Below are 226,868 nucleotides of genomic sequence, written 5' to 3'. Positions count from 1 at the left end.
TGTGCGAGTGCGGAACTCGCGGTGCGTTCGGTGCGGCCGTCGGGAGAGGGCAGCAGACCCCGCGTTATCCGCGCAGCGCCGAAACCCGACGTCGGGGAGGTGCGAAACCCCTCCGCCTCCGCAGCCCCGGGCCCGGACCCCGAGCTGTGCCGGGGATGGGGACCCGGGTCCCTCCGGTGATGATGAGCTCAGCTATTTCCATCCCATCCCCCTGGGAGAACGTCCCGACGTTTGTTTTTTCCCGCGGCGTAATGACCCCAGCAGGTGCTTTTCCTGCCCGAGAGCCGAAAATAGCGCTCAGGATTTGGCTTCCTTCGGTTCCCGTCGCCCTTCCAGGCTCCTGCGTCTCTCTGGGGTCAAAACATCCCAATCCAGGGAGAGGGGGCGGGGGGGACATCCCATTGCAATTTTTGTGTGTTTGGGTGGAGGAAAATCCATCCTAGAGGTGGACTTTTGATCTGGGCTCTACCATCCCTGCTTGCCCTGCCCCCTCCCGTCGGGAGCCCCAGGAGTGGTTTCATCCCTTGTATTTCTCTTGCAGGCGGTGCTCTTGCCTGGCACCTGTGTCACTTCTGGTCCCTTCGGCTCCATCGTCTTTATTGCTTTTGAGGAGGGAAGCTGTAACGCTGTAATATTTTGGGAAGGCAGAGCAGACGTGAGATCAGGTTTCACCTCTTTCATCCCCACAGGAAAACACAAGGGATGGAGACTGGGGGGCGGCTTCCTTCCCCTGCCCTGTCCCTATGCTCCACCCACGGAGATGGACTCCAGCAAACACAGCTTTGGCTGGAGCTCCTGGTGGGGAATGGCTGCTGCCTTCCTTCATTCAGCCCACTGGGATCTGATTGCTGCTCATATGGAGAGGAGGGAACTATTGGGGATAACCCCACTCATGGTCCCAATTTGCACCCCCAGACATGGAGGAAATACAGGATTGTTCTCACAGATGCCTTCAAAATGCATCTGAGGTCTCTGCTCTGCAATCTGGTGCTCCCCCATCCCATCCCATCTCCAAATCCCATCCCATCTTACTCCCAAATCCCATCCCACAGTAGTGCTGGGTTCTGGGTAATGCATTTACCACCTCCCAGGGCACAAATTCAGCCCCAAACCCTCCCAGCCTCCCTCCCTTAGTGGGGAAAAGCAGGAGAAACCCCAGGGACTTCTTATGGGAATGTCACCGCCGAACAGCGCGGTGTTGTGTGCAATGCAAAAAATCACATGTCCCACTGCAGCAGCACCGAGCTGCCCCTGGGGATGAAGGCTTGGAAGCTGCTTTCTCTGCTGCTCAGACACTTTGGATGATGTTTGTGCTGCTCTGGGGCCAAAGGATCCCGGCTGGAAGAACAGGGAAGGAGGTGCATCCCCTGTGCTGATAAGGAATTTTCCAATAGGAATCTGCAGGAGAGTTTGAGCAGCCTTTCCTGCAACACGGGGGAGCTGGCCAATGAGCTGCTGTCCCGATTTCATTTCTGGAAATAGCACAGTGCCAAGAAACCTCTCAGCTTGGGGAGGCTCGGGGGAAAGAAGGCAGAGGCAGCAGCTCTGGCTCAGGGCTCACGGCTGTCAGCATCACCTCTGAGCTCTGGGCAGAGGAGCTCCTGTGCTGGGGGTGGCGATGGGGTGATGATCTGAGCAGGAGAAAAGCCGTGCTGCCAAAACCCAGAGCCGTCCAGCTGGGAAAGACATAAGGGACAGCTGGAAGCGGAATCAGGGGAATATTAAAATAGAAATACATATTTCTAAAGTGAGAAACGCGAACTCCAGGAGCAGCAGCCATGAGGACGTGGTCTTCCTGTCCTACTGGGGATGGGACACCCATTCCAGGATGTCCCAATGCGAAGGGACACCTCCATGTGGCACTAAATAGTGCCACTTCCCTCCACTGCCATCATTTCTTCACCTCCTCTTTCCTCCCTCATCTCTTTTTTTTCTCTCCCTGTCTCCAGGAATTTGTGGTTTCACCCCAATCTTTGCCCCAGAAGGATGTGTCATTGCTGCTGCATGCCTATGAGCACTCACACTCCCTGCTCCTCCCCTGGCAAGCACCATCCTGCCCCGACATGGGCGGCTTCTCATAAAAAGAAGAGCTCATCTCATAGCACCGGGTGTGTTTAGGGGGTGGCCACAGAAGACAAAGGTCTGATGGATGGCAGTGGAAATGTTTAACCCACTCTCAAGCCGTCTGTGCTGCTGAGGCTGCTGGAAGGGATGGGAATAGGAATAGCTCTTGGCCAGCAGCCGGGCTCGATAACACTCACCGGGTTCCCGAGGGATTAAAATAGGTCCTAAAAGTGGAAGGGAGATAATGATGTGAGGAGGGGAAGGGCCCGGGTTGGGGGGGGGGGGGAGGTGGGCAGAGACAGCGAGCAAATGGACCTCTGCTCTACCCCAGTGCTGTGCCAAGGGTGGTGCTGGTAAGGAGTGCAATGGGTTCGGGCACTTTGGGATTTGTTTTCCCTTTGCCCAGGTGATGTCTCAGCACTTTCTCCTGCCAGCTTCAGGAAGAGCAAAAAAAAAACAACCCAACACCCTATGAACATCCTCTCAGCACCAAGCGATGGGGACCTGAGCACATCAGCATTGCTGTGGAGTGTGAGGGGGGATTTGGATGCCAATTTGGGGGGTTCAGATGGGGCTGGGTTGGTCCCAGCTGCCCGCAGACAACAGCTGGCAGGTCGGGCGCATCACATCCATCCCATGGACGTGGCACACTGTTGGAGAAGGGGAGTGGGGATGCATCCCTTGTGGATCACACCCACAGCTCGGGCTCTGCAGCGCAGCCAACAGCTGCAGACAGCTGCGGGGCTGTTGGTGGGCAGGTCAGTGCACAGCCAGCCCTCTGTTCTGTGCTTGATGGCAAAATCTGGGAGTCCCACCACTTGATGGTAAATGTGGCTCCTTTAGGAAAAAAAAAAAACAAAAAACCAAGCCTTTGCAGTGTCAAGAACAAAAAATTAAAAAAGCTTTAAAATGCGGCCAGCACATGACCTATCCACTCAAGATCCCAAACAAAAATGAAAAGACTTCATATTTGGGATCGTCTCCCAGGAATTCTCTCTGAGCTGTGTCACAGCTGCTGAGCATCTGCTGCACATCCCCAAACGCACCCGGCTCAGTGCCCAGGGGCTGTGCACCCTATAAAGGGCAGAACAGCAGGGGATGAGGCACGGAGCACCCAGCAACGTCCCGGCCGGGCTGTGTGTGTCACCCAGCATCACTCAGCAGCATCGTGGTGCTGCATCCTTGGAGGAGCTCCAGGTCTCCCCTTTGTTTTGCTGCCCGTTTCTGCTCAGCCCATTTTGTCTCAGACCACCGGACTGTGCTGCTCGGGGCGTCACTCATCCTAATTAATGCCCCACAGAGACCTCAGCCCACCCAGCGCTGGCATCAGCCACGCTTCTAATTAACTTTCCTAATGAATAGGCCTCTTTCTGTGAGCAGAAGTGTTCCAGAATGGCCCCTGTGGTTGAAGAGGCAGAGAAACCATCTCCATCTCAGCCATGGCAGCTCGGAGCTGTTCTTCTTGTAGGGAAACTGAGGCAGGAGGTGTTCCCACATGGAAGCTGTGGGAGAGGAGCACCCCACACCCTGATTCACTTTCTTGGATGTGCATTTCTTGGCAGGAGCTGAGCTCTGGGTGCAGCCCCAGTCCCCAGGGCTGGCTCCAACATGCTGCTGCATCACACGAACCCTCCCTGTCAGCCCAGGTTTGCTCCTATCCCGTAAGCCTCACCTCCCAGCCCTCCATCTCCCCTTCTGTTTGCCCACAGTGAACGTCCTCTCCCGGCCATTCTGCAGCTCAGCCCATTTTCTCCTTCCAAACCCCACAGCAAGAGCCTGGAAGACCTTGAGCAGCCTGCTGGGAGCCCGATGTTCACCACAAAATCCCATTTTGTGCTTTTTAAAGGAACCTCCAACACGAGGCCCAGCCTGGTTTGCGCAGGGCAGGCAGCTCACGCCACCAGCAGTAATGTCTGCACACCCTGCAGCAGCCAGCAGCCACATTTACTCGGTCAATATTTGCAGCCTTTGCCAAAGCCTTGAGAAATTCTACTCAGGCTGATGGGGGAACTCATCCCCATTGGCAGACTCCCAGACATACAGCTCAGTTTTGGCACAATTTGGGTGTGCTGTTTTTTTGGGTTTTTTGTATTGTTTTTTTTTTTAAATAAGGAGTGCTGCTAAGATTAGGTATGCTGGGGCGTGAGTCTGGGGAAGGAGAGCAAACAGCGAATTCACTTTAGGAAAAGGAGTGGTTTTGATGGCTGTGTTGGAGGGATTTGCATGCAGTTCAGCTGGGACCTGCCTGCCTTCACTTCCGCCTTTCACCCCTGTGATGAACCCGATGGTTTTCCTGCTCTGCTCCCAGCCAGAAGCTGCCTGCAGGGACCCTTCCCACGGGACATCACTTGGTGAGGGGTTCAGATGCTTTTCCCACTCCAGCACCATGCAGAGCTGGTGCCAGACAAAATAACTGGAGGAACACGGGCTGCAGTTTGGCACCCATATCCATGTGCACAGGGACCCAAATGGAGCTCGCTGTGTCTGGCAGCCCTGCCCTGCTGTGCCTCCAGCTTCAGGCTGAGCCCAAAGAGGGATAACGGCTTCCTGCAGAGGATGTGTGAGAAGGGATGCGCAGTGAGACACAGCCTGAACACCTCCCATAAATAGCACAGTGTTTACATGAATGCACCATCCCTGATTTGTTTTTCTCCCTGCAGAGAGAACGGATCTTTTAAACCCGTATAAGCTCTCCTTGCCCTGCTGTTGGCACAAAGTTGTCACAGCTGACATCGCACCACAGCCCCCAGATATCCCCTGGATGCTTGACCTCAACCCTGCGCCCACTGCTCAGCTGTGGAGGTGAGGGAGAAGCCCACGGGCCACCACCAGTGGTAGCACTGGGAATGGAATGTCACTGCTGATGTCTCCATCCCTGCCTTAGGGTGCACAGGTTTGGATGGAGAAGGTGCCAAGGGACAGATTCAGGCAGTAGGACACCTCTTACTGCATAGAGCAGAGCAGAAGAGGGGACAAATCCAGCCCCACTCCCACCAGAGGAAAGGATGCGGAGAGGTTTGGACAGGGCTGGGGAGTGTCCCCTTGTCCCAACCCTGAAGTCATAGCTGCTCCCAGACCTGTGGAGCTCGGATAAGCCCATCCCAACCCAGGGAGATGTGCAGGGTGAGCCCTGGAGGTGCCTGGCTCCCACTTAGGGATGTGGAAACCACCCATGGGTGCTGCATGCCCATAGTGGCTGGGCTGAGGGCTGGGCTGCGGTGCTTTGGGCTTGGCTGGTTCAGCTCCACCACAGCGAGCACCACTTCCCAGCCCAGGGCAGAAATGTGGGGTTTGACCATTTTACCCCAAACTTCTCCCACACTCTTAACCAGCACCTGAACCAGCCCCAGCATGGGGAAACCGTTTTTCCACACACTTCGCTGGGGATAGGAATGAGCCCCCTCCTCTTCCCCAGCCCTCCCCACTGCTGGGCACGGGGTGCAGCCCCGGCACCCACAGTGCTGCTCCGAGGGCTCAGCCCCGCCCCGGCACTGATTTTTGGGAGGCCGCCCGATCCCGGGAGCGATTTGAGCATCGCCGGTTCCACTCCTCCGGGGTGTCCCGGCCCGGGGCACCGAGCGGCGGCTGCTTCGTGTCCGGTACCGGGTGCTCCGCGCTCGCTGCGTTGTCTCCTTCCTCTCGACTCCTTCCCTTGCAACGGGGCTCTGAAGCCGGTTTTGGAGCTGAAAGCGAAACGTGAGGCTTTTGGAGCCCGGGGTTGGCTGCGGAGCGAGCAACCCCAACCGGCACCGCCCGCTTCGCCCCCGCTCGGCTGCGCAGCTCCAAATCGGGTCGGTCGCTCTTTAAAGGACCGCGGGAGCGCCGCACCATGTGATGCTCCGTCCTCAGCTGCGAGCTGCCTGCGGGAGCAGCGCGGTGCCGGGCACCGGGGCCGAGCGCAGCTCCCCGTCCCGCAGCTCCCCGTCCCGCAGCTCCCCGTCCCGCAGCTCCCCGTCCCGCAGCTCCCCGTCCCGCAGCTCCCCGTCCCGCAGCTCCCCGTCCCGCAGCTCCCCGTCCCGCAGCATGCCCCCCTCTCTGCCCGCCGGCTGAACGCCTCAGACTCGGGGACACCGCCGGCCCGACCTCCTGGAGCCGGACAAGGTGAGGCGTCCTTCGGAGCTACGGACAGCAGAACGGCGGCTCACGGCTCCCCCCGCCGCTCCCCCCATCCCGGCGCGGTGGGTCACGGAGCTCCGCTCCCCGCGGTGCGTTGCGATGGACGGACGCGCTGCGGGGGGGACGGGGCAGGACGAGGTCCGGGGGGGCCGGCACAGGCAGTGGGATATTTTTTTTCCCACCCTCCCCCCCCCGCCCAGGTTCCGTCCCGGCTCCATCTCGGCTCGCAGTGCAGTTTGTGACCGCCTCCCTCTGCGTTTACAGGTAACAGAAGGAGCGCAGAGGGGAGCGCAGCATCATGGCACAGTCCGTGTCGGCTTTTCAGGCTGCTTACATCTCCATCGAAGTGCTGATCGCCTTGGTGTCGGTGCCGGGGAATATCCTGGTCATCTGGGCTGTGAAGATGAACCAGGCGCTGCGGGATGCCACTTTCTGCTTCATCGTCTCGCTGGCGGTGGCCGATGTGGCTGTGGGTGCTCTGGTCATCCCTTTAGCCATCATCATCAATATCGGACCGCAAACGGAGTTCTACAGCTGCCTCATGATGGCGTGTCCCGTCCTCATCCTCACCGAGAGCTCCATCCTGGCACTCCTGGCCATCGCCGTGGATCGGTACCTGCGGGTGAAGATCCCGGTCAGGTAGGACAGTGTGAGGAGTGGGTCTGGGGTGGGCACTGGGGGGGTTCAGAGGGAACAGAGATGTCCCAAACTCTTTGAGAAGCAGCAGCACCAGCAGGAAGGTTTGGCTGCAGCAGGAATCGGAGCAGGCTGGGTAAGGGGGGGTCCCACAGCCTCTGATTGCTTTGCTCGGGGGGGTCACTGTGCTCCACTCTGTATCTGGAAGGGGACAACAGCTCTGTCCTCAGCCCAGGTTTCCCGTGGTGAAGGTGGAGGGCACTGACAGCCTCAGGGACCTGTGGGTAGGGATTGCACAGAGTGAAAACAGTCCCTGTGCACTCCCTCCCCACCACACATGGCTTCTCAGGCAGTTCCCCATTGCGCAATTTGTGTATATGTATTTTTTTCAAGCCTGAAAAATCCCCATTCTCCATCCCAACAGCATTCCAGAGCCCTCTCACTGCTTTTGGTGCTTTTTTGGTTCTTCTGCATCCTCTGTGTGCTGGGGACAGGTTCAGCTGTGGGAGGACTGCAGGTCTATACTTAGCAGCGCCGCTGAGCTTGTGTCTCTGCTTCTCCCATCAAATGCAGCCTCTCTCCTCCCTCGTTCCCTCTGAGCATCAGTTGGGCTTTTGGGGACGATTTCTGCCCTGACCAGGACCCTGAGAGCATTAAGGCAGAGTTTTCTGTGCCGTGTGTAGTTTGGGTGGGTTTTTCTCATGGTGTATTAACTTTGTATTTGGTCCATCCTGGTCTGAGCACAGTGAGATTTTGCTCTGCCTGTTCAGATCTTTTTTAGTATTGAATAACTTTGCACTCAGTGGTGCCAACCTTCTCACTCTGTCGTCCACCCTTATCCCAAATTCCCAGCAGCTGACATTGGCTGTGGGTGATTTTGTGCCCTAGGCACATCAGAGATCACAAATGGTAGAAAATACCACTGAAAAATAATTCCTGAATCTAAAATGCTCCAAATTTCCCCCAACCTGTTACTGGATGCCAATAATAATAATAAAATGATAGTGAAACATCTTTCTGGTGCTGACATGCCCTCTTAGCCCATCTCACCTTTGCATTTGGGGCTCTGTGGCCACATCCCATGGATGGAACTGATGGGGGAAGCTGGGCCAAGGGGACTCTGTGGGGACGGACATCCCATGCCTGCATGCAGTTTGCAGAGGTGGTGCTGTGCAGCCCCAACAGTGCTGTCACTGCTCCAGGGTGCCCTGCAAGTCCTGTGTTTGGGATTTCTGAAGGCATGCATGAGAGTTTCCATGCCCATGCCATGTGCTGGCTACCTGGGGGCTGAAGGCAATGGGGCTTTTGGCTGGGAGCAGTTGACTGAAGGATATGCAAAGCCAAAAGCATCATTCAGACGGAGCAGAAGGTACCACACCCCCCAAACTTCCCAAAGGGAGCTGCTCCAAACAGCTGGAAGCCACCTAAAATAGGCTCAGTGCCTTTGTGCTGGATGAAAAGCTCCCATCTCCCCCTCGTATCCTTCCTCCCCGCCCAGCAGCACCCCTGCATTCCATCTCCCCTCGCTGGGCGCAGCGGGGTCCCCCCAGCCCAGACCCCACTTCCCCCTCCCTGATGTGCTTAGGGAAGATGAAACGAGTTCAAAGGGAGGGGAAGGAGCCAGGCAGGAACCGGCCTCCGGCATCCCTGTGGCGGGATGCAGGATGCAGGAGGGACGGTGCCGGAGGGATGTTTTCATGGGGATGCAGTTCCTTTAGTATAGGAACCACAGCCTCCTCAACAAGGGATGCTGGATGCCAGAACACAGCCTCACCCCATCCTTGGGCTTCTTTAGGATTTCTCTCCCTTAGTCTGCTTTGAAATACACACTAGTAGAAGAAAACCAGGGGAAATTTGCTGGAAATCTTGCACATGAGAGATCACCCCCCTCTTCTTACCCAGACCCTAACACTGGGTTGGTGGGTGTCCCCCAGCCCACCAGACCCCATGGCACCCTGAGGAGCAGCTCACCTGGCCAAGCTGCATTTCCCATTTCTGAAGGTTCTGAGCAAATATATGACACTGCAGAGATGTGGAAATTGGATCAAACTGGGCTGGAAATTGCTCAGTAATGGGAGGCAGGAGCAGAAAGGGGAGGCTGAGGCACACAGTGGGTGAAACAGGGTCTGTGGGTGGCCCTGGGGACAGCACTGGCACTCTGTGCTGTTCCAGCAATGCCCTGAGCCTTAGGAGATTTAAGAGCACAGGAGCATCCCTCAGCCCTGGACCACAGATTCCACCATTGAGGAGGATTGCAGGTAACCTCCTGGATGGAGGCAGCAGTGCAATGCTTCCTCAGCTTGGCTCTACGCTTTCTGGGTTCCTGCTGGGATTGCAGTGCTCTTTTCCCTTCTCTTTGGGCCTGCCAAGAGCCACAGGCCTGGGGCCAGCTGGGGTTGGGTCACAGGAAGGCTCATCACCCTCGTCCAGCTGGGGCACAGGGCTGAGGTTTCCTTCACTGAGGTTTCAGGCGAGGACTTGGTGGGATGGTGGGGGGCACTGCACTGCGGTAGGGTGAGGGGTCACTGGGACAGGACAATGCATTGGCCTAAATTCCCAGGAATAAGAGAATAAAAGCACCTAGGGGGTATGGAAAGCATTTCCAGTGCTCCCAGCAGCGAGTGTTGGGAAGACTCTATGGATATTTAGGCTCTGAGAGGCAGCAGCAAGGCCAGCATGGAGAAGGAGAGATGTGGGATGCGGTTGGGATGTGTGGTGGCCCCAATCTCCATGGCTCCTGGTCCTCTGGAGATGATCCCCATGGAAAGGGGGAGGCACCAAACCTCAGAAGCAAGATTTTGGGCCGTCTGAAGGATTTTGATCCAGAACAAAAGGTTGAAATGAAGAAAATGAAGTGCATGCTGCATACGAGGTGATCTGACCCACAGGGAATGTCCCCAGGAAGGCAAGGGTGACTGGAGATGGCTCCCAGCAGCTTGGACAAGGCAGCAAATGTTGTGTGAGGGCAATGGTGAGTGATTCTGCCCATCCAACCAAGTGAATAAACAAAGCCACAGTTTGTCTGAGGCTTATTTTTAAATTTGCAGGACAGGTTTCAAAGCATTCAGGCGATTCAGCGGGAGCTCAGGGAGCTTTGGGGAGCTCACGTTCACAGGAGCTCGTTGAGGCATCTTTCACCTCTGTTAGCTGACAAAATGATGCAGACCAGCCTTACGAAGCAGGCTGCATTTCTAAGGAATCCTGTTTTTGTAAACCAGAGGAGTTTTGGGGACCAGCAGCTCTTTGCAGCCACCTCCTGCTCAGAGCCCTTTTGTTCTGCCCTTGATGCCTTTATTTTTGGCAGATGAGGGTGACCCGCAGGGAGCAGGTAGATGGGAACCAAGAGCAAAGAGGAACGGCCAGAGATCACAGCCTGTAAGGGTTTGCTGGAGAACTGAAGCTGTTTCCAAGCTGTATTTACCAAGACTCCCTGATCAGCTCAGCATGAGGATGCTAAATCTTGGTGTTTCACATCATGCTCTGCTCAGAGCCAGGAGGCACAGAGGAGCTGTGGTGCTGGACCAGGAGCCTGATCCCATTGCCACCAAAATGATCAGAGCCCTGGAAACAGGCAGGGATTTTCCATCAGGTTGTATCAATCTTAGCTCCTGCAAACACCCAATGGAGCCACTTTTCAGCATGACTTTGTGATCCACAGAGTAACGTTCAGCCAAGTGCATGCTAAGTCACAGGCTGGGGCTCTTCCCTCGGCGATGGGATGTCAGGATTAGACTCTCTGGGAGTGCACAGCTGCTGCAGCAGCACTGTGAGACGTCTGCTGGCAGCCAGAAAATCAGGTCACAGAAAAAGCCACAGCCGCTGCGATGCTGGCTGGAGGGGAGCAAGCTGGGCTGGGAGCATTGTTCCCATATCCTTGGCTTTTGGGTTTGTGGATGTCCCCTCCCTGGGAGGTGGCAAAGGTCGAAGTGTGGGATGCTCTGTACTTGGCAGGGCAGAGGAGAGGGGGGGAATGCTCTCGATTTCTCTGAATTAAGGCGTTATTCCTAAAATTTTTGGACTAAGAAGGTAAGGGGAGATGTGTGGCTGTTGGAGTGCTGCTCCCCATGTCCCCACTTTTCTCCAGCTCATCCCAGCTTCCCAGATGCAGTCCATGTGCTGGGTCAGCTGCTGGGGGATCGTTCTGCCCTGACCCCGTTTGCTGGAGCCAACATCTGTCCCCTGGGCAGAGCTTCCATCTGCCTGCTGGGGGATGAATGATAACCAGCTCCTAGCTGGTGTTTTGCTCTTATGCTCCAAAACCATGCTCTGGAAGATTTTCACTGGGATTTCTTTATGAATGCTACTAACTGTGAGGTAAAGACATTGACACATTGACAGTGCCTTACTAATAAATGTGAAGGCAGGTTCCCCGGAAGGGCAATAGCACACTTGCAGCTAGGGAAACTGGGGGATGGTGCAATGGCAGGACTTGCTCAGTGCAGGAGTAGTGCGGTGAAAGAGGGGTTACTCACAGTCCTACTGGTCTGAAGAGTTTAGAGTCAGGTACCAAAGGTTCATTCAGGTGTTTCCAAAGGTGCTGGGTTGGTGAAGGTGATGCCAATGCACACTGGGGTCTGGTACTTTCCAAGGACCCCATAGAGGCAGTGAAAATAGTTCAACACGATACAGGAGGTTCTGCCAAAGCTGCTGATTCAGTCTGCCTGATCCCTGCCAGCCCAGCCTGGCCCTGCAGGCAGTGTGTCAGGAGTGAATCAGGAGCAGCTCACCCTGGTGCGTGCCTTCACTGCAGCCAGTTGGAGCTGGAGCCGCCTCTGGGTGCAGAGGAGACCTTTGCTGGGTTGTCCTGGGTCATCCTTCATCCCTGAGATGGAAGAAGTTGACTGCAGCAGTGAGAGGTGTCATTGTCACCCCGCCTTTATAGAAAGGCCAGCTTGACTCTGATGACCAGAAAGGGATTTTGGCCATGAGTTTGGTGGAGACAACTGGAACAAAGCCCACCAGACTGTGCTTTCAAGGTCTGGATGGCAGGGACCCACAGACCAACGGCCACAGTTTGCAATCAGTGAGGCCAGAGCCAACCATCCCTCTTGTCCAGAACACACCAAAGCAGACTGCACCCAAACACAAGGGGCTATCAGGCATGGGGAAGTGTAACGAGGGGATGCAGTAACCAATTTTGTCCTATATCCATGCTGAAATCAGCCTGGCAGTGGGAGAATGACTCATCCTGAAAGGTCACAGCCTTGGCATGGGGAGGGGACTTGAGGAGAGTGATTGGAGATGGAAGAAGTAGAGAAAGTCAGGAAGTTGGAGTTGTGATGGGTCTGACATCCTGGTGTGTAAGAGGAGGTGGAAAGGTCTTCAGAGCACAGCAAGAATGGGGAAAACAGGAGCAGGATGTGTGGAGGAGGCAACCTGGTGAAATGACCTGGGAGATGAGTTTCTTTGTGACACACACGGGAGTCATTTCAGACTGGAACAAAACCGATGGGCTGGAAGAAAACTTCTGATTGGAGGAAGGTCAAGGGAAAACCTGCAGGATCTGCCCAAAGAGTGCAAGGGAAGTTCAGACAGGGAGCAGGGAGTCACGGTGCCTGCAGAAAGTGGGATATGGAGCATGGAGGAGACCATGGAAGGGAGAGACATCAGCCTGGTGGGATGGAGATGGCTTGAGCGATGGACAACACCATCCTCAGTGCCTGAATGAAGAATTTCCTGCCCACAAAATCAGAAACCAGCTGTCCCTGGGGCTGGCTGAGCTCCTGGCAGGGAGATGCCATTGCTGGCAGCATGGATGCCCAGCTGCTGGGGCAGGCATGCGGCTCTCACGTGGCATTCCCAGCCACAAGAAAGAGCAATTGACGATCTCCAAGATGTGCACAAAACAGCCCCAGAGCCAGCAGGGAACCCTGTAGAATAGCAATAAGCTAATCAGCTCCTGTGCACCAGCACCCAGCCCTGCTCAGCCTGCCTAGGCACGTAGCTAGCTGCCTTCCTGACAGGCAGGTCTGGGGGTTAAAGAGACGTCAGTGGTGATGCCATCAGCAGGTGTGAAATAATCCCACAGAGATGGTCTCCTCCTCAGTTGCTTGTGGGCTAAGAAACATATTATTGATGGGGTGAGAACTGAGGAGGAAGGGATGTTTTTGGTGATGCAGGGCAGAGCAGGATCAGGTGCTGGGAGGTTTGGTGGTGTCTGGGTTTGTCCTTTGCTGCACAGAGCCCAGTGGGACCCAGCAGTTCCTCTGTGCCCTGTCCTGTCCCTCCCCACCCCATCCCATCCCTGCCTCATTCCTGTCTGGGTTTTGCCCCCAGTGCCAAGCATTGCTTCCAGAACTTCTGGTTGGTTTGGTTGGAATTTTGTTCTTAATTAAAAATTACTCTCAAAAAGGAAAGGGATTTGCCATCAAGACTCATCCTCTTGTCTTCTTCACCTGCCTCATTCCTTGCTGCCCCTGAGGCTGCACAAGGTGCCCACAGGTACCAATGATGCCTGGGCAGGGGCACAGCAGCAGGGAGGTGACATCCCCTGGTCCACCACCCTCGTGACACTCATAGAAGAAGGGCTGCACTGAGCATCGTGAGGCACTGCCTTCCCTGGGCCATTCCTATCCCTGCACCCAGAGCCTGAGAAGCTTTTTTTTTGGTTACTTTGAAAGGAGAGAAGAGCCAGCTCCTGCGTTCTCATTCAGCTCAGTTCATCTTGCTTCACTTGGCACAGCAGAGCCCCCCTCTGCAACTCAGTTTCCCCATCTGCTCACAGAGGGAACGGTGCTACAAACTCTCCGAAAGCACCGACAAACGCTGCCTCAGACACAGCCATAATTAGCACAGGCTTTCAGACTGTGTAATTCCTCTTTCTTTTTTGCACTGGTATCAACACTCCGTGAGTTAAACCCTGCAACGTGCAGCTACGGCGCATTTATTTCAGCTCAAGTGGCTCTGTTTGCTGTGACACTGCACGGCCGAGAGCTGATGGCACAGCCTGCATCCAGATGGATGAGCACCGCCGTGCAGAACCAGGGTTAACTGAATGGAGATCAGCACCCACTCCCATCATGCTCACAGCCTGGGCAGTGCAGATGCTCCGTGACCACAGGGCCATCCCCAGCCCTGATTGCAGCCACAGCAAGACATCTCCATCTCCAGCAGCATGGAGACCTTCTTGTACGTCCCTTGTGCCCCAGGAAAGGGGATATGGGGCCTCAGAGGCTCCATGGGGTCGGTGTGGTCCTCATGCATGGGGAGGACTGGCTGCTGCCTGGCCAATGAGTCCTCCTTGTCCATGCCCTGCTGCAACCAGGCTGCATTTTCCCACTGGACTTAATTGCCAGGGTAATTAGGAAGGTGCGCAGGGTGTAATTTATCGCTGCAGTTCCTGCTCTCAAGTCTCAGCTCTTTCTCTGCCATCCTGGTGCAAACACCAGGCGGGTTCCTTCCAGGCTCCAAGGTCAATCGGTTTCCTTCCAAGGGAATAAATCATCATTAAAACCTGAGGAAGGAAACGGGAATTAAATAATAAACTTCAGGTTTGCTTTGCACTTGCATTTATTTGTTTTCTTGGTGAAAGATCAATTCTCTGCGGTGAGGGAACATTTGATTGCGGTGCTAACTGGAGCCTTCACTTCCAATTTGGAGCTGCATTTGGCTGATCAAGACGTATAGATCTGCACTGGACAGATTCATCTGTACGTAAATAACTTGATGACTAAACACATACGTATTCCGTTCCTCACTTCTGTTCCCCTGATGTTGCAGAGTTGAGCAACACGGGTTTTACCCATGATTTGTGGCAAGTTTGGGCTGAAGGTGGAAGTGCGAAATGGCATCTCTGAGACAGGTTTCATTAATTGAAAGGAGATACAGACAGTTCATTAGCAAAAAAAGAAATTAATCTGCCTGCTTTCTGCATTTGAAATCGAGCTTTTAAGCAGGGAAAAGCTGCCCTGTGTGGAAGATGCTGGATGGGTTGTTTTGGGTTATCGTGTCCTCTGCGACTGAGGAGCAGTAGATCTCATCAGCTCTCCTAATTCTCATTTAGAGGTTGAGTGGGGAAAACAACCTCCCCTGTCTGCTGAGCCTCCAGCCAATGTTTCAGCCTTGGAGGTATCGGTCTTGGAGCTGAATGAAGTACGTGGAGGGAAATGTTCCCTCTGCAGTGACAGACTGTGCCACGAACATCCCGAGCTGCAATAACAAATCGTAGCCTAAGAAACCAGAGTTGGGGTTGTTGACTACAAAGCAGGAGTCGGATCAGCAAGCAGAAGTGCAGAACCAAGAAATTAAAAGAGAGCCGATACCAATCTCCTGTTCCATCTGTAATTTAGGATATCTCATCTTCTGAAGTGTCCTTCTGCAGCTGAGAGATAAAGACCCACCTCGGCTGTGCCTCACAGCTGGACTAATGCCTCCCCCCACGAGATGCTATCGCAGCTTTCCTGCCTCCTGCTCACCCAGCCAACAGAACATCTTGAGACCCTTCTTATATCCTCTTCTGTAAGTTCCCCATCCTTTCCTTTAATAGCTCTTGGTGCTTTTCAGCCTCACCCACTTGGTGCCAATGTGCCCTTTGGTTTAGCAGCGTTGGCAGTGGGTGATGATGTGGGTCGGGGTTTGAGCTGGAGAGGCTCTGGGAGCCCAATCACACCAAGCATTCTGTACTTCCCATCTGATTTCACCTTTTCCCAGAGCCCACATTTGACAGAATTGCCACTTTTAGTGGGTTTTGGAGCTGTCTTATTTCTTCTTTTCCCCCTTCCTCCTTCTTCCTTCTTCAGAGTTCTCATTTCAAAGGAGCTCTTTAGGATCAAGAAAAAAATTATTCATGCAAAGAAAAACGCAAGTGCAATACAAACCTTCAATTGAAAAGCCACTGCTTTTATCTTGGATTTACACTGAAAAGAGCCAAAGCTGCCTTTCATCCCTTCTCTCCTGTGTTACATGAATGCCCCAACTCCTCCAAGAATCATAAAATAATTAAGATTGGAGAAGACCACTAAGATCACCAAGTCTAGCCATCCATCCATGCCCACCATGCCTACAAAGCACGGGGATGCAGAGATCAGCTCCAAGCCCAGGTTGGGTAATGAGCACCCAGCTAATTCCCAGAACAGGGGCAGGGTTGGTGCATGAAAGCCCTCATCTTCTGCTGGAGATGGGAAGCTCTCCAGATGTGCTGGGGTCCCAGACCTCTTCCCCTCTCCGAAAAGACTTTTGTACACTGAATATCTCTTTTTGACACCAAAACTGGTCAGATGCTAAAAGCACCCAATGACTTTACTGCATGTGGGTGATGCTGAAAGCAAGTCCATCTTGCCCATCACGCTGTGCCTTGTCTGTTGGAACCATCCCTTCTAAGTCAACCCCTGTTCTTAGGAACTGGGCTGCTCCTCTGTGTCCTATTTCCCAAAGTCTTGATGAAACAGAAAATTTTCAACTTCTTCTCTTTTTAAAATAGCACTTTTCTTGCTTTGCATTGCAGAGGAGCACTAAAATAATACTGCCTGGAAGTAAGAGCCAAAAGACAAGAACATAACAATTTTTTTTTTTTTTCTTTTCCCCCAGTTCTGGGATCCTGCAGCTCATTTCATGGTTTTGGAGCTGTTGCCAACAGTGTTAAATCATTTCCCTCCCACCTACCTCTGGGTCCTGGAAGGCAAAGCCAGTGATCCAGGGAAACCTAGGAGGGCTGTGACCACACGTGGTGGAGCTGGGAGGATCCTGGCCGTGGCATTGGGTGGTCTCATGGCTCAGGGGCAGGATTTAAATCATTTCCATCAGGCATCCCCAGGCTCCTGCTGTACCTCACATTTAGGATGAGGGGCTGAGCACCAGGTGAGCGCTCCTCACCAAGAATGGCTGCTTATACAGCAAGAATACTTGAATGCAGCAGGATCCAACCCCAGGCTATAAACCAAGCCCAGTTTGACAGCCAGATTAACTCTATGTGCATAGAGGATTTGTATTTGCTGCATGGATGGAGGATGCTGTTGCAAGATGTGAGAGAAATTGCTATTCTCACCACACCGCAGCAGACAACACATTCATTTGCCTTCCTTGGACAACAGCAGCATTTCCCCGTGGCATGAAGGAGGTGTGTGAGGTCCCCATGCTTTCCATCTTCTTCCTATGATCTCCAGCCCCCAGTGGTTTTGCTTCCCCCTGCAGCTCCTGGTCCTAACATGAATCATCTGCACCAGCCCATGGTAGAGCCACCACAGAGGTTGCTTGTATCCTTCCTCTGGGCTGAGCGCAGCTGGCAAGGGATATTCAAGAACCTCTGCAGTTACTGGAAGCCTGTGATTTGTTCCCAAGATGGGCTGTGATTCATTGCCAGAGCCCAGGGAGTTCAGTGGCACAGACATCCCGAGCAAAGCAGAAAGCCAGCCAGCAGCTCCACTGGGACCAGCAGCACGGGGCGGAGGCTGCTTGGCAGCGAACTCCTCTGGGGCAGCTTGATGCTATGGCTGCTCCCAGCATCTCAAAGATAGAGTAACACAAGTCTTTCTGGCTCAGGTGGTGAAGGTTGAACTCAATCTGTTAGCTGGAACCTGGAAAGTGGCAGGTTGAGACCCAAAAGCCAAGTGGTCAGTGTGTGCGTGGGTTCTGGAACGTTGACCTTAGCAACTTCACAGTGCAGCCCTGCTGGAGATGCCAAGCTCAAGGTGGGATGAGCTGGGACAGATGCTCGGTGGATTGCTTCCACTGGGGCTGATGGCATCAGGAGAGCAGTGGAGGTGGTGGGACATGTCCAGCTTCCAGGTCCAGGACTGGAACCTATAGAGTTGGGGGGCCTTCTTCCCACACTTGGAGCCATCAATTGAATGAAAATCCCTGATGTACCCTCAGTCTCTGCACTTGTAGAGGCATCACTCCCCATTTCCAGATGTTTTAGCCCATAAATCCCTTTTCTATCTTATTTCCCCTGCTTCTTATAGGGCTGTTCATGTCCCTAGGATGTGCTCACATCCCTGTGCATCCCTCAGGCAGCACAGGAAAGTTGTCAGGGCTGCTACCCATGGCTGCAGCATCTCCCTGGACTTTGGGTCCTGCATAGTGCAGGTCCCACACAGCTCTCTTGGACAAAGCTCAAAGCACAAAGCTTTCTTTCTGTCACCTTTCTGCAGGACACACTTGTCTGGCTCACCTGAAAGACTGCATGGGCTGTGGGGTTGTATGTCTTCAGATGCCATTAGTCACGTAACAGATCTGGGATTTCGGTACTGGGAGAATCTCTGGGAGATGCTGGCTATCAATCTCTTCCCTTTGAAGTATTTGTAGGAACAGGCTGTCATTGAGAGCTCTATCTAGCCACCAGCTTTGGCTAATGGTAGTTGACATCGATCCTCCCAAGACCACCATCCACCCACCAGCTGTCACCAACCCTCACTTCTTCCCAAGTGGAAAACCAGACTTGATGCCATCAGGAGAGCAATAGGCTGAAATGACCCCTCTGCCCACGAGGTGTCTTCTCACATCACCTCTATGGCTCATTGCCACCTGTCACCTCCATCCCAGCTGTGAGAACTGCAGGGATGACTCAGGAGGGTGTGAAACACCCTTGTGGTGGGAAGGAGAGCCATCACCCAGCAGCTCCAGCCATGTCTGCAGACAACGTGGGCTCTGCTGTTGGCTTGCTGCAGTCATTGAATGGGCGTTGGGAGCATGAAGGGCTGAGAGGTGGGTGTGTGACCCCAAAGAGCCACAAAACTCCCAACCATCACAAAGGAGGGATGTGAACAGATGGGAGCACACAATGTCCCTTATGCAACTCTTCCCACCTTGCAGCTATTTGTCCAGCCCTGAGCTGAGGTAACTCCTTGCAGGACCTGCATGCTGCTTTGCATTTCTCAGCTTCATGTTTCCGAGCCTCACATCTCTGAGCAGTTTCAGACACCAAAATCTGCCCACCCAGAGGCCTCCAGGACACTGAGATCTGAAGCAGAGATACAGCAGGGAAAAAGGAGCAGAAACCAAACTCCCCTGAGATCAAGGAGGTTTTATCTAGAGATTTTCAATTAGATCAGGACATGCTTTGGCTGCTCTTCTGTGCTGTGCTCAGAGTGCAGATGATCTTCATGTCAGCTTGGTCTCCTTTCCTTCTACCTCAATGGCTCCAGCTTCATTTTGTTAGCAACGGTCTGCCTTCATTATTGAATTAATTCCCTAGGAGCTGCTTTGCAGTTAAAGCCCTACCAGGGCGAGGACCAGCAAAGCTGCATCTCAGGGCAGGCTGGGCATCTGTACATGTTGTATGGTCAAAAGAATATTGAGAAATGCTGAGAAAAAAAAAAAAAAAAGTATGATACAAACCAGATGTGGAATCACTGGAGGTTTTTCAACCAAGTCAAGAGAATACGTTCCCTGAGTGCTATATATGTGGATCAAACTGTGAGTTGCAGATACCTGGACATGTCAGGATGTGATAGAAGGCGAATCAAGTCTGGAAATGACAAATAAATGGAAGAGAAGGCAGATATCACCCTCAGGGTGAGGGCACTCCACGATTTCCTGAGGTAGGGGCACCCCAGCATCTCTCCCAGTACATCATACCTGGCTCAAGGAGCCCCACTCCTTTCTGCAGGCCTTGGCAGGGGGTCCAGGAGGGTTTGGGATGATACCTATCTCCATGGGGAGGGGACAGCACAGAGCCCTTCAGGAAGGGACGAGAAGTGGAAAACTGGCAATTCTGTTCAGGCTCGAAACCCCACAGATGAAGGAAACAAACCCAGATGATGTGATGACGGAGGTGACTATTATCTTGGATGGTTTCATGGCAGCTGTTAATAAAAATAATAGTAGCAATAAATTTGTAATGATGGTAGCAATCATTCCAATGACAACAATCATAATATAATTATTTATTAATTGTGAGCCATTATCAGCACTTCCTAGTGCTTCTGCCTCCCAGACCCATCCCAAATTCTAGCTCTATCTCATTAATACAAAATGAGACAAATGAGAAAGATGTTTTCTTGTTGGTGTGATCAAAGCAGAGACATGGGAGCAGCAAAGACTCTTTCTTCCCCCACTCCCCCCAGCCACCAAACACTTTGTGCCATGGGGTCAAGCAATAGGCAGGATCTTGCATTTCCCTGCTTTTCAGTAAGGTTTGCAGCCTTCAGAGCAGCACAGCCCCATGGCCAAACCCTGTGGGGTGTACAAAGGAGGAACTTGGAGTCATTTTGTGGTTTTATCATTCCTTGTGTGGGGCTGATGGGGGGTGTGGGCACCACGAACCCCAGGAATGGATGTCACTGCCCTGAGCTTGTGGCTTGAAGGAACAAAGCCAACAAAATCCCCAGTTCCAAATGTTTCTGTGAGTTCGCTTTTTGGGGTTTTAGTCCCAGCTCTTGTGGCCACGATGACATTGGCACATGTGGAGGGGGATAAACAAGAGAGGTTTTGCTTTCGGTGGCCAGGGTTGCTCAGTGAGGAGTAACAGATGTGCAGCAGGGCTCAGAGATGAATGTGCAGAGATGGTCAGGAAGGGATGTGCATTAAGGAGGGCTGAGTGTACAGCAAGGATGAGTGTGCAGTGAGGAGGACAGAAGGGCGTGCGTAGAGGAGGGATGGATTGCATTAAGGACAGATGGATGTGCACTAAGAAGGACAGATGGATTTGTGCACTGAGGAGGGATGGATGTGCGTTAAGGGGGGATGGCTGTACAGTGGGGTTGGATGGATGTGCAGGGAGAAGGAAGGAGGGCTGTGTGCTGAAATGGAGATGTTGCTCTGTTGGGTGTGTGTTACACCCTTTGCATCAAACAGACTTGTGCACAGCTGTCCTGATAACCATCTGCAGCAGCACGCCCTGTTCTGGAGCAGTTTGGGGTCAGGACTGTTGGTGCTGGCCCCCAGCAGCCGTTCTCCATCCCCTCCACTGTGGCTACAGGCATGAAACCTGTGTCCTCTGCTCCAACTCACAGCTAAAAATGGGGTCTCAGTGTTCCCTCTGTCCCCTGTGCTTCCCAAACCCAGGCAATGGAAGGGAAGGAGGGCTGAGTGCTCCATGCCCAGCTGCCTGGGGCCATGGGACACCACCGCTGCAGGGTGGGGAGCTCCTCAAACTGCAGAAAAAATAGCAGAAAACCCTCAAAATCCTTGAGATGTGAGGCTTGCATGGGGGCCTGTCACCCACCACACCCATCCCACAGTGCTGACTTTCTCCCATCACCCTTTGGCTCCCCAGAGCTCCAGATCTCCCCGCCCCATGGCTTTCTCAGGGTCTCCTGCCCTCTCTCCTCCCAGCAAGGAATAAATCACCCTCCGGCTCTCAGAGGAAACAGCAGCCTGCTTTGCCACCCCCTTCCCACGGGATCTGCCTGGAAATGGTTTCCCAGAACGGAGGGGTTTCATTCATTCATTCAAAGTCATCAGGGATGGGCGGCTGTGGACCTTCTGAGCTCCTGAGGATGGATGTCCCCCCTCAATCCTGCACCCCTCCGTGCTCCCATCCTGCCCTTTAGAATGGGTCTGGAGAATGGAAACTTTGAGGGCGAAGGAGTGGGTTTGAGTTCTTGGCAAGCAGCAGGGAGCTCAGAGCAGCAAGATGGGACTCTGTGTTTCCCAGCCACCTCCATGACCAAGTTAACACTGGCACCACAGCAAAACCCAGCAGACATCCAGAAAAATATCCCTCATTCAATCTTGTCCAGTGGAAGGCTAAAGCACTTGGGTTGTGAATCTGTCTGGCCTCCAATGAGGTGCTTTCATCTGAGGGCCAGGGGGAAAAATCAACCTAGCAGGCTTTGTTCCCGCTTCGAGAGCTCTGGGGAGCCAAGACCATGTTGATGAGGACACAGAACCCAGCCAGCCTCCTCCTTCCATCCCTTGGCACCAGCCCATTAGGAAAAAGGGTTTTGTCAATGGGGACAGCACATTATGAAATGTAACAAGCTGTGCCCAGAGGACCATTAGCACCACTGGATGCTTCCTCCACCCAGCAGTCTCTGGGGAAGTTTTTGTCAGTGATTTCCTCCCCAGCACAGGGGGAATTGGCTGAGGCAGGGTCCCAGCAGGGCTGGAGCAGGGAGACAGCATGTGGTTACTAATGCACCTCCTGGCTTCTCACCAATGCCAAAAGCTCTGGGATCACCTCCAGGAGGTCTCTGCCCATCCCTTGGGGTGGAGAAGGTGATGGGAGTCAATGGGAGTCACCGTCCCTGGAGGTGTTCAGAACAGTGGAGATGTGGCACTGAGAGACATGGTCAATGGGCACAGTGGGGATGGGTTGGGGTTGAACTGGGTGATCTCAGAGGTCTTTTTCAAGCTTAATGATTCTATGGAGTGAGCAGCATCATGGGCATCACAGAACGGGCACTACCACCCCATGTGCAGAAGTCTGAACCTCCAGGCAAAACCTCCAGCTCATGTTTCATTTTCCCTGTGGTTGTTGTCTCTTGCACAGCTACAAGAGCGTGGTGACACCCCGGCGAGCAGCAGTGGCCATCGCTTGCTGTTGGATCGTCTCCTTTCTGGTGGGACTCACCCCAATGTTCGGTTGGAATAACCTGAACAAGATGCTGGGGACTCGGGATTTGAACGCCAGCCACTCAGATTTTGTCATCAAGTGCCAATTCGAGACGGTCATTAGCATGGAGTACATGGTGTACTTCAACTTCTTCGTCTGGGTCCTGCCGCCCCTGCTGCTGATGCTGCTCATCTACCTGGAAGTCTTCAATCTCATCCGCAAGCAGCTCAACAAGAAGGTCTCCTCCAGCTCCAACGACCCCCAGAAGTATTACGGGAAGGAGCTGAAGATCGCCAAGTCCCTCGCACTGGTTCTCTTTCTCTTCGCGCTCAGCTGGCTCCCTCTGCACATCCTCAACTGCATCACCTTGTTCTGCCCATCCTGCAAGACGCCTCACATCCTCACCTACATCGCCATCTTCCTCACCCACGGCAACTCGGCCATGAACCCCGTTGTCTATGCCTTCAGGATCAAGAAGTTCCGGACAGCCTTCCAGCAGATCTGGAACCAATACTTCTGCTGCAAAACCAACAAAAGCAGCAGCAGCACCACAACTGAGACGGTCAACTAAGAGCTGAGAGACCACCGCTGCCAGGGAAGGGGGGATGAGGACCCAGGAGGGCTGAGTTTGCCATTCCCCATGCAATCTGAACAGCCCAGCCCCCGGGCTGCCCCAAGGGGTTATTTATTCACGAGCATCGTACTGTTTTGATATTGTAGCCTGCACTGTTCCTTTCTTTTTATTATTATTATTATTTTTTTGTTATCGTTCCTGTTTTATTATTTTTATTTTTAAGTGTTGCCAAGTATTTAAGGAGATGTTGTACAGATAAAGATGCGGTTTATCTTAATGCAAATAAAATAAAATGGTAATGAACACCCAGGAGGTCCTCCACCACTGATGGGTTCCAATGGCTCCTTGGAGCCGCTTGCAGTGTTGGGCACCCCACACTCTGCCCACCACATTCTGCCCCTTGTGCAAAGCAGGATCACATCTCCTCCATAGAATCATAAACATTGGAAAAGACCACTGCAATCTTTCCAGCCTCTGTTTGCCTCATTTCTCTCCCACATTACTCCTTATTCCCTCCCCACACGGTCAGACTTTTAACCCCAGATGCGTAGGGAACGCAGACACCTCCATTGCCCCAGGGAACAGAGGAGCCTGCACCCACCTGGGGTGGTTTGGGGGCACTGTGTCAGGGCTGATGCTGCCATGTGTCCATCTCAGGTTTGATCATGGGCAGGGGGTATTGCTGGTCCTGTTGGTGGTGGGGTTGAGCTGTCCTGCCCACCCAGCTCTGCAGTCTCTACAGCAGCACTGCCAGACTCAGCTCTGTGGCAGGATTTCTTCCAGTGGTGGGAAGAGTTAATTAGAGTTAATTGGAATTCCTTTCTTATCAGCGTCCCTTATTCATTGGACTCCCTTTGGTTGCACGTTTCCTATGGTCCTTTCCCAGCCCTGGGAGGGTTGTGCCCCTCAGACGTCACCAATGGCAAAATGACTGCAGTGAGTTCCCGTAGGGGCTGGGAGGAAAAGGGCATGGAGATTTATGGGTGGCTCTTTCACTGGCTATGGAGCACAACCCCATGCACATGGGTCCATCCATTAGCCCACCCCTGCAGACAGCCGTACATTGCTCTGAGAGGAAGAGGAGGATAGCAAGGTAGAAAGGATGAGAAGGGATGAGGGGCTCTATGCCACACATTTTGCAGGGGTCTCAATACATTCAGGGTGGCTGCAAGCCCTGCAGGCTCAGACCACAGTAGGTAAATTGGGTGAGGAACAAAAGAGAAAACCAGATCCTTGTCTTGGGTCTCAGCTCCATGGAGGGGCCCCAACTGCCCCCCATCCTCCTCCAAGGTGTGGAACCCCAAATCCCTTATCAGTAATGTCCAGGGATGCTGCAGCCCCAGGGCAACACAGAGAGGACCCCCAGCCCCCTGCCCACAGCCCCTTTGCACAGCAGCAGCTTGGCTGCAGATTAGGGCTGCTGTTTACTGCATACAGGTCAGATTCCCACTTGTGTCATATTTCTGCAAGAGGTTGCTTTCCTGGAAATGATGCCTTTGCCTGATCCCTGCTAAGGTGCCCAGAAAGCTAACAACTGGGATGTTCATAAATTAAAAGGCACTTGGATGATTGCTTTCAGTAAAAAATATGTCTAGCAGATTTTTCCACTTGTGTGCCCTCTGGACCTTTCCCAGGAGGGCTCACTATGAGTGGATGCTGTTACCTTCCCTGGTTCCCTGGGGGGTTACAAATACACTCCTTGCTCTGCAGGGCTTCATTAACAGTCAGAAAAGGGGCACAGTGTGCAGCACTGCTCCACGTCAGTGATGCCTCTTCTCGTCAACAGGGCTGCACATCCCTCTGCTAACAGCCCACTCCCAGCACCTGTCTTTCACCTCTCAATGCCACATGCTGAGATGATGACACTGCGAGAGGGCAGAACGTCAGCAACAGTGCCCAATGCCCAGTGGGACTGCTTGGCCCACTGCCCAGCCAGCTGGACCACAACCTGCACCCCAGTGGCATCACTAGCCCCAGCCACCTCCATGAGCCAGCCTGACCCTTGGCTGGGATAAAAATTAATCCGACGATGCCCTCTGATGGTGGAAAGCGTTGTCAGGTGTGAGCAGTGCCATGATGAACCCCCAAGCTTCAGTCTGGGCACTGGGGGACCTGAGGCAGATGGGAACAGAGGAGTGTCCCCGCTGGGGGCTGATGCAGCAGGGCTAGCTGCTTTAGCCATAGCTTTGCAGTGCCATGGCTCACCAGGATGTCAGTCTGTGGGTCTGACCCCATGCCTCCCCCTTGCCCCATGTACCTGTTCCATCAACCCCAGCAGGCTGTGCTGATGGCAAAGTGCTCTGTGCTGCTGACCTCTGCTTAGCAGCTCATTCGCTCACCCTGATGGATCTGTCTGGGCTCTCTGTTAATTACCAACATCTGACCTGAGCTGTCTCACAGATGGAAGTAATGAGGCTGCCTTCCTGCACATGAACGACGTGTAGCTAATGGGCTGATGCCTCCTCTATATAATGCATGGGCACAGCCTGTCTGTGTTTGGGTGAGAGGGTAATGGTGTATTGCTGAATTATGGTAGCCCTGGTGAGCATGAAGAACTCGCACTTGGATGAAAGTATGTCAACGTGACTGTGTTGTGATGTTGCTATTTCTCTTTTTCATTTGCCAGCTGCAGCAGGTAACCCTTCCTCCTCATCCTTGATAGTTTGGTTCTGCTTTAGCCATCTTTTACAAAGCTGGTACTTTCTCAAAAGCTGTCTCCTCCACCCATGGGTGTGTGGGATGCTGTGAGACCCTACAGCTCCCTCTCCTCTACCCCAACACCCCCACTGCAGGACACAGTGACTGTTAAGGACCAAAGCTCAGATGGGCTTATTTTATTGTCACAGATAAAAACACACCTAGAGAGGGCCATGCCATGGCCAGGACAACACGCAGGACCCAGGGGCACTGCTGGGGAGGGGACAGGCCTGCAGGCAGTGGAGGTTGTGGCTGGGAGCATCACCACATGCTGTGCTGCTGCTGCATCCACCTGGGTGAAGGAACAGGATCTGAGTCCTGCCAGCTGCTGATCAAAGGTGAGATGGGAAACCAAATTCCAGCTGTGGATCCAAGGAATGACTTGCAGACAAGTTCCTCCACCCTCATCTGCCCCACGAGGTTCAGCTGCAGCCCTTCAGCTCTGCTCCTCTGTCTTGCACACCTTTATACCTGCCCCCAGCCCCCTATGTTTACTCAGCCCCATGTCTCCAAGCCCTGACTGTTGTTCATGTGTCTCCCATTCATGTCCTCTTTTCTCTTGGCCCATTTACAGCCTTTCTTCTTCCCAGCAAAGGGGCAGGTTTCTCTCATCTCTCCCACCAGCACATCTCCAGCCCTGGGAGGAGGCAGTCCCCAAGCAGGGCTTCATCAGCAGCTGATAAGGGGCAGTCCAGGATATCCAATGTGCTCCATCCCCAAAGGATCCACTCTCCTCCCCTCCCTCAGCCCCAGCCCCAACCTACCTCACTCTTCGTCTCAGCCTCCAACCCGTCATCACTTGGGCACTGTAGAAAAGTATGGGAGATGTAAAGCCCCTGAAATCCCCTCACCTCACTCCCCTGTGACATCTAAATTATGCACCAGGGCATGACAAACCCTCTCAGTGTGCTCACACCTATGCACAGCATCCCTGTGCACTCACTCTCCAAGAGCTGACACATGCGCTGCCTTCTCCCAGGCAGTTTGACCCCATGACCCCATGTTCCAGCCTGGGCAATGGTCAGGTGCACAAGGACAAGTTTGTCATCAAGGGTTGGGCTCTCTGCTGAGGCAGGGAAATGGGAGCTGGAAAGCCTGGGCAGGATCCTGAGACGTAAATCATAGCACCCCAGGTGCAAGTGAAGCAGTTTTGGCACGCGTGGCTTGGGGGTGATTTAGGACACAAGTGATGGTGGATGCAGTGAGGAGCAAGTGGCTGTTATAGCCTCTACCAGCACCTCTGCTCCTTTGCATCTACAAACTCTGGTTTCCTGCTCACTTTTTGGCCATGAATGAAAAGCAAAGGATGCTGCAAGACTGTAAACCCAAGAAGCCCAAAACAAAGCTCCAGAGGGCGACCCAATGCCCTTCAGCTCCTCCTCCACCAAAATCCAACAGAAAAAAGGCACAAACTGTGTGACAGCAGGGAAGGCAGGCAGGGAGATCTGCTCCTCTCTCTCCTCAGTCAAACTTACTTTTCACATCAAGTTTGCAGTCTACTGAGGCTTCCCCCAAAGGGTTCACAGCTTTGCAGGTGTAGACGCCAGCATCGAAGGGGCTGGGCTTGCGGATTTCCAGGGAGCAGACACCCTGCTCAATCATTGCTATGTATTTTGGATCTTCCCGTATCTCCATCTTATTTTTCATCCAGATGATTTTGGGCTAGAGGGCAGAAGGGTTTCATTTATTGATTTATTTTTAAAGCAGGGAGAGACATGAAAAATCTAACTGTCCCCAAAATATAGCCACCTCTTTCTGCTTTGCCTTGGTCCTTCCCAGTGCCAGTGGCCGTGATGGGATCCATTGTCAGAAGCCATTTGTAGAGTTAAAACACCCACTCTGGAGCTCTAACCACCACCCACAGCTCCTCTCTCAGTGTAGAAGGAAACAGGACTTGGCTTGAATTGAGACCAACCTCCCATCCCTGTGCAGAAACACCCTGACCTGCCCTGGTTTGACTCAGAGGGCAGCTGCAGACCCTATCTCCATTCAGCCCTAACCCAACATGGTCAACCATCTCCCAAGACTTCCAGAGCCCAGCTGGTGGCTGCCTGCACACAGAGGTGATGCTGCCCTTGGAGGAGCACTGACCTGGGGGAAGCCCCGGACGGAGCAGAAGAGGTGAGTGCTGTAGCCCCGGGTGGTGGCTCGGTCTGTCAGGGGTTGGGTGAATTTGGGGGGCTCCATCATGTCCCGTTCAGGGATCTTCTGTGGCTGGTAAACAGTTTCTAGGAAATTAATGAAATTAAGGTGAGGCAGAGTTTGGGATCCTTGGTTGACCACCACCTGGCCGTGTGAACCCAGCCCGAAGCCTCCCAAAATACTTCTGCTCTCTCACATGAGCTAGACAGCATCTAGAGTGACCTGAGCGCTTGGCCTTCAACTCACACCAGCCCTGTCTATAAATCTCAACTCATCCAACCATGCCCAGTCCCTGGGGCTGATGCAGACTCCTGTCTGTGAGCCAACAAGATGATGCTTGTCTCGCTCTGTGCAGAAGGTCAGACCAAGGTCAGGCACCTCAGAACCTTCCACTTCACCCATCCCAAGGACTGAGAGCCTCACCCTGCAGGGCTCATCCTGGTGACCAGCCTGGAGGCATCACCACTGACCCAACACCAAGGAAGCCCTGTTGGGGACAGTATCCCTCCCTCCCACCCCATCACCCCAAACCACGTCCCCGTCCCCACTTGTTTTCTTGATGTGAGCCACCCCAGAAGCAATGGCTGCTGTCTCGCTCATCCCGCAGGCATTCTCTGAGAACACGCGGAAGGAGTACGTGTTGCCTATGATGAGGTCGGAGATGGTGCAGCTGGTGCGGGTGCAGCGCTCCAGCACTGTGAACCATTTCTGATGGGGGAGGGAAAAAAAAAAAAAAAAAAGAGCGGTTGGAGGCTGCCTAAAGGAAGAGAAACCCATGGGTGCAACCCCAGCACTGGGGTATGTGAGGCACAGGAGAGGTTGGACTCACCCCACTCTTCTTGTCTGACTTCTGCACTGTGTAGCCCTTTATCTCGGAGTTTCCATTATCTGCTGGGGGACTCCACTCCAGGGCCACATTAAAGCCCCACACATCCACCAGTTTCAGATTCTGGGGGGGCCCAGGCCGCTCTGCAATTACAAACACTCACATGGCTGCGTCCTCATTTGCTCCCCCCAGATACTAAGCTCTGTCCATCCTCTTCACTTCATTTTTAATGTATTTTTATCCTGTTGCAGCACATGAGACGTGAGGATCTGCTATGGGCATGGGCTGGTAGACATCCTGCAACCCCCACAGTGGTTTCCTCTTGTAATGGAAGAAGGACCCCAGAGCCTTGCCCTTACTTTGCTGCTGTCCCTGTCCCACACCACCCAGATTAGGAGCTACCCCCAACCAAAGAGCAGAAACGAGCCCTAGATTCACCTCTCGCAGCACAACCCCACAGGTCCCCATCTGCAGCCGTACCAATTATTTGGATGTCCAGGATGGCTTTGTCCTCTGCTCCATTTATCCTGACTGCAAGCTGGTATTTGCCCGAGTCGCTGCGCTGCGCCGTGCGGATGAAGAAGATTGTGTCCTTTTCTGTGTTGCGGATGTTGACCCGGCTGGTGTCCAGGGGTTGGTTGTCCTTGGTCCAGGTCACCTGGGGCTGCGGCTTTCCCTGGAGGAACCCATGCAGGTAGGTTAGAGCAACTGAAGGACGTGGTCCCAGCAGGGTGAGCAGAGCCACTCCGCTTCATCCAGGCACAGCCGTGGCCTGGATATGCACCACAGAATCATTTGAGTTGGAAGGGACCCTAAAGGTCATAGATGACCATAGATGAAGGGTCCATCTCCCCTGCAATGAGCAGGGACTCCCCCATCCAGCAGGGCCCAGGGAAGAAACTATAGCAAATCCTCATCACCATCATCCATAGATGATGCTGGTCCCCAAAGTCCCCACTGAGCAAATTCATTTGCCTATCAAGAGATTTGCAGACAGAGCTGTGCTCATGTTGCTGAGCTAAATGTTTGAGTTTGGCATCCATGGCTGATTCACCTCTGGAGCATGGCCAGCACAGGCTCCCAGTTGCCTACAAGACATGGGATGGAGAAGTCCCTCACTGCAGGGACAGCTTTCTGCCTCTTGCTTCTCCCTGCTTGGCTGAGGTGTTTCAGGGGCTGGTTTAATCCACAGCAGGTCACTGGGGAAACCAACCCTGGGTGAGCAAATCCAAGGGCTTAAACCCCCACATACCTGGAAAGGGATCAGCAGGTTCACGGCCTCCCCAACATGCCTGACATACACCTGCCGCAGCTGACGAGGTAAGCGGATCCTTGGGAGATCTGGGAACCAGAAAGTGAAGCAGTGGGGCCAGGAAATCACAGCTCACAGCCTGATCACATCTCATAGATGTGGTCAAACACAGACGAACCCATCCCAGGCATCCTGCCCTTGGCCATCAGGATGTCCTCCCCAGAAGCAACTCTTCCCTCTCATCTCATGGTGTTAGTGGGCATGGTGGTGATGGGTTGATGGTTGGACTAGATGATCTTAGTGGTCTTTTCTTAATGATTCTACCATTCTGTGATCTCCTGGACCATGCTTCCCGTTGCCAGCACTCCAAAATGACTTCCTTGTCCATTGCAACCCAATGGCACCACCATGATGAATCATTCATCCTTATAGCCTGCCCATGGCAACCAGTGTGGGTTAACCAGCAGAGCCCACATGGCAGCAAAGCCATGGGCAGCATCTCCTGGTTGGGAACCATTTATGTCCCAGCTCAGCAGAATTTCTAGGAACACACAACCCAACTTCCAGCAAAGGCAAGGTTTGGCAGACCTCTTCCTTCTCTGTGGGCTCAGGGCTGTCAAGAGGACGAGATGGTGCACAGTTTCTTACAGCAGAGCTACAAAAGCCCAGGCTAGAAAATGGAGGCTGATGTCCCCAAGGGAACATAACAAAGATAAGCAAAAAAACCACTGGAGAATGCCGATGGAGTGCGTGCCTCCTTCCCAGGGTGAAAATAGCAGCCGTGTAACCCAACCAGCACGGAGCCAGCAATCCTTCTGGGGAGGCATTGGGTTGACGTGAGCCCCTCATAAAAGAGCTGTGTGTCTCTGCCTGGATTAAACGTGCTGGAGCTCAGCTCTGGGGAGGGGGCTCGTGGAGGGCGACAGCCAGAATTAAATCAGGAGCAGGCGAAGCCTCAACAGCTGTGAGCAGAGAGGGCTGGGAGATGCCCGACGGTCCCAGATGGCCCCGCTGACAGCTGGGGAGGTCTTTGCTTTGTGCACACAGCTGTTGGCTGCAGGAATCCACGTGCTGGTGCTCTGCGTGGGCTCATTCATCTCAGCAGGGCAGAGAAACTGGATTTCCGTGGAGGAACATTAATTCATGGGTGTCTTCCTCAGCTCAGCCACACGGGGCTGGTTGGGACAGTGGCCCAGGTGGAGTGTGTACGTGGCTGGGAAGGCATTGCCTTGCCCTAATTCCCTGCAAGATGCTGAATCTTTGGCTGGTTTCTCCCCACCTCTCTCTCTGCCTTCCAAACCCACTCATCCCACCTGTTCTTAAAATCCCTGCCACAAGTACTGCTGCTATTTAAAATCCCATCTGACGCTGCAAATGTACCAAGGAGAGGTGCAAGATGCAATCCTGGATAAAATGGGAAGGCCAGAATGTGACAGACAGGATGGGGATGAACCGATTCAGGCACCCAATGTGCACCAGCACCACTGGGGTGGACTCAGGAGGGGTCATTTGTTTCTCAGCACAGCCAAAGCACGTGGCAGGCTGTGGTTCAGATGACATGCAAAAGTTGGCAAGTGCCATGTGCCAATAAAGAGTTTCAGACAGCAAAAGAAAGAAAAAAAAGGAACAGAGCAAGTTGCGCATGGATCTCCCATTTTTTTTTTACTCTCAGTTTTACTCTCAGCTGGCACACGTGGTTGGGAAAAAGCTTGCAGTGATGACAGCAGGACAGGCAGCTTGGTGCAGCATGGGACTGCAATGGGAAACCTGAGCTGTGCGCCTGGCATCTCGTCCCTGTCCCTGTGCCTCAGTTTCCCCAATTCTGCAAGGAAAATGGGATCTGGAGGTGAACATGGCACTGCTGGCAGACACTTCTGTGATATCTCTGCTTCAGTCCCCAGAGGATTCAGGCAGAGCTGGGCTCTGGACACAGCACCAATAAGCACAGCCCTGCAGGACCCTTTCCAAATGCTGTTAGCCTTCTCCAAGTCCTTTCCTACAAAAAGCTGGCAGTTTCTGCCATAGCTCATGTTACTATTAATACTACTTTTAAGGTGATGAAAAAATCTCTGTTATTTGAGTCACGGGAAAATTTGTGCATTCATGATTCCCCAGAAAGGATAAATAAGTATATTTCCTGTCAGCTAAATGAAAACCAGCCTTGCAATCATCCATCAACCTCAGCACATTTGCTGCACCCCAGTAGGAATGCAAGTCTTGCTAAGCATGGGAGCAAGCCATTCATTAGCGCGTCCAGCGTGATTAGAGTTCCCAATGTCCACACAACCAGCTCTCGACTTTCCTCAGCTAAATAAACAAAGCTGCCTCCGGCCATGCTGCCCAACAGGGGGGTGGTGGCACAGCAGAGATGCAAGGAGAGGAGATGCAAGGCCATTTCACAGCCATTGCAATGAAATGGGAAAACGGGGCTCTGTGTTTTGGGTGCGGTTCACTCCCACCTACAAGATCAGGTCAGGAAGCTGCCCCATTCCCATCCCACTCCAGGGGAACTGGGCCCTGTTTTGGAGGATAACACCTCAGTCAGAGGCTGGATTGCAGCAGTGAGAGGGCAGAGGATGACTGGGCTGTAGGGACGAGCTGTAATTTCTTTGCTTGTTGACAAGGCACACGAGGACACTGCATGGCACGAATTCTTACCAGTGATCTCCCTGATGAGGATTGGCTGCTCCAAGGTAGCTGGGACGCTGGTGCCACTGGCACTGATGGCCTTCACCCGCACGTGGACCTTCTCACCAGAGCCAAGGTCCTGGATCTTGTAGCGGGTGGAGAGAAAAGGCTCCTTGTTCACAGCTGTCCAGTCCGAACCTGGAACAAACCCAGCAAAGCCCTACAGATGCAGCATGGCCAGATGGATGCACGGCCCCCAGACAGCGCGATCAAACCCCAAGAGGTGAAACAGAGAAGCAACAAACTGCTTCCTTGGAAAGGCACAAGCAGAAAGATTCGTGTCATCAGATTGGGGGCACCTGGCCTCCCCACCCTGCCAAGGAGTGTGGGTTACCAACTGGCAGGTGGTCAACTGTTGTGCAGGAGGCAATTTGCAAGGCATCCAGCCAACGAACAACTCTGCTGACATTCCAGGTGCATTTCTGGAAGTAGTTAAGATCCTCTGACCACCCTGCCAGCCTATCTTCTCTTGAATCCTGAGGATCCTTTGCTGTGGCTTACTGTGCTCCCCAGCACATCCTCCACATTGAGTCCATCACCTGCCACTGGCATTACTCTACCTTCACTTCACTCTGACCATATTTTGGCCACCCAGGTTCTTGTAGCTGCCCAAATGCAGCAGTCTCAGAGCCATCACTGAGTGACTGCAGCTCTTCTGCCACTCAGCCAAGGCCAAAGCAAGCTAGGAGAGCATCCAAAACCGTGACCTTTGGTGGCTGTTAGCCAGCTCCCTTCAGGAACGCCTGCATCTTTCCTTCTCCCATGCAAGGACCTCCTCACATGTCCTTGTCAAGCCAGTTACCTCCCCAGCCCCCAGCCCAATGGAAAGCCTCCCGTGGCCAAGCTTATAGTTTTGCTTGTGTTGATCATGCCTGCCACAAGCTGAACAGCCGAAGGCCACAGGTCAAGTTCCCATGGACCACATGGGTCTCCCAAACTGCTCCAGCCTCACCCAGCACCCAGCCCAGCGGCCCCAGCCTCCCCTTGCTGCCCCCACACACACCTCGTTCACTCTCACCCCAAGGCCAACCAGGGCTTCACAAGAGTGCCCAAAACACATCTCACCCACCTACTTCATTCCACCAACAAGCCATGCAACCGGAGAACCGCAGCTAATTGCTGCCACCCACCAACCCATCTCCATCCTCTGCATCCATCCTCCTTCCAGGCTCTTTGAGCCCCGTGTTCCTGGGGCTGGGCTTGCCTGCTGATACACGTCAGCCTCTCACACCACCCCGCAGAACACTTTCCTCTCTCATCCTCCCATCTTATCCCCATTCCTTTAAGCAGACGTGGGAGAATTATGTCTTTCTCCTCCCATGGTCTTGTATGCCCGTCCCAATCCAAGGTTCATGTAGAGCTGATGGTCACAAGAGACCATCCCCCATGGGCATGCTGCTCCCTCCTCCACCCTCTAGCTGGATACAGAAGTGATGTTAAACCCCTGCAGTCCAGCCCATTGCTAAAGAGACCACCAATACCTGAAGCCAACGGGATGACCCTCTCCTTTAAAGGTAAAAAAATATATATGCCATTTAAATCAAAGTATTTGGGGCAAAGAAAGGAAAATGGGGTGCACAGAAAGGTGCTGCCAAGTTCCACCCAGCTCCATCCCACACCTCTGCAGCACCATGCCCACTCTCCATGCTTATGAGGCAGGAAAGCCCAAGCCTACTTCCATCCTTGCAGATCTCCACCACGTATCCATCCAGGCTCGATTTGCCCGTCTGCTCCGGTGCTTTCCAGGTCAGCGTAACAGAGTTTTCAGTCACTTCTTCCACAGCCAAGGACAAGGGGATACTGGGCGGCTCTGCAACAAAGCCACAGAGTGAGGGCAGGCTGTGGGCTCTTGGGGAGCAATCAGCCCAACCACCCCTATTCCCCCAGCCCTGCCCCCCTCCCAAAATATCACTGCTGATCTCATGTCCCAACTTTTCACCAGTACGTGTCCCTGTCTCATCCTCGCACGTTCCCCTCCCCACTTCACTCTCCAGTCCCCTCCTCACCTTCTTTGGGTTTCTCAGGCTCAGGCTCTGGGGCTGGAGCTTCAGCTGGGGCAGCGGGGGGGGATCCTTCCTCATGGGCTGGAGTAGCTTCAGCCTCATGGGCCGGAGCGTGCTCAGCTGCAGGGGCCGCAGGATGCTCCGCACCAGGGGGATGCTCGGGGGCTGGGGGTGTTTCAGCAGCGGGGGCTGGGGCATGCTCTTCCTTTGGGGTCGGTGCCGGCTCTTCCTTTGGGGTCGGTGCTGGCTCTTCCTTTGGGGTGTGTGCCGGCTCTTCCTTTGGGGCTGGTTCCGGTGCTTTCTTAGAGGCTGGTGCCGGTGCTTTCTTTGAGGCTGGTGCTTTCTTTGCAGCAGCTGGAGCCGTTTTGCCGGTCATTGCTGCAAAGCCGAGGGGCTGTTTTGGGGTCTCCGCTCCGGGATCTCTGCTCTCGGTGGGGGTCTCCGCTCCAAACCAAAGGTCTGTCCTCCAGACTTGGGATCTTAGCTCTGAAGCTGGGGTCCCTGATCTGGATCAGGAATCTCCACTCCGGATCCGATATCTCCACTCTGAAGGAACGGGCTGTGCTGCAGGACGGCTGTGCTGGGAGGGGGGAATCGGGTCACTGAGCCAGGGCAGGGGCTGGAGATTTTTATAGGCTTGGTCTGGCACTTGTCACCTCCCTGCAAACCAATCTGCCTGCGCAGGCGGGGGCCTCCAGGAATAGCCACCCGGGACCTGCACATTCAGCAGCACGCCCCTACCCCCTCCTATGGGGCTGCAACACATGGTCCTGCCCCCCCACTCCCCCCATGCCTGCACGGGACTGCGCAGGCCAGGGCCAGGTCACCTTTCTTTGGGGACACAACTCCTGTTCCCACACCAACACCACTGTGAGCTTCCCATCCCCCCACTGCCACCTCCGTGGTTACCTGCCGGCCCCAAATTCTGTGCTCACCCCACACACCTCATGCCTTGTCCCACATAAGACCCCTCCATCTCCTGATCTCCATGTTGCTCCCCTGACCCTTTTGCCCCCCAGGTCCTTCCTTATTCCCTGCCATAACCTAAAGCACTCTGCTCCCCAGCTCAGTCCCAGAAACCCAGAAGAGCTGAGGCTAGAAGGCACCTCTTGAGATCATCCAGACCAACCCCTCACCAAAGTGGGGTCACCAAGGCAAGATGCTTATGAGCTTCCCCATTTCTTTGCACCCAGGTTCTCTCCTAGCTCCTACCTGAGCACCTGACCCTTCCCCAGTCCCACAGTCAGCCCCAGATCCCCTCTCTCCATATTCTCCCCACAGCTCCTTGGCCTTGATACGGCTGTTTTCCCTGTCACGATCCTCAGCACAGCCCCATGGACACCTGCTCTGTGCTTTCCCCAGCCCTTCTGACCCACATTCCTGGAAAACATTGAGCAAAGTCCAGCCTTGCAGTGTCTTGCAGCCTTGACTCTGCCTTGCACATACAAAGCAGAACTGTGTCCATGGGGTCTGGTCACATCCAGCCACCTTTCTGCCAACCTCACATTCCAATTCATCCCAAAGGACCACAGTAACCCAAAGCCATGTTAGTCTATAGGATATAAACCCACTCACCCCCCTGCCTGTCCTTGTTTCGTTTGCTGCCATATCATGCATGGTATGCTACTAAAAATGCCTCTGTAACCTATGGTCTAATTCCTTAGCCTTCTTCAAATTCAGGTCAACGGAGTGTTTTCTCCTCTCCCCAACTCTTTCCCTCCATGGATGCTGTATGGAGGAGCTTCTGGGCATTTCTCCAAAGGCTCACAGCTACGTGGTCCCAGGAAACACCTCCAGACACAAACATCAGGGTCAAGAGGGCACTCAGGGACAGCTGGAGCACAGAGCTCTGTGCTCTGACAGGACCAGATGATCTGATGGGAGAGGTTTTCTGGGTGAAGCTGGGGGCACCCTGGAGGGGGATGGAGGAAAGCAAAACCCCAGGGGCCAGGCTGGTGTTTAATGAGAGGGTAACGTCCAAGAAAAGATCGACAGAGCTTTGAAGATGTGTCCCATGGGGAGGAGAACCCTGGGTGGGTAATGGAGCTGGTGGGAAGAAAAGTGGCCAGGACAACACTGTTGGTTGTTGGGCCCATTGGGTGCTACTTGGGTGCTGGGTTTGGCCAACCACGGAGATGATCTTCTGGGCATGGAAACAGGGACAGCGAGCACTGGTGGCTGCACAAAGGCATTGCCTGAGGTCTTCTACACAGCAGAGGGTGACTGCCAGCCCCCAGGGAGAGCACGAAGGAGACCTCCCATTTTCTGCCTGCCGTGCTCCTGTAAGGCGAGAAGAAAACTCATCACAGCCATCGGCCCTGCAAGTCACAGGGGGATCGAGTAATGTGAGCACAATCCCCCAACACCCCACTCCCCTCATTGGCTACAGAGTCTGCAATCTGCAGCACAACACTCCTGCCCCCGTCGTTCTCCACCAGCCTCCATTCCCTGGGCAATAGGATTGGGGAAAACTCCATTTCCTCTATGCCTTGAGCCACCAAGACTCACTGGACCACTTTGTCCAGCCTTTGACCTCCTCAATCTAAATGAAGGTGGGATGAGACCTCCCAAAACCTCTGCCCAGAGCTGGCATTGGTATCTCTGAGTGGTACCTCCATGGGGGACTTCAGCCAACACTTGGCTTTGTTAATGGCTGGCTCACGCCTGGCCCATGTGGTGGTGGACTTTCCCATCAGCTCATGGGTGGCCATTTTGTGCACCAACTCTGCTTGAAGCCTTCATTTTTTTCTCCCAGAAATGATTGTGATGTCTAATCTAAACCAGAACACTTTGCAAAGAGGAATTTTCTTTTGATTGTGTGTCAAGAAAAGCAATTTTAAAAGCTCAGAGAAAAGAATTAAAAAGAAGATCAATACCAAAACTCCAGTCTGTAAGGAAATGAGCACTCTGATTTCTATTTCTGTTTGTGTGAGTGCAGTTGCAAATTAAACATTTTTCCCTGGAAAGGAACATCAATGCAATTATTCCACTCGCAGTTCTTGATATGAACAAAATCTGAGTTTTTAGGACCTGCTGGGTGACGTTTCCATGTTGTTTTCTCTGTTGACTCACAGGATGACTCATAGGTTAAGAGCAAATGAATCAACACGGCTTATCACCCAGGCTTATCTGGGCCACGTTACCGTAGTATATTGGCATCTTGTTAATTCTCACATCACCAGCAAGGCCACCATACGTTGAATACACTCAAGTACAGAAACACTGAGCTCCCTGACGTGGGTCACCAAGGCATCGTGGCTGGTTGCCCAAACCCAAAGTCAAAGGGCTCCCAAAGGGACCAGCCTTAAGGTTTGGTCACTCACCCCAACATCTTCAATTGTGGATGAATGATGGGGAGGGGGAAACAGGGCCAAAGAAGACACTTCTTCAAAAAGAATGGAGCAGAGTGTCCTAAAAGGACTCATGCTTTGTGGGGTGCTGAAGTTATTGTGTTGGTGGGGGGAGTAGGAGAAACCCACTGGGGTGGGAGATGGGGACAAAAGGAGATGTCCAATGGGGAGAGTGCTCCACCTCAGCATGAAAACTGAGTGCATCGAGTGGGCTGCGCTGTCCCAGCAGGCAGCTGGGAGTTGGACATTAAAATTTTAGTAATAATTTAAGTATCGGTGCATTTTGCCTGAAAAACAAAGTATTTCAGGGTTTAGATGAAATACAGGGATTCATATTTTCCAGTGAGAAATTATCTCTTCTGTATAGGAAAAAAGGTACTATTGTAAATTGTTTCTGGCCAATATTTCCAGCCCACAGCTCCACTGATATGCCTTACCTATCCTCTGGGTAAAACACAGGACTAAATATTGAGAATTTCCTTTATTCTTTACAGGATCAGGTCCTTCTCGTGCCACTGTAATCCACTCCCCCCAGAAAAGAAGCAGCATGGTCGCATTTCTTGCTGGGCTTGTTGACAGGACCCCATCGCAAAGGGACGAACATGGATGAACCCTAAAAGAAATTAGGGTTGGGAAACTGCATCAGGGACACAATGGGTGGGATGGGGGAAAACCCAGGCAGGGCCATTCCCAATGGCAACAACTGATGTGTCGGTGGGGGAAGACAGAAGATTCCTCCAATGGTTGGACCAAATCCTGGAGCCAAAGACCCAGAATCAACAAACAGGCCACGTTGTGTGGGCAAAAAGGGCTCCTCAAAGTTGGACATCCTCTGGACTCATCCCATCTCGTATCCCCATGAGTCTCTCTGGAGAGCCCAGGTAGGCTCTTTGCGCCCCAGGAGGACTATGAGCAGCAGGTGAATGTCACACTCTGTCACCTGGGCCACCAGTAATTGCAAGTATGGCACCGTGAGGTCCTTGTCAGGAGCAGTGTGTGTCACTGGGCAGAGGACAGAGCCAGGCTGTTGTATCACATTGCAGAATGGTTTGGGTTGGAAGGGAACCCTAAAGAACAGCCAGTCTAACTCCCCTTTCATGGGCATCCTTCACAAGCCCTCTTTATCTTCCTGGGGTGTTGTCAAGGAGTAGCCACTCACAGCCTGTATCAGGGTGGGGAAGGAGACACTCAGCATCTCACAGTCCTCACTGTCACCCCACAGTGGGATATAGGCAAAGCCACTCAAGGGAGAGACCTGGAGTCATCCCCTCCTCCGTATGGCCACTCCAGTCCTGTCCACGCTGTGTGGACTGGGATTCCATGGAAAACACCCCAACCAGCCCAGACAAATGCCCAAAGGAGGTGTCCAAAGCCCTTTGGAGCACAACCCCTCCTTGCAGGGGTTAAGTCAGACCTCCTCAAAACCATGGAGCTCACACGGAGATCACGCAGCCACCAACCACAGCCACCAGCTCAGGGTCGTGTCATGTCTGCCGTCACTTCCAGGCTCCAGCAGCATTTCCAGGCTGCCCGTCACCACGATATTCACAGCACGCTGAGTCAAGCACCGGGGCAGGCGGCAGGTGGGCTGAGATGCAGACAAGCTTTCCGTCTGGTGCACCGCACACAAGCAGATGCTTACTTCACCCCACAGCAATGAGCACAGGCAGGGACTCAGAGGGGACATGGGAGCAACCCCTCCTCTGAAGCCCCCAGGGCAGGTGATGGATGACTTTAAAATGTCCTTGTCTGGTGTAGAACGCGTAGCCAGGCAATCGAGAGATGCATCCAGCATGATTCAGGGTGTCTCTGAGCTCCTATTGGAGTATCAGCTGGGAATGCAAATATGGGTTGTGCTGCCCAGCCTGGTGGATGCTGGAGGATTGTCCCCATGGTGTGATCACGCATCATCTCACACCATCAACACTCAGTGTCCCTGTGGCTCAATTTGGCACATGGATCACCCAACCCCAGCACCAGCTCACCAAACCATACTGTTGGAGGTTGGAGCTGAAGTCCTTCCACTGGAGCAGCCAGATGCAGGCAGGGGGACGCCAACACTCAGCCCTATTAGCATCTTCAGGGTGCTATTTTTGGGCAGCAATGGGATAACCATCCTCCAAGCTGGCAGGGGGACAGCAACAGAGAAACCCAAGTGGGGATGCCCAGACTCTGCCCAGTGCCTCACTGGGATCACAGCCTGGCTCAGCTTTCCTGGAGGTGGCAGCCTGATGGGGAATGCTGTGTCACAGTGGTATCACCAGTGCCACCACTGAGGCAGTCCCACTGCACATCGCAGCTGCACAGGGCAGGAGCAGCAGCCTCCCAGGTCAGCATGAGCAGGCAGAAGCACCTGTGAGCCTTGGCACCCTATAAGTCACCCACATCCAGCACCCAGAAGGCACAACAAAGCTAATGCATTGCTTTGCCTCCTATGGCTTTTTTTCCAACCCTGCTCCTCCTCCATGGCTGCCAGCAGGAGCTTACCTATGCCTGGCTGAGCCCATGCCAGCCCTGCTGTCCTCAGCCTGCTGGGTGTCACCTCCACCACGGGCCAGGGACAGCAGCTGGGGACGCCAATAAGGCTCTGTCACCACCTGCCCTGCCTGGTCTCCCTGTGGGATAGACTGCAGACAGCATAACCCAGAATCCTGCTTTGCTGAGCTCGGTGCCTGCAGCCCCAGGTAGCATCCAGTGCATCCCAGGTAGCCCAGCCCTGGTGTAAAACACATCCCACTGCCAGCTACAGCCTAAGGCACGCACTCACTTGGTCTTCAGCATCCCCTTGCCTCCACCAGCTGCCAAACACAACTCTGACATCTCCAGGGCTTCTCCCCTGTCCCTCCTGCAGGATCAGCACTGCAGACCTCCCTCCCCAGCTCCTTTCTCCCATTCACATCTCTCATTTACTTGCCCTAAATGTTTCCACTCACACCCCCCCTTGGCACAGGTGCCACGTGTGCTGCTCCTGCCCATGATGCTGTGATGCTGAGAAGGGCAAACCTTGGACAAGGGGTGGCATATCCTGGATCCCCCCACCCCAAAGTCTCCTCCTAATCCAGGCACCGTCATTCAGGACCTCCCTGCCATGCCCCCTCCCTGCAGAGTTTACAGGATGGGATGGGCTATGAGAGGTCAGACCGTGCCCACGTCGCTGTGACTTGCTCCAGGCCCCAAGAACTGGGAAAACAAACCCACTTCAGGATTGTCCAACAGTGGCCCAGCTGCACCCTTCCCTGCTGCCACCAGAGAGCATCATGGGGACATTTAACCAAGCAGTCCTCATGCTGGATCCCTGCTAAAACCTCCAGATACTGCTCCAGAATTTGGGAAGATGCCTTTTTTCTCATGGTCCTCGCTGTCCCTGATGTCCCCACAGATATGGTCCAGGTCTGTTCTGGATGCGTGGGCTCCACGTGTGCCTGCTGCAAGGGATGGGGAATGTGAGCTCCCCGTCCTGACCCACCTCTGCTGCCCCTTCCACATCATGACAGCCCCATATGACAGCCCTGTGCCTTTCCTGGAGGATCACCACCCCAAAACACCTCCAGAGCAGCTGGGCCAGGACCTGGGGATCAGTGCATGAAGGGGGTTTGATCGCTCAACCCAAAAGAGCAAGAAAGCAGCCATGGCAGAGGGTGCTCCTCCTGCTCATGCCAACACATCAGGGACACGTGTGAGTTATTGCAGGGAAAGGACACCACACGCAGCCCCTGTAACCCAGCAAGGGCTGAGCCTGGCAGTGGCTTTTGCTGTGATGGGCTGCTTCCATCTCCTGGGGTTTGGAGGTGGCAGAAATCCCAGGGGGGTCTATGGACAACATGAGGGTCTTGTGCCCCCCCCAAAGCACGGTCCTTCCAGAGGAGGAGGACATCCTAAGTGTTGAATGAACGACTGGCCCCACTGCAATGGAATCAGTGCAAAGAGAGCCCCCTCCACCCGTGGGCTGGAAACACCCCAGGATCCCACAGCACCCTTCCTCCCCAGCTCCTGCAAAGCCCTCAGGATCCCATGGCTGGAGGAACGCTGCAGTAATGTGTGGGGATGTGCAGCACTCCTGCTCAGCTGCCACCAAAGCTGAGAAGCTGATTTAATTCCACAACCTGCAAAGCCCTCGAGAAGGTAAACGTGGTCAGGCCCTGGGCACCAGGGCTGCCTATTTCTTACCCCTGGCTGCATGACTTCAAAACCAACGTGCCCTGCACAAACCTGCAAGCCAGACGTGCACCCACCCTGCCACCTGCATGGGCCAATGCACCCTTGGTGTTCCCTTTCCTGGTACCCACGTCACCTCCTGCTTGCACGGTGCAGGGAACCCATGTCCTTTGCACCCAGCACAGGGGGATGAGGGGGACAGAGGGAGCAGCCAGCAGCTGACATCTGATCCCAGCTGCTCCGGTGTAAACTTAGCATGGCCTTTTGGAAAGTACTTGCTGTGGCAAAACATGCAGTAAATTACTGTCCTGGATGCCAACAATATTTTGAGATTAGCAAATCTTACAGAGCTCTTTGGGTACAAGCTGGGTTTGGGGTTGAGGTTTGCAGCCCTGCCAGCAGAACTGGGGGCTCTCATCACCCACTGCCCCCCAGGGCAGATGGCACTGAGCTGCAAATGTACTTCAGAGGGATATGGGGAGAGGTCTGGGCCAGCACCAGGTGTGGGGCTGCAGGTCTCATGTGGGTATCCCCCCCATTGGCTACCCCAGCACTGCCCCACATCCTCCAGGGGCTGAGCCATCTTCATCCCCACCTCCATCACCCCACAGTGCCCAGCAAAAGGCAGGGGACACAACCACGGGGCTTTGGGGCTGCAAAGCCCAGAGCTTTGTAAAGGCCACTCAGACCCTCCTGCCACCACCTGCCCCCACTCCAGCCACGGGTTCCTCCAGCTCGGTTGAAGGCTAATTCTGCCCCACAGCCATGGAGCAAAGAGGAGGGAGAAGTGCAGAAAAAGAGGCAGCAAGCACCTGGGGGTTAAACCAGGTGCATCCAGGTGGAAAGCCATTGCATGCAGCAATTAACCCCTGAAAAACCCCCAGTGCCAAACAGCCCAAAGGCGGTGTTTTAACCCATGATCAGCTCCTGGCTCAGCTCTCGTGCTACACCTGAGGCTGTGCAGCTCAGCCCTTTCCATCTATGGGTGCCCGCATGCAGCCCGGCCATGGAGCTGTAAGCTGAGATGTCTCTGCACCTCCTGACCATCAAACTGCCCCAGAAAGGAGCGGATTCCCTGCACTATATTTGCAGGAGGCTGCAGCTCAGCACCAGTCCTGCCTGAGCCCCTCTGCTGATCAACCCCTCCAAGGAGTCCCGAGGGCAGATTGAAATGCTTGGGGTTAAATCTGTCTCACTGCAAGGAAAAGCAGCAGGGCTGACTTGGGTCTGTACCCTGCTCTGAGAAAAAACAATCCCTAAAACTAAAGGATGAGGTTTTCTTTCATGTTCTGGGGGGCTGAGTTGGACACAGGGCTCTCTGCACTCTGGGTATGGGGGTAGGGGGACTTGGGGCTGGAGATGTGGCCCTGGGGCTCCTAACCCCAATAGAGTCACCCAACATAGGCTGAGGGGGGAGTGGGGGGACTTATGAGGCCCCTGAGCCCCTGCTCTGTGCTCAGCTCCAGGCTGGCCATGGGCAGGATGAGATGAGCTCCTACACCATGGGGATGCTGAGCCTGGGTGCTCTGAAATGCAGCACCCAGTGAGGGGGTGGGCAAATGGAGGGGGGCAGGAGGAGGGGGAAAAAGGGGCAGCCATGGGACTTCCTCACCAGGAAGAGGAGCTGCAGTGCAAGCAGAGGATCCTGGTGCAACACTCAAGGTTTTGCAGGGCAATGTTTGCAGCACGGCGTTTGCACCCTGAATGCACCACGCTTGCAGAATTCCAGCACGCAGCCATCAGCACCGGGGCCACAAAGGAAGAACGAAGCAAAACAAAAGAACAGACAAAGCTCTCTCCGGGCTCAGTGCAGTGAAGCAGAACAGTTTTGGCTGTGCACCCACAGCAGAGCCCACAATGTGTCTGTTTGTTGGCACGGTGGGATTCTGGCAGAAAGGAGCCCTCAGTGGGAAGATTCCAAGTTCAGCAGGGCACGGTCGGCCGGATTGTGGCCAGGGCACAAAGGGACAGTGTTCATCCAGAGCAGAGAGGTTTGGGGCTGGGAACGCAGCACAGAAGCTGTCAGAGCAGAGCGAGGTGATGGCGAAGTGCATTCATGCTTGGCTTAAAGGGAGCAGGCAGAAAAGCTTCGTGCGGAGTGAAAAGAAACAGCAACTACCAAACAAGGAATTCGGGGATTTCTTCTGGCTGAAATCAATGATTGCTCTCCCAGGGTGGCTCTGTTTTCCAGGAAAGGAGGGATTTTCCTCTGAAATAGAAAGGGAAAACCCCTAAATTTTTAATTCTCCTGCTGTTCCAACAGGAAATGTCTCCTGGGAGCAGCACACAATCCTGCTGCCGTCTGCTCCATGAAGCACGAGTGCTCAGCCACCCCCAGAACAGCAGAAATCCCCCGGATCCATGGCTCCCAATGGCCCTGGTGGGGAAAGAGACCTCACCGGGGGCAAAAGGAGGGTGTTTGGTACAGGAAAGCTGCGTCTGCAAACTGCCCTGACAGCGGGGCTGAGGACTGTGCACAACTCATCGCACCTCACAGCTGTGCCGATCCGGGCGCTTCTGAGGGAAGGTGCAGGGCTCTGCCCACAGAGAAGCGGCAGCACAGGTGGAAGCGCGGCCCGGCAGCTTTCCCACACCAGGACAAAATCGCAGCTCGGCGGTGCCAGCTGGAGCTGCTCCCCCATCCCAGCAAACAGCCCCGGACCGCCGCCCTCCAGAGGGGCGGCTCAGCCTCGCCCCCTTCCTCTGCCCAAGAGTCCCGGGGAGGCGGAGCGGCCGCTGCCGTGGGACATCCCTGCCATGCCCGGCTCCTTCGTGCCCAGGGATGCTCCTGGTCCTCCCCACACCCAGGTGCTCCCAGAACCACGTGCCCGGTGCTCCCGGTTCCCGTTTTTCCCGCACCCTCCGTTCCCGGTGCCGTCTCCCCAATCTCCGTCCGACGCCAGGTGCGGCCCGGCCCCCCCCGCTCCTCCACTCTTCTCTTCTCCTCTCTTCTCCTCTCCGCCCCGTCCCGTCCCTCCTCCCCCGGGAAAGCGAAAGCTCGGCGGGCGGAAGCAGAGCTCCCCGCAGCGCCGCACCGGGGCTGCTCCACGTCGGGGCCACCATGGCCTCCTCCATCAGCAGCCTCTTCCGACGGAGCCTACGGCGCCCGGGCCGCAGAGGTGAGCGCTGGGAGGGGCCGCCGGGATGCGACGGGACGGGTCGGTGCTGGGACAGCGGGAGCCGGGCGGAGCGGGGATGCGCACGGGCAGCGTAGCTCGGTCACGTCGGCACCGGCACCGGTTCGGTCCGCTTCAGCCCGAGCCTCTGCCGTGGGGCTTACCCCGAATCCCGAGGTTTATCCCAAAGCCCAGGGCTCGTCCCAAACGCGGGAGCTCGCCCTAAATTTCCGGGGTTTATCCATTATCCGGGGGCTCACCCCAAACCCCGGGCTTTATCCCAGGTTCCGGGGTTCACAACACTCTCAACCCGACCCCTCCTGCTCTGCCCTATTCCCACCAACCTCAACCAAAACCCATCCTGAACGAGTCTGCCCCATCCTTCAGGTATTTACACCTTTACCTCGATAAGGAGATCCCCCACGTGGAAGGATTGTCCCCAAAGGCAGCACCACAGGGTGAACCAGGACCCGGCATCGTGGCTGTGCCCCACAGCCCTGGTACCCACAGGGTACGGTAACACCAGAGGATGGTGCAGAAATCGGTTTTTGAGGATCTGTGAGCATTTCTGAGACATAAATTGGGGTTTTCTCAGCAGCACCAAGCTAAAGCCGTGTTTGGGCTTTTACAGCATTTAGTAGAAAGTGAAAACCGTTTCCTTTCTGTTGGGGCAGGTGGGTGGCAGCACGGGGTGAGCTCAGCCGGCAGCACGGGCACAATGGGGCGGGTTGTGCAGCTCCCAGCTCTGCCTTTGGCTGATAAGGAACTCGCTGTCAGCGTGGGAAGCTGCGTGTGCAGCACGAACTCTTTCTTGCAATGCCCTCGTTGCGGGCAGGGTGCAGTGCTGCAGCCTTTGTCCTCTCTGTGCCCATGGGAGGGAGGGGTGAAAATCCACAGCTGGGAATGTCTGCAGACTGAAGGCTGTAGGTGCCCACCAGACCTGCCTTAAAGGTGCATGACTGTGGCCAAGCTGCCACGGGAACCCATAGCTGATCTCTGGGATACAGGGACAGACTGCAGGAGTTGGATTTAATCCAGCTGCGTGCCCATTTTCCTGCCTGCTATGTACCCAAGCACAGGTACTGAGCTCATCTCCCAGCCCTCGATACTGCTGTCCCACCGTGAGCATCCCAGCACCCTTGGGCATGTTGGTGTGGGCTCTCCTCATTCTTGTTTCTCATTTTGGGGCTGTGAAGCTGATGCTCCCCAGCTGCTCTCCCAACCAGCTGAACAAGAAAAAGGGTGCAGTTCCAAGGAACTGCTTTGCTGTGGGAGCTGTGGTTTAAGGAAAACCCTCTGGTATCTCATTTGCAATCAGCAGTTCCCAGGACTGAGTGCATCTGGCAGGGAGACATTGGGATTCATCTCACAGAGCCCCTGGAGGTGCTCAAACAGGACCTGTGCTGGCTGTTTGCTGTTTCTTTGTCCCCCTAAAGAAACAAATCGAAGTGCTCTGAAAGCACTCCCATGTGGTTCTGCTCTCCACCCCCCCTCCCATGCCCAGGCATTGCTCTGGCCATCCCCAACCTATCTGGAATGGGGTCAAGGAGGGCTGTGGGGCTCTGATGGTGCCTTGATTTCCTCTAGAAGACTCACTGAAGTTCTCTCTTTCCATTCCATGTCCTGCACCTGTGGGTCCTCAGCCGATCACTATTGCCCTCACAGGGACCAGAACCCCCTTTGTGCCAGGTCCAGTTCACACGTAGCCCTGTATCTCCTTCCCTGCACATCTCCCAGCCTTAATTTCACTGTTCTCTGCTGGTTTGGGTTTTGTTTTTTGGCTACAGAAAGCAAGCAGGAGGCCCCTGCAGCGGACAGCATCCCATCTCGTGTGCCTCTGGGAAAGGCAGGAGAGCGGAGCTCCGTCCTCTACTCTGCTGGGCAGTTCTTCTTTGAGTACCTGGTGGTGGTTTCACTGAAGAAGATGTCAGATGGGCGTTATGAACCCAAGATAGCATATCAGTTCCCAAAGGTATTTGGTCCTGCACCCTTCTGGGGAAAGATGGGTTTTCTGAGGTTAAGAGGAAAGGGGGGACATTTCCCTTCCCATCACCAGAGCCGTGCAGGGAAGAACCCCATGCAGGCACCCCAAAGCCACCCCGTGCCACCCCACCCCTGTGGGTGCCATCCATCCCCCTAATGGCATCATTCCATTCCAGCGTGAGAACCTCCTGAAGGGTCAGAAGGAGGAGGAGGAGCGGCTCCTGCAGGCCATCCCCCTCTTCTGCTTCCCCGATGGCAACAACTGGGAGCCCGTTACCACCTTCCCCAGGTACCTGCCCTGCTGTGGTCCCACCTGGGGGGCTGTGGGCTGTCAGCTGCCCTGTGCCCATGCACTGTATCTCCTTGCAGTGAAACCTTTTCCTTCGTCCTGACGAATGTGGATGGCAGCAGGAAGATTGGTTACTGCAGGAGGCTGCTGGTGAGCACTGGTGGTGGCTGTGCCAATGGGGACGTGGTGTGATGAGCAGTGGGGGTTGCCCGATGGGTTTGGGGTTTGTTTTTTTTTTTAATCTGCTGGGATGTCAGTTGGGTGCTGGGTGGAAGAAAGCAGCCCAAATCAGAGGTGGGATGTGGGAGGTGCCATCCCCTTACCAGCACTGGGTAGAGGGATGTGCATGTTGCCATGTGGGTACGGAGGAGCTGGGTGCTCTCAGCCCCATCCCGTGTTCTGGTCAGTGGCTGCCTCTCAGCTCACAGATTTTGGCCAGCATGGGGGCACGATGGAGTTCTCCTTTGGGCCTCAGTTCACATGCAGGATACTTAAATAGGGACAGAAAGCCATGAGGCTGCAGCACACGTTCAATGACTTGCTTTTCCTACCATCCTGTCCTTCCCTGCCCACATCTGCACTCAGGATTTTGGCACCGGGTGTCTGGAGGACTGAAAGCACAAAGAGGAAATGAGTGTAGGAGCATCCAGGTGGAAAGGAAAGAGCAACCTGAGCACTCGGTGGTGCTGTTTTATCAGGAGGTGGGATTAGCTGCAGGAACGGGGCAGGAGGTGCCTGATGGGGAGGAAAGTTTAGGAATATGCCATAGGGCTTTGTACCAAAATGATGAACAACCCTGGCATCCAAACTGCCTTCTCCAGGCACTGGTACCCTGTGCTCTTATAGCACAGAGCACGTCCGTGGCTGAGGTCCCAGCTCTGAAAGTTCCCCAGTGAGCAACTGGGATTTTCCCATTCAAATTCCAGAGGGGGTTCTCCTTGGGGTGAATGGGTCTGGAGATCACTGGGAAGAGGAAGGATCTGATGTGATGGGGCTGGGAGATGCTCAACCCCTTCTCCAATCCTCCTGCAGCCCTCTGGCCGCGGCGTCCGCCTCCCTGAGGTCTTCTGCATCATCAGCTGCCTGGGCTGCTTCGGGCTCTTCTCCAAGGTGGGGCTCTATGTGGGTACCACTGTGCCAGGCGGCCGCCCTGCTGCCTGCTGGCATCTCATGGCCTCCTTTTGCCTCCCTCAGATCCTGGATGAGGTGGAGAAGAGGCGTCAGATCTCCATGGCTGTGATTTACCCCTTCATGCAGGGCTTGCGGGAATCGCCCTTTCCAGCTCCGGGGAAAACCGTCACCATTAAAAGCTTCATCCCCGAGTCGGGCACAGAGGTTGGTTTTGGGGACTCAGCACCTTCTGTGCTGCTCCAGCGTGGGGTTGTCTCCATGGGGCAGTGAGGACTTTGTGCCCTGGGGGGCAGAGGTGCCGCCTCCCATGGGTGAGAGCAGTGGTGAGGATGAGGATGGAGCCCACCTGTGGGTGATGCCACTTCGCAGCTCCATCAGCCCGGAGCTCTCAGTGCAAAACCTCACCTGACACTGTTCCTAGGCACCAGTGCTCAAACAGCCTCAGTGTCAGCACTGCTGTGCTGTGGCTGTGCTGGTTCACACCCCTGCCTTGGGGCTGCAACCCAGCAGTGCAGGCTGCAGCTCGCCCTCTGCACCGCCTCAGCTGAGCACCAAGGGCATGCTGGAGGCATGCAGCAAGCACAGCTCTTACCTGCAGTGCTGCTTAGAGAGATCTGAGCAGGGCACGGTGCCCACCTCGCCCATGCAAAGCACCAGGCCAGGTTAGCACAAGCAGAGCTTGTTCTGTTTTTTCCTTTCTCTTACAGTGAAACTGCAGTGAAAAATTTGAAGGATCTGCCCTGGGTTCTGCAACATCCCCAGGATGTGTCCTGCTGGGGTGGGGCCGAGAGCAGGATCCTCCCTCCTTAGTGCCATTTGGCAGCTGCCTATCAAATTACAAGGGATTTCTTCATCCAGGAAAACTTGTGCAAGGGCTTTGCACGTTGCTCAATGCTCTGGCTGAGGGCCAGGCTGCAGGAGCGTGGCTGGGGGTGATGGGGAAGCAGGGCGCATGGGGACATTCTTTGGAAGAGATGGAATGTGAGGCTCCAGGCAGGGGCTGGAATGAGGCAGGGAGATCCCAGGAAAAGGGCTGAAAACACATCCTGGGTGCTGCAAGGGCTGGGAGCTGGACATCATACAGGATTTGTGCTGGAAGAGGCTGTGGAGCGTGGCCAGGCCCTGTGCAGCCTGCTGGGAATACAGCATTTTGATGGCAGTGTGACAGCAGGGATGGTCCCAGAGGGCAGGCAAGGTGGGAAGAGGTGACAGTGCTGTCACACCTCTCACAGTGCTGTGTCACGCCTCCCTGCTGGGGCTGTGCACCCAGGGCAAAGCCAGCTGAAGGGACAAACCACCACCAAACACCTGCTTGATGTTTCACCTTTCCATCCTTGCAAGCATGAAGCGTGCCTGCCCTCCTGGGATGGCTTTTGAGGAAGTTTGTGTGATTTTCATAGCAGAAGTTGTGCCCTCCTCCCTTTCCTGGGCGACTTTCTCCAGTGCTGCTCATAGGCTGTGTGCTGAGGTCTCCTACTGGGGCCTCATCAGCACTGGAGAACTTTGGGTTACAACTCCGTTGCCCTAATCAATAAATGCTATAGTGGGCACTGCCTGTGGCATCCCTTGCGTTTTGTTTCTGCATGTCCCAAATCCCCATGCAGGACAAGGGGAAGGCTGTGCTTTGCAGAGGGTCTTGATGCAGATGCTGCAAACTCCAGGAAGGATGTTTGGGCAGCGCTGTGGTCATTAATTGCTCCCAGATCATCTTCTGGGAGACTCAGGTGGGCACAGGAGGGACATTTTGCCCCTTACTCCAACCTTGGTGCCTCTCACCCCGCAGCTCATTGAGCTCACACGTCCTGTGGACGCCCACCTGGAGCACGTGGAGTTCCCAGCTCTGCTCCAGCGGCTCAGCCCCATCCTCATCCTGCACATCTTCGCCTCTGCCGTGCTGGAGAGGCGGCTCATCTTCCTGGCTGAGGAGCTGAGGTGAATCCTGAGCTCTTTCTTTTCCCAAAACACCCCCCAGACCCTTGGAGGAGCACAGGTTGAGCTCCTCGTGCTCTCGCAGTGTCCTCTCGCAGTGCATCCATGCCGTGGCTGCTCTCCTTTACCCCTTCACGTGGGCTCACACCTACATCCCCGTGGTCCCCGAATGCCTCCTTGACACTGTCTGCTGCCCCACGCCCTTCATGGTTGGCATCCAGATGCGGCACCTGGAGCGAGTGCTGGAGCAGCCCATGGAGGAGGTATTTATTGCAGCCAGGAGGGGTGAAGGGGTCTGGCTGAGCACTGGGTTCAGCTGTGACCCTGAGTTTGTGTTGGGTGGGAAGCAGCAATGGGGAGGAGGCATGCCATAGGGCTTTGTACCAAAATGATGAACAACCCTGGCATCCAAACTGCCTTCTCCAGGCACTGGTACCCTGTGCTCTTATAGCACAGAGCGTGTCCATGGCTGAGGTCCCAGCTCTGAAAGTTCCCCAGCAAGCAACTGGGATTTTCCCATTCAAATTCCAGAGGGGGTTCTCCTTGGGGTGAATGGGTCCGGAGATCACTGGGAAGAGGAGGGATCTGATGTGATGGGGCTGGGAGATGCAGCGGATTGTCTCGGTGGCTGTGGTTGCTCAACCCACTGTTCTGTGCTCTCTTCCAGGCTCTGATAGTCGATCTGTGTGAAGGGAAGATCCTCAGGGCGGTAGGTTCCCCACTCAGGGCATTGGGCTGAGGGACAGCACCAGGAAGGGCCCCTTCCCCACTTTGTCCCAGCTGCCTCCTGCTGGCAGGGCTGTGGTTTTGGTACTGGGGGTGGTGGGGTCACCATCCCTGGAGGGGTTCAGAATGGTGGACGTGTGGCACTGAGGGACGTAGGTGGGCACAGTGGGGTGGGGTTGGACTCAGGGATCTCAGAAGCCTTTTCTGACTTTAATGATCTGATGACTCTGTGTCGTTGTGTCCCACAAAGGGATTCCTCCACCTGCTATGCTGCCCTACGAGCAGCAGCCTCTGTGTGTGGGGCTCTGTGTGGGGCATCCCATCCCCAGCATGACTGCACACCATAACTACAGGGCCCTACAGAGCCCCTGAGCACCTCCACAGCCATGTGAGCTGCGTTCCCGTTGATCCTTCATGGCCCCATTTGCCTTCCAGGTGGGTGACGAGGAGGAGATCTTGCCCATCAAGCTGCAGAATGAGATGCTGGCATCTCTGAACAGGCACAACAGCAACAACAACGTACACAGTAAGGGCGACTCTTTACATGGGGTTAAGTCTACAGAGCTGGTTCTCCTAATGGGACCTGGGCTCCGCTGGGAGCAACAGAATCCCATCTCCACCTCTAATGCTGTGTCCTCCCCCAGCATCTGAGCAGCTGAATGCACTCATCTCCGAGGCCTTCGTGCAGTTCTTTGTCCGTCTGGTGGGGCATTACCCCTCACACATCAAGTGGAGTAAAAATGGCCTGGGCAGCTTCCAGGAGAGAGCATTCTGTAAGGCCATCGCCTCCAAGACCAACCGCAGGTTTGTGAAGAAGTTTGTGAAGACCAACATGTTCTCCTTATTTATTGAGGATGCAGAGAAGAGCAGGATCCCACAGGAAGGTAAAGGGGGCTGTAGGGTGCTGGGGTGGGGGTGGAGAAGGGGAAAAAACGCCCCATACCCAGACAGGAATGCAGCTCTGTGCTGGGGATGCTCAGGGCACCTGTTTACCCTCAGTGCATTTCTCTGTTCCTATTAAGTCAGAAACCACCTGGGCTCATTTTGTCACTTAGGCAGACAGCCAATAGCAGCACAAACACTTGGTTTGGACATGGATCTGCCCTGCCCAGGGTACAGAGGGACAGAGCTGCAGCAGATGGAGGGCAGAATCCAAGCTGTTGTGGTCCTGCTGTGTCACCTTTTTGGCTGCTTGCACACTCATGGTCTCCCACTTTCTTCCTTGGTGGTTGGGTACGAAGCCCAAAAACAGGAACAAATATGTGGGTGAAAACCCATCTGAGTGTAATCTGAGTTCACTGTGGGGGGGAAGTGGTGTTGGGTGGATTTCACCCCGACCTCCCCTGGATGTAGCCCTCTGTAACCCAGTGTGACCAGCCATCCCCATGCACCACCTTTCAGTTCCACGCACTGTTTGCTGACCACAACCCACCCTCCTGTGCCTACAGCATACTTCCAGCAGAAGATAACAGAATACCAGCAGCAGAAGAAGCACCGAAGGGACTCCTGAGAGCAGCCTGAAGGGACGGCACCCAGCAGGGCTGTGTGTTCCATCTGTGGCCATCCAAGGGCAGAGCACTCCGGATTCTGCTGGGTCTGTCCTGCCTGAGACTCATGGAAAGCACCGAGCACCGGTTTCTGCCCTTTCCCTTTTCCCTCAGGGCACTGTTGCACTGGCAAATAGTTTTGCACAGAGCTCACGAGGAGGCTGGGGTGTCTCCTCCCACCTGGCTGGGACAGGAACGTGGCTCAGTGCTCAGCCCCACACTGAGCTCCTGGGGAACCCCAGCACTGTGTGCTGATGGATGGAAGTGGAGGGCAGCTGCAGGACCGGCCATTGCTAAAGGAAAAAATGGACCAGTGATGAGTAGGAAACATTGTTAATTTCTAAGTAAGACAAAGATAGGTTTGGCTAATAGGTAGGAATAGGTTTCTGAGGATTCTAGTATCTGTTGTAGCTGTTGTCTTTGTTGGTACTGCATGGAGCCATGATCCTGCTGCAGCTGCTTGGGGAAATGAACCAACAGGTTACTTGTTCACACCATAAGCAAAGCTGAAGGGCACGGGGCTCTGATCTGCAGCAGAGAGAGCAGAATGGAGGAGGAGGAAGTGCTGGTTAACTCTCATAGTAAAACGTGGCCATGTTCTCCTTGCTGCTGGGTTTGATGCCAACTTCTGCTCTCTCACTGTGGTTCATCTCAGTGCTGCCACTCAAGTGTGATGCCTGCAGCAGACTTAAAATACTCCTAAAGCTCTCCCTCTTTTCTAATGCACCTGCACAGGAAGCAAGGGCTGCAGGTCTGCCCAGTTCCTCCCTGCCAATGGACTTTCCCAGGGGAGAAAAGGGATGAGCAGGGAGCGATGCTTGCTTTTTTCCCCAGCAGGAGATATGGAGAAAGACAGAACTCCGTCCTCCTCTCCATGGTCAAACTGTCCCATCTCAGTCATCACAATATCTGTTAATATAACTTCCTTCCTCCTACATCCCCCATGGTGGCACTGAGCTGCTGAAGGCCCCATGAGACATTTTATAGCAGCACTGCCCAACGAGCCATGATCCACCTGCAGGTGTTTGGTCAGAGCTGCTGGAACTGTGACAGAACTGAGCCAGAAGCAAAGGGGAGTTGGTGGAGAGCAGCTGTGGGTGCAGCCATGCACAAATAGAAGCAGCAGAAGTGCTGCTGAACAGAGAAGGAAAGAGCAGCGATGTGCCCAGCCGTGCTGGAATAAGGATGGTGACTTTTTGCTCCACTTCTGTTTGGGGTGGGGGAGGATGAGAACTGTTTGTCGGGGCACAAAGGGGTTTGGCACTCTGAGATGGCTTCTTTGCCTCCACGAGTCCCAAATCGTGGTAGTGAGATAGTTACAAACAGCCTATGGGAAATTGAAGATTAAAGAGTAGTGATCTTCAGCTGTGCTTTTTTTCTTCATTCAAAAATGTTGTTTTATCTCCCCCCCACAAAAGGGGAAGCGGAAATGCAGGGCGTTCATAATCAAGTATTATCCTGTCTGCAAAAACCACTCTCCCACTTTTCCTTCTCATTCGGTGCCGTTTGGAGAAGTCGTTGACTTTCTGAGCTGTGTAACATCTCATGGAGGAGAAGGGAAGTGGTCCCTGCTCTGGCAGCAGCTCTTGAGTAACGAAGCATCACTAAGTGCCTGGAGGGCTGGAAGCTGCAGCTGCTTTGCTTCTGCCTGAGAAACACCCCAGGGAAAGTGACTGCTGCTGAAAAGAGAATGGAGGTGTGCAAGAATGGATCCCTTCCTCGAGAAAGGGATTCCAGTGCATTTTATGACATATTACACGTGCTATGATTCAATGAAAGAGGAAGGAAAAAAGCCCAGGGCCACAATCTGCCCCTTAAATCCTGACCCCCCCCCGCCCCCCTTCTCCTGTCTCTTTCCCTTGGGCCATGCTCTGACTTCCTCGCAGCTCAGCCCTCCTTTCCTACACCTTCATGACTGGCGATGTTTCTGATGTGTGAGCATCAGGGGCTCCTTGATTGGGGTGCTCAGCTCGAGCGATAGAACTACTTACTCACCTGCTCAGCACAATCCAGCAACAGCTTTAACACCCTGCCCTGTAACACCCAGAGCCTGCACAGCCCTGAGCAAGAGCAGTGAAGCCAGCAGGTACAGTGCTGAAAAGCAGGGCAGGTGCTGAAGAAAATCCCCTCCTTTCTTTGAACTGCCCCCCAGAGCAGCTGCTTGCAGCCCTGCTCAGCTCACATTGCAGCCAACCAGCAGAACTCAGTGCGTTTTAAATCCTCCCTCCTGCTCAAGGTCTGCCTCACACTTGCTCTAAGCCTGCAGCAGTAAATAAAGCAGTGCCAGGAAACATTGCCCTGAACAGGAAAGTGCTCATTTGTTCTGATAAGTTGTGAGCACAGCTCCCAGCAATGCAGTGGTACAGCCAAGCACGGGCTCTGTGCTTTTGGTTCTGCTGCACAGCTGCCCTGTGTGGAAGATAAGGTTTGTGTGACCGTGTGTCACAGCAGCAGCAAATGTGTGTGTATTTATCTTAACAGAGTCAGCAGTCACCACTGCTGAGTGCTTCCAGATAAGCACAGAATAATAAACACAGCTCCTATCAGCACGCTGCCCCCCTGCCTCTGACCTCAGAACATTGCTGTGGCCTTCATCCCCTGAGGATTAAACCTCTCCATAACTCCATTCCCAAGTGAAAGCAGGCACAGCGAGGCACTGGATGAATGCAGGGTAGGAAGAAAACACAAACATGAAACAAAACTGATGCTCAGATGAAGCAGAGCCCAAGCTACCTCAGCACATCCTCTTCCCACACCAAGCCCTTGCTGAAGGCAGGGAACCTCCATCAATCCTCACAGCATGCAGCAGTCCAGCACCACCTCAGCTTCCCTCAGTGGTTTTACAGGAAACCTCATTATGATGTGAGGTCCATGCAGTGCTGCAGGAAGCAGAGAGGCTGCTGTTGCAAAAGCTTTTCCCTCTACAGCATCTTCTGCATGCAACAGAGTGAGAAAAAAAAGTGTCACAAGATTGGGGTGCAAATGCTGCTCCTCCTCCACCTCCTCCAGCAACTTTATGCCTAGAAGCGTATCTGAGATAACCTATGATCACAAACAACAGGACTGCAACGCACAGTGCCAAAGTTCACGTGTTCCATTGTTTGTTACAGGCATTTATACAATGCCTACACCCACAGCAGCGCCCTGCATGGCTGGGTTACGAGCAGTAATGTTTCTTTAGGAACAGGATGCTGTCCTCTGCTAACACTGAAACCTGATCTGCACAGACACGGGCAGGGATCCCTGAGGTCACTCCAGCTTTTGGTTGATGAAAAGCTCAGGAAAAGGTATCACAGTGCATTTCCCCATCACAACAGGCATTAGATTCCCTCCTAACAGCTTCTTTGGACCTGGACAGCCCCTTAAAGACTTCAGTTCTTCACCATATCAGTCACAAGCATCAGTGAGAAGTTAGTCAAAGCAGCTTGATCTCAAAACCCTAAAAACAAAGAACAACTCCCCCTGTTAGCCCCACTGGGCACTCACACCCCAGGCAGGGACATCCTAAAATCCTGTGTCCTGCACCCACCCCCATCTGATGGAAGGAATCCCATAGTGGGAAGACTCAGCAGCTTCCAGCACTACCAGTCCTGCGAGCTCTTCTCCACCACCCGAAGAGCAGCAGTGAGAGGCTGGGCTCACCCAGCCAGAACCTTCATCCAGATGAAAGCAGATTAGATAGACTAAGCATGAATGCTATCTACATCTCAGTTATCTGGAACTGTGACAGCTGCTGCCCTGAAGGCTGTGTGACCAAACTCCACCACTCTTGCTGAGTGAGCAGCACCACCTGAGGAAGGATGCAAGCCTCTTCCAACCAAGGGAAAGCCAAGACTGCACTTTCTGTACCTGGATATCCTGCCATGGAGAAGTCAGCATCTCGCTCCCACTGCCTGCAATGCCCCAAGCAGGAGCCAGCCCCACTTCTTCCCTCCTTAAGAGAAACATCTGACTGAACCAGAGCTCTTCTCCCCCTACATTCTCTCTCCAGCCCCAGCATCCTGTGTCTCCCCAAGGACAACTTGGAAACTTTACCTCTGTCCACGATAAACTGATGCTGGGTCTCTCCCAGGAGATGGAAGAAGGGTTTTTGGGCGAGGGAGGAACTGGAGTTTCTCCTCCTTTCCTGTGAGAGTTTTCCACTCACTGGGCTGTCACAGGAAATACACATTACCATTCCCACAGCCAAGTGGGGCTCTGATTTAGTGTTCTATTGTCACTTACTTTTAAACGAGCCACATCCACTTCTTTCAGAAAATAAACAGTTCTCAAGTACTGCCGTGCTCTGGGTTCCCAGCAGACAATTCTCCATCACCATTAGCAAGACACCTCCTGGGCAGGTCTGGGCTTTCAGCCTCCAGGCTCCAAGCACATCCCACCAACAGCTCCCAGAAAACCAGAGCAGATCCTGCTCTGCACAGCAAACCTTTGGGCCATTTGTTCAGGGTCCAAAATTCACCTTAGTGCCACAGTGAAGCACTTCACTTTTGCCCATTTCAATCCTTCATTAAATCCAGCAGCCTCCACACTTGAGCTGGCATTAAAATAAAAAGAGAATAAGGAAGAACAACTTACTACATTACATAGCACAGAAAAGTCCTGGAGATCCCAGAATGACATCCCTGTACAGCTAAAGCATTAGAAAAGTGCTTTTTAAATGGCAGGATGGCTGCTTCTTAAGAAGTACTTCACTCCAACAGGACAGAGCAACACACACATCTGAAGACAACTGCTGCTCTCAGAATTCTTATTTATTAAGAGCAGAAAGGAAATTTTGCTTAAGTTCCATACATAAAAAAGTAAACAGTAAAATCTTCTTTTTAAAGTTTTTCCCACTGAAGAAAATTGAGAAATAAGTTGTCTTTTAGATCATGTTTATTTAAAAAAATAAAATTAATTGACAAAGATACCACACTATTTTGCATGCTGGTCATCCCTTCCTCCTGCAGAACCCTGCTCTGTATACTCCAGCCAAGAAACCACTTCCATCAGCAGTGCTTCAGCAAATGAACCACATCAGCCTGGACTCAAACCTCCACAGCTGCTTCAGCCACACAAGTTAGTGAGATATCTGCTGTTACCAGCTCAGGTCTTTAATAAATGAATTTCAAGTGGACACTAAACAAGTATTTCACTAAGAGATGATGAAATATTAAAATTAAAAGCAAGTCGTATTGCAGCTGTAATTATACTACATTAGAAACTTCAGTTGTTGGGGATCCATTCACCATACATAGATTATTCTGTAATCAAAGTAATTACAAAGAGAGCATTGCTCCCTGCATGCTTTCCTGGGCTCGGAACCAACAGAGTTGACTACATGTAGAGCTGACTAAGGATGTACTTGGAATTCACTCTCTCAGGCAGGAGACTAGTTAAGGAGTGTTACTGATAACAAAGAATAAGAGTTATACAACATTGATGATGATAAGTTATTTTGTTCTTTTCTGCTTTTTGCCTTAGTCTCCGACACATCTTGCCATCCGTTCATGTAGAAAACCAACTCTTTTCCTGTTTTCCTCTATGGTGGCTCCCCGTTTATTAATGGTGATTAGAATGAGTGGAAGAGGACTTGATTCGGAACACGTGGATGTGCAGATGGGCAGCAATCTGGTTGCATACACTCACACAGTATCGAAGCAAATCAAAGAGAGAAAAGATCTGCCAAAGGAAGAGTTACACGTTAGATCTACGCTTCCATGACATCAATATGACACGATCCATATGCTTTAGAAAAAAATAACCATTGGGCTCTTCTCAAGAGGAAGATCTCAAACTCTGCAGGAACAAATGCTCTCTGTAGGCAGTTGCTAAAAATGCTGAACTGCCTTCAGCCTTGTAAAATAGAAAATGCAAACTACAGAGTCCAAGAAAGAAAAAGATCCCATTAGCTACACAAATCCTGTGAAATTCTCCTCTCAGCTCCAAACAGTAATAACTGTAAGCCATCAACTTTATTAGAAGGTCAACACTGATAGATAATGATAGCTGACTGCTTGAAAAATGTAGATGAATTTAATGCTAAGACTTCCTAATGTGTTCTACCAGTAACCATGGGTATACTTGTCATCACAAGATGAAAGCAGAGCCATGCTACTCCTGCACCACAAATGACACATTCCCTTCCTAATAAGGCATCATCACAGATCTTCAAAACACTCAAAGCTCTGAAGATCTGCTGCACTGCTTTACAACCACATGAATTATGCACCAAGCAAACCCTCTTCACCCCAGTTTGCATAAAGGCTTACTTAAAAATTAACTCAGTCAAGCAGCTCCCCAGTGCCACCATCCTCAAGGGGAGTCAGCTGGGTTCAACCAATGCCAACAGCATGGAGGAAAAAAGCACCAAACATTTGCAGTGATAACTGACAGGTGAGCCCATACTTACCAGGGCAATCCAGAGTACAATATACTCATCAATAAAGCTGTTAAAATACTGGTCCAGAAACAATAGAGCCGGGCCTATGAAAGCTGTATCGTGCAGGTGCATTTCACTTTTGGTCATGTGTGCAACCTGCAGTTAAAAACAGAGGAAGTTGAAGACATTAATGTACTCCAGCAGTGACAGTGATTCACACAAAGCCAAAAAAGCTGCAGTTAAAGCCACGTTACAGTACAATGCATCAGGTGCCTGGTGACAGCAGCAATGCTGGTTTGCCACAGAACTGAGACAGTGTGGGGCAGCACTTGGTTAATCAGCTCCCTGCTACAACCAGTAAGTGATTCTCACTACTATTTCTCTCCAATTGCTCAACTGAAACTCAAGCACTTGTCCCAAACTCCCACAGCTCTGTCAGCTTATCTCCTCCCCCAACAAACTTTCCTCTCCTGCACACACACACACATCAGGGGAGGGTTTCAGCCAGCTCTTCTCCAGTCCTTCTCATTGCAGAGATGTGAATGAACAGCTGGGAAGGGGGGAGAGACAGAATCCAGAGATGAAAGCTGTACTGGCTCCAACTAACTATGGCATCAGCAAGATATTCACTGCTGCAGTTCCAAGTGGAAGAAAAACTCGTGTTCCATCCCCTGCACCTCCAAACTACTGAAGTGTGTTTATCACTTTGGTACACAAAACAGATGCAAGTCAGCTGATGGAATATCTAGAGAACTTGAAGAGCTACAAGAAGCCTTACTGCAATAACTCGAAACTCTGGTGTACTTACCACGAGTTTGTTTGTTATCTTAGCAGATACAAAACCGAAAGTAAGTATATACAAGCAGGGGTGCTTTTCAAACAGCTGCACAGCAGATTTCTTGTAGATCATTGCAGCAAGTGTGATTACTGACCCAATATGAAGAAAAGGTGAAAGGACACTGGTTCCCTGCAGTGAGATAAAGTCAAAGCATTAAGTTGACAAAGTGTGCACATTGCAAAATAATCTCAGCAAGCCAAACACTCACATGGCAGGCAGACATGTGGTTTTTAAACTAAGAACACATGAAAAGCAAGTGCCTGTACACCAGCAATAACAGGAACAAGATGTGGTGAAACTCCAGCGAGCACCAGCTGAGCGTGTGGTCAAACCTCTCCTGTGCTGAACAACAAGAGCAAGAACTGCACAGTGCTGGCACTCACCAGCCAGGCAGGGGCTGATGCTGACATGAAGCACTGGGAAAGATTTCCCTCTGTGAAGCTTAAAAAGCAATAGAACAGCCTTCTAAGCAGCAAGTCGTTGTCAATCTGGCATAGAGCTGCCTTCTGAAAAGCTCCCTGAGCTTCACAATCAATACTGCCCATTGTAGCAGAAGATACCTGTACAGAAATCTATACTTTTTAACTGATCATATAAATATTACTCAGAATGAGCAAAGCTTGATCAGTTTCCTTCTGAATGGATTTCTGCACTGGATGTCTGTGAACTTTTTGGAAACATGTATTTCTATTACCTGTTTGCTTTTGAATTAATCATATAAAACATCAAAGCACCAAAGCCTTCTTAAACACAGAAATTTAAAACCTTTGACTTCTAAAGCTATTCTTCCACAGCCTGTATTAACTTTTTTCCCCAGGTCAAAGAACTGAATGGAAAACAGCACCATAATACTCCCTTCATGTGAAATGAAAACCAAGGTCATGGCTGGAAAGCCACAGCATGCTGGAAAGGAACTAAAATGAGCAAACCCAGTACTCACTGCTATAGTGGATCCATTTTTGCCAACTCCACCTGTGAAGATTACACCAAAGTAGTTTGTACAGGAAAATATGGTTCCTGCGACAGTACAGAGAGCTGGGAATATTTTCACCTGAATATTCAGTATTGGGATCTTCAATGGAAAAGAGAGAAGAAGTTAAAGATGCACGAGTACACTAAAACCAGGCTTAATACTTCTGGTGCACTCAAACAATCCACTTTCCAATGCTCCATTTGTTGCATTCTTTCCTCCCCCCCCTTCCCCTACTACTTAGACTTAATTTTTATTGTTATTTGTTGATTTTTTTTATTAATTAATTTATTTTTTATACAGCACAGAGAAGTGTGTGTTCTACCAATCATGCTTCCATCAAGCTTCCCATGAAGTGGGACTCATCTTCAGTTACCTGGAAAGAACTGCCAAAAGCCAACAAGCAGGTAGAAACTGAAACCTACTGGCTACATCACCCAGTTAGCAAGTGGGAAGATGGAGGCATCTGTAATCTCTTCTGAAATTGGCTGCAAGACTCACAGCTGCAGCCCAGCATCACATTGGGCAAAGCAAGAGGCAGAGGGTGATTAAATAAAGCCCTGTAAGAAGCTGGGTACTGCCCCATAGGCAGGGCAAGGGAAGTGAACAGATCAGACAAGTCACCTCAGAGCCAAGCAAGCTTGGGAGCACGAGCAGGTGGGTTGCTAAGTGGAAAAAGTGAGCACTGAAAAGCACTTGTTTTCTTCACTTAACAGTGTTTTGAGTGGAACAGGAGAAACTAGAAATGAAGACAGTTCAAATAAACCACAGCAAATACATTATGGAAGCAGGTTCTGAGACAGAGCTGCACAACAACGCCTTCCAGTTTGATCTGTACCACTGAAACCTTCCCAGGCTCTTCGCTGAGCAACTGCAGCACCAAAGTAACACTTGGCCCCCAGCAGCAAGGAGCCCAACCACACACAGAAGCCCAAAACAGGTCAGGTTGTTTCTATTTTTCAGCTGCACTCAGTGTAGCTTTTAGCAGATAGGGATCACTAATTTTTCTGCTGTGTTTAACATGTTGTTCTGCTTAACAGCTTAATCTCTTGATCTTCTAAGGGCTGTATGTGGCAGTGTTAACTCCTTGCTGGTACACATTCTCTGAAAGACAGTAAAGAAAGAAGGATGACTAGCAAACAAAAGGCAGGTTGCCACAGACCAGAGTGCTAATTGCAATTGTCCATTAATGTTAGGAGGCACAGAAACTGGGAAGGTCTCACCTCTGGTTAAGGAAGGTGCTGCCATGGTGGATGTGCTTTTCTGCCAAGGGGAGGAAAGCAATGATGTGCCTCATATGGGAAGAGATTAAAGCTGAAGTTTCCCAAAGAAAAGGGGATTTTGCTGGGGAAAAAAGTGTCTCTAAGTGACTGATTCAAAGAGAAAGGCCACAAAGCACAGAGAGCTACTCTGAAGCAGGGCACGTCCTGACTAAGCAAGCATACCAAAGTCTGGCTGGGAAAAGCAAACATGTTAATAAAAACAAGTGGCAACAGGCAAAGAGTGGATTAAGGAATGCTTGCTGGGGAATGAATTCAAACAAATCGTTCAACAGAAGATGAACCTCAGGCCTGCAGACTCACCATGGATTCTTCCAGATGCCACCACAGTTCTGTGAGTGGTAAAAACAGACCTGGGAAGCAGACAGGTGTGGGCAGCAGCCAATGGGACCCACACGACCTGTGTTTGCTCACTTTACTCACAGTTCTGCAAATGAGATCTGTGCTCCAGGGCTGCTCATCATCCACTGAGACAACAGCAGCTGTCACACAGCACCTGGACACACTGAAAGAGCCCCACACTGACACAGCACCTAAAGCTCACAAAGCAAAGCCAATGAAATCAACAACTGACCAAAACCACAACTCTGCGTTCAGCAAATCGGGGTTGTTTTGCTTGTCACATCTTAGCATCAGAAAGTGGAATGTTTGAGCACACAAGCACACATTTTATTCCATTTATTTCCCCTCCCCAAGAGGCAAATCCCAATACCAAGCCACCAATTTTGCTGTCATAGGCAACACTAAATAGGGGTGGTTTCCTTATGTGATATATTTTGCTCTGCAAACAGCAGTGTTTATTTCTGTAAATAACAGCAATCCCACAAGGAGAAAAAGGAAAACTCCTAATTGCCATGGGAAGCCTGAAGGCATTTACTCTCTGGGGAGATTCCTCCATAACTCCAGTGCTGGACTTCAAAATAGCATTGGGAATTTATTTCACCAAATGCTGCAACACAGCACTTCTCACAAACTTCATGATTTTGCTGGAAAAAAGCTTAATAACCCAAACTTCACCCTGCCCCAAACCAACCATGCCACAGGTTCTGTGGCAGAAATTGTTATTTTTCTGCTTTCCTTTTGAAAAAGAGAGAAAAGGAAACAGAATAAATTGGGAAATCCCAACTGGGAAGCTAAGCAATAGCTGCATGGATGTTGGTGGCAGTAATTGCTTTGGAGAAGTCTGGCACCAGAAGCATCACCTGCAGCCTCACGGCTTTTGTAGAGAAGAGTTCTATCCCTGCTGATGCTCTGTATGCACTTTGCAGCATCATTTGTGATTTCTGGGGGAGTTTCAGCTCAAACCAAAAGCACACTCAGCAAGATGGAGGCAACCAAGGTTAGCTCCTCATGCCAGACATTCTCTCCAACATTAGAGGGTTCATTTCCCTGGTTTTAGGAAGCGGATTAGGAAAAAAAATAGAAATCAATCAGTGATTTGGGGTGATGTGATTCAGTATTTTTGACCATCTCTTGGTTTTATGGCAAATCAAGATTCCCTTATCCACCTTCAGAATGATGCTGTGTGATCCACATCCAGGAAGGAAAACATTCCAGGAAATCAATCCTTTGGAAGTTACTCCTAGGCATCTGTTTTTGTTTAATCCATATATGTGCATATTTACATACATTAAAGGCCCAGTGTGGCTTCATGAACACTGCTCCAACAGAATACATAACATGTGAGTGACACTGCCTTGCAGCACAGCTGAGCTGCCCTCTGAGCCAGGCAGCCCTGTGAAGCCCACAGGACCCACCTGCACCCAGGCTCAGTCTGAATGATCTATTTTTTAAAGATGACCAATTTGTTTTGTGTTCCTAAGCAGGAGCTGAGCACACTCAGGCCAAATTATCTACTGATGGTCCCCAGCAGATCTCCAAAGCTCTCCTCCATACCATCAGTCCAATTCAGTACTCTCCTGAATCTGATCTAGCTTGTGGCATGAAATGCATTCAAGTTCTGGCCAGCTCACTCAAAAGAAGCTGGACCTCAGCAAAGGTGCATTCAAAGTATGGGAAACATTTGGTAGCTTCCTACCTGCAAGATATGACAAAATACAAAATGCTTTTTTAAATTAACTTTGGTAAAACCAGAGTGTACAATTATTGCCATTTCGCTGCTAATTATGAGGAAAGGAGAAGAAACAAAAACCTTTCCCTCACAAAGGCTGCAGGCAGGTGGTTCTTCCAGGTGTCTGAGATTATTAATAAAGGATAAAGATAAGAACATGAACAAAATTACCAGAGATTGCCAAAAAGGTGGTCCTCCAATCACTGCCAGTAAATGCATGATTATTATGAAGATTTGCACTTCAGTCACATCAATTCTGATTAAGCACAAAAAGCCAAAAAGAAAAGCAGAATTACTCAAAGCAATTTCAAGTCAATTATCTGCAAGCTCAGCAGCTGCCCTCTATCATGCACAGTGTAAAGAACTTCAAGATCCTGAGGAAAACAGAAGAGGCATCAACACCTTAAAAAGCAAAAATACATTTTAGTTTCACTGTTAAAAGTAAAAGCCATGCTGTTTTACACTTGTTTAATCTCACAGTGCAATAAAAATCCATTTTGCCCTTAATTTTGTCCTAGCTGACCACTGCCAGTTGCAGAAGTATTCAGTTTTAACCTTGCCCATGAAAACAAACAGATGGTAGTATTTGAAAGACACTTTTAGCCTGGGTATTATTTCACCAATGAATGTTCTCTCTGAAAAGCATCACACTTGAAAACAAAACACGGATCCCTGAGGAGGATGCAAGCATAAGGTACAGATAGCTGCAATGCTGCAGCATCCAGCAGTGAGAGCTGCAGCAGGGCAGGAAGGAAAGGCTTACAGAAAAGCCTGAGTTTAAAGTCTTTGTTTTTAAAAATCATAAAACAAGAAGTCTGAGCAAGAAGGGAAAACAAAGCCATACAAAGCAGCTCCAGAAAGAGGAGTCAAAGATGGAAGCAAATGCAAAGAGGGCTCTGGTGTGTGATACGGAGCCATGCAGTGCCACCTCATACTCAGATACTGGATCACAAATAATCCTTTGGGCCAACTTCAAGCATTTATGGCACACATATTTGCTCTCATCAGAGAGCTCTACCTCAGTCCACAGCCCCCAAAACTCCACTAGGAGCAGCACTGTGCAGCTGGGAAAGGTTCAGCAATCACATAGAAGCCTCCTGGGTTAAGAACTCCTCTCTGGCTTGCAATAAGTTTAATTGCAGAACAAATGAGTTTTGACTTCAGTGCTGCAGAAAGGCACTAAGTGGCTCCTTAGGACAGAAGGCAAGATTTAAGATCCACTGATGACAAATTAAAAGCTTAAGCCACCAATAAAAATAAAGTGCATCTTCTTAGCGTCAAGGGTGAAAATATCAGGGAACATCATACCTAAAGGGATCCTCTTGTCACCATCACTACAGCCACGGTCAGATGACATTTTACAGGACACTGCATCAGTGCAGCATATGCCTGATGCTGGGATTACCCAGTGGTGTTTTGGTTTGTTTTCCAGGCTCCTACTGCCAGATGGCTGCTGCTCAGGAGTCAAAGAACGCAGGAATCCAAACTGGCAACTCCTCAAAGCCAGATCACAACAGGGAACAACCCTGGGAAGCAGAAGCTGGGTAAAATGGAAAGGAGCCACACTGTTCCTCTATTCATTTAACTAGAACTGATGCTGTGTTTGCAGTTGTTTTAAATGCAGGCTGCTTCTACGAGCCACGTTCATCCCAGCATCTCTAAAGAGCAGCTCCTTGCTGCCCAAACACAGCAGCTCAGCCTCCTTCCTCTGCAGTGCCACAGCACCAAACAGATCAGGAAACTGGCTCCAGGTGACTCAAACAAGAAAAGGGAAAGAAAGGTTCCTATCCCAGCTTATAGCATATCAGCTTTCCTTCTGTATACTTTGCAGCCTTGTGAGTGATGCAAGCACAGCACAGAGGGCAGCAGGTCTGTGCTGCCTCTCTTAGCAGCAGAGCAACACTGTGCTGAGTTGAAAAAGGAGGCAGTAAAAGCACAAGCTCTGACTTCTGAATGCAGTGTGAGCAGACTGCTACCAGCAGGCAGAAAAGCTGTAAACAGCCCTTAAAACACATCACAGTAATAAAAAAATTTGGAAGGAGAATGCCTTGCAAGTTGAAAAACTAAAACAATAATTGTTTTGTCAATGAAGCTACTGAGAAAAGGTAACAGCCTGCTTTGGTGGTTAGGGAAGTTATCTACAGAGCAGGTGGATACACAGTTCCTGCCTAAATATTCCAGAAATAGAGCTTTTCCTTTGAGACAAAGTTCTTTTGCACACTGAGGTGCCTCTTCCTAGAAGGGTAGGAAGATAAAACACTGCATAAGAGAAAAATATTTTTGCTCAAATGGAGGAGAGGTGGCACCTGCACAAGGAGAGAAAGTGGCATTCAGCAATCAGAGCAGGAGAAGCCCTGGGTTGTGCAGCCCCCAGTGGTATCACAGCACAGACCTGCAGGAAACCATTTCAAAGCAAGAAGGGAATGAGGCAGTTCAAAGCCTGATACTATTTTCTCCTTGTGTTTATATGTTTAAATGCTACGGTGAACATCCTAAGAAAAACAGATGGGGAGAATTAGCAGCAGAAGCCCTGCAGCTCGAGCACACAGGTTCCTTACAGCCTCTTTGCTGAGATATTTTCAGCAATCACTTGGGGCCACACTTCCCCTAACCTGACAGTTTTCTGCCTGCTGTTTCCTGACAAATTGAGTCACGTCAGCATTGCCCAAACAGTTTGTGTCGCTCAGCTGATGCTGAGATGTATGGCACAACACGTAGCTGCTCCCCAGAACCTATGGAACAAAGATGAAACAGTTCCCTGAGACATGCCCACACTACAATAGAGGGATGTGGAGTTTCTGCAAAGTTCCTCAACAGACACAAAGCAGTTTAGCTCCAAAGATTACCTTGTCAAATAAACCAAGGGACTGTTTCATCTTCTTCAAAACAAACAGAGGACCCCAAATTAAGTTTCTTAAAATCACCAGGGACAGCCAAAGAACAAAGAGCAGACTGAAGGCAAAGCTACAAAGAACCCAGACCTGGTTTAACCACCTCAGAATGCCTCAACAGAGCCTTTATTGCAAGGCTGGGAAAAAACACTGAAAGTCACTGATAGCTCACTGTGCTAAGAAAGAACAACAAATAGGAGCTCTGCAAAATAGAGGATGGCAAGCAGGACTGGGTCAAATGACACCAACAACTGCATGCTCTCAGTGAGAGCTCAATAAACATTACCTGAGGGCTTTAGAACACAAAGCCAGAGAAGTGTGGAAGCTGAGTTTCAAAGGTGCTTTTCACGCCGTGCTGCTGGTGTTCCTGACCCAGAGTGGCAGCAGCATTCCTGCAGATGCTAAAGGTGCTCCCCAAGTCCTGCAGCAGGAGTGCACACACTGCAACACACTGCAGCTGCTCACCTGCCCTGCCTTGCCACACCAACCTCAGCTTTACCATCCCTCTTTTCTGCCAGAAGAGCAGGAACAAAACTATTTTAACACTTTCTATAGAAGGGCTGAGTATTTTCCAGATCTGTTCATCTTCAGCTCCCTCGTTACAGCTCCTGCTGTAATGAGCACTGCTAGCACCTGGTTACAGCTCCTGCTTCTGGGCTATGAGAAACAGCAAAGAGTGAGTGAAACATTGCAACAAGTCCCTCGCCACCATCAGTCACTGCAGGATGACAGCACAGAGCTGTGGGACGAGGTGTGCAGAGCTGCAGCTCCTCAGTCCTGCACATTTACACTTCACAACACAGTCAGCTTGGTAAACTATTATTTAACTTGAATCTTAAAGTCCTTGAGGTTTTTTTTTACTGATTAAAAACCTGCTGATCTTCTAAATAACCTCTCCATAAGCTAGAAGTGTAAGCAAACCCCATTAGCAATTTTTAGCATTTTTTTTTCCCCTTTTAATACATTAGAAACCTTTCTGCCAGCACATGCAACTGCAAGGCTTGGCTATGGTGCAGGTACCCACACAGCTCATATTGTGCTCCTTTGGCAGCAGCTCCAGGACAGGGCTATTGACTATACCTTCTCATCATAAATGACTGCCACCTGAAACAGCTATCGGATGTGAAACAGCATGAATAGCAATTTCCTGTAGCTTATCCATTTCAGAGACAGAGCAACACTGGAATGAAATCTATACCATCGATCTCCAACTGCAAAATAAGTGTGATGCTGTCTGTGTGCCAGGCAAATCACCTGGAAGCAGCAGCAGCATCTTCACTTATTAGTTAAGACTAAAAATACAGATGCCAGAAGGCACCCAAATGCAAGAATTTAAGATGATTAAGGCTGTTCTGGAGTTTGGCCTGCCTAAAATAAGTGCATATGAGGGGAATTGTCACAGGTAAACACTCCACATTCTGCTGCTGGAGGATGAGCAGCAGAACTCACACCCAGTGCACACAGCAGTGCCACCAAGCAGCATTTGTTTGTGAAGCATGGCAAAGCATCCTTCCCAAGGATGGGGTCATTGGTGGAGCTTAGTCAAGTCTCCTCCTCAGCTGTGCAAAGGGTCAGAACTCTTCCCTCTCCCCTGCACCCATCCTAATCATTCACTTTCCTTGCAGAACTGGAGTTGATTCCTCTCACACAGCCCCTACACCAAGGGGCTGCTTCTGAAGTTTCTGAGCCTTCCAATACTGCAACAGGGTAAAAAAAAAAATCTTGATTGAGTTCTTCCTTCCAGTCATTACCTGCTACGTTGCCACTTCCTGAAACATAAGTATTTTTGAAAGTATTTCCAGCCTCCCACAGACTGACAGCCAAGTGTTTAAGAAGGAGACCAGCTGAGCCTTCACAGCACACCCAGCACTGCTGCACACACCTGGCTGCCAACACCACTGGATTAAAGCAAAGCCCTTACCAAGCAGTATGCTAAAAGCAGAGATTGAAACACTGCATGGAAAATTAAAAAAAGAATATAATACTCATCAGCACAGCTTTAATTAAGGACATGCAAGTCTGTGAAATATAGAAGATTTTCATTTTAAAGTCTGTTGCAGTTCTGAGAAGGCTAAAGGACCGTCCTTATGTCCTCTAAGAATTCAAGGAAAACTGCTGGCAAATAATCCAGGAGAAACAAGAAATCTCAAAAACCCAACTCACATCCTACTGGTGGCATCTTATCACAGGGAGGAGGGAGCAGAACACCAACACAACACTACAGAAGCTGAAATAAGAAAGAGAAGTCCCTCCTGAAGGGTGGCAAAGCAGCAGAAAGCACTCTGAGAATCCAGACAGGCAGAAAGTGAAGTGACTTCATGAAACTACAAGCACAGTTAAGAGACTGGAAGATGAGGGTGAAGCTGTGCAGCTCAAGAGAGGCATTCCTAAGCAGTAACCAGCAGCTCTGTGCTAACACACAGCACACAGCTCCCTCAGTGAGCTCAATTCTTATCTTCTTTTTCCTGGTGAGATGATATGTAAAGAAATACCTTCCTACAGCTTCTTGCAGCTGTAGAGCTGCTTTGACAGAGCTGCTCCCACAGCCCGTGACAAAACAAGCAATGCTCACAGCAAACTGTTCCTCTTCAGGGCAGCCTTGCTTTGTTTCCAAGCAAAAACAGGATGCTTTCAGAGAAAAACCATGTTGTTAGATTGGATTTTTACTGCTCTTTCATACTTAGCAAACATTTTCTCCTGCTTTAAAAGCACGTGTGAAATACCCTCAGAAAGATGCATTTCCTATCCCAGTTACTCTGTGCATGACAAAGGTGCTGGCGAGGCTCAGTCCATGCCACCACTGCTGGGAGCATTAAGGCTTTACCGTATAGTTCCAGAACATGGGCCCCAGGGTTCCTGTGAGGAGCTGCATGACTATTGTACAGAGCACCGACTCTGTAACATCAAATCTATGTGCGAGGGAAAGAAACATTTCAAAACATTTTTTTTTTAAGCACTTGGGTTTTGGTGAACCCATCAGAACAGATTTGTGTTGGAGGTGTAAAATAGAACTGCTATGCCACGTTACAAGAATGGCCACTGAGAACACAAAGGGTGAGAGGGAGGGCTTTAGCAACCACAAAAAGTGACAGTATTAATGAATTTAAAGTGTCACCACCCATTTGGATTTGCACACAGACATGACACAATTCAATGTTCTACTCAACACGTTAGGAAGTCTCATTATTAATTCTGTTTCCTTATCCAATAAACTCCTTGCTCCAGGTCACAAGAATTAAGAACAGCCCAAGACCTCCCATCTCCCCATCCCATCCTCAAGCCCATATAGAATGAAATACTTCAATGTTAACAGGTCCTCCTCAGGGCAGTGCTTCACAAAGTCCATTTAGAGCAGCAACAACTGCCATGGCCTGTGGTCAGGCAGGGAGCAGAGCAGCACAGCTCACTGACTGAACACAACGTGCTTTGCAGTCCCATGCCCCAGTTTCCATCTGATCCCCATTTTCTGTTCACTATCACAGTAAGTGACTAAGGAGACCTAAAATTCTTGTGTGCAACTTTCTCTTCCTACGGTTGCTAAAACAACACATGACTTTGGTATTTCTGAACAGCTACACTTTCCTTTTCTTCTTATGTTACTCAGTATTTGTAATTTATACATGGCTTTTTTCTACACATTACCCAAGAAAACTCAACGAAGAGGCCATTGACCTTGGCATGTGCTCAACTCTGCTCAGATGTTGGCAGCAAGAAAGCTTTTATGTGCTGGCCATTCTGCTAGGTTCCCTCATCAAACTGGTAAGAGCCCTGAGCCAATTAATGTACAACTGATTAGTCATACATCAAGAATACACACTTGTCAGTGCTCATTTACTGAGCACATTGAACGTGCAGTTTTTGGAAGGCTCTGTTTGATGAAACAACTCAGGTTTTACAAGTGTCACCCTGAATCAAGTTTTGGTTTAGAAACAGCTGCAGTCAATTCTTGTCCAGAATGGTGAACTAAAAGGACTTCAATGTTAAGAGACTTCTTGAGAAGTGAACCAACCAAGAACAGGAAACAGACACTTACACTGCACACTGCCCTGAAATCATGTCAGTCAGCACTGACACAGCCCTTCTGCTGCGCACAGCTATGGGGGAAGATTTGTACCCTCCTCCTCTACATCCAGAATTCCCTATGACAGCCCCAGGCAGCACAAGGCAGACAAGAGCAGCACTCCTGTCCCATCAGAAAATGGAACTGATGAGGCTGGGAAACTCACGGGGCTGTGTTTATTACTTAAAATTCTGCAGAGCAGCACTCTGCTCTGAGAAATGATTCTTCCATCTGTCGTATCAAGTGTGCAGTGGGATTACTCAGGCTGAGCAACAACCTACAAATCTGATCATGAGACAAAAGTGTGTTTTCTTAAGGGAAGCATTGCAGCAAGAAAAGAATGTTCATCATCACAACACAGTAGAAAAAGGCTGAGAGACACACACTGGAATTCAAATGCTTTGTTTTAAGGGATATTACAGAGTTCAGTCTCAGCCAATTCCAATCTACCATTTTCATTTGAGTGTAACAAAATATAAAACACTTACCAGAGAGGGAGGCTTCATTCTGGCTGGTTTCTGAAATACAGCCCCAGTTATTGCTCTCTCCTTTCTACCTCAGCAGTCGTGCAGCAGCAGGGCTCTGAAGGAACCAACTGGAACTTCTGGAACTGTTCCTTCCTCTCAGCATTTACTGATATGCCACCATAAAACATCCTTAGAAACTAATTTCCATTGTTTGTATACACACAACTAATTTCTACCAGTGCCAACTTTCCATATTTCAGTTCAGCAGGGTTAGGGTAAGCCCAGTGAATAACTCACAGGGGAAGTGATGGAAATCATGATGCAGCAACATCCTCATGTCTCTGGGTGGACTCCAGTGACCTCAGCACCACCCATCAAGCTCAGCATTGCTGAGTGTGAAGGATTCCCTTCTGTTCTGTGCCACTGTCTGTGCTGCACCAGCATCTCTGCTGTGGTTCATGTCCCTTAGAACAGCACCTGAGTTCCAATGCAGAATCCAACACTGCTCCAGCAGTGACTAAGAGCTCCAGCTTCACCTCTAACCACCCTGGATTTGAGACAGCTCCTGCAGAGTCAGGCTGCCTGCACACTGACCTTGCAAGGTTAAATGCAGTACTGAGTCTGCAGAAACAGCCTCTCCTAACATTTCCTAAAACCAGAGTAATGAGCAGCTGCAGTACAGAATCCAAGCAGAATGAGTCTGGGTCTAGAACCAGAGCTGGTAACCACAACAGCACAGCTAACAGCAGGCAAATTCCACTCAGGTTTTGTGGCCCATACCACTGAATGCCCTCAATTTCTGCAGGATGTTCCCAGGACACCAGGCTTGCTTCCACACAGACATGTGGAAGTCCAGGTGGATGTAACAGCTTGATTTCTGTGATACAAGAGATGCAGCTTCCCAAACCAGAGATGCCCCAGTTATGGCACAGCTGCACTCACCCAGCACTGAGCCTGAAACAGAGCACATTCTGCACTGTGGCACAGCTATTCCACAGCCCAGAGAAACCAGGACAGGAGAACAAAGAAACTATTTGCACTGCTGGAATATCATGTTATCCTGCAATTCCAAACCACCTTCCTGCTCCTTCAGAAGCGCAGCACATCCCTGCTGTCCCATGAGCCCATTCCCAGGGGAGATGCTTGCTTCTGAACAAAGCCTCCACACAACACACCAGCCGTGCTGCTCTCTGCTGCCCCTGCACTGTTGCTACAATGACTTGTACTGTAACAAACCCAACTTGGAGAGGGATCCAGCTTCCTCATGGTGGATGCTTACACAATACTGACCTCTAGCGACTCAGTCACTGCACCAAACTGCTCTGAGAAGAGCATCAGCTGCCAAGTTCTAATGAAAATGTTAGTATTAAATATAAAGGTGGAGACAGATCACCAGAAGCACACTGCCTCAACAAGCCTAGGTTGTCCAGGCTGGCTCTGATGTTGACAAGGAGAGAAAGAACCAAAGCAGCTGGTGTGTTCAGTAATTCAGTTTTTGGTCTTTACCTGCAATAAATACTCCATAGCAGTTTAACAGAAGCAATCTAATTTTCTCCTCCTCCAGGGCAAACACGGCTTGCTGATAAAGTCCATCTGCAGAGCAGCAAAGTTGATTATGGGCTTAACTGTTCAAACTTGAACTGTGTTTAAGGAGAAAAGCATTAATCTGTCTTTAGCAGCCTGTTGCTGCTTTGAGCCACTCACAGCTTGCCTACTGAACTGATCTCTGTAATTAAACACAGTTTCTAAGTTGCACCTGAGGATACACGGACAGGAATGAAACACTGCACACTAAAACCTCTTCTGCCCATTTCAACAGCTGTCTGATTCCACTACTTAGGAGCAAGAATAACGGAGCCCACGTGTGCCTGCAGATCTGAAGAGGCAGATGCAATATTGACACGCATTCAGCCTTGCATTTAGAGAGACAGAAGATTCAAAAAATAGTGATTTCTAACAGTGACAATCAGTTCACAGAATAAATAGGCTCAGCTTTTTTGCCATAGAAACAAACGTCAGCTTGTGGCAGCCTATTAACCTTATGACACCAGGCAAACGAAGAAACAGATGTGTTTACAACACAACATAGGCTGGTATCTGAATTGCTTTCTCTAGATTAGCTACATACTGATGGATCAAGTTTTCATAACGTCAGGCCATGGAAAACAACAGCATCTGCTGCAGCGTGAAAATCCTCAAAGCTAAAACCAAAGTTGCAGTGAACACCAGGAGTAACTCACATCTGCTCAGAGCACAGAGACATGCCAGGTAGCTTTGACACCTACATCTGCAAAGTCAAGCACATGCCAAGGTTTTTTGCTCTCTGACTGATAAGAGGAAATCCGCTGTTATCAGCATCCCACAATGCTCACAGGGAGCTACAAACACCCAGTACTGAGAGCTTCAGTACAACATGGCAGAAAAAAGCCTAAAAACCAGCCCAGGTTATGAGCCAGGGGTCTTATTAGTACTCTGCCCATAAGAACTGGGACAGAGCAGAGGTCCATAGCCACTGCTTTAGCACTGAGTACCTACAGGTGAGTAACAACTGATCATAAACAAACAGCACACATTGTAGCATTGCTTCAAAATCCCATACAAACTATGGGTGAATTCCAGGGGTTTCCAGATGCAAATTCATTCTGCAGTTATTTGACATATATTTTAGATTGCAACATCACACATCCCATATGAAGGCTAACAAATCCCATCACTCAAACAAGTCCTGGGGACCTTCACACAAGTAAATGCAGCTTCAGCTGCTGCCTTTCAAAGCATCACTTTTTTGTATCATTACTGACAGAACAATAATCTGCAGTCAAATAGATTCAGAAATTCAAGGTGCAGTCTCAACATCAATTAATACATTGCCTTTAAGAGTTATGCTGCACAGTAAAGTACATCACCAGAAGTCAAGTAACACAGGAGAGAGGTGGTTAAGGCAGATTACCACCACCTGACAAAGCTTTAACATCTCAGAGGTGAAGCCCCATGTTCTCCCCCTTATTTATTTATATTTAAATCAAATCACAAGCTCCTAGTGTGACAAGGGATATTTTACCACTCCTAGGACAAGCTAAACAACATTCAGTACTAACTATGGATCCAACAGCTACCACAAGCTCTTAAGCACATAGATACAAATCTAAGCAATTTACTACTACTCCAATGACAAGAGCTGCAACCACAAGGAGGGATGAGACAGGAAAGCCATCAAACTTTATTTCCAGCCCAGTACTTACATGCCAAAGCGCAGCGTCCCAGAGACGTACGTCTGCCAGTGCGCGCAGTAAAACATGAATGTTCCAGCAAAACAACAAAAGAACATCCAGTCAGGGTTCGTCCCCAGCTGCACAGCAATACAAGTTCCCAAAACCACAAAGACTGCAGAAGAAAATCAGTCACAGAGTAAAAATATAAAGCGTGTGTAAAGATCCTTACCAGCAGCAAAACTAACAAAGGACCCAGACTGGAGGACATAAAGGTACCCTCATGGGTTTTGTTTTATAGGCATTTATAAGAAAGAAACACTTCCATTAAAAAAAAAAGGGTATTACAATTCCTATCAGTTAACAGAAGTTCTCAGTGTTATGGTTTTGTCTCCTCCATTTTTACTGAACCTAGCAGGATTAGAGACCAGCAGATCTGAGCAATTTAAGCCTGAGAACAGAATTTCAAGCTTTCCTCACATAACCAAGGTTTGCTGAACATCCTTCCCCATTTTCTTAAGCTTCTTATAGTACCACGAAAACCCAAGCTATGACATTCAAGATGCATAAGGCATCTGTGCATTATTTTACTATTATTTTAATGCAAGACTTTGATAGAAGCATTCATACAAATAAAAAGCATAAGAGCTTCCGAATTTAAATCACTAAGGGCAATTAGTCATCTCTTTTAGTGAGGGTGAACTTCAGGCTGGCTCAGGGATCTCCACCTACTTGGCAGGGACATGACCTGACCAACACCACCCAAACTCAGCCTTCCACTGCCCCGGCTCCAAACATGCCCTGTAATTGGTCTGTACAGATTAGAGCTAAGTTAATATAGGAGAGCACTTCCACTGTCTGTTACAGTCAATTTTCAGAACTAACACTGAGAAAGCATACACAGAAGTGCTGGACTTAGTGACGTGCTTGAGAAGACATTCAGCTGATCAACACTACTGTCTGTGGAAAGAAAACTAAACAATCCACAAATCAGTAAAGGAATTTCTCCTATATTCCAGATTTCATCCTTGAAATACTAACTTAATCCTCATACTTCAGTTTAAAAAATGACAATACCTGTGGAAAGTGAATCACAGCCATGATCAAAAAGTTCTCCCAGAGGAGTGCTGCTGTTTGTCCTCCTTGCTTGCTTCCCATCTATAGCATCCAGAGACTGGTAGATGAAAAGGCCACAAGCACAAGCAATGTATGCCCAGGGAGGTGCCTATGGAAGAAATCGTTAGTGAGGGTAAAAGGTGTTTTAAACTGTAAGGATGTAGTTTAACTTTAAACCATCTGAAACTCACTTTATAGCTTTGCATTTTCACACACTTCCTTACCTATAAAGGCACATGCATGAATCTTTCAGTAGCTTGGAGGGCCAGACAGAGGGAGTTAGGGAATGTGAAACAGCACGTAATTGTTTGCTTTGTTACTAAGCTTAATTGGTGCAATGCACTTTCTAAGCAGGAAGCTGTATCTGAAAAAAAGACACCGCACAGCACATGCAAAGCAGGACAGTTACACCCTTTCTGGCTTCTATTTCCTGTAGGGGAATTTGTAAGCTGGCTGAGCAATGTTGGAACTTGAACACCTTCCTAGCCCCCAACATGTGGAACTGCTTCCCAAACACTGAGCTCACCTTCACCTTGCTCCTGTGTTCAGACCTTTGGTTGAACTACACTTCCTGAGATCTGCAAAGCTTCAGGGCTCCGCAGCACAGCACCTCCACCATACTTTTATTATTTTTATGCTGTATAACAGTAAATCTATGCTAATAACCCTTAGTGTTCATATTCTGTATAGCAATTTGTATGCCTGTAGAAATACAGAAGGTATCAAACTGCCTGGCTTCCTCTGGCCAACACAGTCTTGACTCATTTGTAGCACATCCAGCTTTCTCTCCTCCTCTTGCATTGTTCTAAAGCTGCTTCTAAAGCTGCCACCTGCTCTGCTTTTAGCCATGTCTCTATTCAACTACTTGCATTTTCTCTTAGCTACCAGCATATCTGTAAGGGCAAGCTACATTCCTATGACTCCTCCTGTTGACAAAAGGTGTAGCCAACTTGCTTTCAAAAAGAGCAGAACTAAGACAGAGCTGCAAGGAAGAGCCAATTTACACCTCAAAGCAATACTGCTTTCAGAAGAAAACTGTGTTTCTAGAATCCCAAAGTCCCATATTCACCCCAGACAGCTGCCTGACACTTCAAAGCAGAATCCTGCAGCTCCACCACAGAGCTGGCATCCCATTGCAGGGCTGCAGTGCCAGATGGCAATGAGATCAGGCTGAGCACCACCTCAGCAGAAAGCCCCTTTTCAGCTGAAGTGAGAAGACAAACCCACTAAGCACAAAGTAACTCCCAAACTGTTAAATGTGTAACAACCGTAATGCAGCCAGCCACAGCTGTATGATTCCATAGCTTGCTTAGAATGAAATTCAGAAGTTTAATTACTAACCACAGTACAACTGTGCTCTAAATGAAGCTCAGGTTCAGTGCCTTGTACTGTTATCAGAGTAAGCAGCAAATTACAGTCACGTAGCAATGCTGCTGTCTGAACCAGGAAGGAGCTGGGGTGCACAGCATCAACCTACACAGGTTTTATAGAGTTCACAAAGCCAGTAACTTGAAATGCCTGATAAAGACTTCTGCATCCTTGGAACTAGAAGTTCTAAGAAGGTGAGACCTGAGAACAGGTCATGAGCATTTAGTACATTCAGCACAAAGGATACAGCTCCTGGCTCTCACCCACCCTTCTCACATCACAGGCTGCTCAAGTGACACGCTGCTCCATGTGACTATTTTGTGTGCACATAACACACTCTCTGCCTGCAGTCCTCATCCGAGCTACTCCATAACAGTCTGCCAGGACCAGAGGATACAGAAAGACACTCCTTGAATTCAGCACAGAGGGGTTAGTTACATTAGCCATGGAGGAAGCAGCCTGCTCTGATCTCCTGAGACTTTTTGCCAGTGCTCAGTCCATGGTTTGATCTAACACTGCTCACTGTTTTGCAACTCTAGCTGGGTTTGCAGCACTCAATTAACCGCCAATCAAGTCACCCTGCTCTTCTTGTTGTGTAGTAATTCCAACTCAGATAGCTGAAGTTGACTAACCCAGTCACAAACAAGGAAAGCAAACAGGAAAACAGGACAAAACCTACAAGCAAGACATGTAAATTTTTTAGTTGCCTGCACATGAATCATAGAATGGTTTGGGTTGGAAGAGACCTTTAAGATCATCTAGTTGCAAATCCCTGCTGTAGGCAGGGATACCTCCCTCTACACCAGAACAAACTCAAGCATATCCTTGAGGGGCTGCAGCATCACGCAGCAGGTCCATCACAGCTGCTGCCCCAACAGCTATTTTGGTACTGGACTCCATTTCACACAACACATAATGGCCTACAGGAACCCTTCCACCAGCCCTCAGCAGAACACACGCTCCTCAAAACCTACACTGCTCTTCCTACATGCAAACACCAGCATTACAACCATTTGTATGAAAACTGAGCTACTCATGGAGAGACAGCTCCCCATAAACACAGGAGCACGGCAGGGAATGGTGCCAACTGCTATCAGATCACAACAACTACACAGGCTGTCAGAGGCCCAGAACTTACCTGCTCTGTAGCTGTTGGGCAGTAGTATACTAATAGCAGGGTTGTAAATATATTTATTAACAGTCCAATGATGGTGATCAGATTTGGGGCAATCCAGGCTGGAACTCTTCCAACTAACCATTCCCAGTAACCTTGCATTAGAGGTTCAAGCAGCGACCGTCCAGCACTCTGATATTTGTGTTCTTCTAACCGTTTCAGCTGGTGCTTTGACAAGGGAGGTGTAGGCAACTGAACTAGCTTGCTTAGCACACAGGCAGCAGCAGGACCATGGGCACAGCCTGCAGGGGATTCCAGGTGCGACTCCCCACATCGCCTCTTCAGGTTCCGATGCCCACTCATGGATTGGGTGACCTCAGAGTTTTTATTTGGCAGGTAACAGCTGTTACGGAGAATCATTAAGATCCTGCAACATAAAGGGTTGAGATAAACTGAAGGCGAAGGATGCAGGTAGGTTTTAAATATATCAGGAGTTTCTATTGCTCCACAGAACATCTCATTTGCTAGCAGCAAACCAAGAAAACTGTATAAGATTTTTCCCTTAGAGAAGAAGGATATTTGGAGAATTGTTGAGGGAAGACAGGAAAGAACATTCTCAATGCAGTTATAAAATGCAAGTAGTATTGTTTACCTTTCTTGCTGCCTACAGAAGCAAATATCCTGCAGCCACCTGCCTAAATTTCATCATCATCATCAGAAGCTTACAGCACACTGCTGCCTGACATTACAGACCAAGGCACAGTCAGGTCCCTCACAGCTCCCGAGGGCAGTACCCATAACCCACATACCCTGCTCAGATTATCAACTGATGGCAACACAAATAAAGAGAAAGTTCAGCAGCTTTGAAGCAGCTTTGCCTCTTTGGTGAGGAGTAACAAACCCTTTGAGGAGGGAATAAGCACTTTTTTTTTCCCCCTCTTTTCCTTAAGCGTAACCCAAACCAGCTAAAAGCTCACTGCTTTTTTCAACTCTTAAGTAAGAAATATGCAGAAGCTACAGAGCTCCAGCAATCAAAGAGAGCTGCAATGAGACACAGGGCCAGGAGCAGCACCTCCAGCACAAGGAGCTTTGTGGTATCCCAGCTCTCCAACAACACACAACCCTCCATACAGCCTAACAGAGAGATGGAGGAGAGGAGACCGAAAAGGAAAGTTTGCTTTTTAAATGAGTGTCAACCTATGCAAATAAACAGAACTAACCGTTAAGCAAGAATCAGCTGTAAATCAAAGGTCAGCTGCGGTGCAAGAACAAGCACACCGCAATTCCCAGCCCCGCTCCGCTTAATTAAGGGTGGGAGTGGGAAGCGGGGCGCAGCAGGGAGCAGAGCGCGGCTCCGCAGGGAGGCGGCAGCGGAGGCACAGCGGCTCCCAGCGGCTCCCAGCCCGCCCGGCCTCGGGAAACGCGGCCCGGTGCTCCCGCGGCCAAGCAGAGGAGCGAGGCGCAGCGCGGGACGCGGCCCGGCCGCCCCGCAGCCCACAAACCCCGGAGCCGTCGGGGGGGCACCTCCAGGCCCAGCCCGGCTCCTCGCAGCACAGCAGGCCGGCCCGGCGGTGCCCGTTCCTCGCCTCCGGCCCGGCCCTCCGGCCCTCCCCGCGGCCACACCGCAGCCCCGTCCCGCGGACCCGCCGGCAGCGCGCAGAGCGGCGGGACGCGCGCAGCCCCGCGGCACTCAGCCTCACCTCAGCCTCCGCGCCCGGCGGTGCTTTACGCCGCTTTTGCGACAGCCGGAAATGAGGCGGGGAAGGGCGGAGGAAGGGGCGGGGCCAATGGGTGGGGGCGGGGCCAGGCGCGCGGGGCCGGGGCGGGAGCGGCTGAGGTAACGGCGCGGGGGGCGCGGGGGGGGCTTGTATTGGGGTTGGGGTTGGTTCGCACGCTGAGCCCGGCCCGCTCCGTCCTCCCTTCTGCCTCTCCCAGACACCCTTCGTCTCACCGCTCACCGCCCGGCCGCCCCCCGGCTGCTCCCGCTCAGCCCCTCCGCCCCCCAACCCTTAACGCGCCCCTTCGTTTCCTCCCCTCCTTCTCCCCCCCCCCAGAGCCACATCCCGCCTGGCCTTCAGTGCCTCCAGCCATCACCGCCTCCTCGGGCAACCTGTTCCAGTCCCTCACCACCCTCCGGCTGAAAAACTTCCTAATATCCGACCTAAACTCAGCTTAACGCCGTTCCCCCTTGTCCCATCACTGCCCACCCGTGTGTCCAGCGCTCGGCCCCCAGCAGCTCACCCACACACACGACTTCACAGCTGCTGTTGGGAGCCTGGATGGACAAAACGCTCAAAACGAGCCCTTTGCCATCACTGAGCCGTGGAGCAGCGCAGCCCGGCCGTTCCCCACGCTCTCACTTCGCTCCTCTGAAGGTTCCCAACCTTTATCTGCTGTTATCAGTCTGACCCTGACAACAGGTTGTGCAAGGGATCACAGCCGCGTCCTTCTGCGACTCGTCCCCGTCCAACCTTGCAGAGCACAAACAGCTTTCTCTTTCTGCCCTCGCTGCAGTGTTTTCACAGCGCCCATTGCCGTGGCTGCACCCGCCTGCTGGGCTGGGAGCGCAGGGAGAGGCTGGCAGTGCCTTTCCTCACCCAGCACGGATTCAGAATTCTCCCATTTCCACATGAGCTTTCTGCTGTCTTTCCACCATTAACTTTTTGACCTTCGTGATCTCGGTTGTCTTTTATTTTTGTTACTTCTGTGGTTTCTGTTCCGTGTGCTCTCAGTGCTGCTGCACATTTCCTGTGCTTAGAGAAAGCTGTGCTTTTAATGCCCTTCCTCGACTTGCTCTCGGTACAGTTTGATATGATACCTGTCACAGGTATTACCTGAGGGTCAGCCCTTCCCCATTTAGCACACAGACATATCTACAAAACAGGATACAAGTTTTAGAAAACAATCCTGAAGAGAGAGGCTGGCCATGACCATGATATCATCAGTTGGCAAAGAGCCTCACTGGAAAAAAAGCAGGAGGCTGAGTGTGGTTTACTCCTTGCTGTTGAAAACAATAGGACAGGATGAGGCGCTAATCATAATTAATTGCAGGGCTGGCCAGCAGGACTGCCCCTCTGCACAGCATCCTGCAGCTGTACAGCGAGCTCAGCAGAGCTCTCACATTGCAGCCAGCTGCCACGCTGCTCTGTGCACCTGACCACATGCAAATGGTGGTAATTTGTGTGCAGGGCATTGCCTCCAGCTGTGAGGTGGGATGGGGGACACGGGGACACCCACAATAATAAGTTGGGAACAGTTTAATTGCATTGGAACAATTTTAATTGCATTGGAAGAGTCGCTTTCAGCTTTTTGCTTGAAAGCTTTTCATTTCAAGTTAAACCCTTCTATAGACAAGTTATACAAATCCAAAAGTCTTCAACCTGTTTTCCTGCATTGCTGATATCCCACCATACAGGTGCTTCACTTCTTAAACCACTTAAGAATAGAAAAAACATTGAGTCAGGCCAAAAGTGCACCTACCCAGAGTCCTGTGGCAGTGACTAACAGAAGATGCTAAGAAGGAGACTAGTGTAGATGAAAAGATTTAGAGTTACCTCACATCTGGAGTGTTTTCCTTCATATTTCAATGATTTAGAGGAAAATGAAGTGGATGGAGAGCTTCACCAGAACGATGACTCTGGATTCCTCTTGAGGAATTCATTCAGCATCCTTATTCTCAGGTACGTGGCATGTTGTTTGTTTGTTTGTTTGTTCTCAGGCAAAAATCTGTTGGTTCGGAAATAATGCTAAGGCACTGATAATATTTAAATGCTAAAGGCAAATCAAAATTCAGATATCAGACTGAGTGCCTGAAGTTGCTTTGAAGTTGGAAAAAGAGATTGCTGTGCAAAATACACATTTCTTTCATACAGATTCCAAATTTACACATTTGAGATATGGGATTTTGAAGTTATATTCATTATGATCTGTTTTGCATTAGGGCCTTTAAATGAAAGTCAACATTAGTGGACAAATGTTACATTAGCTTAAAAATGAAAGTATAAGGGTCACAAAGCAAGCAGTTTCAGTGGCCACTTTATTCTTAAGATGCAGTTATCCAATACCTAATGTCTTCCTTACAAGCAGCTGAACCTTTAGTTTTTTAAGGATGTAATTCATTCTTTTCAAGGTCTATCAGTCATGGGTGGCTGTTGCTCTGTCCCAGGAGCGTGCCTTGTTTGAACCACTAATACTGCAGGTTTCAAGGAAGCACAAGCACAAGGCGGTGACGAGTTTCTTGCAAATGAGCAATGCTCATTATGCAGCATTAGCTGATGAATCTGCCGAGCTGGGCTTCCATGAGCTTCCCTGGACACACGGGTGGAGGAGGTCAGCAAAAAGATACGCCTTGGGAAGAGATGCTTGGGAGCAAATAGCAGCAGCGTGCAGGATGTACACACCAGCAGTGCTGAGATGTGTGGGAGGTGATCAGCTCCGTTCTGTCGCAAGATTCACTGTTCTCTATTTTCAAAATCTTTTCCCTCCTATGAAACTTACTAATTGTGCTTCCTCCCTCTTTCTCTCTCTTTGTTTTGCTAGTCTCCTGCCTATAGGCATTTTATGCCTCCTAAAACCTCTCAGTGCTGCACTTATTTCTGTATTCCCATTCTACTGTTGGCCTTTCCTCACATGCTGTTAGATCTTTGTCTGGGATGCCCTTGGATCTGCATTCTCTGTTATTCTTCTCCTTTCCCCTGTCTCATATTCCATTCACAGGTCCAGAACTGGATAGCATGTGAATACATAGTTAGCAGTTTAACTCCACTGTAAATGGACCTTTCCCTCCCACCTGTAAATCTGCAGCACTGTTCTTCCACCCATAGTCAGCAGTTCTTGAGTTCAAAGGTTGTGGCTGGTAGCAGTCAGCTCATGCTCATAGGTATCTGCAATCTTATTTAAGTGATTCTTATAACAGATGTTGAGTCACACAGCATGACAGGCACTAAATGAGTGCAGATATTAAAGTAATTTTAGGTTATTTTCTCAATGTCTGCCCAGCTGATTGTTAATGGAAATGAGAGGTTCTATAGGAGCTCCTATCAGTTAAATTGTCACTATCAGCACACATCCTCTGTCACAGCCTCGTTAATTCTAACACAGTGTTATGACTTGATGATCTTGAAGATCTTTTCCAACCTAGGTGATCTGTGATTCTCCGATGCAAGGGTGAGAAGAAAATAGAGTCAGTTATTCACAGTGACCCATGTGACCTTCTTTTGGCAGCAACAAATGCAAGACACGCAGCAAAGCAACACTGGTCCCTGGTTTTTCTCGTGATCTTCTAAGAATTTCAGAGTTAACATTTCCAGATGTTATTTCTGCTTATTTATGATTGCTTCTGTGCCCTGAGGTCAGATACTCACATTGGCTTTGCAAGACAGGACTGAGAGCGACACCAAATGAACTTATGTATGCACAAATGCATCCACACATAACCTCCGTGATGAGAAGAGCCATCCCTGGCAGCACCTGCAGTCCATACAAATAGGCAGTTTGCCTCAGAAAAGCCAAATGTTGTTAGTAAACATTTCTATTCAATTCTCCACAGTGTTCAGAGTTGGAAGTCAGCACTGAAATGTGGTGGTTTCAACAAGGCCTCTCCTTCTTGCCTGTGGCTTTGGTTGTTTGGTCAGCAGCAACATTTGTGTTTTCATACATCACTGCAATTGTCCTCCACCATGTTGACCCTCTGGTGCCCTACATCAGGTTGGTAACATTCATACAATCTACATTTCCAATTGCAGAACATTGAGGCTGTACATGTGTGCCTCTAATTTTGGTCTTTCAGATTTCCAGGCTCATACTTTTCCAGTTTTAATACTCCTTATTCACCTTTTGTGTTGAATGAAGATCAGAATAAAAAGAATATACCAAAAATGTTCATTCCTCATTCTAAGAACAGCATGCTTCTTATGGTTTCTTTGTAGACTGAAAAGGAAACTTGAATTGCAAGTATTTTTAGTACTGATTTCTTTCTTCCAGTGATACAGGGACAATACCTCCTGAGAGATGCTTATTTGGGATCATGTTAAATGTTTCATCTTTCCTGGGTGAGTAGAGAAAGGTGTCCCTGGCAAGCTGCATACAGTTCTTGGATCACACAGTTTTAAACTGTTTACTTATTGAGATCATTGAACAGCCCGAACAACAGTTCTCATCAAAGTTAAATTTCAGGCAATTAACTTATTTCTGTTAAGTAACTTAGAGGAAAATACATCACAGGGACGTTACCTACTAACTGCAGATTCCAGAAGGCTAAAAATGCATAAGAAAGAGAGAAAGAAAGAGAAAGAGAAGAAAGAAAGGAAAGGAAGGAAGGAAAGAAAGGAAAGGAAGGGAAGGAAGGGAAGGATGGAAGGAAGGACGGACGGAAGGAAGGAAGGAAGGAAGGAAGGAGGAAGGAAGGAAAAGAAAGTGGTAAGAGGAATATCAATGCAGAATTAAGGAAGTCATCTTACTTGTGCTTCGGTTACAGAGAGAAAAAACAATGTACTTGAAAGTGAAAGAGACCAGAAAACTTTAGTAAGTCAGTTATGGCAGCTTTGACTTCCACATTCCTACACTTCCTAAGGCAGTTCTTATACTTCAAACAGATCCCCCCATCACTCAGCACATTCTCAGTTAAAAAAAAGGAAAAAACAGTTTACTGCATTTGGATTCTTCATTCACAGGTATGGCCACCATGTATGTCCGTTACAAACAAGTCTATGCTTTGAATCCAGACAAATCCAGGATCATCAAGCTTAATAAGATTGGCCTTATGCTGGGACTGATGAGCTGCTTTGGACTTTGCATCATTGCAAATTTCCAGGTTTGTGTCCAGAGTTGGGTGTTTGTTTACTGTGATAACTGATAAGATGGGATGGGGGGGAAGGGGGAAATTAAAAGCAAAATTTTTGAGGGAAAAACCTGTTTGTTTGTTTGTTTTTCCTAATCAAGTTCTCTACAGAAAGCTGTTAAAAGTAAGTTTGAATTTGGAGTTTCTTACATATTTCTTATTTTCTTTATCCACTGGGATCTGTGAGCATCAAGTCACAAAATTCCAAACCATCAAAAAAGAAAGAGAAGTTCTCTTTCTGCAGGAAGCAGACCTTCCTTGCACCTCCTCATAGGAGATGTGAAAGCCATGGCTCCAGATGATAAGACTACAGCTGTACGGTATTTTGATACAGGAGAATCTGTACGGGGACTGTAGCAGCGCCTTTCGCCACTAGAGGCTGCAGTGGCTCTCTGCTCTACTGCTGAATTAGGGCCAGGGAAAAGTAGCTCTTGAGAAATTCTACCTTTCTCTCATTTCCCATAGCACAGCTCTGCCATTGCTTCAGCAGTCTGTCTTAGAAGCCTCAGCAGGCTGATTTCAGTTTGACCAGGATTTTTTGGAAGCCTTAACGTGTCTTTTAGAACCCAAGCTGTACGCTCAGTGTCACTCTGCTGTGAATTCAGCACTTACATTTCATTTGCTCTCTCTTTTAAGGTGCACATAGTGATTGTGAGGAAAGGATGACCCCAATTCCTGATCTTAACAGATATTCAGACTTCATAATTTAAGGCATAAAACGTTACCTGCATGTATGGGCTGCAGAGAGGCTGCCAGCACAGTGCAAATTGACAAGACATTTTGTCTTGGCCTTTCATTTTTTTGGGCACTTTGCTCAGTCAGGGATAGGAGGAAAGGACAAACGAGGTTTGTTCAAACTGCAGTAGTTCAGAGAAGTGCTAAAGCTCATTGGTTTTAACCTCATTTGAGGGACTAGAATTACAGAATCACAGAATCACTAAGGTTGGAAAAGACCTAAGATCATCCAGTCCAACCATCCACCTGTCACCAATGGTTCTCATTAAACCATATCCCTCAACACAACATCCAAACGTTCTTTGAACACCTCCAGGGTCGGTGACTCCACCACCTCCCTGGGCAGCCCATTCCAGTGCCTGACCACCCTTTCAGAGAAGTAGTATTTCCTAATATCCAGCCTGAATCTTCCCTGGCGAAGCTTGAAACCATTCCCTCTAGTCCTATCACCAGTTACACGAGAGAAGAGGCCGACCCCCAGCTCGCTACAACCTCCCTTCAGGTAGTTATAGAGAGCAATAAGGTCTCCCCTGAGCCTCCTCTTCTCCAGACTGAACAATCCCAGCTCCCTCAGCCGCTCCTCATAAGGCCTGTGCTCCAGACCCCTCACCAGCTTTGTTGCCCTTCTTTGAACACGCTCCAGGGCCTCAATGTCTTTCATGCAGTGAATTGCATGTCATGTTTGTCTTCTGTTGCATCGTCCTTCATAGACACAGAAATTCCCTGACTAGAAGTATTCAGCAGGCAGTCTGCTGTCACTCTTGTTACTTTCCCAACTGCAAGGATTCCTCCATTCAGTTTCCATATTACTGCTCAGCGTGATAACAAAGGCAGCGTTGATGAATTCCTGTAATTGAGATATAGCTGAACTGTAAATTAGCTGCAAGAACATCTCCAGAGTAGCAATACAGAGGGCTGCCAGGCATTGGCTCCCAGCTAACTCTGTGGGCTTCCAAGAAAATCTCTTAAGTGCTGGCACATTCCAGAACTCTTTTGTTTGGGACATGATAGGATAACTGTGTGCATGGAGCACCAGAAGTTTACAGAAGGAAAATATTCCCCAAGTTGAAAATTAAACCAGGTTCTGTACAAACTGTTCTTTCTCTCCATAGAAATGTATTCTGTACTACATCCACGTGGTCGGAGCCTGCCTGACATTTGGAGTGGGGGCCGTTTACATGCTGGTTCAGACCATTCTCTCCTACTTGATGCAGCCAGAAGTTCACAGCAAAGACATCTTCTTGATCCGACTGACTGTGCTGCTCTGGTGTGGCTCAAGCATTGCAAGCGGTATCCTTTCATTGCAACGTACCTCCATGGAACAGAGCAGCTTCCACAAACAATTGTATTTGCAGCTATGTTAGTTTAACCTGCTGGTAGGGCAGACTGTGCTACACAAGGCCTACCTTAGGTTTACAACTTGTATCATGGCTTTTCTATCCAGTTTTGCAGCTTGGAAACTTCAGGAAAAAAGGACACCATCAGGTGTAGGCTAGCAGGTCAGGGGCCAGCAGGTCACAAGCTAACAAAATGTTGCAGTTCTATGATTGGGTACTACTAGAACGGAGAAGTACAAAATGTAGCATAAAAGAAAACACTGCTAACCCAACTGTGTGCAGCACAGTGCGCTGATACAGCTGGATCCCTGAGCAGGTCTGAAAGTTCTGGCACTTATCACAGAAGCAGCTGTAGAATGCATTGCCAAGGTTGAGTCAGAAGAGACATCTGACCTGCGATCTCCTCCCTTGGCCATCCTAGAAGTCAAAATACGAGAAGTTTCTGGCACTTTCCCAACAGCCTTCCTTTGGCTCTGGAACTCATCATTCCCTTTGAGTTTCAAGTGCTGGAAGCAGCCGTGGGTTTTACAGAAATCTAGGCAAACTCATTCAGAAACAGAGCATTTCTCCTATCCAGAGTTATTTGACAATTAGGAAACTGAACCACAGCAGTTCCTATGTTCACTCCTAAACACTGTGTTTTGAAAATCGTGACTCAATTGCGTCAAACAGGATTACAACACTAAAGCATTAGAATTTACATTCCAAAGACATGAGTCCAAAAATCATTGCCTAAATGCTGTTCCTGCTGCAGTTGAATCGAGGCCACCTATTTAATCCCGGCTGATTTTATTTATTCCTGGGCTGACAGCCAAAACCAACATTAAACCATAGACCACCTCACTGATCGCCAAGCTCCCATTCCTGCTAGTGCAAAACAATATAATTTGGGTCACGCTGGTTATCGGTAATGAAGCGAGGAGGAGGAGGCTTGACACAGCAAGGAAGTCAGCTGTGAGATTTTGTTGTGCTAGAGAAGAATGAGATTTTCAGCTCCAAACAGTTAAGAGCCAAACACAATTGGAGCAGACTGAAAGGGAACAACGTGAACTGATTCAAGAGCCTTGTACAGATGCAAAAAAAAAAAAAACAAAAAAAACCACTGGAAGTGGTAAGCATGGTTCACATCCATCACAGCCTAAGTGTTTCCATGCAGATGTTAAAGTTGATCAAGGAGGTACAAGGTGCAGTATACAGAGAGCAAAGATGACTGATGCACCTTAGAATCAAGCTTTTCATGTTGGAACAACCTACAAGTCAAAGGGAATGATGTGAAACTGTTCACATCTCCATTACCATTCATTACACTGAGGAGACCTCGTAGAGAACACACAGATCACCTTACAGACTCCATTTGAAGCACCCCAGCACCAAGGCTGGAATTTCCAAGTTGCTCCTTCCTTGTCTTGAATCCTCCTTAACATATTTCCACAGTGTTTGTTTCCTCAGTTGTCTTATACAGTGGCCTGTATGGAACAGATCTTGTGCAAAAGTTGCACTGGGACCCCCAGGAAAAAGTGAGTAAAAAAAGAAAAACAACAAATGTTTTAACAAACTCTTCTATTGAGTTCAGCACTTCATTTTTAGAGATTCCAGATATCCTAAGGGATTTTGCTTTCTGAACAGAGTAGTTATAGATGCAGGGCGTCACGTGTTCAAGCCAGCTTTGTGCCATTACAGGGTCACTAAGACTTTCTCATACTGATTTTATTTTCTCCCCTTCTCTCTTCCTGTTACACAGGGCTACGCAGCTCACATCGTCAGTACTGCCTCCGAGTGGTCATTAGCATTCTCCTTCCTCAGCTTTTTCCTCACCTATATTCGTGATTTTCAGGTAAAATCAACGTTAATGGTAAGTGCTCGTTTCTCCAGAGTTCCAATAGCCTGACACGATGCAAGGTGGTCTCTTTGCCTGCTTCTAAGCTTGACAGTATGTATCAGTCATCAAGGCTGGAAGACCTGTGGTGTGAACAGCACTGAACGGTCCTTTCTTCCTCAGTAGGGTACACTCCTGCTGTGTTGGCAGCATCAGTCTAGCTCCAACCAGCTTCATTTGCACGATCTGCCACAGTCACGGGAGGCTTGCTGTAGGCGAATTATGGAGTCAGTCCAGGAGGACAGGACTGGGTTAATAGTTCAGGAGCTGATCTGTGTTTTGGTCTTTCATCCAACTGTTCGTGCTGAACAAGTGATGAGCCTGCTAAGGTGTGGTTTCTTTCCTTTTTTCCTCCACAGAAAATTTCCCTGCGTGCAGTTGTCAGCTTGCATGGACAAACCCTTTATAACACACCACAGAGCTTTGCGACTGATGAGCAGAGGCTGCTGATAGCAGGGAGTATCTAATGAAGGCGAAGAGAACAAGTTCTCTGCACAACTCAGGAATGTAATAGCAATAACAGTTCATACTCCTAAGCATTTATTTTATATATAAAAGAAAAATGAAGTGATTGTATTCTACTTGACACAAAGGGCTTTGCTATTAACGCATCAATGCAATGTTATCAGTATTGAACACAAGCCTGTAACATTTCTACACATGCTAGTGTCACGAAAGAATTAAATGAAGGTTATTAAAAGATACGTGTGTCATCACTTCCCAATGGAGAGGCGGCACAGAACTCATCTCCCTCGGCCTGTTCTCTGCAGTGTTCCCCATGCCAAGCACTTTGGGATGCATGGAACCCTTCCATCCTACCAACTCTCCCTCTGGAGCTGGCCTCTGCTGCCAGAGGAGCAAAAAAAAAAAAACCGCCTTAAACATCAGGAAAATTGCAAGTACCAATGGAGTCCTACATGTGATCTTGATGCCTCTATGTGCTTTTCTAAACGTCCACACTCAGTCTCCATTCTGATTTCCTTCCCCACATTGGTCTCTGTGGTAATGAGCCAGGTAGACCTTCAGATGTTCCAGCAGTAACTTCTTGCATTTTTGTGCCTTGTTTCTGGAGCAGCATCTTTTCTCCTTCCATCTACCAGCAGTGCTCTTCAAACTGCACCATCACCGCTCTGTTCCCTCCACGTCCACCAGTGCAGGGAGCTGAGGGCTCTGCAAATTCTTTCTCCACATCATCTCCCGCTGCCAACCTTGCCATCAGAAATCAGCCACTTGTCCACTTCACATATTGCAGGGAACCCAGGGTCACTTCCATGTGATCCAAAACAGCTTGAAAGGTGAACATGCACACGCCTGATGAAAGCAGTCGCAGCAGCTGGCTGCTGCCCTCCAGGTGGCAAAGCTTCCAGGCAGCCTTTCACGCTAAGCAACTCTGACAGCTGCGTGTCCTCATACAGAAGTGCTGGTGCCTTGGTGGGCTGACCTCTAGTGGAACAGTAACACTTTTGTGCCGGGGTAGTTCCTCTGTCCACACACTCTGAACCACTGCGTTAGGTTGATGTCAGCTGGCCCAGTACTGTCTTTGCCTCCCAACCTGCTGTGTCCAGTACTCACTGCCACTTTTGTTCTTCAGCCCACCAATTCCTAGAAGATTCCCACTGTCTCTTCGTGAACGCTTGTTTGAAAGCGAGTTTTAACTCATAGCCTAAATCCATGACTTTCCTCTTGTTGTGTACTTAACACAGCAAGCACAATGCCTTCTGGTGGCCGCTGACAGGACCCAAGGGAATGGCACAGTGCTTCAGCTTGGACATCACAAGAAGGTTCTTCACCAGATAGTGGTCAGGTATAGAGCTGGCTCCTCAGGGCAGGGGTCATGGTTCTGCCGGTGCTCCCAAGACTCTACTTCCACTTCACAAATAAACACTCAATAGATCATAGACTTTAAGGGACGAACAGTGCAGAAGAACCCAATCTGTGCTACAGACAACATGGCTGCATGAGGAGCAGTTCCAACAACCTGCAAGGTCCCGGCTGTTAAGTCACTTTGCTGCTACTGTTGGCACAGCTTTCCCATATCGGCACACCAAGAGGTTTGTCTTCGCTGAGATCCTCTCAGCTTCCAAAAGAGCTCTCCAAGAGAGATGCCTGCTCTTGCACAGATGGCTTGGCTTCGTCTTTCTGAATTGCCCATTTTCCATTACTCAATGACAGGGAACCAACTTCTTCACTTTCTTCTAACAAATCTGACTGGTCGCATTTCTTCAAAACCTTGCAGCGAAGATTCTTCTCTGAATTTTCACTATTTTATCATAATTTCTACAGAAAACAGAGGAGTAAGCAAGCACTTTGTTAGAGGAAAAGAGGTTGTGGAAGAAAGGTGATACATCACAGAACTTAAATCCTGAAGGATTTAAGAGAGTAAATGAACAGAGCTTGATCGGTTTCATTGTACATCATCAGAATGTAAAGATGTTCAGACAGATGACAGGATAGATGGAAGATATTTGTTGGAAGAGCATCGCAACCAGTGAGCACAGCGCCAGACATCAGCGCCAGACATGAGGCAAGAGGCTGCTTCTCTTTTTTCTGATTGCTGTGCCAGCGTGCTGGCCAGGATGGAGGCAGCTTTCTTCACAGCGGTCTGTATGGTGCAGCATTCTGGGTTCTGTGACTGTTGCTGAACAGTATTTGCACAGCATCCAGGTTTTCTCTGTTTTCCACACTACCCCTCCAGCAGAAACGTAGAAGCGAACAGAACCAGGATCCCAAATTACCATAGTGATGCTCCATACCACGTAATGTCATGGGTGTTTGTTGATTCTGTGAGCACCTTTCCAAGCAACCATTATGTATGCTGAGGTCTTGCTTTAACCAGCAAGTGGTCAAACATCAGCCCGCTGATAGCACATATTAAATTATTTATTTTGCCTTGCCTGCATGCACAACATTCATTTCACCTATTAAACTGTATTTATCTCAATTCACAAATCTTCTTACCTTCTGCATTCTCCTCATGTAATGGGGAAGGTAAATGAGCAAGCAACTCTGCTGGCTTATGTCAACTCACCGTACCCAATATGTAGTGAATAGTCCCACTTTTCCCACAAAACAATTCAAGACAGGCTTAGCCAAACTTACGCTGCTTCCATGCTTTCAGGAACATGATGAGACAGATGTTTTCCTCATTGGTGTCATCCACTGACCAAAAATCCCACCTCCCATAAATTAGCCTCTGTGCTTTGCATATTTACCAAGAAAGTATATGTAACTCACTTGCTCTCTTATAGAGCAAGTTCCACAGGGATCTGTGATGTTGAATATAGCCATAACTAGACAAGAAAAAGCAAGACTAAGTTCTATTAGCAGTGCATTCAAGGCAGCAGCAATAAAGGCTTCAAAGAACTGCAAAAAAAAAAAAATAATAAAATTCAGTGATGTAACAACATTTAATGTTGCACAAAGGGACATGGGTTAGCGATGGACCTGGTCAGGCTGATGGTTGGACGTGATGATCTTGAAAGTCTCTTCCAACTTAGCTCATTCTGTGGCATGGACAACAGAGAGCAGCAGAAGGCCTCCATATACCACATGACATAACATGCTGGGGAAACACACTGAAGAGCTATAAAAATCATGATGGCAAAGACAGCTTCAGTGCTCTTTCCCTCCCTACAGTGCAGAATGTAGTCAGCATCAAACAAAGGAGACAGATTCAAATAAAGACTGAACAAGTTAACGGAAGAGACATTCATCAGGAATTATTGAAGATACCACTCACAGACAAAGAAATGTATCTTTTTTGCTTAAATAAGGAATGATTCAGTTTAACTCATTAAAATAAAACAAACAACCCACGCCACCCAACCACCAAATAATCCTACAACCAAACTTCAACATTGCACATCTGTCAAAGGCCTTATAAAGGCTTACAACAATAACTGCAGGAAACACGTACCTAAATAACTTTACCGGTACACTTCAGCAGCTGTTAGTACTGGATCCACTGGATATCAGCATCATTACTGCCTGAAGACTAATCCCCAAACCTCTTAAATAGCATTTATTAAACACTGACCATGGACCTTTTATGACAAGTGACAGTTCTTAGTAATTCACAAAAGTTGTCATGCATTATAAAATATTAAGAAAACAAAAAAATATATATTTACAAGGGGGAGTGGGGGGGAGTGCTAGTTGCACTCCATCTCTAACAGATGGACTATGAGTTTCCAAATTGGGCAAGTTTATTTTCTAAGACTAATAGAGAAACCCCTTTAATGCAAAATACAGAGAATATGCTAAAAATAGTAAAAACATCTCTCTTCTGTATTCTGATATGCATACGTGTCCCAGAAGCACAATCTGGTGGTCCAAGTCTTTTATTTCTAGTCTTTAATAGGAAAATTATTTTTATAAATACACATTGTAAATTTCCTTAAGGTCCTCCGTTTTCCAGAAATATTCACCTTCATTCAAATACAAAATTTCTTCTTCAAGTCACTGAGATGAAGATGAATATGGTTCAGACCACCACCACCTTCAGTATTTCAGATTTGCTGCATTTTTTTTACGCATTTCTTCAAGTGCTGCTTCCCGCTCTCTCAAGAGCTGTTTGAGTCGTTTTATCTTCTCGTCCCGGATCGTTTCATCCAAGTCTGGCGGAGTCAAAGGGAAAGCATCATCTCTGAAAGAGCCTTCAAAAAGTGAAGCATGGTCTTCACAGGACACTAACACTGGAATATCTGAGTCTATAACATCGCTACTTTGGGAGCACGGCTCTTGCTCAGCATCTGTTGAGGATATAAAGTCTGTGGAAATACTTTGCTGCAATAAGGCAGGTGGAGGAGAAACACTTCTGTTTAGTGTGGTAGAACTTGGGCCAGTGACTTCTGTCCTTGAGCTCGTGGCTGACTTGACTGATGTTTTCCTTCTCTTTCCACTGCCATGCAGTGAAGATTTTGTTTTTCTTTTCTTAGATAAACCCTCTTCTAGATCCAAAATAATCTGTATGATCAAGAAACACACAAAAGACACTTCTGTTAAACTGAGGACCATTCGACATGACATGATCACAGCTATTGGGCACATATTGCAGGAGTTACTTATTGTTTGTTTACTAGGCAGTAGATCTGTTCAACATAGAGTTCTCCATGTACAGTTATCAAAACATGAAAAGGCCTTTGACTAGGTAGAGTACAATCATACAAAAGAAAACGTAGAACACTATGGCCGAACAGAACCACTTTCTATGGATAAAAATCACTTCCATGCATTAAAATGCAAGGTTTTACAATAAAGGAACCTTTCCAGAAGCACTCCAGATTGTTCCTATCCATTGACAAAGGACTAAGTTTATAAAGACATTGCAACTCTCAACACCTCACAAGTACATGAGCAAATTTCCTTAAATAACGCTGATCGTGACAAAGTGGATAGCTTTTTTGTGAAGTGAGACACATCTAGCTATGTGAACATCTGAAGCGCCTTGAAATAACAGCACTTGCCTGATTTGGAATACACAGATAAATCTGCCCAGGAAAATTCTTGATTACTCTGCATATATCCATTGCACTACGGGATATGCCTAATTGTTTGTTGAAGGCTAAATAGGAATCAGGATCACAGAGGTATAACTCCTACTCCCATAAATGCTGTCCTCTTCACTGTTCAGTCATAACTATAGGGTCAGCATCATCAAAACATTTGCTCTTCAGGTTTCTTCCAGCTGAACCCAGAAAAGAGGATAAGAAAAAATAAAAAGTACTCAAGTCACACTGAAATCACTCAGCTCTGCAGCGGTACAGAAACAAGTCCAAGGGTCAGCTCCCATAGTGATCTAACAATTATCGACTTCCCGTGACGAATCCAAAGATGAGATGGCCCATGCAAAAAGCGCAATCAATGTACTGACTACACTTACACTGCCTTCTGAATGTGCCGCAGTACACGTATTTTAGCACCGAAAAAAGTCAAGGTACCTTTTCCTCTTTAATACATTCCCGATGTTGGTCTGTTATTGTCACATCTAATGAGGAGGAAGGGCAAGAATCATTTTTCCTTTCCAAGCTGTTACTGGAGCACACCCTCTCATCTGGTTTCTCACAGGAGGTTGTTAATGGTATTCTCTTAAGGTAGACTCTCTCCTCCTTATAGAGACCAAATTTTGTCCTTAATTGCAAATACTGTTTCCAATGTGGCTTCTCTTGGTCTTTTATTTGATTAACTTTTCCTAGTGAATACATCTTTTTACGCTGGACCTGCAATACAGAAACAGTAAGAGAACCATGAATCTCTCCATGTATGTAAAAGCCTTAGTTTACTAAAAGTCCTGATGACAATTTGTTCTTTTCCACGAGTCGCATTTAAGACATGTAAGCCAATTTTGAGGAATTACAGGCAGATTATAATAGGTCTAACATTCTTATTAGTTACTTAAAACACCAGGTGCACTGCACAATATCCAGTAAATGCAAAATCCAACTAGTAAACTACAGAATTAAAAGAAGCAACAGGGGCATCACCTATCCTAAAGGCTGTAAGTATCTAAGGGAAATAACAAAAGATCAGTGTTCTATACGTCATCACTTTCGGACTGATGAAATCACTTCTTATTTGCATTGTGGTTGATAATACTAACGAAGCACTATTAACCACCTCTCATATCTAATCCTCACTGTAACCTGAACTGGCTTTTTTAATATGCAAGATCAAGCTCACATCATTACATCTGGCATCCATAGGCTTGCAAAGTCAAGGACCAAAAGCCAACAACTGAAATGTTATTTTTCACAGATAGTAAGTCAAACACACTACCACTTGGCATCATAAAGCCCTCACAGAAAAAAGTCTACTTGAATGACTTTTTGGAAGTGAGGAAGAGATCCTACAGTCTAATGCAATGAATAAATGCCTGAATGTGCATACACACACTTATCTGACATTTTTCTTTGGCCTGGTCAACAGAAGTATACACTTGCTTCCGAATAATTCTTCACCTGGAGGCAAACTCCTTCTGTCTTAACAAACAATTGAAATCTTGACTTGCAGTCCTTCATAGGTACAGAGTTTGCGGAATTTGCAGCTATAGCCTTTGAGATACTTCTTATACTATGATTTTAGAAGAATACATAGGCAGTCAAAAGGGGGACAGCACTGTTGCCATGGGAGATCTTGAGCTTCACCTGCCTGATATCAAGCCACAAAACAAAGAATCCCACTGCATCACAGCACGAAAGAAAGGAAATGTAGTTCTTGCTTTTGGCTCTATCAACTAGCAGAAATTGGAGGAGGAACATCAGTTTGTCTCAGAATGAAAACCTCTGCTTGCCCACCCTGTTTTCCTTTCACATCATTCCAAGCTTCCCTACTTCACGCCACGCCTACAGCATGTGGCAGCAAAGTTAAAAAGCAGAGAGCAACCAGAGCTTAAAGGCTGAACAGCTTACCCATAATCTCATGTGCTATAACTAATCTTGTGAAGAAATAAAGAGACATCTTCTCCCTGCCTTTTTTTTTTTTCCTTTATGCCTTTTCCCATTTGCACAGAGCAATTTTACTGGAAAAAAAAATAACCTTTTCAGCTTTTGAACTAAAAAAAAAGTCACACTTTAAACCATCATTTCTGGTGACAGGTTACCAGGTAAGAATAGTCCATCAACTTATGAAAAAGCCATTTCACTTAATCAGACCCAGGAGCATATAACAAGCAGAGACTGAGATTGTCACGTTTATTGGAGTTACCTTTTGCCAGTCTTCACTGAAAGCACACTCATGTTCAGACTGAGGTAAAACAGCACTTGCTGCTCTGGGGGAATGAATCATTTCCTTGCCAACTTGGCATGTATTTTCCTGCATCCCTAATGCCGTAATTGGGGTCATTCCACTTGAGATACTTTCCATGAAGGGCAAACTCTTTCCCTGGTTTAAAGTGGAACTCTGCTCCTCAACACTTGGTATCACCAGAGCTGCAGGTGCAGATTTTAAGTCATTTCTTAAACTTCCAGGTGAAGAAGCTTTAGAGTTTGTACGCACTTTAGGATCTTTCTGAGGTAATGGCATTCCTTTGCTTTTGGACAATACCAAATTCACAACTTTATTGCTTATTTTAGTGACTTCAGTAGAATCAATTAGCTTGGATGTTCCCTTTTTAAATGAAGCACCATAAGAGGAAGATGCCTGCACGTCAGCTTGGGCTGACAGAACATCAGAGCCTCTCCTGGTCAATAAGTAGACTTTCCCATTGCACATGACCAGAGCGTTATCCTTAATGGACGTGATTTTTGTTTTGCTTACACCAGAAGCAGTAGAACAGTGTGACAAAATATTTGCAGAGTTAACTTCTACATTCTTCATATCTGACAAAGTTTTCAAGATCTTGGAAGCCACGTTATTTGATGACTTCACAGGAATAAGGCAAGGCGCTGGCAGCTGTGGACTTTCTTGCACAATCCATTTCATTGGTGTGTGCTGGCACTGCTGACCATCAGACGTTCCTGTCTCAGGAGAAGAGCTATGTGCCTTTTGTGGAGGTGTCATTAGCAATGTTTTTGAAACATGTGGGGCAGATTTGGGGTCATCAGCTTGCAAATGCTTGGGAAGTACTGTTTTCACTGCGTTCACGGGTGACACATAAATCACCATTGGCATTTTTTTACTATCAGCTCCATCAGACACATTTGTTGCTGCAGCGGCAAGTATTTTTTGCTGGATTGAAGCTGGTAAAAAAGAAGCTGGGACAGATTTCACTTCTGCATCTGCTGGTATCTGGAGGTGGTGGCCAGAGGGCAGTACTGGAGGCTTCACAGAAATGGGATTATCTTTTGCGTTTCCCAACATGTGTGCAGTGTGACTCTGCTCAGATGAACTCGTTATGGCAGCGTTCTGCAAAGACTGTCTACCAACCGAAACACAACTACTCTGAATGTCAGCAGCTGATTCTGTCGTTAAGCTTTCTTTATCAGAACCTGCTCTAACACCTTCCTGTTTGTCTAACGTCCTTGCAAGGATAATCTTTCCAGAATTAGGAGACTGAAAAACAGGTATCTTAACAGATGAAGATGCAGCAGTATTGGCAAGCTGTGTCTTAAAAGCAAGATGAACTGGACTAGAAACATTCACTTTAGGATTATTTGGCATGGCTGAAGACTGAACTATTGGCACCAAATTTCCAGAAGATTTAGAAATTGGGAGTAATTTCAGAAGGTTTTTTCCATCTGGTCCCGTCGTCTGAACTACTCGGTACATACAGCCTGCAATGCTTAACAAAACAAAGAAAGGAGACAAGAAAGAAAAAAAAAGAAAGAAAGTATAAGTGAACACAGCACAGATATTTTAATTAATGTCTATCAGTGAATTGTACACCCAGTGCTGCTATGCCTTAGAAACAGACTAACTATCAAAAAACTCCAGGTCTGATTTTCAGCAACCACAGAGGCAAAAATCATGCTGATCATACTATACATTTGGGGTTAGCATGTCAGAATACTACAGACTAAACATCACATCCAACAATTACACCACAGAGAAGCAAGAAAGAACGTCCTTCTCAGATAACACTGAGTTTAAAGACCCAAGGAAACATCTTAAATTATCCTTCTCTTCTGCTCACTGGGCCTTTCCTTCTACAATGGAAAAGAAAAAAAAGCTATCTCCAGCTTTAACAGAAAAGCTGTATTTTTGCTGTATTAACACCCCTACTTAGCGATAAGAAGTATGAATTTCAGGAATGCTTCAGGAACATATAGGCAGATTAATCACTTGACAAGATGGAAGCAGAAATTACTTTAGACACACTAGTGGAAAAAATAAAATAAGATGCAAAATACATCCACTTTCTGAAATAAGATGCACAGTGTCCAACTCATTAGCCTATAGCTCACCTGCTCATTCATTCTCTAGACAGATACGTACTACAAGGTCAGTCATCTTCAAAGAAATTAAAGAAAACTAATGTAATCAAGGAACACGTGGAAGTTCTGTATGATTTATAGAAACATTAGTCTAAGAAGAAAAGGGCTTCAAGAACTAGAAGGAATACAGAGAATCAGAACCACTGAAATCTGAAGATGCAGATGTGAAGACAAAAAGTCAAGACAGCAGACAGACAGAACCTCATCAATTTGAAATTTGTGACTGCTTCAAATGCCAAGAGGGGAATGACATAAGACTTTCAAATCCATTGCGAGACAGAGAGACACTCCCGCTCCGCGTGAGTTTGTCAGAATGCATGAATCTTCCCCAGAGAACTCCTGGACTCAGTGTAACAACCTACTGCCCAAAGAACTGCCAACAGGACACATCAGGCTGATGCCAACAGGAACAGAACAGTCTCTCTCGCTATAGTAGAAAGGATCCAATGAACAGCAAGTAGGCTTCATGGCTTGACATCAGAACCAGGATAAAAAGGCAAAGCTGCCAACTCGAGCATCAGTCACCAAAAATATTCTAGTTCTGTCCTACTGACTTTCTACATCAATAGATTAACTGAAAACATGAGCTTATTTCCCAAACTCAGTCCAGATGACAACAGTACTGCATTCTGCTTGCTGTCAAGTAGTTTTTCAACCACTGGCACTTTTTTTCTGGCAGCAAAATAATACAGCTGGGCCTTCCAAGTCAGCTTAGAATAGAGCCATTAGGAGAGAACATCCATGTGTGAAACCGTTGCATCTGCTCAAACATGGTCCTTTCCCAGCAAATGTGAAACCAGAAGGGTGCTCTTGACTCCCTGATTAGATCAGCTCCTGGTAGTCAGAGATCACATTTCCCTTGATGACCAATATAAAAGTCTATGCTACATTAGCATTTACCAAAGTATTGGACAATTATGTCCAATTTCATTTCTAGGCATACCGCGTGGAAAAAGAAGCGACTGAAGTAATTTATTGGTGCAGCGGTCAGGAAATAAATCCTTTGTTTTAAAAACAACAGCATCCTGGAAATGACAGCACTGGCAATATGCCACATCGTTCTTAGTGGATGCTATCAGAGTGCTGCTATCAGAGCACTCGGTGGTTAAACAGAGTAGGATGTTTTGGAACCAGAAAGGTCAGCTGATAGAAACTAGCAATGAAGTGTCGTTATCTTACATAAATATTTTTGCTTAACCGAAGAGCAACAAATAGAAACACTTGAATGTTTGAATGTAATTAAAGCAGAAAAAAAACCCAAAAAACCAACAATGTGTTTTTTGAAACACTTTTAAACCTCCCAGCTCTACTGACGATGCAGAACCACAAAGTTCAGCACTGAGCTCTTGGACAGCACTTTGCAGCTGCAGCCCTTCCTGAGCGCCTCTTTAACAACCCCACCATCCACATTCTCAACCTTTCTTCTTTCCCATGTTTAAGCAACAACATTTTGAAGGAAAATTAAGAAGGGAGTTATCAGCAAGTTTCACAGACAAAGAACTGTTGAACCACTACAACTTTTGCTGTGCAAACAGGCACTTACCTCCACTCAAACTACCTAGCACTGCGAGCAGGCTTCCAAGGGCAGAAGAAATCTCCTGAGAGGTATGTTCTTTCACTTGTCACAGCAAGGGCACAGCTGTAACATTTGGCAAGCAGGAGGGTAAGCAGCAGGCAAATGGAGATGAAGCAAGAAAAACAGCGAGGTGTGATAGAGGATGCATCTGTATAAATGTTACTTCCAGCAGCAAAACCAGTTCTCATTGCTCACCTCCATACTTCTCGTTTCCACCCTGAATCACTACCTTCCCTTCCTACATCCCCTTTTGGTGGGCTTACATAGCTGTTCTCAGGGCCAGGTTCCAAACAGCATCCTTTAAGTTTAGCAAGAAACCTCCCCTAATGTTTCCAGTTTGTCTGAACTCCACACTTGGCTTTCCAGTTTTACAAAAAACTTCATTTTTTTTTTTATCTTCACCCACAACACAAAAAGATTAAGAAACTCCATACAATAATTTTCTAGCAAACAGCATTCTTTCACCTGAAACAAATAACAGGTACTTACAGAGTTGCAGAATTACAAAAAGCTAAAAGATAGACAAGAAGGAAAGGAAACGCTCAGATGAGATATTGAGAAGCCTTACTCACATTTACTCAAACATCTACAGCTATGAAGGAAAGATGTCGCTGTCAGCAATTTTAGACACTTCTACTATTTTGGATGCAAATTGAAAATGCTTCATGGCAGATCTCTCACATCACCAAGGACTTCTTCAAGCAATACAAATTAATAACCAAGACTGATGTTTCATATATCGTCAAAATAAAATAAAGAATTTCCAACATTTTAGACATTGTTTAATAATGAAGAGGAGATCCAGAAACTATTTGTCTCTCTATAAGCATTTTATTCTTAGAAGAATTTAAGATTTCCTTGAGCTCAGAGAAAAATCTTTCTACCATATTTTTAAGATGCCAGATTCATTTTGTTCAATAAGTAGCTCACTTATTTTCTTAACTTAACATGGGAAACATTCTGAATTGTTCATGGGGATTTTTTTCCCATAATTCAGGTAGAATTTTCCTTCTCCTCTTCATGCTCCTCTGCTTCCCTACCCCACAAATATAAACCTTCTCAAGTGTCACACATTGTCACTAAGAAATACCTCTGTTGTTGCATGCCATGATACTTCAGTGGTACTTTCACATGCATGACACTGAATATTAAGGCAGATCCTTGAAGAGAACTTGAAGACAATAAACTTTTGGAACTACAAACAGTGCTAAATCTTCTCTAACATCACCAAAGAAACTATCATTCAGTTGAATTTCTTCTATATCTAAAAGAAAACTTTCTTCTATATACAAAAGAAAATAAAAACCTGTGACAATCACAGAGGTAAGTGACACCAAAGTGACATTTTCTTCAGAAAAAACTGTCATTATTTTGCTACAAAGACAGCATATGTGGCAATACCAAAAGTTTCCTCTTCAACAGGAATTGAGTGTTAAGCAACCTAGGAAAGCAGAGATAAGGGAAGGAAACAGGAAGGAAAGATATTTTTAACATATATATATAAGCACTACTTTCATATCAAGCTAGAAAAAGAGAAAGTAGATCCTGTATTTTTCTCTGTTGAAATGATTTTTCTTCACTCATACAATCAACGACAGCAATATAAAGTTTGAAGTCTTTCCTTTCTGGTGAGCTGCTTTCCCAGCTGCCCATCCTCCCAGGTAACACTTTGAAAACAACTTTCTCCTTTTAGCTATGAATAAACCAATCAGAGACCACAAGTTACACAAACCTCGGAAAACCAACTTCATTTATTTCAATGGGCACAATCAAATTCTGGAAGTGGCCAAACAAGACTGAGCACAAACTGGAGGCAGAAGCCCAGGAACAAATTAAAGCAAACTGACTACAGTTCATATTCCCTTTGTACAGCTATGACCTGTCCATACGTTAACTGAGTATCATAATTAAATTTTGCTGCTATCTGAATAAAGTCTAAAAAGTGATTCTGACTTTCTGTGCGAAGCCAGAAATCCTGCCCAGAACTTTTGGTGAAAGCCTTTCCAAACAGCTTCATATTTTCTCCTAAGCAACTTTCAGCAACGGCAGAAAAAACATTCTGTGCTGGTTCGCAGCTCTGTACAGAAACACTTTCTCCCGCCCCAAAACAGCCCTTGTGGTAGGAACAATCAGAACAATTAAGAACAATCAGAACAATCAGGAACAATTATTAACAATTAGAACAACGACTCCCAGCCCCGCTCTCCGCGGAGCGCCCACCCACTGCTGCCAGCACAGCCAGCCCAGCCGCACCACTCGCCGCCGGCCCGAACAGCAGAAAGCCCAGGGCGCAACAAGCGGCCCCACAACGACAGCAGCCGGGCGCAAAGCCGCCGCGCAGCTGGGAGCCGGCAGCCCGACCACGCGCCGCCTTCCCGCGCGTCGCCCCATCGAGGCGCCCGGCGGCCGGAGGTGGGACGCGCAGCCTCGACGGCCGCCCGGCCCTCCCGCTCCCCGCCTCCCCCGGATCCTCCGCGGCGCAGCGCCCCGCGGCGGCCGCCCGGCCCCGTGCGTTGCGGCCTCGCCCCTCTCAGCGCCGGGCCCCGCCGACGGCGCGAGGAGGGCGGCGGGACCGTACCTGGTGGGTGGCTCCCTGCCCGGCGGTGTCGGGCCCTGCCGAGCCGCCTGGGAGCGCGGCGGCGGAGACGGCGGCGGCGTCGTTGCCCGCCCCCGTCCGCCCTCCGCCGGGAGGGGGTGAGCGCCGGGCCGGCCCGCACCGCGCCGCCCGGGCCCGGTACTCACAACTGCGCTGCGCTGCCCGACCGCTCCTCTCGGCTCCGCGAGGCGCCCGGCGGGCGGCGGGACATAGCGGGGCGGGCCTCAGCCGCGGGGCCGAGCGCAGAGCCGGCTGCGAACAACGGACGCGGCGGGAGGGGCGCGGCGGGCCGTCACTTCCTGTAAAGCAGCCGCCGCTCGGGGGCCACTTCCGTTTTGGGCACTTCCGGAAGAGAGAGAGGAAATGGAACGCGACGCCACCCTGCGGCCGCGAGGGGCATTGCGAGCGGCGGCGGCACTTCCGGCGGCGGCCGGAAGCGGTTGGCGGCGTCGAAGAGGGAGAGCTTCTCGCGGGACCGGAAGTAAGGGAGGGAAGGAGTCGCTCCTGGCGCCCCCTCGTGGCCACATGGCGCCGTTGCAGCGCCCCCTGCCGGACCCGGGGCGCACAGCGCCGCTCCGTTCTCTGCACAGAGCGAGCGGCAGAACCTGGCGCTGAATCCATTCGCGGTGCCTCTGTCTGGCACAAGAGGAAAGCCTTAGTGAAGACTAACTCGGTGACATTTTGCTTTGTCTGCCTGCAGATTGTCGCAGTGACATGAAATGCAGGGCACACGATGGGCTCCTTGCTGTGCTGGGAGGAGCAGCTCGGTGGAGCTCCGTTCTTCCACCTGTGTTGGCAGGTTGACCCATGATTCCCTACTTTGACAAAAGTGGCCCAAATAGGCTCATAAAATGTCATTGTCCATTCAAAGTTGAAGTTCTTACTGCAGTAGGATCGCCGTTTGCAAGCAGCATTTACTGCAGAGCTTTCACTGCCAGCTGAGCTTATGGGGAATGAAGGAACTTCTTCATCTCTGCTTTGTCACCAAGAAACAGACGTCTTCCAGTTCTGCTGATCTTGCAGTTTCCTGCTCAAGTGTTTCTCCTACATAGCTTATTTGCAGACACAAATCTCAATTCTTCCAACCAAAGACCAAACCTTGCAGCTGCTTTCAACAAAAGGAGGCCCGAAGATTCTTTGAACCTCTGCAGCTGCAGTCTCTCCTCCTGGGAAACAACGCCACTCCATCCTCATGCACACCCTTAACCAGCGAGCACCCAAAGCCTTTGCTTGCACAGCAATGCTAGATGCGATACTGAAACAGCAAAAGCTGACCTCTTTAGAACACGAAGGAGATGACTGTGCCTTAATACCCAGCTCTGCATTGCTGCATTGCCCTCATCCAGGGCTCAGCCTTTCACTCAGGTCATCCTGGCAACCCCTGTGTGTGCTGAAGAGGAGCATGCCAAGAAGCACCAGCACAGCCAGGAGCTCAGTTCAGGCTTAGCACAGCGGGAGGACATGGCCCATTCTCAGATCTATCTGATGGTCCTCGCAGCTTTTGTATTTACTGTAAAAAAAAAAACACACACAGTTCATGTGGCTCATAGGCTGCTTCTGCACTGGACAATGGATGCCTTCAGAGCGAAGGAGTCTGGGCATATGGGATTGATGCAATAGTTGTCTTCTTTCCAAGGAGGGCAGATGGACACCAATTGTGCCAACAGATTAATCTACAGACCTTACATTTTTTCAAGTTGGAAACAGTTTTTATTTCTTTTATAAACAAAAGTAGCACCCATGGTGATGAAAACCCTCTCCTCTTCTCTAACCCCTGCCAGAACCCCAACCATAATAAATAAAATGGACTACTCAGCCTTGTGACACTTCAGAAGGAGCCATTTCAATGGAAGGGGGAACTTTTACATTGGTACATGATAGGAATAATACCTATCCTACAGTTCTAGAGGAATAAGCCAAGAAGGACATCAGCCCTAACCCCCCTGAGAAACTATACAATAATGCCCTTAAAATTTGCCTGTCTACCCTGGCGAGACAAATCCTGCTTTTAACACTAATGTGTGAAGACATTAATATAAATTTATTCTTAAACTGACATTTTTTTTCACGTTGGAAAGAGTGGTATTTATCATTAAAATTATTTATGAAGATGCATGAACATTGAGTGGATTTGAATAAAAACAACACAGAAACATTACCTACAGCTGCAATAAATGACTACTAAGCCACCAACAGACAGACAAATTCATTCAAAACAACTGCAGTAGCAAATGCATGGAAGCTATAAAGCTTTTGCTGGTGGTTGGTTCACACACGGGGCAAAGCACAGAGTGCATCTCCTCCTGCTCAGATGGCCTCTGCTCTCCCTTCTGCCATTTCTGTTCGCAGAGGGTAATCTCCAATGGGATCTAGGTTTGCTCTGTCATCCTGGCTGCTTTTTTCTTCGTTAAGCCTTCCTCAGAGTGGTCCCGCTTTAGCTTCATTTCCATTGGGTCATCTGCATCATCTGTGGCAAGAAGGAAGGAAGAATACAAGTTTGCAGCCTTTCAGACCTCAGTGCAGGAACAGCAGCAGGTAAAGCTACCAAGTACGCCAGAAAACCTACGTACAGGTAACAGCAGCAATGCCAGAAGCAGGCATTCAGCTTCTCAAGCTTTGGCTTTCTACATCTCCAGAACAACATTCACCCCACTATCCTGCAGGGTTGGTGGGTATCAATGTGCAACCTCCTGGATACATCAGTGGGCACAGGGTTGGAATAATAATTCCATATGAGCCAAGGAGAGGTGGGGGACCCATCCCTGGAGGAGTTCAGAACCATGGAGATGTGGTTGGACTTGGGGATCTCACCTCTGGTGAGCTGGGCCGTTCTGTACTGCTCCTCTCGGACCTGCTTCATCAGCTGCAGGTTGTGATCACTGGCCTCCTTGTGGTCCACCATTGGGAAGGGGTAATCCCGACCTGGTACGACAGAGACTTGGCAGGGCTAAGCAAGGATGTCTCGCTGGGTTAACACCAAAGCAAATTCTTTATGGAGAATTGTATGGAAGGCATGGAGGATATAATTTGTCCCAATTTAAAACAAACAAACAAAAAGAACAGATTTTTCTAAAATCAGTTTCATCAGACTGTGGACAAATGAAGAGAAGAAATGTAAAAATCAAAAAAAAATCTGGAGCTTAAAGCTGCTAATTTCAAATTATTTGGTTTGGCAATATATGAAAGTACTGATGCTACAGAAACAACCCAAATTGCCATTTTTGTGAGAGGCATTGATAACAAACACGATGCCACTGGATAAATGGATCTTTGGTGCCATTATAGGACACAGCTAAATTTCCCAATGCAGCCTTGTTTTCTGTTTTGATGAAGGAATTTGAGAATAGGTTTCAAGATTGCTGAAAAAAAAAAAACCCATCAATTTTTCGGTACATTTATGACTCCATTTTCAGTCATAAATGCATTACCTGCAGATGTTCAGATTGAATGTATAGTGTTGCAATCAGCTATTCAGCTCAAAAAATTGACCATGTCTCTTTATAGGACTTTTATAAGACCCCTTTTACCTGAGAAAAATGCCCCTCGCTCCACAATCGTGCCTTATCCATGTCATCACTTTTTGGTAATACCTACATTTGTGACCAACTATTTCCAAGGATGAAATGCAGGAAGAGTAAAACTTCATCAAAAATCTGTGATGAGCACTTTGGGGACTCACTAAGAATTGCAACCACTGCCATCAAACCAGACCGATGCATTTACGAAAAGTGGGCTGCTGAGTGAATCCACTGACAAAAGATAAATGCATGACTCATGGTGGAAGTGTGGCACTTCCATTTCACACCTGTGATTATTTTTTTACAATTATCAGCAGCAAAATCCTGAGCATAGTATCTGAGCTACCTATGATACATCCTGCTTGTTTCTGCTCCTCTTCAGAGGCCGTCCAAGGCTCGTAGATGTACTTAGAGGGAAAATTCTTTAGAATAGGTAAGTACTTCCTACAACACAAGAAGAATAAAATGTTTTTATTACAATCCTGCAGACAAATACCCACACACTTAAATGTAATCCAACCTACGCCACATTCATTCTTGGTAGTTTTGCTGGTACTGCAATCCATGAGAGTTCTAATTCATTTTATGCAAAAGAACTTTTTCTGTTCTGAATCCTCTACCAATTAACTTCACATAAACAAATAATGGGATTGATTTAAGCATTATTTCAGTTTTGACTTCATCCAAATTATTTTCACTGTAGACTTTTTCACTGCAAGTACAATTTAGGACAGAACCCACTTTTATACTCTTTCAAAGATTGCTGAAGAAAATCATCCTAATGTCAGCAAAGCCAGGTGTGCATTCCTGGGAGGAATGGACTCCAGATAATCACTGATGTGTTAATAAGGCTCAGTACACGTCTGGGAGAGATGAGCTCTTTAAGAGCTCATAAACTTCCATAGTTGACAACATGGAGTGGAGCATACTCAGTGTTCTCCCAGCAATTGGATGCTCCTGGAGTCTGCAGGCACTCACAAGTCAATGCAGTTCCATGCTCAGTCATCACCTCCATAAGCACAGCCTTTGGGGTTTCCTTCCACGTTAAATAAACCACAGGGGTTGTTTCATGCAGATTGAGTTCCCCAGCTCCTGCTGTCAGAGGAGCAGGGAAGCAGCACTGAGCAGAAGACACCATGCTGTGTGTGGCCCTACCTGATGTAGTGCCCCTCTGGGTCTGTGCGCCTCCCAAAACGGACCGGGCAGAAGATCCGTGTGTAGTGGTGGAAGAAGGCACTGGCTGACAGCCACATCCAGTTCCCTGCATTGATGCTGTAGTCAGCATCTAAAAGCAGCTCTTCAAACACCTGAATTTTGGGGACAGGAAGAGAAAAATACCTCTGAAACGGCTGCCTACATGGTAAAAACACAACTGCCCAACAACCACCACCAACCAACCAACAACTATCACTAACCAACCAACAAACAGCAAAAGATCAACAACCACTAACCAACCAACCAAGTAATCAACAACCACTAACCAACCAACAACCAACCAACAAACCAACCACCAACCACCATCACTAACCAACCAACAACCCCCGAACAACCAACCAACCTATCAGTCAACCACCACTAACCAACCAAGTAATCAACAACCACTATCCAACCAACAACCAGCCAACAAACCAACCACCAACAACCATCATTAACCAACCAACAACAAACCAACAACCAACCAACCACCTACTACCACCAACCACACAACAAATAGAGGCTGGTAGATGGAGGTAGAAGCTCGCACTGCGCTGATCAGGATACTCTGCACACATGGAAGGAAGCTCAAGCAGGACCTGGTGTCAGAGAAACCCAAAGCTCAGAGCTCTGACTTTGAAGACTGCCACAGAGTGGGCAGGTCTCCAATATTATCACCATCAGCCAAAAATCAGACCTTGGGGATGGGAATGGCTTCTCACCACTGCGCCCTGTACAGCATGACCCAGACTCAAGAAAAAGACAATGAGATTTTTATAAACCATGAGATTTTTAGCGAGGTTCAGTAATAAAGCTCTGGTAGAATCATAGAATCATTAAGGTTGGAAAAAAACACTAAGACTGTCAAGTCCTACCATCAACACATCCCCATCTTCCCCACTCCACTGTACTGTGACAATGCTCACGGTGCGCAGGGCTTTCTCAAGACCAGCCAGAAGGGAAAATCACCAAACAAAAAGAAAAAACCCAAAATCAGAAGTGAACCTTCATGCCCTCCTCCCAGCTGATCCAAAGGTCCCCGCGGGTCAGGAAGCAGGCGGCAGCGTGCCGGGCAAGGTGGTGGATCCAGCCCTCCTGCCTCAGCTGGGTCATGATTGCATCAATCCATGGGAACCCCGTCTGAGCCTGAGGCAGAAATCAACGTCAGCCCTCCTGCATGGTTCAAGCCAAAACGCAGCCGTCGTGGAAATGCATCACGTTACCGTTTTCCATCTATGGAGCCTCTCAGCATCCTCATACCAACGGATCTGGAGGCAGATGGGATTCCCGGCCATTTTGGTGAAGTTTGGTGTTGCTGATGCCACCGTGTAGAAGAACTCCCTCCACAGCAGCTGCCCTTGGAGCGACACGGGGGGCAGGGAGTGGTGCTTGGCCTGCAAAGACACGGAGATCAACACTTCCGTTTGTTCACCCCATGCAGTTTCACTCATTTGGTGATGCCCACAAAGGAAACATTAATCTTAACCACGCTGCTGCCTCCATGGTGGTTTCCCATGAAAGCCAAAGAAACCAACGACCTGAAGCAATGCTTTTTGTACCAAAGCTGAATTCTGTTAGATCTCGTTTAGTCTTGAGCTTTCCCCATCTACCTTCCAAAAAGGTATCACATAGGGATTTTTGTACTAAACATACACTGATCAGCATACTGTCTGGATTCATAAGACATTGTGAGAAGACTCTGGTGAAGTTGCATTATTTGCATCATCTTTCTGCCAAGAGGGTTAAACCCCAGCCTCAGAAGCATTGCATTTGCTTGACTATGGCCAATTTTTCCCTTACCTGAGCATAAATGTTTGACAGCCTATAAAAGAAGCTGCGGACTGACAGGCAGCCCATGCTGAAATAGGGGCTCAGGCCGGTGGTGCTTGGAAGCAGTGAATTCGGGACTGTTTTTGGTTTGGTGAAACTGGCCACCCAGCCCTGAAATGAGAACAGAAATCAAGGTTCATTCAGGCAGAGCAAGGTGAGAAACGTCCAGCCAATGGACAGGGATGGGCTCTTGGCTGTTTATGCGTGTGCAACACGCATGGAAAATACTCCGACCACAATCCTCCCATCAAGAACAACAAAATCCCGAGGTGGGGCTGCTTGGAGTGCAAATCCTCAGCAAGAACTGGAGGCCACAGCCAACTGGTTTCTTGCAGTCCAGCCACAACCACACGCCATTGAATGGCACCAACCTCAGCCCACCCACACAACCCCGTGCCATCAGGACAGACCTGGTTTGCCAGGTGCTGCTCCAGGCGCTGCAGCCCTTCGCTCTCCCCTCCTCTCCATGGGGAGATGCTCTCAGGGGGGATCTTCAGATCCGTGGGCAAAGGGACCCTGTAGCACTCAGCCAGGTCCAGCTCAGGAGGGCTGCACCTCCTAATGCGAAAGAGAGGGAACCAGAACCAAGAGAGTTTGCCAGACCCCATTCACACACCAAGACCTCCTCTGTTGTGGCACAGGGGAACCGAAGCACAGCCAGAAACCCCAAGCTGAATGCTCCATGGGGGAGAAGGAGCCCATCAGAGCCTGAATCCAAGGCTGGAGAGCACCAGGATGTGGTGAAAGAGACCCGGAATTCCTTGGCAACTCCTCTGCTCAACCTTCATTGCACCCTACAAAAGCTTTATGCCTTCAGGCTGTGCTACCCCCATCTGCTCTCCTCTCCCGACAGCCGTATCACATCGATAACCCTCCATGCAAAAATGCAATGCAGTGTCATGTCTGAAAGTCACTGTCATCATTTGACCCCGCTCGTTTGGGCAGAGGAAGGGTCTGCAGGTCCCCTGTTGGGTCTCACTTACTGGAAGTCCTCAGCTGTGAGGTTTCGGACTGGCGTCTCCGGGTCCCCAAGCAGGGACAGGATGTGAAGGAACCTCTTGTATGTCAGCGGGGGAGTCCCACCATTCAGCTCCAAAATCCTACATGTAAAATTAGATCAGTGTTCGTGGTAACATGGATCAAGAAGGAAACTGGAGCCGTGGGTGCACAGGGAGGTGACAGCACAGTAACAGCCCCAGTCTGTGGAGCAACCACCAGTGGGAACAGATGGTTTGAATTCAAGATGGAACACCACGTCCATCCATGTATTCACAGCAATCGAGGGCTTTTCAGGGTGAGGTGTTAAGGCTGTTTTAATGATTACCTCCCTATCGTTATTAACTTCATTATCTGCCGTCTTTCAGCTGTGGATAACTGCGTGGAACCACAATTATCCACACACCAGTGAAAGTTGGTGAGATAGATCCCAAAAGGCAGACAGAAGTCCTTTTGAATGTAGGATCACAGAATCATTAAGGTTGGAAAATACCCTCATCTCATCCAACCATCAGACCATTCCCATGTGTTAGTGAATTTCTCCTGCTGTTTAAGAGTCGTTAGCGGAAGGGCTTAAAGCGAATTAAACTGCCCACAGGGGAAAAAATAACAAATTCCTCAGGCTCTAACTAATTAACCCAACATCCCAAAACCTGCGCAACCACCGAAGCTTCTTCTGCCAACTCAGAATTCTCCAGCAGCCAGTGCCACTACCTCAGAGAGCCCCATCTTCTCAAAAGGAGCTCATCAGAGGAACTGAGATCCTCAGCCTTTCCTCTGTGATGTTTGCTAAATGTGAAACAAACCTTTTGGAGATGCCTTGCTGGTCTGTAGAGCAGCCACGTACCGTTGTGTGTTGTAGAGGCTGTGACCCATCAGTGAGAACACCTCGAAGCCCAGCTCTTCTCCCAGAGCCCGAATGTTGGCCTCCATCTCCTTGTAAAAGGGCTCCATCTCTTCATCCAGAGTCACCTGCGTGATGTTCCACTTCTGGACGTGATCTCTGACAACAGACTCATACTCTCCTTGAATGACCAGCAAGCAGGAACCCAGCTGGCACAAACTGCTGCGCAAATCCTCCAGGGATTGCAGCAGGAAATGCCACCGCAGGGCTCCTATGTGCATGGCAGATGTCATGAAGGCTCTGTCCAGGATGTAGACGGGATAGACGACCTCGGAGGACTGCAGTGCAGCCAGCAGGGCTGGGTTGTCGTGCAGCCGGAGGCCCTTCCGGAAGAGGTGGATGGTGCGGTGCCGCATCCTGCCCACAGCTGGGGGACGGGGAAGGGAGAAGAAAAGGCTCTGGAAAGACCTCATTGCACCAATGGTCATCGTGGGCGTTGGGCAGGAAACCCCCAGAGGTCCCTTCCAACCCCCGTGGCTCTGATTCTGAGATCTGTCCCTTCCAACCTCGGCCATTCCACGATTCTACACTGGCTTTGGGAGTGCAGCATCCCCGTGAAGGAATGAGGGCAAGTGAACAGAGCTCCTACCACTGCTCAGCTCTGTTTGCAGCAATCTTTTCTGTTTTTTTCATAAGCCCTCATGGGAGAGATGGGACCAAAGTCCTACGTTCACACCAGGTCCCACTGCTCAGCAGCTGTGAGAGTCCCATGCTCACAGAGAATGTGGGCTCTCCCCACAGGTAATGATAAAATCATTAAAGATGGAACTTCCAATCTCCCCAACCCCACCCCACTGTGCCCATAGACGCATCCCTCAGTGCCACAGCTCTGCACTTCTGAACCCCCCCAGGGACAGTGACCCCACCTCTCCCTGGGCAGTCTGTGCCAACGCATCACTGCTTCTTTGGAGAAGAAATAAATGGCTCCCAAAACCCAACCTGACCCTCACCTGGAGCAACGTGAGGCCGTCACCTCTCATCCATCATTACCCACTGAAGCATTGCAGCTGACCTGAGGGCTGCAGCTGGGGGAGCTCAGGGCAGCTCACAAGGATGCACTCAGGGAGCAGCAGTGAGCAACAGCAAGGAGCCCTGCCTCCCCCTGGGTTTGTGCCAACCTGCTTCTTGTTCCAAGCACCCACCCAAAGAATCAGGAGACCATGGATGAGCACAGGATGAAGCAATTATCTCTAACTTGGTTCAGCTCCTCCCAGCAAACCGCCCTTCCTACACCCTCCTAAATGGCCGCAGTGGTGACGCAGCTCTGCCAACCTCACACCGTGCCCAAAAGCACACCTTGGCATCACCAAAATGCACCCAGCGCAGCCCCAGCTGTAACACAGCCCACTGAGTGCCCCGCAGACCCAAACCCACAAACTCACAGGCACTGAGGAACGCACCAGGAAGGAGCCCAGCACCAACTGCAGGCCACGGAAGAACAGGAAAAGCAGAGTGCCAATGCCTGGGGAGCACCCAGCTGGCACGTGGGGCAGAGAATCACGTGTAGCGTGCAGAGCAGGGAGCCTGCAAGGGCTGTTCTGAGCACCACGGCCCCATCTTCAGGTTTGGATCAGATATTAGGAGAAATTCCTTCTCTGAAAGAGCAGTCAGGCACTGGCGTGGGCTGCCCAGTGGGATCACCATCCCTGGAGGGGTTCAAGGAATGTGGGATGTGGCACTGAGGAACGTGGGCAGCGGGTATGGTGGGATGGGTTGGCAAATCCACGTGTTTGTGCCGTGATTATTGCTCTGATATTGCCCTCTCATGGCCAGTAGAGCAAAAACACCAATCAAACACACATCACTAATTACTACAGAATACACCGAGCTGGAAGGGACCCACAGGGATCACCAAGAGTTGAAGACATATTGCTGATTGCATTCTCCTTTCTGGGAGCTTTTTGGAGGGATGAACACCACACCCCACGAGTGCCCTCCTCACCTGAGTGCGTTCGCCCATCGCTTTTTGTGAAATGAAATTAGCCTGAGTTTACTAATTAAAGAACGCCAAGTTTTGGTGAATAAAGTTATCAATCAGAGCTGGCTGCCGGGTGTTGCTGTCACTTGAGCTCCGCCCCGATGGCTCCGTCGCAGATTGGGCTGAATGGTAATTAACGCTAATTAATGAGGTGCATTTTTCAAGGTGCTCCTCTGCTCAAAGCCAGGTCGGGTCACTGCACTGTGCTCGAGATCCCCCATTTAATCGCGTTTCTACATCGTACAAGCGCGTTGGCTGCTCCGAAAGTAATGCCTCCCGTTTTATTTTCACGGCAATTCCAACAGCTGCAGCGAGCACAATCACACGTGTTGACAGAGCAACTTCTCAGCTACTAAACTTCATTTCTTTGTGTTATTTGCACGGGTAGCCATACGGGGAGAAGCAAAGGCTGGGTCTGAGGACCTGAAGCTGTCGTCACCCCAAGGAACCAACGCACAGCGCTCCCCTCCACTGCTCCCTCTGCACTGAGAGGGTGACAACAGCGCAACCGCACAGCGCTGCGCGCACACAGCCCTGCGTCCGCACCTCGGGGCTGTGCAGCGGAACCGTCACCAGAGGGACACCTCGGCAGTGACACAACACCGCCCCCGGGGCCCCGCGTTACCTCCCCGCTCCGGAGCCGCGGTGGTCACCTCCCTCCTCCTCGGCCTCGTCCTCCTCGGGCCCCGCTGCCCCAGTTTCCCCGCCTGGCCCTGGGGCGACACGCAGCGCTATTCGACTTTAGGTCACGGGGCCGCTTATGCAACGCACTGCGGGGGGGCACCGGGGGCCGGCAGGGCTGTGCCCGCCCCGCGGAGCTCCCATAGAGGCGGGGAGCGGGGTGGGATATCGGGACACGGCACGATATGGCACGACACGACATAGGACAACCCCTGCCCTGCCCTGCCGTCCCGTCCCGTAGCCCCGCGCAGCCCCACGCCTGTGGGCGTGGTCTCTGTAAGCCACGCCCACATTGCGCAATTTTCCCTCCTCGCGGGGGCGTGGCTTATTTCCCGCCAGCAGATCTCCGCCAATAGTCGTGCGCCTCCCCTTTCGGATTCGAAATGCCGCCGCTGAGGGGGAGGAGCTAGGCGGCGCCCAATCAGCGCACGTATCTTCGGTAAGGGGCGGGGCTAACCGGCAGCGTCTCCTCCCGTTGCTAGGCGACGGCGGAAGTCCCGCCCCTCGCGGTGCGCGCTGAGGTGGGCGGGGCGGCATGGCGGGGGGTTGAGGGGTCCTGGGGGCGGTGAGTGGGGGGCGATCAGCTGGGAGGGGGCGGTTCTTGTTTGATGGGGGGTCATTGGGTTCAGTGGGGGGGGGGAGGCCTTGGGGCGTGCGTGGGGCTACGTGGGCAGCAGTTATGGGGGGTCGGCCATTGAGGTGGGCCTGGTGTGAGCTGGGCTGGAGGAAAGGCCTTGGGGGGGGGTGAAGCCAAAGGACCCCAATGCGGGGCGAGTGGGGAGGTGCGGGGGGCCCTGCGTTGTTGGGGGGTGTGGGGGCATCCCTCAGGGCTGGGCGTGGTGTGACGGCACGTCGCTGAGTGCCCCGCAGTTGGGGTCCTGAAGGCCCCTCCCAACCCAAGCTTTCCTCCGTGTCCCCTCAGGGCGGCTGATCCACAGCATGCAGAGAGCGTCACGGCTGAGCAGGGAGCTCGCAATGCTGAGCACGGAGCCGCCGCCCGGCGTCAGCTGTTGGCAGAGCGGAGCACGGCTGGATGAACTGCGGGCACGTAGGTGGGGGGGGGGCTGTGGGGTGGGGGTCAGCATCCCTGGACGTCTGGTGCTGAGGGTCGCTGCATGCAGTGCAGTGGGGTTGGGTGCTGGGGGCCTCAGAGGTCCTCTCCCACCCTAAGGGTTGTTATAGAGTGTTATGGAGCTGTGGGTGTGCATGGAGGTGGTTGGATGAATTCCTGTGATTTGGAATGTATTTATGCTCTAATATTGTTTTGTTTTTAAAGAAATTATAGGAGCTGCGGAGACACCCTATGAGAAAGGGATATTTGACCTGGAGATAATTGTTCCTGAAAGGTAAGCGAGCAACAACGTCCCAGGAGGTTTGTAGGATGTAGGATGAGCAGGGCTGGTGTGGTGTTCCTCTCAAAGGACAAATTAATACATTCAATGTGAGGTCTTTCCTTCAGCCTCCCCGTGCAGAACGTTGTTATCTTTAGGTGAGACCCTTCACTTACGCCGTGTAATTGTTGTTCTGCTGGCTGAATGGTGCAGTCCGTGCTGGACATCCCCAAGATGAATAACCTACAAGTGATGTAACAAGTTTTCTGCTGTCTCAAAGCTTCCTGGAGAGCAGCATATTCTGAGTGCAAAGCTTCCTGTTGTGTTTGCTTCTTTGTGGGAGGTGCAGGGAAGTGCTGGCCAAGCACAGCTGGAAGCAAAGCTCTGCTTCCTCCCAGAATTACAGGGAGAGGATGTCACTCAGTAACTGCTGCGAGGAGGGATTAATGGCATTACTTGGGTGGTAAAACAATTGGGGTACAAATGTTTTGTTTCTTAACCCTGATCCCATAAAGGTACCCATTCGAGCCCCCGAAGATTCGATTTCTGACCCCTATCTATCATCCTAACATCGACTCTGCTGGAAGGATTTGTCTGGATGTTCTTAAGTTACCACCAAAGGTAAGATAGCGCTGCTTGGGTGCAGTAAGTGAGCCTGAGGAGGATAATGAGCTCCTTATCTTTTTCTTGTAAAAGCCTGATTGAATGTCTGTTTGCTACTGACTTATTTACACAGGAGCGCAGCAGTAGAGTTTTTGTGTGGCCTCTCCTTTGTTTAGAGATTAGAACATGACCTTCTTTGCTCCATATAAGCTTCCAAGGCTTTAAGGATTGTGGTGGAAAAGCAGCCCTCTGAAAATGGGCCGCCACAGTACTGCCCCAGCTGAGGCACAGCCCAGGGTTCCATCAGCTCCCTCAGAGAGGCCTCAGCCCGTGTGCTGAAAGCAAACCATGGGGCTCTGAGTGCTCCGAGCCCTGAGCTTCCTCCAGGCATCTCAAGGGTCTTCCTCTCAACTGCTTTTCTCACCCTCTCCTCCTGCAGGGTGCATGGAGGCCCTCCTTGAACATCTCCACGCTGCTGACCTCCATACAGCTGCTGATGGCAGAGCCCAACCCTGATGACCCCCTCATGGCAGACATAGTATGTGGGCTCCTCTAAGGCTGTGGGGGTGGGGTGGGGTGGAGCAGTGCCTTTGCTCAAGCAAACTAAAGTGAGCAACAAAATTGTGTGCTTTGTGTGATGTGTGCATAGCAGTTTGGGTCTGGCAGCAGGAATCCTTCTGCCAGGACTCTGAAGGGAGTTAATAAACCCCCAGAGCTCAGTCTGAGCTTCTCAGGGTTAATTTTTGGTCAAATCTTTCTCATTATGTTTAGTCCTCGGAGTACAAGTACAACAAGCAACTGTTCTTGATAAATGCCAAAGAGTGGACTGAGAAGTACGCAAGCCAACAGAAGAGGGTAAGAAATGGGCTTTCCTTTTGCAGCTGTGTGGATGCTCCTCATCTGAATTTGCCTTCCGTGACCACAGCTTAGAGGGGGAGAGGTGGTGTGGGGGAACAATGATTGCTCCCTCCATGGAAATGAGGCATTCAGTTGCAGCTTCCCAGGAGGTTTGTAGGATGAGCAGGGCTGATGGAATCCTGAGATCCTCAGCTCTGTTCCAAACTGCATGCTCTCATGTGCTCAGCTTCTCCTGCACGTTGTTCTCCTGCACATCAGGAGAAGAACTCTGGAGCTGATTGGTCTCCCCAGCTGCTGGTGGAGTGCAACCTTTCTGCCACCACACTTTGTATTTTCCTGCCTCTGTTCTACAATCTGACCCACTTCACAGATGAGATGCGTGAAAGAAAATTGCATTTAAGCAGATCAAAACCTGTTCCAAAGAATCAGTTACGTTTGGGCCATCTCCATTACCTGAGTGCTTTCCACCCCGTACTGATTTGGGCAGCATCCTTTCCAGGAAGGGGAAAGCTTCCTATGCACACAGAGATGGGAATTAGCACAGCAGTACTAATTACATAAAACTAAATTATTCACAGCTGTTACTTTTTATTTCTTTGGAGGCTTTGGAGGAGAAAACAAACCAGAATGAAACAAAAACCACCAATGAATCTGTCACACAAAAAAGAAAAGGGAGCACTGTCAGCAAGAAGGAGAAGAAATCTCGCCTGGACTCCTAAGTGACTTTTGTTCCTGCTGTGGCTGCCAGCTTTGCTCTCTGTGTCCTTTTTTCTTTAGATGGGTATAAGTAAATTAATATGTAATGGTAGCAGGCTTTATTATTTCTGTTTCCTAGTTGTTGGTTCGTTTGTTTGTTGAGAAGTTATATAAATAAAATATAAAGCTTTAATTTACTGTTGTTTTTTTTTTTTCCTGGTTTGTTTGGGCTTTTCAAAATATCCTGAAGCAAAGGCTTGTAAGGCTTCCAGAGAGCCAGTCTTACATTCCACTTGCAGATTACACCATTTAACACAGCTGGGTTGCATCTCCAGGAGCTGGACAGAGAAAAAGACCAGCGGAGAGGGAAGGGCTGAGAAAGGAGAAAAAGGGCCCAGAGGTGTGGAGGGGGACAATGCAGAGGAGATGGGGAGTGAGGGGTGGTGGAACAGAGCTGAGGGAGGATGGAGGATGCAGACATCCTGATCCTGGTGATAGAGCAGCTCAGAAGCTTTTTGAGGCAGGGCTCTGTGTCATCATAGCTATTTTCCTGGCAGCAGGAGCAAATCTGATGCTTGTCCTCATATTTGTGTGTAAAGATTTGAACCTGAGCCCTGTCCCTGCTCCTCGTCCTCACCCACCCACTGGAGCAGACACAGGGCTCAACAAGGCTACTGATCTGCACAGCTGGGCTGAGATATGCAAGAAAACAGAGCATCCTTGCCTGCTGCTGTTCCCAATGCATTTGGTTCATCTCTGCTGTGCTGCCGGTGGCCTGGAGAGCTGCTCCCAGCATCCTGCTCAGTCAAAGTTGTAGTAAAGGCAAAAGGCGAAGAACATGGCAAAGATCTGGAACAGAAGGAGAGGGGGAACAGGTCAGCTCCCTGCACAGCAGCACCTTGGTGCAGAATGAGGCTGAAGGAGCTCTGTGTTCTGCTCCTGGTTCAGCCAGACACCAGACCTGTACCCTGCAAGGGGCTGCTCTGTGCTGCATAGAGGAAACATGCATAGAGGTGCAGTGCTTCTCCTCTCCAGGCCTTCAGGAGCAAAACAGAGCTCAGTCCTTCTACCCACCTCGCCCACGGAGGCTGGCAGGTTGGCTTTACATCCCTGACACAGACCTGCTCTGTGGGGGTGTAACAACCAGAGCCCTTGGGGGGGGGCAGCCCAAACCCATCCGTGGTCCCAGCACACACAAAGCACCATTCCTTCCTCTACCAGCAAACAGAGCACCCAAATGAGGTGACCCACCGCCTGTTCTGTCCCCTCCAGCTCTGCTCAGTACCTCGATGCCCAGCACGGCCAAGCTGCACATCCCAGGGACGGAGATGTACTTCTGCAAGGTCTTGCTGAAGGTGGGGAAGCAGCCCTGGGCAGGAGGGGAGACGATGGAGGCATTCCTTGTGCTTCACAGGGCTGCAGGGAGCTCAGAGACAGACCGAGGGACAGGGAGGTTGGGACAAGTCGGGGGCGCCGTGGTGGGGCAGCGTGAGCTGGAGATTTGGGGAGTCACCGCTGCGCAGAACCGCAGCACAGCTGTGCCCAGGCAGCAGGTGCCCAGGTAGCCCTACCTGCTCATGGATGTAGGCAGGGTTCCTTTCCTGGCACTGCTCCCAGCTCAGCAGCTCGCCTGCCTGCAGGACCCCATCCCGGGCACAGCACGCCTGCGGCCACGGCGTCCCAGGGTGCAGCTCCTGGAAGTGGGAGCCGTTCCCAAAATCTTCAGGCCCTAAAACGCCACAACAGGAGAACTGAAATGGAAGGGAAACACCATCAACGCACTGTCAAAATGCAGGGACTTCGCTCGGGGGTTGCAACAGAGGAAGGGGGAATGGCCCAGCACGAGTCCTGTGCTCCATAAGAACCACCCCCATGGTCACGGTCACCCTGAGCAGCACCCACGTGTGTTCCACACCCCAGCAGGGGCCTCCTGGCCACTCACTGTCACCATGAGGGTATTCCAAGCCACAGAGAAGACCTCAGCACCTTCATCCCCGCAGTAGTTCCTTCGCAGCTCTGACAGGAAGAGCTCTGGCCGGATCTGTGGGATCAGTGCCACCTGTGAGCACCTGGGGTCAGGAACCGGGAATGGGGACAGGGACACCGCACGCCCACCATCACCCACCCAGAGCCATCAGCTTGAGGGGACATTACCTGCTTCCAGTGTGCCAGGAAGAGCACAGCCCCAACGAGCTGTGTGACAAAGACAAGGCTCACGAGGACGAAGAACTGGAAGGCAGCAGGACAGAAAGGTCAGAAATCATCCTCAGCCCACGTGCAGCTCCTCCCCTCCTCTGCCACCATCCCTGCCCATGCACAGGGACACAGGGACAGGGGGACGGTGGGACAGAAGATGAGCATGTGGTGCATGGGGACAGACACAGCATCTCTGAGCACCGCAGCTGTAAGGCAGAGCACGACAGGGGCTGGGGAGGGCAAAGATGTCATGTGCCCGTGCTCAAAAAAGGGTTTCTGGCCCTCAAAACTGAAGGAAAAGGATCAGAAATGCCACGTGGGACGAGCCTACAGAAAGAGGGGAAAAAAAAGAAAAGAGAGAGAAAAGAGAGAGAAAAGAGAGAAAAGAGAGAGAAAAGAGAGAGAAAAGAGAGGGAAAAGAGAGAGAAAAGAGAGAGAAAAGAGAAAGTAAAGAGAGAGAAAAGAGAGAGAAAAGAGTCCAGCCCAGTGCTGTAGCCATACCCATAGCTGTACAGAATGCTCTAGGCTTTAAATTCAAAGTCTCAGAAGGTGGAGACTGGACTGGGGAGTGTTTTGAAGGCTGATGGTGCCAGGATGGGGATCCTCTAGGGATATCCTGCATCCCACAGCTCCCTGTATCCCAGTTTCCCCTCACTCACCACCAGCAGCAGCGGCCGGCTCCGTTGCAGCGCCCCGCAGCAGCCCAGGAAGCCCAGCAGCGAGAGGGCGATGCCCACGGCCAGCAGCAGGTAGGCACCCACGCTCAGCACAGGCTTGGCAGCCACAATGTCCTGGAAACCAGCCGGGTCCACGGCCACCCAGACCCCCACGCTTAGCAGGCAGATCCCCCCGGCCTGTGGGACACGGCACGGTCACAGGGCACAATGCTGGGGTCCCCTCCCTTGGAGCATCACATCCCAGCTCCGCACAGATGGCGCCGCTCGGCTTCACGGCTCTGAGCACAGCACCCTGCACTCCTCCATCCCCAGCGGGACTCACAAACACCAGCACGTTGAAGACAAACATCAGGTACTTCATGCAGCTCAGGACACCCATGGGGACCTCGGGGCTCTGCAGGCAGTTGCGTTCGTCCCTGTAGAGGGGAGAGCTCAGCTCCGGCCCCCGTCAGCCCCAGGAGGACGAGCTGCTTCTCAGAATACTGCCACAGAAGGGCTGGGGGGACCAGAACTGCCAGGGGAAGCTGGCTGCCGGCACACCTCCCCGTGCTGCTGGATCAGATGTGGGATGTGACACATCTGCGTCCAAGGGGCAGCACCCACAGGGAGCTGGGATGCACACGTGGAAGGGATTCTGCCCTTCCCCAGAGCCCGATGGGTCCCTGACCCCATTGGGCTGCAGTGGGTGACACCCAGACACCCAAAACCTACAGGCTGCCTCTGCCCCCCCAAAGCTTTCCCACGCTGTGCCCCCAAACCCCATCACTCACCCCACGGGGCGCCCTGTGCACCTCCGACCACCACCAGGTCCGTCCGCACCAATTGAACGCTGGAAAGGTCGGAAAATCCCCCCGGTCCCAGCCCGGCACCCGAGGAACCCCTTCCCACAGCAGGGCATGAATCATTGATGGGAACCGGATCCGGCGGCAGGGAGACTCCGGGGGTAATTAAAGCTGTCCTCGATGGACGGAAAGACGAGCCGGCGGCCACCGGGCAGGGGCAACCTGGGCACGAGTTATGGTTGCCCACGCACGGCAGGGAACGCCTCGACGCCTTTTGGAGCTCGGCCACACGGCCGCCAGCAGTTCCAGCACGCTGGGATGGACAGACAGCGGGACAAGGGACAGACGGACAAGTCCCGTCCCCCCGCGGGCTCCCTCCAGGCCGTGTTGATGTGGTAACGGAGCAGCGCTGCCACCATCACAGGACACCGGCGCTCACACCTCGCTCTGCGGCTCCCCGGTTCGCCCCCTCCAGCACGCGGCTCCCGATTATCGCCGCCCCCGGGTTCCTCCACGCCTGCAGGGGGCAGCCGAGAGCGCGGCCAACGAGACGGCGCCGCCGCGCTAGAGCGCCTCCCATCAGCTGGGCGGCTCGGCCAATCACAGCGGGCGGCGCCGTCGGGGCGGAGAGAGACGGGCAGCGGATCCGACCAATCATAGAGCGAGCGCTACGAGGCCCCCGCCGGGGTGGGGCTTAGAGGCCGGAAGCGGCCCGTTCCCTTAGCGTCGCTTCCGGTGCCGCCGCCGCCGCCGCCGCCCTGCGCGGGATGTAGCGGCCGGTGAGTGCGGGCGCTGCCTGTGGGCGGACGCGGGGCGCGGTTCCGGCCCGGTTCTGTCGCTCTCAGCTCCGGTGTCCGCCCGGGCCCGGCGCCGTTGACTCTGCTCTTCTTCCCTCCCCAGCGCGGCGGCACAAGGACGCGGAGGGCCCCCAGGAACGCCGCCGCCGCCGCCATGGCGTCCCGGAAAGCCGCCGCCGCCGCGCAGGGCAACGGGCTGGCAGCCGCCGGGCGGGACAGAGCCCACCTGGAGCTGGCGGAGCTGGGGCCGCTGCTGGAGGAGAAGGGCGAGCAGGGAGCGGCCGGAACCGCCAGCGTAAGGCGCCCGGCCCGGCAGCGGGGGTCGGTCCCGAGCGGGCCCGGTGCTTCGGGGTTAACCAAAAGTTCGCCCGTTATCCCGCGGGTGGTCGGAGGAGCGCGGGGCTCTGCGCGGGGTGCGGCGGGTTGGGAGTTAGGAGGAATTGCGCCCGAAGAGCGGCGATGCGTTGCGCGGCTGCACGGAGGAGTTGGGAAGCGCCGAGACGTGGCACTGAGGGGGGCTGCGGGTCCTTCCCAGCCTTAACGACCCCGTGATTCTCTGATAATCGAACGGCGATCGGTCCCGTGCTCTCAGAGCTTGGCCCAAAAACGTGTTTTAGCTCTTATGCTGCCAGCCGAGTTGTGCTGCCCCTGCGCAGGCTGTGCCCTAAGGGCACCCGGCTGCAGGACAGCCCGGCTGGGCCCGGGGGCTCTTCCAGCTTTGGTTGTAAGGATGAAAATCCCTCGTGGTAATCCCACCTTTAAACTAGGATCAATCTGGGATTAGCCTGCCTGAGATGGTTGAGGCGGGAGCAAGTTGCATAAGTGGTGGTGACCGGTGGGTTCTGTCCGACCCCTCGGGAAGGGATGAAGCCCCAGTGCTGTGTGTGTGCCTGGAATGGTTCCAATGCAGTGCCGTGGGCAGGACTGGTTCCCTTCAGTGTTTCTCCTTCCAGTGTTTCTCTCTCTAGACTGAAGACCCGCCGTGCCCAGTGGCCCGTGAGGAAGAGGAGGAGGTGGTTCGTGTGCTGACTCTGCCTCTGCAGGCTCATCATGCTATGGAGAAGATGGAAGAGTTTGTGTATAAGGTGTGGGAGCTTCCTGGGATCCCAGAGGGCAGCTGGAGGCTGTGCTCAGCCCTGTTGGGCTTCAGGGGCAGCGCCAACGTCACTGTCTGGGCCTGAGAGCTCAAATGCTGCTGCTGGTTTTGCTGGGTGCCTCTGCTCAGCGCCGGTGCTTGTGGTCACCATGTTTGGCAAGTGCATGAGAGCCAGCACAGCTCTGTGCTTCCTTTTACATGACTAAAATGGAGGGGAATTCTGCAGTGCTGGAGGCAGACGCTCAGTGTGCTGAAGGGTTAAACGCCCTGAATTGTCTCCAGCTCCTTAGGGGATGTGGAAGTGCTCTGCAGGATGTGGGTGGTGTAAGAGATTCCACAGGGTGTTGTGAAAGCCAAAGTTCCTCTCCCAGAGGAGAGTTTCAGAGCCTTTTCAGCCCTGGCTGTAGGCAAGACCTGCAGGTTTTGTTCTGTGTTCTCCCAGGGTGATTCATTCAGCTTGAGCCTTTGTGCTGCCTCACTGCTGCCAGTCCCCGTGGCCACCAACACGAGTCGGTGTGTTGCAGGTGTGGGAAGGGCGCTGGCGTGTGATCCCCTACGATGTGCTGCCCGACTGGCTGAAGGACAACGATTACCTCCTGCATGGCCACCGGCCTCCGATGCCATCCTTCCGAGCCTGCTTCAAGAGCATCTTCCGAATACACACCGAGACGGGCAACATCTGGACTCACTTGCTAGGTGACTGGGGGGCTGCGGGGCTCGTAGGGCTGGAGGTGTGCTCTGCCCCAGTGCTTAAGGCACGGGACTGCCTATGAAGGACAGGTTTGCTCCAAGGGACTTACTTGGCATCCTCTCTGTGCCCACCGCCTTCCTTTTAGGATCATGTACCCCTCTGGTTCTGCATGTGTAGGCAGCTCTGTTGCTGGTGGCTGGGAGCTCCTGGAGCTCCTGGGCCTCTGAGTGAAGGGAGAACAGGACAGCTCCTCGCAGCAGCACTGAGACCTGAGCTCAGTGGTGTTGTTCACGCTTTTCAAGAGCTGATGGCCCCATTGGGTGGGCTCAGAGTGCAAGAGAGGCTTGGCAAGACGTTCTGCAGAGTTCTGCATGGGGACTCAGAGTCTCCAGGTCTTCAGGAGCTGGTTGTGCTGCAGGCAGATTGCTCCTTGAGCACTGTAGGCGAGCTGATTCTGCTCCTGGGATGGAGAAATGTGTCCTGGGCCAAACAATGTCCCATAAAACTTTTCCTTGAAACCCAATGTGTGCTGGGCTCTGCCTTGCAGAGCACAGCCATGCTTGTGATTCTCCCAGCTCTTTGCTGTACTAAGGAGGCATCATGCTTGTAAGGGAGAGACCCCGAGGCATTGATTCTGTGCCAGCCATGCTTGCCTCTCTCCCGTGTCCCTTATCACCTTCCCTGTGCTGCTGTCACTGTGCTCTGCCTGTCCCTGTTGTTCTCCCTCAGTCGATGCTGGATGTGCCCCTGCCTTACTGCCCATTCGCTGTGTTTTCTGCAGGTTTTGTGTTGTTCCTCTGCTTGGGAATCCTGACCATGCTGCGGCCCAACATGTACTTCATGGCTCCTCTCCAGGAGAAGGTTGTGTTCGGGATGTTCTTCCTCGGGGCGGTGCTGTGCCTCAGCTTCTCCTGGCTTTTCCACACTGTCTACTGTCACTCAGAGAAGGTCTCACGGACTTTTTCAAAGTGAGTCAGCACCGGTGTGGTTATGTGGTCTCAGGATGTTCTGACTTCTCACAGCACTTCCTTTCCAAGTGCTGCATTCGCTAAGATTTTGTTCTTAGGGGAAGGGAGTGTTCACTGGATGCAGTGCGGGGCTCAGAAGGAGCAGGGTTTGGGTCCCGTACCTCAGCACCTTGCATCTGGCAGCAGCTCTGATGCCCTCAGGGAATGGGGTCTATGAGGACTGGGACCCTGTGGGAATCTGTGTCTCCCAAGAGAATGGCCTCAGTGCCTCTTGAAGCAGCACAGTGAGGAATGGTCCTGGTCTCACTGGGCAGCCATGGATCTTCCAGTTTACTGGATGTTTTGAAAATCTCTGGGTTGGATCCAATTTGAACTGAAACCAAATTGAAAAGCAAAACAAACAGGATTCCTGGCAATGTGGAAACACTGGGCAGTGGCCAGTGCTCGTCTCTGAGGTCAGTGTTGCTCTTTGAGTTAAGTTCACATCAGCCTTTATGGCACAGGGAGAGCAGCAGCAAGGCTTTCAGATGAGATCTTGCTCACAGAAGTCTATCAAAGGCATTTACTTGGGTGCTGCTTGCTGGGAAATCCTGCCAATCTCCTATGCACAAACACCAGATCCCAGGGGCTCTTGTGTCTGGAACAAACTGTGCTGCCCGCCTTGAGCAGGAATGTCCTTGTGTACTGGGGAGGGTTCCTGCAAGGCTGCTGTGGCAGTGGGAAATGCAGCCGACTGCGTTTTGGTGGTGAAATTGTTCCTGGATCGATAAAATGAAAGTACTTTGCAGGGGAGAACAATGAAATCCATATGCACAAGGATTAATGGCCACTACTCGTCATGGTGGTTTGAGTGTACAGCATCTCTGTGCTGCTCCTGCAAATCCAGCAAGCTGCTGTTCGCTGCGCTCTGCCAGCTCTTTTTGCATCCTTGTAAGCCCCGGTCCTTTCTCCTGTTTCTCATTGCACTGATGAGACTTAAATCTGTTGTCCAATGCAATTTTACTTGTGGGGTCACAGTGACTCTGGGTGCAGGCAGTCTGCATGGCACCAAGTGCCAAATAGGATGCAGGAGGGGGCAGACTTTGGGGCTCACCTGCGTGTATCTCTCATTGCACCCTGGCTGCAGGTTGGATTATTCAGGAATTGCACTGCTGATCATGGGGAGCTTCGTCCCCTGGCTCTACTATTCGTTCTACTGCTCCCCGCAGCCAAGACTCATCTACCTCTCCATTGTCTGCGTCTTGGGCATCTCTGCCATCATTGTTGCTCAGTGGGACCGGTTTGCCACCCCCAAGCACCGGCAGACAAGAGCAGGTAGGAGTGCTCCGTGCTCATTGCGAGTCCCCTGCCCCAGGAAGGAGCCATGCAGTGTGCTGGGGAGGCACTTTGGGAAGAAGTCACTGTGTTGTGCTGCAGGTTCCACGCTAGAGCAGGGCTCCAGGGTACTGCAAAGAGCTCCCAGCACCTGCAGCATTCATTGCCCCAGAGCACCATGCTGCTCTGTAGCAGGGAGGCCTCCTCCCTCCTCTCACTGTGCTGGAGATTTGGATCCTCCACTGAGCAGGGCTGGTCTGAGCTCCTCTTGGCACTGAGCAAGGCTGAGGTTTGGAGCAGGCAGGCAGTGTTTAGAAATAGCTCTATAAGCAGTGGCTGGGCGGCCTGAGGCTGTGCTACACAGAGGCTCATTATCCAGGAAGTGGTTTGGCAGCCTGGAGCTGCAGCTCATCCAGAGAGGGGCAGATTCCCTCCTGGTCTGTGCTGCCATGTCCCTGCTGTCCTGGAGGCTGCAGGGCAGGCTCCTTTGTGTGTGCACCCACATCAGTGCTGTGTCAAGAAGGGGGCAGGGAACAGGGCTGAGCACCAGCCCCACCATTACCTGTGCAGCATTGGTGTGGGTGTGCTGGCACAGATCACAGCCGCCCGCTGTGGGACAGAGCTGCTTTGCTCCTGCAGTGTGAAGTGAGTGGTGGCAGTGCCAAGCCCTGCCTGCTGCTGCAGGGCCACCCTCCTGCTGCCACTACAAACTGCAGCCCTCTGCACTGGTATCCTGCTGTGGTGCTGTCAGCCCTCTGCTGATCTAATTAAATTTGACAGCTGAAATTTCCTACACTGCTAATGAGCACCTTCCCCCTGAGCTCGAAGCAGCTTCAACAAATGACTCCTCCAGCAGCAGGGCTGGCAGGGCTGCGCTCCTTACGTGTGTTCCATCTTGCTGATCTCTCCTCTCTGCTGCAGGTGTCTTTCTGGGGCTGGGGCTGAGCGGTGTGGTGCCCACCATGCACTTCACCATCGCCGAGGGGTTCGTGAAGGCCACCACTGTCGGGCAGATGGGCTGGTTCTTCCTCATGGCTGTGATGTACATCACGGGTGCAGGGCTGTACGCTGCACGCATTCCTGAGCGCTTCTTCCCGGGCAAGTTCGACATCTGGGTGAGTGTTGTGAGAGGGGTGATGGGGTGCCTCGTGGGGAGCTGTGACGCTGAGGAGAGCGAATTGATGGTGGGGATCTCTGAGATGGGGAGAATGTGGCTAGGCTGCTGTGGTGCCTCCCAGCACAGTGCAGGTAACGCTGCCAGGGAGCAAGGAGGGAGGCAGTGCAGTTCTGAGGACAGTCCCAGGGTTGTGGCGGAGCAGCGTGGAGGAGCTGTTCCAGCACTGCTCTGCCTGCTTCCATGCGGATCAAAGGGCTTTCTTGCTTCCCTGCAGTTCCAGTCCCATCAGATCTTCCACGTGCTCGTGGTGGCTGCAGCCTTTGTCCACTTCTACGGTGTGTCCAACCTGCAGGAGTTTCGCTACGGACTCGAAGGGGGGTGCACAGACGACTCTCTCCTCTGAGAGCGCCTGATTTTAGTACAAGCTTCCTAAGTGCTTTTTAAACTCTCTTTGCTAAAATCAAAGGAAGACTCAAAACTGTTTGGGGTTGTTGTTGGATTTCTTTGTTATCATTTTTTTTTGTTGTTGTTTTCTAAGAAAAAAAAATGAAACAAAAATTCTTTAACAAAGTTCTGTCGACCAAATCCTTCCCCCCTTCCCCACGCACTTTGTGGGGCTGAGGGAAGGTGAGGCCGGCCCTGTTGAGGTCTCACCTCCTCCAAACAGAGTTCTGACTGCACCACGGTCTTCTGACCCGTCCAGGCATGTCCGTTTCCGACAGCACAGGGGGCGGTGCTCCGCTCCCAGCACTGCTGAACACTCCCTTCCCAAGCACTCACGTGGCACCAGGCCCAGGGCTGGAGGTTTTGAGTCCCCCTCCCAGCAGAGTTGCCTGCCTGGGGGCAGCTCTGTGGCCCCCGGTGCTGCCGCCCAGGGCACAGGCACAGATTCACATAACTTAAGTTTTAATTGTCTTTTTTTTTTTTTTCTTGACAAAGTAATGTAAACATAAATGAGAGAATATTTAATATTTAATACTAAGCTTTAAGAAGACTTGCTGCCACCGCAGTGTACTCGGCTCCCTCGCTGTCTGTGGTAGTGAAGGAAGGACAGTGTTTTAGGGGAATGTAGAGCTGCTGTAGCTGATTGAAATAAAGAGGTCAATAGTTCAGTGTCGTGCTGGTGGTGTCAGTCTCATTTTTTGGGGTGATGATGGAGAAGCTGCTTCTGGGGAGAGCGCCTTGAGGAGTGTGAGGGACAGCTGTGAGCTGCCTGTAAGTTGTTATCCAAAATGAGTTAGGACAGCACCAAAACAGGAAGCTTGTGGGTGCTGCAGAGATGACAGGGCAGGAAACCCTTCCCTGGAGCCATGGTGCACTGCAGGGCAGGGGGACCTGCTGCCTTTTCTCCTCAGAACAGCAAGGGGGAAGAGAGCTGTCAGCTCGCCCTGCAGGGCTCCCAGCAGACACTGTAACCTGGGGAGCACTGTAACATGTGGGGAGCAAAGGGCAGCACCTCACATCAGGGGTTTGCCCTTGTGCAGAGAGAGGTGTGTGAGTGACCGTGTGGCACAGACGGTCACGGGGGATTAGAGGGGAAGGGCTGAGCTGAATAAAGCTCTTCCTGAGCAGCTGAAGCCTGCAACCTCACAGCAGGGTGAGGGAGGAGGGGGTAGAGGTGGCCCTTCTTGGGGCTGTTTGGATGTTGCCTGGCTTTGGGCACTGCCGAATGCAGTGCTTAGATGGAGTCTCAAAGCCGGGAGCAGCAGATCCTGCACACCCCCCTGCCTGCCCCAACCCTGTCAAAGTCTGCTCCCAGCCAAACATTGCTGGGAGAGCTCACCCAAGATGTTCAGGGTGCTGCTTAAACACAGTCCCTGAGCAGCAGATGCTATGTGCCCAGCCCCTGACTGCACCAGGAAAGGCTGGGGGTGCTGGGGGCTCCTGCACCCAGCTCAGCTCCTGGGCAGCACAGCCCCAGCCCCAACAAAGTCACCTCCTGGCCCCACAGCCTGGAGGGCGGTGCTGGGACACGACAAGGATGAGCTGCAGAGCCCCATCCCAGGGTAGGCACACAGCACTGAACACCACCCAGCGTGCTAATCCTATGTAAAGAGCACAGAAAAACATCTGGTGATTAACATGCAGATTTGGATACTCAGGGGAGGTGCAGCACTGATGAGGGATCCGGCTGCAGTTTCCCCTCACCTGCCAGGGATTTGCTCACTCCTCTGTGGCTGGGCTCTCAGTTAGGAACAGAAGCAAGCACTCTGAGTAACAAATCGAGACAATCCTTTACAATTCACCTGAGCAAGCAGGTAAGAGGCAAAGCGAGACAAGCCTTCACAAACACAAGGCTGTTGTGCTAAAGATTCTTGGTATGTCATTTCCAACAGTAACAACACTGACCAGCAAGGCACCAGAGCAGCAAGCAGTCCTGGAGTGGCTCTGGGACAGGCAGGGTGGTGGAAACAGGTGAGGAAAATGTCACTTCTATAGGATGTAGGAGCCTTATGTTATAGCACACGCTGTACAATCTTAATTCACCCATTTGAGCATTTCTGCGTTACTTTCATGCTCTCCTACTGAATGAGTCTGACAGTTACCTCAGAGCACAGAGATCCTTTCTGGGCAGAAGCAAAGCTCTGAGCTGTCCTGGATAATCCTACAAGCCTTTGAATGCTATTGCCTGCTGGCACTTCCTGATACAGCACACTTATTAGGAAGGACCTACAACAGAAAACGCTACTGGATATGAATTTTTTTTTTAACTGCTGGTGAGAGGGAACAATGCCTTCAGAACTGGAGTTTAAGAACAAAAATACAAAGCCAACGGAACCGTGCTACCTTCAGAGGACTCAATCCACAGCAAAAAGCCAACAGACTGTGCTGAAAGCACACATGCAGGTGCAATGCACTTCATCCTGCAACCACACAGAGCCCTCTGCTTTCACTGGTTTGTACATTCTAGTAACAGTCACTTCTGGAATGTAAACCTGCACGTAGATTAACACTTTCCTTTAAGCTGAAATTTGTGTAACAACATAAATCCAAAGTGTGCGTAGCAACCTAAATCCAAAAGGGAGGAGAGTAAATTCCAGATGTGGAATGGTTAATGCCACATCCCAGAGAAGACTTCACAGACATTCACTTCAGCTCGTGGCCAAAGGATTACAAGACTCCGTTTGGTCCTTATCTTAAATCTCCATGTATTCTATCAGACATGTATTAACGTTACAGCAATGGAATCTGTTGCCAATAAATAGATCTGTCATCTTCTAAAAGTTCTGTGCAGCTTTACACTGCCAAGTGCTGAAGTCCTCTTGGCATGGTTTGTGTAAGAGACTACCACTGGTGTAAGGACATACCGTGCTCTGATCCTCCAGCATTTTAAATTACAGCTCAGCTACAATACGAACTAACAGAATGGGGATGATCACTGGTATTGTCTGTAGTCGCCAAACGGAGAGGGCTGCAGCTGGGAGGGGTCATCTGAGAACTGAGGGCCTGTGGGTAAGGAAAAAGGGAAAAAGTCAAAGACATGAAAAGACAAGGCATTCTTCCTATGACAGCAGGAAACATCCGCAGTGTTTTTCTTTAAACTAAATCCCTTCTGAAATTAATGGAGCCAACAACAAGGCTTCACGTTTTTTCATTCCAAGACGTTCAAGGGCTTTACACCTGTTCCAATAAGGAACAATTGTTTTTTTAATCTCTTTTACTTCTAAGAAAACAAATCAGGACAATGGGAGAGAAACATTTTCAGTCACTGAAAGGCACTGGAAACCTCTGCCTTCCTGCCCTGCAGCTGAACCCAGCCACTCTGTAAAGGTTTCTCCACGGTAACTTGCCCCACAATAAAGCAAGGCAGTGAAATGGAACAAGTTGCGGATCAGCTTCCCGACTCCCCTTACTGACATTCTGCTGAGGGAAGCAATATGCTTATTACGTGCCAAGCTGAAGGAGAATAAACTGTGACAGACAGATGATACCCTTTCACTAAAGCAGGTTCATTTTAAAAAGCTTTTGTATTCCCGAATTGTTACAGAAATTGTACCAATTTAGACAGAACAAAGAACGTCAGTGAACAAACCTGAGAGAGGAATCCTACCAGGAATTAGTGGCTTGCCACTAATCCTTTCAACACTAGTGGTTTTGTCTGTATTCCTCTCAAAATGAGGTGGGCCAACAGAGGCATTAATTATTTCCAGCAGGCATGTATTTACATAAATGGTTACAGACTCACTGACATCTCAGCTTGTGTTGCACTTAGAAAACAAAACGGATCCAGTTTCTGGAAATCCAATCATCACCACTACCTCTGTTTGGAATATCCTGCCTGTATCTGCCTGATCTTCACCATCTCATTGGAATCAGCTGCACACAGAGCACAGCCATCCACCTGCACCACCCACTGCTCCCTCACACTGCAGCACCACACAGCACAGACTGAACACTGCCAACACCGTGTGAAGGGCAGAAAGCAGCTCCTCAGTCTGGCAGCCCTGCTCCCAGCTTCCAGCCCTGCTCCCAGCTTCCAGCCCTGCTCCCAGCTTCCAGCCCTGCTCTGATAACACCACCCACGTCTGCACATTCTGCTCAGACAAACCTCTCTTCCACCCTCTCAAGCCCTGTGCTCCCCTGTGCCTGGAACCCTCCCCACCCCCTCCCCAATTCCTATACCTTCAGGCTGCTGAGTGACAGCCAATCCTGCCACTTCATTTAGGTGTGGATGTCTCTAGACCTGTCATACCACAGAGAGAAAATGTAAAAGCTGTTGTGGCATCAGCAATGTGCAGCAATTCTTTGACTTCTTACAGACTTGGAAGCTGGGCACATCAGCCAACACTGCACAACAAAAGCCTTGTGCTGCTGCAGGGAGGGCTCCTTACCGTTCTGAAACTGTGCAGAGGCAAATCTTGTTAAGAGAATGCCAGCTCCTTCAATTAAAGCCAGGAGAATTCCTCCCATTGCGGCAGATCCAACCATGGCAACAGGTCCATCTAAAAATAAAAGCACAAAACAACACTCGTTTCTTTTTCTGTTGCATTACTTTGCACGTTACAGCTCTCCTTCTATAGTTATAATCTCTCCTATGAGCAAACACTGCATTCATTAAGCCTCATTAGTATCACTACTAAAGGAATAATTACTAGGCAACTCTCCCCCTTCCTCGGGGAAACAAAAGAACAACGGTAATGTTTGAGAACACAATTATTACTTTCATTAGCACAGAACACAAGTCTAAGATTATTTTTCTGCTCCTCTTCCCAAGTAAATTCCAGTTTGGGAATCACACAGTTCTGCTTCACTGTAATGGACGTTAGAATACAGCAGCTTTCTCAACTAGCCCCCTCCCCAGAGCTCCATTTCTTACTTCTGGCAGCTAAGATGGCTCCAGTTAGGGCTCCGCTCGTGATTGAATTCCACGGATCTTCTTTCCCCCTCATTCTGACCATGCTGCAGTCAATCATGGAGAACAGACCTCCCCAAACAGCAAAGCTACCTGTGAGCACGTCGGGGGAGAGAACAGAACCAGCTCAGAGAAAGCAGATGATCCAGCCATACTGCAGCCACATCACCAACAACATTACCAAATGATGATTAAAGACAATGGCAACGTGAGTGAGAAATCAGTTACCTCCCAGCTGTGGAGCTCTCGTTTTAACAGCAGCCAGACTTCCCCTCAGTCGGTGGTTTACACCCTACAGTAAGGACAGAATGAAAGAATGAAGTCTTTCTGCCAGAACACATCATGGGCACCATCTATTTCTAAGCACCACGATGAGGAACTTACAAAAACTGCATTTTTACAGCTCCTTTAGTTCACCTGTGTAATACCTGTGTGCTGCAGAAATGAAGTGCTAGCATCAGACATTACCTTAAACCATTTTTTGTGGGTGTGCTGGGAATTGAACTGAATGAGAACTGCACGCTTTAACACTGCATTATTCCCACGTACGCTCAAGCTTTGTTTTAGCTGCAAGCACTTGGAAGCATGGACAGATTTACTTAACGAGTTTCAAGCAAAATAAAGAATGTGGTAAAGCACACAATCCTGTGCGTGTGAAGTGTCTGCAGGACCTGACTCGTTTTGGAAAAAGTTATGCATTTTATTCACAAAAAGTACCTCGAACTGATGGCTTATTAAGGAACTTCAGGCAATGAAGCTGTCACATACGAACACCAAAAAGCATTCCCAACAAAAAACCCTTTCATCCCTTTTAAGCCCTTTCTATAACAGCCAGAGGAATGTTTTAGAGCCAACGTTCAAGTAGAAACAGGGGATTACTTTTATCAAAATCTGCACCACGTCTGAAGTCAAGATCTTGCAGCTGAAAACTTGAAAGTGAAAACAACTGATTTTCATTACCTAAACTTTAACCTCCATGTTCCATTTGTGCATTTAAACGAAAACCCGCTTTCAAATAAATTGAGTTATGAGAAACGTTAGTATTTAATTAAGAGGTTAATTACAGAAAGCAATATTCCCTCATGTAATTCTGAGGGAGAAAGATTCCTCCTTTAAGCCTTCTCACTTCTCAAAGGAAGGCAGATGATGGAGAACTGCCCAGGCTCCACTTCTGGCGTGCAGCAGCCAGAAGCAAAGGCAGGAACTCGGCTGAGGGAGCAGCTCTGAGGGACCAGGTTAACATCACACAGCCCTGTGTATCAGGATTTCTTCTGCCTTCCCTTCTGCTGGCAAGTTGCACTGCTGACGGACAGAGAAAGCAGAGCTGCACTCTTAATGTGCTGCTCAAATGGTTTTACTTACCACTGGGGAATTCCTGAAGCCCTTGATGGCCTGGAAAATGCCACCTCCTATCGCTCCCATGGTGAAGGCACCTCCGCAGTCATCTACAATCCTCCAGGGACTGCAAAGAAACACAAAGATGGAAATGCTGCGTTCCATCACGCACTGCTGGTGGAAATCCACCATCCAGATGGCACAGAACCCAAAAGAAATGCAAGGAAGCACACCTGCCCACCACACTGCCTCACCCACAGCTGCTGAGCAGCATCACAACAGGGGAAATACTGCAGCAAAACCAGCTGGGCGTTCAGCAAAGGCTGCCAGCCTGTCCACCTGCAGCAGGAAGCATCGAATGCACAGAGCTGCTTGAACTCCCCACACGTGGCACAGAGATGTATTTCCATCACGGAAAACCTCTGCAAAATTCCAGCTCACAACCAGTTCTGCCCTAATTATGTATCATAACTTTAATTTTACTCTTCTCATGACCTACAGAGAACTTGATTGGCAAATTCAAACAAGACTCAGTTCACAGCTAGCACAAAACACCGCTTTCCTGAGTTCCTCACACTTTTCCTTAGTTCTGGTTATTAAAATGGGAGACTTCAAAGTCATCTGTTGTTAAACTGAGAAGGTTTTTCTGATTTATCCAAGGGTCTTTGAAGTTCATTAAATCAAAACACAGCAACACCCATGCAGAGCTGCCAAAGGGCAACCTCATGGAGCGTCAAATGCTCCCAAACAAGCAGCACCTTCCTCTCAGCAAACACTTTCAACTGCAGAGACGAGCTTTCATGTGGGGCTCACATCCCCTTCAACACTGCTGCCAAGCAGGAGAGCTTTGTGATTTTCCTGCTCCCTGCGAGCAGCAGCCTGCAATTAGCCGTGCTCCCATTGCTGGGAATTCTGCGGCGTTTGCACAAACCAAGCTGTTGTGTTTCTTTCATCTCACATCAAAACCTGACAGTAAAAGCCAAGCACTCAGGTGGCAGAGAGCACAGGCAGAGAGCAGCAACCCCAGCAAAACACAGAGCTGAATGCCATGGCAAGCCCAGGGCTCACAGGTTCTGCCATCAGCGTGCCTTTCTGACCTCTTTCTTTTTGGTCAACCTCAAGCACTCCCCATGTGATGTTCCTGCTCCTTTTTCCCTGAATGCTCACTGCACATTTTGCTGTTTTTAACCTGAAAAAAAAACCCTCCTAAGTTCTCAGCCTCACAGACAGCAGTGGGAGGCTGGGATGCCGTCCCATAACGCATCATCCTTCATTTTACAGCCTGCCACCAGCTTCCATCTCACATTCCTAACAAAACCCCCCTTGTTTTGATGGAATCACACGGTGCTGCCCCATGTTTTATTTCCACCCCTCCATCCCTGCTCCCTGCGTGCAGTCAGAGCTGAGATGTGCAGCTTCCACTTCACTCCTCGCCGTGTTTTTCTCTCTCCTGCCCGGATTCTGATCTGCTGTTAAGAATAAAACACCTCCTCACGGCTCCCTGCCTTCGTTTGAGAGCCGTCTCATTAAAAAGCCTGCTGGAAATCCAAGCAGACGACGTGAAGCTCTTCCTTTCCCCACAACATCAATACAGCACAGCCCCGGGATGGCAGAATCCTTAAAGCAGGCAGGACCTGGGAGATCCCAGGCTTCTACTGTCAGATTTTGACGGAAGATGAACGAAACCCTCAGATTTTCCCCTTAACGCCGCCAAGCCTCCACAGGAGCAGCTTTTAAACACCAAACCGGCTTCGATACGCGGCTTTTAAAGGAGGAAAAGAGCAGCACAGCCCTGCGCTCAGAGGGCTGACACAGAGCGCCCACAGCGCTTCGCCTTAACCGCTTTTCAGGAGGTCCCACAGAGCGGGAAAGGCGCTGTGAGGAGAAGAGGCGGGAAGCGGAGGCCTGGCGGCGGCCCGCAACCCCACAGCGCGGCCAGGGAACGGCCGCTGCGTGCCGCAGTGACGCAGCCCGGAAGCGGCGGCCATGACAGCGGCGTCGCCAAGGTCACCTCCCGCCCCCTCCGCCTCCCCGCTCCCGGAGCCGCCGCCGCCGCCGCCGCCGCCGTTCTCCCTCAGGAGATTCCCGCTCCGCCCGCGCGCGCACGCCGCAGCCCGCCAAAACCCAACGGCCGCTCACCACGGCTCGCGCGCGTATTCCTCCATCTTCGCACGCGCGTCCGGCCGCGCCCGCCCTGCCGCCCCGCGATTGGCCCCTCGCCCCCCCCTTCCCCGCGCCGACCAATCGGAGGAGAGGACGGGACGGCGGATGTCGGAGCGACGCATGCGCCGTGCCCTTTTGGCCACGCCCCCGGAAGGCGGAGGGCAGCGGGCGGTCCTAATGCCCGGTGCGGGTTTCGGTGCGTGGCCGCGCTTCGACAGCGTGTCCCGGTGCGACCCAACGTGGGTACTCAGGGAGGGCGGCTGCACCGGGCTGTGATCTGAGGGTCGGCTGAGGACGTCGGGCTGCGGGAAAGAGGGCTGACAGCTGTGCATCATCCAGCTGTGCGTTATCACCCATGTCTGCATCACCCAGCTGTGCATTATCACCCATGTCTGCATCCCCCAGCTGTGCATCATCATCCAGCTGTGCATCCCCCAGCTGTGCATTATCATCCAGCTGTGCATTATCACCCAGCTGTGCATCGCTGTCTCCTCAGGCAGCCCCAGTGGATCGTGCCCCACGTAGCAGCGAGGTCCTTAATTGCGCTAATAAAGCATGGGCTGGAGCAATGGGACGGGCTAACGTTCTGCAGTCCTTGCAAACGCAGCTCCCCGCGCGGTGCTGCCACGTTTGTCCTCGTGGAAGCGGTGCTGCAATGGTGGGCGTCGCCAGGAGGTGGTGGTGTGGCTCTGGGAGAGGGAAGGATGGGGAAATCTCAGAGCCGTGAGGATTCGAGGGGATCTCCGGAGCTCCCCCAGCTCACCTCCCCACCCCAAGCCTACCACAGGCTGCACAGGAACCTGGCTTTGGTCAGCCGTTGGTCTGCCGTTGGTCTGCCAGGACTCCCAGGTCCTTTTCTGCAGAGCTCAGCCCCCAACCTGTGCTGATGCATACAGCTGTAGGACCCGCAGTCGCCCTCGTTGAACCTTATCGGGTTCCTCTGCCCTGCTCTCCGGTCTGCTCAGCCTCGTCCTATCTGCTGGGGGTGGGGACAGCAGTGAGATGGAGCGGGCTGCAGGGAGGGAGCAGATGTTTCTCAAGGGGAGGTTTGGTGTGGGGCTGCAGTGGGGTTTGAGGGTTCAACAGCTCCTACTTTTAAGGCTGGGATGAGCTGCAGCATGGAGATGCCGCTTGCTTTGCAGGGCCGTGCTGTGAAACGCAAAGGTCGGGGCTCAACCTTCCCTCCTCCAGGCTCTGAAGGAAGGGGTGGATAAAACAGCCTGGAGGAATCCATCCATTTCTCAGCTGTGCTCTACCGGCTGATAGGAGAGAAGGCAGAAATGCAGCTGGGAATGGGCTTGGGGCAATCTGCCAGAGCCCCTCAGGTGTGCCAGGAGAAGGCACTTCACTCCGTGTTGGATCCTCATCCATGAGACGTGGCTGGCAACACTGCTGTGTTTTGGAGAAAATAGTTGTTAGTGCCTGCGAGGTGATCAGTTGCTATGGGAATGGGAATCCCGATAAGAGCAGAGGCTGCAGAACCCTCTGATGCCCACCCCATGCTCAGCAGCAGGAAGGCAGAGGGAGAAAGCAGCAGGAGACAGCACTGGGGTTCCCCCTGCTCTGTCTGGCTGGAGAGCTTTACGTTTTCACTTAGCACAGGTCTGAGCACTGCTGGCAGCATTTCCTGAGCATGCAGCATTCCCTGGCATCGCTGTGGTCGGTGTAGATGGGGAGCACAGGGCAGCAGGGAGATAGGAGTGATGGGATGAAACGCAGCAGCACGTTTAAGGCTGTGCACTTGGAAACTAGAAACAGCAGTTTCTTCCCCAATCTGGAAAAAAACTCAGTTGTGTGTGTGAATCATAGGAAGGCTATGAGCAGGAGCCCAGATAAGAGAAATCTTAGAATGCAAGCAGCCTGCATCTCCCATGCAGATGGGGAACGTCTGGGCTGCAGCACCAGGCGCCGGGAGGCCCACCTGGAGCACCCCATGTCTGTGCAGGGCTGAGATCTGAGCCATCAGACAGCAGGGAGGGTAGTTGGGCTGGTGAGGAAAATCTTAGGAGAGCTCATGCTGGTGGAGGAGACCAGATGGCTGCTTGCATGGGCTAGGAGAGAGATCTGAGAGCAGGCAGTAAATACCAGGAGGTTGATAAGGAATGAAGAGAAAGGGTGAAGACGGCAGCGTATGGAATGGGTACAAAATGTTGTGCGTGGGGTAAAGCTGCTTTGAAACATGGAGAGAAAGAGCACATCTGCCACGTCCCCCTGGGAGAACTTGCAGATGCCAGGAAGCTTCTGTATGGATTAGGGCGATGGAAAGTAGGTGCCTCCAAGCAAAGCCTGGGCTTAAGGCACTGCCTGAACCAGAAACAGAAGACAGTCTGGAATTCAGCCTGTGCAGAAGGAGGGATGTCTGTGGGGTTGGGTGGGGGGGAATGGGAGAGCTGTGATGAAGAGCAGCTGCAGAAACCCCTGCAGAGGATGGGGAACGTACAGAAGCACTGACCAAGCACCCCAGGGCCGCTGCTGGGCTCGGACCCACGGAGCTGAGCTGGGTGGGCGTGCAGTGCTGGTGCCTCCCAGGCTTTGCACATCCTCTGTGCAGAAAGCAGTCTGCATCAGCACCTCCGTCAGCCCCTCCCTGACGGGCTGAGCCCACAGATGCTGGGGAGCAGCGGGATAAGGATGGAAGGAGCCCAGGGCTGGGTGGGCACGCTGCTGCTGATTTCAGCCGGGAGCTGTCAGGAGCACAACAGCTGAAAATCTGCCCTCCTGTAAGTGGGGGGCTTAGGGACAAGGCTGACCCTGTTACCCTCGGGCCGGGACGTGCCCTCGACCCCCAGCTCCCCAGCCTGCCAGCTTGCGTGCATTTTTGCCTGTTTTTCTCACTCCGTTGGCCCATTGCCTTTAAAAGGCTAAATGCTCCGGACTAAATTTGGTCATGCAGCTCTGCATGGTTCCCTGGAATGTCCTCGGGTTTCAGGCTCCCCCGACAGCACCATTCCCCGCCTCCGCTGGGTTCCATTGGCCAACCCTTGTGCCGAGGGATGTCCCCTCTCCATCAGCACCGTACCCCGGGCTGCGGAGCTGAGATTTAACACTTCAGCACCTGCTGCCGCTGTGGGAAGCAGTTTGAGAGCCTCGGCTCTGGTTTTTTTCTCCTGCTTTGGGTACCACAACAACCGCAACCGTGTCTCGCCAACGGGCCAAGATGTCCAAAGTCGCCAAATATCGGCGACAGGTGAGCGAGGATCCGGACATCGACAGCCTGCTGTCCACGCTGAGTCCGGAGGAGATGGAGGAGCTGGAGAAGGAGTTGGATGTGGTGGATTCCGATGGAAGCATCTCTATGGAGCAGAGTCAGAAGAACCAAGCAGACAACCCTCCGTCCAGCACGCAGAACCGCGACGCCGTGCTCAACCACCACGAGAAGGAGCCCAGGAAACGTCTCCAAAGGGAGCAGGCGGTGGATGTAAGTCCCGTCTCCACACGCTGTGCTGCTCTTTGGGCATGGCTGTGTGGAAGAGCTGTTTGAAGGGACTTGTTGAGGAGCGGTGGGGCCGTCTGGGGGTTGGGGCAGGGAGCTGGAAGCCAAGAGGGGCTTCTGTGAGCTACCCGAAAGCCAAAGCTGCTGTCAGGGAGCTTCTCCTTGCCTCTGGACAGGGCTGGGGGCTTCAGCAATCTCTGTTCCTTGTGGAATAACAGAAGGGAGAAGGTGGGGATCGCCCCCAAAAGCAGATTTTGCCGTAAGCCATTTCCTTCCTGTTTCTCATCCAGCTAAAACTCATTCTCTTATTTTGGTGTGGGTTCATTTATCTCCTTCTCTGTGTCGGATAAATCCTGTAAGGTCTTCACTGGGGCGAGGAAATGTCGTGCCAGTCCTCATCCCGTGCATCTGTGCCTTGCCTTGGTGGCAGCCAGTCCCGCTTCCCTGCAGCATTTATGAACCTCTGCACTAAGAATATTTGGTATGTGCTCAGTGCGTGGGAGGCTGGGAAGCATTTGGTTTCCCTCTCTTTCCACGGCAGGCTGAGCCAGAATGCTGGACAAGGGAACTGAGGCAGTGATCGTGCAGAGCAGGGGCAGGATGTGTGCTTGGGCAGAGCTGTGCACAGCTCCGAGCTGCTCTGCTTCCAATGGCGCTTGGGCAGGAAGGCGAAGGGAGAAGCTCAGCTCCACCTGGGAGTGGCTTTTGGTGCTCTGTTTCTCATGTAACGTTCTGTTGAAAGATCACATCCAGGAAATGCTGTTATCAAATCGTTCTGATAGGCAGCGTGATAACCAGCATGAGATTTTGTGGCTGAGAGCAGGAATCTGTACAGAAAGTAGCAGAAGATGGGTTTCGCTCTCAGCCATTTCTCAACCTCACGGAGAGAACACAAAGGTGTAACAAATACTCCTTCGTTTGCACGGAGCCCTTCACATCTCAGAGCTGTGGTTTCCTGGGACAGGTTGGGATGGTTTATTTCATGCTGAGAAGGATCTCCCCTTCGCTAGGGCGGCGCTCACTGGTGTATGGACTGCATTGGGACAGCAACGTTAATGTGCTGGAAACTGGTCCTATGAAGCAGGCTGGGGAATGAAACATTATGGCATATATTGATGCGTATGACCCTGATGTCAGTCTAAATCTACCAGTGGGAAGTCCCTTGTAAGGAGCTCACACGTTGCCTAGTAAACCAAATGGACCTTTCATCCTTGAGCCACAACTTGTGCTGGGATACGAGGAGCTGACAGGGAAGCAGTGGCATGCTGCAGTGTGTGTGTGCACCCCATCATCCCTGTGTTCCCCTCCAGCTCAGGATGTTGTGCCGTTCTGTTCTGCCACAGAGCCCCCGTCCTGACCAGGGGTCCGAGATGCAAAGAGGGAGAGATGAGCAGGGCAGGTTTCTTTTGGAGCCCTGCACAAGGGGTTAAGCAGCTCTCCCAGCTCTCCCCTGGCCGTGAGGACGTCGCAGCCATCACTTCTATATGTGGTGCTCAGCGTGGGCTGGGGAGCAATTCCCCTCCTTGGCTCACTGCCCCTGGCTGCCAGAGCTCTGCCTGCAAGGCCTTCCCTTGGCTGGGAGCTGCAGACCACCGAGGGTCCGACCCCATCCCTTCCTCCCCTCGCTGTGCATTAGGATGTGCAGAACTTTGCCAAAGTGGGAAGCAGGGCATTTTAAGGGGAAAAGTTTGGGTCCTGCTGGTCTCCCAGCTCTGCCTGTGGTCTTTTCTCAGTTTCAGACCCACTCCAGGCACCCGATTCCCTCCTAAAAGCATGGAGGGGGGAGGCAGAGCCAGAATTATTGCGACTCCACAACAGCACATCGTCTTTCTCTGCGATGAAAAGGGCAAACTTGGGTAACTAGGAGGCAGTTTATAAACAGCCCAAAATAGATGTGAGCTTTGCCCTGACTTCTCTGCACTGCACAGCCAAATGCATAGCTGGGCGATGCATTAATTAATTAATCTTCATTTCCTATTGCCAGCCAGTGCTTGGTGCTGTGCTGCTCCTCCGATGCACCCTTGCCTGTGCCTCTGGGAAGGGCAGATTGGTAATGCTCACCAATGGGTAAATGAGGTCTCTAATTGCTGCAGCAAGCAAAGGCACAGCGAGAGAAGCCCAGGCTGGGAGTATGGTGTTGTTCTGAAGCAGAGGCATTGAGCAGTGTGATTAACTGAGCTGCTGTCACCCGGAATCCTTGCAGCATGCCTCTTCCAAGCTCCGTGGATGGTCTTCCAAAAACCCCTCTGCCCTCCCTGCCTGGTTGCTGGGGTGTGCAGATGTGGTCTGAGGCACACTGGTGGTGTTTAACCGCAGAGAACAAACAGTGCCCTACCTGTGGAAGGTGGTACCCAGGTGAGGTCCGTGCTGGGGATGCTTCTGTGACACTGCAGGGGACCGAGTTGGCATTTTGGTTTCATATTGATGGCCAAATCTGGTTGGTTTTTTTTTTTCGTGGAACCATCTGGGAACAAAACAAGCTGTGGATTTATATAGCCAGGACAGACTCGAGGGGAATCATAACCGAGGGAAAAGCAGTGGTTGTATCATTCCTGAAGCATCTTACTGCTCTGTGACTAACACAGCTGGATTTAAGCTCTGTTTATCAACCCATCCCCCTCCCAAGGATCGCTGCTGCCCCCAGGCTCTGTCTTTCACTCCGCCACACGAGGAGCATCGTTTCCAGGACGGTTCTCTCCCCGAGGCTCACGTTGGTGCCAGGAGCACTGTGTGCCTGGAGGCACCCGGCCCATCTAAGGGCACGAGTGGGAGAAGTGCTGTGCTTCTGCTCAGCCTGCAGCACCGCCAGGAGCAGGAGGGCTCTGTATTTACATAAAGCACAACAGGGATGCAGACGAACCCGTGGAAATGTTTGGAGCGTTGGGCTTATATGGGCCGAGCTGCCACAGGCAGGGAGCTTTATTATCTGTTTATGTTTTGCTGATAAAGAGATACAGGGAGCAGGAAAAGAGCTCCAGTCTCGGCGACGTCTCGCTCTCGTTAGCAGTGTGACACCATCGTTTGTGTGCTGCAATGCTCTCTGTGGCTCAGAGCTGGTACAAATCAGCCATGCTGCCCACCCCAGGCTTTACCACGGTGGGAACAGCAGCTGGGTGCCACCAGCAGCCACCAACGATTTCCATGTGCAGGTCCTGGCAGGGAGGAGGCGTCCACAGGCAGCAGCACAGCGCGATGCTCTGCTCCATCCCTTCCTGCTCATCACCCACCTCAGTCCTCCTTCAGCCTGGTGCAAATGAAACGTCCAAAGGAAGGCTTGGAGATGCACACCTTGCCCCTTGCAGCCCCAGCTGGAGAGGGGATGAGCAGAAGAGCGGCCCCAGCTTGGGAATATCCCCTTTGGTTTGTGCAGGGAAGCAACGCATGGAAGAGGAAAACCCAGATTACTAAAACCAGCTTTTTGTCAGAGAATGAAACTTGCCATTTGCAAAGTACCCAGCAGCTCTGAGGGCTCTGTGGGAAATGGCTGCATGTCACTGTGGACGAGATGGGGCTGTGCTGTTCAGGGAAATGCCATTGAGACTTTTGTTGTCTGCTGTAATCCACCAATGAAGGCAAAGCAAGGCAAAAGTCAGGGCCAGCAGCCGGCCGGTCCCCAGAGGACAGCACTGCATCTCAGAAGGAGCATTGGCCTGGGAAGGGTGAGGATGTGGCCAGCACTGGGGTCAGGAAGGCTGGGCCGGAAGGGAAGGGGACAATGGGAATCTCATGAAAGTGACAGCGATGGTTGAGGTGGGATGGGGAAGAAGCTGTTCACATCGCTCAGTGCATCACACTGGGGGTCACGCTGGGTTTGTGTGCATCCCTTGGTCCTCCCACTCTTTTTTCATGCCAAAAAACCCCGAAGTGCCTGGGGATGGTCTGAGCAGAAACAGCTGCAGGCAGGGCAGTGCTGGGGGCACAAATCACAGGGGATGACCCCCAGCTCACAGCTCAGGTTTGGTGGCTCTCCGGACTCAGGCAAGGATGCAGCATTTGTCTTTGGTTACTCAACATTGACCAGGGAGTGGAGGAAGGGAGCAGCGTGGCTCACTTCAAGTGGATCAGCTTGGATAGAGCAACCCTCCTGCATGCCCAAAGGGCAATGGCACCCAAATACCCAGGAGCATCAAGGGCAAAACGAGCTGTGATTGGACAGCAGGGGACATCCCTGTGTCCTGGGAGCTCCACGTGCCTTATGCCCATCTCCCTCGCCCCTTCTCCCATGGCTGAGCTGCAGGATGGGAGTGTGGATAAGGCCCACAGCCTCTGGCTGCGTGCAGGCAGGATGTGTGCTGCTCCCTGCCCCCAAATCCCCTCTACCACTCGGGATTTGCACAGTTCTCATGGGCTGCAAAACTGTCCTGTTGGCTGCAGGGGGGTTGTTGTCACCCCCTTGGGGACGGGGCTGATCTCTTGGTGCAGGATTTATGCTGCAGCTCTGAAGGGATCTGGTGTGTGGAGCACAGCGCTGTGTGGACAAAAAATGTCCTGGCCAAAGCCAGCATGCAGGAACGGCTCATCCAGCGTTGTTGCTGGGGAGGGAGAGAGTCACAAGGAGACCCCTGGGCTCTGGGTCCACTTTATGTGCAGAAGTTCACCCTTATGGCTAAACTTGTTCCTGGGTTAACAGAGTTCAGCTGCTCCTGCTGTCCCTTGTTGCACTGCTGTGCAGGAGAGCCGTGTGCTCCCCCAGTGTTCCTCAAGAGCAGACATCCCCACAGCTGCTCACAGGACCGTGCCCCTTTGCTCAGAGCCCCCCATAGCAAACAGCACCTGGACCCCCTTTGGAGCCCATCCTCATTTCCCAGCAGTGCTGACGGTTGGTCTGTTCTCATGTTGTTAATGGGGTACAGCTCCTCAAGACACAGCTTCCCCATGGCACAGCTCTCCAAGGCACATCTCCCCATGGCACAGCTCCCCATGTTCATGGCACATCTCCCCAAGGCACATCTCCCCAATGCACATCTCCCCATGTTCATGGCACATCTCCCCAATGCACAGCTCCCCATAGCACAGCTCCCCAAGGCACATCTCCCCATGGCACATCTCCCCATGGCACAGCTCCCCATAGCACAGCTCCCCATGGCTCACACCGTGTTCGCTGGTGACCTGAGCACGTGGCTGCTGCAGCGAGGCAGGCAGCCCAGCACTGTGATGCTGCCCATGAGTGCCTCTTCCCAGGACATGCCTCCGCAAATAGCTTCTCGTTGCTGTGAGCTGGCCCCCTCCAAAGCCAAACATTTATTCTGCTAATGCATTTCTACTGCTCCCCTCTGCCAGGGACTGATGCAACAGCAGCACCGTGCCAGTTGCTCCTTCCCTCCACTTGGGCATGGATTTGGAGAGCCCCTGTGACCCCCTGCCCACCCCAGGAGCCCCCACTCACCACACACCCAATTCTGTGCACAATCCCCATCCCTGCCACCTCCCAATCCAGACACCCAGATCCGTGCTGTTCTCCACCCCAACCCATGCAGTGGGGCTCCAGGTGCAGGGTGCAGCCCTTTGCTCACCCACAGCCCCGTGGCAGCTCAGCACAGGGCTCAGTGCACAGCCCGGTCCCATCTGCTCTCACTGGGCTGCGAGCACTCAGATTCCAGGCAAGAAGTTCCTGGCCTGCTTTGCCTTTTAAGGAAGCATCTGAGTGGGTTTGAGGGTTGCAAATGCTAACAAGCAATGGCAATGCTCATTTTAGTCTATTTAGAGGAAACGGGAAGGCATTTCAGTTCATCAAAACACTGGTGATTAATCAGCCCAGTACCAGGCTGTTTTTATTAGGCTTATTTTTAAAGGTCTGACACGCAGTGTAAAAATATTCCCCTAATAATTGTGCTTGCAGCGGAGGGAATGGCACGGAGGGGTGCTGAGCGCCTGTCCCTGGGTGCCCAAGGTAAATATGGGCTGAAGATGGCCGTGGAGGGGCTGTGGGGATGGCCCAGGCCACGCTGCAGGAGGCAAAGGGAGGAGCAGGGACCGCGTGCATCCCTCCTTTCCCCTTCCCTACCCCCATTCCCTTCCCTTTCCATTTCACCTTCCCCCTCCCCTTCCCCTTTCCCTCTGCACTGGACACGTGGCAGCAGATCAGGGCACAGTTGCTTTAATGATAACAGCAGTAACGATGTGATAACAAGATAAGAGAGATGGCTTCGACTTGCAGGGCTGATTATTTCACTCTGGTTTTGTCTTATTTGGAAAAATCCATTGCCTCCTCTAAGTACGGAAGGTTTTGCAGCTCCTTCTTCCCAGAGTTTTCCTTCCTTTCTTCAAGATCTGCTCATTCTTGGCCAAACCTTCACTCTGCTTTGTCCTGGGGAGTCGGGGAGCCCCCAGCCCTGAGCTGCACAACATGGGTTGGAAAGGAGAAGGCTTTTTGGAGCACTCGGTGTGGAGCTGGGGCTGCTGGCTGCAGCTTGAGGAGTGGAAGAGAAAGAGATAGAGAGCTTGGGAAGCTGTGCAAGGAACTTTCATCCTCAGGCATCCCCAAACTTCCAACCCAGGCCATCCCCAAATGCCTTCAAAAGGCACCTCTGGGCTCAGTGTGTGAGGCAGCAGCACCCCCAGCTCCCCATCCATCCCCACTGCTGGGGCTGTGGACGTGGCTCTGTGCCTCTGTGCCTCTGTGCCGCCTGCCCAGGTTCCGTGTTGGGAAGCCAAGAAATCTCTTAGCTAAATAAACAGCTTCATCCCAGATGGCATCTGTGCTCACTCCAGGTACACGCTGTCCCTGCTGCTGGCCTGCTGGTGACCAAACAGCAGTCCCAGAGGGCTGGCATGGGGCTGGCATGGAGCTGCTGTCGGGTCCTGGCTGCTATTTGGGGGTTCAGAGCACAGCACTGACCCTCACGTGCTCCCCAGGCATGGAGTTAGGAGAAGGAAGCCCAAATTGCCAAGCTCAGCTGCAGGCACTGCTGCAGGTTGTGCCCTGCGCTGCAGGCTCGGTCCCAGCACTGAGCATTGTCCTGTGCCAGGTGCATCCCTTCATAGCACCAACCATAGTGGGAGTGGAGGGGTCCCACAGCTGCACTGCTGTTGCTAGAAGTGAGTCCTGTGCATCATTCCAGGGACATGGGGAAGTGAATCTGGGGTCCCGCAGTCTCTGCCTGCAGAGGGGCGCTCACAAAAAGCCCTCCCCCGGAGCAGGGTTTGGTTTTGCTCTGCAAAACACAGTCTGGAGCTGCAGTGTGGTGTGAGAACACACAGCTGGGGGTGGGGAGGCTTCCCAAGGCTGGGCTGTGCCAAAGCAATGCTGGCCATAATGTCTGGGATGTGACTGAGAGCTGGGTGGTGAGGCTGGAGCTCAGGGAGCCTGACCTGCTAACAATTCCACGATCCTCTGTTGTTAGGAAAGCAGGCTGGACGAGAAGAAGGATGTCAAGAACGGAGAAGAAAAGGGAAAAGAAGCTCCTGCCAAAGACCTGGCCAAGAAACGTGATACAGGAGTGGGGAAAGACTCTAAGAAGGAAGAAAGTGCCCAAAAGACGGAGCCGAAAGCTAAAGCGGAGGCTGAGAGCAAAACCAAGGACAGGAAAGCCATCAATGACAAGGTGAAGGCCATGGAAAACAAGCTGATGGGCAAGGACAAGAAGGAGGAAGGGAAGGGTTCAATAGCAAAGAAGGATGCGGAGAAGGACAAAAAGGAAGAAAGGGGTTCAGCATTAAAGAAGGATGTGGGGAAAGACAAAAAGGAGGAGGAAAAGGGCTCAGCGCTGAAGAAGGATGCAGGGAAGGATAAAAAGGAGGAAGAGAAGGGCTCAGCAGCAAAGAAAGAGACAGAGAAGGACAAAAAGGAAGAAGAAAAGAAGTCGGCATTGAAGAGGGGCACAGGGAAGGACAAAAAGGAGGAAGAGAAGAGCTCAGAATCAAAGAAAGAGACAGAAAAAGACAAGAAAGGTGAAGAGAAGAAAGGCAAAGATAAAAAAGAAGAGGAAAAGACCTCAGCCTCGAAAAAATCCGAGGCGGATGAGAAGGGAAAAGCACAGCCCGAGGCGCAGGCGGCAGCGGAGGGGAAGGAGGAGCCCAAGGCAGCAGCACAGAGCAGCCCCACAACCACCCCCAGCAGCGCCCCGGAGCAGCCCAAGGAGGACGAGGCCTCCAGCATCTTCGACGAGCTCATCGAGAAGGTGAAGAACAACGACGCCGAGGTCACCGAGGTGAACGTGAACAACTCGGACTGCATCAACAACGAGACCTTGGTGCGCTTCACCGAGGCGCTGGAGTTCAACACCGTGGTCAAGCTGTTTGCGTTGGCCAACACCCGCGCCGACGACCACGTGGCTTTCGCCATCGCCATCATGCTGAAGTCCAACAAGGTGCTGACCAGCATCAACCTGGATTCCAACCACATCACGGGGAAAGGCATCCTGGCCATTTTCCGGGCGCTGCTGCAGAACGACACGCTGACGGAGCTGCGCTTCCACAACCAGCGGCACATCTGCGGGGGCAAAACGGAGATGGAGATCGCCAAGCTGCTGAAGGAGAACACCACGCTGCTCAAGCTGGGCTACCACTTCGAGCTGGCCGGGCCCCGCATGACGGTCACCAACCTGCTGAGCCGCAACATGGACAGGCAGAGGCAGAAGCGCCTCCAGGAGCAGAAGCTGGCGCAGGAGCGCGGCGAGAAGAAGGATCTGCTGGAGGTGCCCAAGGTCGGAGCCCCGAAGGGGTCCCCCAAGGGATCCCCGCAGCCGTCCCCAAAAGCGTCCCCCAAAAACTCCCCCAAGAAGGGGGGAGCGCCCGCCGCGCCACCCCCACCTCCTCCTCCCCTCGCCCCGCCGCTGATCAACGAGAATCTGAGGAATTCGCTCTCACCAGCCACGCAGAGGAAGATGGGGGACCGGGTGCCCATGCAGGAGAAGAGCTCACGAGATCAACTGCTGGCGGCCATCCGCTCCAGCAACCTCAAACAGCTCAAGAAGGTGAGCGTGGGGCTGCGGCGGGGCCAACTGCGAGCAGCACCGTGGGGTTGCTGTGCTGCACCGTGGGGTTGCTGTGCTGGCTGAGGTCATTCGGGTGGTGCAGCAGACAGTGCTGGGGACGGAGCGTGGGGCCCACGGCCCCAGTGCAGAGCACGGGTCAGGGACAGACACAAATCCCTTTGCTGAGCACGCAGGGCGGGCAGATCCATCCCTTGGCACAGCCCCCAGGAGGGCACGTGGGGTCAGGAGAGCCATCTCCTGTATGGAGTCGGGGAATCCATCCCTTTTAGGCACAAGGGTCAGGACATCCATAGCGCAAAGCCTCCCTTTCCCAAGGCACCTCGTGCCCCTGACCACACTGCCCTGAGGCATGGGGACAACCAGAGCCTGGCCAGGAAGGGACGGTGACCCCAGAGCTCTGAGAACCCCAAAAGCTCAGACCTAGGGTTCCCAAACCCCATCAGCCTCCACCACCAATCCATGCCCGGTAACAGGACGTTTCCTCTGGCAGGTGGAACTACCAAAGCTGCTGCAGTAGGGAGCGAGACGCTCGCCTTCCTCGTGACTCTCGCCGTGATGAGCCCTTGGGGACCCTGCAGTGACCGACGCCGAGGAGCAGCGATCTCTCTGGGACTGATGGAGGAAGGGCCGGGCCCGAGGAGGGCCGGCGTGGTTGTTGGCCACGGCGCGTGAGAAAGACCTCATATTTATTGTTTGTACAGTTGTGATCCCTCAAGCTCTTTCTGTTGCCAGCACCGTGCCCCGCACTGCTTGGGGACACCGAGGATGGATGGGGAGGGATTGGCGGAGTGTCCCCTGTCACATCCCACCCCAATGCGGAGAAAGGGGCAGAAGGGAGGTGACAATGGGGCAAGGGGTGCACTGAGGGGCTGCATCCCCCAGCCCCATCCAGCCTGAGGTGAGCGGATGGGGACAGGTGGGTCATGGGGACGTGGTCGTGGCGTGTGTCCCCATGGGGTCCCCATGTGGCCAGGAGGGTGATGGAGTGAACATTGGGTGGTGTAGGGGTGGGATCTGGGGAAATGGTGGAGAGCTGGAGCAGGAGAGGGGGTCACAGCTGGGGGTGTCCCCAGGGCTGTCCCACCCCTGCAGGGCATAAGACCTGGCCTCTCTTACCAGGCATTTGTCTCCATGCAGGGACTGAGTGATCCATGGAACTGTGGGGGGGGGATAGCAGCAAGGGATAACACTGTCACCTGTAGTGCCACCCACAGTGTCACTCCACCAACCATGGGCATACGTTTGGGGCCGCAGTGCCTGCCCTGGTGCAAAGCCTCGCTCGTGGTCTGTACACCCGCGGCCACCGCATCGGCAATAAAGCTTCACCCAACGCTTCAGTGCTGCTCAGGGACACAGCGGGGGGCAGCCAGCCCCTGGGCAGCCAACCATGGAGGCTGGGGCCAGGGCCAGGTGGTGGCGTGGGAGGGAGCAATGGGAACACTTGGAGATTGTTCCTATTGAAAAAGACCTCTAAGATCACCGAGTCCAACCGCCAGCCCATCCCCACCATGCCGACAAACCACGTCTTTAAGTGCCGCAAAATAAGGACATCACTCCCAGGCACCCCGGAGCCACGCGGTGCACCTTGGGGCACCCCAAAAGGCACCGTGGGGCCAGCTGGGCTCCCCACACAGCCAAACACAAAGGAGCCATCCCAATCCGCGCACCCCGTCCCGGCCACCGGCGACCCAAACGCGGGCACGGCGATGCCGCTCCGAAAACACCCCGCCGTGCCGCACGCTGCGGCCGCCAGGGGGCGCCACACCGCGCGGGGCAGCAGCGGGGCGCCGTACCGGCGGCTCCCAGCAGGGGGCGCCATACCGCGGGTCGCACCGCCGGCAGCGCTCTCGGTGCCGCCGCCCCGCCCCGCCGCGCTGCCCCCCCCCCCCGCTCCGCTCCCCGCGGCGGCGGCCGCTCGGTGCGGCGGCGGCGCAGACAAAGGGGCGGCGGTGCCGGGGCGGGGGGGGGGGGGGGGGGGCGATGGGCGGCGGGGCGGCGGCATGAGGCGGCGGCGGGCAGCATGGCGGCGGCGGGCGGCGCGGCGCGGCGGGGGCTGCTGAAGCGGAAGCCCAACTTCACGCTGCAGGAGATCGAGATCCTGATGAGCGAAGTGCTCCGCTACGAACCGCTGCTCTTCGGCGCCGCCGCCAGCACCGTGAACGCCTACGAGAAGCAGAAGATCTGGTGGCGCATCACCAATAAGATCAACGCCGCCGGCCGCAACCAGCGCGACATCGGCGAGGTGAAGAACCGCTGGAGGGGGCTGCGCCGCCGCGCCAACGATAAAATCACCCGGCACCGGCAGGAGCGGCAGGGACCGGCACCGCGAACCAACGCGGCCCGGCACCACGGGGCCGCCGGAACCGGCACCGCCAGCGCTGAGCCCGGCCCCGGACCCGCGCCTCTATGGGGACCGCGCGGCGGCGAAGCGGCGCCGCTGCTCGGAGGGGAGCGGGCGGCACCGTGCGGTGTGTGCGGGAACGGAGCGGGGTGGGATGGGGAGGATGGGGTGGGGTGGGGAGAAGATGGGGGAAAGGAGCGGGACGGGGAGGAGGGGGTGGGACAGGGATATGGGGTGGGTGTGGGTGGGACGTGGATATGGGGAGCGGATACATGGGGTAGGGAACAGGAGCGAGGTGGGGATATGGGGGAGTGGGATGGGCACGTAAGGGCCGTGAGAGGGAGATGGGATACGGGGCTGAACCTGGACAGGGATAGGGCCGTGGAGACCAGGAGAGGGACATGGGACACAGGGATTGGGCAGGACGTGGTCCAGGGAGGGATGTGGTGGAGTCAAACAGGGACACGGGAGAGCAGGACAGGGATGGGGACATGAGGAGGGGCTGCGAATGGACAAGGGACACGGGAGTACCGGGATGGGGATGTGGGATGCAGATAGAGGGATGAGGGAAGTGGATGGGGGTGGGTGGGCACTGAGCACACAGCGATGTACAGGGATGCAGGACGTGAGTGCTGTGGGGTTGGGTGTCCCCACGGCGCGGCGCTTCCTGCCCCAAATCCCAGCACCGGGGGCTCCCAAAGGCCACCAGGGGGTGGGGGGTGGCAGCGATGTGGCAGCGATGTGACAGCGATGTGACAGCACTGCATCCTGCGCAGGTGTGAAGGAGGAGGCGGTGAAGGAGGAACCGATGGAGGTGAAGACGGAGCCCTTCCACGACCCCACGGATGGCAGCGCCGTCCCGGCGCGGCGGCAGCCCCGCAGCAGCACCCAGACACCCGGCGAGGGCTGGAGCCCCCCGCAGCCCCCCCAGCCCGACCTGGGGATACAACCAGAACCTCCGGGCTGCGACTTTCCCAGCAGCGTCATCTTCGAGCCGGACACCGAACAGCTCAGTGACTGCAGCGAAACGGGGGGGGGAACCCCCGGAGCGACGGACGGGACCCCGGAAAGCAGCGCCCGGCTCAGCCCGGCCGAGCTGCGCCTCATCCGCTGCAACGAGCGCCTGGTGCAGGAGATGCGAGCCTTCCGCAGGGAGTGCGCCGAGAGCCGCCGGGAGATGGCAGCGGTGCTGCGCAGCATCGCTCAGGCGCTGGGCGGCCTCAGTGCCAGCCTGGCCCAGATCCGCGAGCGCTACCTCGGGGGGCACGCGGCCCCCCAACCCTGAGCCGCCCCCCACCCGCGCCTCCCGTCCCCTTTTTATTATTTGAACTCCCACTTCAATAAAACTCAGCGCTGGCCCCTCGGTTTCCCCCTCCTCAGGAGCCGCGGGTGGCTGAGGGGTTTTTTTTTCATAGGAAAGAGGTTGGGGTGCGGTGCTGAGAGCCCAGAGGTGGGGCGGGCAGCAAAAACCCCACAGCTCCGTGCAGTGCATCAGCACTGTGGGTCCCACTCAGGCCGCCGGGATGTGGCGGTCCCAAATTTAGTCCGCCTCCCTCCCTTCCTCCACCCCCCCCCCCTCCTCCGTGCCGCTGCACGGTGTGAATCACTCCGAAAATAGGCAGTGAATCACAGCCCACAGCGGATGGGGGGGAGACGCGTCCCGGCCCCCGCGGCGCAGAGCGGTGGGGAAATCATTGAGCTGCACTCAGGGCTGTGGGTTTGGTGCTTGTGACCCCAAAATGCCACCGCGGTCGGGGTTTGCGCCCCGGTTCTGTGTCGGTTTTTTTTGGGGGGGGGGAGGGGGAGGAGTTGCTAAAAGGAAATTATTGGTTTGGGGATGTAGGAATGTTCAGGAGGAGGAGGAACGCGACCACATTGAAATCTGTTCCCCCCCCCCGCCTTCTCCTCTACCCCCAAAGGGTGTGGAGGCATTGACACAACACCAATCCGGGGGGACACGCAGTTTAATGCTGCCCATTTGGACCACGGTGCCCCCCCGGTGCCGGAGGGCAGGGGGACCCCCGGCTTCGCTGCCCCCACCTTCATGCACGGCCTCCCCCCCCATGAGCACCCACAATGCGCCCAGTGTGTGCAGTGGGGACAAAAGGCACTCTGTGCTGCTTGTCCCCACAGTGACCGGGGGGGGCGGGGGGCAGAGATTTCCATGAGCATCGCAGGGCAGAATCGCGGCCCCGGGGTGGGGACAGCGGGTTCCCCCCCCCCTGCTGTGTCCCCTATGGGTGTCCCCAGTGAGAGAGGGGTCCCCAGGGGGGCTCAGGCACCGGGATAGCTGGGCTGTGCGGGGACGTAGGGTGGTGGTGCTGCGGAGAGAGAAGGAGGGGGGCTCGGTGTGGGCCCCCCCCAAAAGGTTGTGGTGCTTTTAGGGGGGACCCGGCGCTCACCTGTAGGGTTGTAGACTGGGGGTCCTGAGGGGTACAGCGGGTACTGGGCGGCGGGGCCGCTGGGTGGGTACATGGCCATGGGGGTGAAGCCGGGCTGGGGGGGCACAGGGCCGGCTTTGGGGTCCACAGGGAAGGGAGCAGGTGGGGGTGCAGGATAGCTGGCCAGCGGGATCTCAGGGCCTGTAGGAGAGAGACTGGGGGCTGCCACCCATTGCTACCCTGTGCCAACCCCGACTTCCCTAACCTGCATCCCAAATCCCCCATCGTGCATCCCAAGTCCTCCCTTGCACCCTAAATCCCCCACCCAGCACCCCGAAGCCCTCCTTCTGTACTCCACCCCCCACCCTTTGCACCCCAAATCTTTCCCTCTGTATCCCAAATCCCCCCTCGCAGCCCCAATCCCCACCCTACACCCCCACAGACCCCCATCCTACACCCAAATCTCTCGCCCTCCCTCCCCCCCCCCAGCTCCCACCTTGCAGGGGTGTGCGGAGGTGCTGCCGCCGCTGGTAGAGATAACAGCAGGAGCACATGAAGCAGCAGACGATGGTGGTGACGATGGCGATGAACAGCACCACGGCCGAGGCGATGCCCGCTATGGTCTTAGGGCTGAGGGACAGCGCTCTGATCCCAGAGCCCAAAAGCAGGCACCCAGCAGTGGTGCTCAGCACCCAGAGCCAGCACCCAGCGCCCATTCTCAGCACTCGGATCCCAGCCTCCAGCAGTGATTGATGCCCAGCACTCAACATTGATGCCCAGCACCCAGATCCCAGTGTTCATCAGTGATGCCCAGAACCCAGCAGTGATGTCCAGCACCCAGAGTGATGTCCAGCACCCAGCAGTGACTCCCAGCACCCAGCAGTGATGCCCACACCCAGCACTGATTGATGCCCAGCACCCAGCAGTGATGCCCAGCACCCAGCAGTGATGCCCAGCACCCAGCAATGACACCCAGCACCCAGCAGTGATTGATGCCCAGCACCCACCAGTGACACCCAGCACCCAGCAGTGATGCCCAGCATCCAGCAATGACTCCCAGCACCCAGCTGTGATGCCCAGCACCCAGCACTGATTGATGCCCAGCATCCAGCAGTGATGTCCAGCACACAGCAATGACTCCCAGCACCCAGCAGTGATGCCCAGCACTGATCGATGCCCATCACCCAGCAGTGACACCCATCACCTAGCAGTGATTGATGCCCAGCACCCAGCAATGACTCCCAGCACCCAGCAGTGACTCCCAGCACCTAGCAGTGACTCCCGGCACCTAGCAGTGATTGATGTCCAGCACCCAGCACTGACACTCAGCACCCAGCAGTGATCGATGCCCAGCGCCCAGAACCCAGCAGTGATGTCCAGCACCCAGCAGTGATTGATGCCCAGCACCCAGCAATGACTCCCAGCACCCAGCAGTGATGCCCAGCACCCAGCACTGATTGATGCCCATCACCCAGCAGTGACTCCCAGCACCTAGCAGTGATTGATGCCAGCATCCAGCAGTGATGTCCAGCACACAGCAATGACTCCCAGCACCCAGCAGTGACACCCAGAACCCAGCAATGACACCCAGCACCCAGCAGTAACTCCCAGCACCTAGCAGTGATTGATGCCCAGCGCCCAGCAGCGACTCCCAGCACCCAGCAATGACACCCATCACCCAGCAGTGACTCCCAGCACCCAGCAGTGACACCCAGCACCCAGCAGTGACTCCCAGCACCCAGCACTGATTGACGCCCATCACCCAGCAGTGACTCCCAGCCCCAGCACCTGAAGGCGAGGCAGTGGCGCTGCTGGCGCTCGGTCAGGAGGCGCAGGGGGTCGTAGCAGCAGTACCGCTGGTGGCAGGAGCCGCAGCAGAAGGACAGAGCCTCGCAGTCGAAGCCGGGATGCCACGAGCCGTTCTTGTCCACGTACCACAGGCAGTCCTCGCCCCCCGCCACTAGAGACCACCCTTGTCACCTCGGTGCCACCAGCAGCAGCCCACGTCCGCAGCCCCGGGTGGGGACCCTGTGTGTGTCACTGCACCCCGTGCCTCGCTCCTTCCCGGCCCCACATCCCTGCACCAGACTCCACGCTGTCCCCGTGTCACTGTGCCCCCCTTCGCGTCCCCACATCCCACTCTACTCTGCCCCAAGTCTCCGCACCCCCCTCCATCCCATCCTCACATCTCCGTACCTCGCTGCACCCCACCCTCCTGTCCCCACACTTCACCCCATGCAGTCCCCCCGTTCCTGTACCCTATTCTGTCCCATTCCCACGAACCCACTCCCTACTTCATCCTGCCCCACACCCCCATATCCCGCTCCACCCCTCCCCACGCCCTCATACCCCTATCTACCCACCCCTGTCCCCACCTCTATCCCATTCCCGCGTCCCCACACCCCTTTAATCTGTCCCCACGTCCCCACCCCGCGCTCCATCCCACCCCCCCCTTCCCCCCGATACACCTCCTCATCCCATCCCGCTGCCCCACACCCCTCTCCACGACATCCCCACGTCCCATCCCCGCGTCCCCACATCCCCGTGCCCTCCGCATCCCATCCCCGCGTTCCCCCGCCCGGCCCCACCCTCCCTCGCTCTATTTCTGGCTCTGCCGCCCTCACTCCCGGAATAGCCCCGGCTCCGGCGCCCGGGGACTGCGGGGTCACGGCGGCGGACGGCGGCTCCGCACCGCGCACAGCCCCGCACCGCCGCCTTTGCAGGGCGGGGAAACCGAGCTTCGTGCGCGCCCCCCCCGAGGGCGCAGCGCAGCCGCGCTCCCGAATCACCGCGTCCGGTTGTCCCACGGTCACAGCCGGTGTCACCGGGCCGCCCCGCGGCTCTCACCCCCCCCCCCCACCTCCCCCTTCCGCGTCTCTCACTCACCCAGCGAAGCGGCCACGGCCATCAGCACGGTGCCGGCCAGCGGCCAGCGGCTGCCGGCGGGGCCCATCGGGGGGGTGGGGGGGGGGGAGCGGGGGAGCCGTTGCGCACCCCGCGCGGTGCCGGTGGCGGTGCCGGTTCGGTGCCGGTTCGGTGCAGGCCCGCAGTGACGCCGCAGCCGGTGGAGCTCGGCCGCCGCCCGGTGCCCCCCCTCGGCACGGCCTCCCGCCGCACGCAGCGGCCCCAGCCCGCCCCCACCGGGCGGAGCGCCCCGGCACGGCTCCGCTCCCCGCAGCTCTCCCGCAGCCCCGCGCTGCCCTTGCCCTGCGGTCGGCCCCTCCTGCACCGCATCCCTGCCCCCATCCCACCCCATTCCATCCCCGTCCCCGTCCCGCACCCCATCCCCGCACCCCATCCCCATCCGCATCCCCATCCGCATCCCCATCCCTACCCCCATCCCTACCCCTATCCCTATCCCTTCCCACCCTCGTACCCCCATCCCTGCACCTGATCCCATCCCCACTCCCGCTCTCTCACACCCCACACCCTACCACTGTATGGAAGAGGTCCCACACCCCACTCTCTCCCCCTCCCCTGCTCCCATCCCTGCCCCATGTCCCCTCCTCAGCATCAGTCTCAGCCACACGTGGCTTCACCCCAGCGCTGTTGGTGGCACTGGGGACAGAGGGACACGACCCGAGGAGATGGCAAGGACAGAAGCGACCACACAGAGATCCCAAATGACCACATTTATTAGGCAAAAAAAAAAAAGATACCCGATTATGACACATCTGCACTGCAGACCCTTCAGGGGTCACCGGTGACATGGGACAGCGTAAGGAGCCAGCCCTGCCCACCCCACCCCACAGCTGTGCCCCCATCCCCTATCCCAAGCCCCCAGGGGTGCATGACGGCTGTGTCCCCACTGTCCCCATTGCCCTGGGCCAGCCAGGCCGTGCCCCGTGGGGTTGGGGGCCACCTCACACCTGTGTGATGATCTCGCCGTTCTCAGGCACGTAGACCTGCACAGGCACGCCGGGCGGGGAGCGCCGCAGGATGCGGATCGGGGCTGCCTGAGTGGGAGAAGGGACCCGTGGGTGCTGGGACCCCACCCCGTGCCCTGGGGACACGGCCCCACTGGGAAGTAGTGGGGGCTGTCCCAACCTGCCCCACATCAGTACTGCTGTCGGGGCCCTGGAGGTGGCCATAGGGACCCCATCCTCCCCCAAATGGCCACGTTCTGGCTCCAAAACATCCACAAGGTGCCAGTGCTGGCAGTGGGACCCTAACCTTGCCCTAGGGACCCCCCTGAGATCCCCTTAAAACCAGCTCCTGCCCCAATGACCTTCCCACCTCTATCCCACGGACCCTCGTGGGGCCCAACACTGCCCCAGGGACCATTACAGGTCCCCAGTTCTGTCCCAGGGGCACCTCAGGACCTCATGCTCAGGACACCCTCATGGAGCCTCACCAGAACCACAGCTCATGTCACCCCCACACCCACAGGGCAGCACTCAGGGGGTCCCACAAAGTGACAGCCATCCCATCGCCCCCCACCACCCACTCCATCCCATCCCCACCCATCTCCCCCAGCCACCCAACCCTCCCCATCCTCGTGCCTCACCTGAGCCCGCAGCGGTGCCCCACGGACGGGGGGCCCATCCTGGGGGTTCCCACAGCGGTGTCCCCGAAAGGCCCCCTGTCTGTCGAGGGAATGAGGCCGGGCTCCCCGCAGCCGGGCACGTTGGTGCCACGATTTGAGCTCCTCTGTCACCGCTGCTTTGGAGAGCCCACGGGACCCCCCTGGCACGTAGTCCTTAAGTGAGGGGGTGCGCACGATGCGGCTGTGCGAGGGCACCAGGCGTTGGTAGCGCAGCGGGGCCAGGTCCTGCTCATAGAGGAACACCGGGGGGCCGGGGGGTGGCAGGAGCCGGGGGGCTCCACGGGGGTAGAAAGTGGGTTCAGTGCAGGGTGGTGGGGCTGGGGGACGTGGGAAGGAGACGTCGGGGCTGCTGCTGCCCGGGGAGGTGGCGTGGGAGACGCTGGAGACGTCGGAGATGCTGTCGTCGGAGCCGGAGCGCGGTGTGGGGCTGGGGGCCGGGGGGCAGGAGGTGGGCACTGTCACTGTGTAGTATGTGGGGCGGCGGCGGGGGGCTGTGCTGCGGCCCCGCATCTCACCCGGCTCCCAGCGTGAGTCCACCCTGCGGGACAAAGGGTTGGTTTCATCTTTCTCCCCTCACAGAAGTATCACCATCCTCCTCCTCGTAGGGCCATCTCCATTACCTTCGTGGGGTTAGCTCCACCTTCTCCATGGGGCTTTCTCCTCTCCATGGGGTCTACTAGACCCATCCTCCCTTCCATGGGTTTATCTCTTTCCTCACCCCATGGGTCATCTCTATCTTCCCTTGGGTTATCTCTATCATCCTGTGGCTTATCATCTCCAACCTCTCCACGAGCTGCCTCTACCCACCCTATGAGTTTGTCATCTCCAACCTGCCCACGAATTATCCCCATCCTCCCTATGGGTTATCTCCCACCTCCCCATGGGTGCCAGCAGCCCGTCCCCACTCACAGCACAGCTGTACCTCAGGGACTGGCACTGTCCACGTCGGATCGCTGGCTCTGGTGTGCTGGGAGCACTGGATCCCATCTGCCTGCACAGCACCACACTCCGGATGGGGATGAAGCGATACGGGGCCACATCCCCAGCCCTGCAGTCAGGGCTGATGGGGACAGAGGTGACAGCTGGTGGGGACGTGGGGCGGCACCGGGACGCGCGGGTTTCCCCATCCCCAGGCTCAGCACTGATGTTCTTGGCCTTCCCATAGGGTCCATCGAGGCTGGTCTCCCTCCAGGGGCCGGGGGGTGCAGAGGGGCACCCCGGATCCTCACTCTGCTCCTCAGGAGCCAAGCGGGGCCACGGGCACGGAGATGGAAGGCGCTGCGGGGTGCCGGCTCCCATCGGCTGTGCCTCCTCTGCAGGACAGATGGAGCGTTGTGGTGGGGAGGGGCGGGACGCGTCCCCCGTACCCACAGCCCTTACCCTCCTCCAGCAACGCAGCATCCGACAGCGAGCTCTCATCCGACGCGCTGAGCTCTGCGGGGACAGCGGTGCACAGCGATGTGCCACGGGGCACCGCGCTCCCACGGCCGCCACCCAACGCGTCCCCGCTCCCCTCCCCCGTCCTCCTGTCCCGACACGCTCAGGGACGGCGGCGGGACCGGCTGGTCCGGCTCAGAAGAGCGCTCCGGGCAGCTCCCAGCACCGCAGCCCTGCCCAGGCTCTGCCGTGGGAGCGGGGTGCAGCCCACAGCGGGGTGCAAACGCCGGGGAGAGAGCATTGGGGTGCGCGCATCGGGGCAGTGCAGTGTTGGGGTGTATCCACGAGGGTACAGCCAAGAAGGAAGAGGGCTGGGGCGCAGCCGTAGGGTTGGTGCATCCATCACTGATGGAGTTTTGGGGTTCGTTCACAGGGGTGGCACATTGGGGTATGTTCCCCGTGGGCAGAGTGCACTGGGCTGCATCCACCAGGGATGGAGATTTGGGGTGCTCTCACCAGGCACCGTGTATTGGGGTGCACTCCTTGGGGTGGGAGATCGGGGTGCACCCACAGAGGAGCATTTTGGGGGGCACGCACCATGGGTGGCACAGCAGTGCACACTCACTGGGGACCCGCAGCTATGCACATCACTTCCCCCCCAGAAGGAAGCCCCTCCGTTCTCACCCTGAGCCCCCCCGGCGCCACCAGCAGACAGGGCCCGGCGCTCGGCCAGCAGGGTGTCCTCCAGCGCCTTCAGCTTCTGCTCCTCCTTCAATGCTGCCGTCTTCCTCCTGCGCCGCAGCTGTTTGCTGATGTTCTCCTCCCGGCACAGGTGATGTGCAGCTCTGGCAATCTGCATCTGCAGCGCCAGGTCCCGCTCCAGGGCGCCCAGTGGATCCTAGGGGTGGGGAAAAGGACACTTGGCACCTCCAAATCCCCCCCCACCCCGAGGACACTGCGCACCACAGGGCACTTTGCATTGCCGCACCCCCCTGCGCCCTTTGCAGTGCGCCTCCGTAGGGGTGGGGATGGTGAGGTGCCCCCCATAACTGCTCATCCCTTTGCAGGTGCCCCATGTGTGCAGCTCTCTGCCCCCCCCAGCCCCGCTCACCGCCCCACGCAGCACCAGGCTCTCATCCAGCTTGAAGGCTGCCCCGATCCTGCGCCGCACCTTGGGGGGCTTCTCACCAGCCTTCAGGGGGAACTCTTGGGGCAGCGTCCCCGTCAGCTCCTGGGGATGGGTGTGGGGACACTGAGCGGTGACTGGGGATGGGGAGGGGGGTTGGCAGGGTCCCCCCCGTCCCCAGACTCACCGCCTCACGCAGGCAGAGCCGCCGCAGCTCCTGCACACACAGCTCCAGTGCCTGCTGCTGCCTGCGCACCCGCTGTGCCAACTCCTTCAGCGGGGCTGTGGGGCTGCTGGGGCCTGGATGGGCAGATGGATGGACAGACAGATGGAGGTGCTGAGCTGTGGCCGGATCCCCATCCCTGCTTCCCACACCTCCTGAGTTCCCGGTTTTCCAGAGCTCCGTGCTGGGACGGGCGCTGCTGGACCCATGGGAGCTGCGCTCACCCCCCTCACGCAGCAGTGATTTCCCAGCACTGGAGGAGGTGCAGGGGGGACCATTTCACATTGACTCAGCCCAACCCGCAGTGAAACACCACTGAGTCACACTCAGACAGGGTCCCCTCTCTCTCCAAATGGGGAACGTCCACATTGCCCAACAGCAAATTCTCCCCCTCCAACGACAGCACCCCAGTTTGTCACCCCCGCCATGCCCCTAAATGCACCCCAGGAGAGGGCACCCATCACACCCGGGATGCAAAACCCCTTTTTGTCCCCCGGCACTCACCCAAATGCAGCATGATCCCACTGTCCGAGTCGCCCGCCTCCTCCCTGCCCTCCATGCTGGGTACCTGCAGGGAGCAAGGCGAGGCCGTGTTTGCTTTGCCTTCTCGTAGGTCCTACGATAAACAAAGGTGTGCAAACACGTGTCTGGCAGCCCGGGCTGCTGGGCTGAGCCCCGTCCCAGGGGCAAAGGTGGTGGGGGTGCGGGGCTGGTTTCGCTGGGTGCCTCTCCCAGTTTTTATTTCTTTCCTGTCTGGGCCGCAGGCGTTTTCCTGGGGTGGGGGTGGGAAATGTGATCGTATCCCCCTGCCCGGCGTTCCCATCCCTTGGGGCCCAATGGGTGGGATGGGATCAGCCATGGGGTTGCATTGCCTTCACCCCCCGCTCCTCATGCTATGCCTCAATTTCTCTAGCAGGAAGGTGAGCAAAGAGGGAAACAGAGGCAGAAAAGGGGCTGCCAGCACCGGTTACGGGGCAGCAGAAGGGCTGGGACCCCCATGGGCATGGGGTTCAGTGGGGCCAAGTGCTGCCTTACCTGGGTGCCAGCACGGCGGGGCCGTCAGCACGGTGCTCGCTGCTGCTCTGCTGCACCCGGGATGCAGGGACGTGTTTTGACTTGAGAGCAGGGGAGGAGCAGGTGAGCAACACAGCCCCCGCAGGGCCTGCATGGCGCGGCACAACCCGGCACAGCGTGGCGGGGAGGAGCGTGGCACAGCGTGGCACAGTTTGGCATGGCACGGTGCAAAATGGCATGGCGTGGTGTGGTGGGGCACAGTTTGACACAGCACAGCATGGCCCCAGGCCCTTGGCAGTGTCCCTGTTGTGCCCGTGGCCCCAGGCTGGGGATGTCTGTACTGGAGGAGTAGGAATCCACCTCATCCCCAAAGCACAGCCACCGCTGTGCCTTCCCACATGGGGGCCTGTCCTGCCAGTCCCTGTCCGTGTTCCTGTCCCTGTCACTGTGCTCCATCCCCTCTCCCAGTTCTGGTCCCTCCCAGTCCTCCATTTTGTTGGAGGAAGCATTGACCCTCATCCTCCTCCAGGGACAGATGTGAGAATGGGAAGGGAGGAGGAAAGGGAAAAGGAAAGAGAAAGGGTGAGGAGCAAAGAAGGCAGCACCATGTTGTGCCACACTATGGATGGATGGAGGGGTGGACAGAGGGATGGAGGGATGGATGGAGTGATGGAGGGAGGGATGGATGGAGGGATGGAGAGAGGGATGGAGGGATGGAGAGAGGGATGGAGGGAGGGAGGGATGGATGGAGGGATGGATGGAGGGATGGATGACCTCTGCTGCTGCCCATGCAGCTCCCACTGCTCAGCACAGTGCCAGGGTTACACCAACCTCACCACCTGGCTGGGAAACCCCTCATCTCCATGTACTGGTCCTGCCCCCATCTCCTGCTGTGGGTGAGGAGCAGCTCCTCGTGTGTCTCCTGGTGTCTCCAGGCCCCCCATTGGCTTGGCACTATCTTGGGCTGGATGGAAGGGCCGTGTGCAGGGTGGGGGAACTGCTCACATCACCCTCAGGAGTGAGAGCAGGGTCAGTGGGGAGGGGGCTGAAGGGCGTGGGGTCACTTGGCTTCAGGGCCACAGACAGGGAGGGTCAGCAGGAGCTCCTGAGCTCTCCTTGGAATGGCATCACATGGGGTTACCACGATGGAAGGGACAACCTGAGACACGGCCCCACGTGCTGTCCCTCCCACGGCACCCTTTGGTTGTCCCCAGCACCTCCCGGGCTCCTTATGCCCACGGCCACCCCGCACCCCCACCCCTCAGCGAGCACCAGCAGCGGGGTGGGGAAAACACGTTCGATAGGCGCTCGATTGAGGCCGCCTGCTCCTCGCGGCCCAACCCATCCTCCTCCCCGCCTCCATCGGCGCTCGGCTGCCCGCCCTGCAACTTCCGGTGTCGCGTTGGCGGAAGTACCCGTGCGCATGCGCAGTGTGCGCGGGGCCGGGGCCGCGCTGAGAGCCCCCCGGTGCCGCCATGACCAACGGTGAGTGGGGGGGGGCGGGGGTCCCGGGAGGGCCGGGAAGGGGTGAGGGGTCGTTGCCCCGCGGGACGCAGCTGTGCCGCCCGCAGTGTATTCGCTGGACGGGCTGCTGGTGTTCGGGCTGCTGTTGGTGTGCACCTGCGCCTACCTGAGGAAGGTGCCGCGCCTGAGGGCCTGGCTGCTGTCTGAGAAACGCGGCCTGTGGGGCGTCGGCTACAAAGGTGAGGGGGGGCTGCGGGGGGGGCGGTGGTACGGGATGGGAGCGGAGCTGTCGGGTTCTGACGTAAAGGATGTGGGACCGGGATGGGAGCGTGGGGCTGGGCTGCGGGTGATGGAAGTGGGGTGTTGGGGTCTGGAAGGAGGAACGCGGGACACTGGGACCGGGATGGGGACGTGGGATGGGATGGGATGGGATGGGGGTAGTGGTGGGGGGGCACGAGCTGGGCTTGGGCATGGAGTGGGGGTGGTGGCACTGGGGAATTGGTGGCATATGGAATGGGGGCGTGGTGGGTTTGACTTGGGGTACGAGATGGTGGGACCAGAATGGAGGGACAAAGGGGTCTGGGATGGGGGTGCAGAGCTGGGGTGGTGGCACGGGATGGGGACAGGACAGTGCTGGGTGCCGCCCAGCACAGCTCCCTGCTACCACTCTGCAGCTGCCGTCATTGGCACACGGCTGCATGTCCCCGTGGCCATCTCCTGCGTGCTGATGGCCTTCTACGTCCTCGTGGTGAAGTGAAGATCCAGCCAGGACCCCCCAGCTACTGCAGCCCGACTCTGAGTCCGCCTCGTCCCAGCGCCCACTGTGGGGCAGCACCAGGTGTCACCGTACACCATTACTTGTCGAGGGGCTTGACACCACCGGGAGATGGGAAGATCCCAGTGCCCGCCGGCCCCCTCCCCACGGCCAAGGGGTCCTGGGGGCTGGGCCGGCAGCCAAGGACCCTTCCTCGTGTGCGGGGCCGCGTTTTGGTGCCCCGGTGGCCGAGCGGCGGGGCTCGGCGTGCCAATAAACGCTCTCTATCCACCGCCACCTCCGCGCTCGCTATCGGGGCTGGGTGGGGGGGCGGCAACGCGGTCCTCCCTCCGGCAGGGGGCGCTGGGTGGAGGGGGCGGGGCCGGGCGGCACTTCCCAGCGTGCCCTGCGCGGAGGAGGGTATAAAAGGGCGGGACGGGGGAGGAACAAGCGGAGAGTGGTTGGCGCGCTGTGCGTGTGCGGGTGGGTGGGGGTGGTGTGCGTGGTGCGTGGGTTTGTGTGCGTGGTGCGAGCGCATGCCGCCCTCTCCCTACACATTGATCTTATTCGATCGGCCCCGGCCGAGATGAGAAGAACGGAGCCGCGAAGCCGCGGGCGCTGTGCGGCGGGCGGGCGGGATGAGTCGATCAGATAGGCGAGGCCTGGCCCCGGCCGGCCATTGAGCGCAGGCGATTCTGATCCGCCCGCCGCCCCCCAACCCCGCGGCCGCGCACTCAGCCCGGCTCCGCTCCGCGTTTTATTGCGGGGTCCTACGAGCAGAAGAAGCCGCCGTTCTTCTTCCGGGAGTAACCGCCGTTGGTGGCAGCGCTGTGCGGGCATTCTGCGGGGGGTGGAGAGGGGGCAGCGGCTCAGCGTGGTGCGGGCACAGCCAGCCCCCCGCCCCTTCCCCCCCACTGCCGTGTCCCGCTGCCCCCCCAAACCCGTGGCACACAGCCGTCCCGGTGTCCCGGTGTCTCGGTGCCGTACCGATCCGTCCTTGGATCCGATGCACCGATTCCTTCCTGGGGCTCACCCAGCTCCGCGGCCACGGCTCCGGGGGCCGTTCCGGCTGTGGGGGGGCCCTGCACGGAGATTGATGCTCAGCCATCGCAACGGGAACGGGCCGGGGAAGGAACGCGTCGGACACTCACTGGTGGTCGCGGCTGCACCGCGCGGCCGCGGCGTGGAGGCGGCTCCAGGGCCGGGGGGGAGCCGGCGGGGTCGCGCCGCCGCCTGCCATAGCGGGTCCGGTGCTGCCTTCGTTGCCGGGGAACCGCCGCGGGGCGGAGCCGGGAGGGAGGGGGTGGCGGGGGGAGGGGTGCAGCTCTCGGGGTGATGCCCGGTGCCGGGGTCACGGCGACGGTCCCGGTGTGCGCTGCCCGGCTCCGTTTCCGGTGCCGAGACCGTTTCAAAGGGGTGACGCCCGGTGCCGCCCCCGAGGGCGATGCTCGGGTGCCGGTGCCGTTTCCAGGCGATGATGCCCGGTGCCGTTTCCGGTGCCGGTACCGGGGGCGCTTCCCGGGGGCGGGGCGGGGGCGGTGCAGGTGGCGGCAGGTGCGCGCGCGGGCCGGGCCGGGCCGTTGGCGGGGGGCGGGACCGCGGGGCCGGTGCCGGTGCCCGCGCGGGGCCGAGCGCTGCCGCCGCCGCTGCGCCATGGCCGGTGCTGGTACCGGTACCGCGGCCCGGCGGGCGCTGTTGGCTCTGTGCGTGGCCGCCGCCGCCGCCGTAGGGCTGTGCCGCGTCGGAGAGCGGCTGCACGTCTGCAAGGAGGTACCGGAGGGGTTACCGGGAGCGGGGAGGGGGGCCGGGGGGTGCCGGTGCTGTCGGGATGGAGCTGAGCGCCGCACGCTGAGGGATGCGGTGCGGGGTTATCGCCGCGCCCCACGCGTGGTCGCGTCCGTGGGGCCGTGCCCGGGGTCAGCAGCCCCCCGCTGGGGGTCCCGGTGCGGGGCTGCGCTGTGCTCCGTTCTCGTGTCCGCCACCCCGAGCCCCGGCGGGACAGCGGTTAACGGTGACGGTGGCGGGGACCGTGAGAACAGCGCCGGGCTGGGGGATCGCTGCTGGGGGGCCCGGGGTTCGGCCGTCCCCTCCTCTCTGCCCACCCCGGGGGTCCCCAGCGCTGCCCGGTGCCGTGGGTTCGGTCGGTGGCAGCGGGACGCGCGTCCCCTCCCCGCGTGCTTTCACCAGCCTGGCACAGGGCGCAGCGCGGCTCTTATCTCACCGGGGCAGCACGGAGCGTCCTGCCCGGGAGAGCCGGGGGCTGAAGGGGGGGGGAGGCATGGCACCCTCCTGGGGGGGGCCACCGAGCTCCCCCACTCCATCCCTCACAGCCCGAATGTACCCCCTCCTGCCCGCAAACCCAGGCACCCTCAGGGGGTTTCCCTGCCCCACGCACTCCCCACTCTGTGCGTCTCCCCCCCCTCCCCCCAGCGCCCTGCGGCCGCTTTTCATCTGGGCCATTAAGATTTTTATTTATTATTTTTTTTTTTTCCGTGATCCAATTCATTTATTTATTTATTTCGTTCCACGGCCCAGAGCTGGAAACAATGGGCTGCGCTGATGCTGGCGCCGGGGTTGGAGGGGGGGGGGGGAAAGGGGGGGAGAGCTGCTCCCAGGTCCCTTGTCCGCTGCCCCATATCCCCATTGGTTGCTGGGATGCACCCGAGGTCCGCATCGCCCTGGGGTCAACGGAGGTGGCTTTAGGCGGCGCGCAGTGGGTGATTCCCATCTGCCGGCGGCTCCTCCAAGTTTGGGAAGGAGGAATCACCGCGTTGCAAACCCTGGCGAGCGTGGAGCAGGTGTGACGCTGTGTGCCGGGGATTTGTTCTTTGTTCCACAGGGACCCTTGCGTCCCCGAGACCCACCCCTGCAGCACTGCACCCAATGCAGGGGGCCGGGGGGGTGGGGTGTCTCCATGCGTTCCCCCCCCAACCCGCACCGCCACCGCATGGAGCTGATGGCAAACATCAAAGCTTTGTTTTCGAGCGAACCCGCATCAGCCACAGCTCTGTGCTCCGGGGGGGCTGCGGTGCCGCGGTGGCCATGGGGACAGAGCCTCGGATGCCTCCTGTCCTCAACGACGCCTCCGCCCGGCCTTGAGCGAGCCCCGGAGCGGGGACAGATGGCAGCACGGAGAGCTGCGATCGGCAGCGCTGTGCTCTGCGGCCCCACGCGCCCGCCCTGCAGGTGCCACCTGTCCCCATCCCCGTCCCATCACACGGCACAACCTGGGTGGGTCCCAGCAGGACGGCGCATCCGGCACTGTGTTTAATGAGCAACGCGTGCTGCGGGCGCGCCGAGACCGACGGGGGCGGCTGCCCCAATCGCTGGGGTCTCTGCCGGTTTGCCTGGAGCACCACGGTGTCACTCTGTCCCTGCACAGAGCGGTGCCCACAGAAGGGGTGTGCGTGTGCCCTCATAGCTCACCGTGTGTTTTAGCACCCTGTGGACACCAGGATGGAGGGGTGCCACCCTCCCTAACGCAGCCCCCATCAGCCTCGTCCCTAAGTGTGCTCCACAGCACGCTCGGCGTGGCCAAAAGAACCCCCGTATCACCACAGGGGCAGCTGAGCTCGCTGGGGGTCCCGGCCCCGTGGGGTCTCAGCCCTCCATGCGTTCTCTCTTGCAGTCTGAGTACCACTACGAGTACACAGCGTGCGACAGCGCAGGCGCACGGTGGAGGGTGGCGGTGCCGCACACGCCGGGACTCTGCACCGGGCTGCCGGACCCCGTCAAGGGCACCGAGTGCTGTAAGGTTGGGGTGTGGGGGTGGCTGGGGGGGCTTTGACGGGGTAAAGGTGACTTTTCCTAATCCTGGGAGCAACGCGATGCTGTCATTGAATGAACGCAGTGCTCAGCAGCACGGCAGCATCTCGCACGGGACGGGGTGGTGGTGGTGGTGGTGGGGAGGGGGTCCTGGTGGCAGGGCTGGTGGTGGGAGGGGGCAGCGCTGACGGCCCCCCCCTGCATGTGGGCAGCTTTCTCCTGCAAGGCGGGCGAGTTCCTCGACATGAAGGCGCAGGCGTGCAAGCCCTGTGCTGAGGGCACCTACTCACTGGGCACCGGCGTGCGCTTCGATGAGTGGGACGAGCTGCCCCACGGCTTCGCCAACGTCGCCTCCAACCTGGAGCTGGACGATGGCTTCAGCGATGTGGTGGAGAACTGCACCATGTGAGTGGCCCTGGGATGTCACGATGCGTCCACGCATGGAGAATCACCCATGCTCCCTCCCTGCCCATCCCTGGGAGCCTCAATGAATAAGGGGATTCCCCCCAGCAGCCCCGTGCCACGCTGCCCCAGCGCCCCCTCAGCCCCATTGCAGAGGGATCTCCCACCCACAGCCCTCACCAGTGCTGCAGCACGAGCCGGCGCCTTTGTTTTGCACCGCGGTCCTTTGATCAGCTCTGGTGGCAGCCGTCGGGCCCCGCCGTGCCGGCAGCACGCGTTGCAGCGGCGGTGCAGCTTGCAAATGTAACCTACTTCCAGCTGCCTTTAATTATGCAGCTGCATTCCCGATGCTGCAGGAGCCCACCCGCCTCTCGCCCCGCTTGGTGGCATTGTGCTGGCACGGGGGTGTTCCATTGTCACCGTGCTGGGACATCCCCTGGGTCCTCCACTGCACCTGGGCTGGGTTTCTCCTGCCCCTTTTGCACAGCCCTGAACTCATTCCCTCCTCAGCATCCTGCAAGTGTAACGACAGCATCGCCCACCTGTCCCCAAGGTTCCCGTGGCGTCCCCACACCCTGTATCACATCTTGCATCCCTGTGCTGCCATCGGGACTGTCCCATCTGTCCAAACTGTCCTTTTCACAGTGTCCCACTACAGAGGGATTCAGACCCTAAAATGCCTCAGGGCAGAGCCCATGTCCCCTCGTGTGCTCCTGTGCCACTCTGTGCCCCCACCTCAGGTCGACGTGGGTGCCGCTGGGGGACTACATTGCCTCCAACACAGACGAGTGCACAGCCACACTGATGTACGCCGTCAGCCTGAAGCAGTCGGGCACCGTCTCCTTTGAGTACATCTACCCTGACAGCAGCATCGTCTTTGAGTTCTTTGTAAGCACGGGGTGGGGGTCCCGGGGATGCCGGAGGGGTGGCCCTGCACCGATGCTGTCCCTGTCCCCATAGGTGCAGAACGACCAGTGCCAGCCCACGGTGGAGGAGTCGCGCTGGATGCGCACCACGGAGAAGGGCTGGGAGTTCCACAGCGTGAGCACAGGGATGGGGTGGCACAGGGTGGGGGGGGTCCTTGGGGGCACCTTCAGGATCCCACACCACAGCTCCCACAGAAGGGTTCCCCACCACAGCCCTCCCTCAACCCCCCCCCCCCGGGTGATTTGTCACTGCAGCACAGGGAGCTGCACTCTGAGGGCGCAGAGGGGAGGGTGGTGGCACACAGCGGTGGGTGCTGACCCCTCCCTGAGCGCTGACCCCTCGCTGGGACCCCCTTCCTGGGCCCTGTGCCATGCAGGTGGAGCTGAGCCGTGGTAACAACGTGCTCTACTGGAGGACCACGGCGTTCTCCGTCTGGTCCAAGGTCCCCAAGCCCGTGCTGGTGCGGAACATCGGGATCACAGGTAGGTGGGTGGGTGCAGGGTTGGGGTCCTCACAGCCCCCCCCACCCCTGAGCGCCGTCCTGCTGCCAGGGGTCGCCTACACCTCCGAGTGCTTCCCCTGCAAACCCGGCACCTTCGCCGCCGCCGCCGGCTCCTCCTCCTGCCAGCTGTGCCCCGCCAACAGCTTCTCCAGCAAAGGGGCCACGGCCTGCCAGCCCTGCGAGCCCACCACCTATGCAGGTGAGAAGAAAAGGGGGGGCACCCCAACCCTGCAGCCCGGGATGGGGCCGTGGGGACATCCCTGGGTGCCACCCAGAGACCTCAGTGCCACCACCGCCCGCAGAGCCCGGCTCAGCATCCTGCAAGGTGCGCCCGCCCTGCACTGACAAGGACTATTTCTACACACACACGGCGTGCGATGCCAACGGGGAGGTAGGACCCCCCCCACACATACACACACCTCCAGCCCTGGCCCACTGCATTGTCCCCGTGTCCCATCCCGGTGCAGCTCACCTCCTGTCCCTGCGCAGACGCAGCTGATGTTCAAGTGGGCAGAGCCGAAGATCTGCAGCGAAGCGCTGCCCCGTGCTGCCCAACTGCCCCCCTCGGGGCTGAAGACCCGCTGCCCCCCCTGCAACCCCGGCTTCTACAAAAGCAACAGCAGTTCCTGTGAGCCCTGTCCTTACGGCTCCTATTCCAACGGCTCTGGTAAGGAGGACCCCGCTGGGAGGTGGGCGCCCCGAGGTCCTTTGGGTGCCTTCCCTGATGTCCCCGCTGTCCCCAGGCTGCGTGCGCTGCCCGGCCGGCACCGAGCCGGTGCTGGGGCTGGAGTACAAATGGTGGAACGTGCTGCCCCCAAACATGGAGACCACCGTGCTCAGCGGCGTCAACTTCGAGTACAAGGGGATGGCAGGTACCGCCACGCCGTCCCCTCCCCGTCCCCGCGGCGCAGGGGATGTCACCGAGCTGTCCCCGTGTCCCCGCAGGCTGGGAGGTGGCCGGGGATTACATCTACACAGCAGCGGGAGCCTCCGACAACGACTTCATGATCCTGACGCTGCTGGTGCCCGGCTTCAGGTGAGCGCCCGCCGCGTCCCCCGGGGGGGGCGGTGCCACCGCTGCAGCCGTGTCCCCACCGTCCCCGTGTCCCCAGCCCCCCGCAGCCGGCGCTGGAGGATGGGGACAGCAAGGAGGTGGCGCGGATCACCTTCGTCTTCGAGACGGTCTGCAGCGTCAGCTGTGAGCTGTACTTCATGGTGGTGAGTGGTGGTGGGGGGGTGGCGTGGGCCGGGGCGGGGGGACATCAAAGAATGTCCCCCGTGTTGTCCTTTACAGGGCATCAACTCACGCACCAACACGCCGGTGGAGACGTGGACGGGCCCCCGGGGGAAGCAGTCCTACACTTACGTGGTGGAGAAAAATGCCACCACCAGCTTCACCTGGGCTTTCCAGCGCACGCGCTACCGCGAGGCGGTGAGTGGGGGCACAGCGATGGGGACAGCAGCGTCCCCCCCCCCCCCCTCGTTTTACCCCCCGCCCAACACCAGATGATGCTGACCACCTCTCCAGGGCCGGCGTTACACCAGTGATGTGGCCAAGCTCTACTCCATCAATGTCACCAACGTGCTTGGGGGGGTGGCTTCCTTCTGCCACCGCTGTGCCAGCACTGGGGGGCCCTGTGCCCCCTGCCCCCCTGGGCACGCCCTGGACCACAGCACCGGCGCCTGCCAGCCCTGTCCCCCCGGCACCTTCCTGCGAGGACACCCACCCGATGGCCCCCCCACCTGCCAGCCCTGCGGCCCCGGCACCCGCAGCAACCAGGTGAGCATCCCCACGTGTCCCCACATTCCTGGGGGTGGGGGGGCTGTCGGGCTCTCGCCGGGCATCCCAGGTGGGTGGCACTCTGGGGAGCGGAGGGGGGGCACGGCACCTGGCTGTCCCCGTTGGGTTGGCACCAGCTCTGATGGGGGATGCCAACCTCTGACATCCCACATGGGTGGCGCCATCTCCTGATGGGTGACGGCTGTCCCTGACCGTCCTCCACGGGTGACACCCTCCAGCCCTCTGCGCCTCCCTGTGGGTGACAACACCCTGGCTGGGTGGCACAGTGGGACCCCATTGGGTGACAGCAGTCTCCCCTACGCTGGGCAGATCCGCTCCCTCTGCTACAGTGACTGCACCTTCTCACTGGCACTGCCCGGCCGCATGCTGCACTACGACTTCTCAGCACTGTCTGCCAGCACCGCCTTCACCAGCGGCCCCAGCTTCACCTCCAAAGGCCTCAAATACTTCCATCACTTCAACATCAGCCTCTGCGGCAACCACGTGAGTGGGGGGGGGGAGCACGTGCAGGGGTGACACAAGTGTGCCTGCATGCCAGCAGTCACACTGAAGCACACAAGCATTTGCCAGCTCTTGCAACCGTGCTCACACCCAGTGCACACTTGTGAAAGCACGTGGTTACGTGTGTTACGTGCTTACATGTGTGTAGTCGTGCACACATGGCTGCATGTTAGTGCAAACACATGCGTGTAGTCGTGCAAACACATGGCTGTGCAGTTATGCAAACACTGCATTTGTTGTGCAAACCTATGGCTGCACATTCTTGCAAATGCACAGGCACGTGGTCGTGCAAGCACACGTGCACTCTTGCATACAGCCATGCAGACGTGCACACAGCCACGCTCACAATCAGTAAAACCCACGTAAAAGTGCACAGCTGTGCAAGCACTTGTGTCTGCTTGCACAAGGTGGCAGAAACACGCATGCAAACATGATCACACACATAAAGCCCGACGTGCAGAAGCGCACGCACTCGTGCAAACACACACGCGCGTCCAGCACGATGCACACACTTGTGGCAGCACTCACACGCACAAACGCGCGGTGCTGCGCACTCCCCGACGCGGTGCCGCCGGCAGGGCAGGAAGGCAGCCTCGTGCACGGACAACGTGACGGACTCGCGGCTCCCCGACGAGGGCGGCTCCGGCCGGGTGGTGACGTCCCACGTGTGCCAGGCCATCGTGGTGCCATCGGATGTCGTCGGCCACCGCGCCGCCGTGTCCTCGCAGCCCGTCAGCCTGGCGGATCGCCTCCTGGGTGAGCCCCAAACCCCTCCGCGTCCCGGTGCTCCCGGGTGCCGAGTCCCCCCGCGTCACCTGAGTGCCACCGCAGGCGTCACCGTGAGCTCCGCGCTGGATGGCGTCGCCGCGCCCCCCGAGCTGTTCCCCCCCGCCAGCCCCGAGCTGCCCGACATCGTCTTCTTCTTCAGGTGGGCGGAGGTTGGGGGGGGACGCGGGGACGGGGAGGGGACCCTGGGGATGCGCTCAACTCCCTTTGGCCGCCGCAGGTCCAGCGAGGTGACGCAGTCCTGCGCCGGGGGCCGGGCCACCACCATCCGCCTGCGCTGCGACCCGCTGCGGCCGGGCACCGGCGGCCTGGCTGTGCCCAGGTGGGTCCCGCTGTGGGGACGTGGGGGAACAGCAGCGTCCTCACGGCCCCCCGGGCGTCCCCTGTCTCCAACCATCCCCGTGCACGAGCACAGGGAGCGTGCCGTCCTTGAGGATTTTGCTTTGGGGACAGCCGCCAACTGTGTCCCTGTGTGCCGTGCCCTACTGTAGTGCCATCCGTGGAGGGGACGGTGGCATATTCGGGCACTTGGGGACAGCCACCACCATGTCCCCAAATGTAATGCCACGGGGAGGGCGGTGGCACATTTGTGGACTCCACTTTGGGGACAGCCACCATTGTGTCCCCTGCGCTGTGCCCCACCGCGATGCCGCAGCAAAGGCGAATCGCTCGGCACCTTGGGGACGGCCACCCCTCTACCCGCGTGTCCCCCCCACAGCAAATGCCCCGAGGGCACCTGTGATGGCTGCACTTTCCACCTCCTGTGGGCGACGGCCGAGGGCTGCCCGCGCTGCTCCGCCAACCACTTCCGTGCCATCGTGGGCGCGTGCCAGGGGGGCGTGCAGGTAGGGGGCACGTATGGATGATGGGGACAGCGGAGACACGATGTCAGCACCCTGACCCCCCCTTGGCACAAACAGAGGACCATGTATGTGTGGCGGGAGCCGCGGCTGTGCCACGGGGGGCAACGCCTGCCAGCCCCCCGCGTCCACCCGTGCCGCAGCGCTGAGTTCTGGCTGAAGGTGGGCGTCTCGGTGGGGACGTGCGTGGCTGTGCTGCTGGCTGCTCTAGCTGCCTACTTCTGGAAGAAGAACCAGAAGTGAGTGTGGGGCACGTCCCCTATGTGTGTCCCCCACCCCATCCTGTCGTTCCTGTGCGGAAGTTGTGGTTATGGGGGTGTTTCCAGGTTGGAGTACAAGTACTCGCGGCTGGTGCTGAACGCGGCGGCCAAGGAGAGCGAGCTGCCGGCACCGGATAGCTGTGCCATCATGGAGGGAGAGGACGGTGAGGATGAGCTCATCTTCACCAGCAAGAAGTCCCTGCTGGGCAAGATCCGCTGCCTGGCCACCAAGGTGGGAGTGGGAACGGGAGCAGGGGGGTCCTACAGGGATGGAGGTGTTCCACAGGGCCGTCCCAGCGGATGGGATTGTCCCAATGGGTGGGAGTGTCTCATGGGGTTGATCCAAGAGATGACGGGGTCCCGTGGGGGTGATGTTGACCCAAGGGGATGGGATTGACCCGAGGGATGGGGGTGTCCCATGGTGTTATCCGAGGGATGGGGGTGTCCCATGGTGTTATCCGAGGGATGGGGGTGTCCCAGAGGATCGTCCAAGGGATGGAGAAGTCTCATGGGGATGGAGGACCCAAGGCACAGAGGAGTCCCAAGGGTTGGGGTGTCCCATGAGATTGGGGTGTCCCAAGGGAATGGAAGTTTCCCATGGGATGTGGGGGGTTCCCATAGGGTTGTTGTGAGTGCTGGAGGTGTCCCACAGGGTTGAGGTTCCTAGGTGATGAGGATGACTCGTGGAGCTGCAGATGTCCCATGGGATGCAGGGTCCCTTGGTGTTGAGGTGCCCTACGGAGGGGATATCCAATGTCCTACAGGGATGGATGCCCCACTGAGGAGGTGTCCCCCAGGGAGGGGTGTCCCCCGTTTGTGTCCTCATCCCTCAGTGTCCCCATTCCCTGCAGCGCACCCCAGACGGCTTTGATTCCGTCCCCCTGAAGCCATCGTCTGGTGGCACCGACCTGGAGCTGTGAGGGGGCCGTCCCACCCCCCACCCCGTGGCCTTATGGACCCACAGAGCCCCGGGGCACTTTTGTCTCCCCCCACCACTGGGAAAAGCCAAAAATGCCAAATACAGACATGGGGGTCAGGAGCTCCCCCAGCCTGGCACGGGGACGTGGGGGGCAGCCCTATGTGTCGTGTTGGGGGCACATGTGTGGGGCAGAAGAATGCATGGGGGGGGGTTGCACAAGTGTGCACACACGTGCAAGCCGCTGGCCCCCAGCGCTCTGCTTGGGGCACAGCAGGGAACACCTGGTGGCCATGTCACACCGTGTCACTGTCACCCCATGCCATGCCAGCTGTGCCACAGCCCCACGCCAGCCCCGCTCCCCCCCCCAGGCTGCCTTTCCCCCTGCCAGGATGCACCCATTGAGGTGATGCTGCCCCACAGTGGGTCCCCCTGCGGCTGTCCCCACAGCAGTGCCCTGTGTCCCCCACCCCATGGCTCCATCCCCCCCCTTTTTACAGCGATCTCAGCGTTTTCTAGGCAGCACCAGGCAGCCCCCCGTGCCCTGGCTGTGCAATAAAGGTGATGTTTCTGAGCCTGGTGTGGTGGTTCTGTGCTGGGGGGGGACGTGTGGCACCCAGCAGTGGGCAGGGGAGAGCTGGGGTTCGATGGAGAAACCACAGGGGACTCTGAAAATGCTATGGAGCACCATATGGTGCCGTGAAGTAGCTATGGAGATGCTGTAGGATGTTCTCGGGTTGCCATATGGTGCCAAGAAACACCCTAGGCTATGGGGATGCCATACGGGATGATGAGACTGCTATGGGGTGATGTAATGGTTCTATGGAGCGCCGTGGTGATGTCATGGGAAGCCATGAGGATGCCATAGGGGACTGTGAAGGGGGTGGTGCCACGTGGTGCCATGAGGACGCCATGGAGTGTTGCAGGATGTCCTTGGATCGCCATATGGCACTATGGGATGTCATAGGGGCACCCTTGGGTGCTATTGAGCACCATGGTGGTGTCACAGAGGACCAGGAGAGTGCCATGAGGTGCACTGGGCTGCCTCGTTGTGCCGTGCCCATGCTACGGAGTTGCCATAAGGAGCCTGCAGATGCTGTGGGTTACCCTGAGTACCATATGGTGCTATGGGATGCTGGTGATGCTACGGGGGGACCATGGAGATGCCATGAGAGACGATGGGGGAGGGGGCACACGGTGCCAAAAGGATGTTGTGGTGTTGCTGGAGGTTACCGCGAGGATGCTATGGGTGATAGATGCTGTCCCTGGCTTGCCATATGGGCACCACAGGGATGCCACAAGGGTCGTTCGCTCCGCGTGGTGTCGCGCAGAGCCCCGCAAGCAGCGACCCGCGGGGGCTCACAGACCCGACGCAAAGCCTCTTCCTCTCCAACAGGGGGCGCTGTCGGCGCGCGGTCGGCGCTCTACCCGCACATCGCCTCCTCTCGGCTCCGCGGAGGCCCCGCCCTGCAGCTCTGCGCAGGCGCAGTGCGGAACGACCACGGGCACGGGAACCGCCGCTGTCACCGCGCCGCGGAGCCGCCGCCATGGTGCTGGACCTGGACCTGTTCCGCGCCGACAAAGGCGGAGACCCCGCGGTCGTGCGGGAGATGCAACGGAAACGCTTCAAAGACCCGGCGCTGGTGGACGCGCTGGTGCGGGCGGACGGCGCCTGGCGGAGGTGTACGTCGGACCGCCCCCCCGGGGCACCGCGCTCCTATTGGGGCTGAGCCGAGCCCCGGGCTGGGGGGGGTCCTAAAGCCGGGGGGGGAGCGGGGAGCAGCCCGGGGGTTTGGGGCCGGCCGGGCTCTGCGCAGCCCCACGGCGGTGTTTCGGATCCCCGCGTGCCGCCGTCCGTTCCCGGCTGATGCAATCCGTGGCGGCTCAGCCCCGTGCCCGGCGCCGGGTGATGCCGTGTGATGCCGTGGCCGTTCCGTCCGCTTTGGAGCCGCCCCGCATCCTGCGGACACGCGGTGTTGTTGGCGCGTCCCGCTGTGCCGACCTGCGGGGATCCGGGGGCAGCCAACCCCGCGTCACCCATAGGAGCTGCGCGTGCGTCCCCTCACCCCCGGCTCCTGTCCTGCTGAGCGAAACGAGAGCGCTCCAACCTCACCCCGCAGCCCTGGACCCGCCCAGACCCCCAGCAGCCCCGGATTTTGGGGTCCGAGTGGTGCGGCGTTGCTCCCGTTGGGTTTAAAGGGGTTAAAACCCCACGGCTGCGGTGTTGCTCACAATGGCATTAAGGGAAGCTGTGGTGCAGGAGCCCCACTGACGGCCCCCTCCCTCCCCTCTCTCTGCAGGCAGGTTTCGTGCCGATAACCTGAACAAGCTGAAGAACCTGTGCAGCAAAACCATCGGTGATAAGATGAAGGTGAGGGCCTCCCGACGTTGTTAAAGGATCTTTTTACCTTCTGGTTTGGGTTTTTAAACCCTGGTTGGGTTTCTCTTCCTTTGTGCTGCAGAAGAAGGAGCCCGTAGGGAGCGACGAGTCCGTGCCAGAGAGCGCGCAGAACCTGGATGAGCTGACAGCTGATGTCCTGGGGGTGAGCCCGACCCCACCTCCCCCTGCATGGGTTGCACGGATCCCCAGCACTGCCTGTGGCCCCATAGCGGGGGATCCCCATTTCTCCCGGTCCTAAGCCAGCTTTTTCTCATTGTCATTCATCTGGAGGCCAGCACCGCTGTGCAGCAGCTCCGGTCACCAACCCGAGCTGCGGTTACTGGGGGATCTGAGCAGCCTCAGTAGCTGCTGTTCCCTGGAGGCCCTCCCTCACTGCCCGCTCGCCTTCCCCCTTCATTAACCACGCTGCTTAATGAGCGTGACGCTGGTCGGCTTTTGCTGCCATGGGAGCTGACTGCTCCCCGTTGTGGCTGCCGGGCGCTGCGTGACGCCGTGCCTCACCGGAGCTTTTCAGAGCCTGACTGATGCCGGGGCTTTGTCCTCTGCCTGTCGTTCCATGCGCTCAGCCCACGGCTTTCACTCCGGAGGCCGTGGATGTCAGGGCAGGGTGATTAACTGCACTCAGCCCCCCTCTCCTCGGCGGTTTTCCTCCCTGCGCAGGGGCTGCAGGTGTCGCAGATCAAGAAGGTCCGCCTCCTCATCGACGAAGCCATCCTGAAGTGCGATGCGGAGCGCGTCAGGCTGGAGGCGGAGCGCTTCGAGAGCCTGCGGGAGATCGGGAACCTCCTGCACCCCTCGGTGCCCATCAGCAACGATGAGGTAGGGATGGAGCGCGGCGCCGTGCGAGGTGTGGGGGCTGTGGGGCTGCCCCAGGCTGGCCGCGTTGGTTCATCAAAGCGGGACGCGCTGCTGAGGGGCGGTGCCCCCCCCGGATCTGCGGGAGGTGAATGAAATCTGCATGACAAGACAGCGTTTCCTGCTGGGAGCACACAAAGAGCAGCTCAGACGGCGCATTGTTCGGGCGGTCCATGGGAAATTCACGGCGAGCCGGGGGCCGGGATCTCCCTTCGCTGCCCCCATTCATCCAGCGGGAATATTTTGCTGGAGGAACACAATTGGGCCGGGCCAGCTGCCAAGTGGCCGCACAATGAGTGACCAGCAGGGATCAGCACTGGGGTTCCAGGCTCTGCGTTTGGTCACTGCCGGATGGCAAAGCCTGGGCCGGGATGGGGCCCCTGTGTGGGGCTGGGAGGGGAGGGGACTGGGGGCTGTGATCCCAAACTGCCCGGTGGGGAACACGCTGATATCACCACGGCCCCGGGGAGGAGATGTGAAAGGAGATGTGAAAGGAGATGTGAAGTGCTCTCCCCTTCCTCTGCGCACAGGATGCAGACAACAAGGTGGAGCGGATCTGGGGGGACTGCAGCTGCAGGAAGAAGTATTCCCACGTGGACCTGGTGGTGATGGTGGATGGTTATGAGGGAGAGAAGGGGGCCGTTGTCGCGGGAAGCCGGGGCTACTTCTTGAAGGTGAGAGCCCGGCCCTGCAGCCCAGTGCTCCGTGGGGACGTCACAGCAGGGTGTGTGTGACCAGCGATGGCTTCCCCCATCCCGCAGGGTCCCCTGGTGTTCCTGGAGCAGGCCCTGATCCAGTACGCCCTGCAGAGCCTCCGTGCCAAGGGCTACACTCCTGTCTACACGCCCTTCTTCATGCGGAAGGAGGTGATGCAGGAGGTGGCCCAGCTCAGCCAGTTTGACGAGGAGCTCTACAAGGTGAGCCCGACGCCCGCTGGCTCTCTGTGTCTCGCCACCTGGCACCCGTGGCCCCTCAGGGTCCGGCCGTCCTGCCCAGCCCACGCCGTGTGCCTCCCTGTGCCGGGGGGCAGCCGGCTGCCATCCATTTATCCCAGCAAAGCTTTGGGTCTGCTTTGCTCTGAGGAAGGCTTGGCGGTCCCCAGCCAACGCAGCCGGTTGTCACGGCGATGCGGTGATGGGAGACGGCTCGTCCCCAGCCTCGTTGTCAGGAGCTGGCAGGAGGCCATCAAGGCCCTGAAAGGAGGCCAGCAAACGGCAGCTGCTCCCCTTCTTGCGACCCACTTTGCAGCCGTCCTGTTCTCCTCTCAGCGCCGCTCCTGGAAAACGTTGCTGCCAGGGGACGGGGTGTCCGTGCTGGCACCACACAGCATCTGTCAGGGCTGAGGGTTTTGTGTGAGAACAGCTGGGAAAGGAGGGCAGTGTCTCTTTCCCAAGCCCACGGTCCCCTCCTGTTCCCCAGGTGATCGGTAAGGGCAGTGAGAAGGCTGAGGACAGCTCCATCGATGAGAAGTACCTCATTGCCACCTCAGAGCAGCCCATCGCCGCCCTGCACCGGGACGAGTGGCTGAAGCCAGAGGATCTGCCCATCAAATATGCAGGGCTGTCCACCTGCTTCCGCCAGGAGGTCGGCTCGCACGGCCGCGACACGCGCGGCATCTTCCGTGTCCACCAGTTTGAGAAGGTGAGGGGAACTGGGAGGCGGCGTCTGGGGTTTGGGGCTGGGATGGAGCCAACGTCGGGGATCTCTGCAGATCGAGCAGTTCGTCTACGCCTCCCCGCACGACAACAAGTCGTGGGAGATGTTTGATGAGATGATCGCCACGGCCGAGGAGTTCTACCAGTCCCTGGGCATCCCCTACCACATCGTCAACATCGTTTCGGGTAGGGGTCTGCACTGCGGGGCTGTGTGGGGTCCCAGCTTTTGGGGTGGGGGCTTCTTCCCCTTGTTTCCATGCTGTGCTGGTCTGGGAGGAGCCCGGCACCTCTGCCAGCGCCTCGGGTGTCACCGTGACCCTGACCCACTTCCCAGCTCTGCTTCCTTTGTCCAAGAGCACTGCTGGCTCACGTTCCCACGCTGCGCATCTCCAGACCTGCCAAGGGGGGGGGTGGCACCTCAGCCATGGGAAGGGTGCACCGGGACAGGCACACACTGTGGGGCACCCCACTGCCCCATGCCCACTGTGCCTCTGGAAGAGAGGAGCAGCCCAAGTGGCTCCTGTTAGAAAATGTGCCCACGTTGAGGTTCCTTCCGTCCTCTGCTCTGCCAGGCAGGAGCGCTGCCTCCCACCCAGCACTGCGCTGAGGTCGCTTTGTGGGGTGCATTGTGGCTGCACCCCCTAACCGCTGCCCTGCTGCCCACCAGGCGCCCTGAACCACGCTGCCAGCAAGAAGCTGGACTTGGAGGCTTGGTTCCCAGGCTCAGGAGCGTTCCGTGAGCTCGTGTCCTGCTCCAACTGCACCGACTACCAGGCGCGGCGCTTGCGCATCCGCTTCGGGCAGACCAAGAAGATGATGGACAAGGTGAGGGTGTGGGGCTGGGTTCCCCATTCCCTATCTTCTGTTCCCCCGTGTCACCCCTTGATGCATCCACCCGCTGCAGGTGGAGTTTGTGCACATGCTCAACGCCACGATGTGTGCCACCACCCGGACCATCTGCGCCATCCTGGAGAACTACCAGACCGAGGAGGGCATCGTCGTCCCCGAGCGGCTGCGGGATTTCATGCCCCCAGGTAACGCCCTGCACACTGCCGGCCCCCCCCTGTGGTTCTGGGGTTTGGGGCTGTGTGGACAGGAAAGCCCCGTGGGCTGCAGTCCGTTCCTTCTGCTCTTCCTGCAGACCTCCGCCAGATCATCCGCTTTGTGAAGCCGGCCCCCATCGAGCAGGAGCTCTCCAAGAAGCAGAAGAAGCAGCAGGAAGGCGGCAGGAAAAAGGCTGCAGGCGGGGAGCGGGTGCTGGAGGAGCAGATGCAGAACATGGGCGTCAGCAGCGCCTGAGTCCTTCGGCTCCGCCGGGCTCTGCGCCGGCTCCTTCGCTTCGGGTCGAGTCTGGGGCGGGAGCTGCCCGGTCCCCGCCCGGCCCTGCGGCACAACAGAGCAAAGAACTGACGGTTGTGGGGCTCCGGCCCAAAGTGCGGCTCCGGCCCCCCCGCCTCCCCCTCCCCAGCGGGGTCACTGCATGGCAGGCTCATGGCAGGGGCGGAAACCTTCAACCCAATAAAGCAAAGAAAGCTGCTGAGCCGCGCGTGGGGCTGCGTGTCCTCCCGTGGGGGTTCGGGGGGAGGTCGTTGCTTTGGAGGTGGGGGATTTTACAGCCCCGCGGGGGCGGCCCTGGCCCCGCTCCGTTTCTGCCCCTCTGATGGCAGCAGCTGGGCGCGGGGGCCGCCGCCGACCCCGCACAATGGCTCAGACAAAGGCCGATCCCATTTGTAATTCAACGAGGGGCCGGGGCCCCCCTCGCCCAGCTGCTGCCGGGACCCCCGCGGCGGTTGGCAGCGAGTGGGGGGGAAAAGGGGGAGGGGGGGCTGCGTGCCTCAGTTTCCCCGGAGTGGGGGTGGGGGGGCCCGTGCCACCCACTGGAGGCGGCTGCGTGTCGCGCGTGGGAAACTCGGGGCTGCGCCCACGGGAAAGGTGTGGGGGGGCGGCCCGGCGTCGGCCCCCCCCAGCCCCGCAGCACCCCGCCCGGCCGGTTCTGCCCGCCCCGGCTGCGCATCGCCTTTGAAGGGCACCGGGAGCCCCCGGGCAGGGCGGGGTGCGCCGCTGAGTCACCGGGCGCGGGCTGGGGGTCCCCGGGCGGCTCCGCTGTCCCCGCCCGACCCGTTCCGAGAGCAGCGGAACGGCTCCGCGCTGCTCCCGGGAGCCCCTCTGCCCCCAGAACCCCCTCCCCCCCCCCCGGCCCGGTGTTCCCGCTACTCCGCAGCGCTCGGTGCCTCCCGTGCTCCCCCAGTTTATCCCAGTTGTCCCAGTGCCCCCACGTCCCGCTCCATCCTGGTCCCGGCTCTGTTGGGGTCCCGCAGCTGTATGCAAGGCGTGCCTGCGGGCCGTGCGTGCGTGCGCACGTGTGCAATGCGCGTGGGACGTGTGTGTACGTGTGCCCGCGCCGTGTGCGTGGGTGTGCGTTCGTGTGTGTGCACGTACGTGTAACCCGCGTGCCGCACAGCCGGGCGAACGCGTCTGCACGTCCGTGCGGGCGCACACGGCGGGTGTATTGTGCACGCGCGCGCCCGTGGATCGCGCCTCGCGCATTCGCGTGCACGCGTGTCCGTGCGCCCGCGGCTGGGGCAGGTGCCGGAGGGCGGGGCGGTGCCGTGGGGGGGTCGGGGGGGGGAGCGGCGGCTCCTTTAAGCGCCGCGCAATCCCGCACGCTGTCGGCCCCGCCCCGGCGGGCGCGCGCGGGCGGCGGCGCGGGGCTGAGCGGCATCGGCGGCAGCGGCCGCACCGCGCCATGGGCGCTCCGCCCGCCCGCGGGGCCGCGCCGCTGCTGCGGGCTCTGCTGGCACTGCTGGCGCTGCTGCTGCTGGCCGCGCCGGGACGGCCCCGCGGCACCGACACCGATACCGGCACCGGCACCTGCCCGCCCGCAGCTCTGCTCTCGCACCGCGGCGCCGGGGACGACGGTGGAGCGCGGCCGCCCCCGCTCTCCTCCAGCGTTTCCAGCGGCACCGGGGACAGCGGCGGCGGCGGCGGTGGGAGCGCGGGGGGACCCCGCGGCAACGGGAGCGGCGGGGAGAGCGGCGGCACCGGCACCTGCGGCGGTGCGCGAGGCCATGGAGGCACCGGGAGCACCGAGCGCGCCGCTCGTGACGCAGACGGCGGGGGTACGAACGGCACCGGGAGCACAATGAACGCCGGAGGCACCGGGGGGAGCGGCGGAACCCGAAGGCGTGGAGGCACCGGGAGCGGCAGGGAGAGCGGCGGGGCACGAGGCCACGGAGGAACCGCGAGCACCGCGGACACCGGCAGCGCAAGCGGCACCGGGGAGAGCGGCTGCACCGGCACTCGTGGCCGTGCTTACAGCCGTGCAGGCACCGAGAGCGCCGAGGGTATGGCGCGCGCTGCAGGCACCGTGGGCTCTCAGCTCCCCGCAGGCACCGGGAGCACCGGGAGAACCGCCCGCACCCCTCCGGGCGCGCTGCTCCTCCGCCGCCGCCGCAGCCCCAACGCCGCGCCGCAGTTCCAGCCCCCCAGCTACCAGGCGGCGGTGCCGGAGAACCGCCCGGCGGGGACGGCGGTGGCACAGGTTACGGCGACCGACCCCGACGCGGGCGAGGCGGGCCGGCTGCGCTACGCCATGGCCGCGCTCTTCGACAGCCGCTCCGACGCGCTCTTCGCCATCGACCCCGACACCGGCGCCGTCATCACGGCCGCTCCGCTGGACCGCGAGAGCAAAAGCAGCCACGTGTTCCGCGTGACCGCGGTGGACCACGGCACGCCGCGGCGCAGCGCCATGGCCACGCTGACGGTGACGGTGAGCGACGCCAACGACCACGACCCGGCCTTCGAGCAGCACGAGTACCGCGAGAGCGTGCGGGAGAACCTGGAGGTCGGCTACGAGGTGCTGACGGTGCGCGCCACCGACGGCGACGCCGGCCCCAACGCCAACGTGCTGTACCGGCTGCTGAACGCCGGCGGTGCCAACGAGGTGTTCGAGATCGATCCGCGCTCCGGCGTCATCCGCACCCGCGGCCCCGTGGACCGGGAGGCCGTGGAGGCGTTCGAGCTGCTGGTGGAAGCCGCGGATCAGGGCCAGGAGCCGGGACCCCGCAGCGCCACGGCCACGGTGCGCATCGCGGTGGAGGACGACAACGACAACGCGCCGCAGTTCAGCGAGAAGCGCTACGTGGTGCAGGTCCCCGAGGACGTGCTGCCCAACACGGCCGTGCTGAGGGTGACGGCCACCGACCGTGACAAGGGCAGCAATGCTGTGGTGCACTACAGCATCGTCAGTGGCAACACGCGCGGCCACTTCTACATCGACGCGCAGACGGGCGCTCTGGACGTTGTCACCCCGCTGGACTACGAGGCCAGCAAGGAATTCACGCTGCGCATCCGCGCGCAGGACGGCGGGCGGCCGCCGCTCTCCAACATCAGCGGTTTGGTGGCCGTGCAGGTGTTGGATGTCAACGACAACGCGCCCATCTTTGTCAGCACTCCCTTCCAGGCCACCGTGCTGGAGAACGTGCCCGTGGGCTACTCTGTCATCCACGTGCAAGCCATCGATGCCGACTCAGGGGACAACGCCCGCCTGGCTTACACCCTCCTGGAGACCGGCGCCGGCTTCCCTTTCGCCATCAACAACAGCACCGGGTGGATCGTGGTGGCCTCCGAGCTGGACCGGGAGGCGGTGGACTTCTACAGCTTCGGGGTGGAGGCGCAGGATCAGGGCAGCCCCCCCATGGCGTCCTCGGCCAGCGTCAGCGTCACCATCCTGGATGTCAACGACAACAGCCCCGAGTTCACGCAGCATGAGTACAGCGCCCGGCTCAACGAGGACGCGGCAGTGGGCACCAGCGTGCTGACCGTCTCCGCCGTCGACCGCGACGCCAACAGCGTCATCACCTACCAGATCTCCAGCGGCAACACCCGCAACCGCTTCTCCATCACCAGCCAGAGCGGCGGGGGGCTCCTCTCGCTCGCCCTGCCGCTGGACTACAAGCTGGAGCGGCACTACCTGCTCACCGTCGCCGCCTCTGATGGCACGCGCCAGGACACGGCACAGGTGGTGGTCAACGTCACCGACGCCAACACGCACCGCCCCGTTTTCCAGAGCTCCCACTACACCGTCAATGTCAACGAGGACCGGCCGGTGGGCACCACGGTGGTGGTCATCAGTGCCACGGATGAGGACACGGGGGAGAACGCCCGCATCACCTACCTGATGGAGGACAGCATCCCGCAGTTCCGCATCGCGCCCGACACGGGGGCCGTCACCACGCAGATGGAGCTGGACTACGAGGACCAGGTGTCCTACACATTGGCCATCACAGCCCGTGACAACGGCATCCCGCAGAAGTCCGACACCACCTACCTGGAGATCCTGGTGAGCGACGTCAACGACAACGCACCCCAGTTCCTCCGCGACTCCTACCAGGGCTCCGTCTACGAGGACGTCCCCGCCTTCACCAGTGTCCTCCAGGTCTCGGCCACCGACCGTGACTCGGGGCTCAACGGAAGGGTCTTCTACACCTTCCAGGGCGGTGACGATGGTGACGGTGACTTCATCATTGAGTCCACCTCAGGCATCGTGCGCACTTTGCGCCGCCTGGACCGGGAGAATGTGCCACTCTATGCCCTGCAGGCATATGCTGTTGACAAGGGCGTGCCAGCCAGACGGACGCCAGTGGAGATCCAGGTGACGGTGCTGGATGTCAACGACAACCCTCCAGTCTTTGAGCGTGATGAGTTTGACATCTTCGTGGAGGAGAACAGCCCCATCGGGCTGGTGGTGGCCCGCATCACCGCCACCGACCCTGACGAGGGCCCCAACGCGCAGATCATGTACCAGATTGTGGAGGGCAACATCCCCGAGGTCTTCCAGCTGGACATCTTCTCTGGGGAGCTCACTGCCTTGGCCGACCTGGACTACGAGGCCAAAGCAGAGTACATCATGGTGGTGCAGGCCACCTCGGCCCCACTGGTGAGCCGTGCCACCGTCCACGTGCGCCTGCGCGACGCCAACGACAACAGCCCCCAGCTGAGGAACTTTGAGATCGTCTTCAACAATTACATCACCAACCGTTCAGGCAGTTTCCCCGGCGGGGTCATCGGACGCATCCCAGCCCGCGACCCCGACGTCTCTGACAGCCTCACCTACTCCTTTGAGCAAGGCAATGAGCTCAACTTGGTGCTGCTGGACCCGCACACCGGGGATCTGCGCCTCAGCCCGGCGCTGGACAACAACCGTCCGCTGGAGGCCATCATGAGGGTCTCAGTGTCAGGTAAGGACCCCCCGATGGGGCTGTTTTGGGGTGTTCCCTCCAGATCTGAGGATGGCGTTTTGTCCATCCCATCCCACCACAGGTCCAAGGGCCTCAGCACCCCCTGTGTCCTCCCCACTTGGGGGTCCTGGAGGGGTCCAATATCTCCATTCATAGATTTTTGTAGTGGGGGTCCAGGGCATTGCTGCTTGGGTTTGGGGCTCCCATGTGTCTGTATGGGGGCTGCACATGGGTGGGGGTCCCAGCTCTCTGTGTGTGTCTTCTTTGGGGTTCAGACTTTAGCTGGGATTGGTGGGTGCTGCTCAGAGGTTGAGGGAAACGATTCTAAAGGTGTGGAGGGAGTGGCTCCTGGGCCGCCCCGGGGGCAGGGAGGGAAACTGAGTCACTGCACCTCATAGGGCTGGGACCCTCCCACCTGGCTGGCACCATGCGGGGGCACTGCAGTGCATCCCCCCCTCGAGCTCTGTCTGGCATGGGGGTGATGGTGGGGGCAGGGACCCTGCTGAGTCCAAGGTGTGTTGGGGGTCCAGGCTGCCCCACTGTTTTGTAATGGGAGAAACTGAGGGGTTGGCTGGGGGCCCTCAGTGCTCAGCCACAGGTCTTTGGGAGCAGAGAACAGGGGTGGGGGTGTTTGGTTCCCCCTTCCCAAATCCTGCCTCCCTTCCCCTCCCTTCCCTGCAGCTTCCCCATTAGCATCACTTTGAAGGCATGTGGGAGAACTTTCTCACCCCGTTTATAGAGAGGAGAGCTTGAGTGCAGAATCCCCCCTTCCAAATCCTCCCCCCAACTCCCCATAGCACGCTGCCTGCTGCTGTGATTTCCCCCATCCCTGTGTACCTGCCCCCCCCATGCTGCCATTCCTGCTGCAGCCACACAAAGGGGGTGTGCTGGAAGCCCCCCCCAGGTCCCCCTGCACAGGAGACAAGGAACAAAGGCTCCGGGCATAACTGGGCCCCCGCTGCCACCACCATGGCAACGCCCCCCCCAGCCCCTGGCCACCACCACCAGCCGTCACCCGTCACCATCCCCTGAGCTGCTTCCCCCTGTCTGTGGTCCCTGGGTTTCCCCGTGCTCTCTCCGTCCATCTGTCCTCCAACGACTGTCTTCCCATCCTCCATCTGTCTGTCTGTCCCTCTGCCACTCGGCAAGGAGGAGGAATTGCAGGCACTGACCCCATAGCGGGACCAGCTGGGTTGGCATTGCGTGGCCATCAGGAGCCACCATGGTGACTGCGAGTTGGGTGGTCAGCCCACAGCCCTCTGTTAGTGCCACCATGGTGACCATGGTGACTGTGACAAACTGGGTGTTCACTCCATGACCACGGCCATCAGAAGTCACCTTGGTGACCATGACAAGCTGGGTGCTCACCCCATGGCCATCATCATCAGGTGCCACTGTGGTTACCGTGGCAAGTTGGATTCTCACCCGATGGCCATGATCATCAAGTGCCACCACGGTGACCACAAGTTGGGCGCTCACTCCATGACCGCAGCCATCAAAAGTCACCGTGGTGACCACGACAAGCCGGGTGCTCACCCCACGGCCATCATCATCGAGTGCCACCACGGTGACCAACGAGTTGGGCGCTCACCCCGTCGAGTGCCACCGTGTTGACCGCAACCATCATCCTGCCCACAGACGGAGTCCACAGTGCCACGGCGCAGTGCACGCTGCGGGTGACGGTGATCACGGATGAGATGCTGAGCAACAGCATCACGCTGCGCCTGGCCGACATGTCCCAGGAGCGCTTCCTCTCTCCGCTGCTCAGCCTCTTCCTGGAGGGGGTGGCGGCAGTGCTGGCCGCCCCCCGGCACCGCGTCGTCCTCTTCAACATCCAGACAGACACGGACGTGGCGGCCGCGCGCATCCTCAACGTCAGCCTGTCGGTGCGGCTGCCGGCCTCGGCGCGCGGTGCCCGGTTCTTCTCCTCGGAGGAGCTGCAGGAGCGGCTGTACCTGAACCGCTCGCTGCTGGCCGCCATCTCCGCGCAGCGCGTGCTGCCCTTCGACGACAACATCTGCCTGCGTGAGCCCTGCGAGAACTACATGCGCTGCGTCTCCGTCCTCAAGTTCGACAGCTCCGCACCCTTCCTGGCCTCCGACACCGTCCTGTTCCGGCCCATCCATCCCGTCACCGGCCTGCGCTGCCGCTGCCCGCCCGGCTTCACCGGTGACTACTGCGAGACGGAGGTGGACCTCTGCTTCTCCAGCCCCTGCGGCAGCAATGGGCGCTGCCGGAGCCACGAGGGCGGCTACACCTGCGAGTGCCACGAGGATTTCACTGGTGAGAGCCCTCTGGCATCCCGTCATCCATCCATCCCCCTTCATCCATCCCCTCAACATCCTTTCCCGTCATCCATCCATCCCCCCAGCATCCATCTGTCTTCTCAACATCCATGCCCATCATCCATCCCCCCATCATTCTTCCATCACCCATCATCTACCCAACATCCATCCATCCGTCCCCCATCATCCATCCATCCGTCCGTCCCCCCATCATCCATCCATCTGTCCCCCCATCATCCATCCATCCATCCATCCCCTATCATCCATCCCCTCAACATCCATGCCCATCATCCATCCCCCCATCACTCTTCCATCCCCCATCATCTACCCAACATCCATCCATCCCCCCAAGTCCCCCATCATCCATCCATCCGTCCCCCCATCATTCACCCACCCCCCCCAGATCTTCCCATCCACCCAACACGCATCTCTCATCCCTCAGGTCCATCCCCCAGACATCCGTTCCCAACATCCCTCCTCCATCATGGTCCCTTCCTTGTCTCCACCACCCCCTCTGTCCCCTCCATTCCACTGCAGTCCTCACAGAACATTAATGAGGAGGGGGACCTCAGGGGTTGGGGACATGCATGAGGGTCACCCTTGGGACACCAGGGGGACACACAAGGGATACTTCTGGGACACACAGAGGACATGCAGAGGATACTCTGCCACCACTGCACATTCATCTGCTCCCCTCCCTCTGTAGCTTTGGGGGGAGGGCACTGTGGTCACTGTGGGAGTGGTGGCACCGGGGACACCCCCAGGGACCCCAGGGTGGGGGGGACCACCAGCTGTCTAGGGAGTGGGGGGGGGGGTTGTCTCAGTTGCCATGGTGACAGGAGGTGGTTGATGGAGCTGGGGATAAGTGGGGTTTGGAGATGCTCTGTGGGGGGAGGGGGGACCCTGGGTCTGGGGATGGGGGGACACCCCAGCACTGGGGGTCAGCAGCAGGGTGCCCTCCCTGCAGGGGAGCACTGCGAGCTCAGCACCCGCCGTGGTCGCTGTGCACCGGGGGTCTGCCGCAACGGGGGCACCTGCGTCAACCTGCTGGTGGGGGGGTTCCGCTGCGAGTGCCCCCCCGGGCACTACGAGAAGCCTTTCTGCGCCATGAGCACCCGCAGCTTCCCCCCGCGATCCTTCATCACCTTCCGGGGCCTCCGGCAGCGCTTCCACTTCACCCTTACCCTGACGTGAGCACCTGGGGGGGGGAATGGGATGAGGGTGTGGGCTGGGGGCAGTGGGGAGGTGGCGGCCCCGTGGGGTTCAGAAGAGTAGGGGGTGCCCTATGACAGGGGGTGGTGGTGAATGGGGTTGTGGGTCACCAGGGATAATGGGGACAGGGCTGGGGAGTGCCCTACGGATGTGGGTAGGAACAGTGGGGATGGAGGTTGTGGGGGGAATGGGGTGTTGAGGTTGGGTGGTGGGGGCCCTGTGGGCACAGGGTTGGGGCAGTGAGGTGTGGGTTGGTGGGAGCCCCATCGGCACGGCCTGGGGCCACGGTGCAGGGGCAGTGGGGCAGCTGGAAGGCACCAAGGGGGGCAGTGGGGCAGTAGGGCAGGGGTTGGGGGTGGCAGCGCGTCCCGGTGGGCACAGCACAGAGGTGGGGGCACAATGTGTCCCCAGGTTCGCCACCAAGGAGCGGGATGCGCTGCTGCTCTACAACGGGCGCTTCAATGAGAAGCACGACTTCGTGGCACTGGAGATCGTCCAGGAGCAGATCCAGCTCACCTTCTCAGCAGGTACAGCCGCACCCCGGCATGGCATCCGCGGCATTTCCCCCGGGCACCACAGCCTGGCACTGCATCCCCATCCCTGGCACTGCATCCCTTGCTTCCCATGCTTCACATCCCTGGCGTCAGCTGGCACCGCATCCCCATCCCTTGCGTTGTGCTCCTGGCACTGAGTTGCCTCCATCTCATCCCAAGCACTGCATCCACATCCCACGCATCCCATCCCCTGGCACTGTCCCCCCCCCCGTGTCACCCCTCCCTGTGCCCCTCCACCCTGATGCACTATGTGCTGCCCACAGGTGAGACCACCACCACGGTGTCCCCGTTTGTTCCGGGCGGTGTCAGTGATGGGCAGTGGCACCGGGTGCAGCTGCACTACTACAACAAGGTGGGGCCGTGGGGGGGCAGTGGGATGCTGCAGCCCTGGGTGGGGGGCAGAGGGATGGAGACGTGGGGCTGGTGGGGGGTTTGGGGTGAGAGGGAAGGGATGGAGGGGAGCAGAAAGGGGAAGGGGCAGAGGGATGATTTGGGGGGATGAGGAGGAGGATGGGGGAGGGGATGGAGGAAGAGGATGGAGGAGGGTTGAAGGGATTGGGTGTGAGGATGGAGGGAACGTGGAGCTGGGGGTGGAGTAAGGTGATGGAGTGGGGCAGTGGTGGGGGTTTGGGAGGATGAGAAAAGATGTAGTGGAGGTTTGGGGACAGCAGAAGAGGACAGAGAGGAACGGGAATATGGGGATGGGGACGAGGAAGAGAACGGAGGGGTTTGGGGATGTGGATTTGAGGATGAGGAAGAAGACGGAGGGAAGAGGAAGGGCTGCGGCTCTGCTGGGAGGAAGACGATGGGGGCACAAAGGCTGCTGGGGAGGAGGCAGCGCCATCAGCAGGGCTCACCGGGCGCCTGCAGCCCGTGCTGGGCAAGTCAGGGCTGCCGCAGGGCCCCTCGGAGCAGAAGGTGGCGGTGGTGGCGGTGGACGACTGCGACGTGGGCATGGCCCTGAAGTTCGGCCCCGTGTTGGGCAACTATTCGTGTGCGGCACAGGGCACCCAGTCCGGCTCCAAGAAGTGAGGATGGGGACGGGGCTGGGGGGGGACAAACGGGGGCCCTCGGTCGTGTCCCCCCCCCCGCCCAGGTGACATCGGTGCCGCAGGTCGCTGGATCTGACGGGGCCGCTGCTGCTGGGCGGTGTGCCCACCCTGCCCGAGAGCTTCCCCATCCGCAGCCGTCACTTCGTGGGCTGCATGCGGCACCTGCGCGTGGACGAGCGGCCCGTGGACATGGCTGCCTTCATCGCCAACAACGGCACCGTGCCAGGTGCTGGGGGTGCGGGGGGTCCCAGGGGCTCCAAAGGGCGCTGGGTGTGGGGATGGGGGTCTCTGCGTTCACTTGGGCAATGTTTGAGCAGGGGGTTCCTAAGCCTGCTTGGTATAGGAACGTGGCACCGGGTGTCTCTGTGCCCTTTGGCTGTATGGACGTGGCACCGGGGGTCCCTGTGCCCCTGCCCAGTGGGCACAGTGCCATTCCTCAGCCGCCGGGGGGTCACCAACCCTGTGCCCCCTCCACCCCCGCAGGCTGCCCTGCCAAGAAGACAGTGTGTGACACTGGCACGTGCCACAACGGGGGCACCTGCGTGCACGAATGGGACGGCTTCAGCTGCCGCTGCCCGCTGGGCTTCGGGGGCAAGACGTGCCAGGAAGGTATGGAGCAGGGCATGGGTGGGATGGGATGGGTTTTGGGGTGGTAGATGGGCACCCACCTCGCTCCGTGCCCCGCAGAGATGGCGAATCCACAGCGGTTCCTGGGCAGCAGCCTGGTGGCGTGGAGCGGGCTGGCGCTGCCGCTGACGCTGCCCTGGCACCTGGGGCTGATGTTCCGCACGCGCCAACCCCGAGGGCTGCTGCTGAGTGCTTCCACCGGGCCCGTGGCCACGCTCACACTGCAGGTGGGGCAGGGGCTGCAGGGGGCTGGGTGTGGGGTTATTGCCCTATGGGACGCTGCCCGGGGGGCTGCCGACATGGGGGTCCATTGGTATGGGGGGCGATGCTCTCAGGATGCTGTGGGAGGTTATAGGTGTGGGGTATTGCCCTATGGGATGCTTCCGTGAATGGGATGATGCCCTACGGGGGAGCTGTGGGTAGGGGGTTTATGGGTGGGGGGGTGTTGCCATGCAGGAATTGCTCTGGGGGCCGTTGTCCCAGGGTGTTGCCAGGGGGGGCTGTTATCCAGGAGGAGTTATTTTATTGTCTTGGTTGGATGTGGGGACTGCTGCTCTGGGGGGAGCACTGGGGGGTGCTGCCCTTGGGAGGGTATTGCCCCGGGGGTGGGTATTGTGGTGGGGGCACAGCAGTGGGTGATGTTGTCGTGGGGGCTATGGGATATTGCCCCGGGGGGTGCTGCCGTGGGGGGTGGTCGCCCTTGGGGAGGCATCACCCTTTTGGGGGTGCTTTGCCACGGGCACTCTGACACCTCTGCCCACAGCTGAGCGAGGGACAGGTGGAGGCAGGCGTGTGGCAGGGGGGGTCCCGCCTGGCCCTGCTGCGTCTGCCCCACGCGCGGGTCAACGACGGCGCCTGGCATCACCTCCAGCTGGAGCTGCGGGGGGACCCCGGCCGTGCCCCCCCCACCACCCTGCTGCTCCTCGCCCTCGACTACGGCCGCCACCAGGTGTGGGGGGACACAGGGCAGACCGTGGGGTGGGGACCCCCCCAGGTACCCGTGGAGCTCAGTGCCCCTCTGCCCACAGGCAACGGCCGACGTGGCCGGGGGGCTGCAGGGGCTGCGGCTGCGGGCGCTGAGCGTCGGGGGGCTGCAGGGGGACGGCGGGCAGGTGGAGCAGGGCTTCCGTGGCTGCGTGCAGGTATGGGGCTGGGATGGGCTGTGGGGTGTGGTGCATGGGGTGGGAACGTGGCATGGGGGTGTGGGGTGTGGAGGTGGGCAGAGGAGCACGGGATGCGTCACAGGGAATGGGGACGTGCACAAGATATGGGAGTGTGGGCACAGTACTGTGGGTATGGGCACAGGAACGTGGCACGGGGCGTGGGGACGCCCACAGGGGATGGGGACAGGGAGCAGGGAGTGGGGATGTGGGCACAGCGCAATGGGGGTGGGCACACGGGGTGGAGGCGTGAGCATGGAACGTGGCACAGGGTATGAGGATGTGCACAAGGTGGGGGGACACACACAAGGTATGGGGACAGGGATGTGGGCATGGGGACATGGGGGCACGTGGGCCCTGGGCACGGCCCTGGTGACATGGGGACATGCCTGGTGCTGGGCGGTGCTGCAGGGTGTGCACGTGGGGACGACGGGCAGCACGGTGACACTGGAGGTGGCGACTGCTGCACGGGTGAATGTGGAGGGGGGCTGTGCTCTGCCCGACCCCTGCAACTCGGGGCCGTGCCCACCCCACAGCTACTGCAGTGACGACTGGGACAGCTTCTCCTGCAGCTGCCACCCGGGTGAGTGCCAGCAGGACCGCTTTGTCCCCAGTGCTGTCACCTGCAGGCACTGTCCCCCCCATGTTGTCTTCCCCAGGGCTGTCACCTCTACCTTGGCACTGTCACCCCACAGCCCCCGACCTTACCCTTCTCCAAGGGACAGGTTGCCTTGGGGATGCCACAGCCTGAGGGGCCACCTCCTGGGGACGCTGCATTGAATGTGTCCCCCACCTCACCCCCGGTGTCACAGGTTACTTCGGTGACAGCTGCATCAGTGCCTGTGCCCTCGACCCCTGCGAGCACCGGGGCAGCTGTGTGCGCAGAGCAGGTGCCCCCCATGGCTACGCCTGCGAGTGTCCCCAGGGCTACTTTGGGCTGTACTGTGAGCACAGGTGAGGGGAGGGGACACGGTGAGGACAGGAGGGGTGCAGTGGCTGTGGAAGGGACGTGGTGGTCATGGAAAGGGGACGGTGGCCATGCGGGGGGCACAGTGGCGTGGTGAGGCTGTGCACTGCCACGTTGTACCATACCTTGCCATGCTGCTTTATGCCGTGCTGTGCCACGCTGTGCCATGCTGCCCACACAGGGTGGACCAGCCGTGCCCACGGGGCTGGTGGGGACACCCCACCTGCGGCCCCTGCAGCTGCGACGTCACCAAAGGCTTCGACCCCGACTGCAACAAGACGACAGGCGAGTGCCGCTGCAAGGTGAGTGCCCCCTACCGTCCCCACCGTGCCCCCACCCGGCGCAGCCCCACCGACCCCCTGTGCCCCCACCAGGAGAACCACTACCGCCCGGCGGGCAGTGACACCTGCCTGCTGTGCGACTGCTACCCCACCGGGTCCCTGTCACGCCTCTGCGATGCCACCAGTGGGCAGTGCCCCTGCAAGCCCGGCGTCATCGGGCGGCACTGCGACCGCTGCGATAATCCCTTCGCCGAGGTGACGGTCAGCGGCTGCGAAGGTGGGTGATGGCACCGCGGTGTCACCCGGTGCTGGTGTCCTCCGGTCCTGACACCTGCACCCTTTGCCTCCTGCAGTCAATTACGACAGCTGTCCCCGTGCCATCGAGGCCAGCATCTGGTGGCCGAGGACACGCTTTGGGCTGCCCGCCGCCGCCCCGTGCCCCAAGGGCTCCATTGGTAAGGGGGGACGTGGGGACGGGGCTGCACGATGCCACCCGATGCCCAAGTGATGCCCATTGGTGATGGATGATGGGGACAGAGCTGCCTGGTGACACCCTGTGCTCCAAGTGCCCTGTGGGTGCAGGGGGGACCTGGGGACAAGAGCTGCCTGTCGCCACCCCACACCGCAGGGGCACAGGGGGGACGGGGGGTGGTGACGGGCAGCCCTGCCCCCGAGTGCTCCACGGGCACAGGAGGGACACAGAGCTCTGCACCGCTGTCCTGCTGCCACTCCGTGACACGAGAGCCCACAGCTGTAGGGACGTCCCTGCAATGTCCCCGCTGTCCCCATCCCCGCAGGCACCGCGGTGCGTCACTGCGACGAGCACAAGGGCTGGCTGCCCCCCAACCTCTTCAACTGCACCTCGTTGGCTTTCGCCGCCCTCAAAGGCTTCGTGAGTGTCCCCAACATGGGGGGAAGGGGGGTTGTAGGGTGCAGTGCCGTGGGGGACGCGGATGTGCTGAGGTTTTCCTCCCCGCAGGCGGAGCGCTTGGTGCGCAACGAGTCGGTGCTGGACACGGCGCAGTCGCAGCGGGTGGCGCTGCAGCTGCACAACGCCACGCGGCACACGGCCGCCTATTTCGGCAGCGATGTGCGCCTGGCTTATCGGCTGGCAGCGCGGCTGCTGCAGCACGAGAGCGCCCAGCGGGGCTTCCGTTTGGCGGCCACGCAGGACGTTCACTTCACCGAGGTGTGGGGCCAACGGGGGGAGCCGCCGTGGGGCGCTGGGTGCGGGGCGGTGGGAGCGGGTGATGGGCGCGGTGATGGAGAGGGGTGCGCCGTGCCCGGGTGTCGCCTCTGCCGCGGGGTGGTGGAGGGGCACGGATGATGGGCACACGCGCGGTGACCCCCAGGGTGGCCATTGGAGATGGGTGCCCAGCAGGGTCGGGGTGCCTGGGACCAATCGAGTGCCCCTCTGTGTCCCGTTCTCTGGGGGATGGAGGCCAGGCGCCGGGGTGGTGGGCGCCAGTGGTTGTGGGGTGTCTGCAATCCATGGGATCTCCTCTGTGCCCCACTCCCCAGGGCACCAGGAGCGGGGCTGGAGCCCAGGTGCCACAGTGATGGGTGCGCATCAGGTGCCGGTTGGGGATGGGGGCCCCCACAGGGTCGGTGTGCCTGGGGCTGTTGGGAGTGCTGGGTGCCCCTCTGCATCCCACTGCCCGGGGAGCAGCGCAGGGTGGGCCCGTAGCCTTTAGGGTCAGCCCTGATGTTCTGGTGAGGGGCGCTGAGCAGCCCTGCCCATCTCCAGAACCTGCTGCGGGTGGGCAGCGCGCTGCTGGATGCCAGCAACAAGCGGCACTGGGAGCTGATCCAGCAGACAGAGGGTGGCACGGCGTGGCTGCTGAAGCACTTTGAGGACTACGCCAGCGCCCTGGCACAGAACATGCGCCAGACCTACCTCAGCCCCTTCACCATTGTCACCCCCAACATCGGTGAGCTCTGTGGGGGGTCAGGGGCGTTCGTGTCCTTGGGTTGTGCCTGGGGACGTGGCCGTGTGCCCACCTGTGTGCCCAGGGCACTTGTGGGACATTTGGGTGCCGGGGGATGTGGGTGTGTGCACACCTGGGGACCTGAGCATCGTGTGTGCTCAGAACTGCGGGTGCTGCCTGTGTCCAAAGATGTGTGTGTGCATTCACGTGTGTTCCGAGGCCGTGCACACGTGTGTGTGCCGTTGGTGACGCCCTGGTGCCACTGCAGTGGTGTCAGTGGTGCGGTTGGACAAGGGCAGTTTCGCGGGCGCACGGCTGCCACGCTATGAGGCTCTGCGAGGGGAGAAGCCCCCCGACCTGGAGACCACCGTCATTCTGCCTGAGAGCGTCTTCCGGCCCCCCGAGGGCAGGCGTGAGTGCTGGGGGGTGTTGGGAGGCACCCCACAGCTGTGGGGTGGGCAGGGCTGTAGGGGATCCTGTTGGGGTTGTAGGGCTGGGGGCCTCAGCGTGGCTGTGGGGCTGGGAGGAGGGCTGTGGGGTACCTGCGTGTACCCAGGAGAGCAGCAGCACCTCCCACCCCAGGCCCCGCTGCTGGGCACGGAAAGGCATCGCCAAGCACAGGTGGGCAGCAGCAGCAGCAGGAGGTGGAGGAGGAAGAGGAGGAGGAGGACGAAGAGGCTGCAGGGGACGAGGAGGAGGACGAGGTGACCCTGGTGACTCGGCACAAGCGGCACCCGGAGCCCAGCGAGGGCCAGGCCATCGCCAGCGTCATCATCTACCGCACGCTGGCAGGGCTGCTGCCCGAGCAGTACGACACTGACAAGCGCAGCCTCAGGTGCCAGGGGGGGCTGTGGGGCACAGGGGGCATTCATAGGGCTGGGGGGGTCGGCAAGCATCGGGTGCCCATAAGATGTTGCCAGGGGGATGGTGGGATGTGGGGGCCCACGAGGTGTCCAAGTGACCCCGTGGGTGCTGGGATGTGGGGGATGGGGGTGCTGATGGGAGATGGATACGGGCATCGGGGGTGGCTGCCTGCAGAGGGTGCGGCCCCCATGGGGACCCTGAGCTGCTGCCCCCCAGGGTGCCCAAACGCCCCATCATCAACACGCCGGTGGTGAGCATCAGTGTGCACGCTGCCGCAGGGCAGGCGCCGCGGGCGCTGGAGAAACCCATCACACTGCAGTTCCGGCTGCTGGAAACACAGGAACGCTCCAAACCCATCTGTGTCTTCTGGAATCACTCGCTGCTGTGAGCCGGGATGGGGACGGGGATGGGGGAGCATTTCTGGGGGGTGGCACGGGGGTGTGGGTGTGGATGGGGGGCAGTGTGAGATGGGGACAGCGTTGTTTGTGGTGACGTGGGAGTTGGGGGCAGCCCAGTTCCATGGCGGGGTGTCCCTGGTTGGGGTGTCCCATTGCGGGGTGTTCCTGTTTGGGGTGTCCCATTGCAGGGAGTCCCATTGCGGGGTCTCCCATAGCGGGGTCTCCCATTGCCGGATGTCCCATAGCAGGGTGTCCCATTGTGGGGTATCCTATTGTGGGATGTCCTATTGTGGGGTGTCCCATAGCAGGATATCCCATTATGGGGTGTCCCATTGCCGGATGTCCCATAACAGGGTGTCCCATTGCGGGGTGTCCCATAGCAGGGTGTCCCATAGCAGGATGTCCCATAGCAGGGTGTCCCATTGCGGGGTGTCCCTGTTGGTTGCAGGGCAGGCGGTGCGGGCGGCTGGTCGGCGCGGGGCTGTGAAGTTGTGTTCCGGAACCAGAGCCACGTCAGCTGCCAGTGCAACCACATGACGAGCTTCGCCGTGCTCATGGACATCTCCCGGCGCGAGGTGGGGACGGGGGGTGGGGGCAGGGTGGGGGCTGGGATGGCAGGCGGTAGGTGGGTGCGGGTTGCTGGAGGCGGGGCTTATGGAAAATGGGAGGGGCGGGCGAGTGGGCGGGGCTTGTGGAAAGGGAGGGGTTTTGTGAATGGGGCCGAAAGGGGAGGAGCCAAAGCGTGGGCGGGGCTTCCAGGTGGGAGGGGCGGTCATAGGGCGGGGCCAGAAGTGGGCGAGGCTTACCATAGGGGCGAGGCTGAGCAGGGAGCGAGGCTCCCCATAGGCTGTCATGCTGTGGGCGGGGCATCCGGGTGGGGGCGGAGCCAACAAATGTATGGAGCTCCACGCGGGGGCGGTGGTGTGGGCGTGGCTTCTGCGGGGGCGTGGCCAAGCAGGAGCGGCGTTCCCCATTGGGTGTGGCGCTGTGGGCGTGGCCTCGGGGCAATGACTACGAGTGTGCACCGGGGAGGGGGCGTGGCCAAGCGTGGGCGTGGCCCCGGAGGGGGCGTGGCTTAGCGATTCGGTACCGGCAGAACGGGGAAATCCTCCCGCTGGCGGCGCTGACCTACGGCTCGCTGGGCGTGGCGCTGGCGGGGCTGCTGCTGGCCGTGCTGGTGCTGAGCGCCCTGCGGGGGCTGCGCTCCAACCGTCACAGCATCCGGCGGCACGGCGCCTGCGCGCTGCTGCTGGCACAGCTCGTCTTCCTGCTGGGCATCAACCAAGCTGAGCTGCCGGTAGGGCGGGGCCGGGAAGGGGGGGTGGGGGCGAACCGGGATGGAGCTGATGGGGAAATGGGAGAGGGGTGGGGATAAATGGGGGGGGTCGTGGGAGGTGGGGGGCGCTGAGCTGTGGAGGTGTTAAGCAGGGTGTGGATGTAGGAGGGGTAGGGGTGTGAATAGGGGCGGGGCTAAATGTGGGTGTGGGCTGAGGTGGGCGGGACTTTTCAGGGGGCGTGGTTTCTGGTGGGTGTGGCTGGGGGCGGACCATTTGGTGGGCGGGGCTACGAGGGGGGAGTGGCTCCGTGGGTGTGGTCTTGGGTGGGCGGTTCCTGTCTGACCCCCTGCCCCACAGCTGGCATGCACGGTGGTGGCCATCCTGCTGCAGTTCCTGCACCTGAGTGCCGTGGGCTGGGCGCTGCTGGAGGCTCTGCACCTCTACCGGCGCCGCACCGAACCCCGGCACGTCGACCGCGGCCCCATGCGTTTCTACCACGTGCTGGGCTGGGGGCTGCCTGCCTTCATCACCGGTAGGACACGCCCCTTCCCACTTAGCCCCGCCCCCTGTACCCCCCCTCAGCCAATGAGGCCCCATCCCAACACGTGGCTGTGTAGGGCTGGCTGTGGGGCTGGACCCTGAGGGCTATGGGAACCCCGACTTCTGCTGGCTCTCCATCCATGACAGCTTGGTGTGGAGCCTGGCGGGGCCCAGCGCCTGCGCCGTGGCGGTGCGGAGGATGGGGATACGTGGGGCGTATGGGGCAGAGGGGGCACGTGGGGTGCGGGGGATATATGGGGTGTGTAGGGTATGTGGGGGCGTAGGGAAGGAATGGAGTATAGGATACGTATGTGGGGTATAGGGAGGGGACATATGGGGGTGTGGGGTACATGGGGAGTGGGGGGATTATGGGACGTTGGGTATATGAGGTGTATAGGGAGCATATGGGGTTTATAAAACATACAGGGCATAGAAGACATTTGGCTGTGGGGGACGTGGTGTATGGGATGTGTGGAATGTGGGGGATAAATAGGCCGTAGACAGCATGTGGATTGTATGGGATATATGTGATATAAGGGCATATGGGGGATATATTGGATCTATGGGATGTATGATGCACAAGGAAGTTAAGGGGCATGAGGGACATATGGGGTATGGGCCCCATGCAGCCCTCCCTCACTCCCTGCTCCGTAGGTCGGTGTCTTCTTCCTCGTGCTGGCAGCCAGGGCGTCCTGTGCCACCCCCCAGGGCTTCGAGAAGAAGGGCACGAGGTGAGTGAGCCGGCACACGAAGGACAGGGAGCACAGCTGCCCATGTGCAGCACTGCTCCCACCACGCCCTGGGGTGCTGACACTGTCATCTTCCCCCCAGCTCTGGGCTGCAGACAGCACTGGTGGTGCTGGTGTTGCCCAGCCTGGCCTGGCTGCTCGCCCTGCTTGCCGTCAACAGTGATGCCATCCTCTTCCACTACCTCTTTGCCATCTCCAACTGCCTCCAGGTACCCCTCCACCCACATAGCCCCATATTTCCATTCCCCCAAAGCCCCACACTGCCTCATGGGGGCAACCATTGGGCACATAGGGACCCTCACCTGGTTTGGGGTGGCACCCAGTGGCCACCAGTTATCCCTCAGCCATCTGGACTATCAATGGGGGACACCCGCTTTGGGGTGTCAGCATGGGATTTTCCATAGACACAGAGTGACCCTCACCTGCTTTGAGGTGCCACTGAAGGGACACCCAGTGCCACCAATTGTCCCTCACCCGCCTGAGGTGCCGACAGGGGGCACCCGAACGGGGTCCCTCACCCATCCTCTCCCCCCTCCCACCCCAGGGCCCCCTCTTTTTCCTTGTGTGCGTGGTGCTGAGCCGGGAGGTGCGGCACTGCCTGCGCTCCGCCTGCGCCCGCGCACAGAGCCCCGACCCCGCGTTGGCCACCAAATCCACGCTGACCACCGTGAGTACACGACTATGGGGTGGGATGGGGGGCACCGCGGGGTCCCACCGCCGCCCCGTCCCCATCCCTGTCCCCGTCCCTGCAGGCGTACAGCTGTGACACCACGTACGTGGCCGGCCGGCTGTACCAGGCGCCCTGCGGGGACTCCACGGGATCGCTGCACAGCGCGGCCAAAAGCCAGCACAGCTACATCCCCTTCGTGCGCAGGTGCGGGGTGGGAGCGCAGCCGGGTTTTGGGGGGCGGGGAGGGGGGGAAGGCGGGATGTCACCGCTGTCATCCGCAGGGAGGACGCGGGGCTGAACGGCGGCCGCGTGCCGGCGGAGCAGGGGGGGCTCCTGGACACTGCGGACGCGCAGCACGGTGAGCGCAATGAGCGCGTCGGGATTCGCGGTGAGCGCAGCGCTGCGGCTCCCGTTGAGTTCTGCCTTCCCACCCTCCCGGCACGCAGAGCACGACACCGATTCCGACAGCGACCTTTCCCTGGAGGAGGATCCCAGCGGCTCCTACGGCTCCACGCATTCCTCGGACAGCGAGGACGAACCCGGCGGCACCGCCTGGGATGCGCTGCTACGCCCCGAGCAGCCGCCCACACCCACCGGTAAGCGGGGCTCTGAGGGGGGGGTTTCTGGGCGCCCCGTGGGTTCCCCCGGCTCAGTGCCTTCCCCCCCCCCGCAGGTGACAGCGCGGTGGCCCCGGAGCGGCCGTATTGGCCCGGGGAGTTTGTGACAACGGCCAGCGAGAGCGACGGGCACGGAGGCACGGAACCGCTGCGCGTGGAGCCGGTGCCGGGGGGTGAGGGGCCCCCAAGGCTGCCCCCGCTGCTGCCCCTCCCTCACCCCCACAAAGGTACGGGGCGCCCGTGGGTGCGGCGCTGGGGTTACCGCAGCGCTCCGCGTCCCTCCGGTGCCATTCGCGTCCCCGTAGGCATCTTGAAGAAGAGGGGTTTGCCGCCCATCAGCGAGCGCGGCACCGCCCCGCGTCCCCCCCCGCCCCCCGCCGGCACCGCCGCCTCCTCCGGGAGCGAGGGCAGCCAGCGGGGGGGTCCGGGGGGACCCCGGCCCCGGCAGAGCCTGCAGGAACAGCTGAGCGGCGCGGCGCCCATCGCCATGAGCATCAAAGCAGGCACTGTGGATGAGGACTCCTCCGGCTCCGAGTGAGTGCTGGGAGATGGGCAGGGGGCTGCAGGGGGGGTCCCCAGGGTGCAGGGGGGGCTCCTTAAGGGCTGGGGTGCCCAACGGATGCCCAGCGTGCACTGCAGTGAATAGTGGGTGCTGATGGAGTGCTGGGGTGCCCGTTGGGTCCCCATTGCGTGTAAGGGTTCCCACTGGGTCCCCCACACCAGCTGGGTGCCACATGGGTGCCCATCAGTGGAAGGGTGCCCACTAGGTTCCATTAGGTCCATGAATGCCATTGGGTGCTCATTGGGTGCCCACTGGGTGCTCACTGGGTTCTGTTTGGGTACTATTTGGGTTCCCATTCAGTTCCCACTGGATATTCAGTGGATACTCAGTGGATTTCTTTGAGCTCCCATTGGGTTCCTGATGGGTTCCTACTGGATGATCCTTGGGTACTCACTGGTTTCCCATTGCGTTCTCAATGGGATCCCACTGGGTTTCCATTAGGTGCTCATTGGGTTCCCATTGGGGGCCCTTTGGGTGTGTGGGGGCCCACTGGACACCCATGGGTGGGGGCTGGCTCTGTCCCCATGAGCTGCACCAGGGAGACTTCACACTAACCCTGCTCTTCTCTCCTCCCCCCCACCCCCCCCAACCCAGATTTCTGTTTTTTAATTTCCTCCATTAACATGCGGGGGGCTGGGGGTGCGTTCCCCTCCCCCCACCCTCTCCATCTCTGTCTGTCTGGGTGGGCACTGGGTGCTGTGACCGTGGTGGGCACCTGCACCCCCAGCCCCCCCGTGATCACGCATCTGTCTGTCTCGTTTTACCCCCCCCCTCCCTTTGTGCCCACCCCCCTGGCAGGAGCGACGAGACCTCCATCTAACAGGGACCACCACCGCCAGGGACAGCAGGGAGGGAGGGTGGGCAGAGGGTGGTACAGGGTGGGGGGCACACAGCCCCCATTGCACTTTGGACCCTGCAGCCAGCAGGGATTTGCCTGCCCCCCCTTCCTCCCCCCCCCCCCGAGGGTATGGGGGCAGCTGTGTGCCATGGGGTACCCCAGGAATCACCCACAGCACCGCTGCCCCATGGAGGGTTTTATTTAAAAAATACATGAAAAATACAAAAAAAAAAAAGAAAAAAAAAAAGATATAGGGCCCCCCCACAGCGTGCCAGCCCCCCCAGGAGGGGGACGGAGGGGGGGGGCAAACAGCTGCCACCCTTGCTCGGCTGTGCTGTGGCACTGGGGGGTGGGGGCAGTTGGAGGGTGTGGATGCCATGGTGTGTGTCCCCCCCCCCCGAGGCAAGGCTCAGGCGGTGCCATAATGCTGGGTGCAGGATGTTGGGGGGGTGAGGGACCCCTGGGTGAGCAGGGCGGGTGGGCCAGGGGGGGTTTCCTACTGCTGGTGTGACCTTTTGTAATTAAAGCAAAACCCGACCTGAGCCTCTGCCTCCTCTCTTGTGAGGGATGGGGGGGTCTTACTGTGCCCCCCCCCCTTTCCCTGTGACTCAGTTTCCCCAGCTGGGTGATGCTGTCATCGTGGGGTGCTGCCAGCTGCCGTCTTGCGGGGGGGCTGCAGGCGGCTGCTGGGGGGGGCAAGTCTGCACCTGGAGCCAGCCCCCACCCCATGGGGTGCACCTGGGGGAGAGTAGGTGTGGGGAAACTGAGGCACGGAGCAGTCCCAAGCTGTCAGAGGGGACAGCCCCCATCCTTACCTCTGGGTGCAGCTGTGCTGGTCCGGGGGGCTCCCCTCCCACCTGCTGCAGTCCCTGATGTCCCAGCCCGGCCGGGGGGTTTGGGGATGGCACTGGGTGGGGGGGGGCGACTGCTGGGGGCGGTGCTGGCAGTGATGGTGGCCCTGGCAGTGGTGGTGGCCCTGGCACGGGGTGCACGGGTCAGGGGGGTGGCAGTGCTGCTCCTCAGCTTTGGCTGAGCTGGGAAAAATGGGGGGGTTTGGGGTGGCCTTGTACCCATTCCCAATGCGTTCCCCATGGGGCGAGCTGTCCCCATCCCAATTCCCAGCCCCCCCTCCATTACCTGCTGTCCCTGCACGGAGGGGCTCAGACCTGCCCCGTGCCACAGCCCCCCGTGGTGGGCACGGCCGGGGGGGGCCACTCTGGTTGGAGGTCCCCCTGCTGCTGGGGGCACCTCTGGGTGGTGCCGGGGGGCGACAGCGGGGGGACTCCTGTAAGAGGGGGGGGCACAGGGATGCAGACCGCACCCCACACCACCGCCGTGCCCCCTCCCCACCCCCCTGTGGTGCCACCCACCTTGGGGACGCTGGCAGCAGGCACGGTGGGCAGCAGGGCCCGCACAGGGCTGTCCTTCACCACGAAGGTCTCACGGCGGGGGCTGCGGGGGCTGCCCCCCCCCGGGCCAGGGGGCAGCGGGGACAGGTGGCATTGCTGCAGCTGTGCTGCCAGGCGAGTGGCCTCACGCACCATCTCCTCCAGCCCAGCCCCACTCAAGGGGCTCCAGCGCCCGTTTGTGCCCCCTGGGGGCTCCTCGTCATCATCATCATCCTCACGGCTGGGGGTGAAGGGCAGCATTAGCCCTGCCCAAGTGCCCCACACAGGTGACACATTGGGGGCTGACACCTGCCCACGTTATGTCACCTGTGTCCCCATCTCACCTGTCAGAAGGGGACAGGATGCTAAAGTCGAACTTCTCCTCGGTGATGAATTGGACATCTGGGGGCGATGCGGGAGGGACATGTGGGGGACACATAAGGGGCCTCCAGTCCCCACGTTGGAGCACGCAGAAGGGGTCCCCGAGTTGGGGACAGCCACCCTACCTTGCTCCTCCATCATCACACCCGGTCAGTGAGCGGCACCGGAGCCCATGGGTGACCTGGGTGCAAGCAGGGGTGACCCCACGGCCCCCCCCACAACGTCTCAGCTACGGGCACAGCGCCTGCTGGGGACAGCTCTGCCAGCACCGGGCACAACGGGGCTTTGTGGCCATGGGGACAGCACGGGGCAGCACGCAGGGCGGGATGAACCCAAACACCGGGGGGGGAGGGGGCCAAACCCACTGCTATGGGGGCAGCCCTGCACCCAGCCCCATCCCAGGGGACACAGACCTGTACCCAGGGGGTCCAGCCCCACACCCTGAGCCCTATGGGTCTCAACCCCTGGATGTCCCAGCCCCCATCCCAACCCTGGGAGTCCCAGCCACGCGGCCCTATCAGACCACAGCCCCCAAAAGGGCGGCCCCAGCCCCCCCCAATCCCAATGGAACCCCAATCCCATACAGGGTCAAGCCCCAGCCCCAAACCATGGAAGGTTTCCAGCCCCTCACCCCAGCCCCCAGCGCCAGAAATTGCGTCCCAGCCCTTCGCCCCCATAACGACGGATCGCAGCCCCACACGCAGTCCCACACCCCACCACCCCAAGCCCCGTAGGCCCCCGCAGCCCCACAACGACGGATCCCGGCCCCACACCGGCCCCACACCTGTCCCAGCCCCACAGCGCGGCTCCCGCTCCTACCCGGCTGTTCTCACCGCCCCGGCTGCCGCTCGGCGCTGCGGGGAGGCCCGGCGGGCCGGGGGCGGGGCGCTCCGCCCGTTCGAATTCTCCCTCCGGCCCCACAATGGCGCCTCGCTCTCCCGCCCGCCGCGCCGATTGGCCCCGCCCCCAACCCGTCCGCGATGCTCATTGGCCGCCGGCGGGGAAGGGGGCGTGTCACCGGAAACGCCGAGGGGCCGCTTCCGGTGCCGGCGGCAATAGCGGCGCACAGCATGGCCGCCGTCCCGCCTGACTCCTGGCAGCCGCCCACCGTCTCCATGGAGACCACGTAAGAGGCGGGAACCCCACGGGCCTCCGCGCTCGGTACCGGACCCCCCGTCCCGGTTTAGAGATGCCCCCGGAACCCTCGCTCCGTTACCGGACCGCCTTCTGCCTCCCCTCCCTCCTTCTCCCCCTTCGCTGTTGGGCCCGCCGGGTTCCCCGCTCGGTACCGGCAGCCCTTCGGGTCCCTCCTCCCCGCTCCCACAGTCCTCCCCACCCGGTACCGGGACCCGCAGGTGTTCGGGTTCCCCCACCCTGCTACCAGGACCCCCTTTTGCCCACCCTCCCCGGGACACCCCACTTCCCCCCTCCCCCATACCGGCCCCCCCCGGTACCGGAGCTCCCCTCAGCTCCCACCCCCAGTTCCCGATACCGGGATCTCCCCCTCACCCTGATTCCCGACCCGGTTACCAGACCCCCAAGGTTCCCCCCCTGGTTCCAAGCTTTCCCTGCCCTAATCCCTCCCAGTTCCCCTATTCCGGTTCCACCCACCAGTCTCCCCATCCCCTCAGCCCCCGATGCTGAGTTGTGGTGCTGTGGGCAGGATGGGCACCATGGTGTTGGAGCTGTACTGGCGCCACGCGCCGCGCACCTGCAAGAACTTTGCTGAGCTGTGCCGCCGCGGGTATTACAACGGAACCCGGTTCCACCGCATCATCCGGGACTTCATGGTGCAGGGAGGAGATCCCACGGGAACTGGTGAGTGCAGGGTCACAGCGGGGTCTTCCCTGTCTTGTCATGGGGGCACTGGGACTCTCAGCCCTGTGATGGGATCGTCGGGACCCCCCAGCTCCATGATGGGGACACCGGGACCTTTATGATGGGGACGTTGTGATCCTCAGCCCTGTGATGGGGACAGGGGGATCCCTGCCCTGTGAGGGAGACGCTGGGACCCTCAGCCCTGTCTTGGGGTCATCGGGACCCCCAGCTTCACAATGGGGACACTGGGACCCTCAGCCCCTTAATAGGGATGCTGGATCCTCCAGTTTCATGGTGGGAACACTGGGACCCTCAGCTCTGAGATGGGATCATCAACATCCCCAGTCCCACAGTGGGAACACCAAGACCCTCAGCCCCCTAACGGGGACACTGGGACCCTTATCTCAGTGCTGGGGACACGAGAACCTCCCCAGCCCTACAGTGGGGATCCTGTGGTGTGGAACCACGACCCCCTGCTCATCTCCATGCTCACAGGTCGTGGCGGTGCTTCTATCTACGGCAAACACTTTGAGGACGAGCTGCACTCTGAGCTGAAGTTCACCGGTGAGACCTCAGTCCTCAAATCCCACCTTTATGTCTTCAAAAAAAAAAACAAACAAACCCTAAAAAAACACCAATCCCATCCATCCCTTCCTCCATCTCTCTCTTCATCCATCCCCAGGTGCCGGCATCCTGGCCATGGCCAACGCAGGGCCAGACACCAATGGCAGCCAATTCTTCATCACGCTGGCGCCGGCGCAGTGGTTGGATGGCAAACACACCATCTTTGGGCGCGTGTGCCAAGGCATCGGAGTGCTGGGCAGGGTGGGCATGGTGGAAACCAACGCACAGGACCGACCCCTGGATGATGTGAAAGTCCTCAAAGCTGTCCCTGCTGGGTGACACGGGGAATAAAAAGTGTGCACGGAGTGGTGGTGCTGGTGGTGCGCTGCGGGGATGGGGTGTGGGGTGGGAACGTGGAGGTGTCACCTCTGGGGGTTTGGAGATGTCATCTGTGGGGCATGGAGGTGTCACCTTTGGGGGCACAGATGTCACCCATAGGGGCATGGAGGTGTTACACATGGGGTGTGGAGGTGTGAGCCCTGTGGATATGGAGATGTCACCCATAGGGGCGTGGAGGTGTCACCTGTGGGGACATGGAAAAATCACCCATAGGGGCATGGAAGTGTTCCCTATACAGATGCAGAGGTGTCACCCATAGGGCGTGCAGGTTTCATGTGTAGGGACACAGAGATGTCATCTATAGGGGCATGGAGATGTCACACGTGGGGTGTGGAGGTGTCAGCCCTGGGGACACGGAGATGTCACCCATAGGGTGTGGAGGTGTCACAGGGACACAGAGATGTTTAGGCACCATAGAGGGGTGTCACACGTGGGGTGGGGAAATGCCAACCCTGGGGACACAGATGTTACTCATTGGCACAGAGGTGGCACACGTGGGGCATGGAGATATCACCTCTGGGGACATGGAGGTGTTACCTGTGGGCACAGAAGTGTCACCCAGAGGGACGTGGCAGGGAGGTGTCACCTCTGGGGACGTGGAGTGATCACCCCTAGCACCAATCCCACGTGTGGGGACGTGGAGATGCCACATGTGGGCATACACATGTGCCACCCCTGGAGGAACGTGTCACCTGTGGGGCACAGGTTTGTCACCCACGGGCTCAGCGCAGCCCCACTGTGGGCACCAGGGAGCACCCTGAGCACTGGGTGGGAGGGGAACTGGGAACACTGGGAGGCACTGAGGCGCAGTGGGGGGTGGGGGGTGGGGTGGGGAGCAGGGGGTGACACTGGGGATGTGGCACTGGGAGCACTGGGCAATGCTGGAGGTAGAATGAGGTGACACTGGGAGCCAGTGGGTGGAAGTGGGGGTGGCACAGGGAGCACTGAGTGGTACTGGGATGCAGCAGGGCGGTGCTGTGAGCACTGGGTGACGGTGGGGGTGGCACTGGGAGATACTGGAGACGCATTGGGGTGGCACTGGGAGCACTGGGCAATGCTGGGTCGGCACGAGGAGCTCCGCGTGAGCCTGGAGGTGTGCCGGGGTGGCACTGGAAGCACTGGGCGATGTAGGGGATGGCACTGGGATCGCTGGGCGGTACTGGGCTGGCTGCAGAACGGCACCGCGGGCACCGGGTGGTGATGCGGGAGGCACTGGGAGCACTGGGCGCTACTGGGGGCGGCGCGGGGGCGGCACGGGGGCCGGACCGGGGCGGGCTCGCGGGAGGCTCCGGGGGCAGCCCCGGGGCGGCGGCGCTGCGGCAGCGCTGTAACGGGAGCACCGGGAGCCCCGAAAGCGCCGGGACGGCCCCGGGAGCGGCGGCGGCGGCGGCCCCGGGCGGGGGGAGCGGGGCATGGCGGGGCTGGGGGGGCTGCGGGCGGGCGGCACCGGCTGCGTCCCGGCCACCAAGGTGGAGCTGACGGTGTCCTGCAGGTAGGAGCGGGGTGCGGGGCGCTGGGAGGCATTGGGGAATGGAGGAGACCGGAGGTGTTTGGCACTGGGAGGCACTGGGGAGCACCCACGGTTGCGTGGCGCTGGGGGGTATTGGGAGGCATTGGGGAATGGAGGAGACTGCAGGTGTGCGGTGCTGGGAGGTACTGGGAGCACTGGGGAGTATTTGGGGTGCGTGGGGCTGGGAGCACTGGGAGGTACTGGGGGCACTGGGGAGCACTCGGAGCGTGTGAAATGTGGGGCACTGGGGTGCAGTTGGAGTGTGTGGGACTGGGAGCACTGGGAGGTAATGGAGGCACTGGGGAGCACTTGGTTTCTGGTAGTGGGAGGCTCTGGGGGAGCGGGATGTGGTTGTTGTGGGATACTGGGATGTTCTGGAAAGAACTGGGGAGCACAGAGGATGTAAAGCATTGATGGGGGGGGGACTCAGGGGTTGTGGGGGCACTGGGAGAGCGGAGGTGGCTGCAGCTGTAGGGCACCGTGGGGTACTGGGCAGCACTGGGGGGGCGAGTGGGGGTGGTGGTTGTGGGTCTCTGGGGGGTGCTGGGACACAGTGGGGGATGAGGAGCACAGGGGTGGGTGGTGTTGGGGTACCCGGGGTGCTCGGGGCTGTGGGATACTGGGAGGCACTGGGAGCTACTGGGGAGCAGCGAGGGGCACCACAGGGTGTTGTGGGGAGCGCTGGGAGGCACTGGGAGAGAAAAGGGCAGTGGGGCTGGGGGGGCACTGGGAGGTAGCAGGACGGGGTCTGCGGTCTCTGGAGGTGCACAGGAGGGGCTGCTCCATCTCCCCTATCCCCCCCACCCCAAACTCCTCTCCATGCCCCGATCTCCCCCTGCACCCCCAGCCCTGTGCCCGCTGCCACCTGGCACCCAGCACCCGCCCCCCCCCCACGCTGCGCTCACTGCGGGGGGGTCACACCGCCCCTCCCTGCCTCAATCCCACCCCATGGGCCCCCAAAACCCCTCATGCAAGCTGGGTTCAGGATTCAGTGTTTTGTTGGGGGGGGGAATCCCGGGTGCCCCCACCCTGCCCTGCCGTGTGCCCCCCCCCCCGCCCCCCAGCTGTGCTGCCTGCAGCCGCTCCGACCTATTTTCCTCCCACTCCATCGGGGAGCAGAGAAACTCCCCAAAGCCGCTGCAGCTCCGGCTGTGCACCAACACACGGCTGTGCACCAACACACGGCTGTGCACCAACACACGGCTGTGCACCAACACACGGCTGTGCACCAACACACAGCTGTGCACCAACACACACACGTGTGTGCACCAGCACGTGACCCTGTGCACCATCTCACATCCGTGCGCCCCCTCCTTTCCCCCCCTCGTGCCTCAGTTTCCCCTCTCCCCGCAGGCAGCTCCTGGACAAGGACACCTTCTCCAAATCTGACCCACGTGAGTGGGGCTGGGGGTGGGGGCTGGGGGCTTGGGGGGGGGGGGGGGAGGGTGAGCATTGAGGACCCCCACCTCTGTCCCCAGTTTGTGTCCTCTACACCCAAGGACCGGACACCAAGCAGTGGCGGGAGGTGAGTGCTGACCCTGTGATGTGGCCAATGGCGTGTTGGGGTACCGCTCAACCAACCAATCAGCACGTTGGGGTACTGCTCAACCAACCAATCAGCACGTTGGGGTGCCAGGCAGCCGGCCAACCCGCGTGTTGGGGCGCAGGGCAGGCAGCCAATCAGCACGCTCAGCCTCCCCCAGCTTTGCAGCCCCGCTCCCGCCCCCGGCTGCGCGCCCTGTAATTAGCCGCTGGTTAATTGAGGGGCTCGGGCTGTAATGAGCGGGTGGGTGGGCTGCCCCTGCGGCTGCACAAAGGGGCACCTGGCTCCCCCCCCCCCCTCTGACGGCGCTGCCCCAGTTTGGCCGCACTGAGGTCATTGACAACTCCTTGAACCCCGACTTCGTGCGCAAGTTTGTGCTCGATTACTTCTTCGAGGAGAAGCAGAATCTGCGCTTCGACCTGTGAGTGCCGCCAGCCCGTCCCGCCGTGGCCGTGTCCCCATCCGCCGCTCCCCTTCCATCCCTATTTCCCCTTCCCAATTCCCACCACCATTCCCCATTTCCATCCTTACTCCCTATTCCCCATTCCCGTTTCCCACCACTATCCCCATCTGCCCTTCCCCATTCCTCATCCCTACTTCCTATTCCTAATTCCCACCCGCTGTTTCCGACCCCATTGGTCTCCCATCCCTCTCCCATCTCCATCCCCATCCCCACTCTGCCCCACTGCCGCGCTCCCATCCGTCCCACAGGTACGATGTGGACTCCAAAAGTCCCGACCTCTCCAAGCACGTGAGTGTGGCACTGCTCCTATGGGATGGGGATGGGGTGGTGGAGGTGGGGAGGTGGGGATGGGGCCATGGTGGTGACCCTGCTCTCTGCAGGATTTCCTGGGCCAGGCCTTCTGCACGCTGGGTGAAATCGTGGGCTCGTCTGGCAGCCGCCTGGAGAAGCCACTGACGTGAGCAGGACTGGGGGGTTGGGGGGGGGCCATGCCTGGCATCCCGTGGGTGATGGTGACGATGGAAGGTCCTTATCTCACATCCCGGCGGTGTCTGGGATGGAGAGCAGAGCGCAGTGCAGACAGCACAGCTCTGTGCTGACCACCCCCCCTCCCCCCCCATACACACACCCTGAGATGCCCCTACTCGGGGTCCTGCTGTGGGTCCCCCCACCCCGCTCTGTGTCCCTGCAGGATGGGGACAGTTACTGCACACCCCCGCAGCAGGAAGCCGGCACCAGCCATGTCCAATGGGTGAGCATTGGGGTGACCCCCCAGCGGAGACACTCGTGTCACTGTGTGCCCCCCCCTCACCGCCTGTCCCATAGGGGCATCCCGGGCAAGAAGTGTGGCACCATCATCCTCTTGGCTGAGGAGCTAGGAAACTGCAGGGTGAGAGCTGGGGGACGTTGGGGACAGCTTTGGGACCCCCCCACCCCCCCCCCACCCCCCTGCCTACCTTATTCCAGAGGGGAGGATGCAGGGAAGGGGGGATGGGGGCTCTGTGGCTGTGCCTGGGGCCTTCCTCCGCATGGGTGAGGATGGTGAGGGTCAGAGCCACATCCTGGCTGCTCCCACGGAACCCCGGTGCCCACAGAGAGGGGGGAGTGGGGTCCCATTCAGTGCCCATAGATTGGGGATCCCACTCGGTGACCCCCCTCGTGCCACAGGACGTGGCCACGCTGCAGTTCTGTGCCAACAAATTGGACAAGAAGGATTTCTTTGGCAAATCCGACCCCTTCATGGTCTTCTACCGCAGCAACGAGGACGGGACGTGAGTACCCCAAAATGTGAGATAGGAGGCGGGGGAGCAGGGGGTACAACCCTACTTCCCCCCTACCCCCAAAGTGGGAGACACAGAACCACCCCCCACACACGGGGGGTGGCGTGGAGGGGAAATCTCCAACACCAAACAAACCGAAGTGCTGCGTGTGGTGTTGGCCACGGGGTGACCTTCCTGCCCTCCTGTGCCCCCCCCCGCAGCTTCACCATCTGCCACAAGACAGAGGTGATGAGGAACACGCTGAACCCCGTCTGGCCAGCCTTCGCCATCCCGGTGCGCGCCCTCTGCAACGGCGACTACGACCGGTGAGTGCCGCGGTCCTCCAGGCGGCGCCGCTCTGTGCCCTCTTGCCCTCGTCTCTATGGTACCCCGCGGCGATGGGGGCGCCGCTCTGTGCCCTCTTGCCCTCATCTTTGTGGTACCCGCCTGCCTCCATCTGCTCCGTGGGTCCTCCCTGATGCCCGGTTGAGCCCCCGGTGCCGGTTGGTGGCTCGGCGTCGTGCTGCCGCCTCAGCCCCGTGTCGGACGTTGCTGTGGCAACAGTGGATAAAAATATCCCACCGAAACCGGCCGAGAAGGAGGAGGAGGAGGAGGAGGAGGAAGGAGAAAAGCCCCCACGGAAGGATCAACACAAAGTCGTGGGGCGGGATGTGTGCAGGGTTGTGCTTTTGGGTGCCAATCGTGACCCCCCACCCCCTTCCCCGTTCCTTACAGAGCCATCAAGGTGGAGGTGTATGACTGGGATCGTGATGGCAGGTGAGCTGGGGGGGCCGTGGGGGGGCCGCTTGCCTGTCCCTGCCTGAGGTGATGGTGACACCCCCTGCCCTACAGCCACGACTTCATTGGTGAGTTCACCACCAGCTACCGGGAGCTGGCGCGGGGGCAGAGCCAGTTCAACGTCTACGAGGTGAGGAGGGGACGTGGAGATGGGTGCTGGACCCCCACTCTGCTCCCTTGGGTCCTACAGACCCCAGGGATTCTATGCCGCACCCCCAGGAATCACCCACGGGTGTGACAGCCCCCAAGGGTGCCTTCACTGCACCTCTGGGTGCTCCATCTTGCAGTGCTCCGTATCCTCTCCCTTCCACAGGTGGTGAACCCCCGGAAGAAGATGAAGAAGAAGAAATACCTGAACTCGGGGACGGTGAGGGCTGGGTGAGCACAGGGCACGGTGTGTGCCTGCCGTCCTGCTCAGCCTGCTGTCCCCACAGGTGACACTGCTGTCCTTCGCCGTGGAGTCTGACCACACGTTCCTGGACTACATCCGGGGCGGGTGAGCCGTGATGCTCCCATCCACGCAATGGGCACAGCTGGTGCTGGTGGCCCCCGTGGGGTTCCAAGAGTGGGACCTGTGGGTTGGGAAACATCACCCACGTGGAACTGGGAGCTGTGGAAGGAATGGAGGTCCTCCTCCATCCCCCCCATCCTCAGAAGGGTTTTTTTTTCTCCCTCCCAGGACCCAAATCAACTTCACGGTGGCCATCGACTTCACTGCATCCAACGGTGAGCGCTGGCAGTGGGCAGCACACCCCATGCTGGTGGATACGCACGGTGAGGTGGGCTTGCCACGACCCCACACACTGACCCCCCCCTCCCTCCTCCCCAACCCTGGGTGCAGGCAACCCCTCACAGTCCACCTCCCTGCACTACCTGAGCCCCTACCAGCTCAATGCCTACACCATGGCGCTGAGGGCGGTGGGTGAGATCATCCAGGACTACGACAGCGACAAGATGTTCCCTGCGCTCGGCTTCGGTGCCAAGATCCCACCCGACGGGCGCGTGTCCCACGAGTTCCCATTGGTGAGACCCCCCCCCCTTCCATCCCTCCCATGGGGACCGGCTCACGGTGTCCCTTGTCACGCAGGTGCCATCATCCCCATCACCCATTGCATCCCACAGAACGGCGACGCGGCCAACCCATCTTGCAGTGGCATTGAGGGCATCTTGGAGGCTTACCACCGCAGCCTGCGCAGCGTGCAGCTCTACGGCCCCACCAACTTCGCCCCCGTGGTCAACCACGTGGCCCGGTAATTGGGGGAGGGTCCTAAGGAGGTTTGCCATGGTCCCCCAACCCTGTGCTCAGTGCTGGTCCTGCAGCTCGGCAGCGGCCGTGCCGGATGGATCGCAGTACTTTGTGCTGCTCATCATCACCGATGGGGTCATCTCAGACATGGCACAGACCAAGGAGGCCATTGTCAATGTGAGTGCTGCCAGGGGGGGTGTCCTGATCCACTCGCCCAGCTGGGGGTATGGGGTGCCCCAAATATTTTGTGTAGGATCCTACTGGGGGCATGGGGTATCCGAAAACATTGGGGTGTAACACTTAGCTGGGGGCGTAGGGTGCCACAGGTAGTGGGGTGCCCCAAAATATTGGGGTGTAAGAGCCAACTAAGGACATGTGGTGCCCCAAATATTGAGGTGTAAGACCCCTAGCTGGGTCGGTTTACCAGGGTGCCCCAAAACACGGAGGTGCAGCTGGGTGCACGGGGTGCTCCGGGTGGGTTTGGGATCAGGGGGCGAGGGAAGGATGAGGGGCTGCTGTCCCCGTGTTTGGGTGATGGGGTGGGATGTGGGATGCGAGCTGTGCCACAGAGGGTGGGGAGGGCAGCTCAGCCCCAAAGGGATGCACATCCCAGCCCCACAGCAGGATGCACCCACGCAGCGCGTCACAGCCCCGAGCACAATGCGCACAGCAGAGCCCACGCAGCGCAGCCCCCACATGGCACACAGCACCGGGGCGGCACCAAGGGGGGGGTGCTGCCACTGGGGGTGGGACCTCATGGCACCCCATGGCACCCCATGGTACCCCAAGGATCCATGGGTGCCCAGGGGCGGTGTCACCCCAGATATTTTTACCATTTCTCCCCCCCTGCAGGCAGCCAAGCTCCCCATGTCCATCATCATCGTGGGGGTCGGCCAGGCTGAGTTTGATGGTGAGGCTGTGCTCCCCCCCCCCCCCCCAAAAGGGTCCCTGCTGTTTGAGGGGGGCTGATAGCACTCAGCCCCCCACCTCTCCCTGCAGCCATGGTGGAGCTGGATGGGGATGACATCCGCATCTCCTCCCGCGGGAAGGTGGCTGAGCGTGACATTGTGCAGGTAGGGACCCCCCAGCACTGTGCGTTGGTGCCCACCCCCCCCTCCCCATCCAGACCCCTCCCAGTAGCACTGGGATTGGGTGCCACTGCTGGTCCCAGTGTGGGGATGGGGGGATGGTGGGGTGTGCTGGGATACGGGGTGCAGTGGGGCTGGGGGTGGTACAGCAGGATGGGGGGGGACTGGGACTGGGGGAGACGCATGGGGGAAGGAGGGGAGCGTGGGGTGGAGATGCAGTGGGGCATGGAGTAATTTGGGACATGGGGGGCAGGGCACTGAGATGTGGGGACACAGTGGGACAGGGGATGCTGCAGGGTTGTACCCAAACCCCCCATCCTGTGCCTCCTCTCCTCCCCCCTCCCCAGTTTGTCCCATTCCGTGACTACACGGACCGGGGGGGCAGCCAGGTGCTGAGCATGGCACGCCTGGCCAAGGACGTGCTGGCTGAGATCCCCGAGCAGTTCATCTCCTACATGAAGGCTCACGGCATCAAACCACAGCCTGCACCCCCCAGCCCCGACCCCCCCGGCCCCCCACCGCCCACCCAGCCCTGACCCCATGTCTTTCCCCCCCACCCCCCCCCCCAGACCCCCAGGGGACACCTGGGACCACGCAGGTACCGACCTCTGCCCTGAGGTCATGGGTAAATCTCAGCCACTCACTGCCAGCCCCCCCCCCCCAAAATGGGAACTGGGATTTTTGGGGGTGCCAGGGTGGGGATGGGGGGGGGCACTTCCCACCCCCTGTGTTGTCCTGTCCCCAGGACCCCGCATGTCTCTTCTCCATCCCCTGGTTGTGCAGCAAGGAATTGGGGAGGGGGGGTGGGGAGGAGGGTGGTCCTGGGCACCCCCCCCTTTCCATCCCCCCCCCCAGTTATTTTTCTACGTGCATGGATGTGTCGTGTGCCCACGGTGCGTTGCCTTAATCTGCAATAAATGATGGAATTTTTAATCCCCCCCCCCCCACCCACCCAAATACACCACCACCACCATTGGGTGCCCCCCCCCCCGCACACAGAGCCGCTCACACAGGATCCGTTTCGCCTTTATTATTTCTAAGAACCCAAAATATTGCAAATATACAGAAAAATGCCAGTACAAAGTTATCACACATCCGGGTTTATTTACAGAGCTCTACATGCCCCCCCCCCCCACCTCCCCAGCTCTGATGTGAGAGGTGGGGGGGGGGAGCAGGGGGGCTATGGCTTCTCCCTATGGAGGGGGCGTGCGCCGGCCCCACTGCGGCGCTGCAGAAGCGCATGCAAGCAGCCCCCCCCCCCCCCAACACACACCCTATAACATGGGGTGGGGGGTGGAAGGGGGGGGGCACCAAATCTTGCCTCCCCCCACCCCATGGAAGGGGATTTCCAGTGTAAGGAGACAGTAACAGTGCTGGGACTGAAACTTGGCGGGGTGAAAGCAGAGCTGGGGGGGGGGGAAGGGGGGGGGGGAAGACAGGAATTGACACCCCCCCCTCCAGCCCCTTGTTAAAAAGCTTCAAGCCTGAATTCATTATTGCTACGTTTCCCTCGGCCAAGGGCAGCCTGGGGGGGGGGAAGGGGGGGGCAGGATGGGAGATGCCCCCCCTCCCCAGCAGCGTATTGCTTTGGAGAATGGGGGGAGCCCCCACTCCCTGCATCCTATGTGCTGCTGCTGCCCCATGCTGGGCTGGGGGGGGGGGGGCACACCCCCAGGGTGCTGCAGGCAGTGGGGGGGCTGCAAGCAAATTGTGTGTGTGGGGGGGGGGGGGGTCACAGCCCCGCAGCCTGGGGGAACCAAGGGAACCAAGAAAAAAAAAAGACAAAAAACCATAAAAATACCCCCAACAGCCCCCCCACCCAAAGAGGCCCCCCCCAAAAAAAATAACCAACAAAAATCAGAAGAAAATCAAGGAAAAACAAATGAAATAAGAGCAAACTGACCCCCCCCGGCTGCATAGAACCCTTCGGGTGAACTCACACCATGCTGCTGTGTGCCCCCCCCCCCAGCACAGCCCCCCCCTCAGCCCTGCCTGCCCCACTGTGCCGTCCCAGCGCCGCCGCTACTCCAGCAGGTCCTGGGGGAAGAGGGGAGCATCACTGTGGGGATCCCAACCCAGGGGGGGTCTTTATGGTTTGGAAGACAGGGGGGGGGCTCACCTCATCCGAATCGTCGTGGTACCCCCCCTTGTAGGGTGGTGAGGGGGGGTCTGCTGTCTCTGGCCCCTCGGCACCGCTGGCCTCGGCGTGCTGCCGCAGCACGGAGTAACGATGGACCAGGAACCTGGGGGGGGGTAAAGAAATGTGGGGACCCCACAAAGCCACGCAGAGCTTCCAGGCACTGCCAGGAGCCCATAATGTCATGGGGGTCCCATAGTGATTGTGAGACTGGCAGCCAAGGGAAGAATATGGGACCCCCTCCCTCCCCAGCCATGGGGAGCCCAGGTGGTGGGGAATCAACCAGCCCATGGGGACACCCAAGCCATGGGAATCCCAAAGCCATGGGGACCCCCTGGGGACCACAGGGACCCCATAAAGTTATGGAGACCCCACGGAATCGCAAGGATCCCTCCCAGCCGTGGGGATTCCACAAAACCACAGGGAACCCATGGGGACTCCATAAAGTTGTGAAGACCTCTGAGTCAGAGGAACCCCAAAAAAGCCACGGGGAAGCCCATAAAGTCACAGAGACCCCATGGGGACCACAGAAATCCCCAGCCATAGGGACCCCGATGCCATGGGAATCATATAGAGCCAGAGGAACCCCACAAAGCTCTAGGGACCACAGAGCCATGGGGAGTCCCCACGTCATACAGACCCTTCAAAGCCACGGGGACCCCATGGGAACCACAAGGCCCTCCCAGTCATAGGGACGATGGTGACCCCAAAGCCATCGCAAGGTTCCATGGGAACCACGAGGACTCTCCAACCACGGGGGTCCTACAAAGCCATGGGGGTCCCCCAAGCCATGGGGATCCTACAAAGCCCCAGGAAGCCCACAGAGTCACGGGGACCCCAAAGAGACAAAGCTCCCAGCTGGGACCCACCTCCCACCGCAGACGTATTTCTTGACGAGCAGCACGCCGGCCACAGCACTAACGAGCAGCACGGCCACCACGGCCAGCACGATGGGTGTGGGGCTGGGGGACGCCACCTGTAGGGACATCATGTGGTCACCCCACGAGGTCAGCACACCCCAAACCCATTTCGGGGTTGGGGGGTGACCCACCAGCTGCCCAGGGCTCAGCAGAGTGCTGGTGCACTTCTTCTTCATGTCCGTCTCCTCCCTGCTGGGGCTCTCCCCTCCCCTGCATTTGTCCCCAGGAATCTTGCGGTACCTAAAATAAAATAGGGGAAAGGAGGAGATGCTCTGTGAGCCCCAGGATCCCTCCCAGCCCCCCCTATCCCCCCCGTGCCCTGTGGGAGGTGTAGGATTGGGGATGTACCCGCTGGTGCGCAGCAGCTCGCGGCGGCCGTAGAGGCAGAACTCCAAGTCGTGGCCCTTCAGCTCGGGCTGCTCCACGCACACAGACTGGTTCTCAGGGCGGTAATACCCGAAATCACTGCGGGGTTGGAGAGGATTCAGCCCCCCATGGTGCGACCCCATCAAGAGTGGGGCCAAAAGGATAAAGCAGGCAGGGATATGGTGGCACTGGGGTGGCACTGGGATGGCACTGGGATCACGTGCAGGGACATAACACTGGGATGAGGTGGGACACAGTGGCACTGGGATGAGGTGAGCAGGGATGTGGTGGCACTGGGATCACACACAGGGACATGGTGGCACTGGGATGGCACTGAGGTGAGGTGTGCAGGGATGTGGTGGCACTGGGATGATGCACGAGGATGTGGTGGCACAGCAGGGGCACTGGGATGAGAGGGACAGGGATGTGGCAGCACTGAGGTGGCACTGGGATCGTGTGCAGGGACGTAGCACTGGAATGAGGTGGGACACAGTAGCACTGGGATGGCACTGGGATCACACACAGGAACATGATGGCACTGGGGTGGCACTGGGATCACATGCAGGGACATAGCACTGGGGTGAGGTGGGACACAGTGGCACTGGGATGAGGTGGGCAGGGATGTGGTGGCACTGGGATGATGCACGGGGATGTGGTGGCACAGTGGGGACACTGGGACGAGAGGTACAGGGACGTGGCAGCACTGAGGTGGCACTGGGATCAGGTACAATGACATGAGGGCACTGGGATGGCATTGGGATGAGGTGGGCAGGGACATGGTGGCACTGGGATCACATGCAGGGACATAGCACTAGGATGAAGTGGGACACAGTGGCACTGGGATGAGGTGTCAGGGATACGGTGGCACTGGGATCATGCAGAGGGACATGGTGGCAATGAGACAACACTGGGATTGCACTTGGGTCGTGCACAGGGACGGGGTGGCACCGGGATGCCAGTGGGATCAGCTGTGCAGGGACAGGGTGGCACTGGGGTGGCACTGGGATCAGGTGTGCAGGGACGGGGTGGCACTGGGATGGCACTGGGATCAGCTGTGCAGGGACAGGGTGGCACTGGAGTGGCACTGGGATCAGGTGTGCAGGGATGGGGTGGCACTGGAGTGGCACTGGGATCAGCTGTGCAGGGACAGGGTGGCACTGGAGTGGCACTGGGATCAGCTGTGCAGGGACGGGGTGGCACTGTGATGACGCACGGGGACGGGGTGGCACAGCGGTGACACTGGGATGAAGGGTGCAGGGACGTGGTGACACTGGGACACACGACGGCACCGGGGTGGCTGCGGGGTGGCTGTGGGGTGGCTGTGGTACCAGAGGAAGTCGTGCAGGGTGCAGGGGCAGACGGAGGGCTGCGCGGTGACGGCGTAATCGCGGCCGTTCTGGCAGACGGAGGATTTGCGCAGCCGCCGGAATTGCTCCTTGTAGCCCAGGATGCAGCCGTCCGTGGGGTCGCGGGGGTCGCTGGAGTGCGCCAGCCAGATGGTGTAGTCCTCGTCCTCACCTGCAGGCACGGGGTCAGGGGGTCCCTCATCACCCCCCTCCCGTTTCCATCCCTATTTCCCCCCCTGTTGCCATCCCTACTCCTCCCCGTCCCCCATGCCTCTCCTCCCCCTCTATCCATCCTTATCTCCATCCCCATCCTGCCCCAAACCCATTCCCACTTCCCCCCCTTTATCGATCCCTATCTCCATCCCTTTTCCCCTCCATTTCCATCTCCACACCCCCTCATACCCACCCCTTTCCCCCTCACCCCTATTTCCATTCCTAACCCCCTTTCCATCGCCCTCATCTCCATCCCTACACCCATCCCTACTCCCCCCTCCATCGATCCCTATCTCCATCCCTATTCTCCCTCCCCAGCCCTATATCCCTGCACATTTCCAGCCCTATTTTCCCATCCCTGACCTGCACTCCCATTCCCCTCCCATACCTATCCCCATTCCCCCCAACATCAACCCCCATTTCCATCCCTATTCCCCCCTCTATCTATCCCTATTCCTCCCCCACTTCCATCCCTATTTCCCCTCCATTTCCTTCATCTCCATCCCTGTTCCCATGCCTATTCCCCCCTCTATCCCCATCTCCATCCCTATTCTCCCCTATTTCTCATCCCTATTCCCATCCCTATCTCCATCCCTATCTCCATCCCTATCTCCATCCCTATTCTCATCCCTCTTCCCATCCCTATCTCCATCCCTATTCCCCCACACACTTCCATCCCCATTTCCCCCCCATCCCACCCCACATCCATCCCCATTTCCCCCCACCCCCATCCCCACCCTTCCCCCTACTTCCCCCCTCATTATCTCCCATCCCAACAACCCCAGCCCCAGACGTGGCACCACGGTGGGGGGGTTCCCCCCTCACTCACAGCTGCGGCTGAGCAGTTGGCTGAAGTCAATGGTGTAGGACACCCACTTTCGGGACAGGAAGCTGCTGCGGAAACCCCAAATGCTGACATTCATGGAGCGGGCGCCAGGCTCTGATGCCAACCCGGTGAAGAAGATGGGCTCTTTGGTGAAGGTGTAGCGGTACCAGCACTGCCCCTCATCTGTGGAGAACCTGCCCGGGGTGGGGGGATGCTCAGGGGATGGAACAGACACCCCCCCCCCACACACACACACCTCCCTGCAGCAATGGGAGCACGGGAGGCATCTGCTGCCCTTCTGCACCCCAACCCCCAGAGCTGCCCAACCCCACAGCCCACCCCAAATCCCGAGAACCCACCTCCAAGCCTTGGGTCCCCCATACCCAAAAGCCCCCCAGAGCCTCCCCAACTTCTGAGCCCCCCCTAAACCTCCAACCTCCAACCCCAAGAGCCCTCTTCCAACCCCCAAAAACCCCCAGAGCCCCTCTCAGCCTCCACACCCCCCCTCCCTCCAAATCCCCATGGCCACCCCCTAAGCCCTGGCACCTCCCCAACCCCCACAGCCCACCCCACACCTCCAGAACCCCCCCAAAACTCCCAGACACCCCTTCTCCCCCCCGCCAGGACCCCCAGAACTGCTTCCAGCCCCCCTCCCCCCAGCCCCCCCCCCACGCACTCCAGGACATTGACAGGCTGGCTGCTGTGTGCGATGGCCACGATGAGGCCACCCGAATCCAGGATGGCGTAGTGGTGGGGGCCCTCCAGCATCCGTGCCCACGTGTAACCCCCATCATCCGAGATGTACACATCAGGGCTCATCACTGAGATGGCCCCCCCAACACTCCCTGGGGAGAAAAAACAACAACAAGGGCAGCAATGAGTGTTGGGTGTGGGGATGTGGACCCCCCTCCTTTCTGTGCCCCCCCCCCCGGTACCGTGGGCGATGACGATGCCGACGGCGTTGGGTTCAGAGAGTGGCACCATGGGCACGTTGAGCTTCTGTGAGATGCTGTAGGACGCGTGGATGTGGAGGCTGCACTGCAAGGACAAGCAGCAAACACATCAGGGTGGGCTCAGCACCGCGTGGCCCCAACGCTCCCCCATCCCCAGACCCACACCCGCCCCCAGCACGGCCCCAATCCCACCCAGGGGGGGGGGCACAGAGAGGGTGGGGATGGGGACACGTGTCCCTGCTTGGGGACAAAGGACGGAGCCACCTCCTCCTTGCTGCGTGCCGTCGAGTCGCACGTCGTGTTCTTGGGCTTCCGCAGCGGCACCCACTCCCCACCTCGGTCAAACGTGATGACAGATTGGATGGAGTTGTCTGCGGGGAACAGAGGGGGGCTGGCAGCACATCCCCACCGAGCAGCCCCAGCCCCACACCCCCCCCTTCATCACAGCCCCCCCCCCTCGGGGCTGCCACCTTCGGACAGCACGCTGGTGATGTAGATGCCACGCAGCGATGTGACGTTGGTGAAGTCGGTCTCCCCGCCGGTTGTGGTGTAGAGGTGACGTTCCAAGGACTTGGAGAAAACCACGCCACGGTCGTCTGACGTGTAGATGGTGCCATAGCCCGTGTCTGGGGGAGGGGGGATGGAGTGGTGGTAAAGTTGGGGGGGTCCCTGGGCACCCACCGGCTCCGTGCAGGGGGAGGAAAAATCCCCACAGCTGACATGTGGCCACGCTTCATGCCAGGAATGTGCTTTCCCGCAGCTACTGCCCGCTAATTAGTTTCCTCATGAAGGAATTAATGAGAAAAAGTCCTTCCTCAAAGGCACAGCCCTGCCCGGGCTCAGGGCCCCGTGCTGCGGTGTGGAGCAGCTTTCATTGCTGCTGCTGCAGTGTGCAGGCTGCACACAGCACCCATCCCAACCCCGTCCCACCCCACCCCCACTTCATCCTCATCCTCACACCATCCTCATCCCATCCCACACCATCTTCACCCCACCTCCACCCCCATCCTCAACCCATCCTCATCCCATCTCCACCTTCATCCCACACCTTCCATATCCCATCTCCATCCCATCCTCATCCCATCCTCATGCTCCTTCACACCCTCTGTATCCCATCTCCACCCCATCCTCACCCCATCCCCACGTTCCCCTTTTCCTCGTGCCATCCCCACCCCCACTTCATCCTCATCCTCATCCCATCTCCACCTTCATCCCACCCTCATACCATCCCACACCTTCCATATCCCATCTCCATCCCATCCTCATCCCATCCTCATGCTCCTCCACACCCTCTGTATCCCATCCTCACCCCATTCCTGTGTTCCCCTTTTCCTCGTGCCATCCCCACCCCCACTTCATCCTCATCCTCACACCACCCCCATCCTCTTCCTATCCTCAACCACCCTCATCCCATCTCCACCTTCATCCCACCCTCGTGCCATCCCACACCTTCCATATCCCATCTCCATCCCATCCTCACCCCATCCCCATGTTCCCCTTATCCTTGTGCCATCCCCACCCCCACTTCATCCTCATCCTCACACCATCCTCACCCCACCTCCACCCCCATCCTCAACCCATCCTCATCCCATCTCCACCTTCATCCCACACCTTCCATATCCCATCTCCATCCCATCCTCATCCCATCCTCATGCTCCTTCACACCCTCTGTATCCCATCTCCACCCCATCCTCACCCCATCCCCATGTTCCCCTTTTCCTTGTGCCATCCCCACCCCCACTTCATCCTCATCCTCACACCAGCCCATCCTCACCCCATCCCATCCCCATCCCCACACCTTCCATCTCCCACCCCCATCCCCTCTCACCGCCCGGCTCATCCACATGCATGAACACCAGGTCGTCGTTGGCTGCCAGGATGGAGTAGAACTGCTCGTGGCCGACGGAGGGCAGCTGCGCCATGCTCCAGCTCTCACCTTGGTCCAGCGAGACGTGGATGCGCCGCGTGAAGCCCTGCAGGACCCACAGCCTCAGCCCAGCTCCTCCGTGTGCTGCCGGAGGGGCCGCAGGGGGGGGACAGCCACCTTCTCTGTCATGACAGAGGCGAAGAGGAAGCGGCCGCCCAGCCCGAAGGAGTAAATCTTGGTGCCGATGACTTTGAAGGTTTTGCCAAAGTCGGTGGTTTTCTTCAGCTCCAGGAAACCCAGGTCAGCTTCTTGGGGACAAGGGGCGGCGGGTTAACGGGGCGCCCCACGCTCTCCAGGGACAGCAACGGGGCGGCACTCACTGCAGGAGCCGTTCAGGTAGGTGGTGAAGAAGATGGTGTTGTTTGCACCCCTGGAAGAGAGCGGTGATGGAGGCAGAGATGGGGCAGCACCACCCCAGCACCGCAGACACCGGGCGGGCGCTCACCATTTGGCCAAGCAGACAGCTTTGTGGATCTGCTCCCAGCGCTCCCCAAAGTCCTTGGAGACCCAGAGGCCATTCTGCAAGAGACCAATGCCACTCATCAGTGGAACGTCCCCAGCCCCAGCACGTCCCCAGCCCCAGCACGTCCCCAGCCCCAGCACGTCCCCAGCCCCAGCACGTCCCCAGCCCCAGCACGTCCCCATCCCTGCGGCCCTACATCGGTGCTGAGTGCCAGCAGGCGGTCGGAGTCCTGCGGGTGGTAGGAGATCTGTGCCAGGGGGTGGAAGGGCAGCTCGGTCTGCACAAAGTTCTTGGCAAAGTCAGACGAGCGGAAGATGCGGCCGCCTCGGCTGCCACCGGAGACATCACCTGTCAGGATGACCTGCGGATGGGACGCAGCACCGGGATCAGCACTGAAACCTCGCCGAGCGCCAGGGTGAGGGTCTGGGGTTTGGATTGGCAGTTAAGGGTGAGGCTCAGGGGTTAGGTTAGGGCTCGGGGTTTCAGTTATGGGTTAGGGGTTAATGGGTAGGGTGGGTTTGGGTCGGGGTTTCAGCTGGGGGCTTGGGTTAGGGGTTGATGTTTGGGGTTGGGGCTTCAGTTGAGGGCTTGGGTTAGGGGTCAGGGGTTAATGTTTGGGGTTGGGGCTTCACAGCTGGGGGCTTGGGTTAGGGGTTGAGGTTTGGGGTTGGGGTTTCAGTTGGGGGCTTGGGTGAGGGGTAGGGGTTGATGTTTAGGGCTGGGGTTTCAGCTGGAGGTTTGGGTTAGGGGTTAATGTTTGGGGTTGGGGTTTCAGTTGGGGGTTTGGGTTAGGGGTTAATGTTTGGGGTTGGGGTTTCAGCTGGGGGTTTGGGTTAGGGGTTAATGTTTGGGGTTGGGGTTTCAGTTGGGGGTTTTGGCTAGGGCTTAGGGGTAGGGGTTAATGGTTAGGGTTTCAGTTGGGGGTAGTGGGTAGGGTTTAGGGGTTGGGTTAGGGGCTAACAGGTAGGATTGGGGGTTTGGGTCAGTTGTGGGTTTGGGGTTAACGGTTAGAGTTGAGGGTTTGGGTCAAGGCGTGGGGTTCCCACCTTCCCCGAGTTGTCGGGGCTGATGGCCATGCCAAACTCGGTGCGGATGAAGGTGTTGTTGATGAGGTTGGTGATGTCCTTGAAGGTCTTCCCATAGTCCTCACTGTGAGGGGACGGCACACGGCACAGCTGTCAGCACCACCGGGACCCCGTCGGTGGTCGGGGCTGACGCTGCCTGCGAGACCCCACCCCTCAAATCTGAACCGGGGGCTGGGGGGGGGGGGGGGCGGTACCTGCGGTACAGCTTGGACTGCCCAGAGATCACAATCACCCAGGGCACCTGGAAGGTGGTCAGCACCAGGATGACCTGCGGGAGCACGGCTCAGCACCGGGGATCCCCCACCCCCCCCAGCCCCTCAGCGGGGCGGCAGCACCCCCAGCCCTCAGCCCCGTCTTACCCCCGTGCTGTCGCCCACCCAGGACAGGGACACGGAGCCGCTGAGGTCATCGAAGACGCACTGAGAGAGAGAGAAGGAAGGAACGGCCTTCAACGTGCGCAGGGACCGAGAGCCCCGGGCTGCACGGCGTGCGCAGGGATGGGGACACGGAGCCCCGCAGCGACCCCAACCCCGGCGGCGGGTCGGGAGGTGGATGCGGGGCGCGGGGACGGGGGGAGCCGCCGGCGGTGGCGGCGGGGCGGGGAGGCTCCGCTCAGGAAGGGGAGGAAATGAGGCCACCGCCGCCGTCCCCATTGCTCAAACAGCGCCGCCCCGCGCCCTCCGTGCAGGGAGGGGGGAACGGGGAAAAGGGGAAGGGATGGAAACGAGCCCCGGCGGAGCGGTGACCCCGGCGTGGACACCGAGATGGGACACCGGGCCGCACCACGCACGTCCCACTCTGCGCTCCCGGTGCGTCCCAGCGGCGCCCGTCCCCGGGTGCCAATTAGCGGCAATTAACGACCGGCCGGGCCGGCAGAGCGGGCGCACCCTGCGGGGAGCGGTGGCGGAGGACGCCGTTGGGGGCCGGGCGGGGGGGGGGCGGTTATGTTGGGGCGCCCCGCGCTGGGGGACGGGGCTGTCTGTCTGTCTGTTTGTCTGTCTGTCCATCCATCCGTCCATCCACAGGCGCACGACGGAGCTGTCGGTCTGTCCGTCTGTCCCACCCAAACAGGACGGGGTCACCAACAGCCGCCGTCCGCCTTTCCGTCCGTCGGTCCCAGCAGACCCGGTCTGTCCGTCTATCCAGCCGCCCTACCGAGCTTCAGAACCGATCTCTGTCTGCACCGGGGGGAGGCGGCAAGGCGCTCCCCGTCTGTCTGTCCGTCTGTCCGTCCCCCGCCCAACCCGGTGTCCGTCTGTCCCTCCCTGCCTCGCTGTCCGTCCGCCCGCTGTCACACCGGGAGGGGGGGGGCGGGGCAGCTCCTTCCCGTCCGTCCCACGGCCGCCGTGCGGTGCCGGTGTTGGGTCCCTCTCTCCTCCCGTCCCGCCGCCCGGTGTCCGCCCCGCCCGCCGCTCACCTGGTGCGTGTTGTTGCCCAGCACGGCCGCGACGCCGCGCAGCCCCCCGCAGCCCCCCCCGCCCTCCTCCTGCCCTCCGCCCGTGGACGCCCGCAGAGCCGCCGCCAACGCCACCGCCGCCACCACCGCCGTCAGCCGCGCCGCCCCGCGCGGGCCCATGGCGACTCCGGTCGCCGCCGCCGCCCCGAGCCCGCACCGGCCTCGCCCCGCCTCCTCTCCCGTCCGCCACGCCCCATTGGTTAACGGAGCCCCGCGGCACGCCCCCTCGCCGCGCCCCCGCCGGGTGATTGGCTCAAGGGGACGTCGCTCAACACCGGCGAACCGCCTCCACCGCGGTAGCATTCCGATTGGCCCGCTTCCGCGTCAATCACGGCCGTTCTCCTCTCGCGATTGGCTCTCGGCGCT

At 55.9% G+C, this 226,868-nt stretch overlaps 24 protein-coding genes and 1 non-coding gene across 51 annotated transcripts; 14 read left to right on the top strand and 11 right to left on the bottom strand.

The window, feature by feature from the left end:
- The first annotated feature begins 5,847 nt into the window (after positions 1-5,847).
- Positions 5,848-23,258, top strand: LOC116238740 (adenosine receptor A1). Of its 2 annotated transcripts, XM_090124636.1 has the most exons (3): positions 5,848-6,165; positions 6,445-6,819; positions 22,187-23,257. In XM_090124636.1, the coding sequence occupies exons 2-3, from the start codon at positions 6,479-6,481 to the stop codon at positions 22,818-22,820; spliced, it is 975 nt and encodes a 324-aa protein (XP_089980762.1). In that variant the 5' UTR covers positions 5,848-6,165; positions 6,445-6,478; the 3' UTR covers positions 22,821-23,257. The 2 variants fall into 2 exon arrangements, with proteins under 2 accessions (XP_089980762.1, XP_031464441.2); XM_031608581.2 differs by lacking the exon at positions 5,848-6,165 and having other exon boundaries at positions 6,449-6,819; positions 22,187-23,258.
- Positions 23,259-25,642: 2,384 nt separating this feature from the next.
- On the bottom strand, positions 25,643-35,045 carry MYBPH (myosin binding protein H). 4 transcript variants are annotated; one of them, XM_090124587.1, is made up of 11 exons: positions 34,435-35,045; positions 34,104-34,238; positions 32,399-32,566; positions 29,741-29,829; positions 28,969-29,164; positions 28,492-28,631; positions 28,211-28,370; positions 27,612-27,748; positions 26,996-27,182; positions 26,285-26,326; positions 25,643-25,882 (listed from the first exon to the last, which is right to left on the bottom strand). In XM_090124587.1, the coding sequence occupies exons 1-10, from the start codon at positions 34,805-34,807 to the stop codon at positions 26,316-26,318; spliced, it is 1,596 nt and encodes a 531-aa protein (XP_089980713.1). In that variant the 5' UTR covers positions 34,808-35,045; the 3' UTR covers positions 25,643-25,882; positions 26,285-26,315. The 4 variants fall into 4 exon arrangements, with proteins under 4 accessions (XP_089980713.1, XP_089980716.1, XP_089980714.1 ...); XM_090124590.1 differs by having other exon boundaries at positions 25,643-25,845; XM_090124588.1 differs by having other exon boundaries at positions 25,643-25,848; positions 34,435-35,044.
- Positions 35,046-44,203: 9,158 nt separating this feature from the next.
- On the top strand, positions 44,204-54,021 carry DENND2D (DENN domain containing 2D). 5 transcript variants are annotated; one of them, XM_090124622.1, is made up of 14 exons: positions 44,217-45,055; positions 45,440-45,563; positions 46,696-46,741; positions 46,840-47,024; positions 47,212-47,324; positions 47,405-47,474; positions 48,357-48,434; positions 48,519-48,659; positions 50,239-50,387; positions 50,470-50,647; positions 51,052-51,093; positions 51,546-51,636; positions 51,755-51,994; positions 52,559-54,021. In XM_090124622.1, exons 1-14 carry the CDS (start codon positions 44,298-44,300, stop codon positions 52,618-52,620), a joined length of 2,277 nt encoding a protein of 758 aa, XP_089980748.1. In that variant the 5' UTR covers positions 44,217-44,297; the 3' UTR covers positions 52,621-54,021. The 5 variants fall into 5 exon arrangements, with proteins under 5 accessions (XP_089980751.1, XP_089980750.1, XP_089980748.1 ...); XM_090124623.1 differs by lacking the exon at positions 45,440-45,563 and having other exon boundaries at positions 44,218-45,055; XM_090124624.1 differs by lacking the exons at positions 50,239-50,387; positions 50,470-50,647 and having other exon boundaries at positions 44,212-45,055.
- Positions 54,022-57,514: 3,493 nt separating this feature from the next.
- Positions 57,515-81,266, bottom strand: CEPT1 (choline/ethanolamine phosphotransferase 1). 4 transcript variants are annotated; one of them, XM_090124628.1, is made up of 9 exons: positions 80,644-81,266; positions 78,427-78,829; positions 75,882-76,029; positions 74,838-74,979; positions 69,893-69,977; positions 60,797-60,928; positions 59,827-59,985; positions 59,049-59,174; positions 57,515-58,318 (listed from the first exon to the last, which is right to left on the bottom strand). In XM_090124628.1, the coding sequence occupies exons 2-9, from the start codon at positions 78,820-78,822 to the stop codon at positions 58,199-58,201; spliced, it is 1,308 nt and encodes a 435-aa protein (XP_089980754.1). In that variant the 5' UTR covers positions 78,823-78,829; positions 80,644-81,266; the 3' UTR covers positions 57,515-58,198. The 4 variants fall into 4 exon arrangements, with proteins under 4 accessions (XP_089980754.1, XP_031464389.1, XP_031464388.1 ...); XM_031608529.2 differs by lacking the exon at positions 69,893-69,977 and adding an exon at positions 64,349-64,433 and having other exon boundaries at positions 80,644-81,265; XM_031608528.2 differs by lacking the exons at positions 69,893-69,977; positions 80,644-81,266 and adding exons at positions 64,349-64,433; positions 80,103-80,175.
- DRAM2 (DNA damage regulated autophagy modulator 2) lies at positions 80,185-89,890 on the top strand. Its single transcript, XM_031608531.2, has 9 exons — positions 80,185-80,239; positions 81,998-82,082; positions 83,951-84,108; positions 84,385-84,452; positions 85,074-85,213; positions 87,088-87,265; positions 88,747-88,829; positions 89,054-89,146; positions 89,548-89,890. Exons 3-9 carry the CDS (start codon positions 83,978-83,980, stop codon positions 89,653-89,655), a joined length of 801 nt encoding a protein of 266 aa, XP_031464391.2. The 5' UTR covers positions 80,185-80,239; positions 81,998-82,082; positions 83,951-83,977; the 3' UTR covers positions 89,656-89,890.
- Positions 89,891-92,576: 2,686 nt separating this feature from the next.
- LRIF1 (ligand dependent nuclear receptor interacting factor 1) lies at positions 92,577-104,038 on the bottom strand. Its single transcript, XM_090124345.1, has 5 exons — positions 104,017-104,038; positions 103,648-103,865; positions 103,212-103,571; positions 95,128-95,406; positions 92,577-94,153 (listed from the first exon to the last, which is right to left on the bottom strand). Exons 1-5 carry the CDS (start codon positions 104,036-104,038, stop codon positions 93,689-93,691), a joined length of 1,344 nt encoding a protein of 447 aa, XP_089980471.1. The 3' UTR covers positions 92,577-93,688.
- Positions 103,732-114,585, bottom strand: LOC116238704 (cryptochrome-1-like). 2 transcript variants are annotated; one of them, XM_090124627.1, is made up of 12 exons: positions 114,275-114,585; positions 112,622-113,771; positions 111,615-112,038; positions 110,755-110,871; positions 110,182-110,329; positions 109,742-109,882; positions 109,165-109,335; positions 108,947-109,087; positions 107,903-108,054; positions 107,094-107,191; positions 106,041-106,151; positions 103,732-105,696 (listed from the first exon to the last, which is right to left on the bottom strand). In XM_090124627.1, exons 3-12 carry the CDS (start codon positions 112,025-112,027, stop codon positions 105,599-105,601), a joined length of 1,590 nt encoding a protein of 529 aa, XP_089980753.1. In that variant the 5' UTR covers positions 112,028-112,038; positions 112,622-113,771; positions 114,275-114,585; the 3' UTR covers positions 103,732-105,598. The 2 variants fall into 2 exon arrangements, with proteins under 2 accessions (XP_089980753.1, XP_031464385.2); XM_031608525.2 differs by lacking the exon at positions 112,622-113,771 and having other exon boundaries at positions 103,734-105,696.
- A 174-nt stretch (positions 114,586-114,759) lies between these two features.
- Positions 114,760-117,930, top strand: UBE2T (ubiquitin conjugating enzyme E2 T). 2 transcript variants are annotated; one of them, XM_031608633.2, is made up of 7 exons: positions 114,760-114,851; positions 115,253-115,378; positions 115,607-115,676; positions 116,177-116,282; positions 116,704-116,802; positions 117,036-117,119; positions 117,725-117,930. In XM_031608633.2, the coding sequence occupies exons 2-7, from the start codon at positions 115,270-115,272 to the stop codon at positions 117,839-117,841; spliced, it is 585 nt and encodes a 194-aa protein (XP_031464493.2). In that variant the 5' UTR covers positions 114,760-114,851; positions 115,253-115,269; the 3' UTR covers positions 117,842-117,930. The 2 variants fall into 2 exon arrangements, with proteins under 2 accessions (XP_031464493.2, XP_031464492.2); XM_031608632.2 differs by lacking the exon at positions 114,760-114,851 and adding an exon at positions 114,860-114,895.
- Positions 117,931-118,117: 187 nt separating this feature from the next.
- On the bottom strand, positions 118,118-122,023 carry LOC116238770 (tetraspanin-18-like). 3 transcript variants are annotated; one of them, XM_090124619.1, is made up of 8 exons: positions 121,462-122,023; positions 121,014-121,107; positions 120,674-120,868; positions 119,973-120,047; positions 119,761-119,859; positions 119,390-119,569; positions 119,104-119,234; positions 118,118-118,667 (listed from the first exon to the last, which is right to left on the bottom strand). In XM_090124619.1, the coding sequence occupies exons 1-8, from the start codon at positions 121,587-121,589 to the stop codon at positions 118,490-118,492; spliced, it is 1,080 nt and encodes a 359-aa protein (XP_089980745.1). In that variant the 5' UTR covers positions 121,590-122,023; the 3' UTR covers positions 118,118-118,489. The 3 variants fall into 3 exon arrangements, with proteins under 3 accessions (XP_089980745.1, XP_089980746.1, XP_089980747.1); XM_090124620.1 differs by having other exon boundaries at positions 119,104-119,187; XM_090124621.1 differs by lacking the exon at positions 118,118-118,667 and having other exon boundaries at positions 119,171-119,244.
- Positions 122,024-122,162: 139 nt separating this feature from the next.
- Positions 122,163-128,566, top strand: ADIPOR1 (adiponectin receptor 1). The gene is made up of 8 exons (XM_031608536.2): positions 122,163-122,252; positions 122,374-122,565; positions 123,239-123,355; positions 123,891-124,062; positions 124,839-125,025; positions 126,152-126,339; positions 127,261-127,454; positions 127,731-128,566. Exons 2-8 carry the CDS (start codon positions 122,425-122,427, stop codon positions 127,857-127,859), a joined length of 1,128 nt encoding a protein of 375 aa, XP_031464396.1. The 5' UTR covers positions 122,163-122,252; positions 122,374-122,424; the 3' UTR covers positions 127,860-128,566.
- A 2,022-nt stretch (positions 128,567-130,588) lies between these two features.
- Positions 130,589-136,390, bottom strand: TIMM17A (translocase of inner mitochondrial membrane 17A). 2 transcript variants are annotated; one of them, XM_031608538.2, is made up of 6 exons: positions 136,284-136,390; positions 134,172-134,271; positions 133,038-133,101; positions 132,774-132,902; positions 132,289-132,399; positions 130,589-130,903 (listed from the first exon to the last, which is right to left on the bottom strand). In XM_031608538.2, the coding sequence occupies exons 1-6, from the start codon at positions 136,307-136,309 to the stop codon at positions 130,833-130,835; spliced, it is 501 nt and encodes a 166-aa protein (XP_031464398.1). In that variant the 5' UTR covers positions 136,310-136,390; the 3' UTR covers positions 130,589-130,832. The 2 variants fall into 2 exon arrangements, with proteins under 2 accessions (XP_031464398.1, XP_031464400.1); XM_031608540.2 differs by lacking the exon at positions 136,284-136,390 and adding an exon at positions 134,378-134,735.
- Positions 136,391-138,930: 2,540 nt separating this feature from the next.
- On the top strand, positions 138,931-150,013 carry LMOD1 (leiomodin 1). Its single transcript, XM_031608576.2, has 3 exons — positions 138,931-139,725; positions 147,084-148,655; positions 149,167-150,013. The coding sequence occupies exons 1-3, from the start codon at positions 139,465-139,467 to the stop codon at positions 149,191-149,193; spliced, it is 1,860 nt and encodes a 619-aa protein (XP_031464436.2). The 5' UTR covers positions 138,931-139,464; the 3' UTR covers positions 149,194-150,013.
- Positions 150,014-150,652: 639 nt separating this feature from the next.
- Positions 150,653-152,410, top strand: LOC116238734 (uncharacterized). The gene is made up of 2 exons (XM_031608577.2): positions 150,653-151,144; positions 151,794-152,410. Exons 1-2 carry the CDS (start codon positions 150,697-150,699, stop codon positions 152,300-152,302), a joined length of 957 nt encoding a protein of 318 aa, XP_031464437.2. The 5' UTR covers positions 150,653-150,696; the 3' UTR covers positions 152,303-152,410.
- Positions 152,411-152,933: 523 nt separating this feature from the next.
- Positions 152,934-156,529, bottom strand: SHISA4 (shisa family member 4). Of its 2 annotated transcripts, XM_090124477.1 has the most exons (5): positions 156,285-156,518; positions 155,187-155,358; positions 153,895-154,028; positions 153,420-153,599; positions 152,934-153,338 (listed from the first exon to the last, which is right to left on the bottom strand). In XM_090124477.1, the coding sequence occupies exons 1-5, from the start codon at positions 156,349-156,351 to the stop codon at positions 153,292-153,294; spliced, it is 600 nt and encodes a 199-aa protein (XP_089980603.1). In that variant the 5' UTR covers positions 156,352-156,518; the 3' UTR covers positions 152,934-153,291. The 2 variants fall into 2 exon arrangements, with proteins under 2 accessions (XP_089980603.1, XP_089980604.1); XM_090124478.1 differs by lacking the exons at positions 152,934-153,338; positions 153,420-153,599; positions 153,895-154,028 and adding an exon at positions 154,049-154,811 and having other exon boundaries at positions 155,123-155,358; positions 156,285-156,529.
- Positions 156,530-157,188: 659 nt separating this feature from the next.
- Positions 157,189-163,054, bottom strand: INAVA (innate immunity activator). Of its 2 annotated transcripts, none has more exons than XM_090124355.1 (9): positions 161,706-163,054; positions 161,175-161,286; positions 160,635-160,747; positions 160,433-160,552; positions 160,006-160,219; positions 159,325-159,378; positions 158,867-159,257; positions 157,906-158,482; positions 157,189-157,354 (listed from the first exon to the last, which is right to left on the bottom strand). In XM_090124355.1, exons 2-9 carry the CDS (start codon positions 161,227-161,229, stop codon positions 157,262-157,264), a joined length of 1,617 nt encoding a protein of 538 aa, XP_089980481.1. In that variant the 5' UTR covers positions 161,230-161,286; positions 161,706-163,054; the 3' UTR covers positions 157,189-157,261. The 2 variants fall into 2 exon arrangements, with proteins under 2 accessions (XP_089980481.1, XP_089980482.1); XM_090124356.1 differs by having other exon boundaries at positions 161,175-161,238.
- On the top strand, positions 163,055-164,040 carry TMEM167B (transmembrane protein 167B). Its single transcript, XM_031608535.2, has 3 exons — positions 163,055-163,169; positions 163,256-163,387; positions 163,823-164,040. The coding sequence occupies exons 1-3, from the start codon at positions 163,160-163,162 to the stop codon at positions 163,903-163,905; spliced, it is 225 nt and encodes a 74-aa protein (XP_031464395.1). The 5' UTR covers positions 163,055-163,159; the 3' UTR covers positions 163,906-164,040.
- A 343-nt stretch (positions 164,041-164,383) lies between these two features.
- On the top strand, positions 164,384-164,606 carry LOC116238792 (small Cajal body-specific RNA 2). Its single transcript, XR_004168985.2, has one exon.
- Positions 164,607-164,646: 40 nt separating this feature from the next.
- Positions 164,647-165,557, bottom strand: CFAP276 (cilia and flagella associated protein 276). Its single transcript, XM_031608534.2, has 4 exons — positions 165,287-165,557; positions 165,054-165,228; positions 164,890-164,984; positions 164,647-164,743 (listed from the first exon to the last, which is right to left on the bottom strand). Exons 1-4 carry the CDS (start codon positions 165,555-165,557, stop codon positions 164,673-164,675), a joined length of 612 nt encoding a protein of 203 aa, XP_031464394.2. The 3' UTR covers positions 164,647-164,672.
- On the top strand, positions 165,489-175,196 carry ELAPOR1 (endosome-lysosome associated apoptosis and autophagy regulator 1). Its single transcript, XM_031608532.2, has 22 exons — positions 165,489-165,672; positions 167,531-167,651; positions 167,880-168,072; positions 168,810-168,957; positions 169,030-169,110; positions 169,373-169,478; positions 169,548-169,697; positions 169,801-169,889; positions 169,988-170,165; positions 170,242-170,370; positions 170,444-170,534; positions 170,611-170,716; positions 170,793-170,930; positions 171,027-171,278; positions 171,609-171,782; positions 172,379-172,556; positions 172,632-172,728; positions 172,807-172,908; positions 173,305-173,431; positions 173,507-173,685; positions 173,773-173,938; positions 174,558-175,196. The coding sequence occupies exons 1-22, from the start codon at positions 165,556-165,558 to the stop codon at positions 174,624-174,626; spliced, it is 2,991 nt and encodes a 996-aa protein (XP_031464392.2). The 5' UTR covers positions 165,489-165,555; the 3' UTR covers positions 174,627-175,196.
- Positions 175,197-176,094: 898 nt separating this feature from the next.
- On the top strand, positions 176,095-181,073 carry SARS1 (seryl-tRNA synthetase 1). Its single transcript, XM_031608533.2, has 11 exons — positions 176,095-176,305; positions 176,923-176,993; positions 177,085-177,165; positions 177,684-177,842; positions 178,409-178,552; positions 178,640-178,795; positions 179,298-179,519; positions 179,590-179,719; positions 180,201-180,358; positions 180,438-180,567; positions 180,675-181,073. Exons 1-11 carry the CDS (start codon positions 176,170-176,172, stop codon positions 180,830-180,832), a joined length of 1,545 nt encoding a protein of 514 aa, XP_031464393.1. The 5' UTR covers positions 176,095-176,169; the 3' UTR covers positions 180,833-181,073.
- Positions 181,074-182,264: 1,191 nt separating this feature from the next.
- CELSR2 (cadherin EGF LAG seven-pass G-type receptor 2) lies at positions 182,265-202,822 on the top strand. Of its 2 annotated transcripts, none has more exons than XM_090124797.1 (35): positions 182,265-185,772; positions 187,411-188,055; positions 189,025-189,247; positions 189,681-189,796; positions 190,087-190,175; positions 190,694-190,851; positions 190,938-191,101; positions 191,359-191,484; positions 191,563-191,729; positions 192,266-192,451; positions 192,531-192,644; positions 193,074-193,245; positions 193,475-193,616; positions 193,811-193,931; positions 194,004-194,187; positions 194,264-194,365; positions 194,708-194,802; positions 194,890-195,099; positions 195,658-195,841; positions 196,107-196,250; positions 196,421-196,673; positions 196,919-197,086; positions 197,549-197,675; positions 198,197-198,397; positions 198,735-198,909; positions 198,995-199,107; positions 199,572-199,648; positions 199,749-199,875; positions 200,211-200,333; positions 200,419-200,540; positions 200,618-200,694; positions 200,783-200,932; positions 201,010-201,180; positions 201,259-201,487; positions 202,314-202,822. In XM_090124797.1, the coding sequence occupies exons 1-35, from the start codon at positions 182,280-182,282 to the stop codon at positions 202,333-202,335; spliced, it is 8,970 nt and encodes a 2,989-aa protein (XP_089980923.1). In that variant the 5' UTR covers positions 182,265-182,279; the 3' UTR covers positions 202,336-202,822. The 2 variants fall into 2 exon arrangements, with proteins under 2 accessions (XP_089980923.1, XP_089980922.1); XM_090124796.1 differs by having other exon boundaries at positions 202,110-202,822.
- A 17-nt stretch (positions 202,823-202,839) lies between these two features.
- On the bottom strand, positions 202,840-204,899 carry PSRC1 (proline and serine rich coiled-coil 1). 4 transcript variants are annotated; one of them, XM_090124800.1, is made up of 6 exons: positions 204,248-204,899; positions 204,086-204,143; positions 203,724-203,982; positions 203,491-203,638; positions 203,169-203,382; positions 202,840-203,091 (listed from the first exon to the last, which is right to left on the bottom strand). In XM_090124800.1, exons 1-6 carry the CDS (start codon positions 204,261-204,263, stop codon positions 202,962-202,964), a joined length of 825 nt encoding a protein of 274 aa, XP_089980926.1. In that variant the 5' UTR covers positions 204,264-204,899; the 3' UTR covers positions 202,840-202,961. The 4 variants fall into 4 exon arrangements, with proteins under 4 accessions (XP_089980926.1, XP_031464470.1, XP_089980927.1 ...); XM_090124801.1 differs by having other exon boundaries at positions 202,851-203,091; positions 203,169-203,387; XM_031608610.2 differs by having other exon boundaries at positions 202,840-203,329.
- A 222-nt stretch (positions 204,900-205,121) lies between these two features.
- On the top strand, positions 205,122-206,869 carry PPIL1 (peptidylprolyl isomerase like 1). 2 transcript variants are annotated; one of them, XM_031608615.2, is made up of 4 exons: positions 205,122-205,248; positions 205,786-205,940; positions 206,436-206,504; positions 206,623-206,869. In XM_031608615.2, the coding sequence occupies exons 1-4, from the start codon at positions 205,193-205,195 to the stop codon at positions 206,841-206,843; spliced, it is 501 nt and encodes a 166-aa protein (XP_031464475.1). In that variant the 5' UTR covers positions 205,122-205,192; the 3' UTR covers positions 206,844-206,869. The 2 variants fall into 2 exon arrangements, with proteins under 2 accessions (XP_031464475.1, XP_031464476.1); XM_031608616.2 differs by having other exon boundaries at positions 205,158-205,248; positions 205,754-205,940.
- A 1,336-nt stretch (positions 206,870-208,205) lies between these two features.
- On the top strand, positions 208,206-215,346 carry CPNE5 (copine 5). 2 transcript variants are annotated; one of them, XM_090124799.1, is made up of 21 exons: positions 208,218-208,395; positions 209,767-209,807; positions 209,892-209,938; positions 210,274-210,377; positions 210,668-210,707; positions 210,800-210,876; positions 211,111-211,170; positions 211,245-211,308; positions 211,587-211,690; positions 211,900-212,004; positions 212,414-212,455; positions 212,531-212,606; positions 212,790-212,843; positions 212,911-212,972; positions 213,156-213,202; positions 213,318-213,499; positions 213,599-213,726; positions 213,797-213,899; positions 214,575-214,632; positions 214,722-214,795; positions 215,158-215,346. In XM_090124799.1, exons 1-21 carry the CDS (start codon positions 208,316-208,318, stop codon positions 215,344-215,346), a joined length of 1,737 nt encoding a protein of 578 aa, XP_089980925.1. In that variant the 5' UTR covers positions 208,218-208,315. The 2 variants fall into 2 exon arrangements, with proteins under 2 accessions (XP_089980924.1, XP_089980925.1); XM_090124798.1 differs by having other exon boundaries at positions 208,206-208,395; positions 213,318-213,726.
- Positions 215,347-215,825: 479 nt separating this feature from the next.
- Positions 215,826-226,635, bottom strand: SORT1 (sortilin 1). Of its 3 annotated transcripts, none has more exons than XM_031608601.2 (20): positions 226,464-226,635; positions 225,406-225,465; positions 225,241-225,314; positions 225,008-225,110; positions 224,158-224,322; positions 223,944-224,017; positions 223,819-223,868; positions 223,616-223,746; positions 223,400-223,544; positions 222,042-222,197; positions 221,836-221,942; positions 221,554-221,656; positions 221,295-221,463; positions 220,622-220,812; positions 219,562-219,751; positions 218,216-218,332; positions 217,999-218,107; positions 217,817-217,923; positions 216,930-217,053; positions 215,826-216,847 (listed from the first exon to the last, which is right to left on the bottom strand). In XM_031608601.2, exons 1-20 carry the CDS (start codon positions 226,620-226,622, stop codon positions 216,833-216,835), a joined length of 2,349 nt encoding a protein of 782 aa, XP_031464461.2. In that variant the 5' UTR covers positions 226,623-226,635; the 3' UTR covers positions 215,826-216,832. The 3 variants fall into 3 exon arrangements, with proteins under 3 accessions (XP_031464461.2, XP_031464463.2, XP_089980696.1); XM_031608603.2 differs by having other exon boundaries at positions 223,616-223,743; XM_090124570.1 differs by having other exon boundaries at positions 217,817-218,107.
- Between the last annotated feature and the right edge of the window lie 233 nt (positions 226,636-226,868).

This window comes from Phasianus colchicus, chromosome 25, assembly GCF_987193195.1.
Source record: "Phasianus colchicus chromosome 25, bPhaCol1.hap1.1, whole genome shotgun sequence".
NCBI lineage: Eukaryota > Metazoa > Chordata > Aves > Galliformes > Phasianidae > Phasianus > Phasianus colchicus.
The sequence above is the reverse complement of the archived record's forward strand: the minus strand, read 5'-3'. Positions and strand labels throughout refer to the sequence as shown.

Excerpts from the sequence above, each read along its gene's own strand:
- LOC116238740 (XM_031608581.2), top strand. The coding sequence starts at position 6,479 with ATGGCACAGTCCGTGTCGGCTTTTCAGGCTGCTTACATCTCCATCGAA. Across the intron at positions 6,820-22,186 it reads CGGGTGAAGATCCCGGTCAG|CTACAAGAGCGTGGTGACAC; the intron begins GTAGGACAGTGT and ends TCTCTTGCACAG.
- MYBPH (XM_090124587.1), bottom strand. The coding sequence starts at position 34,807 with ATGACCGGCAAAACGGCTCCAGCTGCTGCAAAGAAAGCACCAGCCTCA. Across the intron at positions 29,165-29,740 it reads ACCTGCTGATCCCTTTCCAG|GGAAAGCCGCAGCCCCAGGT; the intron begins GTATGTGGGGGT and ends GGGTTCCTCCAG. Across the intron at positions 27,183-27,611 it reads CCGTCCGGGGCTTCCCCCAG|CCCAAAATCATCTGGATGAA; the intron begins GTCAGTGCTCCT and ends TCTGCCCTCTAG.
- DENND2D (XM_090124622.1), top strand. The coding sequence starts at position 44,298 with ATGGCTCCCAATGGCCCTGGTGGGGAAAGAGACCTCACCGGGGGCAAA. Across the intron at positions 50,648-51,051 it reads TGGAGCAGCCCATGGAGGAG|GCTCTGATAGTCGATCTGTG; the intron begins GTATTTATTGCA and ends GCTCTCTTCCAG. Across the intron at positions 51,637-51,754 it reads CAGCAACAACAACGTACACA|CATCTGAGCAGCTGAATGCA; the intron begins GTAAGGGCGACT and ends GTCCTCCCCCAG.
- CEPT1 (XM_090124628.1), bottom strand. The coding sequence starts at position 78,822 with ATGATTCTCCGTAACAGCTGTTACCTGCCAAATAAAAACTCTGAGGTC. Across the intron at positions 59,175-59,826 it reads AGATAACAAACAAACTCGTG|GTTGCACACATGACCAAAAG; the intron begins GTAAGTACACCA and ends TTTTAACTGCAG. Across the intron at positions 58,319-59,048 it reads TTGTACTCTGGATTGCCCTG|ATCTTTTCTCTCTTTGATTT; the intron begins GTAAGTATGGGC and ends TTCCTTTGGCAG.
- DRAM2 (XM_031608531.2), top strand. The coding sequence starts at position 83,978 with ATGTGGTGGTTTCAACAAGGCCTCTCCTTCTTGCCTGTGGCTTTGGTT. Across the intron at positions 85,214-87,087 it reads GCATCATTGCAAATTTCCAG|AAATGTATTCTGTACTACAT; the intron begins GTTTGTGTCCAG and ends TTCTCTCCATAG. Across the intron at positions 87,266-88,746 it reads TGGCTCAAGCATTGCAAGCG|TGTTTGTTTCCTCAGTTGTC; the intron begins GTATCCTTTCAT and ends ATATTTCCACAG.
- LRIF1 (XM_090124345.1), bottom strand. The coding sequence starts at position 104,038 with ATGGGTCAACCTGCCAACACAG. Across the intron at positions 103,572-103,647 it reads GCTTCCGGCCGCCGCCGGAA|TGCCCAAAACGGAAGTGGCC; the intron begins GTGCCGCCGCCG and ends CTCTTCCGGAAG. Across the intron at positions 95,407-103,211 it reads GGCAGGGAGCCACCCACCAG|GTCCAGCGTAAAAAGATGTA; the intron begins GTACGGTCCCGC and ends TCTGTATTGCAG.
- LOC116238704 (XM_090124627.1), bottom strand. The coding sequence starts at position 112,027 with ATGCGGCACCGCACCATCCACCTCTTCCGGAAGGGCCTCCGGCTGCAC. Across the intron at positions 109,088-109,164 it reads GGCTCCATAGATGGAAAACG|GCTCAGACGGGGTTCCCATG; the intron begins GTAACGTGATGC and ends TTTCTGCCTCAG. Across the intron at positions 107,192-107,902 it reads CCAGAGGGGCACTACATCAG|GAAGTACTTACCTATTCTAA; the intron begins GTAGGGCCACAC and ends CTTGTGTTGTAG.
- UBE2T (XM_031608633.2), top strand. The coding sequence starts at position 115,270 with ATGCAGAGAGCGTCACGGCTGAGCAGGGAGCTCGCAATGCTGAGCACG. Across the intron at positions 115,379-115,606 it reads GCTGGATGAACTGCGGGCAC|AAATTATAGGAGCTGCGGAG; the intron begins GTAGGTGGGGGG and ends TTGTTTTTAAAG. Across the intron at positions 115,677-116,176 it reads GAGATAATTGTTCCTGAAAG|GTACCCATTCGAGCCCCCGA; the intron begins GTAAGCGAGCAA and ends GATCCCATAAAG.
- LOC116238770 (XM_090124619.1), bottom strand. The coding sequence starts at position 121,589 with ATGCCCTGCTGTGGGAAGGGGTTCCTCGGGTGCCGGGCTGGGACCGGG. Across the intron at positions 121,108-121,461 it reads TGCACAGGGCGCCCCGTGGG|GGACGAACGCAACTGCCTGC; the intron begins GTGAGTGATGGG and ends TCCCCTCTACAG. Across the intron at positions 119,570-119,760 it reads GGAATACCCTCATGGTGACA|TTCTCCTGTTGTGGCGTTTT; the intron begins GTGAGTGGCCAG and ends CTTCCATTTCAG.
- ADIPOR1 (XM_031608536.2), top strand. The coding sequence starts at position 122,425 with ATGGCGTCCCGGAAAGCCGCCGCCGCCGCGCAGGGCAACGGGCTGGCA. Across the intron at positions 123,356-123,890 it reads TGGAAGAGTTTGTGTATAAG|GTGTGGGAAGGGCGCTGGCG; the intron begins GTGTGGGAGCTT and ends GGTGTGTTGCAG. Across the intron at positions 126,340-127,260 it reads GCACCGGCAGACAAGAGCAG|GTGTCTTTCTGGGGCTGGGG; the intron begins GTAGGAGTGCTC and ends TCTCTGCTGCAG.
- TIMM17A (XM_031608538.2), bottom strand. The coding sequence starts at position 136,309 with ATGGAGGAATACGCGCGCGAGCCGTG. Across the intron at positions 132,903-133,037 it reads GAGAGCTCCACAGCTGGGAG|GTAGCTTTGCTGTTTGGGGA; the intron begins GTAACTGATTTC and ends ACGTGCTCACAG. Across the intron at positions 132,400-132,773 it reads AGCCATCTTAGCTGCCAGAA|ATGGACCTGTTGCCATGGTT; the intron begins GTAAGAAATGGA and ends TTTTATTTTTAG.
- LMOD1 (XM_031608576.2), top strand. The coding sequence starts at position 139,465 with ATGTCCAAAGTCGCCAAATATCGGCGACAGGTGAGCGAGGATCCGGAC. Across the intron at positions 139,726-147,083 it reads AAAGGGAGCAGGCGGTGGAT|GAAAGCAGGCTGGACGAGAA; the intron begins GTAAGTCCCGTC and ends CTCTGTTGTTAG. Across the intron at positions 148,656-149,166 it reads ACCTCAAACAGCTCAAGAAG|GTGGAACTACCAAAGCTGCT; the intron begins GTGAGCGTGGGG and ends TTCCTCTGGCAG.
- LOC116238734 (XM_031608577.2), top strand. The coding sequence starts at position 150,697 with ATGGCGGCGGCGGGCGGCGCGGCGCGGCGGGGGCTGCTGAAGCGGAAG. Across the intron at positions 151,145-151,793 it reads GGAGCGGGCGGCACCGTGCG|GTGTGAAGGAGGAGGCGGTG; the intron begins GTGTGTGCGGGA and ends CATCCTGCGCAG.
- SHISA4 (XM_090124477.1), bottom strand. The coding sequence starts at position 156,351 with ATGGGCCCCGCCGGCAGCCGCTGGCCGCTGGCCGGCACCGTGCTGATG. Across the intron at positions 154,029-155,186 it reads CGCCACTGCCTCGCCTTCAG|CCCTAAGACCATAGCGGGCA; the intron begins GTGCTGGGGCTG and ends GCTGTCCCTCAG. Across the intron at positions 153,600-153,894 it reads CCTCCGCACACCCCTGCAAG|GCCCTGAGATCCCGCTGGCC; the intron begins GTGGGAGCTGGG and ends TCTCTCCTACAG.
- INAVA (XM_090124355.1), bottom strand. The coding sequence starts at position 161,229 with ATGGAGGGCAGGGAGGAGGCGGGCGACTCGGACAGTGGGATCATGCTG. Across the intron at positions 159,258-159,324 it reads TGCTGCGTTGCTGGAGGAGG|AGGAGGCACAGCCGATGGGA; the intron begins GTAAGGGCTGTG and ends TCTGTCCTGCAG. Across the intron at positions 157,355-157,905 it reads GGGCACCGCTGCGGGCTCAG|GCAGCCCCGATCCGCATCCT; the intron begins GTGAGGCACGAG and ends TCTCCCACTCAG.
- TMEM167B (XM_031608535.2), top strand. Across the intron at positions 163,388-163,822 it reads GTGGGGCGTCGGCTACAAAG|CTGCCGTCATTGGCACACGG; the intron begins GTGAGGGGGGGC and ends ACCACTCTGCAG.
- ELAPOR1 (XM_031608532.2), top strand. The coding sequence starts at position 165,556 with ATGGCCGGTGCTGGTACCGGTACCGCGGCCCGGCGGGCGCTGTTGGCT. Across the intron at positions 165,673-167,530 it reads GGCTGCACGTCTGCAAGGAG|TCTGAGTACCACTACGAGTA; the intron begins GTACCGGAGGGG and ends TCTCTCTTGCAG. Across the intron at positions 172,729-172,806 it reads GACATCGTCTTCTTCTTCAG|GTCCAGCGAGGTGACGCAGT; the intron begins GTGGGCGGAGGT and ends TGGCCGCCGCAG.
- CFAP276 (XM_031608534.2), bottom strand. The coding sequence starts at position 165,557 with ATGGCGCAGCGGCGGCGGCAGCGCTCGGCCCCGCGCGGGCACCGGCAC. Across the intron at positions 165,229-165,286 it reads GTCTCGGCACCGGAAACGGA|AGCTGCACCCCTCCCCCCGC; the intron begins GCCGGGCAGCGC and ends CATCACCCCGAG. Across the intron at positions 164,985-165,053 it reads CGGTGCAGCCGCGACCACCA|GGCCCCCCCACAGCCGGAAC; the intron begins GTGAGTGTCCGA and ends ATCTCCGTGCAG.
- SARS1 (XM_031608533.2), top strand. The coding sequence starts at position 176,170 with ATGGTGCTGGACCTGGACCTGTTCCGCGCCGACAAAGGCGGAGACCCC. Across the intron at positions 178,796-179,297 it reads TTGACGAGGAGCTCTACAAG|GTGATCGGTAAGGGCAGTGA; the intron begins GTGAGCCCGACG and ends CCTGTTCCCCAG. Across the intron at positions 180,359-180,437 it reads CCAAGAAGATGATGGACAAG|GTGGAGTTTGTGCACATGCT; the intron begins GTGAGGGTGTGG and ends CACCCGCTGCAG.
- CELSR2 (XM_090124796.1), top strand. The coding sequence starts at position 182,280 with ATGGGCGCTCCGCCCGCCCGCGGGGCCGCGCCGCTGCTGCGGGCTCTG. Across the intron at positions 195,100-195,657 it reads AGGACGTTCACTTCACCGAG|AACCTGCTGCGGGTGGGCAG; the intron begins GTGTGGGGCCAA and ends GCCCATCTCCAG. Across the intron at positions 196,251-196,420 it reads CCGGCCCCCCGAGGGCAGGC|GCCCCGCTGCTGGGCACGGA; the intron begins GTGAGTGCTGGG and ends CTCCCACCCCAG.
- PSRC1 (XM_031608610.2), bottom strand. Across the intron at positions 203,983-204,085 it reads ATCCTGTCCCCTTCTGACAG|CCGTGAGGATGATGATGATG; the intron begins GTGAGATGGGGA and ends CTTCACCCCCAG. Across the intron at positions 203,639-203,723 it reads CTGCTGCCAGCGTCCCCAAG|GAGTCCCCCCGCTGTCGCCC; the intron begins GTGGGTGGCACC and ends CCCCTCTTACAG.
- PPIL1 (XM_031608615.2), top strand. The coding sequence starts at position 205,193 with ATGGCCGCCGTCCCGCCTGACTCCTGGCAGCCGCCCACCGTCTCCATG. Across the intron at positions 205,249-205,785 it reads ACCGTCTCCATGGAGACCAC|GATGGGCACCATGGTGTTGG; the intron begins GTAAGAGGCGGG and ends TGCTGTGGGCAG. Across the intron at positions 206,505-206,622 it reads CTCTGAGCTGAAGTTCACCG|GTGCCGGCATCCTGGCCATG; the intron begins GTGAGACCTCAG and ends ATCCATCCCCAG.
- CPNE5 (XM_090124798.1), top strand. The coding sequence starts at position 208,316 with ATGGCGGGGCTGGGGGGGCTGCGGGCGGGCGGCACCGGCTGCGTCCCG. Across the intron at positions 213,203-213,317 it reads CGACTTCACTGCATCCAACG|GCAACCCCTCACAGTCCACC; the intron begins GTGAGCGCTGGC and ends CCCTGGGTGCAG. Across the intron at positions 213,900-214,574 it reads CCAAGGAGGCCATTGTCAAT|GCAGCCAAGCTCCCCATGTC; the intron begins GTGAGTGCTGCC and ends CCCCCCCTGCAG.
- SORT1 (XM_090124570.1), bottom strand. The coding sequence starts at position 226,622 with ATGGGCCCGCGCGGGGCGGCGCGGCTGACGGCGGTGGTGGCGGCGGTG. Across the intron at positions 223,869-223,943 it reads GCTGTCTGCTTGGCCAAATG|GGGTGCAAACAACACCATCT; the intron begins GTGAGCGCCCGC and ends GCTCTCTTCCAG. Across the intron at positions 222,198-223,399 it reads GCATGTGGATGAGCCGGGCG|ACACGGGCTATGGCACCATC; the intron begins GTGAGAGGGGAT and ends CCCCTCCCCCAG.